Source organism: Mustela erminea, chromosome 15 (genome assembly GCF_009829155.1).
Source record: "Mustela erminea isolate mMusErm1 chromosome 15, mMusErm1.Pri, whole genome shotgun sequence".
NCBI lineage: Eukaryota > Metazoa > Chordata > Mammalia > Carnivora > Mustelidae > Mustela > Mustela erminea.
The window spans coordinates 13,200,376-13,488,733 of NC_045628.1; the positions used below are offsets into that span (position 1 = coordinate 13,200,376).

The window sequence follows — 288,358 nt, forward strand, 5'->3', positions numbered from 1 at the left end:
CGCCCGGTGACGTCGCTGGAGGTCCCGCCCACCGCCCCCGGCCCCGCCCTGCTCCAGCCCGGGACTGGTGTCGAGCTCTTCCCACGCCCTCTCGGCTATGGGAGCTTGGAAAACCGGGAGAACGGAGCTCCAAGCCGCAACAGAAGGCCCAGGGACACATCATAGCAACAGCTAGCTGGGGCACCTAGTAGGAAGTTGGGATTCATTCCAACCAACCAGATGACGTTTCTGTACCCCGTGGTACTGTTCTCGGCCAATAGAGAGGCATTTCGTACCACGTGACACCCACCCGTCAGCCAATGGGAAAACCTCTAGTCGCAGGATCCACCTACTCACCTCCCTTCGCCCGGCCAGACTGGGCGTTTGCTCCTGCGCACGCTCTGCCAACCAATCGTAGGAGAGCTGACGAATGACGGAGGTTCGATGTAAGCCAATCAGGACGCACGATTCCCTTGCCACCTAGGGCCGGCGGTATGGAGACAGGGCTGCTGGTGGGGTCCGGGAGGGGCGGGAGCCTGAGGGGCCGGTCGCTGTGCCCTACGCTGGCAGGGAGCAAGGTGTTTTGCAGGCGAGAGTGATGAATTCTGCGTTTAACGTCGTCTCCTTGGCATGCTGCCTAAAGGATGGGCATGGAAATGGTGCTGAGGGATGTGGGCTGAATCGTGGGCTGAATCGTGAAAACAGGGACTTTTGTCTTTAGGGTGAGAAATGTTCCGGTACTTAGGAGACCTACTGCAGCAGTTGGCGCGGGTCTTCCATGCGTGCCTCCCGAAACATTTTTTTTTTTTTTTTAACTACTTAGTTTTTAAACTTGCCAGTTCGGTCTCTGTAGGGTTATATGTGAGTTGCACTCTCGTACCCACAACGTCAAATCAGGAGAAGCTCTATTTCCAAGTATTCCTGGATTCTATTTTGTAATGCTTGGTTATTGGATTTACCTTCCTTAAACTAGGTCCTTCTCAGACCAGTCTACGCCAGCCTGTTACTAAATCACATTTCTCGTGAATAATAAATTGCTGCAGTTCTGTTTGGTCACGACATACCTCTTCGCCCTTACTCTTCCCCACAAGGTCATCATGTTGAGAGGATGTTGGTCTGAGATCCTGGAAAGACCAGGTGTTCCTTTCCCAGCTTTTCTGTCCGTTATCAAACTACGACAGGGGTGTACTTAGATTCGCCAGGGTTCTTTTGCTGTTCGGCCCCTGTATTAGAACGGAGAACTTATTTTTGCAATATCTTGCTATAGTATAGCACATACCAAGTTTTTGCTTAAAATAATTGAGGGCAAGCATCATGTCAAAATGTGTAAAAAATTGACTCAGGCTTCATTTCTTGATGACATATTGTGAAAGTATGAGAGGTAATATCTGAGCCTCCGGAATCAGCAGTGAGGACAGATTGCCCCCCCCCCCGCCCAAATATATATATATATATGAATCAGAAGAATGTTTTAAGATCATGGAAACCATAGATAACTGATTCTAAACTAGTATCGTGAAAAAGTGAATTAAAGTGAAAGGAGCTCACATAGATCATTGTATCGGAGCTTTCTTGGCAGGGATATTTCAAGAAGATGTTGTGGATGAGTGCAGCGTTCACCTAGCTATTCATAGGTCTCATATTTTGTGTGAAATCTTTATGCGAATTTGAGGTTCCTTTAGCTTTGTAACAGTCACACTTTTTTTCAGAAGACAGACTGTCTCTTAAGATCCATATTGTGCATCATGGTGTTAAAATTCCTAGGCTTTTTGAGAAGCATCAAACTTTCTTTGTATAGATCATTACAATCTGTGTAGTACGTTGCATTACAATGGAGCTGAAAAATCATTTATTTTGCAAGTAAACATTTAGTGACTTTTTTCTTTTGAAATTTGCATGGGGATTATGAATCCAGAATGTAACCTTAAGCAACTTTTCATTTCCTAGGTCCCCAGAAGCTGAGAAACTCTGAATTGCAGTGCATCTGATAGAAGTCACACAAAAAATACTGAGTGGCCTCCCTAGTCACTCCATTTAGCATAATAAAGAGTAGGAGAGCTTTTTGACATTTTTCAGGATGTTTTCTCTGACCTTGCATTACTGTTGGCTTTTCTTGATAAGGAGAAGTATACAGACTGCAGCCCTTAGGGTGGTTGGCTCATTTTATTTCTCATCTTGATATTTGATACTCATTTTTGATGAATTCATATTCATTTGACATTCATTCTCAATGTTCATTCTCAGCGTTGCCATAAGGGTAGATTTTTAACCACTAACAAGCAAAAGAAACATAGTAAGTAGGGCATATTTTCTTTCCTATTCTGTCTTATATGATGATACTTACCTAATTTGAGACTGTATTTGAAGTATTGGTGGAAGGATTAGCTGCCATAAGAAAGGATGTCAGAACGTGTAGAGAATTTTGAAGATTTGGTTGGGAGATGGATGTCTGTCTCCTGATTCCTTAATCATGTTCATTTTTATGCCAGCATGAACTATCTTTCTGAGAGTGATTTTAGAAATAAAAACTTATGTCTCCATTCATTTGTTCGTGGGCAAGACAAAATCACATGAAATTGAATTTTCTCTGAGAGCTGTAAATCTGTATGATAGTGAAAACTTAACACCGTGCACTGACACTGTAGGGTCTCTTTAGCTTCCGAAGGGCATTATTGGAAGAGAAAAGAAAAGAAAAAAAAATCTTCATTTTTCCTCTCCCCACTAAATCCGAGAGCTATCTCACCTATGCCCAGATACCCTCAACTGTCACACGTGTGTTACTATGGAAACCCAGCTCCTTTCTTTGCTTTTGTGAAAGATGTTGGGTAAGGTGGGATGAAGTGGGAAATCCACTGTGTTCGGGGACTTTCTGACTACAGCAGGAGGCAAGTATGCAAAGAATTTAATATAAATAGGTTAGGAGAGGATGTTTGCAATGTTAGCCGTGCTTCTTGTCTATGAAACCCTGATTTCTGTTGCTTCCTATTAAAGCCTACATATGTGTGATTAACCATAAAGGGGAAGGGCAAGTCAAGTACATTGAGAGCAGAAGACATTTTCTTGGCCTCTGAGGCTCCTGATACAGTCGAGAAATGAAAGTATATATAAGCAGTGGAAAGGAAGGGGCTAAATAAGCTTGTATCTCTTTTGAAAATGGAATTGTCTCAGCACTTTGGAAAAGAAAAAGAATGCAGAAATGAAGTGATTATGTAAACAAGTCAATGAAAGAAAACTTTTGGTTGAAAAAGTAAATGTCGCGGAAGGAAAAGGCTTAATGATTAAGATATAGGAAATAGAAAAACGCCTGACGAATCTTGAAAGCTTGAATGTTCAGAGGAAACTAGAGTTCCAGTGTGGTTTGTTTAAGGTGGCTGAAGAGTAAACACAATGTTGCTGCATCCCCAGCAGTTTCCCTTTCTTCTAGCCCCCAAGTATGGGATGAATCAGAATTAATCATTAATGGCAGTCCTTTCCTCTCTCCCAAGTTAGTCCTGCAGTAGGTACATGACCCAGTTCTCATCAGTGGAACTGGAAGAAGCCACCGGGACGGGGGGAGTCCTAGGATTCTGACAAGAATGAGTAAATACGCCATTGTTTTGGTGCCACTCCTCTTGCTTCCTGCTTTGCACATTGAAATAAGAGAATGTGGCCACCATCTTTGGGCTGGTATGCCTTATGGCTGAGGTTGCAAACCAGCGACCTTAATTCAGATGGCTAAGAAGGATGAGAAGAATCCAGGTCCTGGAAAACAGTATTGAACTGTCATGCCAGTACTGGAAAGGCCCACCTTTGGACTACTAAGTAAATGACTAGCTTCCTTTGGTTTAAGGCTGTGTTAGTTTAAGTCCATGAAGTTTTCTGCGTCTTTGAGTCCAATACACCCTAATTGCTATAGAAAGTGTGAGAGATTCGAGACAAAGTGGTATTTAAAAAAAAATAGCGAGCATTTGTGATATTCTGTTGGGTATCCTACTGATATCCTGAATGGCATTCCAAAGACATTATGGTATTAATTGAGCACTTATATTATTCTAGGCTCTCGGGATACAAAAATAGACAGCCAGAAGAGCTTGTAGTTATAGACGTTATAAACAGAAGAGACTGACCTTAAACAACTGATTGTACTTTACATTATATAATAACAGCTTATAATTCATGCTAACAAGAAAAAATGAAAGATTATAAGGATGTAATAAGAAAGTAAAATATTACAAAATATATAACAAAAATATATAACTGAATAAAATGATAAAAACAAACACTTTCAAAGATGTGATATTATGTGTACTTCATACATGAGTTCTTAGAGGTTAAGAGAAACAGAATAAACTGAAGTGCGTTTACTAAAGGAAAGCTGTCTGAAGGAAATTAATATGGAACTAGGTTTTGAATGGAAAACATGGAATCACTTGATTATTTAATTCTCTATAGCAGTGCCATTCTAGGGACAACTATCGGGGGGGTGGGGGGAATCAGAGGCTTGAAGTCTCAAAGGCAAGATTACAAAAGTATAGAAATAATCCGGGAAAAAATAATACAGAAGAAAATGTAGAAAGAGTAGAAGGGATTGTTCGAAGAAGTTAAGGTATAATTCAAAATGATGAATAATTTATAATGTGGGCATCATGAAAGAATTGTCATAAGAAGTAATTATGGACTTGAGGGCATCAAGAAGGTAGAATTCAAACTTTCACAAATAGAAGTAGAAAGAAAAATGAGGGGTAGCAAAAAATGAAGACAGGCAGCAAAACAGTTTTCACTTATGGTTATTTTTTCATGGTAGCTGTTACTGACATGCATTATGTAGAAATGAATGGAATTTGATTGAAAAGAAAATTTTCAATAACCAGTATTATATAAAGATAGTCTTTTAGGTAAATAATGTAATTTAGAATGTTTTTCCTACAGTGCCTTTTTGTACCTTGTCATAGAAAAGTCTTTTTAATGAAGAAGCTGTAAGGAATAGTAAGTTACAGATTAGTGACACATTTTGGAAATTTTAAAAAACCCCATAGATATGCCAAATGTAATAGCATAACAACAATAATAAATACCTAACAAAAATCAGAAGTTTGTCAGATTTTATGTGGTTTCTGATCAAATATGGTTGTAGTATTTTTCTAGTGCTATTTTATATAAGAATATTTCTTAAAAATTAGGCCACCGTAGGCATATGAACATATCTTGATATCGTTTATGATAATGTAATTAATATTTATTGTGCTTTGCCCTTTTGCTGCATGTCCAAGAAGCTTGTTGTTTTTAGATAAAAAATGTAAAACCAATTAGGAACCACCATGCAAATATGTGATATGAAGATGCTGAACTTTCATTATTACTGCTCCTTCCTCCAAGATCACGGAAGCAATGTAGAGGGTACAACACCATCAAATGAAGAAAATTATGAGAAAACACTGGTAATGAGGGGGTTTGAAGTAACTGTTCAGTAAGGGGACTGAGAAGAGAGGGTGGTAGTGGTTCAGGCCTTGGACAATACTGCAGCCACACTGCAGAAGAATAATAAAATAGGAAAAGAACTATTACACACGTGCTCCTGCTTCTCACTCCCCATTCCTTGGGAAAATCAGTGCCTGCCCCTGCATGTGTGGTGACACAAAGCTTTGGTCCAAGTGGACTAAGGGGGAAGATCAAGGCCACACAGGGGCTTATAAGGACCTTGTAAGGTGGTTGTAAGGAGCCAAGAAACTCCTTAGGTCCTAACCAACTTAGGACATTTGACCACTCTCACCTCCTTCTCTTACTTACTTCCCTGGGCTCATGACTTTCAACCTAAGAACTATTCCTTCTGATATGCTTCTCTCCTCTTGGGGGAAACAGAAAACAAACTCTAGATCTAGAGAGTGTTTGGCGTGATTATCCTAGATTTGGGGTTCTCTGCTCTAGAGTTCATTTATTCTCATCCCTGAGCAACTTGGTGTGACTCAAAATGGGGTCCAGAAAGGTGATCAGCCATTTGGTTTACCTGGGACTGTCATGGTTTTAGTCCAGCATCCCCAAAACTCCCCTCAGCCCTAGTGGGTCACCCTACATCCATTCTCATATGCATTTCCAGTGGGGGTGGGGGTGATGAATGCACATGACAAGATTATTTTGAGAAGTACAACTATTTCAGAAGAGATAAAAAAGATTATAGATTTCATCAGAAGTGTAACCATTAGAATGGACCGAGCATTTAAATTTAGCCCCCAATAAACAGGCAAAAAAAGATAAGGGATGATGTTAGACATATGAAAACAAAGAAATACAAGAGCAACCAAGTGGACATACTACAAATGGAATGTCTAGTAGTTGAAACAAAGAACAAGGGAGAGTAAGATGGCAGAAGGAATACAGTTAAGGAACACATAAGAGAACTGGAAGACCAGATTGAGGTCATCTCACAGAAAAAGGAAGGAAACCCAAAGAAATAGAAAAAGAAATAATCAAGAGATATGGAGAAGAGAAGGGGCAGCATACAGATAATGGGAATCCCCCAAAGAAAATGACTTCTTAGAGAAATGGTAATAAGAAGTTTCCATGGAAGAATGGATGGATAAACAAGTAAAAGACCTCAGGGGGGAGGGCCCATGGAGCCTGAAAGTGACCTGGAAAACCTGTACCCACAGACATAGTGAAATTTGGGATATCTAAGACCGAAGCTTTTAAAAGTTTACAGTATGAAAGATTAACATCAGATTAAATATTAGATTTCTTAATAGCAGCATTAGAACCCAGAAGAACAATGGAATGGAGAGTTTTAAAATATTGAAGGGAGAAGAACTAGAAACAGAAGTTTAATATGGAGCCAGAGTGACATTCAGGTTTGGGGATGAGATGCAAATGTTCATAGGTGTAGAAGGCCTCAGAATCCCAGAATACTGCTACACAGAGACCCACGCTGACAACGATGGATAACTCCACTCTCGTAGTGCATCTTTTTCTCTCAATTACTGATAACTCAAGCAGACAAAAACTTCAAGGATACTGAAATTCGAATAGCCCATTAACAAAATCGGACGGGCAGACGTAGAGAATTCTACAACCTATGACTAGAGCATCCATACTTTTTTCCAAGCACATACAGAACACTGGCAAAAACTGATCATATGCTGGATAATAGAGAAAATCTCAATACACTTCAAAGAATAGATATCATTCAGATTATGAATTCCTAATTATATCAGAACTTTAAAAATGGTGAAAAGACAAATGAAGAACCACATATATGGAAATTTTAAAAATTCATAATGCTACATAACTTGTGGGTTAAAGAAGAAATTTAAAAACACTTGGAACCTAGTGATCATGAAAATACTATCTATCAAAACTTGTGAGAGACAGCTGAGTGGTTCTTTGATGGAAATTTAGAGACTTAATGTGTGTACTAGAAAAGAAGATATAGGGAAATCCTGATCTAACCTTCTCCCATGGTCACACTGAGTCTGTAGCTACATATGGGACAGTTGTCTCTTAAAAAAAAAAATTTAAAGGTGGTGGGTGGGTGATGGCTACACATTGGGCAAATGAGAAGAGAACTACACTGAAGTGGATTGGAGAGGCTGGAACATAATTCCTCCATAAGCCCCACACCTGGTACGGTGTCTCATCACAAGGAGAAAACCCAAATCCGGAGCTTCTTTCTGAGTAGTGAAGGGTTCGAACCCCACATTGGAAAAGGAAACATTAACTTGAAAAGATATATGCACCCCCATGTTCATTGCAGCATTGTCTATATTATTATAGCCAATAGCCGAGATACACAACTAAATGTCCATCAAGGGACGAATGGATAAAATAATTGGGGTGTGTGTGTGTGTGTGTGTGTGTGTGTGTGTGTGTGTAGTGGAATATTAGCCATAAAATGAAAGAAATCTTGTCATTTGTGAATTTGTGATGACATGAATGGACTTTGAGGGTATTATGCTAAGTAGAGTAAGGCCAGACAGAAAAAGACAAATACCATACAATCCCCCCTATTTGTGGAATTAAAACAAAATTTTTTAAAAACAGTCTCACAGATTCAAAGAACAGATTGGTCGGTCCCAGAAGTGGGGAGTTGGGAAGCAGGAAATACGGGTAAACTGCTTTTGTTTTAGTTTAAATAAATTGATTTTTTTTTTTTTTTTTTAAAGAGAGGCGTCTTACAATTTACCGGACTGATGTGTCTCAAAAATAAGAAAAGCCTAAAAAATTCTCATAGCCAAGATGAACCTAAAGACACATGAAAACGAAATGTAATGTAATATCCTGGATGGGGTTCTGGAATGAAATAAGGACATTAGGTAAAAGCTAAGGTAATCTAAATAAACTATGGACTTTAGTTAATAACAACATGTAACAAAAAAGAAAACTCTTGGATTTTTAAAAAATCACATTCCAAAATAAAATATATAGCAGAAAAAAGTAAAAAGAAACAGGTAACATTAATATTTAAAAAGTATTTTACTTAATTCAATATATTAAGATATTATCATTTCATTATATAATCCAGACAGAAATTGTTAAGATATTTTACCTTTTTCCATACAAAGCCTTTGAAATCTGTTGTATATTTTGCACTGAGAGCATCGGGACTGGACACATTTCAGAGGAGCGATAGCCGTATGTGGCTAGTTGCTACTACACTAGTGATAGACGGTGAATTGTTCAGGGAGATGAGATTTGAGATGCTGTTTTATAGGTCATGTTGACGAGACTAGAGGGTGGTTTGGATGAAGGGCTGATGGGAAAGAAGAGGAATCAAGGAAAACTTCCAGATTTTTGGCCTGAACATACTAGTCTGCGTGTAGTCTGCGTGGTTGTGTCAGATTTTCAGAGTGGCTATTCTGTGAATTCTCCAGACTTCTGCTTCACTGGTGCCTTCTCATTTCCAAGTGTTTTTTTTTTTCCTTTTTTCTTTTTCTTTCCTTTTCTTTCTTTCTTTTTTTCTTTTTTTAAGATTTTTAAATTTATTTACTTAACAGAGATCACAAGTAGGCAGAGAGGCAGGTGGAGAGGGGAGGTGGGGGCGGGAAGCAGGCTCCCTGCCAAGCAGAGAGCCCCATGCGGGGCTTGATCCCAGGATCCAGGGATCACAACCCTAGCCAAAGGCAGAGGCTTCAACCTACTGAGCCACCCAGGTGCCCCTCCAGATTTTTCTCTGAATGCCATCTCTTTCGAAAGACCTTCCCCCTATATTTCCCCAATCACACAATCTAATCCCTACTTCTAGAACATGGTGTTAACTTACTGTTTTACTTTTTTCTACACTCATCATCATTACCTGAAATTATCATTTTGGTTATTTGCTTATTGTCTGTCTACCCCACTAGAATGTAAGGTCCTGGTCTATCTTGCTCTTTGTAATCCTCAGTATCTAGATCTGTACCTAGTACAAAACAAACGCTTAATACATATCTCTTGAAAAGCTAAAAGGAATGTAGATAAAAAATTGTAATTCTCATCTAAAACTTAAAAGATCAAATATCAAATATTTGAATATCAAACATTTCAAAAGTCAAAAGAGAATTAAGAAGACACCTGTGTTAGAGAAAAAGCAAATTCTTACACAACTCACATCATGCTACTTAGTTTCTGACATTAGCATTCAAGGAATAATTCTAGACCACCAACTATGTGCAAGGCACTCTGCTAGAAGTAAAAGGTGATGTCTTCCTCATCAGACAGGTAGATAGGTAAATAGAGAGACGCAACCAGACAAGATTTTAAAGACTAGATTTTGCTTTGAAAAAGTGGCTTACAGAAGCGTAGGTGAAACATTATTTAGGGTACATCTCCATGTATGGTCAATTCTCTAATCGCTTTTTCTTCCAGTGTATGTTTAGGTTGTAAGTTTCACAATTCTTATCATGCTTCTGTGGTTAACCTAATGCCTTCAAATGAGAACATAATTTTCCAAAATATCTTTTCCCATTTGAAGTAAGGGCAAGTGCTAGTTTCTTGCTGGGTTGATACTATTCTATCTTTTTGACACAGTGGGAGAAATGTCCTTTTTTTCGGTTCGTATAGCAGCATGTACTGGAGATAAAATTTACTACTTACTTCTTGTGACCCCTGGTGTAACCCTAAGCAGACTTCTGTCTTAACACCAACAGTGCACTGTTGTACTGTACTAACTGAAGATAGCAACAGTGTTAGGTTCATTGATTTTTTTAGCACACGGGGCACATTGCATAAAACATTGTGGGAACTCATAAAACATTTGCAAATGAATGAACAATTGAATGGACTATAACTTTGCTTCTAAAAATCCTGTCACACAGAGAAGATGACAACAGCGGAAAAGAATGGAGAGTTTTTCAACATCAAGGAAAGGAGATACAGATGTTTCTCTAAAACTAGCCTTATCCCCGAAGAAACTCTCACCTCCAAAATAGTAGTCAAGGTAAGGGACAGTCTACAGGCTTGGACTTAGAAGTGCCGGGCATGATTTTGGAAAATCAACTTTTCTATCTACTGACTGCTACCTGAAATTTTACACCTACGGTTTTAGTCTTTCGATGTGAAAGCTTTTTTTTTTTCCTCCCCACAGTTAAAATACAAATGGGAGAAAGGCAGTTAAATTGTACTGTCTTTCTATAAACATTGCAGCATTCAGCTATGCTCACTTGGTGGGAAAAGAAAATAAGGAAAATAAAATAGAAGAAAAGAAGTAAAATGGCCCAAGTATGTGCCCGGGGTTAGCGTGAACAGGCCGTGGGCACCCTTCGTATTTTGTGTCGTAAGGTAACTTTTTTAATGCTAGAGTTGATCTCTTCACGTGGTATAACATGACTAATAACAGCCTTTACAGTTACTAGATTCTTAAATTAGGTTCAAATAATATCTTATTTTCAGGTGACTTCAGGAATTTTCCAGACTTTGAAGCTGTATCGCCCATCTCTTTGCATCAATTTCTTCTGCTTCTCACACCGTTATGCTCAATGGCGGTTTGGGACACCCTGGAGAAGACAAAACATTCACAGCGGAAGGCCCGCCCGCCCGTCCTTCTCAGCTGCCAGCCAGGTATTTTGTCAAAGAAAGTGATCCATCCTCCTTTTCAGGGTTCTCTCCTCAAAACCCATCTTCTCGCTCGCTCACAGAACAGTCCCTCCTCTTTTATTATTGTCCTACTTAATGCTTCTGACACAGCTTCACAAACTATGAGCACTTGATGAGTAATTAACCAGCCTGAAATGGCTGCACTAGTTGAGAAAGAGAAATCGTGTTTGTTTCAAACTACTACCTCCCTGCAAAGGCGCTGGTGGCAGAATGGATTGCAGTTTACATCTGAATGAGAGAAGCTGAGGGATCCATTTCAGGGGTCTTTAGCCCTTTTTATTTTCCTTGGCATGCCAGGTAGTGGAGGAGAGTTAAACAATTCCATCATGCAAGTTGCCTTGAATTCATTCTGTTGGGGGTCGGGCTCTGGAATGTATTAGTTGTGTTTTGTTTTTTAAATGAAAATTTTTGGCTATTTCCCATGCAAACGTTCCAACGAAGAGATGCTACAACACATGTAAATTATCTAAAAAATATTAATCTGTTGAAGTAATTATGTTGTATGAGCAAGAATGAGCTCCAAGAGTAAACTGAATATGTCAGTTCTGCACTATATGCTGACAAAGGGAAAGGAGCTGAAATGGGCAGCTTAGGGTGTTCTAAGGTTATGATTATGGTGCTCAAAAGAAAGGAATCCAAGTAAAATTATTGAGAAAGGAGACCAATCTATAACATATGTTGTTAAGGTTTTTATACTGAGAATACAAAGCTCCAGGGGCTCAATGCTGTCTGTATTAGGGCCGTAGACTGAAGCCTGGGGTTTTTCTATCTGGATTTGTGACTAATGGAGTGGGCTTGGGCTGAGGCTCAGTAAGACGTTTCACCCTGGCTTGGTGAATTATGTTTGCATGGGATTGGGCCTGTTTATAGGACTCCTCAAACTCTGGCTCTCCACGAGCAGAAAGAAAGACTACTGAGTCATTCAGGTCACTAGCTCTCCATCCAGATATCTATCATCAACCTATTTTGTGTTTTGTTTTTTGTCTTTCTGGGTTTTGGGGGGTTTGGTTTGGTTTTACTCTATGGGTTCCGGGAAGGACTGATGTACATTTCATAAATATATATAAGATAAACTTAAATAAAAATGAACTATAATGATAAATTTTGTAACTTTAAGAGTTAAATGTGATCTTCCCAAGAAATGTGAACATTACCTGTCCAAAAAAAGTATTTATAGAAACTGCATTTCACACTGAAGTACACGTTAAAGCTTCACCGGGGCGTTCACACTTGGTCTTGCTTTATGTGTATGTGTCTGTGTGAGGGGAGGGGTGTGCCCTCAAGTCTCACCAGTTAAGAAACTGGGGGACACAGGGGTGGGTGGCCTTATGTTTATTGAGAATGTGTATATTTAATAAATATCTCCTAGGTGACTCTGACATGCCCCTGTGTTGACTATCAATGTAACATACTAATTCTGTATACATATTTTCTGAAGAAAGAAATCATACTTAAAGTGATGATCCTGAGGCTATGGAATAACCAGATTGCTTACCTCAAATCCAGAACCTAGTTTCAATTCCATTTCCTCATGTGTCCCTCAAACTGGAATTAATCTCTCTTTCCCTATTCCCCAAACACTCCATACTTTTCCTATTTACTGCAGTTTCTCTTGTGTTATATTTATTTTATCTCCATCTGTCATGTGGACTCGTGGATGTTTGGGCAGCAGGGGAGAAGGATGGAGAAGATATATTTTTGCCCCATCTTTCTAATCTCCATAGTGCTTTGGCTAATCAATAGTATGTGTTCAATACATGATGATTGAATTAAATTAAATAGGAAATGGTATTAAAATTATGATCAAGTTCCAAATTATTGAATTATTGTGTTGTCCTCTCTGTTAAAAGATGTTATTTCTACTTTCATAGTACTTAAAATCAATGGGGTTTTAAAACTGAGCAAAGCCAACTAAAATTGTAACAATATAATTCCTCAAAAAGCAGTAACATAGGCTTAATTCACAAGAACCACAATGTGGTCACATCCTTTAGCAAGTTATTAGAGAGAGAGAGAAAGGGAGAGAGACTGTGCAAGTGAGGGGAAAGGGCAGAAAGAGAGGGAGAGAAGTAGACTCCCTGTTGAGCAGGGAGCTTGACGACTTGACCCCAAGACCCTGAGATCATGACCTAAGCTTAAATCAAGAGTTGGATGCTTAACCAATTGAGCCACCAAGGTGCCCCAAAACACAAACAATTATAAATCACAAAAGCAGATGAGTTTTAAATGATATGAGCCATCAAGTTAAAAAAAATAAGATAGTTTGTAAAAACTGAAGCCTTTGGTATAGTTTTGTCTGTTTCCCCTTAAGATTTCAAGAGCTTTTCATGTTGCTTAGAAGTCAAGGATGTCTAAACGACAATATTGGTCAAGCTGCCTAAGGGTATATTTATTATGTCTTTGATCTTTTATCAAAAAGACCCTCTCTTTCCAGCCTGAGGTCTGGTATAGACAGGATAGGAAAACTTAGAGATGGTGAGAGTCACAGGGCTTAGGGAAGAGTACCCAGAGGACAGCAGACCAGGTAAAGAGTGATGAACACCATCAGTCTCTGCACTGGGAGTCCACACTGGGTGCCTTGGTTGGTACTTCTCGCCATGACTCTCAGGAATTACATGATCTGATCTTCTGTACAGAAGTTTCAGAGGCTGAGTATGCTAAAATGGCAATACTTACTACTCAGAACATGATGCTTCCCTGTGCCCACTGATGCCCAACTTATTTCCAAATGTATTTGGGAAAAGACAAAAAATAAGCTTCCTTGGTACTATAGGAATATGGTAAAAATGCATACAACCATTGTATACCCATATGTAGGTTCCTCTGGGAATGTTTGCTCAAATCAGGTTCCTGAGGACCCATGTTTATATTTATTTGTTTAAGTTCTCTTTTGTCATAGCTCACTGACACACATGCCTACCTCATGGGCCAGTCAGATTTGCTTCTTCCTGGGAATTTAGAATTAGAATCCCGAAGGCTGGGTACTTGAAGTAGGACCTGAACTAGATACTTGGACTAGGAAGCTACAATGGAGATGCCTTTTGGGGGGGCTCTGTATAGAAACAAGTCAGCAGAGAATTCTAATAGACAGAGGAAAGTCATAGAATGAAGCAGATTAATGTAGAGATAAGAAGAAAAGCAGTAATGGCCCACTTTGTCCCAGAGGTGGTAGCTTAGTGCCTGTAGAGCTTTCCAACTTACGAGAAGATCCAAATGCATTTGCCCCCACTGATGTTCAACATGATTCTCCCACTTCAACCTTATGCTAAATTTCTCTTTACTTGAAGCTAATGCCAGTGGGTTTCTATTGCTTACAAATGGAATATTCCTGACAGTGACAAGGTTATTCCATTAGGATATGTCTTTAAACCTCTGTTAGGTTTCCATTGGAAGTGGACAGCATCCTGCTGTCGGTTTGTCACGTTATTATATGTTATAGCCAAGCATTGTTCAGAACCTAACTATGATTATGACAATGACTTTTGGAGCTGTTGCCGGATGGCTAGTTAGAGGGTCCTGCTATATTCCTCGGAGGACATAACACCCTTTCTGTAATGATGGAAATACTGTCTCTCGTGCATGTTTTTGTTTGTGTTAATAATAAAATGCAATACAGGAGTTCCAGGGAATAGACAAGTCATGCATTGTGAGGCCTAGGATGTATCTTATCTCACAGACTCAGGCATATGCTCCTCCAAGAGTGGATCATCTAGGAGGGTTTGGGAGTTTCCTGCAGCCATTCACGTAGACGGAGGTGTTTGATTCAACTTACCATTTTTGTTGTTATGTAGGTAATGTTCTTGTCCTCTGGAGAAACTAAAAATTCATATGAATCATCTAGTTTCTCTGAAAGACAGCACCTAGCTTATCCAGAAAACAGTTGGATTTTCTCTGTGAACACAAGGAATTCTTCATTGTTCTATCTGCCACTAAGAACACATTGGGTTTCTGGATTAGAGCCTACATCACGTTTGTAAATTTGCATCATCTCTAAAATAGCTTTATATTTAAATTTTTAACCAATTTGGAAATGAGGTGCTTAAACCAGATAATTCATCATCCAAGGTTGGCCACTTTCGAGAGTAAAATGAGTTGTTATTGATAGTAAAGCTACGTCACCAAGCACAGGCTGGGTTCGCCACAGGCAAACTGGATGCTCTTATCACCCTACTCCAGGTTTTATAGTCACTTTCTGAATAATGTCTGTATTGTGAAGTCCAAAGTTTCTTGGTGTATTTTTTTAAATTTATGAGACATTTTAATTATGTTCATACGAACATAACATTTAATTATGTTCATACGAACATGGTTCATACGAAACCAGAGAAGAACTTACATAATAGGTGTAATCACAGTCTCAGATTGTGATCTGAGAAATCAATTCAGCAAGTAGAGAATATCATTGTTGTCCAATGAGCACAAAGACCACATGTGTGTGGGTATAAGGTTGGCCAATTTAGTGGGCCATTAGGGTCATTTTAATGTAGTCATGTTGGTACCCGTGATGGTAATAATCTAGCTAACAGTACGTACACAGAGTGCTATTTGTTTTATTTATTTTGTCTTCCCAATTGGCACGGTTTTTGCACAAATTGAATTCTAGCTGCCATTTTAGAGACTTGATCATAGTCTCACCACTAATCAGAGGTTGCATAAACCAGGACTTCTCTGGAGAGCTGTTTCCTTACCATGAAGATTAAGCAGGTTGTGCTCCATAAACCCTAATGTTCCAGCTATTAACAGTCTATAATCTGTTGATGGATCCTTCAAAGATTTTACTTTTTTGGAGACGGTTTGATTATTTTTATTCCAGTCCTTAATACAAAATAGCGACTATGCCTGTTGATGAAAGAATATGTTACAAATATGTTTTGTACACAAATATTTGGTATGAACGCAATCTTAATGATGCATTTATAAAGTCACACTAACAGCATGGTGTAGCATCCAGCACCTGCACTAGAAGTCAGCTACTTTCTCTGTGAATTTGTGAGAGACTTAGCCATCCTAAGTCTGAATCCCTTCAACTGTAAAATGAGAATAAGAATTGGTATTTTTTAGTGACTGTATGAGGATTAAATGGTATATAGTATGTGAAGTATCCAACTATATACCAGATAAGTAGATGTATGCAATCAAGAAATACAGTTTTTTTCTATCATTTGCAGAATGATAACATCTCTACTGAATATTTGTATCATAAATGTAGGCTACATCTTCTTATAATTAAATATTGCCAATGGACTTCTCTCTTCCCAATATTGACGTTTGCTGTTAGAGGCAGTTGTTACACTAGATAAAAGCGTATCCCTGATAATATCCATTATCCGAGTCAAACATACCTGAGCCCAATGCTTCTCTCACCTTCTCCAAATGACCTTGGGAAGGTTACTCAGTCTCTGTTTCCTCATTTGCAGTCAATGATTGAGTAATGTATATAAATCGCATGGCCCAAGTCCTAGGTTACAGTCAATAATATACCTGATCACTACTATTATTACAGTTAAGATTGGAGAATAAAACTCAAACTGTCCATTTAAAGTGGGGAACAGAGAGAGCAGTTTCCATAAGAAAAGCTTTATGTAGTTCACGTACATTACAAAAGTGTCTGTAGGGGTGCCTGGGTGGTTCAGTGCGTTAAAGCCTCTGCCTTCAGCTCCGATCATGATCCCAGGGTCCTGGGATCAAACACCGAATCGGGCTCTCTGCTCAGCGGGGAGCCTGCTTCCTCCTCTCTCTCTGCCTGCTTCTCTGCCTGCTTGTGATCTCGGTCTGTCAAATAAATAAATAAAATCTTTAAAAACAAAACAAAACAAAAAACCACAAAAGTGTCTGTAGGTGAAGAATGGTAGTTGAGAGAGCAAACCTGTTTCCTTAGCTCTGTGTTGTTCCCACTGAGCAGAATCTGAGTCATGGTCATTGCTGAATCATCTGTCATGGATGGGCCATGATTCTGTGACTCCAAAGAATCCTAACAGCTTGAGATTTACAGAAGGGTTGCAGTTATGTTACCCCACACCATGTCCCCGACCATAAAATCAAAGGCTTTGATCAATGAATTCTGTAAACAGTGCTAACTTGCTCTTAATCATTTTATTGATGAAGCAGAGCAGTTTGATTAATAATAGACCAATTCGGCAGAAGCCCTACTTGCTTCTCTTCTAAATGTTCTTTTGGGGGAATTCACTTCTACAGTTTGTTAAGAAATCTATGTGCAGTTTTGATGATCACATTTAGAGAATTATAACTGGGATATTCATTAGGACAGACAATATGGATGATGCTTCTGATTCATTTAATGTGCATAAAAAACAGAATTAGCAACTTGACTTTATCTGCATTGTCTCAGTTAATACCAGTATTAAAAGAAAACATGATTTAGGCAATGGTCAAGTGTATCATTGTTTTAAAGAATCTGAATTTTCTGGCCTTTTCCCCAGGACTTTTCAACTGAGACTTAAGTTTACTGCCCAATTCTTCTTAAGGGGAAGGATTTATATTTAGTATATTTTTGGTTATCTTGTGGTCCCTAATTCATGAATTCAGCAGTTCCTTTAGGTCCTTGGCTGAGGTGGAAACTATGGGAGCCATGTGAATGCTAACACCCCAATCTTCCTCTGTTCCCCAGGACCTGAACTTGTATCAGTTTGCCTGGTGGACAGCCTAAGCCTCTATTCCTCCTTTCCTCTCTAGGCTTGAATCTCTTCTCTGTTTCTGTATCCAGTGATTTCCTATTCCATCTTCCAATTTTGACATCGATGTAATTATATCTCGTGTATTTTATCCAATATACATGTGTTTGGAATGGGACCAAGGGCCCAACAATTCAGTCTTCAGATGTCGGTATAAATGAGGATTTATTTGACTTCTCCTGATCATCAAATCTCCCAGAATGCTATTTATGATGTTTCCCATGAACCTAATTGGCAGGATGAAACCAGAGCCAATATGTAAAATCACAGAGTCCATCACAATTGGATAGGTTGTTTGGGAAAGAAAACAAAGCAGTTTCCTTTCTACCCTCAAATATTTAATATCTGGAATAAGAACCATAAAATTTAACCTTTGATGGCAGCGAGACTGCAAATTTTAAACTTTGGGGAGTAACTGGGATGATGTGCTTAAGTAGGGATAAGTGCAAAAACTCAGGTAGCATCTGTTCGATGTTCACTTTTAAGTAGGCGGTCACCCCAGGAAGATACACCAACATCAACACAACCTCTTGGAACAGGGAGTATAGTTAGGATAGACATGTATGCTTACCCTTGTATGTCAAGGTTCCTACCAGTATGTCACACTGCTCTCAATTTCTCAGGTTCTACAGTCTTTAAAAAAATTTTTTTTAAAGATTTATTTTATTTATTTGAGAGAGCGAGAGAAAGCGAGACCATGTGTGAGTGAGGGGAGGGGCAGATGGAGAGAATCTTCAAGCAGATCCCCTCTGAACGTTGAGCCTGATGCAGGGCTCTGTCTCACAACCCATGACGTCTGTCATAACCTGATGCGAAACCAAGAGTGTGACCTTTAACTGACTGAGCCACCCAGGCGCCCCTCAAGATCTACAGTCTTTCAACATTTTTTATTTGGTACTCTTAATTATACCATTTAGTACCTTAACTGTCTTCTGACAAAATGTGAATTTCTGTAGAAGCATCTTGTTTCCTTAAACACGAACATTCACATTCACACTGGGCTGTCCTGTTTCTGTTTTCCCTGTGGGCTGAGTTGGCTGGCTCTGCAGGGCTCGGTGACAGCAGTGGGCAGTCTGAGTAGGGCTGAGCTCTGACAGGGACTGATGAGACCTGGAGCAGCAGGGATGTGCCCAGACTAACAATATTCCTTTCTTTTTTTCTCTTTTCCTTCCCGGTGTTTAAAAAGTGTCAGATCACATGGTGAATAAATCCATATTGGAAGGTTATTAAACTGAGTGAACACCACTCTGCCAACCCCATAAATTCACAGGCTTCCCAGAGGGAAAGCTAGCTGCGGAGTGTTGCAGGATGCTGGGACCAAGAGTCGGCCCTCCCTGTGTTCCGCTGTCTCTAAGAGAACTGAGAGACGGGAGTAAGATACTTAAACCAAAGTGAGATTTTCACATACTTCCACTCTGACCTTGCCCTCCACCCTCAGCCCTCCCTTGAGAAAAAGGCAAGTGAGGAGACAACCCAAGTGTCCTTCAACAAACAACAGAGTTGGTCTAACCATACAGTGGACTATTATTCCGCCATGAAGAGGAATGGAATTCTGATGTATACTACAATCTGGATGAACCTTCAAAACACTGTGTTCAGTGAAAGAAGCCAGGCATGGAAGGACAGAAATATGTTGTCATTCTATTTATATGAAGTATGTACGATTGGCGAATTCATAGACATAGAAAGTAGACCAGAGGTTACCAGGGGCTGGTAGGAAGAGCTGAGGAGTCATTGTTTAATAGGTACAGGGATTCTGTTTGGGGTATGAAAACATTTGGGAGATGGATATTGACAATGACTGTATGATGTTATGAATATCATTAATGCCCTTGAATTGTCATGTAGAAGTGATTAATTTGGCAAGTGTTAGACTATATATATTTTAACACACACACACACACACACACACAAACACAGTCACAGACACACACACACACACAGGCAAGTTAAGGGGACTCTGACCCCTGGAAAGATAGAATGGAATACTTTTTCTATTTCTCCCACAAGTACGCCAGAAATGCTGGATAGGACATATCAAACTTAAGAAGACTCTGGAACGTGGAGAGAAGGCAAACCTGCCAGCAGCCTCGAGACCCAAGGAATGAACCAGTGGTGAGTTCCTTGGGTTTTCTTTCTGCCTCATGTGCCCCAGACTGGCTTCCGGAAAAGTCAGCAGCCTGAAAACACCAACAGTCATAGGCAAAAAAAGGTTTTAAAAGCCTTAAGAAAAGTTGGCTTGGCATTGGTGGTGCTGGTGCCAAATTTGATGGCCGGGCTGGAGCTGACAACAGGGTGACTCAGTCTCTAGGCCTCGAGAGCAGTCCCTGGTATATCTGGGGCTGCAGAACCTGCTGGAGAAGGCTCAGAGACATCCATCTCTCCCACACACCCCTCTCTTAGACAGACAGTGCAAAACCTTTGCTTTCATCTAAATCTTCGCTTTTCTCTAATCTTTCCAGAACATTTTCAAAGTCTGCAAATCTGGTCTGATATCGTATGTAGTGAGGGACTTCTTGGTTATTGTAACTCAGTACAATGCCCATAGAGACCTAGTAATCTCAGGTTGCTCAATCCAAAGTACATGCAGGTACTGGGGAGAATTTATACCCAGAACCATCAATATCATAGCACTTTTAAACCAGAACCCAGGAATTCCTAAAATTCATTCCATCATCTCTGATAAAGATTAATTAACTCTTAACCCCCTATGAGGAGAATAAAGTTTACAAGTTTAGCAACTAGGAGAAAACTTTCTGCTTTTCCATAAATAAATAGGATATAGGAGGCACCTGGATGGTTCTGTCAATTAAGCATCTGCCTTAGGCTCAGGTCATGATCTCAAGCCCCACTTTCGGGCTCCCTGCTCACCAGGAAGCCTGCTTCTCCCTCTCTCTCTCCCTGCCACTCTCCCTGCTTGTGTGCTTGCTCTCTCTCTCTCTCTGTCAAATAAATAAATAAAATCTTTGAAAAAAAAAAAAGAGAACTAGGATAGCGAGTGGAATAAAAGCTAGAGGTTGAGTTTCATTGTCCCTCTCTATCTTTGTTGCATTGGGCAAATCATTCAACTCTCTTCTCTTGGCTTTGGTTTTCTAATCTATAAAATGGGAATAATAATAATAATAAAGATTCTTCTAAAGATTAAAAAATCTCAGGTTCATTGCTTACAAGTCTGTTACAAACAACTTTTATAAACTCTTGAAAGGTAGAGACTCTCTTCATTTTTAGAGTATTCCAGAAAAACCTAGTCTCTTGCCTTGTAGACAGACACTCAAGAAGGACTTCACCAACCATAAAAGAGTCCCATGCCCAGCACTCAGCCACGACCCTCAAGCACTCTGAGCAGCTGCAGTCCTGGCCGGACTCATCTTTTCATCCCTGGGGCCCAGAGATCCACACTGTCTGGTCACAGAGACTGTTCTTGATGGGTTAGTGGCCTAACCACTCTCTGATTCCCAGCTGGAATGTCCCTGTGGCAGGGCCAGTGGGCACAGTTCTTTACCAGAGGCCCTGAAAAACCATCTCATCATCCCTTACATATTTATATCTTCCTGGGAGGCTCTCAGGATTGTCCTGGTTTCCTGAAATCTAACTGAACCATGAAACCACCCTATGGAGTGGACTTTTCGTCCCTATCTTGCAAGTTATGCAAGCTGGAGCGTTAAGTGACTATGCTTACTAATTTAAGCCTAGGAAGGTATAAACAAAGTTCAATGCTTACTCCATAATTTGTTCACTGGGTTCTGCTCTCCTGGTACCAAAGAAGAAGAATTTGTAGCTTTTGTCCTTTGTGTTTGTTATTTTTTCCCCTTGTCTGGTTATCTGAGGGACTTTAATTCCTGAAATCACAAGGTAACAGATAACCGTTAGTGTAAAAAAACTAAACTCACTGCAATTACTTTCTGAGGGGCTTTAGATATGAAGGAAACCTCTAGATAAGGATAGGTAACAGAGTTTCCTTGCTCTGTACACCAGTTTCAGTTAAGCGGCGGCTTGTTAAAATGTATTTATAGGACATCTTAAGGCAGGAGTTAATGAAATTTGTCATTTATTTCATCTGCTGTAAAAGGATAACCCCACAACTTCATTCTTGGGTGTCTTCTCTTGGTTATTTGCATGAATTATTTATCTTACGAATGGAAATTTAATACATGTCATAGAGCTGCAAATTACACAATCCATCTTTGGTTTTGTAGTTTGTTGTCTAAATGGGTAATCAATCTCAGCTATTAGTTTTATTTATTAAACCCAGCTCAAGAAGTAGAGGTTTGACCCCATTTTACATTATGCTAAAAACAGAGATATGGTTAGCCCAAGATGTTGGATGCAGGGAAACGAAGAAGAAAACCATTTTAAGTGAAAGGTGAATTAATACGTGTTATGCCAATCCTGCATGTCAGGATCATGGCGGGGAGATTAATGGATTGCCCGTGCCAGGGCAGAAATCAGAAATGCTGGCCGGCAGGTAAAAACATTGAATTAATTAGTGGTTTCAAAAGTCATTCTGAATCAGCAAAACACACTGGAAACATTAAGAAATGTGCAAAACTCCCCAGCTACTTGTTATCTGATATATATATTTTTTTATAGTGTTGTTTTCCATCTTTGGATCCTCAAGCAAAATGTATCAGAATAGCTCATTAGCTGAGTTAGTAAGTCCAGTGACAGACTGCCCAGAAAAATGAGCCATGAAACCATTCCTGAGTTAGTTTTCGTGTGGCTGCCCTTCATTTGAAGGGAAGAGTATAAAATAAAGGAAGGGAAGATTTTGACCCTATGACGAGGCATCGGAGTTCGGGGAAGAGGAGAGGAAGGAGGAGTTACAAGAACAGAAACTGAATTTAAAAAATTCAGGACACACTCAGGTGTTCACATCTTTCTCTCTCTCTTTTCTCTCTCTCTCTCTCTCTCTCTCTATTTCATATTATGACTTGCATTTTCACTCACCTTCTTCTTCTTATTATTTTTTTAAGATTTTGTTTATTTACTTGAGAGAGAGTGAGAAAGAGCACAGAGGGAGAGAGAGAAGCAGATTCCGTCACTGAACAGGGAGCCCTAAGCAGGCCTTGATGCCAGGACCATAGGATCACGACCTGAGCCGAAGGCTGGTGCTTAACCAACTGAGCCATCCACGTGTCCCTATCATCCCACTTTTTAAAAAACTCTTATTTATTTATTTTAATTTCTTTTCAGTGTTCCAGAATTCATTGTTTATGCACCACACCCAGTGCTCCATGCAATACGTGCCTCCATAATACCTACCACCTGGCTCGCCCAACCTCCTATTCCCCTTCCCTCCATAATGGTCAGTTTGTTTCTCAGAGTCCACAGTCTCTCATGGTTTGTCTCCCCGTCCAGTTTCCCCTAACTCACTTCTCCTCCCCATCTCCCCATGTCCTCCGTGTAATCCCTTATGCTCCACAAGTAAGTGAAACCATATGATAATTGACTTTCTCTGCTTGACTCAGCATAATCTCCTCCAGTACCGTCTATGTTGATAGAAAAGTAGGGTATTCATCCTTTTTGATGGAGGCATAATACTCCATAGTGTATATGGACCATATCTTCTTTATCCATTTGTCCGTTGAAGGGCATCTTGGTTCTTTCCACTGTTTGGTGACTGTGGCCATTGCTGCTATGAAAATTGGGGTACAGGTGGCCCTTCTTTTCACTACATCTGTATCTTTGGGGTAAATACCCAGTAGTGCAATGGCAGGGTCATAAGGTAGCTCTATATTTAATTTCTTAAGGAATCTCTACACTGTTTTCCGAAGTGGCTGCACCAAGTTGCATTCCCACCAACACCCCACTTCTAAAAACTGTAATTTTAAGGTTTCCAAATTGCTAAATAATTAACTTTTATTAAATAGAGTAGTATGAAGAAGCCCAGGAACTTGGCCACCAAATATATTGCAGATAGAGAGAGGAGAGGGTGCTGTGGTCAAAGGATTGGCTTGTAAAGGTGTTTTTTCCTTGGTGTTGATAAACATCTTTTTCAGGCAGCAAAGCCTTCCTATGCACTACTTCCCTCTGCCTGAAACATCCCTTTTCTCATCTTCCCTGCAACCTGCTCATTTAACTCTGACTCAACTTTCAAATGTCAGGGGATGTGTCTTTTCTGGGAAAGCTTTCTATTTCTCCAGACTAACTCAAATTCCTTTGTCGTATAGAGTCTCATGTACTTTCCACAAGACCTTCTTTCATAGCAGTTACATTTCTGTTTATCCAGGAAATTATTTTCTTGGTATCTGTCTCTCCTAAGGGAAAGTCAACTCCAAGAGGTCAGGGGCCATGCCTGCTTTTTCTCATTATTTTGCTGCTAGCTCTTCGCACAGTGTTTGGAGCATAACAAAAACTCAACTAATATTTGTTAAATAAATGGCTGAAAAGCAAGAACAATTTTGCTCTTGAATTTGGGGGGAAGAGGAATGCAAAACACAACTTTTATGCCTTTCAAAACCATGATGGAAGCAGTATTCTTGTGACCAGTGCAAGGGGAGGAGTTCTCTGTGGTATCTTAGCTCTGGGATGACCGTGTAAATGAACAGTAGCTTCACAAGAAGAGTGTCTGCCTAGCTCGGAAATGACTGTGAAAGGTGTTCTTGTGGTTGATTCATTACTGTGCAATAGATACATTACTGACTTTAAAATTGATATCAATTTACTATCATTTGGTTGAATCTTTCAACCAAAGAAGAGAGGAGAGAATTGAGATGGACTCATTGAGCACCTTGGTTATTTATAATTGTATCATTCCTGCTTTTCCTACCATTGTTGCATCTACTGACCTTCCATGACATATTTTACTGCTTTTATGCAATAGGAGGGGCCTGCAACTGGACCATCTTGTGGAGAGTAGGGTATGACACTTCCTTTTGTCCCATGATCTCCCCTCCCTGACCCTCTTGTGGCCTTTAGTTCCTTTTTCCTTTGTCAGGGAAGGTGTCGCCTATGGGTTTCCTCTTCAAACTGCAAAGGAAATTCATAATTGAGTTCTTTTTCAGCCTGCCACTTGGCTTAGTGACAAAATCCAGCTATTGTTTTCAAGATAAATATAAAATCGAGCGGTAAAAATCAAGATGAGTAAGAAACTCTCTGTGGTTCCTTTTCATCTTGTCTTTGATGAATTCAACACATGTTTGTTGCATGTCTTTGATACAGAAGGCACTGTGGTATGTATTGACTAATAAAAAAAAATACTCACGGTCTAATGGAGAAGCAAAGCTGTAGCTAGAACTATAAAGCAGACGGTGAAAAGTATTAAGGTCAAAGAAAATGTTATGGGAACACAGGGGAAGGGAAGAGCAATTCCAATTTAAGAATTTTTAAGACCGTGTGAAGGATTTGGACCTTGGAAATGGGTTTTTAATAATGGGGAAAATTTCAGTGGGCTTACAAAAGAAGAGGGTCTGGGCACCTGGTTGCCTCAGTTGGTTGAACGGCTGGCTCTTGATTTCAACATAGGTCATGATCTCAGTGTCCTGGAAGGGAGCCCTGTGTGGAGTCAAGCTCCATGCTCAGTAGAGAGTCTGCCTGAGGATTCTTTCTCTCTCTTCCTCTGCCCCTCCCCCTGCTCTCTCTCTCAAATAAATAAATAAACCCTAAAAAAAAAAAAAAAAAGAAGAAGGAAGGAAGAATTTCTTCTAGGCAGAAAGAATAAGGGACACCTAGACAAGAAGATAAGAGAACAGAAAATGCTTTAGAAATATATAATAATGCTCTATGGCTGGAGTTCCCAATGTTTGGACATAAAACGAGAGACAAGTTTATAAATGTAAATTGAATCTACAGAATAGATCTTGGATGCTATAATAGATAGTTGAGACTTGATTCTGTAGACAGTAACTGTTCAGGAAACATTGCCATTATCAGAATCTTAGAAAATTTGAGTATGTAAAATAGTATGGTTTAATAAGAGAGGTGAAATTCTATTCTGATGAGGTAGTGAGAGATTAGCAGGGGGCTAGCCCAGTTTTTAGTGGCCATCATATATCTGTATAGTTACTCTCTAGGGTTTTTGGTGTTACTCTACTTGGGGCAGGTACATGGCTCTGTTGGGAAGCGGTAAATGATACTCAGGTCATCAACATGTATTATCTGCAAAAGCAGCTGCCTGCCCAGTGTCCTGGCTGGTAATGACTGGATCCTTGAGTGCCAAGGAAGGCAATAGAAGAGGAACAATGCCTCTTTCTGATGCCCTGCAGGTCTGCCTGTGCTTTTTCAAGACTCATAATATGACTCAACGTTGTCTATGGAGTTTGATGTTCATTTCAGTTTTGTAGATTTTTGTAAGTGGAATTTCCTCCCATAGTCTGGCAGTGGGATGCCTGACAGTCTTTGTTTTCATTCTTTGTTTCTTTCTGAGTGTCATTTATCTTTTAGTATGCAGTCGAGGAAGCCTGAATCTTGGGCTGCTATCCAGAAGTCATATTAGACTAGAAATGAATGCATTATTTTCAAGTTCTTTTGGTGATTTCATTGTTCCACAATAATAGAAATAAGAAAATATCATGATGTATTTTTTTCTCTGTAATTACTTACAAAAATCAGAGAAGATGAGAGAGGGTTGGAAGATCATCTGGGCCACTGTTAGAACAGTCCAGAGGGGAAAGACTCAGGGCCAGAACTCAGGCCAACATCATGGAAATGAAGTGGAGAGGTTGGACGGAAGGGTTGTCAGATGGGTAGAATATGTGGACGTTTATTGTTGATTGGATGTGGCTGCTGAGAGAAAGGGCAAATTTACAATATTACCCAGGTTTGGGGCTTCAGTGCCTAAGAAGACAGATGAATGTGTCACATCCAGAGGATGATGAAGTGTGAGAGTAAATGAAGCTTTCCATGAGGCCAACCATGAGTTTTTTGAATGAGTTGGGATTGAAGCACCTGTGAAGTTTTCAGGTGCATATACAAGAAGAGGGTGGAAAATATATGTGGTAGATCTTGGGAGACACACCTGGTTCAGATTTGCTGGCCATTATTATGTTACTCTTTTTTGTGTTTGGAGATTTATTCATTTATTTTAGGGGGAGTGGCAGAGGGAGAGAGAGAATCTTAGACTCCTGGCTGAGCGTGGAGCATGATGCAAGGCTTGACCTCACAACTCCAAGATTACCATCTGAGCCAAAACCAAGAGTCAGATGCTTAAACAACTGCACCCAGGTGCCTCTAGTGTATTACTCTTTATGCCAAGGAATTGAATGTATTTCCCAAGGGTGAACATGTAGATTATGCAGATAAGATGGCCAAGGTCAAAAGCTTTAAGACCATGATGTGCGGTATGGACAGAAAAGGAGGAGAACACCAGGACATGAGAAGGAAAGGAGCATGAGCATCAGACAGAAGGACAACCTGGAGACTGGGTGAGCTGAGGAAGGCAGAAAAAAGAGTTCGCTTTCAGGAGCTGGACTGGGAAATACCCACCCTCCATTTACACACATGGAAATGGTGGCTAAAATACACATTTTGCCAAATACCTGGCCAAACTCTAAGGGATATTCTCTGTTTACTGGGGGAGAGGGGGAAGAGACTCAGCTAAAGTAGTGAACAGCAGTTGACACATTAGCATTGCTATTTATCCCAGGGAAGTGAGAGAATTTCCCAAGGGGGAGCAGGTAGACTATGAACATACAAGGTCTTGACCTCGTGAATACGCTGCCATCAATCCATTTAGCTTCCAGGGAAGAAAACATCCCTTGGTAAGTGGGTCTACAAAGCCCCCTGGGAGTGAGAGTCATGTCTGTAATTTCCCTGTCTAGTGGGCAGCCACGCCCCAGAGAAGGGACTGTGTTGCCGTGGTCCTGAACAACTCCACCCACTGGCCTCATAAGGACGCTGGAATTACTCCATCCGCCATGGATGCTAGGCAGGAAAAGAAGCTCCTGTTCTCTGCAGAACAGCACAGAGACTCCCCCGGAAGGCAGTGGCCCTGAGGACTGGCTCAGAAGAAAAGGTTCATAGCACTGAGGAGACTGAACAGCATGGAAACAACACTTTACCACCACATGATTCACTCTCTCAGACTTTGAAATAAATGTTCAGAATGTTCAAAGGGATAAAAGAAAGAATGGTATCCCTACTTCAAGAACTGGACATTTCTGGGGAAAAGAGCATGGAGATTTGAAAAAAGAAGCATGCAAACATTCTATTTTATTTATTTATTTTTTTAAGATTCATTTATTTACTTTGGGGGTGAGGGGCAAAGGGAGAAGGTAAGAGTGTCTCAAGCAGATTCTGTGCTGAGCTCAGAGCCTAACAAGGGGCTCTATTTCATGCTCATAAGATTATGACCTGAGTCAGGTGCTTAACTGACTGTGCCATCCAGGTGCCCCACCATGCAAACATTTTAAATAATGAAAGATGTTGTCATTAAAATAAAGATTGACAGATAAACATTAGAGTGAATGCAGATGAAGAGAACATTAGTGAATTGTAAAATACACCTGATGAAACCACACAAAAGGCAGACCAGAGAAATAAAAGAGCTAGAAAATATGAAGAAAGATGGAGGATCAGATAAGCTTTAATACACAGCTAATAGAAGTTCCAGAAGCAGGAAGTAAAGAGTATGGTGGAGAAATAATAATTAAAAAGAATTATCAAAAGTATTTTAGAGCTAAGTTTGAAAAGACACATAAAACCCCAAGCAAGATAACACAACATCTAGAAACATTATATCAAAATTATAAAACTTCAAAGATAAAGTGGAAACATTTCAAAACTATAAGAAGGAAGACAGATTAAATATAAAGGAATGAATCAAATGGGCAGTTGACTTCGCACATGTGATCTCTCAGTGCATAGAAACAGAAGACAATGAGATAGTTTCAGAATGCTAAGGGACAATTAAGCTGTGCATCCACTTATATGTCATGCAAGAAAAAGCAAATAGTGTCATATATTTCTAAGGAAGATTATTTCTCACTGGTTCTTCTAGAGGGAATTGCTAAGGGATACCCATCAAATAACAAGAAACTGAATCCAGAAGGAAGAATTAGAAAACCAGTACACATAGAAAATTGATGTCTGAATGGACACTGCAGACCAGTGGGGAAAAGACACATGAGTCAGTAAACGGTGTGTAGCACTCCGTTACTCTCCAGGGAAAAACAAAATGAAATTGGATCCGTGCTTTACTCTGTATACAAAAATCAATGTTCAGTGGAATAATTTGCAAGGCAAAATTATTACAGATGAAAATTTAGGAAGATATCTTTACTACCTCAGAGTAAGAAAAAAATTATTAAACTATAAAGAAAATGCTTGATAAATTTGACTGTGTTAAAAATTAAAAGAAAAAAGCACTCCCCTCAAAAAAAAAAAAAAAGAATTGGTATGCAGAATAATTTTCAGAAAACTCAGATGGCCAGGAACTTAAAAGAAAGAGGTTTAATACTAGTACTAGTAATTGGAGAAATGCAAATTAAGTCACAGTGGGATAGCAGAATGGCAAAACAGATAAATAGACAATAGCAAAGGTTGGAGAGGATTTGGCATAGAAAACTGGAAAAAACTAATGTCCATTCAACATAGTAAATGGATATTTACAGTATTTACTAATCAGGACATAACTTACAGTATATTTGCACAGTGGAATGTTATACAGCAGTGAAAAAGGATGGCCATAAGCTATGTACCTGTATATGGATAATTCTCACTCGTAATGCTGAGTGAGTAAATTAAGTTGCAAGAGAATAGATATCGTATGACATCATTTATATAAAGTTAAAATTCAGAACAATATTTCCTATGGTCTGAGGATTCATACATGATAAAATTGTGAAGAGAAGCATGGGGAGGGATGGTGTGGTTCAAATTCAGGAGGGCAAGTTACATTACCTAGAAGTGTTCACAGGGGTCTCCCCTGTGCAGTATGTGTTATTTATTAGGTTGGGAGGTAGGTACATGGACATCTGTTGTTTCATTCTGTATACATTTTCAAGCTCAGGTCATGCATATTGCTTTTCTAAAATGAAAAGAGTAAGTCATAGAAGAGGGAATGGAGAGGGCTAGTGAGCACTACTTTCTCCCTGTGCCCCCAGCCCCTTTTTTCTTTTTTACTGGGAAGGGAAGAAGAGAAGAGAACGTGTTCTCTTTCTTGACAGAAGATGATCTGGAAGAATTTGAAAGTTTGCACAATTGTGTAGATAAACTGATGCATGAAACAGCAAAATGATGAGTTCAAAGCCAACCTATTCAACTTTGTTAGTACTTTTTTATTTGGCGGTGTCAGGTACAAGGTGTGAATCATGATGTACACAGGAATGATATTGAATTTATTAGGAAACAAAGCTCCACATGATTTTTTCCTTTACAGTCTTTTTATTCTCTAACTAACCTAGCTTTTTGAGAACCAAAAGGATACTTATAGAAAGAAGATCAAAATTAAACATATTGGAAAAAATTAAACATATGGGATCATTGATGATATTTATAAAACATATTCTTCCAAAGAAGCTGAAATTTGATGATATGAAGGTCTGAAAACTTGTCATCTGAAGGTAGATTGTTTGTGGTTGAATTTTTTTGTTTCTTGTTTTCAATTCCATGCACTAAACTGGGTATATTTACATAGCTTATGTCATGTATTCACCATAAAACTTGCAAAAATGAAAGAACTCACCAACAGCATCCATATCTCTTCAGTAGATATGGCATAGATATTTATAAGTGTGTGTTAAAAATTATATGCTTTAATTGTCTCCTCTTTGAAACTAAATCAGTCACCCTCTGAGTAGGGTACAATGTGTTCTGTACTGAACGAGAACCCCTGCTTGGAACAAAGGTGTTGCTGAATAGCTCTGCCAGAGACCTTTATTTCAAAGGCAGAATTTGATTTCACAGGAAATGTGAATCTGAAAGTATTTTACTAGTAATTAGCTTTTAAAATAGCAGAGGTTTCATAGTCTTCATTTATGCTTGGAAGCTGCACATGGATTCTGTGGGGGCTTTTTCTGACTTGCATTGAATTCTTAAGAACATGCTATATTCTAGGTAGGAAATAAAGAGATACCAAACTTGGCCTTCACTGGAGACAGCAACTTCAGAGTAGTCCTGGGGAGGCAGTGAGCCCAGAAGATATGGAAACTCTAAATGTTCTTAATGGGTTCTGTCCCAATCCAGGCCACCCCAACCAACCCCCTTATATTTTTATCCTCATTTCCGGTGAAATTTTAAAAGAATTCATAATCATAATAACATTTACTAAATGTTCAATCTTATGGTCCCCATTCAGAGATGATAAAACTGAAAACAGAGAGGCTAAGGTCTTGCAAAGGCCCACAGCTAATAAGCAGCCAGAGTCAAGTTTAAACCTGGGCAGTAATGATTTCCAAGTCACTCACTTAGCCACCACGCTACAACTCTTGCCATATTGGAAGACATTAAATCAAGGCACTGGTGTGAGTTACTGATATAAGTAGATTCTATCACACCTCCTGTTGTCATGGCTGGTTGACGATATCTCAGGTAAGTTGGGGCATATATCTTTACCCCAGCTCTTTACCTATGCAACATGCACCTGGGTAATAATGCTAAATAGTTTTCTAAAGTGATGATACTAGTTTAAACTCTCAACAACACTGTAACACTGCATGAAAGTATAACTTATTCCACATTTAAAGTGTTTGCTGATCTAATATGTATGAAATGGTATCACATTGTGGTTTTAAATCGCATTTCCTTGATTATTAATGCAATGGAACTTTTCTCACATGTTTTTGGGCTGTATATGTTTCCTCTTCTATGAAATGTCTAATCATGTCTTTTACCCATTTTTAATATTGGGTTGTTTTGTCTTTTTTTCTTATTGATTTGTAAGAGCCTTTTATATATGCCAGATACTAATCTTTCATCTCTTATATATTTATCAAATACATTCTCATAGTTTGGATCTTCTTGTCTTCCTTTAGGTCATCTTGATAAATAAAAGTTCTTAATCTTAAAGGAGTTAAATTAATCAATCTTTTTCCTTTATGATTTTGAGCTTTTTTTAAAAAAAAAAAACATGTAATATATCTTACCCTACCCCCAAGATAGTAAAGATATGCTTACGTATTATCTTTTCAAAAATGTATGGTTTTGCCCTTCACATTTAATCTTCTCATCTAATTGGCCCTGATGATTTTCATGTATGGTGCTGGGTAGGGATCTAATTAAAAAACCTTTTTTTTTAATCATCAGATAACCAAAGGTCCAAGTACAATTTATCATGTGGTTTCCCTGCTCCTACTGATCTTCCATGTCTCTCTGTCCCTCTGTCATGAGTGAATCTTTCTGATAAGGATGGATTGTTTTTGGCCTTTCTATTTTGTTCCTTTAGTCTGCCTGTCTAATGCTCCATCAGTTCCACATTGTCTTAATTACTATAGATTGATAATGAGTTCTGATGTGGGCTGGGGAAATCCTTTACCATATTCCCCCGTGCTGGTTTTGGCATTCTTTGTTTATTTATTTGTTTGCTTGTTGTTGTTTTGCATTTCCAAATCCATTTTAGAATTAGTTTGTCAGGTGCCATAAATAACTTTGTTAGTATTTTGATTTGATTGCATTAAAGCTATAGATTAATATGAGAAGAGGTGATAACTTAAAGATACTGTTTTGTTTCTCATTTATGGTTCTGTCCTTTCCTGATTTTATCCTTACTTTGTTATTAACATGAGATGGGGGCATGCTTCTTTTTTCCTATCATTTTAAAAATCTTGTATAAAATTAGATTTTCTTATTATTGAATGTTTGGTAAAAATGACCCATAAAGTTGACCACACCTGATAATGTATGTGCGTGCATGTGTGTGTGTGTGTGTGTGTGTGTAAGAGTGACTAACTTTTAACCACAGATTAAATTTGATTGATTGGTAGAATGTAGAATCTACTTTTATTTTCTATTTCTTTTTGGAGGTGTTTTGGTAACTTGTGTTTTCCAGGGATGGTATTGGCATAAATTGTGCATATGATCTTTTCCCAATCCTGTTAATCTGAGTTGTGTCTTCAGTTATGTCACTGTAAAAAAATGTCAATCAGTATATTCTTTATTGATGGCCTCTCCCTCTCTTTGCGTGACTTCCCTTTTCAAAGGTTTGTCTGTTGAATTATGCTTTTCTGGTAACCACATACTTGATTTCTTGATTCTTACCTTACACCTTTATCTTCTGTTTTAGGGAAAATTTCTCTTACATAGATTATTCTCTTCTTTATACTTTGTTGAGAATTATGCTGCTTTTTTTGTTTTGTTTTTTTAATTTGGATGTTGATTTATTAATTTGGAGCCTTTCTTTCCTAATGTAACTATCTGAGGCTATACATTTTCCTTCATCATTTTATTTGCATCTTTAAAGGGCACATACATCTCATTATTGTTCCATTCAATGTTTTCTAATTTCCATTACGCTTTCATTCAGGAGACTGTTCTTAAATTACTAAAAAACTGGAATTTCTAGTTATTTTATCATTAATTTCTAATAGTTGTATTTTTTATCAGGAAAAAATGTGATTGGATAAGTGATAGTTATGATTTATTAATAGCCTGGCACAGAGTCAGTTTCTGTAAATGTCCCTTAGGTGCAAGAAAATCACACATACTACTTTATGTTTGAGTTTCATGTTCATTAGAACAAGCATGTTGATAGTGTTCTTTAAATATGTAAAATATTTCCTCAGGTACTTGATCTTACTTGATCAGTTCATTACTAAGCAAATACATTAAATTTCCTACTATGAGGATTACTCATCGTTCTATCAATTATTGCTTATATATTTTGTATGTATGTTATTATGTGCATAACAGTATAGAACTGATATCCCTGGTGAAGTGGCCATTTGATCATCAGAAAGTGGCCTTTTAAAATGGCTAACTTTGCTTTTGCCTTTAAAACTTATTTATCTGATATACATGTAGTTATACCTGCTTACTTTTGATTAGTTTTTCCTAACTTCTCTTTCATTTTTTGATTTTCCAACTTTCTGTGTGTGTTTATGTTTTTGATGTGCTTATTGTAAACATCACATACCTAGACTTAAACATAATCCAGTCTGGGGGCCCCTGGGTGGCTCAGTTGCTTAAGTGACTGCCTTCAGCTCTGGTCATGATCCTTGAGTCCCAGGATCAAGACCCACATCGGGCTCTCTGCTCAGCGGGGAGTCCTCTTCTCCCTCTGACCCTCCTCCTTCTCATGCTCTCTCATTCTCTTTCTTTCAAATAAATAAATTTTAAATAAAATCATCAAAAAAATAAAAAATAAACAAGATAATCCAGTCAGGCAGTAATGTATTAGAGAAATCAGTCTTCTTATATGTCTTGTCATTAATGACATTTATAATTATTCCTATTATCTTCTTTTGTGATTTCTATGTATTTTCTTTTTTCAGTTTCTCTCTTTCTTTTTATTTCTCCATTCTCACCTTCTTTTGAATTGGTTGATTTTATCTTTCTGAACTTTTTTTTCCATTTGGAAATTGGACTCTCCATGGTTACTCTTAGCAGTTACCCTAGAACAGTGTCTTTCAAACTGTGGGTGGTGAAATCAAGTCCATGGGGGAATTTATCAAGACTTAAAAAACTTTCTATAGAAGAGAAGAGTACAAAGAATAGCAAATATGTAATTAGAGAAAATCTTGTTTTCATGACAGTATTGTTTCTCTATCTTAGAACAGGGATAACCTCTTAAATCTATGGATTTTATTTTCAATCATTCAAACAGCCAGATTGCAGGGCCCTATAGAGCTATATTGCAGCCTGAAGCAGAAGGAAAAATGTGTGCACTTTCTAAGATATCCTCACCTATGCAAAATATATATACTTTTCAGAATATCCTCTCATACTGTGGACCAAGGGGAAAAAGTGAACGAAACTTCAACAGTTAAAAAACCTGATTATAATAGAGCCCCATGTGGCCCCATCTGACGTCAGGCCAGTGTCTACCCTCACAAACCCAACCTGGGGTGGGGGTGGGGGTGGATTATGCCATATTAGAAGGGACAGTTTCTGCTGCACAGTAACACAGGGTGGCAAGTCCAACAAACAGCAACAGCCAGGCTTTGTTCACAAGTTTGATATTTTGTTCATTATGGCTCTTCTGGTTGTTTTCATTTTTAAAGATATTCCATTAACAACATTTCTTACTTTCTAGAAAGCTCCTTGTTGCCTTCAAAGAGATGTGTTTTTTGGTTTTGTTTTGTTTAAGATTTTTATTTATTTATTTATTTGGCAGAGAGAGAGAGAAGGGGGGGAGAGAGGGAGAGAGTAAGCGCAAGCAGGGGGAGCAGCAGGCAGGGAGAAGCAGGCTCCCTGCTGAGCAAGGAGCCCAAGGTGGAGCTCGATCCCAGGAGGCAGCCACCTAAGGTGTCCCTCAAAGAGATGTTTTTAATATTTGATTCAGCTGTCTTCTTTGTTTTCCACCAAAGACTCATTCCTTGCATTGACCCTGTTGTGCCCCCCGGAAATGGCAGTCTGGAAGGTTCCTTACTGTAAGATGTGAAAAGGAGCTCAGCCAGCATCTGACGACTGGCACACGGGTCTACCTAACTCTGCCTTGAGGCCCCCTGGCTTTCCCAGTTCCCTTTGCCCCCCAGGAGCAGGGCAGAGGCTGTCTAGTCACAGAAAAGATACACAAAGAGAGAAACTCCTTTCAAAGGACAAACTTGTTGAAGTTTGATTTGTTTTTCAAAGACAACTCATGCTTCCACATTCCAGGCCCAGTTCTAAGAGTTTTGTGGCTGTTAACTCCCTTCATTCTCATGGTCCCCTTCGGAGGCTGGCACTTTTATCATCGGCCCCCTCTCCACAGGGAGGAAAACAGGATGAAGAGTTGTGCCCCTGGTCACACAGAGAGTGGGGAGCTTGGCTACACACAGGAGCTTGATTACCAGGGCCATGCTCCAGGTCACAATGCAGCCCTGCCTTTTAATGCCACAGAACGACATGTGGTGTCTGTCAGCCCAGAACAAGGCTCAGCAAAGGGCTTCCAGATTGACCCAGCTCCCATGTGCCCCAGCAGCTCCTGTGGGTCCAATATAGCAGTTACCTTCTCCATGTTTTTAACTAGTTGGGCCCTAGGTATGTTAATTGATCTCTGTGAGGATACCTGCCAGAGCAAAACCACCAAATATGTGGTTTTTACCTGAAACATGTTGATGACTCTTGGAGGAGTTGGGATAATCTCGGTATTGATTATGTGTATACATTTCCTTAATTACTCCTTGCTGTCTTAATGGAGAATTTCATCATCAATGGTGCACATATGAACTGAATTGATTCCCAAGGGTGACCTGCTTCAGCTTGCAAACACTGAGAATGACACAGGTCACTTCAGGTAGCTTTGAAAGGGCTGTGATGGGTTGAGCAGGCAGCATTCTGGAGTTTCATATTTCTTGTGTTCTGTCACTGAATCCCACTCCAGGATTATGCTTACCAAACGCAGCCTTTGCTTTAACCTTATACGAAGATATCTGGCTTTCGTGAGAACCAATTTCATCATTTTTCCGGTTTCTTTTCAAATAAGAATTGACATAAGGCTCAGGAATATAAAAGACTAAGAGTAAAAATTTGGACTAAGTTAAACGTGACTTTCACTAATGTTTCTTTCCTTTTTTTTCTTTTTTTTTTTTTTAATAAAAACTGTATTTCCCCTTACAGTAGGTGATATATTGCTGGTTTTTGGAATATATAATAAAAAAATACTTCAGTTTTGACTTCTTTCTTGTCATTCTCCTTTTTCTTCTATGATTAATTTAATATTCTCTCAGGCAAGGCATTTTTTTTTTATAAGCAAACAATCTTCTTTGTCAAAAAGAATCAAATCGTGACTTTAAATATATTTCTTGCATCAGTTTAAAAGGAAATCAAATGCTTGAATAATGGAATTAATCTATGGTAGGTTTGCCTCTCTGTTAAAGTTTGGATTCCCTGAGAAGAGACTCTGAGGTAGAGATTCCAACCTGTGTGGAGGGGAAGAAAGCAGGATTTGGAGGGGGGGAAAAGGGGTTGCGACAATCTCAACAAAGGCCTCAGCCCACCCCGTGGGGAGTGAGAGATGACCCTTCAGTGTTGCCTCCAGCTGGGCAAAGTTGGGCCTGTATACCCCTCTCTCAATGAACTGGACAAAGGCCATGCCAGCTGAAGAAAGAGACATTGGACAAGGGGGCTCTCAGTAGCCAATGAAATTCCAGTTGGTCAATGATGTTGCCATGCCCAAGGGAAGAGACTGAACGTTTCAGGCAAAGGAACAGGAATTCAGGAAGCAGAAAGGACTCTCTGTTTTTGAGAAACAGAAGAGAGGTCTGAGAGATTGGACAATGATTAGCACAGTGGAATATGACATTGGATGAGGTTGGAGATATTGTTGGCCATGGTAAAGGGTTTGGTTTTTATCATAAGGGCAGTTCTCCAATGAGAAAACCATTGAGAATTGGATCTTGTTCTGTTTTGGTTTCTATTTTTCTTCCCCACCTTTTAAAACTGAAGCATAATTAACACAGAATGTTACATTACATACATATAATATTACATTAGTTTCAGGTATATGATCTAAAGATTCAATAATTCTGTGCATGCCCAGTACTCATCAAGGTAAGTGTGGTCTTAATCCCCTTTATTTCACAACCCCCACCGCTTTTCCTCTGGCAACCTCTAGTTTGTTCTCTGTATTTAAGAGTCTGTTTTGGGGGGATGCCTGGGTGGCTCAGTCCATTAAGCGGCTGCCTAGTCTCAGGTCATGATCCCAGGGTCGTGGGATCAAGCCCTGTATTGGGTCCCCACTCAGCCCCTACTTCTCCTTCTCCTTCTGCCTGCTGCTCTGCCTACTTATACTCTCTATCTCTGTGTCAAATAAATAAAACATTTTTTTAAGTCTGTTTTTTTGTTTGTCTGTCTTCTTTGTTTGGTTTCTTAAGTTCCACATACGAGTGAAATCATATGATATTTGTCTTTCTCAGGCTGATTTATTTCACTTGGCTTTATACTCTAGCTCTGTTCATGTTGTAAATGGCAAGATGTCATTCTTTTTTATGGTCGAGTAATATTCCATTATAGATGCCACATCTTTAGCCATCTATGTCTAGACATTGAGGCTGTTTCCATATCTTAACTGTTGTAAATAATGTTGCAATAAATACATGGGGGCATGTATCTTCTCAAATTTGTGTTTTTGTTTTTTATGGATAAACACTTGGTAGTGGAATTACTGGATCATATGGTATCTCCATTTTTAATTTTTTGAGTAATCTCCATACTGTTTTTCACAGTGGGGACACCAATTTGCATTCCTACCAATAGTGCACAAGGGTTCTTTTTTCTCCACATCTTCACTATCATTTATTTCTTGTGTTTTTGATTTTAGCCATTCCTACAGTTTTAAGGTGATATTTCCCTGTGGTTTCTGTTTGATTATTAGAGAAGCTGAGCATCTTTTCATGCATCTGTTGGCCATCTGTATGTCATCTTTGAAAAAATATCTATTTGGGTCCTCTGCCCATTTTTAGTTGGATTATTTATTTCTTTGGTGTTGTGTTATATAAATTCTTTATCTATTTTGGATATTAACCCCTTATTGGAGATATCATTTGCAAATATCTTCTCCAATTCAGTAGGTTGCCTTTTCGTTTTGTTGATGGTTTCCTTTGCTGTGCAGAAGCTTTTTATTTTGGTGTAGTCCCAATAGTTTTTGTTTTTATTTGTTTTACTTAAGGAGACATACCTAGAAAAATATTTCTGTGGCTAATGTCAAAGAAATTACTGCCTATTTTTTTTTCTAGGAGTTTTATGGTTTCAGTTTCACATTTAGGTTGTTAATACATTTTGAGCTTATTTTCGTGTATGGTGTAAAGAAGTGGTCCAGTTTCATTCTTTCGCATGTAGCTGTTCAGTTTTCCTAGCACCATTTGTTGACTAAATTGTCTTTTTTCCATTGTATATTCTTGCCTCCACTGTTGTAGATTAATTGACCATATAAGTATGACCGTTCATGTGACCATATTTCTGGGCTCTCTGTTCTGTTCAATTGGTCTATGCATCTAGTTTTGTGCCAATACCATATTGTTTTATTACATCTTTGTAGTATATTTCAAAATCTGGGATTGTGACACTTCTAGCTTTGTTTTTCTTTCTCGAGATTGTTTTGGATCTCTGGGGTCTTTTCTGGTTCCATACAAATTTTAGGATTATTCTTTCTAGTTCTGTGAAAAATGTCATTGGTACTTTTATAAGGATTGCATTAAATCTATAGATTGCTTTGGGTAGTATGGACATTTTAATAATATTGGTCCTTCCAATCCATAAGCATGGAATATTTTTCCATTAGTTGTGTCATCTTTGATTTTTTTCTTTCATCATAACAGCAGTGGAAGACCATTGAATATTGGAGCTTTGAATATTGTTTTTAAAGATTTTATTTATTTGAGAAAAGGAGAGAGAGAGAAAAAAAACAAGCATGGGGATGGGAAGAGAGAGAGAGAGAGAAGCAGACTCCCCACTGAGCAGGGAGCCCTACACCAGGCTTGATCTTAGAACCCTGATATGACCTGAGCTGAAGACACATGCTTAACCTGCTGAGCTAAACAGGCACCCTTTGTTTGGGTTTTTAAGTAGAGCATAGAGGCAGATAAACAATGAAACTAATGAAGCTTAAGCTTTAGGACAACTTATTTGCATGAGTCTTTTCAAGGACCTGGGAGAAACCCTAGCAGTACGTTTATCTGGTCATGGTTCTAGACAACTTTCAATTGTTGAGGACCGCTGTCTTTTTCCACATTAACTTCCCTTCTGTCATACTCCCTTTTGAGGGGTGGCTTTGGAGTGGCTGTAGTCAGTTTTAGGATCTGGCTCTGAGGACTTTGAGCAGGTATTCTTTTACCTTGGGTTTCATAAAATATAAATATATGGGTCCATAGCCATTTCTGTACATGATTCTGTTGCTCCTTGCCATCTCAGTGTAAGTACCACCTGATCTGGTATAAAGACATGAAGGTTCAGAGCCAGAGGTTTGCATTGCAGTGAGAGTGTACCTTATAGCACCCAGGTCTTGAAGTAAGTGGGTAGTGGAAGAGAAAACACGATCTGTAATCTTGTATAAATGATTATATGAAATCCTGTATATGTATATAGTTCATGGACAAGTCTTCTAGATATCAGATGCATAAAATTCTAAGCAGAGGATTTGGTCTTTATTGATGCTTATCTCTCAGGATAACAAAATATAAACAGTTATAAATGCCCAATAATTTTTCTTCTTTTTATTTATTTTTTTAAAGATTTTATTTATTTATTTGACAGAGAGAGATCATAAGTAGGCAGAGAGGCAGGCGGAGAGAAAGGGGGGAATCAGGCTCCCTGCTGAGCAGAGAGCCTGATGTGGGACTTGATCCCAGGACCCTGAGATCGTGACCTGAGCTGAAGACAAGGCTTAACCCACTGTGCCACCCAGGGGCCCAATTTTTCTTCTTTTTAGATCAGATATATGAAAATTAGAACTTAACTAAAATTTTTGTGTTTGTAGGGCATGAATCTGTAGGTGTCCAAAAAGCTTTGTGTGTGTATGAACTTAGAATGTTAAATTATCAATTCAAAAACATTAATACTAAGAAAAAATGTAGCCGACAGTGCTTGAAGATTGAATTACATTTCTGTTCTCTATATGGAAAATGGTATTACAAAAGTGTTGTCATAGGAGGATATAATTAAAAAGGGATACAGTAAAGAACTTAAGTAATTATAGAGGTGTGTCAAATGGTTAATTTATAAAAATGGTATGTTGTTTATGTGTTTCTGTATATTTATTTTCATATTTAATTCCATATTCATTTTTAAAAAATTTTTAAAGATGCCTCTCTCTGCAATTTTATAGCCTTCAGACCCCACAAAAGCTGGCGTGGACCCACTTCTGATTGGGATGATGTTGAGATATCATGACCTGAGCTGAGCTGAAGGCACAGTTAGGCCTTTTTTTTTTTAATGAAAGTAGTGGTTATTATATGGAGAAAAGACAGGAGTCAAATCAGGGAGGCCACCATTTGCATCCAATTAATCACAATTCTTTTGAGTCTATTTATTGGAGAGGGGTATCAAAATGGTTAGATGTTGGTATTGGTCTTCTATTGGTCTGCTTTCTAGAGTCAACAGAGCCTCTAGCAGGGGGGTTGGCCCTGATTAGCATGGTGCCACTTCTCAGATTTTTTTTTTTTTTTTTTTTTTTGACACAGAGAGAGATCAAGATCACAAGTAGGCAGAGAGGCAGGCAGAGAGAGAGAGAGGGAAGCAGGCTCCTGCCGAGCAGAGAGCCCGATACAGGACTTGAGATCATGACTAGAGCTGAAGGCAGAGGCTTAACCTACTAAGCCACCCAGGTGCCCCCTGAGATCATGACCCTGAGAGCATGATTAGAGCTGAAGGCAGAGGCTTAACCTACTGAGCCACCCAGGCGCCCCCACTTCTCAGATTTTAATGTACTTGTGAATCACCGAGGATGTGGCTAAAATGCAGCTGCAGCCTCAGTAGGTCTGGGTGGGGCCTGGGATTCTGCATTTCTAACAAGAGGCCAGGTTCTCCCAAAAGAGGTTCAAGGACCACATTTGGGAGTAGTGGGGTAGTAAAACACTGTGGATCTAGAGCCAGACTTCCTGGTTTCAATGCCCATTTTACTATAGACTTCGGACTTTGGTTGAGTTGTCTAATCTTTCCAGTGCTCAGTTTTCTCATCTGTAAATTGGGGGCACTAATAATAGATCAACCATACAGGGTTGCAAAGATTAAATGAGATGAGTCATGGTAAGAGGTTATCATGATATGAGGGCTCAGAAAATGTTTGATATCACTGTTTTTGCTGCAGATAGAACACTTGGCTTGGCTAGGAATAGCCAAGCGTGGCTACAGCTTCTTGTGCTTGACTGCCAAAATTCCTCATGCATGTGGAAAGAAAGAGCCCGTCCCCACATCATGGATGAAGAAAAACCAATCCAATCACCAAAAACTTACAAACAATGACACAGATTTGCAAATCAACATTACCAACTAAAATAAACATCAGGGCTAATCAAGAATGTGCTAGGTTGCTGACCAAATCACAGAATATTGCATCTAGAAGTTAGAGACCTTGTAGTCCAACCACCTCAGTCTGCAAACAAAAACAGAACAAAGCAAACAAATGAAAGAGGCCTGGCGGTCATGATTGGTCACGTTACATTGTGTAGGTAGAATCTCTTTATTGGAAAGGCAACACATACCCTTTTGTTGATGTGTTGAAATCTATATAAACCAACCTTCATTTAGGCTCCTATTAGTTGTAGATGGAATTGTGTTCCTCAGGATGATAAATTGACATCCCAGCCCCTGGTACCTGTGAATGTGACCTTTTTGGAAAAAGGAACTTTGTAAGATATAATCAATATTTGATAATATAATCAAGGTCATGGGGTGGGTCCTAATCCCACATGACTGGTAACCTTTTAAGAAGATAGCTTTAGGAGCACCTGGGTAGGTCAGTTAAGGCCTCTGTCTTTGGCTCAGGTCATGATCTCAGGGTCCTGGGATCGAGCCCCGCATTGGGCTCTCTGCTCAACGGGGAGCCTGCTTCCTCCTCTCTCTCTCTCTTTCTATCTGCCTCTCTGCTTACTTGTGATCTCTCTGTGTCAAATAAATAAATTAAAAAAAAAATTTAAAAACCCCACCAAAAACAAAGAAGATAGCTTTAAGACAGAGTCACAGGGAGAGGGTCACGTGATGATAGAGGTTGAGATTGGAGCGATCAGTTGTGGACCAAGGAATGTCAAGGACTAATGGCCACCAGCAGAGAATAGGAAGACACACAGAAGGATTCTATCCAGAGTCAGAGGGAGCAGGGTGCTGCAAACACCTCAGTTCCAGACTGCTAGCTTCCAGAACTGTGAGGGAATACATTTCTGTTGTCAGCTGCCCTCTGTGGGGCTTTGTCACGGTATCTCTAAGAAACTCACACAGAGGGCTTTATCCTTTCCCTGTTGTTCCCAGCTTCCTTCTTCCTCTTCTGCTACATGGAAAGCTTCTTGAGGGTAGGAATTGGACTTTGCTCATGTTCACGGCCCTTGAGCATCTAGCCATGCTTAGTCAGGGCTCAAGGAACATTTGTTGAATTGAAATAATTGTAGGCTTCCACAGAAATAATGCGACTCATCATTTGAGATTATAAATTCCCTATAATTTGCCTGTCAGCTTTTGACATTAATTGTCATCAAGGAAATAGAAGAGGTGCCTCTTTGTTGCCAAGAGATGTTTGGTTAGAAAGCGGACGTAAATATTTACAGGGAAACACAAGAGCTTATTTTAATATCATTTTAAGAACAGTAACTCCCGCTCACCGAGAGTTTGCCATGTGTCAAACTCTGTTTTGTGGTCAGTGTATCTTCTTTAATTTAATCCTTATAACGTCCTGGTGAGGTAGATCCTATGGTCAGCCTCAGCTTCCTGATGAAAAATCCCGAAGCTTAGTAGCTATAGAATGCTGAGTGGAGAGTCCGACTTGGGCAGTCTGACTGGAAACCACTAGACCATTCGACCATTGTGAAGTGCGGACCCTGATCTTCCCTTTCCGAAAAAGCCTCAACTTTGTGTTTATGGGTAGTAACGTGTGAAGGTTGCTCTCCCTGTAACTGTGTGCACCTGTGTCTGCAGGTGCTGACTAGGAGCTTAATCTGTAGTGTGCTTGTTATTTCTGTGTACCTGTCTGTTCGCTCGGGCCTAGCTAGAGCGGAGGAAGCAGGTCTTTCTTAAACTGTTGTGCTACTTGGAACGCACTCTTCTCCCTGTCAGAAACCCCAGGTTTTTATATGAGTGGCTTTGCAGCTCTGCACTGCAGAACCTACTGGAAGCTGCAGCTCAGGAGCCAAGAGCCCCTCGCCGTTAGGGCTCTTGGCTCCTGTTACGCTTCGGTGCTTCTGTGGGGTCGCCCCTTGTGTGAAGGAGGGCTTCTCAAGCAAAGGAAGAGTTAGACTTCCCTAACTTGGACCGTTTGAGTTTACGCATGAAGACTGATAAATAATTCCTTCCTGTGCTTCTACAAGCCAGAGTCCTGGGAAAACCCTGGTGAAGTTAGCAGAGAAAGGAACACTACCAAAATCTAACATGGCGGGCTCTCTGGACACAGTTGGATTTTAGGGCTTCTGGGACCCGTGTGGGATCCTTATCCAGAAATCCATTTTTCCCAGGGGCTGCTTCATCATGACTTGATGGCATGTCCTTATTGAGAAAATCACAATGGCTTTCATTATTTTTGATTTCAAGAGAACCATAGAGAAAGCTGGTAAAACAACAACAACAAAACAAAAACCGGTAACACTGGAGAGATGATTAGCATAGGATCCCTTCCAGTCCCCTCTGGTCCTCAGAATTAGGCTGCATCCCAAATCTAGAAGAGGACTTTGCAGCCATAGCTTCAAAATATTTCATACATCATATACTTTTCTTTTAATTTTTAATATTTTTTTACTTATTTTCAGCATAACAGTGTTATTTTTGCACCACACCCAGTCATACATCATATTCCTGTGATAAGGAAGAAAACCTGCTTTCATAACCCAGTAAAGGACTCTTTATTATAGCTTCACCTTAAACCTGGATGGATGCTTTACTCTGAATTCTTTTCTGAAATTCTGACCTGGAGGATGCCAGAAAGAAAGCTCATGTCAACCTGACCGTAGAAGTAAGACAAGCCAGGGTTATGTAATTCTTATGAGCCTTGACTTCTTGTTTACTTGATGGGTATAATAGCTCCCTGGTGATGCTAAGGATTATGTCAAGTGTATATGAACCAAACAAAGTTAGTGTCTGGCCATATCTTATCATGAAAACAGCTTGATGGGTTTTCACCAAATTTGGAGGGGCAATCTGAAGGGTTGGATTAAAATACAAGCCAAGTAGCACGTACGGCATTTACTTTGGTGGTGGCTAAAGGGACACCTAGAACGGGCGGGCTGTTGTTTTTTTCCTAACGGCCACATGAGATGGAGACAGTGAGGTCATATGCAGTTGGAATGAGTCAGGCCAAGGTTTTTGGCCGAGCTGTAGCTTGAGTCACCCCAGGCAGACCCTGAAAGATACTGCTGATCCAGAATGAGGCCAGTGCTCACAGCAGAATCTCTGTATGCCTTGAGTCGGAATCTTTGTAGTAGTTAGAATTTACTTCTCAGTGATTAGTAATTCTCTTCAATGACACAGGATGGGCTTATCAAAAACCTACAGAGACCGTTTAGCTTAGGACTTGGCATAGAAGTTAGGTCAGTTCCACTGCACCCACCCCTATCCTGCTCTCCACCTCCCCAACCAAGAGTAAGGAATTCATTATTGTTTCATTTTGTATTAATCGTACGTAGTCATAGTGACTCTGTCATTTCTGTGGAGACAGAGCAGTCCAATGGCAATAACAGCCTAGTATTTCAGATGCACTAGGATGTTTTGGGGAAGAAGCCATCATTCTCTAGCACGCCAGTATTTAATCCCTGCAAACACTAGAATACTGAACTGTATTTTGGTTTGCCTGGCTGTCCCTAAAATCTTTTGAAGGGTTGTGAAAGAACTTGATTAATAATAAAAGAGTATACTTCTGGGTTTAAATAACCCTTCTCTTTTGGCAGGTAATTGTAGAATAATGATATTTTATATGTAACTATTTTCTATGCTGAAGGGGTGAACTAGTTTTACTCTCTCGGGTTTAAGTTTCACTTTTGATTTTGATGTGGTACCATGAAAAGTCAGTCTACTGATTGAAATGACACTTCCTAAAACCAGGTGAGAAAATTTTAGGGACAGTTTGTCTTAGATCTTTCCCTCAAGATAACAACTTGTTTCCCTAAGTTGATACCTTGAACTCAACTATTAACAAAGAATGTTTTCTTGTCACGAGTATCTGATATGACAGCAGCTTTTCTTCTGCGTTACAATAAAAACATTGCTGGTCCACACAGGTGGCCAGTTTTTCAAACACCTGCAAAGGTGTGAATCCTGATGGCACAGTTAAAAAATATAAGCGCCTTTATTTTGCATCTCACAGATCTGTTGAATGTTTGTTTCTTACTCTTCCTTTTAAGGGGTATCATAACCACTCAGAAGGCTGAAGCTTTAGATCTGCCCTGGAAAAAAACTTCTTGCCCTCCACCCCCGTGCCCCCCATTCCTGTCTGGGCCTGTAGAGGAGGTGATTTCTACTGATCTCTGCGTGACAAGGACCGTTCCAACCCAACAGCTAGTGCCACCCTCCTTGAGAAATACCATGGGACCCAAAGGGCTGAGGAAGAAGAAAGGCAAGAAGGTGTGCACCACCTCGTGGGTGGGGGGTGTCTCCTTGCCGGACAGCTGCCCTCAGGTGTCACACTCAACTCTTGTCGTCTTAGCCCACTTGGCCTTGATGTCTGCAGGGAACAGGCCTCCCCATTCTGCCTCTCTCGGCAGCCACAGCTATAAGCCGTGTCCTCCTGTCAGGCTCTTGCCGGAAGCCTGTCCTGTGGGTTAGTGGAAGAAACGGACATATTGTTCCCATTTGGTTACTAAAGTTCTCTTCATTATCTGGCCGAATCCCGAAGAGGAGGGCCAAGTGGCGGAGTTTATCTTTACTTCTAATTTCAGAAGAACTTCCAAAATGATCCCTTTAAGTTGCTTTTCTTATTGTTAGAAAGCCAAAGCCAAAAATGCAAAACTCATCAATCTCCCACTTGAAGACCAGAGCTTGCCTTCGTTTGAAGTCACCAAAGGTTTTCTCCGCGACCGTGAAGACGGTTTCATTCGGCTAAGGATCCACCTGTCTCAACACAGAAAGGAGAAAGACTAGAAATCCTTTTAAATGCTTCTTTTATTTCATTGGTTGTACATTGGGTGAGTGAACTGAATATTACAACCAAAACATAGAGTTGATACAAATTAGACTCCTGTTTACACTGTAAGGTAATGAATGAGGGAATTCTTTAAGTGTTACAGAAAGATTTAGTAGAAATGTTACCAGTGGTATGGCTGAACGAATATTTCTGTGAAGTGCTGTTATATTCCTGAAAACCAAGAGTGAAATGTAGTTCCCATACAAGTGGCGAGTTCATCTCTTAACTACAGTATTTGTTGAACTGCTATCTTCATGTCTTGGATATTGGTGATTTTATTTTTGTAATTAAACAAAGCATTTAAGATTTATTCATCATAGTCAGACTTCTGAATATAAACAAACTTTTGGCAAATAATATTTATACAGAAAAATAGTTTTAGATCCTCTCAAATCCCAGAATTATTCTATAAAATTACATTATAAATAAATAAAAAGCAAAATCTGTTGTACATATATTTGTACATCTATGCATTTGCCTTGCCTCCTCCTTATTGTAAATGGCATATTTATGACTCTTTGCATATTATAATCACAATTCTGGAAAATGGATATCATAGTAAAAATACAGTCTTCTATATCTGTTTGGGGATACGGGTGATGTTTTTGATGCTCCATTATTAAAGGGCTGAAAATAGCTGTGTGCTAATAATTTTAAAAATCAAAATCATGAAACAAAAGAAAGACAACGTGACAACAATTAGTCTACAAAAATATTTCAGTGATTCCTGTAATTCACCTTTTCGTAATGTACTAGGTTCTCAATGAGTTTAAGTGAAATAACAAAGAAAGAAAAGAAAAGACGAAAACAAGTTTGAATGTTTTAGGCAAGTTGTAGCATAACTACATTGTTATAGTTGAGAAAATTACAAATATCAATAATACATAAAGATGAAGCTACCAAAGAAATACAAGTTAGATACAATACTTTCCCACAAATTAAAACAAATGCCACGATACAAGCACTACGTAAGATCACACTTAGAATGGGATTTTCTTTCGATGGGGTTATCAAATCTACAAGATAAGATGCTCATTAGACGTCGACCGACATGAATTAAAATGGCGGATCTCTTTTTTTTTTTCTCCAACAAAAAATGATATGGTTGGTGCATCTAGTTTTCAGAATAGGCGGTGATGCCAAAATTTAAAATATTTTACATTCAATCTCAAAAGTCAAAATACTTCAATCGCTAATATGTTCACAAAGAAAATGGATGTTTTAAACAATTACACATAATATTCATTTATAACAGCTGTTTTGTTTTTTAAACAATAATTTAAAAACTATGTAGGTACTGTATACGCTATGTGCAACATATAAAATGTGAAATATGAAATATTTGGTACGATAGTGCTTAAAATAAACTTTAAAACAAACTTTCTGAACAAAATGTCATTGTATCGCTATTACCTTGAAGATCAACCAAGTATTTAAAAAAGTAAACAACATTAAAATATGTTTCATTCATATATAGTATATATATGTATGTGTATATATAATATGTATGTACTTGTATTAAAGTTTTTTATACTTTTGAGACATAAAATATGCTTTAAGGTGAAAGAATTAAAAGAACTATTTTTTTTCCATGCTGTAGTCAGTTACAACCCTTTAATCCAACTTTTGAAATGCAAAACAGTAATGGATTTTTTAAAAAGTGAAACTATCTACTTTTTGTTTACATAGTAATTTAGATTAAAGTCACAGTCAAATTTTCAGTGACTAAACTCAAACTTACTTAAATTAGAATATTATACAGATCTCCTCACCTACAGCTTTGTTGTTTGACTAGGTTTTTAGTTTAGAAGTTATTCTGTAATAGGCAACCGGATGGTGAGTTGGAAAAACTAACCCCTTAGATTAGACTGTTGGCATGGGCCTCTCGTTCTTGTCAAGCTGGATGAAGTCTGGCAAAATCTAGGCACTTCTACAAAGTCTCTCTTATAAAACAACTTTAAAAATATACTTGTAAAATAATACCTTCAAGACTTTGTTTGGTGGGGTATGAAGCTCATACCGTGCAAAGTTTCTTTTTCAATCTAGTTAATGTTATTCTAGAATCACACGATTCAATGCGGCATCTCCAGGCAAACCAAATACCACACTCTGATGTGTCCCCCGTACTTGTGCTTGAATTTCCACTCAAATTTTAGACCTGTGGGACAGGTGTGAGTTTTACTTCACTTCTCACCTTTGCTGCAGCATTCGTGGTGTGAAGAAGCGAGTCACACTCTTTGATCCAGTGGGCAAATGAAATGACAGTAATTGGCGTTTGAATCGAACCTGCCCTCGGAACAGATTTCTTAACTAATGCTAACTGTTTATTGCTAACTTGGAAAGCGTCTCAATTGAAATGAGTACATTGGTTGGACTTTTCTGCATCAGCTATGGTTATGGAGATAAGACAATATTCCTAGGACAGAAACTATGTTTAGAAACCCTTGAAAAGTAAACTTTATCCTTTATGTCTTTAAACGTCACAGCTGGTCTCAGGTAGTTAACTATCTTAGGTTGGAATATACTAAGCATACCATATTTAATACTCATATATGATGTAGCAGCACTAGCTTCTTACAGTTGTGGTCTGTCCGGAAGAACTAATTCTTTATTTAGCATGCAGTTTGTGGCAATTCTATTGAGGAGGAAACAGGATAGTATGTACAGTAACAATGTTTAGTTATTCTCAATGCAGATTCTTGGCATTCCATTCCGTTTCTGCTGATTATTTCAGAATTATCTGTTAAAGAGAAAGACAAGCGTGCTTTAGACATCCTTCTCAGAGGGAAAATAACGAGCATACGTTTTACTCTTTGAAAACAGGGATTTTCTTCCCTTTCTCATTTGGATATATTTTCATCTTTTGAGGCAATCGTAATTTTGAGCAATCCCCACCCTTCGTGCCGAAAAATTTTACACGTAAGCACTCCTGCCATGCGGCCGCTGTGACGAATGGTGATTTGAATGCACGCTATCGTCTTTTCTGTGAAACTCAGACAGCGTATATATATGTGGGCACCGAGTGTGCCTGGGCCCTGATCTCCTTTTTTAGTTCCTGCTTCATGTCTCTTTCTGATATGTTCCCGTTATCAACCAATTAGTATTTGCTAAATATTATGATCAGGGAGTCTAATCAGAGAATTAGTTTGTACATGGCAAGTTGTGGGAAAAGGTTAAATGTAAATACTTTTAAATGTATCATAAATTAAGTGTTATTTGGTAACTTGCATATAAAATTCAGAGATGTGTTCCCATCAAAAGTAATTTTGTTCCCAAGGTATAATAATAACCACCAGTTTCAAATTCAGGGAACGTATGAATGTCCCAGATCAAAGGGAAAAAGGGGCAACATTCTAATAAAGCAGTTAAAACATTCTAAATAAATCCAAAAGCACAGACAAAGCTGAACTATCAAATGCAAATCGTGGTCCCAGGAGCCTGATTTCCAAGTTCATTTCCAACTCCATACCTTTGCAAAAAGACAGGGAGTTTGCCCTGTCTGACCCAGTCCTCTAAATGTCAAGCTTTTAAAAAAGCCAACCTTTTAACACTTTCTAACAAAAATATTTACTCTTTGAGCAATGCTTCAAAACCAATCTTTGTGAAATTACTGAAATATTTACTTATTAAACTGCCGAGAACCTATGTTTAGGGAAAGAAACCAGTGAAAATTCTTTACGATCAAGCTAATATTCCCGTATACTGGGATCCAATTCTTAGTAAGAGCCTCATTTCCATGTATAAATTCTTAGGCCACTATGTTAGAATTCACATATATAAATATTTTCTCTTTCAAGTGGGTGTTCCTGCAGTTTGCATAATATACTCAGATAATACCAACTCAGGTAATTCCTCCCATGAAATAGACAGGAGTATCCATTGATTTATTGGAACCTACAGATTTGCGTGAAATTGATAAAAGTAGAGCAAGAACTCATTTATGTTAAAATTTATACTAAATGGAAACTCAAAACATCAAAGTTCCTGGGAATTTAATTAATTGGGAAAAATCACATTCCTTGTCTTATATCCTGACAGATAAACAAAAATCAGATATAATGATCTGATATGTAAGTATTATCATGGTATCTTTGACTAGCCACTGCAAATTGCCAATACCAAATTCTTTAGAGGGTCATATTATAACTTCACTTTTGAGTTTACATGTTTGGTTATTAAATAGGAATTATCCTATTTTGTCCCTTAGCTTCAATGCCATCTGTAAGGTTCCAAATTAAGAACGTGTTGCGGGACACCAAATCATGTCCTTTTCTCTTTCTTCTTTCCTTTTACTTTAGCAAGACTCCTTCTAAAATATTTACAGCACAAAATCTTGCAATTTCTTAAAATCAATACATAAATAATATATATTTTATAATATATTCACATCCTTTCTTATTAAGTGACACCAAATTGCTGTACAGAATGATATTCTTAGCCACCTGGAAAGAAAAGTATTCTACAGCATGCCTAGCAATGGGCTATTATAGAAATGAGTTAGAGCAATGCTTTGGACTCATACCTGACAGAGAGATATGTACAACCACCTGGGTTTAAATGAACTGTAAATTAACCTTCAAGTTCACTCAGAACATTACCTAGACTCACCCAGCCTGCTCTTACCCCTGTCCCAGCCTATATCAGATCCATTACATGGATAAAGACAATATAAATGGCTGTTACATTAGGAAGCCGTCCGCTATTACAGCTGCCTGGTGTTTAGGCCAGGAAACTGGCTCTACCCTGGTCTCTATCCTCAGCTAACTTGTGGAGTATCCTCTGGGGTATTAAAAAAAAAAAAAAAAAAAAGAAAAAAAGAATTACTCTCCTGGCAGCTGCAAGCTTCAAGAGGTCCAAGCGATTTGATTTTAGAAGGTAAGAAAGCTGTGCGTGTTTCATTTTTTGGGTGGTGACATTTTTCTGAAAAATATAACTTGATTATTAATTTTTCTCCCCTGAGAAATAGAGCTCGCTGGCACAATCTTTAGTGTTCTCTGGGGGGAGACACAGTCTGGAAATACAGACAGGAGTCCGGTGAGGAGCAGCTACAGAGTATTTCTGAAGTTACCTGCTGCCCATCTGATTGCTATTTCTGACGTCAGGAGACTGCAGTGTGATGTCAGACAAGGGCCCGAGGGCCCATGGAGGGGACAGGGCAGTTTCCCGCTGGGGGATAGCTCTGGAGGGAAGAGAAAAGCCAAGTGTGTGTGTGGGCGGGGAGGGGCTGGATGTGGGGAGAAGGGTGTGGAGAAGCCATTTCGAGGGAAAGAGGATTCTTCTGTCTAGTTTTAAATATGGGCTCCCTTTACTCAGATGTTTTTAATTCGCATCAAGAAACATAACTTAAAATCAGATGAAAAGGTACATCTGTGTGATTCCCTGTTGCGTCTCCAATTCTACACGGATATATAAAATGTGTCCTATATAAAAACGTCTTTAATCTTCATTGTAATTTTAATGGCTGGCAGGGTCAAGACCTTCAGAGGGTGTCTGAGTATTTCAATATAGGCACAAAACGTTCATTCTTAGAACAGCAGGCTGGGGGCACTTGGGTGGCTCAGCTGGCTGAGTCTGACCCTTGATTTCTGCTCAGGTCATGATCTTAGGGCTGTGAGATCGAGCCCTACATCGGGCTCCACGCTGGGCATGGAGCCTACTTAAGATTCTCTCTCTCCCTCTGTCCCACCCAACCTGAGCTCTTTTTATATGTGGCCCTGAAACATGGGCTGTGAATCCGATCTGACAAGTCCTAATCCTGAGCCTGTCCATTTTAAAGAACAGTTAATTAAATCGCAATTCACCAAAGTGACCTCGACAGACCGGCTGTCAGTGGCATCCTTCCTTCCCTACGCTCGCCAAAACTGAGATCAAAGTTCCTTCCTCAACCCCCAGGCCCTGCAGCCTGTGTTTTCTTGGAAGGGGCAATGGAAACTTCTCCTGGGGTCTGCCAGAGCTATAAGTCAGAGAAATGGCTACCACATTGGGTCCCCCAGAAATCCCCTCTCTGTTGTTTTGTTTTTATTTGAATAGATGCCCCTTTGATTTCCAGGGGGTTCTGAGTGGTTTTGGCCAGAACCCTGAGAGCTAGGTCAGTATCGCCAGTCATATTTTCGTAGACATAGAAAAAGCAGCACAAATGGCTTTCACTGGTCTGCACGATGTACAAAGTTGCTTGTGCAAGCCACTATGAGTTCAAGATGTTAACTCCCTCCACCTACGGGCATGGGAGTCCCCTCCAGGGTATAGTGATAGTCTGCATTGACCAGGGGAAATAGGGGTTCCAAAGGCCAGGTCTATACCTCTCATGGTGCCAGTGGCATCAGTGCTCAGAAGAACCGTTGTGGGAGCCTGGGAACCAGGGAAAGGGGAAGCCATGGGGTACCGTTTAGAGCACTGTGGCAGAGAAAGCAGGGACTGTCTGGAGGAGCCAGATGGACAGAGGGACCATGGGGTTGCTGGGCCCCTCCCCAGGAAGTCCTTGCCTGGACATACAAGCACATTCTACCCCAGGCTTCCTCCAGACCGAGGCCACACGCACAACTGCTCACGGAAGCAAAAACCCTGCCTCAGTCCCAGGTCTGCTGTTTGGGCTTCTAAGGACCACGACACCATATTGGACAGGACAGAAATAAAATATACTGAACAGGGTGTACTTCTGTCCATCTTTCTGATACGCTCGCTTCTTAAATTTAAGTATCTTCCCCCATAAGGAGAACCATGATGAAGAAGGGGGATAAATCACTAAAATAAGATTTTAGTCAATCTTGTTTGGTAAATCAAATTTCTGAACTTTTGAAAGGATTACTTTTAATTCCCCTTTCCACTAAGAGGAGAACACACAAAAAATGGGACTAGCTGATGCCCACGAAATCGGCAATTCTATTTTCAGAACAAAGATACACTCGATCTCAAAGCATGACCACATGTGTGAATCTTTGGTGGACCCTCTGGTTGGAACAGGCGTGTCTGTGAAGCAAAAATATCAGTGGGCTGCAGTGGGGTCTACTTCTTAATTAGCATTTCCTTCAGGCCGTTGGATTTTTCAGAATCTGACAATTCTCCTTCATCCACATTCTTAATTTGTTCCCACATGAGCCTCGTACACAAGTAGACCAATATTTATTTACTGAAGAGAGAATGTGAATGGCCCCGAAGAACATCCAGGGGGTTGTTTTCCCAGGAAATGTGTGATGGGCAGTCATTGACTAATCTCTGTGTCCTTGGCGACGCATCTACCACTGCCTTGTGGTGCCATGGCAGTCAAGTTCATTAAAAAGAAGTCTGGGTCCTCGTACGGTAAACCAGCTGACGGGGGCAGGGCCCCCGCAGGCAGAGCACATGAATGAGTGGGTCAGGTAGGGAGTGTGGCAGATGGAAGGTCCTGTGCCTACAAGGAATGGAGGGGAAGCTAACCAGCTCCAGCCAAATGCTATGTGCAGAAACCCGGGCTCTACATTGCTTGACCCAATCTTCATTTTCCAAAAGAAGCTGGAAATTCAGCAACTAATTCACATTACAGAAAATAACTGTGTGGCTCACATATCTCTTGAGGCTGTGTCCTCTTTGAGCATTACTGATTGGAAGGAGCTATCCACTAAGTTTGGATCACTGGCTTCCCGAGCCGGGCAGACGCCAGGGCTGGAGGCAATACCGAGGGAGCCAGCAGTCATCACTGTGGGGCGTGGTTGGAGGAGGAGGTCTATTGGGGAGTTAATCCTGCAACTTGCAGACATTTGACTTTCACCCAAAGAACAGGGTACTTGACCAATAGGCACCATCTAAGAAAAAAACTACTGTCCCTCCCTTTACAGATTCACCAGATATGAAATATCCACATTCCTTGTCTCTTCCAAGATGATGCTAAATTTTGGCTGAGCCATCCGTATGCTCTGACCCTTGGTGGACACTTGAGAAAGAGCTGACTAGCATGAGAAATGCACTTGGTTGAAACACCAAACTTGAGTGTGTCAGCACCATCAACTCAACTGCCGAACTGACTAGCCTTTGTGTCAGAGCGGGCCAAAGAGGACAAGTCAACATAGCATTTCTCCCGGGCTTCAGAGGCTCCAAGTATTACCGCTTTCTGAGTTTTCTACCTTGTGATGGATATCCAGGAACTGAACATATGAATAATTATGGAAATTGTGAGCTTCCAGACGACTTCTAGAAATATTCACGCTTTTTATATAAATGTGTTCATTACCACCAAGTTTCAGGGACGTCAGACGAGCTGTCTTTTAAAATGTTAGCTCAACATTAAAGGCAGTAGGAAAGCTTACTGCTTGGCTTAATTGAGAGGAAAATCATTTCAGTGGGAAGACCCAGCCATTCCTATGGATCCAAACCACAGAACAATTCGAAGGCAGGAATAAGGTTTTACTCAAACCCCCCTGCGGAGAGCCATCCAGTAGTGTGTTTGAGTGCAGTTGAAGACTTGGATAAAGCATGCCTTATAAAATATTTGTGTGGTTTTGCTGAAATCTGAAGGCATCTCAGTGGATCTCGATAGCACTCACAAGGGATCTCAAGTGGATATTTCCAAGCAAGGAGGCTTCATTAATGGGGTCCATGGCAAAATTGGTTTTGTAAGAACAAGGCAGTGTGTCTTTTGTCTGTATATCCCTAATGTTGGGGATAGGGCAGGGCATGCAGGAGGCACTTACTAACTGCTAGCTGCATGGAGGGCTGAATCAATATTTACTGTGGACACAGTACCATGATGCTGGCATTGGCGGAAGCCCAACCAACAGTCACAAGGAAGACATAGCAATGGCAGCAGAAGAACCCTCTGGACAATATCGATCTGTGCAGTCTTTCAGGGCATTTACGGATTCGGGAATATCAAAGAGAACAAATAGGCCTCTCCTTCCTCTACTCCTTGTTATAGACAGGTAAGAGGAAAAATCTTCCAGGCTGGGGGAAGAATCCCTCACAAAGAAGGAAACATGGCAGAGAAAAAAAACGCCACCTGACGAAAACGTTAGACTTGGTTGATCCCTTAGAAGTCATCTTCTGCAGTTACAAGGCTCTATTTCTTCAGAAGGTAATTTCTAAGAGGATGTTTCACCATCTCCTTAAACAGAACTAATTATTAGTTTTAAAACTGAAAACTGAATGGAATTTCCTAAAACTGTGGTCAACCTAAGGAGGCTTATTACTCACCATCCTAATAGCTCGCTCGTTCTTTTTCTTTCCTTCCTTTCTTTCTTCTCTTTCTCTTTTCCTTCCTTCCTTTCTTTCTTTTTATTTATTTATTTTTGAACAGTTTTTTCTTTTAATTCTGTCATGCATGTTTTTCTTCACTACGATCCACCGGCATCCGCCTCACACCACCCTCTCTCTCCACTGCTTAATTTTCTCTCCACCTTTTCCCCCGGACTCCACACATCTTCCCCAGGGCAGTCACTACGATCTGAAATTCCCGGATTTTGTCTGAGAGGCCAGAATAGTGACATATTCTGGTTGAGGCAAACTGTGCAAAGGCGGAGAGACATGTGTATGTTTTGGGCTGCAAAATAGTTCTGTACTTAATCACAATATGAATTACCAAAGTCAAAAGCGAATTACTTTGATTTTGGTGAATGTAGCATGATCAGAGCAATTCTAATGATACGTGTTAATAAATGAACACTTTTTAAGCATTTTGGTCCATTTCAAGATGATGTGTAACGAGCAGCATATAAAAAGATGTTTTGGAAAATAATCCGATTCATTATCTGGGGGAAATATTGTTCTGACAGAAGGCAGCGTCTCAGGCCATATTTGACTTGTTTTCAGAATGGGGTTTTATGAATATAGGCAGGGCACATTTTGGGCTTGTGGGAGAAAATTCTCACACGTGACCATGGGCTTCCCTCTTGAGAAGGGAAGCCTGAGGCTGGCCGGAATGCCCGCAGTATTTAGCAGAACTGAACAGGCAGTATATTCAGGGTTACTGTTTTGTCCTCTGTCATTAATGGAAAGTTTACATTCAGAGTTCTAATTCCTTTGTTTTCAGTGATGTCATTTTGTTGAGGACTCACTTCTAGTATTTTCCATCCTATAATAGTTGAACAGAAAGATTTTTTGGATATACTTTTCAATATATGAAAAACTGTAAGTTAAAAACATTAATAACTGAGTTTCTCTACAAAAGGCAAAAACACTGGCCTCATTTAAAACTACTGACCAGGGTCTACACTGACAATTTATATTATCTGGACAAAATAGGTACATGGAAATTCTTGATTTGATATTCTTCACATGAGCCCATGTCACATGTGGAAAAATCTAGACTCCTCTGAGTACGGAGGAAGGCTCCGATCACGATCCCTTTTTCTACCCCACACCCAGCCTCGACCAGTCCGATTCCCAGGAGAGAATTCTGAGGAACATTACTGCTGCTTTTACAGTGAGACAGGAATCTAGTCTAAAAATCCCTATGCTATCCAAGGGTGACTTTCTCCTGTAGGATCTAAAGGAGGAAGAAGGAAAGGCATAGGAGAGACTTTTTGTTCCCTGGGCTGTAGAAGTGCTGTAGAAGTGTTTCGAACAAAAACACATTCAGGAGCGTGGCGTGCTTGTTCAGGGAGAGAGCAGCTATGGGACCATGTTAGCTCTGCAAGGGCCAGAGGAAGGCAAAACAACAGGAAAACGAAACCAAATCCTAGTCTGGGAGGGCCCTACGACAACCAGGAGAAAAGGAGGCAGATCAAGCCGTGGCATCCATGGGAAACGGGCCGGTGTGTGGATGAAAGCACCTGGAGGTCGGGCAGGACAAGTCCCAGATTTTCTCTTCCCATTCCTGCCCGTTCAACATTCCTGACCTGACTGCACACCGCATATCTCATCCCTACTCCCCCAGCCTAACCCGGCCAACATCACAGCCACAGAATTCACCAGAGGTAATGCTTCCTTTGCTCCAGCAGGTGGAGAAGGTGAAGGACTTTTCCATCACACAACTGTCCGGGGCTCTGAGCTAGGCACGTGCTTTTGGCAACGGTCTTGAATCTCAAAAATAGAGAAACATCCACGCACGTGGTATCTGGCCTGTTCTGTGCTGTTAATACAGTGCTATCCTTGAGCAATGTCATGCATTAAGTATACCCTGACAGATCAACCTGGAGACCTTACCATCAAGTGCATCACTGTCTCTATGGGAGAATTATTTGAGTTTTAAACCAAATGACAGAGGGAACTCTGAACAAACATTTTTGAAACTGGGGACTGTCTGTATATTAAAGGAGGCCAAATTTCTCTACTATGTCAAGAAATAATAGATAATATTTGGGCCACACTATTTAAGAAAATACTCTTAAACATTACAATAAAAATTAGAAAACATTTCTCTTAAAATATTGTATTTAGAATATGTTCTTTGAGATGTGGGGCATGGGAGGCTCGCTGGGATTAAACAGACTGCCCACATCAGAAGCTATTTCCCTGAAGGTGACCTCTGGGCATGAAGGCGGATTCTAAGAAAACATTTTTTATACCTTTACAAAAGAGTTCATGCAGCAATGGAAAAGAAACTTCAAGAACATTTATACCTGCTCTTTTCAAAATGGGATTTTTACTCCAAGTAATAAATGGAAGATTTGGGCCCAGAAAAATCCCAGAAACAAGATCCTGTTGGATTCAACCTCAAGTCCTCAATCCTACTCAATGCTCTGCTTTTGTATCTACCACCATTACGTTAGGCTTAGAATCCCGAGCACATTTTGGCTGTAGTACTCATCTTAACAGTGGAGCAGAATGTATAATTTATCCTGTTGACAACTGGCTTTTAGGACACCAAAGGCAGGGAAGTAAGCAAATGTGAAGATTCAGTAAAAGGAACGGTAAGGTTAGTGTGAGGTGCACACATGAAGCGTGTCTCGGTGTCGTCATCATCTCGTACATTTCAAGAACTGGTGGGATGACACTGCCATCTAATAAAATTTTCAGCAAAATTATGGTTTTTTTGCTACTTTAGTCCTTTTCCTGTTTGAGTATGTGTGTCATAAAGACACAGAGAGAGAACAAGGTTGGTTAACAGGCCTACGTAGTTGTGTGTAAAATCACGGTGCAAAGGTAAAATCAGAGTCCCGGAGTAGAATTTCAGGAGGCTTGTCTATGCCACCAACAAGCTTCGTGACCCTCTGAGCCTAGTTTCTCACTTTGCCTGTACAGCATGGGCATCTGGAGAGCTACACAAGGATACCGTCTGTCTTCCCTAACAACTCTGAGGAAGAGCCCAAATATGGTAGAATAGATGGCAAAATGGACACCAAAAAAGAAAAAATATAAAGAAATCTCCTACATTCTCTTTTATTTCTTTATTGCTGTCCTCTGTCAAAACTCAGTGGGTAAGACCTTCCCTTGGGTATTTCTATTTTTTGAAATGATCCTTATTAGGTGATAATCACTTTCACTGGAATTACTTGCATGTTGGTTTGGGGCCTGTCCCCCTTATTAGGTTAAGCTCAGGAGAACAGGGACTATTTTGTTTGATTCTGTATTCCCAGAATCCTGAATTTTAATGACACACCGTAGGTGCTTAATAAATGTCTGTTGAGAAAAAGTATGAAGGTGCGTTGCTGCTGAGCCAACAGTGGGCTTTTGTTACGGCCTGGCATCTCAGGAGAGACCCAGCTTCCAACAAGGATGGCTCACTGAGGAAGGACTTGTATTTGCCTTCAGTTACCTGCTTTATGAAAACTCTTAAAGGAAAACACAGCAACAAGAGCATTTTTAAAGTAATAAAAAAATAACTCTGAGCTATGGATTTCACAGAAGCACCATCAGACATCTTCTTTCCAACCCTACTCACTGCTTCTTTGGGGAAATGTCTGTTCAGATCCTTTGTCCAATTTGAAAAATTGTGGTAAAACAGGAATAACTTACTATTTGCCCTTTTAATCATTTCTAAATGGTGAATTTCAGTGGCCCAGGGACACTCGCCAGAGAGCAACCACCCCTGTCCATCTCCGGAACTCTTCAGCATTCCAAAACAGCACTCGGTCCCCAGTGAACAGTAGCTGCCTATTCCTGCTTCATCCCAATGCTTATTCCTTCTTCCCTCTCTCCTTCCCATGTTTGTCGCTGCCTCTCTGTGTCACACCGGAGTCATGAGCAACTTCCTAGGCTCGCTTTCTAAGTCAGCTCCCTGCCTCACTTACCATGGAACCCCCTCCCGGGGCTCCTTTCAGTTGCCTCCTCCAGGCTGCCCCAAACAACCACTCCCAAGTAGTGACATTCAATGACCCTGGGACTGGTATAAGAGAACAGTTCTATGGAGACCTTGGAGACAAACAAGGTCTCTCTTTCCAAATTACGATTGTTTGAAAAGTCCTGGTTGAGAGGACTCCTGCTGGCAGACTCTGTCCAGCCAGAAGTTATTTGCCAGTTTGCCATCCTGGGAAGGGGGAAATGGCACCCCTGTCCATCTGCTGTCTAGCTCCTGTTTACTGGACTCAAATCTGAATTCCCTAGTGGTTTCATCAAGCAGCAGTATTTTCAGACTATTTACGATATTGAACTTGACTTCAAAAAGGCTTGCTTCTATGAGAACTTCCTTCTCAAACGGTTACAACTTTAAAAACTAAGAGTGAAACTCAAAAGACAGAAGTTTTTAAGGGAACCACATAAAGAGGTTCGTCCTGACCCTACGCTGACCACAAGCTCCAACCTCATTTAAATACGGTGGAGACACAGAAGAAGAGGATTTGGAGGCGGGCAAACTTGAATTCTAAATCTGTCCAGTCACTTCCCACCTGCTTGAATCTTCAATTGTCCTTTAAGATTTGCTTTCCTCTGGCAAATGGATAAAACCCTTCACAGAGTTTTGTTGAGAAGTAAATGAAATAATGTAGAGCAGGTGTCTGATGCTTAATAGTGGTTACTGGTAAGTGTTGGTTCCCTTCCCTTAAAAGAGAAGGGGATAAGTAAGATTTGGCTTCAGCTTCTGTTTAAATGGGCATTCAAGTAATAATACTGTGCATTTAAATATTCTATGATCTGTATGGCACTCCATCTATGTTGGTAATAAACTCGATTTTGATGCAATTCAGATATTAAGAATGTCAAATACACTTACTTTCGTTTCCATATTTGCATATCCTGACCTGTCACCGACAACTAACTATAGGCCGAATTTCTCATTTATTCATGAAAAAGTCTTGACTGTCTCTCATACTAATAATTTTTCAAACCCAAATCTTTTATTACGAAAGCATCAACTGCCATCAGCGTCTGATGATCAGTGCCGTAGAAAGCGAACATCATATGAGAGGCCGGATTTCCCACGCTTTAAACTTGAACGTCTAGCCCCATTGGGTGTGCTGCCATTGGTAAAGGATTTGGCACCTCTTATTCTTGGCACTCCTCATCTCTCCAGTGGGAACCAAACACGGTCCCTAACTCATGAGTTGAGAGGGTTAGATCATGTGTTTAGTGAATACCTGGCAGCAGGAAGCACACAAGACGGCTGTTTTATTTGGTAGTATTTCATCTATTTTTAATTCCCAGGCTAAGCCACAGAACATGAATATTTTGACAAGGTATACGCAGCATTCGCTAAATACTGGTAGATCACTGCGCTTAGAGCAAACCATGATTTATGGACACCTGTGCATACCGGTCTCGGCTAACCCATGTCTACACCTCTATCTTCAAGACCTTCACCTCTCCTTTCCTGGATCCCACATACACCACAGACGAAGCAAGAGGCTTATGTTAAAAAACAAAAAACAACCCCCCCCCCCAAAACAAAACTCTTAAAAACCCTTTTCTGTGGAGTGCCTAGGTGGCTCAATGGGTTAAGCCTCTGCCTTTGGCTCAGGTCATGATCTCAGGTTCCTGGGATCGAGTCCCGCATCGGGCTCTCTGCTTGGCAGGGAGCCTGCTTCCTCCTCCTCCTCCTCTCTCTCTCTGCCTGCCTCTCTGCCTACTTGTGATCTCTGTCGAGTAAATAAAAAAAAATCTTAAAAAAAAAAAAAAAACCTTTTCTGTGGCAAAGAAATACAACGGGCTTTTCTTTTCAATCTTGACATGCTCCTCAGATTTTGCTTTTTTAATGTCTTATTCAAGAACATCCTTCATGTTGCGGGGGTCAGAGAAGAGCAAAGAAAATGCGAACAATAGCAATCGATCCACACAATCCCTTTCCTCCTGAATTCTCATCACTAGAGTGTTTCTCTGGCCCTTTCAAATATTTTGGTGTCCCAATGACAAATATTGAAAGAATGGTGGAGGAACTACGAAATTATAACTGGAAAAAATATTTGGAGAAAAGACGGAATCAATTTTAACATCCCTGGCTTTCTTTTTGATTCCTCAAAAACCTTTTTAAAGTCTACAGGACGAAAGCAAAGCTATTGACTATTCAAAAACAAATGTGTAGTCAACACACCCAAGCTACACTGTGGTTTGGCAGAGGACAGGATGTGGTGGTAGAAGAGTTTTTAACCCTTACGTAACGTTGAGGAGTCACTTAACCTTTCTAGGTCCTTCTCACTGTGCAATGGAAGGTTAGGGAGCTTGGGATGTTCTGCCACTGGATCCATGATCTTGGCCAAGCTCCTTGGCTTCTCGAAACTGCCATTTCCTCATCGGCATACTGGGGATAAGAACAGTCCCTTTTAGGGCCATTTTGGGTTTTAATTTTAATTCTGTGAAAGGCTTATTAGCACCATGTCATGTCTCCATAAAGGAGAGCTATTGACAAGTTTGGGTGTTGTCTATGGGCTCTCTACTTTGTGGACCGTTGAATGACCATTTAAAGCACATTCTCAGGAAGGCAGTGTGGTGAAAGGAAAAGCAGTCCTCTAGGAAGGACACAGAGAATTGGGTTCTAGTCCTGGTTCTCTTAATAGTTGTGTGACTTAGATAAGCTGCCCTGATGACGTGGGTCCCTCTTCCAATTTGTAGCTAGCACCATAGCTCTCTTTTGTGTGTTACCAGGGAGGTATGGCAGGATTGTGGTGAATTTGCCCCTATGACTTACTCCTTCCAGGACTAGGAGTCGTCAATGCTGGTCTTGGGTCAGACCTGCCGTGCTTGATGCAGCCGTGACTCTGGGAAAATGGGGGACATTTACAATGTCCAGCTTAATGATGTTGCTCCCAGAAGTGCATTGTGGTATATGGTGACGAGTGTCTGTATTTGATTATGGGAAGCTCATCGATATGCGCTCTGAGAATCCCTAGAAACTCCCAAGTAAAGGGCATGATGATAAGAAGAATATAATTACTGAAAGTCAAAGAGACCAAAAGCACCTGCATATTATACCTGATGTGGAGGCATGCCAGATTCTATACCTGATGTGGAGGCATGCCAGATTCTAAATGCTAGAACAACTATGGTTCTTCCAACATCAGAAAATACCAGTCAACAGATTGGTCCTTCGTGGTACAAATAAAAGGGAAGATGTGTCAACAAGAACCATTCTTTCCATGTGAGTCACTGGAGAGAGGTCTTATAGAAGGCTGGTATGGCAGGGTCAAGAAAGTTGGTAAAGGTATTAGAGAAGCTGGAGAAGACCCTTAGAGAGCCCTGAATTTCCCTGATTCTTAATTATTCATCCTTGCCCATACTGTCTATTTTCACGCTATCCCAATCTTCAGTGATGAAGTAGCTTCCTTCCCAGGGAACCTGACCTTGGCCTGTCCCGGCTCATTTCTACCTGCTCACTTGCAGTGGATCAGTGTTTCCTAGTCTCTCATTTAACATCCCACCGGTCTTGCTCTCATCCTGCCCTCCCAGAGCCTCGGCAACCAATCCCTCCATGCCTGCGCGACTTGAGTTTTCCAGTCCTGACCAAACTCACCCTCTCCTCACTCCCGCTCTTTGCAGCGTGGCCTACCGCAGGTCGTTTTGCCCACGTGAGCAAGTGTCCACCCCCTTCCCGGAGATCTAACAAAATCATAGCTGTTTTCTTTGCCTCTGCTGCGGGATAAAGCTCAGGACTGATTCTGAAACTCCCATCAGAACCACAGAGGCTATTGGGGAAGAGGCTGGAGTCAGGGGGGAGGCAGAGTCCAGGGGCAGGTAGACCTGAGGTCACATGCTGCTCTAGTACTGATTCGAGCTCTGGCCAATCTAAGCCTTGATTTTGTCACATGTAAAGGAGGCAGAATAGGACCCACCCGGTAGGGTTAAATACGGGAAGGCACGTAAAGCAGGATGGTGGTGCCTCGTGCCTGTGGGTTCCTTTCCCCTGACCCCACGCCCATCTCCAGCCCTTACACTTCACACTGGTTCTTCTCTGTCAAATTCCCACACATCCCTCAAGACCCACCTCCTCATCCCTTTAGGAGTAAGGGCCCGCCATGGAGCGTACTTCCCGCGGAGTACTGTTTGAGTCTCTGTTTCACTTTGTGACAGTCCCTGATCGCTCCGTTTCTCTGACTAGACAGTAACCCTGGGTAGCGAGCCCTCCTCCACACTGGCGGCCTCCAGAATGATCAGCAGGCTCCGCCACGACTGACCTTGGAGCCATCGCCTCAAGCCCTGTGGCCCAGAGGCAATGCTCGCAGAGGCTGAGAGGCCAGACCTAACGCCAGCTGCCTGGGACATGGGGTGGCATCACAGCCAGTCCGTGCAGGAACAGTCGGGGTGGCTGCCGTCCCTCCTCCTCATCAGGCAGCAGTGAGGCTCTCTCCTCCCCATCTGCCCACACAGAAAGCCTGGCAGCTCCCCAAATACACAGGTAGCCGTGCGAGAGGGCGGGCAGCCGTGGCTGGACTTGGGGAGGTAAAAGCCTGTAAATCAAAACTGTACGCTGTTCCTAACAATTTTTTATTAAGACTGAGACCCCGGGGCACCTGGGTGGCTCAGAAGGTTAAGCATCTGCCTTCGGCTCAGGTCATGATCTCCAGGTCCTGGAATCGAGCCCCAGGTCAGGCTCCAAACCCAACAGGGACTCTGCTTCTCCCTCTGCCTCTCCCCCTGCTTGTGCTCTCGCTCTCTCTCTCTCTGTCTCCCAAATGAATAAATATCATCTTAAAAAATAAAATAAAAAAAAGACTGAGACCCCCATTTGTCTTTCAATCCTCGAAAATGGATCTCAATTCCTGCCCTGTAGCTCGGCTCTCTTTCCTTAGAGATCTAGAGCCGAAATAAACACGTATACTAGATGAATTGTACATCATTCGTGCTGCTCAGAAGAGAAAAACCCCCAATTTGGAAAGTTGGACATGATTTTATTAACATCCACAAAATCCCATATACTCCTGGGCAAAGAACTTCTCCATCTAAAAAGACTCCCCCCCAGCTTCCATCAAAATGCAAAAGAGGGTGGGATTCGAGGTATAATAAGCAGGACGATCCACCAGGCAGTCAGGTTCCACATAAGGACCCTTGACATTTTCTCTTCAGCTGTACCAAACTAGAGCTGATAGTATGTCTTTAGGTGCAATCTACGAAAGAATTCTACCCAAGTGTCTTACCACGAGGTGTAAATTATTCATGAAAAATGGAAATGTACTAGATGACAACACTTACATAACTAACTTAGTCTTCCCTCAGAATCCGCAGATACATTTATTAATTAAACTTCATGGTCGTTTGTCCCGCAAAGCAGCGGCTTTGGAGGCAGAAAACGGAAAGGTCTACTGCCCTCTTCTTTTCTGATTTCTTGAAGATAATTTCTTGAACATAATCTGCGCCTGTCTGGCTCTCTGAGATCCAAGACCCACCTCTCCTCCAAAGATGTTCTGACCACACCTGATGCCAAGTGTGGTTCCCGATGTCCTCGCCACACTGCACAGGGCATTCATACTCATCATGCCGAGTAGCTGTGACCAACAGTGTTCGCCGAATGCAAATAACACAATTTCAGAAATTCATTTATTTTTTTTTACTTGAAGAGGTAGGGCAGGCTCCCATCTCCACATACCCATGTGCACATGCACATGCACGCGTGCGTACACACACACACACACACACACACACACACACTCTCTCTCTCTCTTTCTCACTGCTGCTGTTCTCTACAAAATACTTGATGGGACAATTCTGCCTCATTTGAAGCTACCCAATCCATTCCTGAAATGGAACCCCTTCTGTAGTTAGAACATCGGCAACAAGTCAATGGTGGCTAAGCAGCTTCTGCAGTCTGGAGTCTATTGCCGGGATGGATAGACGTCTCTACCTGAGTACTAGCCATTGGGGCTGGATTCTGACATTTGCTGTCTGGGTCTTTCTGGAGCGCAGTCTAGTTGGGCCCCAGCTGCTCTGCATAATTATCTGTTCCTGGGAACCAGCAAGCAGGGAGGAAGGAGGAGTCTGAGCTTCTGTATGTGGAGGCCAGTTACTACTCTGTGTTCAGCAGAGGAATTTCACAGAAGCCTCCTCCCCACCCCCTCCCCTGCAAAGGCTTTGCAGAACCAAGATTTTTCTTATGAAAAAAATAAAAAAATTGAAAAAACAGGCTCCAAATGGGTCAAGTGGTGAATAGTGGGGGATGTTTAATGCCTCCTACATTTATCCAAATATAGTCCTGACAGATGGCTTTGCATAAGAGATTTTTTACAAAACTCTTTGAGATGAGAGTTTAAGTAAAACACGACCTTACCTTTCTAGATTTCTTGGTTAGTACAGGCTAACTTACATATCGGCTAATCCTTATACAAATAGTTTTATGTACAATTATTTGTGAGATAGAAGTAAAATCTGATGGTTGGAAGCTTTTTTTCTTCCCTCTCAAGTTATCTGTAGCAGGCCTGATAAAACATAACGTGAATCCTGCTGCATGTAATTATTTTATTTTTTTGATACAATATTGTTGCCATTGATTATCATATATAGTAAATTTATGCCGGGCAGGTGTGAAAAATGAGATTTTCTGGCTTATCAAATATTCTAATAAATAGAGGGTTATGTGAGTATATTATTAACTAATTTTCAATAAACTCTTCTCAGGTCAACTTTCTGTTGTTTGGATTTAATCTCTGGGGGAGTGTTCAAACATGTGACAAGACCTAGAGGTCAAAATTTTAAAACCTCAATCATCACTTTCTGTAGATGTGATTTTTTTTTTCACATCTTGCCAGAAATAGAATTTGTTTTCACAAGCTTTGAAAGTACTGGTGGGTTGGTTGGTCCATAAAGAGTTTCCTAATAGTCAAGGGTAGGAATTTTTCTTCCCAGCACAGGCTCAGCTCCCAAAATGAATTAGATGGATAACTGCCCTCACTGTCCCCATAAGCCCTCACTGTCGAACATGGGCAATGACTATTCTCACCATGTCTAGAGGGACTCTTTCTTCTGAGCAAAGGCTTGGGGGGTCTTTGAGCTTTCTGGCTCTTAAGTGTCACTGCAGTAAGAAGGGGGAAGCCACACATCAGGGGTAAGCACACTGGAGACATCTGACCAATGAGTGCGTTCAACTGCGGTCCCTGAAGGGACTGAGTCCTTCAGGGGTGATTTCCTGTGGCTAACCCTTCATGTCAGCCCCAATTTCTTTTTCTGCCACGGGACATTTACAGGGATGGGTTTTGCCATAGTATGAAAGAGTTTGTCCATTTGTGTTGGGTTCAAAATAACTCTCTCCACGTCAGGGGCAGAGGCAAGGGAGAGGAGGCCTTTACCAGGGGCCACCGCTCAGTTCAGCTCTTGTTAAAACCCCTCACTGGTCTCCACAGACTCTCGCGCCTCAGATCTGTCTGCTCATTTCCCCCAGAGCTCTGTGCTATCACTATCCTTCCGGAAGACCTTCATCGGCCCAATCAGGCAAAAGCCTCTGCCTTGGCATTGAAGGATCAGACCCGGCTGCAGCCAGCTCTACACACTGAAGCCCTGACCAATCAGACTGTTGGATCTCGGCCTCGACTGTACACTTCCCTGCCCGCCTGCGTGTGGGAGCCTGCCCTTCTGTCTTTTGGGCAAAGATGCTCAGAGGAACGCATGGGTGGAGTCCTTGAAGGACTCAGAGGCGGGAGAAAGCATGTCTACCTGCCGGGGCGCAGGGAGAGCCTTGCCACACAGATTGTATTTTAACTGGGCCTTCAAGGATGTTATCAGGTAAAATGAAGAAACTCTGTATATAGATGAACAGGCTGATACTTAAAATGTAGTTATTTGGAATTTATTTTCTCCCCTCTTGAGACAGATGTAGTTTTGAAATAAAAACCAATAAAGCAATGACAGCACGGACTATTATAAGAATTCAAGTTACAGGAATTTCCATCTGTACTCGTTTTGTTAAATAAAATATCTTACAATATGAAAAAACTGGGTAACCCAGTATACTGAGCGATCTTTATGTCTTTTAATGTATCCTGAAATGAAATCTGTCCCACTATAGGCATCTAGAGCCTTACACATTCTGACCATCTGTGAGGCTGAAACTGACTGATTTACACGGTATTCTCATTTTCCTTTCTGATTTTCCTTGTTACCAAGCCATTTGTTGGCTGATGGGCAGAACTCAGAGTAAAGTCTAGGGCAGTGAGTCACACCGAACAAGCCCATGAGCCCACTGCACTAGGACTAATGATGAATTCTTTCTGACTTCTTATCTTCCTCCTTCTCATCTTCCGTGTATAGATACTGCTCGTCACTTTCAGTCTCCTCACTGGTTATGATCTCACACAGAATATTCACATATGGTTACATATTACAATTAATATACATCTGCTAGAAGGTTCTAGGTGGGAGCCCGTTAGTACATCTCCAGCTTGAAGCCAGCCTCTGGCTCGGTTCATCTCCCTGGCTTTGGAGTGACCTTGGTTTGAGCTGAGACCTCTTTACACTGTGTTGCTCTTGGGTCTCACATGCAAGATAGTTGTAATTGGGGAAAGAAGCGACTTTTGTGTATTTAGAATGATGAGAAAGATGGTATAGTATGGTGATTAAGATTAAGGCTTCTGGAACCACACTGCCTAGGATTCAGTTCCAGCAAGAACCTAGATGCTTGACTTTGGCCAACTTAGTTAAACTCTGTTTCGGTTTCACGACCTATAAAATAGAGATGACCAAAGTTGCCCTCATGAGACTGCATAAGGAATAAGAAAGTCTATTTGTACATAAATACCCTCTCTCATATAATATAAAACATATGGTATAATATATAATGTATTATGTAATATGTCACTTGAAAGAGAAACCAATAGAATAGTAACAAGTCATTTGTAAATAATAAAACTAGGTAATAGTAAAATTATTAAATACAATTTGTATATTAAGGTCCAAAGAAGTCATTGCTAGTAAATGTGTTTATTGTATTTTTGTTTCCATATCTATGCCCAGAGCCAAACAATCAGAATATTTGTTTTATAGTTTCCCAAAGTATGTGGATTTTGTCTTTGTTGAATTTCAAGCTTCAAGTCTAAGTTCAGCTGAAACTTTCATTGCCGGCACCTCCAGGAAGCCCTGAGGATAGAATTTACAGCTCTGTGGCTTGTTCATCTTGGCTCACCATGGGCTGACATGTAAAGGAAACTGGACTGAAGATCTGTCTTGGGATGTTCTGGTCTAACTTCTGTTGTCTATGAATGACTTGGATCTAATTACACATACCTATGAGGTTTGTACTATTTGAACCGACAGTCTAAATTGATCCAATGAACTGAAAGACTGTCAAAACTCCAGCATGTTTTGTGTTAAAGACAGATCACTCCACGAAGGAAAAAGGAGACAGGATGCTTAGCACACCCTGAGGTCTGAAATTCCTACCTCTGCTTGCCAAGTGTGCTGGTGTCTGCCTTTCTATCATCCCAGAATCTGGGTCCAGCAGAACAACAGTGTGACCACAGGTCTGCGGGATCTCGGGGCTAGAAGGGACTTTGGAGGTAACCTAATGCCAGGCTTCCTTTCACAAAGGAGGAAACTGAGACCTACTGCATTTAAATGACACTTCGTTCATGCAGATATGATTCCATTTGAGTTTAAAGGGTGAAATTAACAAAAGGATAATTTGTCATGTCACAGTCATTAGCAATCTCTGACTTCAGGAGCTCTGGAAAGATTTCTAAGTTCTTTTGCAGCTGCTTTGGTCTTTGAAACTTGTTGAAATTACATAAAACATATTACGCCTGAAAAATTTGTATTTATGACTATTTCTTTTTCTGTGGTTTTCATCAAGAGCCGCTAAAGGGTTTCTCCTCTTCATCACTTAAGTGCAATCCAGCAATTCTTACATCCGATAAACTGCAAAATGCAGGGTCTAGGATTCTCGAAGCTACTGTCTGGTACCTCTTTAATAATATTTCTTTAAGTGTAATTGAAGTTAAATCTATTAGTTCCTTTACCAACCACAGTCTGCTCTAAAATGATGTATTTTAGCTTCTGCGTGTCCCACGATCCCTCCTCTTGCTTCCCTACACACAAACCTACACATATATGCCCACAAACTCTCCAATTTTTTTTCCACCAAAGGGAGCCCCCAAAATCATTAGGCTGGAAGAAATATTTATGATATGCGATTAAATATTTATCATAACAATGGAATTTATCCTCAAACTCCAAAGTATTCCTTCATTTTGACTTCCTTTCCATTCTTAGGAAAGGTTTCTCAGTATTAGAAGGGCTTGACTTGCTGGGCGCCCAAGTGGCGCAGCCAGCCACATGTCTGACTCTTGGTTTCAGCTCAGGTCCTCATTTCAGGATCCTGAGATCAAGCCCCACGTCGGGCTCCGCACTCAGCACGGAGTCTGCTAAAGTTGGTCTCTCGCTCTGCCCCTCCCTGCTGTGCGCTTGCTCCCACAGGTAATCTCCCTCTCTCGCTCTCTCCCTCTCTAAAATAAATAAAGGTGTCCCTAACTTGCCATCATAATGAATACTACTATGTTATAGTGTCCTCTTATGAAAGGACTTTGTCACAAAAATTCTGTCAAAAAACTACAAAAATGTGGTTCAAGAAGACAGGACTTACACATAAATATCCAAATTTCTAGCTTCCTCATAGCGAACTAGCTAATGAAGGGGGCTCTGAGCCCCGTAACGGAAGGTCGCAAACATTCTCTCTCTCTTCCATCCCATCATTTCCTGTGACTCTTCCCAGCTAAGAAACGTATTTGCTCTTCTTCGTTATATCTGTTTGGAGGCGGAGTTGGCTTTCCTTAGAGGTAACCTGACCTTTCTGAGGTGGCAGGTGAAGAGCTAAAGAATTAGCAGCAGTTTGTCTCTGCCTCTGAGAGCACACGTGGGATTGCCCCCACCCCCACTCCTTTCCTCCTTCATCTCAATTCAGAGGACACAGTCAGACCGATCAGGGCGTTTCCCTAGTGTTCCTTCATTCAAGTGCACTCACACTAGTCTTCCCAGGGATGAAACCTATGGCCCTGGAATCACTCATTCACTTGAATGTAGAAAGTATGAATCAGCCTTTCCCCCCGCCGTAGAAGGCAGCATGGAACCTACCACTGATGCCCCGACATGATCTCTCCCAATTTCTCCCACTAGCTAGGATCTTCCCTCCCGCTCACTCCTATGTCTCTATCTTTTACCAATAAAGTTGATAAAAAAAAAATTAAGCTAAAAACAAAGCCAAAACCATTGCTCTTGTATGAAGGGCAAGCATGCGTAATAATGCGTTTCTCTAGGCGAGCTCGGGCGGGTCGACGCTCGCCCATCTTCATGCGCAGCTCCTGTGCCAGGAGCACAAGTCTGTGAGCTGGCTGGCTGGGGTTAGGGTACAGTCAGCCTGTGATTACAGAGTGGAAAATGGCCAATTGGTTCTCACTGAGAAACAGGACATCCACGGTCTTCCTGGCACATGCGTTAAATCAACAGAGTTAAACGGCCCTACTCAGTTATATCCAGCCTTTGTGAACTCAGCGCCCCGCGCCCCTCTTCCAGCACGCCTTGGCTCTTATGCCAGAATCTGGACCAGTTGTGAAGTGGGAACCAGTGACTCTGGGGACACAAGTGACCAAGGTGAGATGTTGGCAAGCATCATTCAGACCTTAAATTTGACACGAAGTCAAAAGGGGAGACTTCTAAGAGGAGAATTTTCTTTTTCCTCCCCAACAGAGATCACGGGGTCTGAATGAACTGAATCGAAATAGAGCCAGTTTTCAAGCACCCACGGGCGAGCTTTTACGATTTTTCTCTGGCAATTCACAAACCACTGGATACGTAAATGCTGTACTAAAAGGAATTGAAGCCTGTCAGGTTAATTACACAATATTAGGTACGAAAACAAACAGTGCAACACAAAACATAGCTACATCATTATTTGCAGTAAATGTTAACTCTAAATAAGTGCAACCTGTCCATAAATGCTTGCTATAAACTAATTAAAAAAATAAAATTTGATGGATAAACATGAAAAAAAAATTCTCACTGAGAATTTTTTTTTTAAATATCAGCACTCATTTAGAGTTTGGGATTTGTGAAAGAAAGCTTTAAAAGGAGCAAACCTGATTGGCTGTGGCTGTTGCTGCGAAGGGGACACTTGTTGCAGGAGTTGTTGCTGCAGAGACAGTGGCTGACGTAGCGCTGTGCATCATGGGTACTTTCAGGAGGGGAACCATGGGAGCAATGAACAGGAGGGTGTAGCATTATGGTAATAGAAGTGGTATTTTGGCATGGTGAATATCAGAGCAGCAAGCCATCATGGGTTAAACCAGCAGATGGCATGCAATCACAATGCAAAGCAAGGAAGCATGGGAGAGAAATAAAAAAGGGAAAATAGCTTATTACAAGTACAATTAAAGGAAGTTTTAAAACATAATCAGTGATTCCCAGAAAGGCCAAAGCAGACTACTTTGGTTGATGTATTTATTGACATTTTTACTTATGATAATTTATCATTCCCAATTTGGAGCCTATGGTAGTAGGTACTAATAGGTTTCTTCCAAAAATGTGAACTGTAACGTCCAAAGAAGTAAGACTATGGGATACTCGGCTTTTGTCATTCTAAAACATCCAAGGCTCAACACGTAGGCCTAATTTGGGGTAGGATGGTCTCTGGAATTAACTGCGGTTCAATTGAACATTGTGTCAATCAGGGACCGCTTTTTTTGAACTGAAATTGCTGGAGGTTGGGGTTTATCCTGGATTAATAAACAGTAGAGCAAAAATCATGGCCTTGACATAAATTCTAACGTAGTTACTGCAAAATAGCCAGGAAAATTTGGCCGATGTTTATTTCTCTTTATTCTAAATGGAACACATCCATACGTCCTAAAGACAGACTTTTGTACCAAGGCACTGGATGTGTAGAGATACTGATATGGTATTAAAATTTAACATCTAAGGCGGGGTGGGGGGCTACGGTCAAAATAATCACCACAAATAAATTGACACTTATAATTAAAAAGGATGCTGAAACAAGGCAATTCAGACAGTTGTTTTCAAAATACATCCATTTATAATTTTAAAAAATAAATACTTCTGGGAAACTCTGATAACTCTAACACACAGCAAAGAGGAGATAAAGGCACACCACTATGAAACTTTAAAACATTGATGAAATTAGCCTGCCTTTCTGATAAAGTCAGCTTTTTTTTTCCTCTTACACTAAACCGTATAAACTCTAAAGAGAAACAAAATACAGATCATTAAAAAGCAGTACTTGTGGTTTTATGTCTGGCAGTGGCTGTTCTAGCACAGTGGTTATTCTGGTCACATTAAAACGATTATTTTCTTAAATAATACAAAAGTACATCTTAAAAAAACCTATACATTAACTCTAAAGCCAAATAAAGCCTTCAGAGCTACCATCGCCTAAAGCATTTCTACCATCTCTGAAATAAATTTCAAGCAAGTGAAGGTACTGTACATAATAGAAAAATACAAATAAAAAAAGGTTGAAACCTACCAATACTGGTAGCGGGAGTCATGCACAAAACTGACCCTGCGTGTCATGCAATGGCAGGTGGAAAAAGTGAATAAAGGGAAAGAAACAGGTTAGCGGTTTAGAGTTAACATTCAAAGTGAGATTGAAGCACAACCAGAAATCAGTAGGGTTAGTTAATACAGTCCTTAGAGTTATTCACGTTTTTAGTATAGAGACAAATATCTCTGACTTGTTGGAAGCCAATATTACTCAAAGCTCACTCCTTTGATACTTTTCACTCTTTTTACTTGGCTCCATCGACATGATTCTTCTAAAGAATGGCATGTGACAATGTCGAGAGTGTCCTTCCTCTAAGACCTCCAAGTATCGTACAGACCTCATCGAGGTAAACCTCCAAGGTAGGAAGTGGGTATTTTACAGATGAAAAATCTGAGGCACAGTAACTACTCCAAGGTCATGCATAGTGGGGACCTAGGGTAAGGCTGGAAATAGAATTCTACTCCTAAATCCAGGTCAGGGTTTGTATTCGTTGGATTACACTGACCTTATTGCATTAAACATGTGTTTGCTTGTTTGGTTGTTTCGTGTTAAAAACAATGTGAAAGTCAAAACAGTAGCTAAGACTCTGTATCCTCTAAATCAAAGCCTCACGGGTCAGGTGACTTTTAGATGATTGCCTGGAAGCCCTATAGCACAGGGAGGGAGACTGATGTTCTTGTGACAGAACGACCCGGCTGTGTACATGATCTGTTTTCATCACAATAAAGGAGCCTAAAGAGCGTAGAGGCAAAACCGTGCAGAGCTGGGGCAGACTTAGGACTGGGCCTAGCGACTGTGTTATGGCGGCTGTTGGGTGAACCCTGAGGGAGATCTTTGGCAAAACTCCTAGGAAATCTCAGGTTGGTGTCGAAGTGGCAGGGAGAGGGAGGAAGAATTCAGTCCCTCCGGGGAAGAGCTGCCTTCCCTGTGGCGGCCAATTTAATGTACGTGAATCTGTAAACTCTGACCCTGAAGAGAAATGTATGTGGTAAAGCACTGAAAAACGGAATTATCTACTTCTGGTTCAGTTCTTTAGGCTAAAAATCAAGGTACTCTGAGGATTACATACCTGAAGATGGGGTATCATGGAGGTGACAGAGGATTCGTTTTTAATGAATGAATGAAAAGTCTCTGTAACAAATGGGTGAACCCGCTTCGGGTTTTAGAACTGCCCTCTGAGATACCAGGTGAAGAATGTGAGAGGCGTAGACCTGTGTTCTCTCTGCCGCACTGTCCACACCTGAGAGGTACTTTCTGCCTGATCTGTATTTGGGTCAGGCTAAGTTAACCAGTCAGGGACAGAGGCTATTTATTAATGGATTCTTCAGCAAACATGTGCTAATGAATCCTTTACACGCACACACACACTCCTCAAAATCCTTCTCTTTCTCCAGCCCTATCTTTCTAATCTTCATAAACAAACGTCTGGACAGTCGCCTGCTCATAAATTTTCACTTCCTTGATCCACACGCTCTTCAACCTTCTCCAAGTTGACTTCCATATTCAGCTCTCTCCTCCAACTGCTGATGTCCTCAAGAACTCCCTCTTTCTGCAGTCAGTAGGATCTCTTCCGTCTCCATCTAATGCGAATTTGCTAACATTTAGCACTTGGCCACTCCCTCCATAATAAACCACACTTTTCCCCTTGGATTTTCTAATAGCACCCCACCCCGTTCTCCCCTCCCCCATGCACAGACACACACACAGTCTACATCTTACATGCTAGAGCTTTTCAGGACTCAGTTCTGCTTCCTTTTCATCTACTCTGCGCTTTTTCTGGGCCTATCATTCAATCCAGCATTTAAATACTATCGATAAGCTCAAAGCTTCCAAATTTATGCATCTACCTTCCCTCTTGAAGTTCCCTGCTCCGGCTCACCAATAAGCCGAAACAATCCTCTTTCTAAAATGAATCTTATATTGGTCTGTCTGTACATCTCCACTGCCACTCTTCAGGTCCTGATCGCCATTATCTCTAGGCTGGGCCATGTCGTGATGTCCGAACTGGTCTTGCCGCTCGCTTTTCCGTCCCCTGCCTACTCTCCTCCACTCTTCACCTTTCTAAATACAGGTCTGTTCACTTCTCTGCTGGAAATGATTCACTGCTTTTTCACTGCGCTTAGGATAAAGACCCCCTATGGTTCACTCTCTGACTATCTCCCCAGCTCCCTTCCAAACGCTTCTCTGAGGGCGGGCACCGTGACCCAGGCAGATTAGCTTTTCATTTCTTTGAACTGAACACATCACACTTTTGTCCTACTTTTGGGCTTCCCACAAGCTGTCCCCTGCGCCTGGAATAATCTTCGTCCCACTCTTTTCATCTTCTGGTCTCAAGGTCCGTATCAATTCTTTAGAAAAACCACTCCATTGTTCTTCTACCCATCTCCATCTGCCATTTATATCAGTTTATTATTTTCAAGCTTACTGAACTCTACTCTTCCAGTCGTTGGCCTTATAAAGCATTTAAGTTATATATTTATACTGACATTTACTGGACATCTCTCTTCCTCTCCTGTCAACTCTGGGAGGGCAGGACTCATGTCGGTCTAGGTTTCCGGGGCCCAGATTGAGAGGGGATCAATCGGTTGAGTGAGGGTCCTTAGTCATCAGTGAGTGTAATGGGAGCACTTGGTTCCTAAAATGTATGAAAGCATCTACCTCGTCAGTGACTTCATTTTAAAGAAAACCGTGGCTGGGTTCAAAGTCATCCCTATACAAATTCTGCTATTCTCTTGCATTCTAGTGTGTTGAGGGGGCGGGGAGGGGGTGCGGTTCTTTCCTGTGTCATGGCTGCGTATGTCCCTGGGTTGCAAACCACCATCACCAGCCTCTGTAGCCACGCTGACCTGGGACTGAACAAGTGACTTTTGCTTCAGTTCAGGATGTGGTTGAAATGCTTGACCAAATTCATGTGATGAGCCCCTCACCCACCGTGGTCTGAAAGTGATAAAAATATTAGAAATGCATAGCTTTGGCTGTGCATGGCTTTCTGACTCAGTGTCAGATTCTGCTCCCTGTCTTTTCTGCTCTGCACCCTCTTCCTACTCCTTCAGGACTTTGCTCTGCAGCTAACATGAACAGCTTGCAATCCCTCAAATACTTTCTGCCCAACTTAGGCTCTCCCCCACCGGCCTGGGATGCTTTTCTGCCACTGCTAAAAATCTTCCTTTCCAAGTCCTAAGCAAATTTCTTCTCCTTCGAACAGTCGCTTCTTTCTCAATTTCCCTTGTCCCCATCACCCACTGCACCTGCTGACGGCCTGAACACTCTGCCTTTCTCTGCACTCTCAAATAGCTTTGCAAGTGGCCCAAGGGGCCCTTAACGCTCAGCACTGTATTGGTTTTTCCTAGTTCTGAACTCCTTTGTATTCTCATTACTGGGTCTGGAAGTCAGAACTTACTCTGTGTTCAGGAACTGTTTGCCCTATTAAGGGGGGGCATAAATTTTGCTATCATTGTACAGGACCAGTTTCCACCAAACACGGACAAATCTTTCACCAAGGTGTGTGATAGAAAACCTTATGTAAACTTATGATTTCGGATCATTAGGCAATAATTATACTAGCGCTTTTCCTTGCTTTACTTATGCTGTGCACGCAAGATAATGAAATAAATCAAAGAGGGACTCAGTGGGTCTTTCTGTTCTGAGCAGCTGAAGCATTCCGTTAAGGCACTAATTCTATCCACAGAAACTTCTCAACTGTTCTCTGCTGCGGTTGCACAAATATTTCAACTCTTGAGTCTGTGAGTCAGGATTCTTTGCATATTTCCTCGCATTATGTATTCACCCTGCAGCACAGACACACGGCCTCAGTTTTCCCATCTGCAAAATGCAAACAGTCATGCCTGCCACTGGCAGAACTATCTTGAAGAATAACGAGACAATGCCTATAAGAACACTTACAGTAACATGATAAACCTGTCAGAGAAATGCCGAGAATTATTACCCTGCTGTTTCTGTGAGTGTGTGTGGTTTCTGCCACTGGCCTAATGCAGCGAAGAGAAAGTATTAACTCCTGGATTAAAATAATCCCTATCAAAAATGGAGACAAGGAAAAGTCTCACCCACTACAAACGTGCTAGGGCATCAGCCAAGGTGATAATTATATAAGCATGGTTTTGGAGAAGAATCCCATATTTTGAAGAGTGTTTTATATTCCTATCTCCACATCCCGGAGGCTGAATTCCTAAAATCCAAATTCACATGGTGTCAATGTATGATATCGTATATGATATATGATATTCATATATCATATACGATATCATATACCGTATGATGGCAAAACTCCACTGTGTGGAAGAGACGGCAGGTGGACTGACTGTGAGGCTCACGTCCCACGGTCTGCAAATACTGACCCCTTATGTCATACACCTGCAACGAATTCAATGTGATATACTAATTATACCTCAGTGCAAAAAAAAAGAAGGAAAAATTAGGGATCTTAAAAAAAACAACCCCCAGATTTTCACTATGAATGGCCTTTCAGAAAAGGGTAACCTCCAGGAGTATGTAAGATGCTCCGTGTTTCATATATATGATCATTGTTGACAGAAAGTACTTACAGAAAAATCAAAACCTGTCAGTTTAAAAATAATGGGCCCATCTTCTACCAAATTGCAAAAATGATTTTTGAACATCGTTACTTAATTTGCAGAGATTTAAGACAACGGTGATTAACAATGAATGATTATAGTCATTACTGTTTTAAAATTGAGTTGAAAATGTGGTTTATGAGTAAGAAAGCCCAAAATAAAACTATAGCCAAAACAAACACTGAGATTTCTGTTGGGGATTTAAATGGGGGAACGATTAAGCTAACTTCTTTTTGATTAAATTGTTTTCTCTTTCATCATTTAAGAAAAACATGGGAAAACTTCTTAGAAGCTGAAATACCGTTTCAAAGCACGATAGCCATGTAGCTGTTCACTATGATACTGATATCATGTTACAGATGGAAACACTTATAATTCATGGAATGAAGTAGGCTAGAACCCACTTTTGGGCTCCCAAAGTCCACACAACCCTGGGCTGCCGGACAAACTGGGACAGTTTTTTAAAGGATCCAGCAGGGGGCAGAAGTGCACAACCACAGCAGCCCATACAGCCTCCCGGTCCTAGATGCAATCATTTCATCAAAAATAATCAGGTCATTTAAAACAAGATGGGATTGGGAGGGAGACAAACCATAAGTGACTCTTAATCTCACAAAACAAACTGAGGGTTGCTGGGGGGAGGGGGTTTGGGAGAAGGGGGTGGGATTATGGACATTGGGGAGGGTATGTGCTTTGGTGAGTGCTGTGAAGTGTGTAAACCTGGTGATTCACAGACCTGTACCCCTGGGGATAAAAATATATGTTTATAAAAAATAAAAAATTAAAAAAAAAAAAAGAGTCTAACTTGCAGAATTCCCTCTGCAGTATCCAATGATTCATCTTGATGGGTTAGATGTGATTAAGACCAATTACTAAGTGGAATGACCTGTTAATGGTTAGCATTTGGTAAAATATTTTGCTGGCTAAATACAACTTTTTTGCAACTAAAAAAAAAAAAAAATCAGGTCATGGCATAAGGGATGTTTATCCATTCTTGCTTTGAAAGTCTTTAAATGGTTTCCAGGTGAAAGATTTTTAAATGAGGATTGCTACAGTGATTTAACAGAGCTGCCATTATTGGACTGAAGTGTTAAAAATGAGTTAGAGGCCTTCAGACTTTCACACAACTTAGGTCCGAGGTTTCAAAGGCATTGCCAGGAAATGGTAGTGAAACTGCTACCCAATCTCCAGAAACACATTTGTCCTTTGATGCTTAACCCCTCGGTACATTCCTCCCACATTCTTTTCTCCTAAGATATCTAGTGATGAGGTTTATGAAGTAAGACACTCAAGGAAATCATAGAAGACCTCGAGGTAAGTTAACCCACTAGAAATTATTTTACAAACATGTTACATCCAGTGGATTACAAGTACAAGTCCTGCGGTGCTATAAACCTGCTCTGAAATGTCACTGGCTAAGGCTGTAATCCACCAGGAGGGAAGCCCAGTTAAGCACTGACATAGAGAGTCACCCTACAGGTCTGTAAGTCTCCTTAAGAGAAGAGCAGAAGTGAAATATGAAAACTAAACACTAAGAACAATTTGCTTGCATGACTTATATGTTTACTATAATAAATATCATTAATAGGTTGATCACTGTTTTCAAAGTATAGTTTTTATACAAAAACACCACAGAAAAATTTCTTCTACTCCCTCCTATATTAATTCCTAATAGGCTACAGGATTTAAAGAGAAGGATAATAGACCTGAAAATTCCAACCACGTGGATTAGGACCAACAAGCTCTTTGTGATAAAATTGTTGTTCATCTGTATTTACCTTCGAGTCACTCTCAAGGGGTGACAATTTGGACTTCAAAACTAAGAACTGAATGGACAGTCTCCTCACAAAAGCCCAAGTCATTCTCTGGTTCTTTATTTTTTGAATACTAGGAAATTTTATTTATTTTGAGACTATCGTCCTGCTTCTCATGCAGACCAAGGAAGTCAAAACCATGATCCATTTAAGGTGACTCTGTGTTAGATGGTGTACGTAGGTCTGTGGTCGGGGAGGTGGGTGAAAAATGGGGGAGGGTTATCATGCATTATGCCTTTGTTTCTTCACTTCTATCTGCTGGTTTATAAGTCTGCCAAGCTCTACGGAGGACTCTGTGATGCCACGTGTGGAAGCTGGGTAGTGCCATGTCATGGGACGTTGGCTGGACTGGTCACAGGGACACTAGGTGCCGGCTCTTTGTGCCACCTTGGGAAGTCACCTCCCACTTAGGGGGCCTCAGTTTTGTCATCTGTAAAACAATCGCCTGCCTGAGGAGATCATGAAGAATCCTCTAAGCTTCAAGATTCTGTGATTAACAGAATTCGTCTCTTAGTGGAATGATGCAGTTAATGGACCTTAGCAGTTACTGTTATCAGGCATTGGCTTAGAAACCGAGGATACGAGCTCTATCTACTTGTGCGCTTGGTGAAGTTGAGAAGGATGGCGAAAGAGAGAGGATGAATGTCAAATATGAATAGAGGATTGCTTTAATTTGAATAGCCTTGTCTTTTTTTTTCTTTTAGTGCTCGGAACAGGAATAGAAAAAAAAAACAGGTTAGTACTTACTGCAATTACTATTTTTAGGTCATTCAGGGTTAAAGACAAATCTCAATGGTCACACAGAAAAGGTCTCGTTGACATAAACGATTTTACACAGCATGTGTAAATGCGAGAAACCAAAAGGCCTCCCTGCTCCCTGCCTCTCACGGGTTCGGCCTGTCACTGGACTCTACAAAATATTTGGCTGTAGGAGCCGAGCAGCCTTTCGCTCGCATTCCGAGCACAGTACAACTAGCTCGATAGCTTAGGACAATGACGAGTCTCAGGCTGTACTGACTGTACCTTTCCAAGCAAACTAGATGCCACCGAACAGCTTAAAGGAATGAGAAGGAAGCACATGACCGGAAGGGCACACGGACACGGACTTGGAACTGTCGGGGCACGCACCTGTCGGGATAAACGCCGCGTGCTGCTGCAGCTGCGCACTGGTGAGAGCCTGCTGGTAGTGCAAGACGCTGGGGTTGAAGACCGTGCTGGCACCGTTGCTTTTTTCAAGTGCTTGTCTCTTTGGTAAGGGATGAAGAGCACCAGGAGGAAAGGCCTAGAGGCAGAGAATGGGATAAGACATGTATAACTCAAAGTAACCACACCTCCAGGGTCCGCAGAGATCATCAACTACGACATTCTTTTTCAAAATGACAGCTAAGGAGATGCCTGTGCCATGCACCTTAATTTAAACAGCGGCAATGTCGGGTGAGTGAGGATTCGTTATTGGAGAGCGAAAGCATGATTTCTGTAACCCAAAACGGTGGCATCTCAACTAAGGAAAAGAAAAACTATCAAGCAACACCAACAAAATAAATAAATAAATAAAGGGAAAAAAAAATTTTAAAATGTTTTCAGCTTTTAAAATGAGTTAAACTACTCTAAGGGATGGGGGGAGAAGCATTTGTGTTATCATTAATACCTATTCTCTTCGGTAACTAAACAGCAATTGCTTGGATTTAGAGGTTAATAAGAATTATAAGGAACATTTTCCGAGGCAAGTAATATAAATTTGCTTCACTCTTTTGGAAAAGGTATTAAAATTTGTTAGGAATAATTTATTTCACATATTACATATGGAAATGAGATGGCTAAACACCTGATTGAATTTTCTCCATTAATCAATAATAATGATTGTCTGCAACCAATTTTACAAGTAATACAAATCTCAGATGGTTCTCTGAAAAGCTACATGCAAAGCGAAAGGTGAAAGGTCAAAGTACCAGGTCTACAGATGCTTCGAGAGGTCGCTTCATTGCTTTGGCAGTCGACTGAGTCTTTTAATAACAGGCAGCGAGCACATGATGGCAGTGGGCCAATGGGATTCAAGCGAATTAACATACAGGTAAACAGCAAGCAGAGGTGCATCATGGGAACGGCATTGCATTGTGGATAGGTGAGAAGGAAAAAAATATTCTGAATGCAATATACAACGTACAAAACACTAGGCATGCACAACAACAAAAATGTTCTCTAAAGAAATGAATATTACACCTTAAATTAGTATCGAAGCAAAAATGCATCTACTATACCTTAGTTAAAAGCATATAAGAGAGTAAAATATAGATGTTTGAAATTCAGGAAAGTTAATTAAAACAGCAGCTTGCATACACACCATAAGCATTTTTTATATTGCTTCAGAAAAAAATGCAAAACTTTCGAGGGCCATAGGACTGAAGAACTTCTGATAAGTTAGTTTTCGAATGTAAAGTAATGAATGCACTAAGTATAAGATCCGAGTCAAAAATAAAAGATATTTTTTTCAAATTCTGTAAAAATAATTTTTAAGGAAGACCTAGCCTAACAAAATGAAGTGGCAAACTGAGACAAGAAATTCAGGCAAAAAAATATTCAAACACAAGATTATTGAGGCAAAACTGTTTGGGTTTGGATCTTAATTTTTTGTCTGAATCGTGTGGATAATTGTCTCAATTCTTCTCTTCAGTCTGCTAGCATGAATCTGGCAATGAGGGAGCAGGTTCCAAACTTGGGTTTTGAATTTGAATAGTAAGTTTCTCAAATTTCCCATTCTCGATTCATTGTACTATTTCTACCGACTAACTTATCATCCATTCTGTTTTCCACTACATATGAAATTGTAATTCAATTTATCTCAATCAACTTACCGGATTACATTAAGAAAATACCATTGAAAAAGGTATTTTGTGTTCTCGGTTATCAGAATCATTTATACTTAATAATTCTGTGTGTACTTTGAGTTATAATCAGTGACCAACCCAGTTAATGAGAAGTGGAACTCTCGGCTAGAACAGCAGCTAAAAATAGCAAATAGCTAAAAAATAATAACAATAATAATAAAATAAAAAAGTAGAAAAGAACTGCTTGAAATACTAGATGGAAAATAATATTTTTATAACATACTTTGGGGCAGATAGTCTCATTTAAACAGCTGAAATTATAACAAAGATTGACTGAATCTTCACCACAATGAAACAATTTTCCTAATCCTTGATAATTGCTGTAAAAGATGGAAAAATTCTATGATGGAATTCTGTGAAAAAAAAAAAATCAAAGGAATAGCTCCAATGCAAATAAAAAATGAAATACCCCTTTTCTATGTGTAGCACAATAGGTAAATCCCTAAGGTTTGTGTAATCAATACAAATTGTGATATTCTAAGGTTCTGAGTTGGAACTACAGCATCTGACATAAAGTGGGACAGTACTAAACTCTCAGAATGGGAAACGATGACATTTTCCTTTGCAAATCAAGGGCTTTTCATCATTACTTGATGATTCAGGATCAAAAGTACAGAGCTGACAGGAGGTAAGTTAAAGATGGGGGGCAGGGTGGGTAGAAATAAAGTGGGTAGGGCAAGGATTGAAGGCAGAGAAGAGATTTAGAACAGCCAACAGAGACAAGTTTCGGAAGCATCTTGAGAGAGGCCATCAACTAATATGAAATCAGTGTTCTGAAAGTAGGGTCACAACGTTTCTAAAACCCAGAGAGCTCCACAATAAGAAAGCTTATTTGTACGGGACAGTCTTTCTTCAGATAGAAGTTCCCCATTACGTGACTCCCATGACCCCATGTTCATTTAAAATCTTTGGTTGCTCTAGAGTTTTTAGATTGCTAAAGAATGCAATTCTTTAAGCTTAAATTAATTTGTGCTAACTATATAAGACTGGGCAGCCTGTTCTCCCAGAGTGCATTGAGAACACCAACCCGGAATCATTTTGGCCTCAACCTTCTAGAACTGAGTTCTCTTCTCTTTTCCAGTTCTGGGGAGTTTGAGAGCCAAAGCTGCTGTTGGGTTGATTTTGTCTGCTGTGCTAACTGGAAGACTGAGTATGTCTCCAAAGGCTGGTATTTATGAACAAAATTTCAACTTAACAACGCATCACTTAATGAAGTCTCTGAGTAGGAAAAGAAATATTAAATATTTCTCCCTAGGATAATCACCTGGAAGGTTAATATTCTTTTTTTTTTTTTTTTCTTGATCTTAGGTTGATGAAACTTAATGTCCACAGAAATTAGAATAATCTAGAAATGTGAAAAAACTGAGAGCTTTCAGCTGAGCTGGACAGCAACAGCATCTCCTTTTCTCCCACTGCATAGCGTGGGTTATCTTTACTAGATGCATATGTCGGGTCTTTTCAAGGAAACGCTAAGGTTCTGGAGGCTTGAATATACCTATCAGTATCTTGCACACCTCATGCTTTAAAGCACATGTGTAGAGTGTATTTTTCAAAAAATCTGGGTGGATTAATAATCACATTATAATATGGTTTTGGGGCGCCTGGGTGGCTCAGTGGGTTAAGTCTCTGCCTTCGGCTCAGGTCATGATCTCAGGGTCCCGGAATCACATCCCACACCGGGCTCTCTGCTCGGCAGGGAGCCTGCTTCCTTCTCTCTCCTCTCTGCCTACTTGCGATCTGTCTGTCAAGTAAACAAATAAAATCTTTAAAAAAATGATTTAAAAAATATGGTTTTGTAGTACACAGACATTCTGATCTAGCAGATATCTTTGGCATAGCTATAGAGAAAGAGGTTCTCTTTAGTTGAGCCTCTACTCTGTGTCAGTCACATGACATCCATTCTTGCTGGCCTCACCAACATTTTGGATGCCCTGCCCTCTCTGCACCCCCTGAAGTTTTATGTACAAGCAGCCATACTAAAAGCCATGTCCTTTCTCTGAGTTAAAGGACAATCCAATTGCCAGTCAAGGCATGCCAATCAAGGGCCCATGCTGGGCATTAGGAGCAAAGACCAAATCTGAGGAAGTCAGAAAACCCTAACGACAGTGATCAGAGCTGCCATTTTGATGCGGAAGAAAGGGATGTGGACACATAGGATGGAATTCAGAATTCCTTTATATGTTTTCTTGGACAGTTGAAATTTCTCTAGCTGATGGCAGCTGGTCCTGTTTCCTTTTACAAAATAGGAATCTGTGTAGCCCCATTTGGAGTGTGTGAAGAAAGACTGCTTGCTTGAAGATCAGATACCCTTTGTGTGAAAATTACCAAAGAGAAGCTCTGTCTGGCTTATTTTCGCATTAAAAAAAAATCTGGTGAGGATGATGCTCAGGTTTTAAGATGTATTGTGAAAGAATCGGGCTCTAAAGGAAATAAATGTCTCCTTTTCTGGAATCAAAGCTTTAAGTGCGTTTTCAGGGTCCAATTAATCAAAAGAAGGGGAAATCCCTGGACAATAATACAAACTGCATTACAGAAATTCTTTGTGTTGGGAGATGGAGCCCAGGTGAATGGAATACTAATATCTTCTGACGGCAATCATCACTCCCATTTGTTCTTTTAAATAAGGAAATAAGAGGGATCTTTCAGTGTATTGAGTAATCTTGCCGCTGGAGCAGGAATACTTCGACTTTATCCAGCTGCATTGAGGCTGGTTCAAATGAGCCTCTTGCTTCAACTAAAAAGACATGACAGATTCAGTAATTTTCATGTCATTGTCAGAAAGAAGCTGGCTTTTGTCCTGAAACTATATTCCTTTGGGTTGTCTCTGAGGATGTTGGAAGATCCCCTGAAATATCAGAACTCCAAATTTGGGCACAGTATGACAGTCCCGGGAACTATGGTAACTAAATATCCTGACATCCACGGCAGTAACCTCCGCGCACCTTGACGAGTATGATGTGCCAGTGTGTGGAAGGGCACCAGGCAGGGCACGCAGAGGGGTACAGGCTGGGTCTTCGAATATATCAGGTTGAGGAATGACATGTTGGGGTCAATGGTCATTTCTTCTCTTCTCCCTGTCACCCACCACTGACCTTTATGGGCTGCTCTGTTCCTTTGGTGACTGAAGTGTATACTGATCGTGGATGTTCCTCTGGGTGCTTCTCATAAACCAGCAGATACAATCAAGGCACAGAGAAAATCAGGGCTCAGTTCTCCGGTCACGATTAGTACCAGCAGTTTGTTGTGGCAACAGGTATTTGAGGTATAGGAACTAATTTTTTTTTATACCCTCAGAATCTCATCTCCTACCCCAGTGACCAGCGCTGGCTATTGTGAACCAGACTGAGCCAATCATGGCATGATATTTTTCTAATCATGAGGACAGCCACCAGAATAATCTTTTTTTTTTTTTTCAGAATAATCTTTAACTGCTCTTTAGTTGTTTGTTTGTTTGTTTTTTCTCATTAGAACGGCTGTAGAAGATGCTATTTTCCTCTCCTGTCAGAAAACAGAAGAATGTGTCCCCACAGGAGTCTAGACCCATGGTCACTGTTGCATTGAAGATAGAGCTGATATGCCAAGGGAAGCAGAAAAGAGAAAAAAAAAAAGCGAGTGAGAGATCTACTGATTTTCCAGTTTCTGGATCAGGTGCCGCTAATCTCTATTCGACTTCCCTTTGGAGAGCACCACATGAAATCTAACTTTTTAATTTAAGCTACTTCAGTTGGGTTTTTGTCTCTTGCAGCTGGAGTCCTGACTAGCCCTGGGGACATACCCTTGGTACCTAGTTATGATTTATAATGTCAGCGCAGTGGAAAAAAATGTGCCTAACAATCACCTAATTTAGGCTAGCCTAAAATAATGATTACAGCGGAAAGTTTTATTTCCTATATGATGAGGTCTTCACTAACAGGATGGTAAGACAGAGTCCACATTGGAGAAATGTACAAAAGACCTTCCTTGCTTGCTTAAAGTGTTCCTTTCTCATCAGCATTAAGTAAGAGATTTACTCCTTTGTATTCTCAATACGGGATCTGCAACCCAGAACTTACTATGTGTTCAAGTTCCACCTCCACAGCCCCCCACCCCCAGCTCTATTCCCAATTATAATCAGTTTTGCCAACTGCTCTTTTAACTACAACAAAAGAGGGAGGATTCCTCTGTATTGTAGTTAGAAGATCGCGTTTTAAAGCATATCTTTCATCTCTGAAGTCCTATCTGTTTCTTCTAAGGAAGGACTGCCCACTGGGTCCCCGCTGGACCCCATCGTGCATTTCCATCATCACCGAGGAGCACTGTTACTCTCACTTACTCAACTCCAAGCTCCTCAAGGGCAAGAAAATCTGCTTAATTTCTGGATGCTCCCCAGCAAGGGTCCAATGCATGTTAGCTTTCATCACATGTTTTGAATGAATGAATGAATGAATGAATGCACAGTGTCTATCCAATAGTATAATAGGCTTCTGATAAGCCAGCGATCTCAACTAAAGCTAATGAGCAATTCCTACAGCCTAGTGGGATGGTTCGCAAACTGTGCCGCACACTGGAATCCCATGAGCTTTTTCAGAAAAGGCCACTGCCCAGGCCACAACCAGACCAGTAAAATAAGAAACTCTGGGGGAAGGGGCCGATATTGGAACCTTTCAAGACCCTTCAGGTAATTCCAGAATACAGCCAAGTTTGAGAACCAGGGTTCTAGGCAGGTGCTTGTCCACTGTTAACGTGTATACAAAACACCTGAGGATATTTTAAAATTGGAATTCAAATCCCAAAGGGCTTGGGTAGGGCTGAGGCTCTGGGGCTGTAACAGATTCCCCAGGGATGAGGAGGAAGACGAGGAGGAGGAAATGTAGGAGGAGCGGCAGGAGGAAAACATGGAGGAGGCAGAGGAGGAACGGGAGGGAAGCGGAGGGGAGGAGGCGGTGGCAGCTGGTTTCTAAGGGACAGTACGGTGACTCAGGAGGCGGGGCTGGGTTACAGCCCCCCCCGCCCCCGCCCCCTTTTTAAAGCACCAGTCGGTAGAGCTCCGTTTTCCTCTGTTTCCAGACTTGATGTTCTGCACACAATTTCGTTTAGGGGGAGAAAGTTTGAAGGAAAGCGGGGGAAACAGAAGCGGGCTGAGCCAGTCACTGCCGGTCACCTGTTGCTGGCCGCTGCGCTCCGCGGCAGGGCTCAGCCATCCTTCCCTCGCCGGGGCGGCCCGGCCCCCCTTCCCGGGGGCTCCAGGCGGCGGCCCACCCGGAGGAGGAGGAGGAGGAGGGGGAGGAGCAGCAGCCCCGGGCGGGCTCGCTACGCGGCGGGGTGGGTGCTGGCGGCTCGCGGGGGTGCCCTGCGCCTGAGGGATTTACTTATTGTGCTGAAGAAGGGAAGGAAGGGGGGAAACAAAAACCAAACAAACCGGGGAAAACACCAACAGAACTTAGGCAGCGGAGCAGCGGGGATGGCAGCCTTCCCTAGTTCCCGGCGGGGGGAGAGCGTCGGCATCCCGCGGGGCGCCCCGCGGCTCCCCGGCCCGGCGCAGGAAGGTGCGCGGCGGGCGCGCCCCACTTACCATGACTGTGGCCGCGGCCGCGGCTGCCTGGGCGGCCACCGCCGCTTGGTTGGCTTGGTGCTGCGCAGCTTTGATTTTGGCCTGCAAGTGTGCAGGAGGGTGAAAATATTTGCATTTCTCCCTCATGCAACGCCCCTTTATGTAATCCATACAAACGGTTACGGTGTTGTCGTTTGTGTCGATCATGGTGCTGTCTGCGGGGTGTGCAAAGCGGCAGTCGGTCTCCCCCCGGGCACAGTTTCCTCGCTGGAACTCCCTGCATACCTAGGACACGGGGGCGAGAAGAGCGCGAGATGCAGAAGGAAGCCTGAGGGCCGCCGGCGCAGCCATTTATGTTTAAAAAAAAATTTTTTTTTTTAAAGGAATAAATGCTTTTCCTTTCTTTTCATGGTGGCTTTTGTGCCATTTCCATACAAAATCTGATTGTCAGGGACTCAACCAGGATCAAACTGATGAGTTTGGCTGCGCCCTCTTTTATGAAGTGAGACTCTGGATTGAGAAAATACGTCAAAAGTCTGCAGTTGGGCTAAAATCATGAAAATCAACAAGGCCTCCCTTTATCTCTGGGTAATGTGCATATCTCTGTATCTACTTTACAATAATTAGGACACAATGTATGCGTATATGTATCTATATATAGTATGGAATTTGGACATGTATGTCCATATCCAAATCTCCTCCTGTCCTGAGGACTCTGGGACACCACAGGCTTGCTGGATCACAGACCAAGCCCCTAGGGCGCGGCTGTACAACTCCAGACAGAACTGGGGGAAACAGACTTGTTCCTCTCCTGAGGATGGGCAGTGGGTGGGGTGAAACTAAATACCCCTGTTTCCCTCTAGGTCTCCCCTGCTCTACAAAGATAACTTACACTTACAGTCCTTAAGTCAGAACTATTGTACCTAAGATGCTGAAACTTGCATTTTAAGCCACTCTGTTACTGTTTTTGACAGCATAGACAGAAAGGAAAGATAAAAAGGAGAGAAATAAGTGGAGGAGAGTAGGAACAGTTTGAAGTGATGTGTTGCTGTTGCTTTTACAGTCCGTAATCCTTAGTTATCCTGAAGTCTCAGGTACTAGAATGTTCCATCCTCTAAGGATACTGGTGGATCAAAAGTTTACCATGTAAAGAAAGTTTTGTTGAGAATTTAAGGAGTATTCTGAATTCTGCCCTGAATGTCAACAACATAAGATGACATGGAAAATAAATAGACAAGATAATTATATTTATAAAATATCAGTAGCAGGGCAGAACTAATAGTAAAATTTTAAGTTATTTCCCTTTTAGGCTCTCGTTCCAAAGTCAATATGTTGAAGTGGTGGTTGGCATCCTGACCATCAGTGACGTCATACGAAGTGTCACTAACGTGACAGACGTGCCCCACGCAAGTCAAAGGGGCTTGCAAAATACAGTTTCACTGACCAGTGGCCAAGAGAGTTTGAAGGGTAAGCAGATAGGTCACAAAACTGCTCCTTCTTTCCTCCTGCTTTGGCTACAAGCCAATATTCCATCTTTAGTTCATAAAATGTACACAGTAAAAATTACTCAGCTGTTCCCATCAATTCTGAGTCAGCCTTCCTCTCTAAATGCAATCCTCCGGTCTGAGACTGCAATCGGAGGTGCAGACCGGCCATCAAACGTTTTCCAAGGGTCTCTGTGTGTGGCCAACTTCATGCCTAGTTTGAAATAAACTCTAAGCTGCCCCGCTAAAGTCACTGTCAATTATTTTTCAATGTCTTTGTCTACTAGTCCTGATGGGGAGGAGGATTTGTCCCCAACTCGGCTGATTTGATTTATTTTCTAAACCACACATTCGGAAACTGAACACTAAAGCTCCAAGGGTCCAGCAGGTGGAGCCCCAAACACTTTTGCAGACCATGAAAGGTCTGTTCTATACTCACAGGGGCTGGCTGGATCAAAACAGTACTGTTGGGAACTATACTTTTCGTTTGGGGATCCATAAACTCCAGATTGAAGCTGATATTAGGGAGCCACATTTTACTGCCCTCAAGAATTAAGTGGTAAATATTTATAATTAAAAAAAATTTTATTGGGTCAATATTTAAACAAATGCACCTTGAAATAATATTCTCCAGTGATCCAACATAAGCACAGTGAACATCCTAACTGTATATACATCACCTAACAACTCTAATGGGTAATGGCATTAAAGGAGCTTGTTGAAAAATCTACGAGAATCTTTACATACCTGTATAAAATGCTCTGTTAACTATCACAGCATATAGTATGTAAGATAAACCCTCTAACTCTGATGAAAGAGAAATGTTACCCCATAAAGGCTGGCTTGACTCATGACTTAACAGTTATGTTCTATAAATACATGACCTTGTTTTCTTGACTTTTATAGAACACTTGAACTTAAAGAAAATATCTCAATTGATAATTAAATTGGCCCAGCTTCCAGTTCCCCTGCTTACCAACAATACAGCCAGAGCTGAGATTCTGGAACATACCAATATAACCATATTAGTTCTTAAAATATTGACATATGATCATACCAAGTGGTCAACAGTCATGGTTCTACTTACTCCCACCCCTGTGCCCAAGTGTCCCCCTAGGCCTGACTGCTGGACCCCTGATTTGCTCATTCTCAGACCTTTCAAGGATCCATCAGAGGTTAATGCCTGGCACCTGGAGGCCTTCAGGAGCCATCTCTGTGGTCTACACAGTGATTGACTGATAGTTCCCTTGGTTGTTCAATATTTTGCCCCTGAACACACATTCCTGGTCAGTAAATTTTGTTTGTGCTAAGCCAATTCTTTTCCTACAGACTCATTTCCTTTATAGTCTGCCTTAAATGGAAACCATAGAATTACGAATGCAAGGCTTTTAGACAAATGTGTGTGCGCGCGTCCGTGCACATGGCTGTTTGCAAGACTGAATGAGTATCTTACAAGGGTTCACTTACATAGAAGTACACTTCTACCCCAAATGCATCTCAAACCACAAATATAATTGAAGTACCTCCAGCTTGTCAGTCCTGAGAAGTTTCTGAGTTGCAGTTGAGCCCGGGACCGTGACGGGTGGACTTCCGGGAACAATAACGGGTGTGGTGGGTAGAATTTCCGTTGGGACTAACCCAACTCCAGGGGTTACAGGTGCTAAGTAAGGAGCAAAGCTAATCGCCGTGTTTGTCCCTATGGCGGGACCTACAGGAAAAGTGGGCTGTTAAAGGAAGACAACATAGGACAAAGATTTCTTTAGAATAAAACTTTAAAAAATCACCAGCAATTCATCATAGACAAGACTCTTTGTGTGCATAAACCAGTATCTGCGAAAGCTCATTAAGCTTCCTTGTTTTGTCTTGCTTAATAAAAATGAAAGCCATATAGATCTTCTATTCCTAAAACCATACCAAAAAATCATGGGAGAACATTGTAGAAACCTAATTACAGTGAACAGGTTAAACTTTTATTTCTATGAAGGCGTTCTCAAGAAAAGAAAATACAAATTCTCGCTTTAGTTGCTCATCATTCCAAACACTGGATGTTAGGGAGTAAAACCTATGGAAGGCTGACTCCAATTCTCTCCTTTCTCCTCCAAGGCTCTCAAAAAGGGTATGAATAAAGGAAAAACCTTGAATGGCGCCTGATTTTCCAGTTGATCAAGTTTGTACATTCTCAAAAAGTGGGGATTATTTGGGGCTGTATTTTCTCAAACTCACCAGCATGTTCCCGTAGCCCATCACTAGCACACACGTATCCCAGTGTCCATAGGCAATGTTCATGGAAACCTGCTATTTCATGGTCCAGCACATCCATGTCTAGATCCAACCCTCCCTCCCTAAAAGTTTCAATGGAAGAGCATCATTTGGCCAATTTCTCAACTGGCCAATTTTTCAAATGGCCATTCAAAGTTAGTTTGGTTTCCTAGGTCAAAATCAGCACAGCCATGATAAATGCATTCCATACCTTATTCAAACTTCTCTATCCCTACACTCCTTGTCCACAGCTAAGAAGAAATACACTAAGGGGTCCATAAGATGATTATTTTTAAAAGTTCCCCCTAAAAAATACACCTCTCAGAAAGGAAATAATATAAGAGAACAAGAAGCTTTGCCTGACTCTTCTAGAACCAGTGTTAAAAACTGAAGATGTTGGGATGTGTGGGTGGCTCAGTTGGTTAAGCAACTGCCTTCAGCTCAGGTCATGATCCCAGAGTCCTGGGACTGAGTCCCGCACTGGGCTCCTAGCTCAACGGGGAGTCAGCTTCTCCCTCTGACCTTCTCCCCTCTCATGCTGTCTCCCACTTTCTCCCTCTCTCTCTCTCAAATAGAAGAAATCTTTTAAAAATATATTAAAGAGAAAACTGAGGATGCTGAAAATTTTTCTTAGAATAAATTTTACACATTGGGGCGCCTGGGTGGCTCAGTCAATTAAGCCTCTGCCTTCGGCTCAGGTCATGATCCCAGGGTCCTGGGATCGAGCCCCACACTGGGCTCTCTGCTCAGTGGGGAGCCTGCTTCCTCCTCTCTCTCTGCCTGCCTCTCTGCCTACTTGTGATCTCTGTCTGTCAAATAAATAAATAAAATCTTTTAAAAAAATAAATAAATAAATTTTACACCAAATTGTACCTGAATGGCTTTTGTTGGTTGCTTGCTTTTTTAATTAATGGATGACTTTTAACTTATTTTTAGAACCAGTGTGCAGATATTTGCAATTATGTGTTAATGCAATTTTCTAATACTGAACCATGCCATTGGCCCTGTCACTCTACTTTGCTATTTATACATTGTGAGTAACATTCTTGTTTTCTATTTATGGCTCTGAATGAGCTGTTGAACATATGGGAAAAATAACAATCTATGTTTATTAAACATATTTTTTGTTGACAGCAATAATGGAAAAATATCTCTTACGAATGCTCATGTTAGAAAACAGTGAAATATTGATAGTCTGTGCAGGGAGTTCTCAGAGAGTCTGGAAGTCTTTACCATAGTGGCTGGGGGCCACAAGAGGTGATTCTAATGGTCTGTGAGCGCTGTCGAAGCCCTCCCACGAGGGGCTCTTAGATCTTTATGGCTCAGATGTAAAATTCACTTTGGGACAGAGTTGCAACATGAGGTCTCACCATGGGAAATAGATGGTAGTTAGGAATTTTTTTCTCCAAAATTTTATATGTGTATGTTTTCCATTTTCAACCCATTTGAGCCATAATTACAGAATGTTGTGGTTTTCAGGAACTATAGCTTTTATAAGTTAGTGTTCTTGAAAGAAAGCCAAGTGATTTAAATGGTATGACTACATAATGTTAGAATTTTAAAAAGATCAACCCTGAAAGGTCATAAATCACAACAGATCAGTGATTCAAAACACTAGCTCTATCACAAATGCCTGTGGGGAATTTCTTAAAAAGAGATATGCCAGACTCAATAGGTCTAGGCAGGGGCCCCGAAATTTGCATTAAAAAAAATTTACTACATGATTTGATGTGTGGCCCAGTTTGGGCACCGCTGTCCTAGATGAATTGTGAAAGTAAGTATTAAAACACTTGTACTAAATGTGTCATTTAACCCAGAGACCAATTATCAAGGTAAACATTGAAAGAAGAGAGTCCTCCCCCCACACCCCCAGTTTTGACTTTCTGTAGCAGCAAATTCTCAACCCCTCCCCCTGTGGAGCATTTGAAGTCAGGGTCAGAGTGGTGACATAAACACAGCTTGTACCTTGACTGTCAAAAGGATGTCAGAACCTCAAAACTCATTTCCTGTAACCTTTTCATGTATCAACAAATCTATTACAATTAGGAAGATCATAATTTCCAAAAAGTATGTTACTTGTTCATCTAATGTAATGATCTAAAATGAATGCTGCAGTTTGCTTTACTCATGATAGCTCCGACACGGCTCGGAGAGAATATTATTTAAAAATAAAACCACAGATTTTAGACTGAGATTGATCTGAATTCAAATCCAGAGCTTTGCCAATTAATGTTTATCCTGGGCAGTGAGTTAACCTCCCCGGGGTTTAGTGTTCTCAACAGTAGACGGGACATAAAACTTTAAGATCGCTCAACTTAAAACCTTAAGCTCAAGAGTTGGGGCAAACTGGGTATTATTTCTCCAGCCCCTTCCCATGGTCAGAACTCCATAAACAACAGCTCTCATCAGTAGTGTAAAATCTAGCATTAATAAGGTTTTTTCCCCAAAAGGCCCACTGCTTCTAGAACAGCAATATAACCAGCATAGTAATGTGATAACAGAGGTATAAACTCTATTAATGATTAATAAATGATAGCTAATGTCTTCTCTTTTTTGAAATACAGGCTAGGAAAATATATACTTTCTTTCACGTGTAGCTGAAAGTTAAAAGTTTATAGGTCTTAGGAAGATAGAGTCAATGAGATATTTTCTCTCTCTTTAATAAGGTGTTTTTCACTGAATGAGTAAGAATTAAAGTTAAGGTCCTCTTTGGAGATGGGCACTCCATTCTTATCACGGTTGACAGTAATACCTTATGCCTCTGAAGGGTTCGCAGTGTTCAAATTTTTCTCACACACCTCGTCTTCTTTAACCTTCTCAATATCCATGAAGGGCAAGGGTGGCCGTGTGAGAACTTGCAGGTGAAAGCAGTTTAGAGTAGAGACCAAATGGATCAGGCATGGTCAATGCCGCCGAGGCAGAGTCAAGGCAAAGCACCCAGTTTGGGGCTATTTCCCTTCCTCTGCACTCCCTAGATTTTGCTGGTAATTTCTTAAAACAGAAGAGGGACAACAGCCCCCGCCCCAGCTGCGCTAATGTCTTTGAGCGTAAAGCCAGAGTGCTGGTGGGGAGCTGTGTCCGACCATCAGCCTCCTCCACATGGGAGGGGTGGGTGAGGCTGTTCCCTACAGTGGTGCCCTGGAAAAGTGGATCCCAGATCCCAGAATCAAATTAAACTCCTCCAGGAGAGTCCAGGCTGACATTATGTCCTCACGTCTGAATTCAGGGCTTAGCTGCAGCTAAGAAGAGAAGAGCAGCACTTCCAAAGGATTCTGGTCCCGGGGCACAGCAGCCCGTGCCTGGGAGCCTTGGCCCCGTGGTTTCTGCGGAAGGTCTCCCACCATGTTGTCTGAGATGGGATCCACTGGGTCCTTGATCATCTCCCAGAACTAGCTGCATCTAGAGAGGCCGGAGGACAAAGTGACGGCGTCTTCTGGACAAAAATGGCTTCTGAAATGCTGGCCTTGCTATTTGTAATTGCTGTACTTCATTCCACATTCCTGTGTTTCTCTCTTCAGCTTCTCCCATGCTAGTCTTCTTTCTCAGTACATTACACCAGTAGATCTGGGTTCAAAGACTTCTCTCTCTCACACACACACGTACACACACACACATTCAGCACGTGTTCTTTGATATTTTGTAGTGGAAGGAAAGATCAGTGCTGTGTAGTAATGACTAAGTGGCCTGAGGTATTTTATGGCTCTAAAATTTAGTCAGTTGACTTTTTAAAAGAGGAGTGTGAGAGTTCATACATGTAGAAAGCTTTGACTTCAAAGGTAGGTATTCAACACTCAAACTGAAAGGCTTAAAACATGGCATCCCTTAGCCTGCTCTTTTTTCTTCTAGAAGCATCTCTGGAAGGCAGACTACTCAACGCAAGACCTTGTCCTTGAGGACTGAGTTGTATAGGCTCTTAAAACTCTATCCTAGTAAGGCTACCCATCCCCATACTTCTTTTTCTTTTCTTTTTTTTTAATTGGCATGCAACATTATATTAGTTTCAGGTGTATGATGTAACAATCGATATTTGTATATACTGAGAAATGATCACCACAGTAAGTCATTAAGATTTATCACTATATGGAGGTACAGAATTTGCCTTCCTGTGAAGAGGACATTTGAGATTTACTCTCTTAGCAACTTTCAGCTATGCGGTATTCTTAACTGTAGTCCCAAGTTGACTATTAACATCCCCATAAATTTCTTCTTCTTTTTTTTTTTTTTTTAGTAACTGGAAGATTGTACCTTATGACTCCCTCTTCCCCATTTCACCAGCCCCTTTCCCCTGCCTTTGGAAACTACCAATCTTTCTATCTGAAAGACTGATAGATTCTATCTACCTATCTCTCTATGAGCTTGGTTTTTTGTTTTGTTTTTGTTCTTTGTTTTTTGTATAAGTGAGATCATATAGTATTTGTTTTTTTCCATGTGACTTCTTTCACTTAATATAATCCCCTTGTGGTCCATTCACATAGTTGCAAATGGCAAGACTTCATTCTTATTAATGGCTGAATGATATTTCATTGTGTATATACACCACATCTTCTTTACCCATTCATCCATTGACAGACCCTTGGGTTGTTTCCAAATATTGGCTACTGTAAATAATGCTGCAACAGACATAGGGGTGCAGGTATCTTTTCAAATTAGTCTTCTCTTCTGTGGATAAATACCCATGAGTAGAACTAATAGATCATATGGTAGTTCCATTTTTAATTTTTTGAGAAACTTCTATACTGTTCTCCACAGTGACTGCACCAATTTACATTCCAATGCAATGGATTTCCTTTTCTCCATATGCTGGCCATACTTGGTACCTCTTATCTTTTTGGTAACACCATTCTAACAGATGTGAGGTGATACCTTTCTTATTTATTTGAGAGAGAGAGAGAGAGGATATGTGTGCATATGCTCAACTCGAGGGAAGAGTAGAGGGAGAGAATCTTTAAGCAGACTCCTCAGTGAGCACAGAGCTCAACAGAGGGCTCCATGTCACGACCCTGACATCATGACTTGAGCCAAAAACCAAGAGTCTGATGCTTAAACGACTGAGCGAGCCAGGTGCCTGATGTGAGGTGGTATTTTACAGTGATCTTTATTTGCATTTTCCCTGACGATGAGTGTTGTTGGCCATCTGCATGTCTGTCTTCTTTGTAAAAATGTCTATTCAGATCTTCTTCCCCTTTTTTAAAATGGGCAGAGGATTTTGTTTTCTTCTTTACTATACTGTGGTATGAATTCTTACTGTATTTTGGATGTTAACCCCTTATCAGATACATGATTTGCAAATATTTTCTCCCATCCCATAGGTTGTCTTTTCATTTTGTCGATGGTTTCTTTTGGTGGGGAGAATTTTTTAGTTGGAAGCAGTCCCACTTGTTGATTTTTGCTTTTGATGCCTTTGCTTTTATTATCAAATCCCGAAAATCATCACAGGACTGATGTCACCACCCATGTTTTCTTTTAGGAAAGGAGTTTAATGGTTTCAGATCTTACACTCAAGTATTTAATCCATTTTGAGTTAATTTTAGTGCATGGCATAAGACAGTCGTCCAGTTTCCTTCTTTTGTATGTAGCTGCTCAGTTTTCCTGCACTATTCATTGAAGAGACTTTTCCCATTATATATTCTTGGGTCCTTTACTGTAAATTAGTTGACAATATATGAGTGAATTTGTTTCTGGGCTCTCTATTCTGTTACATTGATCTAAGTATCTGTTTTTATGCCAATACTATACAGTTTTAAAAAAATTTTTTGTTAACATATAATGATTAGCCCCAGTGGTACAGGTCTGAGAATTGCCAGGTTTACACACTTCATAGTACAGTTTTGATTACAGTTTTGTAATATAGTTTGAAATCAGACAGCATGATGCCTCCAGCTTTGTTCTTCTTTCTCAAAATATTTTTTAGCTATTCAGGGTCTTTTGTGATTTCATACACATTTGATGATTATTTGTTCTAGTTCTGTGAAAAATGCCATTGTAATTTTGATGGGGATTATTTGAATCTGTAGATCACTTTGGGTACTATGGCTATTTTAACAATATTAATCCTTCCAATCCATGAGCATGGAATATCTTTCCACTTCGTTCTGTATTCTTCAATTTTTTTTCATCAATATAATTTTCAGTGCACAGACCGTTTACCTCCTTGGTTAAATTTATTCCTAGAGATTTTATTCTTTTGATGCAGTTATACATGGGATTTTTTTTCATAATTTTTCTGATTGTTCATTAATGTATAGAAAGATGACAGATTTCTTTGTTTTGATTTTGTACACTGCGATATTACTAAACTCATTTAATAATTCTAACCACTCACTTCTTTATCTTGAGTGTAGACACAAAGGCTGTGTGTTGGGTGGAAGGTGTGGTGTGTGAGGAAGGAAAGGAAAAGAATTGCTGTTATGTCCTATTAGGAATCAGGGAGAGAAAAACTGCCAGGAGGAAAAACTGAAGGGGACTTTTAAAATATGGTGAATTTGAGACAGAAGAGTTATAAGAGGAAAGAACAGTATGTGTTTTCATCCACTCAGTGAGTTATTTTTTGGTACAAACATTGTACCAGACCACCGTGTGTACACTTATTAAACTTAAACCCTAATGGGAAAGAACAAACAAAATTATGACTTATGTTTATAGATAGACAGAAAGGGGAGGCCTCCCTGGCAGTGATGGAGGTTTGTGGTGGGTCACAGAGAATGAATCTGGAGTCCTTCTGGACAAGATCAAGTTACCATGTGATGAGCAGTAGGATACTTCCAGCAAGAGCAAAAGCCCACGAGGCAAGCAAGAGCTTTGTGTGTTCACAGAACTGAAAGCCGGGTTTGGTTCCAGTGAATACAGAAAGAGTGGCCCATGATGAGGTGGTGAGCTGGTGGGGCCCAGGGCACAGACGACATTCTAGAGCACAGTCATGGTTACATGTTTACACTTTGTCTCTAACAAAATGGGAGAGCTCTAGTGGGTTTTAAGGGAGTGACATGATGCTCTTATGTGTTACAAACATTCCTCTGGTTGCTGTATGCAGAATACACTGGAGTAAAGCAAGAGTGGAAATTGACAGAGTAGAAAGGAAATATTTGAATAATGGACTGATGGAAGCTTGGGTTGGAGAAGGTAGAGAAGGAAGCCGACTTGAAAGCAGTTATGACAGGACCTGCTAATGGACTGGATGTGAGAGAATCTGATTAATTTTGGTTTTGAAACTGCTGGTTGCATTTCCTGAAATGGGAACATTGGGCTTGAACATGTCACATTCCTGTGAGCAACTATGTGAACTTGGGGCTCCAAGGAGAAGACTGGAAATACATATAGGGGAGTTCTCAGCTTACAGATGATTTACAGCCATGGGAATGGATGAGATCATGAAGGAAATGCCCAGTTCCAGGAACATCCATGTACAGCAGCCTCTGCACATAGTAGAGGAACACAAAGAGCAACATTGCCAGCTTTTTCTTGGGGAGGAAGACAGATCAGAGAGGAAGGAGCGTTCCACAAAGGAGAGGCTGATTATGTAGGTTGAATATGGCTAAGAGGTCAAATGAGCACAACAAAGCCAAAAGAGACCACTGGTTTAGCAATATGGAGGTCACTGATGAGATAACCAAGGGACTAGGTTTAGGGTAGATGGAAGTTAGGAGGGAGTGGAAAAAATATCCATAGTTCTTTGGAGAAGGTTAGTCTAGAAGGAAACCTAAAAATGGAGTTGTACCTGCTACTCTGTATTTATCAGTGCATTTGTCTTAAGCAGTTCCATGTGTTATTCATTTCTTGTGGCCTGTCTGACAAATTGCCACAAACTTGGCGACTTACAATAATGCGAATTTATCCTTGTATTGTTCTGAAGGTCAGAAGTCTGAAGTCGGTTTCACCAGGCCCAAATCAAGGTATTGGCATTTTGTGTTCCCTCCAGAGGCTCAAGGGAAGAATCTATTCCTCTTTGGTCTTCTGGCGGCTGCTGGCATTCTCTGGTTTGTTGTTTTGCCACCTGTCTCTGCCTCTATGGGCACATTGCCCTTTTCCTTTTCCATATGTGCCAACTCTCCCTCTGCCTCTCTCTCATAAGGCTCCTTGTGATTGCATTTAATCCAGGAACATGGCCCCATCTCAAGATGCCCAACTTCCTCATATCTACAAAGACCTAGTTTCTTTATAAGGTGACATTTACATGTCCCCTATAACTTTCAGGGCCGTTATTTGGCCCACTATACTGTACTAGGTCACTAATTCCTGAGACTCTGAAGTTGTTTGTAGAGTTGATGATTTTAAGTGCATCGTACTTCTCATTCCGGGATTTCTTGGGATTTAGAAACATCTATTGAAATATTTAAATGTATAATTCGTTTTTCATAGATGAATCATGGTTATTAACTCCTAATTGATATTTGAGACAAAACATAAACATAGCTTCAAAAAGAATTTCAACTAATAGTTAACAATGGGAATGGACTTTTCTTATCAACACTGCCATTATTATTATTTTTTAAAGATTTTATTTATTTATTTGACAGAGATCACAAGTAGGCAGAGACGCAGGGGGAGAGAGAGAGAGAGGGAGGAGGAAGCAGGCTCCCTGCTGAGCAGAGAGCCCGATGTGGGACTCGATCCCAGGACCCTGGAATCATGACCTGAGCCGAAGGCAGAGGCTTTAACCCACTGAGCCACCCAGGCACCCAACACTGCATTGTTAAGTACCAGGGTCAATCTTTATGAATTCTAAATAAATAAGAAGTGAATGATTACAATGAGTGAGACAGACACATAATGCAGTATTACTATGTTGACCTTGTTGGTTCTAAATTTATTCCTACAGACATTATTTAATATGAATAACTAAATTATTTTCACTTTAGGTAATTTAATAAAATAATTTACATGCATATATCAATAGAGAACCATAAATTATACATGTGTGGTTTTAAATAGATCCACTTAAATGCCTATATTTGGTGTTAAATGTATTCAAAACTCTGTCTAGGCTGTGCTTAGGTCTAAGCTCCCCTCTACTCATCCTTTGGGATATGCTTATTTGGGACCTCCTCCAAGCGGCATTTCCTGCCTCATTCAAAATCATAATTCCCTTTGCCTGAATCTTACTTTGCCTGTCTCATGGTTCTGTCTATGCCCGGAAGACCGTCTCATTTATGTTGGAGCCCCCTGCACCTGGCACTTTTTTTTTTTCCTTTTTACTCTGGGCAGAGATGGGTCCTGGCTACTTCATGCCATCATTTTTGAGCAGGAACGAGGAGACAAGCAGAACTGTGAACCATCTGCCCAGATTCTCTCCCTCTTCCCACCGTCTTACCCTTTCCCTCTCATCATGCAGACATCAACGAAGTACATCTCAGGAGTAGCTATCCTTTTTAATTTAGCAGCTTTCAATAACATAGACTTTTCACACAATAAAGACTAATTTTTAAACAATAGTCTTTTGTGTATGTACTTCTTTATAAAAGCAAATTTCCCTCACTTTACTGGCTTTGGCTTTTTTTTTTTTTTTTAAATTAGCTTGTTTTTGACAATTCACCAATGTAAATGAAATTCCCTCAAGCCAAATGCACTCCTTCTCCCCAGGGCCTCGTTCCTAAAACAATTTCCAGACCTTTAAGCAAGTACTTTCAAACACTGAAATCAAGGAGAAAATACGACACAATACATATTCAAAGACTGAACTCCCTTGAGCATTTAATCTCGTGGCCCTGGGCACAGCTGCCACACCCTTGGCCAGCCTCGAGACTGCAGCGTGGGTGGCTAAGGCAGCCTTCTCTGGGAATGCCTTGGGGCCCCCAGGGGACTGCCCCTCAAGATGTCTTGACTTCCAAAGCCAGCCCTCTTGCCTAGTAGCTGCATGACCTTGGGTAAATCATTTAACTACTCCGGTTTCTCACTTTGCTCACCCTATAAAACGATGCCAGGGAACCAAACAGTCCGCTAAGTTGCTAACCATCTAACAGGCATCGACGCCTCCTCTTTACATAGATCATCGCTGCATACTCTACATGCGAGTGCAGAGAACTCTTTCCATTCTAAAGTGGTTCAAATGCGGAGTTGACCGGTGAGCAAGAGTTGGAGGGACACAGATTTCTCAGACACCGCTCAGAAACCGTCTTTGCCTACTGCGTCCACACATTTTTTCCATTTAAATAATTTCAAACACCCTATTTTCAGCATCCATTTAGCTTCAAAGCTATTTGCTTTAATTGTAGCCAGAGACAAAGTAGAGGGAGGCCGTTTTAGGTCATCGTGGCACTGCCTGTACCAACACTTTAATCACCAAGCCCTTCATTAGATGCGAGGTACTCACCACTGGATGAAGTGGGGTTCCTGGAAACATAAATTGCATCTGCTGGGCAAGCATCGCGGCAGCCGTTTTTTGCTGGATCAGATTGTTCCTCCCATTAATTTCTAGTTGAGTTTTTAAATGTGTTGGAGGATGAAGATACTTGCAGTTCTCTCTTGAACAACGGCCCTGTAAAACGAATGTTTTGGTTTTAGCACTGCTGGGAGCAGCTTTCATCTATGGCCAACCACTTCCCAATTGCTCCACGTACACAAAGGCAAGGATGCCGTGCGTGCGTGCGTGCGTGCGTGCGTCCGTGCGTGCGCGTGAGGGCGTGCGTGCGCATGCGCACTCGTGTCGGAACGTACAACGGACTTGCAACATAGAAGGCGTGAACCAGGCAATAAATGGTTATCGATCTTGCTCAAACCTGTTCAGCAGAGAAGCTTTCTGAGATTTTTGTGTGTGTGTGTGGTGGTTCTTTCTAATGGATTCCAACTCTGGCAAGAGACTCTAAAGAAATCTGAGTGCTAGGAATAAAGGCAGACCCTTCTCCTAGGCGGGTGGAAGGCAGCCAGAGGAGCATTTTTTATGGGAACTTATCAAAAGGACTCTCTGAACTTGCTCGATGGTGGTTTGTGCGTGCTGGAGTGCTGACCAAGGATGAATGGTTACGTGCCGAATTTGTGCAGTGGGGACAGTAACAAGAACTTCTTGAAATGCGTGTTCCAGATTGGCTGAAGATAACCCTTGTCCAAATCACTGAAGAAGAGGCAAAGGTCTCTAGTATAGGAGTGGATATTTCTTAGTAATAGATACTTTAGTGAACATTCCAGGCATTAAACTCAGATAATTACCTGCAATTAATTAGTTTGATACTCAAAAGCTGTTACCCCACGTCCATTCCCCCACTCCCATGACAGTTGTATCAAATTTAATGTCACAATAGGACACAGTGAAGAGCGTTTATGGCTGAAGTAATATTTTGATGTTAAAGTCGGCCCGACGAAAACAATTAATTAGGTGACAGGTGTGCATAAAGCCAGTCTCGGAGAGTAATTGCAAATGTAGTGTTCATACTGAATTCCCAAGTTTTCAAAATTACCGATTGAGAGAATCATATTGATGTGTGAATTATGCAATTTCTGGAGAACGAAGAACAGACTGTGCTAACCCGTGTATTATCATTCCCTAAAGAATTAATCTGTTTGCAACCAAGAACAGAGAATATGGGTTTGTTTACCAGATATAAAAATAATTTTAAGCGGCAAGCTTGGGGGATCTGGGGAAGCAAATTTGTTTACAGTCATCCTAATTCTAAACATCTGGAATTCTCACTCGGTTTCCCGCTCATTTCAGCTGCACTTTTGGCAGCGTAGTCTCCCTCTCCAGCGTGAACCTTCCCCCACCACCATGGGGAAGTGCAGGTGTCAGTGGCAGGCCGGGTCTTCGTGGTCTGGGCTGATCAACCAATGTGTCCTAAGGGTCTACTATTAGCATTAGCGGTTGTGTCACCCTCTGCGGGCAGGACACAGGCAGGTACTGGCGACATCAAAAGGAACTGGTCACATTTCTGCTAATAAAATTCTGTAACAATGGTTATAGGTCAGTATGTCTCCTTAGTCTCAAACTTGTATTTTGAATGTGTCCTGCAGCTTCCTGTGTGTGAAACAACCATCCCAAGTCAATGACTAGAAGGTCTGTTATAAAGACATAGGTAAACTGGAACCATGATGAAAAATAATCTATATCCAAGAGGCCTAGGAATCTCTCTCTTTCTCTCTCCATCTACTTGTCTCTGCAGTTTGGGGCAGGGTAGTTTTTATCCTAACTTTCCTTTGCTCTGTGTTTCATGATGTCCTCTCTTGACAGTTGCTGAGGTTGCTAAAATCAAGTCTCCGAGAAGCATGCATGTGGAGTCAGCTCCTATAACACAGGTGTGTGACCAGTCTCTGGATTGGCTGTGTACAGGCCAAGTACCCAAATACGCTCTTATCATCTATGATGGGAAGTCGTTTGTGGGATACAAGATGTAGCTCCCACCCACCATCAGCAGGGGCGGGAAAGGATTAAACGGAATGCCATTTCTCATACAGAAGCTATGCACCCCAGACTTCTGACAACCTCATTCCACACTCTCGTTAGGCACAAGTACTTTATCTGGAGGCTGACCCCCAGAAAGGCGCAGGTATACAAGATACCCGTATAAGGCCTGTGTGCACACAGACAGCTGGCCCTAATGAGAGAATTCGGGGGAGGAGAGTTCCATACCATGGGGATGGAGTCTGTGAAGCGTCCACACTTCTACCAGTTTGGCTCTTCAATTCTGCTTATCCATATAAGCGTTCCTCTGATTCACTAGCCTTCTAATGTAATCCTTTGTAGCTATATGTAAAAATTTTGATTAGGCTAGAAAAAATACGGTTTTCTTATAAATGCTATTATCTTTTGATACAATTAGGACACTTAAGGAACAGTGTAAACTATTTTCAGCCAAGAGAACATGATTTACAACATTGAATGAGTAATTTATTGATGGAACCTTCTTTTTCATGAGAATTAATGCAATTTCCTGGTGTCCTTACTTACACACTTGGAGTAAGGCATGTTATTGATCACCCATGTGCCAGACAAGCTATACGTGGTTATCTCATTTTCCCCTTACAAAACAGCCATAATGGTACCTATCTTACAAAATAGCAAATGTACTCAGAAATATTAAGGAACTTTTTGAGGTCATATAATTGGTAAGTGGTAGAGCTAGATTCTAAATTCATGTCTACCTGACTCAATTTCACCACTACACCAAGCTATTAGTAACTGTTAAAATCTAGAAAAAAAAATATCTGGCAATATTCTTGATAAAATAATATGGGTGCATTCTATAATAATAAGATGTATAACTCAATTTAAAATGTGGTAAAATATGAGAATTTGAAGAAGAAAAAAGATTATTTGCCAGGGTCTGTCCTTCTATAGGGGGTTAGAGAAATGGTTAAGCTCACAGGCTCTGAAGGCAAACTCCTGGGCACATAACTTGATTTTGCTCATTCCTATCTGTGTAAATGTGAGCAAACTACTTAAATTTATTGCGCATGCTTTATTTATTTGTACAATTAATAAGATGAATTGTGTTTTCTCTAAGGGGTGTAGTAGGATTCAATGAATTAATATATGTACAAAGTTTAGAGGTACATATGCCTGGTACATAGTAAGCACTGAGTAAATGTTGTGAATATTACCAGAGAAGGGGGATGCCTGGGTGACTCAGTGGGTTAAATCTCTACCTTCGGCTTAGGTCATGATCTCAGGGTCCTGGGATGGAGCCCTGCATTGGGCTCTCTGCTCAGCAGGGAGCCTGCTTTCCCCCCTCTCTCTGCCTGCCTCTCTGCTGTACTTGTGATCTCTCTCTCTGTCAAATAATTAAAATCTTTTAAAAAAATATTACCAAAGAAGGAGAAAACATTTGTGTATGATAATTTGTTTGCAGGAGGTGCCGATGACAGATTTATTTATATTTTGTGGCTTTTTGGTTCTTCCGTAGAACAGAGTTGTATTTCAAAACTTGGTGGGAGCTACTTAATTACACTTATTCAAGTATCTTACATTTAAAAATATTTTCAGTTCTCTGGGGTATTTCTGTAAGTACCCATATTTAAAGAAACTGCTCTGGGGCACCTGTGTGGCTCAGGGCATAATCTCAGGGTCCTGGGGCCCCGTGACAGGCTTCCTGCTCAGAGGGGAGTCTGCTTGTTCCTCTCCCTCTGCCCCTCCCCGCAAAGTGGGCTCTTGCTCTCTCACTCTGTCTCAGACAAATTTTAAAAAATTTAAAACATTAATAAAAAATAAATAAACAGCCCCACACCATAGTTCAGTCTAGTATTAATATGGTGAAGTGTGTTACACCATGGATGTTTGAGGCATACTAATTCAAGAACTGGGAAAATCTAGGCAGAGTTTCAGTAAAGGATCCTCCAGGATTCTAAAATCCTAAAGGAAAAGCAACTGTCAAAATATAACGAGCTATTTGACATAGTAAACAATTTGTAAGGAAGTTTTCGTGAAGGCCTAAGATCTGCCAGGATATGCACCATCGCACAGAAACTGCTGATGATCACAGCAAGTTGTCAGAACCGAGAGGGAGAGGGCAGCGTGCGGAAGTGTAGAGCGTCTCTGTGCATCGTTGTAAAACACAACAGCAGCGTCAAAACTAGTGTCTCCCGATTTCAGTCCAAGAAATAATGATAAAAATGTCTTGGAAACGTCTTCCTGTGGCCTCTGGGACTGTTTTTTGTTTCATTTCACCTCTCCCTACCTTTTAGTTCTTGGTTAAACACTGTGTCTGGGAAAGGGAGAGAAGTAGGGCCCGGCCTCTAGAGAAGAGGACTGTGTAGATCAGGGGAGGCCGGGGCACCCATTTCTTCTAGAAATGAAACACAGGAGCCCAGGTGAAGACAGACAGATGTGCCCATCCAAAGGGCCCCATGTGGGGACCAAACTCCTGAGGATATCAGGCCTTCAGGTGCTTTGCTCACCCCCAGTAGTATGGAGACCACAGGCAGTCTGGATCACACTCACGGTCGTCCTTGGTGTACATCGGGCTAGGAGTTCATTCATGCACCCACTCAACAAATATTTCCTGAGCTCTTACCATGTGTGCGCCAGGCATGGCACCATTTAACCAAATGACGACACAGATAACTGTATAAATTGTGATATGTGTTCCGAGGAGAATGCTGAGGGGGGTGGTGGGAGATGGTCGAAACCGAGACTGGTAGGTCAGGGAAAGACACCCAAGAATTGGCATTGAAACTGGGACCCAAAGGATAAGAAGGAACGTGCATGAAGATTCCCGAGGAAGGAGTAGGGAAGGGGGTGCGTGCCAGAGCGGGGGTAAGAAGACAGCAAACAGGAGCCCACCAGAGCACAGGGTAAGGGGTTTGAACTTGGCCGCCACAGATTTTTTAAGCAGGAGCTTAAAAAAGCTCCTGTTTTATGCTGGCTACCTGCAAAACTGCACCCTGATTATTCGGTTTTGTACTACTTTCATTTACTACTGTCTCCACTATTATTATCGTGTTTGGAGACCACGTATTTAAAAGCAAAGGCAGAATTCCGTCAGCGTCTACACAGAATGGGTGCAGTTTATTCTACCTTCAGAAATAATCTCTATTCCGGGAATATTTAGATTAGGGAGGATTGGTTGGAAGTAAAAAATGTCAAGCCAAATTAAGTTTATTAAAGTAAGCGACCATGGAAGATTTGAGCGTGGAGGACCCATGTAGATTCTCACCAGAACGCGGAGAGATGATAGGCTGGAATCTGTAACTTGGCAGGACAACAGATCGGAGCCATCAGAATTACACGGCCATTACGTTCCACGGCGTGGGATCGAATAAATGCAGCCGTGGCTAAGAAAAGATTTCAGAATCAGGCCGGTGTGAGGGGGGGAAATTCATAATTAGAAAATGAGATTTTCTAAATGCTTATTTTAAAACAAGTAATTTTTAGAATCTTTTTCTAGTATGCTCCTAATTGAAAAAGTCAATTAAAACATGGAAGCCGACAAGAAAACAGATTAATTAGGATATTGTTAAAGGAATTCACAATAGGAGCTTTTGCCCACAGGAAGAGCTGACAGCATATACCCCACTTGTTTTCCATGGGAAAAGCTAAGGATTTTATAGGATGTACAGTTCGAAGAGTTCAGAGGCCCCAGCTGTATGTATCGCTTGGGGGTAATTTGAATTGGGTCTTGGTGTGGGCTGAGTCATTCATCAGTGGATTCTAAAAAGATCCTTCTGGCGAGAAAAGTTCCAGTTGAGGTTCAGGGTCATTGTCTAACCTACTGAATTCTGTCTCTTGCAGTTGGGTTTTGGACACTCCTTGTTTTCAGTACATGATGGTGTTAAGGAGTGAGCAGGCCAGGCTCTGGACAGACAAGGGCCGACTGTGGTGACTGACGACGGATGTCTATGCTCTGAGAGTGGCCTGCAAGGACCTTTTGAGTCTGGGAGTCTGCCCTGAACCCCAAAGCTGGCCATGGAAGAGGTTCTCAGATTCCCTTGCGTTGCACACACGTGAGATCTGCTTAACGAACTCCTGAAGCGATGATAGATTCTCATCCTGGAGTCCCATTCCTGAGACCTGGTCTGTCTTGGAACCTCTCTTAGAGATGCGGTTTGCACCCGTGGTAAAGGAAACAGACTTTGCCTTGACTGCTCTGGCTCCGGATCCAGCTCTGCTGTTCTTGCCCTGGGGCTCACAGCTGCAACACTGGACAAGAGTTCCTACCTCTAGACTTGTGGTGAAGATGAGGAGTTCATGCACATGGAGCGTTTGACAGTTTCTGGGACACAGCGAGCCCTCCGTAAGGTTTTGATATTATTCCTCTTACCATCCTCATCCTCATCAACACCCCCACTGTTAACACCTTTGCTGCACAGTAGAGGAAAAGAAATAGTATTAATAATCGCTCTTCTAATCCTCATTCAGTTTCTCCATCCCTGGGTTTCCAGAAGCTACGAAGCTCTTTAACCCTCTGCTCCTCTTGTTCTCATCATCACTGCCAACACTGGCCATTTCTCTCTTCAGAAGAGCCTCCGATCGGGTTCTCTGATATTTTTCCTGCTCAAACCCGCCAGGGGTGATTAGCATGGTATGACTCATCTAGAATTTAAAGTAAATAAGCATTTCAGTGGGAAAAATCTGGAACTCTGGTTGTGGCTTCATCCCCAAATGGTTATGTGAACTTTTACAAACCATTATAATGGTCTGTGTATCAATTTTCTCATCCATCAAATGGGTACATTCATACTCCCCTACCTTGGCTCCTTCGGCTGGCTGTGAGAGCTAGAGAGACAGCAGCAGAAGGTGCTCGGGAAACATCGTCATTTGCTCTAGGTTGTCGATTCTGCATCTTTTTTCCTCTCGAATGTTCCTAATCTAGTAAAAGGGGAAAGCTACACATACCAACAGTTACAATAAAGAGTGACTACCAGGGACTTAGCTGGCAACAGCTCTGTAATGTTCTGAGAATAGTTGAGAAGTCGACGTGACAGACAAGGCATGGGGCACACCAGCAGAAGTGGCAAATTAAGTCAAAATTGATTAAGTCTAGGAGGATTTATTAAGTACCTACAGTGTACGCAGCTTGAAAGTGAGAAATTCAATCAGACACTGTTTTGGCCCTCGTGACACACAAAGTTGTCCAGCAGACGTTTCTAAGGAACTGAACTGGCCGGGTGAGTTTCAGAAACTCTCAGGTTTTTTCAGGGGGGTTGGGCCGGGAAGAATGCCCTTGATTTGACCAGGGAAGCAGATTTATATTGGTCTATCATTTTTATGGGCCTAAGTCAGGCGGCAGAAGGCTGAGTTTAACACTGGGCCTGAACCTTCTCTTCCTTCTGCAGCACATTTCCGGAAGGATATGGGCAAGTAAAAGTGTAGTGGAATAAAATGGTTATTCACATCAGGGCCTAATTTATAACATTAACTATGCGGCTGATATAGCCGTACTCCAAGGCAAGTGACAGATTAGGCTTTTAAGCTTCTTTTGAATTTAAATAAACTAATTGAACCACATGAGCTCCTTGTATTATTAGTTCCAACTACATAATAGAGCAAATAAAATACAACCACATAAAGACTTTGGAATTAGAAGAAGCTGAATTCGGGGAATCGCTACAAGCAAATGATAACCAGAACTTCCATCAAAATGAACAGTTGCCCAGATCATCAATATTATGTATGAATTTAAAATAAGTCCTTTCTGTTTATTAGTAATTTAGTTCAATTTCTATTACAACTCATCTTTTATAGTCTATATATGCAATATTCTTTTGGTAAAGAGCATAAAACACTGCACTTATTAAAGAGAGATTAAAAAGGGCACATTTATAATCTGATCTTCTTTTTTCTGGGGAGTGTTCCTTTATCTCCCACTCTCATGGGATGGAGGAAACTCGTAGAAAGATCTAAGGAAGATGGGAGAAGTGGCCAAATGGGGAAACTAGGGAAAAATCACAAATGCAACGCCTCCAATTTTCCCCACCACCAACGCGTGCACCAGTGGGGGAGAGAGAAGGAAGTCTGAAGCACGTTGAGCAGATGACTGGCCCAGGTGATAGTGGGAACTATAGTTTAGTTTGCTTTTTCTTTCTAGAAAACCACCCAAACCGGCATTACCTGTCATTCCGCTGCTATACCTGGACTGTGGGATGACGCCCAGAACCCTCTGCCATGCTAATACTTTTGTCTTCCTTAGAGAATGCTTCAAATGCTTCTGAGTTTTCCCAGTTCTAGATACTGCATTTAGGGCCATTTGTTATCAGTAGAGGACTGGGGGCAACTTAGGGCCATCAAGAGTAGTTTGTGAACAGATTTGGGACTCACGCACCATTATGCCAATGCAGCGCCCCCTTCCTTGTATCTGTCTTTCTTTCTTTTTTTTTTTAATTTTTAGTTTTTGATTTTTAAATTGAAAAGTAATGAATATACAGTGTTAATATTAGCTTCTGGTGTATAATATAGTGATGCAACATTTCTGTACATACTCAGGGCTCATCCCAGTAAGGGTACTCTTAAACCCCTTCACCTGTTTCACCATCTCCCCCCAACCCCCCCCACCGACAGCCAAGTTTGTTCTCTGTATTTAAGAATTTATTTTTTGTTTGTTTGTTTCTTTCTTTCGTTTACTGAATTCCACATGTCAATGAAATGGTATGGTATCTCTCTTTCTCTGACTGAATTATTTTACTTGGCATGATATCCTCTAGGTCTAGCCATGTTGTTGCAAATGATAAGATTTCATTCTTTTTTATGGCCGGGTAATATTCCATTGTATGTCTACACCACATCTTCTTTATCCATTCATCCATCAGTTAATACTTGGGTTGTTTCCATATCTTGGCCACTGTAAACAATGCTGCATCAAACACAGGAGTGGATATATGTTTTCAAATTTGTGTTTTTGTTTTCTTTGGGTAAAAACCTAGTAGTAGTAGAATCATTGGATCATACAGTAATTCTATTTTTAGTTTTTTAAGGAATCTCCATACTGTTTTCCACAGTGGCTGCACCAGTTTGCATTCCCACCAACAGTGTCACAGGGTTCCTTTTCTCCACATCCTAACCAATACCTGTTATTTCTTGTGCTTTTGATTCTAGTCATTCTGACAGGTGGGAAGTGAAATCTCATTGTGGTTTTAATTTGCACTTCTCTGATGATGACTGATGTTGAGTATCTTTTCAGGTGTCTGTTGGCCATCTGGATGTCTTCTACAGAAAAAATATCTATTCAGCTCACTGAAATATCTATTCACCTCACTTCTTAAATTGGATTATTATTATTTTTTTGGTATTGAGTTGTATAGGTGTTTTATATATTTTGGATAGTAACCCTTACTGGCTATATCATTGGCAAATATCTTCTCCCATTCAGTAGGTTACCTTTTTTTTTGTTTTGTTGATGCTTTCCTTCATTGTGACAATGGCCTTATTCCTTTAAGCCCTAATGGGGAGTGCAATTAAGACCTAATTTTATAAACATTTTAGGTAGGCAAGACATAAAAACCGATAAACAAGGAAGAGAGACAAAGAGGGTTGATCGTTTGTAGTTTGCTATTTCAAAGCACGTTTAAATCTTTATTTTTTAATGGATTTTGGTTGCCTATGCAGTTTCAGTTTCTCAGACCACTTTTTTCTTGTCATTGGAAAGAGCTGTTAGTTTTAATTCAGGAGGCACACCCTGTTTTTACTGGTCTTTCCACTTCAGATATTAACTGAAAAGGTGCCAGTTAAGAGAAATCAGTGACACCAGAAATTATCCCCGCATTCTTGAGAGATTTCAGGAAACTAATTTCTGGGCATCAGATCCTTCAGTTGAAAATGATTTTATCTGACTGGAAGGGGAATGTCTTTTGTCAGAGAGGTACACTGGTGAGTGCGGACTGTGAGAAAATATCAACATAACACACAACCTGCTTGGCGGCTGTTTGACATAAGTGTCTAGATTTCCTAACATCACATTCATAACTGTGTGCATTGCCATGGACATGGGTGAAACAGAAGCTCTATGAAATATTAATATCACAGAAGCTGGAATTTTCCTGTGGGGAAGGACACACGTTTCTTGTCTATTTATTCTATTTCTCCTCAAAGCCTAGCAGTACAGGGACCCTTACACAGAGGGCACTCTGTGCATATTATCAAATGATTGTCCTTTCTTCTCCTTGACAAATCTCATTGAGCCCCTTCTATGTGCCAAGCCCTGAGAGAGAGAGAGAGCGAGTGAGTGAGTGTGTGTGTGTGTGTGTGTGTGTGAGCCAACAGGGGAAGCAGCAGAGGAAGAGGGAGAGAGAGAATCTTAAGCAGGCTCCACACCCAGTGTGCAGCCCCACATGGGGAGCGATCTCACAAGCCTGAGATCATGACTTGAGCTGAAATCAAGAATCGGATGCTTTACTGACTGCACCCCCCAGACACCCCCCAAGCCCTGTGATATTAAACGGTCAGCTAAAGCAAGAGTGAGCAATGCCAGGAGAGGGGGAATTCAGGGTGCCATGGGCACATACCGCTCCAACCACTTTTGGGGCCAGGATGACTCTAAAGGAAGGGACATTTCACACGTAGCTAAGATCTTCATCAGCTTATCCGCTGGACTTAGGTTGGTGGGGGAGGGGTAAGGAGGAAGAATTGGCCATTTGGAAAATTAAAACAAGCCAGACTCATCCACAATCACTCTTAGAAGTTAAATTCCTGAAGCCTTAGAAAGGCCTTCACATGGCATCTGGAACAAAGTAAATGCTCAGTAAGCGCTGGCTGCCCTTTTTATTCTCACTGGTTGTTAGCGATCCCAGAAGCGGGCCACTTTTTAAATATGTGACCTTTTTTCCAAAGACATAAAATGCTATTAGACATCTTCTGTTGTTGTATCGTCTTTTCCAGTCTGATCTGTAAACCGAGTGGTGAATCACCTCCCCCCACCGAGGTCCTCCTGGAACTGGGACACAGAGAGATCAGCAGCCTTAATGGCCGGTGTTTAGGGGAGATCCCCCTCTACAGCTGGGCCATTTATCAAAGGACTGAAAGTGCTTCTGTCCCAGTTAGAAAACAGCTACTATCCCAAGCTTGTGGAGTATCAGATGTTTTCTCCACTTCTCTGGTCACTCTGGCCACTCCCCTGAATCCTAAACTACCCCACCCCCCACCCCAACACACATACACACACACACACACTCTCTCTCTCTCTCTCTCTCTCTCTCTCTCCCAAGAATCAACGTGTTAAATCCCACACAACAGGGGGCCTCCCTGACCTAGCTCTGAGGTCTGACTGCTCCCTGAGCAGTACCCGGGAGGTACTTATTTTAAAATACTTTGCACATCACACCTGATTATAAATATACCTGTGACAAAGCCAGAGTGTCCTGGTTGCTGGTGTTGGAGGGGGGGACAGCAAGGGGGAAGAGGTCAAGGAAAGAACTGGAAAAAGAGGAAGATCTGGGGAAGAAGTTCTGGAAAAAGATGGAAAGATCTAGTGTCCTTTCAGGAGTGCTCATTTTTAGCCACACAAGAAGGTTTCTCGCAGGCTTGTTTGCAATTCTTGGTGGTGCGGGCCTGGCCAGCCAACCAGACTGCAGCAAAAGGAAGCTGCACTTTGTTCGAGAAAACACCCCCTGGGCAGGTGCGGGCGTAGGCTCTGTTTTGCAGCGCGACTTGCTGCCCGAGAAGCTGAACAGCTACACAGCAGAGGTGTGGGGCTGATGCTGTGGTCTCCTGAGGGACAGCCACACGCCTCTCCCTTCCTTTATTCATTCAACAAACATGTTGGGAGCATCTGCTCTATGCCAGAAATTGGGATGGAATTACGCACCGGGGACCAAGATGTGGTCCCACCCTCAACAGAAATAGCTCAGGCTTATGTAACGGTGTGCGTAGCATGTACTAGGCCGTCTCAGGGTGCGTTCTGTAGATTGTGCTCTAATCTTCGATATAAGATCTTAACAGCATACAGATACTGTTCTCATTTGATGGAATGAAAGGGAGGCACACAGGGGGCAAATGACCTCCCAGGGTCATACAGGTAGAAACGGCAGAGCCAGGCATCCCAGGCTGCTGTCCGCAGAGCCCTTGATAAGAAACTAGAAATCCAACAGACCATTTGTATCACACCTTAAAAAGCATTCTGGAAACACAGTATCTTATGACAGCTTCACAACATTCTCGCAAGATGGCACCCGAATTTAAAGGTAAAAATGGAGATCAGAGCGATTTGAAGGTACTTTCTGAGGCCGAGTCAGAGTCAGCTAGGACTCAGTTCTGGTCCCAAGTGACTGAAAAGCATGTCCCTCTTCACTGTCCCCGGTTGGTCAGTGGAAGAGCTATGGGTAACAATTTTTTGGTCCAACTTATGAAAGACGTGTTTAGAACAGAGGAGCAGCCTTGTGTGATAATGGACATTCAGGGGGGACAAGGGGCTGCATTGGGTCAACCCAGAAGGCTAAGCCCCAGTACCTAGAATGTGATTTTATTTGGGGATAGGGTCTTTACTGAGGTCATTAGATTCAGATGAGGTCATTAGGGTGGGCCTTAAGACAGTAAGGCTGGCGTCCTTATAAAAAGGAGAAATTCAGACACAAGAAAAACATGCACGGGGCAGGATGATGTAGACAGACACAGGGAGAAGTTGGCCACCAGGAAGCTAAAAAATGATGGAAGTGACCAGAAGCTGAGACAGAGGGCTAGGACAGATCCTTCCCCAGTTCTTTGGAGGGAGCACAGCGGTACTGACGCACCTTAATTTCAGACCTCTAGCCTCCAGAATGGTGACGGAATAAATTTATGTTGTTCTAAAACACCTAGTTTTCAGTACTTGTTACAGCAGCCCAAGGAAACTAAGACAGTGACCCACAAGAAAGGGTAGCTGATATGCTTCACGAGATGGAGGGTTTCCCAGCAAAACACCCTGCTGTCTCCCAACATAAAGATTTGGTTCAGGGAATGTGTGTTCTAACTTTTTTCACCGACTCAGGTAACAAGATCCCTTGCCTGATCAAACATGAACAGCAACAGCTTCTAAATCCTTCACAAGCACGATGATTTTCCACAAATGAAACTAGCCAGCTTAAATGCTATCAGATTTTTCATATGGAAGATTTAATAGGAGAGATTTATTTCAGTAAAAGACAAAATGTTTCACTAAAGAACTCATTAGTAATGCATAAAGGCCTACTGAGTCTCTGAAGATCCATTTTCAAAGAGAAATGTTGGGATAATTTTTATATCCTGATTACAGAGAAAGACTTGATAAAAATTGTCCTTGATATTAAAATTGCATGGGGTGGGGGAGGAGAATCATTCAGTGAAGGAGGAGGCAAGTCAAAGAAAATGTGGAAATTTGGCCAGCATTTTGAAGTTGCGCTGACAAAGGTCGATGCGCATTTCTGTGGTCTCCCTCATGAAGCGAGGCCACCTTCACAGGCACTTTGATGCACTGAGGGAACATGGCAGAGAAGAGGGCACAGAGAAGGGGCCTGCTGTGTTCGGCTCAGGTTTCCTCTTATCCCACCCTCCTGAGCCCCTAACCTGTTTATTCTTTCCTGGGTTCCTAAGACAAATCCTGAACGGAAGCTGGGTCTTTGCCCTGGCTGATGACTCAGTATCCCCAGTTCTGAAGGCCACGTGGCTGTTCTGACCCAAGCTCCAAATTTCTGCCTTCCTCTTGACTCTGTTTACCTGCTGGATATCCCAGTTCTTACATTCGAGGGCACCACGGGGCTTCTCTCTTCACCTCCAAGCTCAAGGTCTGAGAACCTACCTCCATTCAGCCTCCTTCCCTGACCAGAGCTTTGCATGGCCCCTGCATCCTGAAAACCACCACCCCCAGCCTGGGTCCAGCGGTCCACTAGGGACAGCTGCTCCTCATCCACATCCACCAAGGATCATCTTCCTGGGTTTGCCCCCACTGTCACCCAGCCTCAGAGGACAAGAAGCCCTGCTAATTTTCCTCAGACTTCTTGTGGCTGAATGTTTCTCCAAAATGTATCCAGGAGGGTAGAGTTTCTGAGACAGAACTCTTGGCCTCAGGGATAGCGTCTCTTCAGTCCAGTGGGCAGAACTGTCTTCAGAGTTTGGGGTCCCTTTTGGTCAGATCTGGCCAAAAACTGAGATACGACATTTCTCCCTCTTCCTCTTAGGACCTCCCTATAACCTCTTCATGGAAGAAGTCTTTTCTCTTAGTGAGTGCCAAATAGTCCCCATCCATTGTGACTGGTTGGATACTTAAGCTTCTGACATTCCAGAAACTGCTGGTCAAGTTATGTATAAACTGAATCTATCCATTATTTAAAAACCTAATGTTTTTTAAAAAAGATAATTACTTATATGAAAATAATTCTTGGTAATATTTATCCAATATAGATATTATTATTATTACATCATTATTATTGTCTGGTTATTATTATATATATGCCAGGCATTGTGTTAAGTGTCTCACGTGCATTGTCTCAGACAGACCTGTGGGTCAGGGAGGCACCAGTAATTCCTCCTTGTGATAATTAGTTGGGGGAACTGAAACCTGGGGAGACTGAAGATCTTGTCCTAAGTCAAAAAAGCAGCAAGAGGTAGAAGCCAGAGTTCATCCCAGGCAGTGTGACCCCTGAGCCACTGCTCTTTATCACTGTGTTTCTTTCACTTGTTCATAGAATCATAAAAATTATGTTTAACGAATGCTTATGATATGCCAAGCATGGTGTTAAGTGCTTTCCATGAATGATCTTTTTGGTGTTCATACTAAGCCTCTGCAGTGGGTCTTATTTTTATCTCCCTTTTGCAAATGTGGAAACTAAGGCTCAGAAAGGTTAAGTAACTTGCCCAAGTCCACACAGCTTAGGAAAGGGAAGATCTAAGATTTGAACCTACTTAGCCTGACTCCCAAACTGCCATGCTCTATGAATATAAATTATGGATTTCTACCATATGTGTGGTATGATGCTGGGCCCAAGTAAATACAAGGATGAAAAATAAATTGTTCCTATCCTTGAGTAACTCTAGACATGTAGATCTGCAATGCATATACACATGAATAGAAGACAGGGAAGAAACCAAAGTAATAAGTAATAGTTAAGTCTAGTCTTAGCCGGAAGGATCTATGTAACGTTTCATAAATCATATATTCTTGCAAATCCAATTAAAGTGATTGAGTACATTTTATAAATACGGTTGAATTTTAATACATCACACTAATAATTGAAGGGAACAACCAAACTAGGCCTGTCTCAGCACATCTCCATATATTAGAGCAGCAGGACCACCACCAACAGCACAGACCCTGTGATGAGGAGACCGCAAGCTTTCCAAATCAGGAGGAGAGACCCTTGGATTTCAGGGAGATAAGTGGATTATATGTATATCAAACTATAGCTTAAGAAGTATGCACACATGTTTTAGGCAGATATCTATGCTATGCTTATTTGAAAGGCCTAAAGCCCCAGCAGAGGGCAGTTTTCCCAGGAAGAATGGCGGGGGGTGCTCTCTACCTCCTTTGGATGATTTCGGCGTGAAACTCCTGCTTGTCCAGGGCCCAGACTCTAACACTTTGTGGGGTCCCTTGGGAGGTTTTGAGCTGTATTTATAGGGCCAATATTCATTTTTATCTACTCGATGTCACTTGGTTGCTTCTGCAATCAACAAGGACAGTCCCTGGCTCTGGCGCACAGTGAATGTCACAGAATGGACCACACGGGCCGAACTTTGCGACTGGTACCCCATGTGGAGTTATCTGGCCCTAGATATATGGTCACTAGGTCCCCCACGTTGTCGCTAGCCTTTCAATCCCATTACCACCTTCAGGCCAGTGCAAGCCATTAGATGTGGTGGGATGGTGACAACAGACCCTCACCCACCTCCCCTCCAGCAGCACTCTGCCCTTCATCCAAAACTCACCAATCCCTCTGTCTTCATGGGGCTGATCTTCTAGTTAGCACAGACAAGCAATAAGCAATGAGGATTACAAGTAAGTAGGTGATAGAGTAGAATGTGTCAAGTTCTGAGGGAAATAAAGGTGAGGTTAATGGGATGGATGTGCTGTAGTGGGGTGGGCAGCTCTTTAAAATTCAGTAGGCAGGGCCAGCTTTATGGAGAAGGTAATTTTGGAGCAAAGACTCAAAGCGAGTAGAGAGCGGGGCATGACCTGTTTTCAGAAGCATGTTCTAGATGGAGAGGACAGATGCTATAAATGCCCAAAGGAGAAAGCATGCCTGGCATGTCTAAGGCCAGTGAAACAGGAGGTGTACCAGGAGCCCATGCCCCTGGGTACCCTAAGTTGGGGCAGAGCTGAAAAGGAGGTCAGAGAAGTAACAGAGGTTTGGTCTTGTAGGGCCTGTAGGCCATTGGAAAGCCTTTGCTTACATTGAAGCAACGGAGATTCTGAGCAGAGGAGTGACATGATCTAACTGACACTTTTAAGAGCAGACAGACGGGGCAGAGTAGTCACAGGGAGAATGGCTCTGCTGTGGCAGCCATCCAGGGGACGAACTATAATGTTTATACCAGGCCAGTGGCAGTGGAGGAGAGAAGTGGTAGGTTCTGGTGATATCTTGGAGGAAGACCCAACAGGACTCCCCCGTGCATGAGATATGGATCATGAAAGCGATCAGTAAGGAGGGTAGCAAGGGTTTGGGCCTGAGCCACTGGAAGGGGAGAACTGACATCAACTGAGAGGCAGAAATCATTGTTCAAGCAGGTTTGGGGAAATGCAGGAGTTGTGTTTTGGACTCACAGAGTTTGAGATGCCCATCGCCTAGTGAAGTGGGGGTTTCAAGCAAGCAACTGGATACTGGAACCTCAATTTCAGGAGAGAGGTGCGGTCTGGTGATGCCTGTCTGGTAGGCCTGAGCATGTGAAAGGCATTGACTGCCATGAACAATCCTCCTTGGTTATAGGCCTGGGCACCTTACTCCTTGCTCTGAGGACCCCACAGAAAATCCCTTCCTTCCTGAGTCCTATCCAGATGTCCTTATCAGCGAGCAAGGCCCCCCATGTTGTCAGAAAGAGAGCTTCCTTTCAAGGGTCACCTCTGCGAGATCTGTGCAGCCTAGACCGAAATCCATTTGAAGCTGGGAAACCTAAGACCTGATGACTTCCTGCCTCCTCTCTGGCTATGTTCCAGCCATTTCCATTCCTCTGTCCTCTTCCCCATTTCAAATTATCCAAATTCCACTTCCCTTGCAAGGCCAAGTTTCACTGACCTTCCTCCATGCAAACCATGCTCCATCCATTCCCAGCCACCCCCGAGGAAGTATTTTTGCCTTTCCTGTTCTTCTGGGGCAGCACCTAACCCCCAATTCCTGCTCTTATCTTTAGATCTTAGTCTCAGAGATTTACTGTAAGCTGCTCCTGAGGAGAGGCTCTCCCCCATGCCCCGGAAAAGTCAGTCATGGAGACCACCATGTCTGCTAGAGAACATGTACGCCATCCATGTTTGCTTAAGAAATGAATCTTCGGAAGACACAGCTTTTCAAGGCCAGACCATTGTGGGTGGAGATCTGGCAGGGTGGGGGTTAAAGGGGAACCGAGAGATGATTTCCACTGCTTCAGAGGCCATTTTTTCCCCATTTAAAGATCCTTAAATAACACCAATCCACACTGGAACCTAATAGAAGTGTATGTAGTAGGCTTTTTTTTTCCCTATAAGAACAAAAATACTATTGCTAGGAGTTTTAAAATAGACTCAACGTGTTCCCTGAAACAAAAATGCCAGCAAGCATGTGATTTTCCACTTTTACCCATAAGGCAAACAGCTACAAATTAATACAAATGATTAACATCTCTGAAAATCGCTTTCATTTTCATGGAGGCTTGCTATACGCCGGATGTTTTACATGCACTGACCCTGATTCTCACGACAGCCATGGAGTTCCACGTCATGAGCTTTGCCTCACATATTGAGTGAAGTGAGAAGCAACTGACGTATGTTGAACAGTTTGTCGGAGTCCCAGAGCTCACAGGTGGTAGAGTTAGGATTCTAACAGTTCGCTTGAAAGCCAAGGGCAAAGCTCCTTGTACTTTGTTGCCTGGGCTCCTTGCCTCCCTCAGGAAGACCCTGGCCCTAGAGTTGTTGACCTCAGTGTCTAAGTCGCTGATTTTCTCAGTAGTGGAGAGATGTCATGGCAGACGCTTCCAATCCTCAAGTCCCCGGATGGAAGTCATTTCCTATCGGTCATTCATTCAATGCGTATTTAATACTTCCATTGTGGCAGGTGGTGCTTCCAACCCCAGAGAAAAAGTAATAAGCAAAAAAAAAAAAAAAAAAAAAAAAAAAAGCCTACCCTCAGGGAGTTTCTATTTGAATGGGGCATGACAGACACTAAACAAAGTCAATAAGTAAAACACAGAGTGCCAGAGGAAAAAATATATCTGAGGGGGAGAAGAAGGTGGCGGGTGGCTAAGTTTTGCCATTTTCATTAGGGTGTCTGCAGAAAGTCTCAAGGAGAACTGTCCAGGCAGAGGAGGTACATGCGGGGTGGGGGGTGTGGGGGGAAGGCAGGAAGGGCAATGATCCTGACGCAGGGGTGTGCCTGGCATATTCTAGAACAGCAACCAGGACAGGCTGGCTGGAGCAGAGTGGGGGCAAGAGTGTAGCTGAGACCGAGAGGTGAGGGATGGGAGGTGACTAGAGCGTGGAGAACCTCCCAGGTCATCAGAAGGACTTCGGCTTTCACTCGGTTGAGATGCAAAATCAATGGCGGGTTAATGCATTGGACGCTATTACCCAGAGGCTTCCCTGTTCTTCACGGATTTTTCAAATGTATTAGCCACTTTAATAAATTATGAGAAAGTGCATTATGTCAGACTCCCCATCACTAAATACAGCTGAGCTCATCCAGATCCCCATTTAGCAATGCTCTTGTGATGGGCAGGCAGGCCGGAGGCTGGGACAGCCTGACGGGCTGAAATAGCAGAGGCCCAGGAACGCGGGCCTCATCTCTCCCCAGCACACCAGCCCCCAGACCTTTCCCACTCTGCTCCGTGAAAGGGGACGGCTGGCTCTCCTGCGGCCTCCACCCCGGCCTCCACGCCAGCCAGCTGGGAAGAGACCAGGCCGTCTGCCCTGGGGGGATAAAGCCGTTCAGCAAAGGCTGTTCAAGCAACGGGCCGGAGGTGCTGCTCCTCAGAAGAAAGGCAAGAGGAGCCAAGGGCCTCTGGACAGAGCTCGGAAGAAGCCTGCTCACCCTCTGCCTTACAATATAAAATCATCCTCAAATCTCATGGCCTCTAGTTTTGCCCTTCTGTTTAATAAGATTTTTTTTTTCTTAATTTGACGAGTAGCCCACAAAGAGAACATCAATTCTTTAGAATGTGGGTTTCTCTCTCTGGGAAGAGACTTGATAGTGTGCGGCGAGAGGGCAGGCGTGGGGCTGGATGTGTGGAAAAGAGGGAAATCAGAGAAAAGCACTGAAGCTCTGCCTCAGGATAATCACACGGATGGCTCCGTCTCTAGCTTCAGGAATTAAAGCGAACACTTGGACCCACATTTAAGAGTGGCAAATGTTAGGAGGCTGAGACATTAGACCGTCAGAAGTCAGGATATAGGGCGCCTGGGTGGCTCAGTGGGTTAAGCCGCTGCCTTCGGCTCAGGTCATGATCTCAGGGTCCTGGGATCGAGTCCCGCGTCGGGTTCTCTGCTCCGCGGGGAGCCTGCTTCCTCCTCTCTCTCTCTCTGCCTGCCTCTCTGCCTACTTGTGATCTCTCTGTGTCAAATGAATAAATAAAATCTTTAAAAAAAAAAAAAAAGAAGTCAGGATATAGCACTGCGAGCCTCCGTCTTCAAGTTCACAGCCCCGAGACAGAGGGTCGTTGCTTCCTTCTAACATACACACATGCAATTCCTTCCAAGAGTTCTGGAACTCACTTTACTCTGAAAGGATCAGTGCTGCCCTTCAGCCAGGGGAACATGGATATACGTGCCTCCCCACACGGCCTGACAATGGACAGTGTCTCGCAAAAACATGTCTGAACAGCCTCCAAGGTCATAAAATGCTGTTGTCGGGAACAAAATGCAGATTCAAACACGCGATAGTTAATTGAATTCACAACAACCTTTGGAAGGTGCGTTTTTAACACAGAGATAAGAAAAACCTAACCGGTGGCAGGCACATAGGCTCAGAGAAAGATGGTCAATGTTCAAAAAGGAATTTTAGTTCTTCAAAAACCTGTAAGTAGTGAGTGATAAATAATAAATGAATGTAAGTTGCACACTATTGACATTTCAATTCAAAGCTCAGTGGCTGTTGCTGGAGTGAACGAGGCATCGGTAAGACAAAGGAATGGAGGGCATCTTGCTGTCCTGGGTCCGAGCCTCACCAGGAGAGACGGATTTTGGGGGGATATCTCCTACTTATTTTTGGCCCAGGCCTTTGACAATGAAAATAACCCTGAAATGATTAAAACTTCAATGTGAAGTAATTTCTTAATCACTTTGCTCAGGTAAAAGAAAAACAGTCAACATCATAAAAAATATGTGAAATTAGGAGAAGGACCTAGAACAGAGAGGTGAGGAGGGAGACGGGCTGGAGGAATTACCTCTTTTCATCGCAAGAGGGTGCTGGATTTTATCAAGCGCTTTTTCTGCGTCAATTAAAATAATGTAGTTCCCCCCCCCTCCCCACCCCCTTCGGTCTGTTAATGTGGTTTTTAATCACACGGATTGTCTTCCGTGTTGTTGGGAAGCTCTTTGCCGGTTTGTGACCCATGTACCCGGGCTTTTCTTCCAGCCAATTTTCTCAAGTTATTTCCTAGGGTGGCTCATTTCTAGACTACTCCCACATGCTGTGGGGATTTGAAAATGAAAACATTTTCCGTGTTTCAACTCAATGTTAAGAGCTAGTTCTTGGTCATAATTAGTCGGTTTCACTCCAATGGAAACTGGGGGTCCAAGTTCTTTTCCTTTTTTGAAAGAAAGAGCAAGAGGCAGAGTGGAGCCGAAACTTCGTATCAGCAGCGAGCCACAGAGCAGGTGACGCAGGGAGAGGAACCCTGGTGGCTTGAGTCACCAGAAGAGGTTTGACCAAGGTGGGGAGGCCTGGGAGGGCCCCGTGGACTGAGAGTCGATGGACCTCACCCATCCTGAGCCCATGACCAGGTTAGCATGAGATTCATGCAGCCGCCTGCAGCGATCAGGGTTTCCGCGTGACCGTCAACATCCACGCATGTTTACAAAATTCACTTCTGAAAACCAAAAGCTGTTTCAAGAAATTAACAGCTTTTTCCAAATAGTACAATTTCACTTTGCTGTTTTCGCATTTCTGGAATCTTTTCCTCTCCTTATAGCTAAAAAATGAGATCCCATTAAAACACAGCCAACAAGTACAATTTAAATACGTGAGCTGGCTTGTTCTTTTAAATTTAATTGTAAACTTTATTAAAAATTTGGGATCTATGGGGGGGGATGATCACCCTTCAGAATTATTATTATTACTGTGTTTGAGGACTCCCTTGGATGTTGTCCATAATCTTGGTGAAATTATAATCTTGGTGAAGAAATAATTTTATCTCTTGATTATTCTCAAGGAGGCTATCATCGACTTGTTCCTCTCAACAGCTGGGGAGTCTTGTTTATGATGCGTACATTATACTCCCTGCATAGATGCATCACAATGAACTATTTCTCCCATTTTGGTTCTTTGCAGTTTTACATGTTCATAAATAGTTTGGTGACAAGTGTTTTCTCCCACACAGCCCCTCCCCCCTGCCATTTTTCTTTGCTCCGTGTAAGTGGAATTATTGGAAAAAGTATGGATTTTTGCATGGCACTTAATGTATCTGGAATCCGCGTATTCTTAAATGTAATTTAATCCGAGCACTCAGCATATCTAGATATTTTCCCAAGAACTAATCATATTACACTGATTTTTATCAGACAATGAGTGCATGTTTTTTTTTTTTTACCTTAACTGCCAGGAAACTCAGAGTTAAAGTTCAAATCCAATACTGTAGTGAGTTCACCTCAGGTGACCATAATGTGTTTCTCATTTCCTTCCCATTGATTTTCTACTTCGCTGTCCCTTTTAAAGACGATGATGTTGAATTCTGAGAGGTCCCTCAGATTCTTTTTAGAAGCAGGCTGGAGTTATAAAGCTCAATCACACACTCACACACAAGCACACATACAAATGTGTACTCACTATATCAAACATAAAACTTCATATAATTAGCATCATAAAATCCAAATGATCTTGGATGTGGGGTCTGCGATGACGTGGTGTGGTCCCCTCCCTCCACGATGGCCACACCCAGCTAAAGAGGGGGCAGGACCTGCCTGGGGATACTAGCTGGAATCAGAGCTGGGACCAACTAGGACTCTTCACGCCCGATCCAAACCCTGAACAAAATACCAGGAGCCCATTATTTGCTATACAGGACACCTTGACATTTCTGCCAGAGGCTCAGTCAGGAAGCGCTTCTCTCTACGACACTGTCATTGCTCTCTCTCCTTGTCTGATTTCCCATCACCACTTTCCTGCAAGGCCAACTTCTTGCGTTCCTACAACAGCTAGTAGAGCCCTCATTCTGTAGCCCATCTCACACACGGCTGCTGCAAGAGTCCCCTGGGGCTGCGAGAACACAGGACCACAGCCTGGGCAGCTTGAACCACAGAAACGAGCCATCTTACAGTTTTGGAGGCTAGAAGTCCAAGGTCAAGGTGCTGGCAGGGCTACCCTCCCTCTGAAGGCCCTGGGGAAGGGGCTTGTAGATGACCGTCTTCTTCCTGTGTCTCTTGTAGATGACCGTCTTCTTCCTGTGTCTCTTTGCCTTTTCTTCTGTCTATTGGATCTCTGTGTCCAAATCCCCATCCCCTTTTTTAAGTAGGCTCCATGCCCACGTGAAGCCCAATGCAGGCCTTGAAATCATGACACTGAGATCAAGACCTGAGCTGAGATAAAGAGTCAGACACTTAACCTACTGAGCCACCCGGGTGCCCCCCAATTTCCCCTTTTATTAAGAGCACCAGTCATACCAGATTAGGGCCCAACCTCATGACCTTGCTTTAACTTCCTCACTTCTGTAAGGACCTATCTCCAAACAAGGCCATATTCTGACAGACTGAGGGTTTGAACTTCAACATATGAGCGAGGGGGATGCAATTCAACCTCTCAGAGTCACAAAGGTCATTTTGCTAAGTTCTCATCTCTCTGCTCAAAATCTTTTATTGTCCTGTCCTAGCGACTTGAGTCCAAATTCCTCACTCTTGTTCAGGCTCTCCCACAACCCTGTTTCAAAGTATCTTTATTATTTTATCTCCTTCCATGCCCTATAGTCCTCGACATGGCAGTCCGCCGGTATTTCTTCGAGAATTCCAAATATCCCACACTCTTCTGCCTGCACGCCCATGCACGTGAGCCTCCTTCTGCCTAAAATGCCCTCTCCTCCATGTCTACAGGCCCATCTCAGCACCCTCCCCTCCACAACGCCTTCCTAGTCCCACTCAGGCACGTCTCCTCCTCCCATAGGGCTTCGTTTTATGTACCTGGCTGACACGAAGGATCTGATTCCTGTATTACAACTACTCTGTGTTCCCTCCTGCCGACCTGTACCCTCCCTCAGAGTCAGGACTTAGCCACCATCTCCTAGCACCTTTTCTTTTCTAATTTCCCCCACCATGGCTGCAGGTACCTTTTATGAACACAGAGGAGGAAAAGGAGATTTCTGCTATGGAGATTAATAATAACACCTAAGGGTCACAGGAGACAACTCTTGTCCTAAGAGTAGGCCCCTGAAGCGTGATACACATGAACAGTGGAATGAATAATGACCGGATATATCATCTAAGATTGGTGGTTTGTGGGCACAGTGAACAGGAAACAGTTATTTTTACTAAGAAATTCCCTTTGTCCTCGTCATTTTCCCCTCCTGACAGAAAATTCCATGAAGTTCATTTCTAAAGAAAAGTAAATATCCAGATGGCCAGAGGAATGACCTTTCTCTAATGGAGGGGATGAATTTGTTATCCAGCCAAATGTTTGAAATTCTTCTACCAGCATGCATAATTGAGAGAGATGTGTTAATTACCCTTCAGTGACAGCTGGTAGGACTTCCTAGACAACTCTGTGAGGAGTATTGATCTAGAATCATTGTAAGTGGCTGTACTGTGGGGCTCCAAAGGTAAGGCCCTTGCAACAATTTTTGAATGGGCAGGTCAATGCGCAGTTCTCTATGAACTGGGGCCTGCAGGCATTACGGCAGCTGGCCAATTTTTGTCAGGCGACAAAAGCACCAGTGCAGCTCCTTGTGTGACATTTTGATGAGTGACACAGGGAAAATCCCAAAGATGCAATCCCTATTATTATAATAGCTCTATGGGTCAAAAAAGGCTATTACCAAAGAAAAAGACAATTCCAGAAAGTGAGGTGGAGATCTTCCTATTATTCCCTATGACTGTGAATCCATAGCAATGATCCACATCATGGACTGTTATTTAAAGGAACTGAATGCCCATCTCTTGACTCAGCACTGTGGATATTTTGAAGAGGAAGCAAAAAAACCAATCCTTGCTCTAAAGGAATCACCATCTTGGCATTGGTGGAAAATAATTTAATTCTCTAAAGTCTTTTCCAGATCCAAGATTTTATGATTCTATGATCGTGGAAGGAGAACTATTTTGTCTTTAAACAGCAAAAAATGTCATGAATATTCTTTTATCTTGAAAGCAACATATTCCCTGACTAATATAATTTGCCATATTGGTTCTACATTAAATTGCTCAGTTTTTATATCATGAATCTGAACAAGAGAGCTTTTGGATTTATTTTTCCTTTTCCTGTTGCCGACCAAATTTTTTTTTCTTTCACCTGGAGTTGCATGAAATATGGAATTACCTGATCTCTCTGAACTCCAATATAATGGCATGTCAGCTTCTAAAGTAACCACTTTGTTGTTTATTCATACATTTCTGGAAAAACTATCTGGTTTTAGTTTAGTCTAGGGAAAACACATTCAGGTTTTTTCCCCTTCGAATGTGTAGAAGAAAAATATACATCTCTTTTAAACAACTGGAACCAATTTAAGGCTTTGGCACACGCAATGGAAAAATCAATGGAAGTTAAAAGTTGAAAGGTAAAGTTTCCCTCTACAAGTGTCAATAAATTTAGGTCCGCTAAGAAAAATAAAAGGAAGATCTCTGACAACAAACTAGAATGGTAGCTCAAATAATCCATCCATCAATTAATATGGTTTTATTGAAGATACACTATATGTTGAATATTGAGAGGTAGTCTCCATAAGATTTAGGCATCCTTTCTATCCCTCAAATAGTTTTCAGTTTAACTAGGGAGATAACAGGAACATGCACAAAAAATTACTGAATAAGATGCTATGTTGACAACAAGAATCAAGATTCCAAAGGGCTAGGCATGCTGGAGGACTCATGAACACTGAGTGATCTAACGAAGGTTGAGCCTCCCTATAAATTCCAGAAATCTTGTTTAAGAACCCATCCAGATATGCTTCCCAGCTCGAAAAGGAACTCCTTGAGCCTTGTTCTTGTTGCCTGGCAACCAACATCAGTCTCTACTGAGCCCCAGGAGACCAATGTCCAAAGGCTTTCTACTTACCATGCATGTTTTTTTGCCACATAGAAAATGAGCTAATAAGTAGGACACCTATTCTTTTTTTTACCTCCCTTACCAATGTTGGGAACCCCGTTAGGTTTTTCTGAAGGCATTTGCTACTTTGTTCCTTGCTCAGAGGGAGCAAAAGTTAAATGGGGATCACCAAAAGGGTGAGCTTCCCATTTAGGTCCCAGGCATTTACACTGGTGGCCCAAGGCCAGACTCCCAGTAGTGCCACAAATTGCTGCAGGATCATGTCATACGTGTCACTTAAGTTACAGTGGTGGCAAGAAGAGGCCATTAGCATTTAGTCTCAGATGGTAATTAAAGGGTTTACAAGCAAAGGTTTTGAAGGAGAGGCAAGGAAAGAGAATTTATAACTTGGACAAAGGGGTATCAGGTGAGAAAGTGAAAGTCCCCAACATTGTCAAATACTGCTAAGAGGTCAAGGAAGATGAGAAGTTGCAAAAATGATCATGGAATATGGCATTTAAGTAGTTATTGATAATCTGTTCAAGTTCAGTTTTGGTGGAGCACTGGGAACAACAGGTTGCAATGCAGAAAACATCTCTATGATTCCCCCTTCCTCTGTGTAAAGAGACAAATGGAGTATGTGCAGGCTATCAGTGGAAGTTGCTCAGCCAGCATGCCTCCACACTTGGGGCAGAGAAAGCCCCACTGGAGCTCTGGTCTGTTGTTTTCCTTTAAGCGGCGTGCGCGCACACGCTCATCCATGAGCGCGCACGTACGCGCATGTCTGTGTGTGCGCAGGCACGCGGGAATGAATGTGTTCCTTTCCTGTACCTTCTTCATCTCTACCCCTGCCCAGTCCCTCTTACAGATGTAAATGACGATGGAGGAACTTTTGTCAAATATCTTGAACCCTTGCAAAAACCATGCTATAAGAATCTGACAAAAACTACAGACAGCATATAGATAGATCTGAAATTTTGAAGTAATGATTTAGGCTTTTAGCCAACTAAAACCATTATGAGCCAATATTAGCTGAACACTGGGCACTGATCAGTTTTTTGATTCGCTCATTTTGCCTGATACATGTGTAAGTCTAAGATTTCACTCTTATTTCCAAGTAATGTAATAGATTATAATTAGCTACAAAGGAATTCTCTTATTATAGTAATTTCTTAATTATGCATAGGGATAGAAAGAAAATTAGAGAATAATAGTAATTCATCTAAAAACACACTTTAACCATTAGTTTTAAATTCAACCTAAGAATTTAACCAGAATTCCTGATAAGAAGTCAAGGAAGGAACCTAACCGGAATTTTACCTTTTTAGAATTTCTGTAAAGGTGATAATGAGCAGTTACTTGCTCAAGGGTGGGCTGGCAGTTAAAGAAGGAAGAATATGGGCAAAAAGCCCAATAGCACACAGAAGAGTGATTTCTAACCTCTTCCTTCCTTCCTTCCTTCCTTCCTTCCTTTCTCTTTCTTTCTTTTTTCTTTCCTTTTTTCAGCAGCCAGTTTCCAAAGAAGGCTGGTACAAAAAACCAATGTACAAATCAGATACAAAGTAGAAAAGTCAAACAGAGTTTCTCCACATTAAGCAGGGTTAGAATCCCTCTCACTTTCCTCCCCTTAGGACTGTCCTGGAGGTAACAACATAGAATGTATTTTTTTAGTTCCATATGGCCATGCATTTATTTGTAAGAATTGAACAGTTTTCAGAGCACTGTCATTTTGGTCCCATCATTTGATGCTTATGAAAATTCAATGAGCTATCAAGCAGACTAGATATTAGCACTATTATAATTTCATTGCAAATCACTTGCTTAACGTCACCTAGTTATCAATGGTATCGATCTGGAATCCAAAGCCATGTCTTCAGAGTTCTTATATTTGATATACTATAAAATCCTTCTTTGTCAGATCATTACACTCCTGGTTCAGGTCAGGTACTGAAGAATTTGGACAACACAGGAGAGGACAATAGCAAATATCATTAAATTAAAAGGAAGTAAATTTGTTTTCATATGTTTGAACCATGTAAAAGGGTACCCCAAATTTTTAATATAAATTTCCAACCTGTAGTTGGTATAAGCAATGATGAAATAAACACCTCTCTACTTCGCCCAACTAGGTCAATCCCTACAAAGTTTAGGTAGATAAATTACGTGACAAAGCTTTCTTGTCTGAATAACATAGAACTGTGTTTCTAAATATGACTTTACAACAGAATTAATCAGAGAACTTTTTAATAATGCAAGTCCTTGCTCCCTCAATGGAAAACATAAACCAACAGGTCTAGTTTGGAGCCAGTTTTCAGGTGTGGAGTTAAGACACCTATAAAATCAGAGAGTTGACTCAACTTCCCCAGTTACTGTCAGAGAGCGAGCTAGAAGTTTTGGGAGAGAGCATTTCAGGCCACAACAGTATCATTTATTCAATTATAGCATTAAATTTATCCCAGTGACCCGAAAGAATCGGTGCATATCCAATTATGCCTAATTTATACCCTGGGATATGCTGGTTCTGGCTCAATGTAAAATCCTGGTAGAATCGCAATTTAACAAGCTTGACAGGACATCAAAATTGCTATGTTGTTTCCAAACCTCATTAAATGGAAGCCTACACTTTCCTATAATGTTCAGAGGGAATACACACTATTATTATTTTTCTATTTGTTTATGTAAAGCAAATGCTCAGCAAATACTTTATTGGAAAACAAGAACCAGTTTGAGGGAGTTGCTGTGAAAACAAGGCATTTACCACCCAAAGCAGTGGGTGCCCAAGAGAGTAAAGATTTCATTGTCCTTTGTGGTTACAGCATTTAACAGAATGTAATACATTCTTTATAAATGTGACAGGATTCAAAACATCATGGTAGCAGCCTGGGCAGGCTACAGTGAACCCACAGCCAGCTAGCTGAGACATGCTTGGATCCAGAGCCTTCCTTACATGTCCTCCGTCTGAAGAGTCTCAGAACATGGCGCCCTCTTATTTTCCCCTTGGGTGCCGTGACTTCTTCATCTCGTTTGCTGTCATGTGTTATTTCTCTTGGTCTCCACTTGTGGGCAACCCTGCTCCCCAGTCCCCACTGCCCTCCTCTTCTGACTCTATTTATTTTTCCATGAGGGGTCAGCATTAGCCCCTTGACTTCTGCCACTCAAATGGGGATGGCAGGTCCAGTCCCAAGATACTCAAGAAACTTCTACCTACATATACGCCTGCCACCTCATCCCCCACAAAACTTACTGTGCCCAGTGCCTACTTACATGTTGTTCTCCCTGAGGATCCCCCCCACTTCTGGGAATGGCATTATGATTTTTCTCCATACCCAGGGCTCAAGCTTGAAGCCATGTTTGAAGCAGGGCAATGAGGCACCAAAGACAGCAGACTGGGAGGCGCTTGGGGCAGGGTTCGAACACCTGCTCCATTCCTCAGGTGCTATAGAGTCCTTCAGATCTCTAAACCCATCTCCTCAACCACAAAATGAGAAAAACAAGGTCTTTTCCACGAATTTATTGTGGAGAGGGGTCCCTGGGTGGCTCAATCAGCTAAGTGTCTGACTATTGATTTCTGCTCAGGTCATGGTAGCAGGGTCATGAGATCGAGCCCCACGTCAGGCCACACTCAGCTCGGAGTCTGCTGGAGATTCTCTCCCTCTGCCCCTCCCCCCACTCATTCTCTCTCTCTCTCTCTCTCTCTCTCAAATAAATAAATCTTTTCTTTTAAAGATTTTATTTATTTATTTATTTGACAGACAGAGATCACAAGTGGGCAGAGAGGCAGGCAGAGAGAAAGAGAGGAAGAAACAGGCTCCCCCCAAGCAGGGAGCCCGATGCGGGGTTCGATTCCAGGACCCTGGGATCATGACCCGAGCTGAAGGCAGAGGCTTTAACCCACTGAGCCACCCAGGCGCCCCTCAAATAAATAAATCTTAAAAAAAAAGTTATTGTACTGATTGATGATATGATCACTGACATCCTAGACTAAGTGTCCCCTCTCTCTCTTCCTTGACTTCCTTTTGGCGCTCAGTCCACGAGCCCTTCCTGGGAATTCCCTCCCCCTTCCTTTCTATTCTCTTATTCCTGGAGCCAACAGACCCTGGAGCCTCATACAGTACGGACTCCACACCAGTCTCCTGGAAGTTTCTCTGGCTTTACTCTACGGACGTATCTGTGCCTGCTGTATTTGGGTTGAAATCCTCGGCATGGGACTTGGCTCTGCCACCTACCAGCCATCAGAAACAAGGTATTATCTACAGGGTTCAGTTGCTGCGTGTACAGAATGGGCACACGCTCAGAGGGTCGGTGGTGTGGATTAAGTGAAATATTGCTTTTCAAGAGCCTGGCATGGTGCTGGGCATATAGTAATATTCTAGAATTGTGAGACACAGTCTCTTTTTCAATTGCAATGAATCCTACATGCTGTTACCAGACTACAGGTTGTCAACTTCAATTTTATCCTTTCCTTCTCCTGCTCAAGGAACTCCGAGGTTTTCCCCCAGGGGATCGTACCTCCCACCAAAAGAGCTTTAGGCGAAAGTAGGAACTATGCCATTTGGCTTTCGGGTTCTCTGTAATATAGGTGCCTCCTGCCATATCTTTCTAATTGATTGGGATTCTCTTCTCCCATTTGATTGGAAGACTGAGGCCCTTCTAGAGAAAAGCTCTTCCAACAGCGTTTGGGACTTGTCTGTGGCGTGGGTCAGAGAACGAGAGAAGGGGACCTACCACAGGAAGAGAACTTTGGCTGAGGCTTTCCAGCTGAGAGGGGCCTCGTGAGGAAGAGGCAAATGACGATGTCTGCAGCACCAGGGAGAGAGAGCTGAGTGACCTCCAAGGCCGAGGACGTGTTGGAGAGTCACTGCAGAAACCCAACGGTGGGCGCCTGGGTGGCTCAGTGGGTTAAGCCGCTGCCTTTGGCTCAGGTCATGGTCTCAGGGTCTTGGGATCGAGTCCCTCGTCTGGCTCTCTGCTCAGCGGGGAGCCTGCTTCCTCCTCTCTCTCTCTCTGCCTGCCTCTCTGCGTACTTGTGATCTCTCTCTGTCAAATAAATAAATAAAATCTTTAAAAAAAAAAAAAAAAGAAAGAAACCCAGTGGTGTTCCCAAGGGCGCAATCTCCAAAAAAACCCTGCAGTACTGTCACCCTTTGAGGAACCGGGAAAGGGTCCACCCAGAAGAAATGTGACAGAAGTAACAGAGCTTCCTCTCGAGCCCCCCAGGTTAGGGACATGAAGACCCTGCCTGCTCTCCTTTCTAGTGACCACACGTCACCTGAAGCAAGGCAGGGCTCTCCTCACCATTTGCTTATAGGCTGGGGCTGTTTTCTGTCCATGAAACCCCTTTTCTAAGCTGGTTAAATTGTTAAATTGGGCCAGTGGAGCTGGAGTGACTCGTAGAGTTTCTTGCTCCCAGGGCTGGGGGAGAACTCTGTGCCAAGCGAAGCATGATACAGCAGTTCCTACAAGTAACTCAATCTGGTACCTGAGCGCTCAGACACCAGGGTGACCTCAGCCCCAAAGCATATGGAATGACATCCTGTGACTCAACCCAGTCTCCTCCCTGTCCCTCACAGAGCAGACGCAGCTCCGTCCCATGACATTGCCTCTGCTTTTCCTCCTGCCTGAAGGGCTCTCAGACACACGGTGAGGTAATGAGAAACCAGACAAATCTGGATCCATCCAGAAAACAGAGAGGTCTGGACACAAATCGCCCCTGTTCTACTCACTACCTCTGAGACCCTGAATTACTTAGCAGAAGAGCACTTTGCCTCCGTTTCCTTATCTGTAAAATTAGGCTCTCTCTACCTTAATGATGTGTTGTAAGGGTAAGTGAAATAATGAATATAAAATAGCCTGGCACTGTATGCAGCATACAGTAGGTGAACAATTAAGGATCCTCCCTCCTCTGAATACATGTGAATGGCTTTATGTCTTAATAACCACCACGAATGTCTGGGGACCCAATTCCAGTCTCATCTCACTGAGAGGTCTTTTCTTAAGCTTCCTTCCCCAGTCACCATTCACCATTTTCAAGTCCTTCTTACCTTAATGGCTGTTCGTCTAACTTGGGCATAGCCACTGCCACTCTTACTCATCCTTCAGATGCCAATGTGCTGTCTGGCCAGTTAGACAGACTTTCTGAAGGGGAAGGTTAGTGTCAGCCAAGATTTTCTCTTATCACTTCTACTTCCTAGTGTAGCTCGTATTGCCGTAAATGCTCAATATCTTTTTGTGAGTTACAGAGCGAATGGGCAAATCTCAGTGCAGGGACAAAGGCCAGGGGCCGCATATCTTTCTAATACCATCACAGTCCAGTAGGGTTGAGTTTCAAAACTCAACTCAAAAAGAAGCATTTCAATGGTGGCTAGCCTGAATGGATGGTGGAGTAAAGATATCGGCGATGAGGAGTAAGATAAAGAGAAAGGCAATACTGCATGAGTTAGGAGACTTCAGGGGGGAGGTCAAGGGGGCTGCATGGAGTTATCACCCAACTTGGACAGATCAGGCAACTGATCACCATGACAACTCCAAGCAGTCTCCTGCTCATGGTAGACAATTCCAGGAACACTGATAAAGCAAAGATTTCTTTTGATATGCTGCCTCAACCTCACTCAAGAGTAAAACCTCATGTTCCTCCTGTTCTCTATTTGTATTATGTTCTCTATATGGTGGATGAGACAGCTAGCTGTCCACCAACATTATTCTTCCCACTTCCACCCCAATAATCCGTGGTTGGATATATGGTCATCTAGCAGGGACCTGCATTGCCAACCCGCACCCCGTTGCTAGAACAGGTGGATGTTTGGCCAAGTTTTCACCAAAAGACTGGGAGTGGGAAGGCTGTGTGCTATCTCCCACTTGAGACCCTTGAGATGGCAAGTGGGCTTCTTCTATATTTTCTCCTTTCCTTTAAGGCTAGTTGGAACTTGGATAAAGCAGTGTCCTAGCCTCGACCGTGCAAATTCAAAGACTCTTAAGATTTAGAGAATTGCAAAGCCATGATATGGGAGGAGCCTCAGCCCTGTATGAGTGTGGAGCACCCACCACATCCTGTGTGAGAGTGACATAAACTTGTTCACTGGTATATGTTATGGCGTTAAAAGCCGTACGATTATTGGGTCTCTGATTACAGCTTAGCTGCTGCAACCCAACTGTAGCATATGTATAACATATAAAATACTATATATTATATAATATTAGATATAATTATGTAATACATATCACACATAAATATTATCTATTATATAACATGTGCTGTAACATACAATATGGTATACAACACATATATAATAGGTACATTATATATGTACCTATAGAAATATATCTTCTGGAATGCATTTTAAGTACAAACAGCTAACAGTATACAATATTGCAACTAGCTTTTTTCCCCTACTAAATAATATGTTTTGGAGATTTTTTCCAAGTCAGATGTGTGTGTTTTTGATATAGAAGACAGACAGACAGACAGAGGAGTGTTTCCACCACATTTTTTATGGGTTACATGTACTTTGTAGTATCAGTGGTATGTAGTTTATTTAACCATCCCTGGATAAACTTATTAGTTAGTTTTGTGATGTTTTTACTTTTCACTGTTATAATACTGCTGACACGAACACCCTAGTACATGCCATTTGATTCACATATATAGGTATTTCTTTAGTATAAATATTTAGAAATGGAATTGCTAACTTGAATACTATCAACATTTAAGCATACAATTTGTACTTCCAAATTGTCCTCCAATAAGTCTCAGCCAATTTATATTTCCATAGCATATGGGAGTGCATCATTCTCTGTAACACATTCAATATTAGGAATCTTTTATTTTGCCCAGCTATAAAATAGAGAGAGAAGAGTATTAGAGAAAGAACCAGAAAAATCTAGAGCTTCAATTCCATGTGATAAACTACCCTCGACAGTCACACTTCGTGAAACTGAGTCACTTGGACTATTCTGATGATCACAACAGATTGCTGCCTCTCTCCCAAACCTGCCAGGTTCGTGACGAGTTAGGCACTTTACCAGGCTCTTGGACTCAGGATTACGTCTGCCCACACATGCCTGCTTACCATAATGACCTTCATTATGAGGATGAGTCGCAATGCCCCAGTGAGTTTGTCTTTACATGTTAATAACATAAATAAATTCTGTTGAGGAAACTAAGCTGTGTTGTCCCCGCAGCTGAGGCCCAGTGCGCAGGCAGGGGACAGGCAACCCCTTCTTCTTATCTTTTTATTTTAAAGATTTTTATTTATTCACTTGAGAGAGAGAGAGAACACAGGGGGAGAGAGAGAGAAGCAGACCCCTGCTGAGCAAGGAACCTGATGCTGGGCTCGATCCTAGGACCCCAAGATCATGATTGAGCTGAAGCCAGACGCTTAACCGACTGAGCCACCCCAGTGCCCCACAGTGATCCCTTCAGGCCTGTGTTTTCCCCTATCATTTTCCCAGCACAAGCAGGAGGAATAAAGCTTTTCCATTTTTGTTCCCCCTACCCAAATAAATCATTTTTAGGAAAGTTGATAATTTCCATTATTAATAGATCTGGGCTAAACATCCCCCAATACATGCTCTAGTGCTAAGTCCATGAAGCAAAACCATAATAGTGAATGATAGATGGAAAAATAGCTCTGAAATTCGAGCAGGCCCGAGATAATTAGAGAATGACCGCACAGGAGGAAAGGCCTAGACTGGTGTGACGCAAAGGGAAGAAGAACATGGGTTGACATGGGGGCAAGTCCCCTAAACGGTCTCAGTTTATGTGTGATTTTGCATAAAATCTGGATTTATGCTATGTCTCTGTTTTCTTGTCTTTTTGAGGTGGCCTGTCTACTGAGTGCCTGCTATGTGCCAGCCACCATTGTAGGTGCTTGGCATACAGAAGATAGTAAAATGAGGTTCTGGCCCTCAAGGAATTTATATTCTAGGGGTGAGGGAGGGAGAAACAGACAACACGTGATCAGAAGCACTGATGTCTTCACTGAGTCAGGAAATAGTTACTGAGCTTATACTCTGTGCCAAAGACCCTTCCAGGACTTGTTTTGAGAATCCCACCTTCCAGGATTGTTTGAAGAATGACATGTAATACCCAGACAATGGCTGGTACAGTTGACAACGTGTAGATAAGCTCAGAAACTGGCAGCCATGATGCTGATGTTGATTTTCTTTCATTTATCTCTTCTCCTTTTGAAAAACATTTTATCTATCCATTTTTAAAAAATTCTTGAATATGTGTATATATTTACTGCTGCTCTTTTTACAAGTTAGCATTTTGTCTTAACTCCTGTTTTAAAAGTTATTTCTTCGGGTCCTTGGGTGGCTCAGTCAGTTAAATGTCTGCCTTCAGCTCAGGTCATGACCCCAGGGTCCTGGGATTGAGTCCCACATCGGGCTCCTTGCTTGGCGGGGAGCCTGCTTCTCCCTCTCCCTTGTTCATGTGCTCTCGCTCTCTCAGATAAATTTTTAAAAAATCTTTAAAATACAAAAATAAATAAAATAATAGTAATTTCTCCTTTGGAATTGCAATCAGAATCACATTTATAACTTCACCTGCAACTGCATACAGACCTCTGGGAATCCCTGTGGGGGAACAAATAGTCAGACTCCTTTGACCTGCAGCAGGACCTTTAAACAGAGTGAGTCTTTACTGTTCCATAATGGTTTGATGGAGGCCCTCACAGGGCTTGCTCTTTAAGCAGAGAAAGATCCAATAGAGAGACATAGCAGATGGAGATGAATGAAAACAGGCAAAGGACAGAGATGGGCTGACTAAGAATACAAGTGGTCTCATGGAGTCGGAGAAGAAAGACTCAGAGGTGGCATGTTCCACCCTCTTACCCACTACCACCACCACCACCATTTTCCTAGTCATGTCTGATAAGAAGTTTCCCTGACCTCCCCCAACACCCAGTCTGAATTGGCCAACTCCCAGGATGCTTCCAGAGCACATGCCTGGAACCTGCCATGCTCCAGGGTGCACAGATACTCTTCCAAGTACTTATCACACCGGATGATAATTGCCGGATACTCATTTCTGACTCTACCCCACCCCCACCTCCACCCAACATGACTGTAACCCTTACCAACATGAAGCCTTCACTGTTGGATTCTCTATGCCAAAGATAGTACCTGGGACATATCAGGATTCAATACATTTGGTTGTTTGATGAATGAATTAGGCAGAGACAGAAAAAGTAGAGAAGTTAATAAGCCAGAGACCTAGAGGGAAAGCCCAAGGACAAAATGAATCTCCACTGAAAAGCAACATAGACCTTCAAACAGTGGCTCTTATTCAACGGTGCTGAAAGATAAAAAAAAAAAAAAAAAAAAAAGCTTAAGAAGAAATTGGGAATAGGTAGGGCCACAGAGAAGACCTCCAGAGTGGGATGACCTTTCCCATCAGAGGAGGTGAAACTGGACTCTTGCCTACTGAGATCCACTTGTCTCTTCACCTGGTCTATATTCAGCCATTTAAATGGACCTACTGTCCAAATGGCAATGAGCCAGATTCACATCATGCTTTATCTATCAAGTCTGTTTCAGTCACATGGAGTTAGACTCGATTTCTGGGGCCAGAGATCTAGAGATTGTCTGTGGGACTGGCCTTCTTCATTTTCTAATATATACAGTGAAATACTCAAATAGAACATCTCGACTAATAATAGTCTTTTTTTTCTTTTTTCAGCACCATTTGCAACTACCTGCAAATTTAAATGATAAAGAAAAGTTGATGGCATCATCTTTACTATCTTATTAAGCCATACTTCTATTAGTGATGATTCACTAGAGTACCAAGAATAGGTACACTGAAAAATTCTATAGCATATTAATGTGTTAAGCATCACACCACACTTAGTTCCTGGTATAATTTTGAGTTTCCTCTGGGGGGAGAAACAGTTCTTCTGGATTCTTTTTATAAAAAAAACCACCTTGAAAAAGCTTTCAGATACTCAAAGATGTGAATCTTGCTCCATTCCCTTGTGTATATCTGATTTAAAGGTTAATAAGTAATTAGGAAGAACACTCATCCAAAAATTACCAATTAATATCCCATCATTTTCATTAAAAATGCTATTAATTATATTGTTGTACAAATGTCCTGGACTAATACAAAGTTACCTAAAGCAATTCTAAATCTTTTGGGGAGAAAGAGAAATTAATCAAAATCAATCACTTTTGAAAATTATGACTTGGGGTTGAGAGGCCAAACAAAAGAGGGTGTTAAAAAAATAAAGACCAGCCTTGAAAATTTTCAAAGCAGACAAAACCAGGTTAGTCATACAAACAAAGTTTAATTTATCTTATTTGGCAAGGTTAAACTGACCTGGCTCACTTTTTGCTTTTATCTCTGAACGTCATAAGCAAAATGTGAACTGTTTCCCAAGGTAATGGGAGGTAACCACTGACAAGTTCTCTATGATTCAAGAAAATTCTAGAACTGTAACCAGTCATTGTGAAGGATAAACTTTCTCACAATAGAAGCTACTTTACAATAACGTACCCCTGAGCCTCACTGTTTTGGTCCAAGTGCTCCCGGTTTGCAAACTGTCTTTTTGGTTGTGTGTGCAATAAACTTAACACTAATTACTACTTCAGTGATTTGCTGTTTTTACTTTTGTTATTTATGAACTTTTGACAAGGGGAAATGAATGTCTTCAGTATTTAGTGTGGATAGAATCTGACATTGACAGGGTTGCATGGTTTATTTTATGTACCCAGTCATTATCACTATGAAAACCTATCTAATAAGATTTCTTGGCAGATGTTTAATGTGGAAGTCTGGCAAATAGTAGTCCTTTCGTTCTTATAATGTAAAACAGCCCTTATAAATGAGATCAAACTTCAAAACTATACACATATATTTTGTGTGTTTCTAGGAGACTGTGATTGGAAAGTTATGATTAAAATCTTACATATTTTGTTCTATACCTTAAACTTTGTTCTACACCTTAAATGCTGGTGTTAGTCACTTAGTAGAAATCCACAGAATTCTGAAGTTGGACAGTTCATGATTAAAGTTGTACCATCACTTTAAGGACTCCACTAGATTTCATTTTACTTAACAGTGTTACGGATCTCCAAATTACTCTGTTCTCACCCTCTTATCCGTTGCCTCCTGTATGGACCAAATGTCTATTTCTACTGTGTGCATTTAAGCTAGGCTGGGCAGCTGGCTAGTGTTTGGTAAAGATTAGAACTGGGTAAAGCTTCAGTTCAGCCCCATTTTTATATGTAACAAACCTACCAGGAATACTTATCATCAATGAAATGAACCAAATGTGGTATTAGGAACTATATAATCAACCCAGACACAAACTAGTGATTTTCCATTGCATCATAGATATTTACTGGTTGCTAGGCAACCAAATATTCTGCCACTGACACCAGGGAAAATTTCTCTTGCTAAGCTTGGATTGGCCATTTTAGTAATTAGTTCTGCCCAAGACTGCCTCTTAACATCCCTGGCATAGAACTTTTTAAAGGACCCAATACAAAGCCCAACCTTGTGTTATTTGTAGAATTCCTGAGATGGGAACTCTTCCCCTCCAGGCATGTTCATCTACCTCTTCCTCACGTGGAATGAATGTCTGTCTTCTTTGTTTCCATACAGCCCGTCTACTTCTTTTGCATCATTCCCACTCTGAATATTTGGAGAGGGCTTTCATGTTTTCTCCAAATCTATCTTTCTTCAGAGTGAACATACCTAGTTCATTTAGTTATTTGTTCCCAATGCTTTATGCCCCGTTTGCTCTCCCTTCCCAGGGGCACCAGTGGCATTAACAGGGATGAGTTGATGTTGTCCTATGGCTTAGAGTTATGGTTAATCACTTGGGGGCTGTCGTGTTGTTGGTGAGTCTCATTAAAATGGGCGTAGGAATAAGAAGTCAGAGGGTATGGGACAGGGGTCTGATCTTTTTACCCTGACTTGGACAAGGCCACCTGGGAGACACCATACGTTTGTGCCTTTACTAGAACCTTGGAAGACAAGCAGAAACGTTCGGTAAGACCTTCAGAGATGCTTACTAGGTTAATACAGTGTGAGAACAAACAGCTTCAGGGTGTGATGAGATCATCTGGAGTAATATTTTCTAAATTGGGCCTTGCATATGAATCATGGAAAAGTTTCTAAAAATACAGATTCCTGGTATCTATACTCAGACTTACTGAAGAGATGCCTCCAGAAGTCCCCAAGGAAAAAAGAACATGTGGAAACCACAGATAAGGGGTATCCAACGTGAAGGTCAGTCCTTCCTTTGAGCTGATCTCTACCTAGCCCAGAAAGTTCTTCACCATTACATGTTTTGACTGCCTTTTTGCAGCCCATACTTTACTCTTCTGAGAAAGACTCTTTCAAATAATTAGTACCAAATAGTTTAGTATTTAACTGTTAATTTTTCGAGGCTCTTAGTCTCTCTGGTTATTTCATAAACCCATCAGAGCCGGAACTACCTGTTACACATCCGGGTCTCTGGAGGAGTATGGCACAAGATTGGACAGCCATGGATTGGCTGGTGAGAGGTTTGGGGGCCGGTAGGAGAAGCTCAGAGACAAAAGGGAGAGAGCTGCGGGAGAGGAGCTGTAACAGTTAACAATGACGGAGATTAAAGAAGCCTTTCTTTCCAAAGAAGTTTCTTCTGCATTGTACTTGTGGCCTGCTATCGGACGTGAGTGCTAGAGTTCTTGGAGGATGTTGGTCTCTCCACGCCACGTCAAGCCTGATCTTTGGAGACACCAAGCAGTCACTCACAAGACTATGTTATCTAAACATGGCCGGGAGGCCTAGGATCCTTACATTTCTAGCCCCCTGGAGCACCAGAAGTAAACGAATTCTCTCTCTTCTGGTGCAAATCTATTATCTGACAAAGTCTACAGTGAGGATACTGTAATAGAAGTTCCAAAATGAGCATGAAAAGGGTCCCTTGGACAGTTAGGTCAGCTTGTTACAAAATATCAAAGACCCATGAGGTTTTAAAATTAATTCAGTCTGGAGGATGAAAGACTTGGAATGAGCTTGGACCCTGGTCTCCTCCTGCCACTCCTTCTCCAGGCAGAGTGGCCTCCTCACCAGGCAAAAGGGAACACGTCATCCTCTCCTGTAAATCTTAGGAGGCAGAGCAGAGGACTCAGACTCCTACACGGTTTCTCTCTTAGTCACTGTCCCGGCCCCTTGTCCCCCTGACGGACTCATCCAGCTCTAGTCGTCCTGCCTCCTGTTTCCAGAAAGAGCGAAGTGCTTTTATCTCCAGGCTTCAGGGCTCCCTTTCCCCTGTGCCTGGCAAAGCTCTTCCCTCTCCACCTGGTGACCTCCTCCTCGTCCTTTGGGTCTCTGCTCAGAAAGCAGCTCCTTGAAGAAGAGATCCCAGGCCACCTTTCCTGCTGAAATTCCTCCCCAAGCACACTGAGTTCTATCCAAGTTTATTTCCTGCTTAGCACTTGTCATGGTTTGAATATAACTGAATTTTATTTTCCTGGGGGGTGGGGGTGGGAAGGGGACTGTTTCTGGCCCTCCGTTTTCTGTCACTCTCCCTAGAACAAAAACCCCGTGAGGTCCAGAAACTGTGCTGAATTTATAACAAGTTGTATTGCCAGGGCTTGGCCCACTGCCTTTCACTCTGCGGGTACTCAGGGTTTCCTGAATGCACAGCAGTCTGGAGAAGTTGTGATTCTTTGATTAGTTTGTTTACTTTCCTCTTGTTTCCTCTACTCCACTGTGAGTTCCCCAGGAACAAGGTGCCTGTGTCTTGTTTAAAACAGAGCGCTCAGCACTCCGTGGCGGCCCAAAGACGCCTCTAGAATAAATAAATGAACAAAGATATTGAAGTGCTCGAGGAAATGAAACTTCTTTCTCTGCAGCTTTATAGACCACTCCGAACATCTGGATCTACTAGAATTCTTCATTAAGAATTCTGCTCTCCCCATATTTTCCTGCTATCCTCATGCCCGCTAACGACCAAGCGCCCGACGGGAGCAGGAGAGAAGCGATATGAATTAAATTTCTCAAATGAGGCTGCTGATGATTAATTTTATTTCCCGAGCATCTGGGTCAGTGCTTCGTTTCATGGCAGGTGTGGAAATAATACCTTTGGTGTCATTATTAATGATTCTACGGAGAACTGGGAGCACTTGCAACGTTCTTCTGAATGAGATTTGAGATGCGGACCAGACGGGTATTTTTGAAAAGCCTAGGTGGGCTGCATGCTACTTTTCAACAAACACGCTTTTGTATTAAGATGGATCCCGAATGTGCCTTGGTATCCATATCCCTTATTCAGTGGAAAACTAAAAGCGATGGTTTTTTAAAAGAATACAAGATGTCACTTAAATAAGACGACAGTAGACTAAGTGAAACGTAAACATGCCTCCAGTTGAAACCAGTCATTTTGTTTTGCTTTAACTGGGTTAAAACCTCAGAGTTACTCTCCCTTTCTCCTTCTCCTGGCAATAGCTCATCTTTGAAGGGTCTCACCACCCATTAGCCATAACATTATCACCACCTCAGTCATAAGAAATGGTCTCATCAGACATACTCTCAAGGTGCTGGCGGGTCAGGCAGGATGGCCAGGTACGGTCAATTACAAATAAATATGTCAACATCCACCCCCTGAATCCCAAAGGTGAGTGCTGGGCTGGGGGAAGGATTCCTCTGCCAGTTTCATTCTTCTTGGTCATGATGGTCTTGAAAAAGAGGAATAGAGACTAAGCTATAATCTTTGAGCCAAAGGAAATGGAACCCAAGCAAGTGGAAAGAATATGATACTCAGTATCATCAGGTCAGTTCACAAGGAAATTACACACCATGTGCAGTCTGTCATTGGGGAAGATCCCCCAAGGGGCCCCGGTCTCCCTGGCCCCAGAAGCCAGTCCCCTGCTGTGGCTTAGACCTTAGCACTGGATGCCTGTTGCCTCTGACTCTTTGGGGACTTGCTCCCGCACACTGAAACAGACATGTTCTAGGTCTGTTCCAGGTTTCAAAGTCTCTGGTCAGGCTCCTTTCCTGTCCCCCTCCACCCACCTCCACCCGCCATGAAAATTTGCTTATTCGATGGATCTCAAGTTCTTCTCCTTCGTTAACACAAAAAGGCCTGAGGAACTTCTGGGTTCCTCTCAGGTAACGTGTGGACCCACCAGCGATTTTCTAATGACAAAGTCTTTCCTGTGTGCATGACTCAAACAAGGGAGTCTGATGGTGGTGAGTCAGAGAGTATGGACGGGTTAGGGCCCTACCTTTGAATTTTATGGAGTAGTAACAATTCCTTAGTAGAATGGGAAACGGACACAAGAGTGGCTCACTTTTTCTTCCGCTGAGTAGGTCTACTAAGGGAAAAAAATAATAAAGCTCATCTGTTACAAAAACCTCTTTAGAAACAAAAGGAATATTATGATCATCAGGAAGGAAGGAAGGAAAGAAGGAAAGAAAGAAAGAAAGAAAGAAAGAAAGAAAGAAAGGATCTCTGAATTAAAAAAATAAGATTTGCATTGAAAGAGTTTCTCTTCATGAAAAACTGTACCTTAAACAATTTCTGTTGCTCAAGATGAATAAATTCTAGAGAGAAGTTCAGGACAACAGCGTGTCTATAGATAACGATACTGGGTCGTGCCTTGAAACATTTGTTAAGATGGTGATCTGGTGCTACATGTTCTTACCACAATAAAAATGAAATAAAACTAAAAGTTTTTCAGCATCCTTATTTTATAGCAGACTAGTGGAAATATTGTCCAAACCCAGAATAAGTCTCTAACCAGGCTTTCAGAACTGCTGAGTTGCCCACAGTGGCCCAACGAGCCAATCTGTGAATTTTAATAGCTCGCTGCTGCCCCTTGTGAGGAAGTCTCCATGCGACCTGTCTATCAGGGCAGCCAGAAACATGAGCATGACCCAGAAACACCTTTCGGGTTGTAAAGCAAAGAGCTTATTTGTAAAAAGCCTTTAGCTTTCAGGTTTTATCTGTCTGTAGATTGACGGAAAATATTAAGCAGTAGGTAGCCTGGGAAATGATTTGAATTTTGTGAGAGTAGTGGTATTTACAAGTGTAAGACTTAAGAATACATTTATGTATTTGCAAGTATGACAGGGCACCCCACGAGCGCTGGGTACAGGGATAGAACAATGGGACCCCCGTGCCTTACAGAGATAGATCACATTCCATCAGGATAATTTCTGAGCTGGCTTTTGTGGATAGATGTGTGCCCTTTGAGCCAAGCCCAGACCAAAGTCAAGACCTAAGGCAGGCAGCTCCGTGGGGGGAAGAGCATTCCAAGTGGAGAGCAGGCAGGTGCAGAGGGTCCTAAGGGATAAAGAGGCCAGTGTGATAGGAGCTCAGTGGTGAGGGGGAGCGTGGTTGACTTCTGGGGCCAGAGGGCGGCAGGTCAGAGGGGCTGTGAGGTCAGAAATGAAACAGACAGCTCCTAGAAGATTTGGGGAAGAGAGTGACACGAGCTATCTGTCACTGTGCTTAAGGAGGGTGTGGCAAAAGCCAGAGCTATTCCATAGGCTGTTACAAAAGTCCATATGTGACATGTGGTGGTTGCAGCCAGGGTGGTCATCGAATTTAGGATACCTTCTGAAGGCAGAGAAAGTAGGACTTATTGCTGGTGGATATGGTGGTAATGGGAAGAGAAGACTGAAGCTGGGTTTCAAGATGTTTTATTTGATCAGGTGAATAAACAGCACCTTCTGAGAACAAGACAATGGGAAAAGTAGGTTGAAGGGGAAACCAAAAGCTTATTAGTAGACGTACTGAATGGGAGAGGTGACTTAAATATCCAGGTAAAAATGTCAGGCGGGAGATCGAACACATGAGTCTAGAGCTTAGGGGAGAAATCAGGGCCAGAGTTAGAAATTAAGAAATGTTCAGCATACGAAAGATGCGTAGAGCTATTGGTTGGATGAGGCCATCTAGGGGTCCAATTCTCTGGAATATGGGCCAGAAAGTACCAAGGCTCCGAGGCAAGATCACGCTTGGTGAGTTACAAGGGTAAGGTGGTGGGTCACTGTGGCTGTGAGGAAACACAGAGCTGTTCAAAGACCAAGCCCGGAATCATGCGGGCATTTAGAGGTCAGAAGGAGGAGGACTCAGGAAGAAAGACAGAGCAGGAATGGCCAGTGAGGTAAGGGGAAACCAGAGAGTGATTCAGCAACACGATGTGCATAAAGTCTTCCAGGGATGATTCAGAGCAGGTGATAAATTCAGTCTGCCCTTCGTGATCGCTACCGACAGGAGGAGGGGTGTACGCTCTTCTAGTCCCAGTGCCCAGCGACCCCTGGCCCACGATCAATACTTGTTTATTGGCTTTGAACAGAAGTTAAACATGGCAGCCTACAGATGGAATCTAGCCTGTAGGTACGTTTTGTTTGAACTTCAGGATTTAAAAATATTTTAATTGGTTGCCAAGGTTTAGAAATTGGGAAACTTTACACCAAAATAACGCATCTCAGGATCTGGGGCACCTGGGTGGTTCTGTCCCTTAAGTGTCTGCCTTCAGCTTGGGTCATGACCACAGGGTCCTGGGATAGAACCCTGCGCTGGGTTCCCTGCTCAACAGGGAGCCTGCTTCTCCCTCTGCCTGCCACTCCCCTGCTTGTGCTGTCTCCCTCTCTAATAAGTAAAATTTTTTTTAAAGATTTTATTTATTTATTTGACAGAGAGAGACACAGCGAGAGAGGGAACACAAGCAGGGGGACTAGGAGGGGAAATGCTGGCTTCCTGCTCCGCATGTGTGGGGATCCATGTGTGGGGCTCAATCCCAGGATGCTGCGATCATGGCCTGAGCTGAAGGCAGATGCTTAAGGACTGAGCCACCCGGGCGCCCCTCAAATAAATAAAATCTTCAAAAAAAAAAAAAAAAAAGAATCCCAGGGTTCTCATAAGGCAGGCCCCAGCTGTGCGTGGGTGAGTGGTAGCTGTCATATTCAGGGGGGTCCTGAGTTCTTCAGTTTCCCCTCTGCAGCCCGCACTGGTCCCTGGGTTTCCCCAATGGTGATGGCACAGTGCCTCCCTCCTATTTCCTGCTGAGCTCTGCAGATCTTGGTTCACACCTCTTGTTTAGTGAAAGAGGCAATCAATGAATGAATGAGTGAGTGAATGAATGAGTCGTCGGGGCACCTGGAGCCCGCTCAGATTGGGGAGCTGTACAATAACACACAGAAAAGCCAGGGCTCAGATACAGACCCCCAGGTCAGGGCTTTGACTTTAAATCTTCGCTTTGTCCATTGTATTAGCAATGTCCTAAAATAAAACTGAAAGTCTGAAGGAAAGGAAGAGGGGTTCTGACAACATGCTTTTTCCATTTTGAGAAAAAAATAAGAGTATTAAACAAATCGTGGTAAATGTGTCTTTCTTCTTAAGCTTTGGTGGGAAAATGGTTTCGTAAGAAACTGCTACACAGACGAACAAAAGTTAGCATCACTGCCCAAGGCAAAGTGAATAATAAATAAATGTAATTATTAAAGAATATAATTAAGGTTAAAAGAGATATTTTACTCCCATTTGGTTTTTAGAGAAAATAAGTTTGCCATTTTTCTCCATGAAATATTTTTACCTATTTTCACATGTCTTAAACACAGATATTGTAATCATAGAATATCAACTGATCATCTCTCTTCCTTCTACTCAGTACCAAAGATTGGAGTTTTTGAAGCCTCCTCTCTCTTGCCAACTCCGATGATAGCACATGCCTATCCAGGGCGGTGTGTAGAGACAGTTTTTGAAACCAGTCTGGGCTCATGAATTAGACTACGGTGTTTGATTTCTGACATTTTCCAGGTTTTGATATTACTCTTATGGTTGAACTAAGTCCCCCTCCACCCAAAAGAGGAATTGAAGGATGAACCCCTATTCCCCAGAAGGTGACCTGATTTGGAAGTAGGGTCATGGCAGATATTTATGGCTAATTAATATGAGGTCCTACCAGAAAAGGGGAGCCCTAACCTAATGTAACTGCTGTCCTTGTAAGAAGAGGAAATTTAGACACAGACTCAGAGGGATGACCATGCGAAGAGAGACACATGGGAAGAAACATCTGAAGCTGCAGGCAGAGATTGGAGGTGTGTTGCCACAAGCCAGAGAACACCGAGTTTCCAGAAACTGGAGGAAGCGTCAAGGGAAACATGGTCTTGCCAATGCTTGACTGGACTTGCAGCTCCCAGAACTGACAGAAGATATATATTGTTGTGTTAAGCTGCCCCGTCTTTGGTAATTTGTTATGACAGCCCTAGGAAATGAATACAGAGATTATTTTGTCTAACTCTTAATTTTAGACAGGTTCGAATGCAGGTTTCTCGATGGTAGATGCTGTGTCCCCAGGAAGGTGACATCACTCATACCCACCACATAGGTGCTATCGCTAAGCAGGACACTCGAGAACTTAAATGGGTTCCAACTGCCCTTCACGGGAGCAATGGCCCTCCTCTTGTTCCAGAAGTTAGAGGTAAACTCTTCCTTAGCATAGAAATATCTTGAGTATCAGGGGGTATCAGGTACTAATCTTGGCCCCAGAGAAATAACAAAAAAGCATCTTTAATGACCCTCTGGTCTTCCTGTGCCCCCTTTCATGTATGAGTCAGCTCTGTAGATGAGAGTTTCTTAACTTGCAGTCCATAGAGAGTTTCTAGAGGCCAACATAAAACCCTTGCAATCTTGAGATTTGTTATAATAGTCTGTATTTGGGGGAAAATTCTGTAGTTTTTATTCATTCTTAAAGATACTATACTTCTCTACAACCGAAACAAGAAGGAAAAAGAAAGCCTGAGGATCCTCAGCGTGGTGGTCAGGATCAAGCTAAGGTTTTGTGCCTGGGGAACAGGGCGTGGGGATGGAGTGGGCTGATGACTTGGGGTGGGGACAGGATGAAGAGTCTGGATTGAGATACGTGCAACAACAGGTGAGTATGGACCATGCATATGGGGTGTCTGGTGGGCATCTGGAGCCAGAGGGTCGGCAGGAAAGGGCGTACACCCAGCATGGTGATGGATGAGCACAGAGCTGGGAACTGAATGCTGAGCTGCAGACCCCCTTTCCGAACTGATCGCCAAGCTGACCTAGGAAGGGCCAACACTGAGCCTTGGCCAGTATCCACACAGAGGAGCAAGGAGAGCAAGAGGCCGCACTAGAGGTGAAACAGGAAGGAAGGATGCGGTGATAGAAGACCTAGGGGTGTGCCGTGGGCAAGCGGGGAAGAGCAGGACAGAGTGCCAAAGCGGGGGCTGGCCAGCTTGCAGAACGAAACGGAGACGTTGAAGACAATGATGAACAGCCATGCAGAGACGTTTGGGATCTGAAGTTCACTGGTCATCATCCCTAAGTCCCTTTTGAAAAGCTGTGGGGATGGCTTTGTTAATTTATGCATTCTGTGAATGGCTATTCTCGCCTTTCTGCTCCGCGCCAGATGCCATGCTAGGTGCCTGGGCACAGAGATGAGTAAGACACAATCCTACCTTTAGGAAGCTTATGGGCTTATATGGGGACACACACTTAGGGGTATAAACTGTTACATGGACGTCTGAATAATGTCAGGAAGGGGCAAGTGGCTGATTTGCCCTGGAGGGCAGAAGTCGGATAACAGGGAAATGGACCTCTTATGCCGGAAGTAGAACTGGTGGGTCCAAGAATCCTAAAAGTAGTATCTGTCCTGCCCTTTATCATAATACCCCAAATCAGAATTACATGGGCACGCACACACACACCAACATCATGGCGCCACACCACTCTTGTTACAGAGACCTAGTTAGTGATGGTATAATGTTTGTAAACAAATATAAATACAAATAAATATATGTGCCTTGCTTTCTCTCTTTTTCAAATATTTAGTTTTTTAGTACCTAAACTGGTTTATTCCTGGGGGCTTCTATTTAAAATGTTTTTGACACTTCAATAAGCTAAGCTTGTTAAACATGAATATTCTTAAGATATTAGGAGACTTAGAATTCATTAGACCAATGATTTATTCTATAAAATGAGTTAGGAGGAGGGAAAGGGTGGTGGCAGCTTCGGAGTCACACTTACCTCCAGGTAGGTCCCTTCCCCACCATCTGTAAGTTACATGTGAGTCACTTACAATTTTGAATCTGCATCCACAGCTACAATGGTTGGGTGGATAATATTTACCTCACAGAGTTGTTGGAAGGAACTGATAAGGTGTGAAAAAAAATGCCTGGCAGATAGTGGGCTCTATATGACTACAGAGATTTCTATTGGTAAGGAAATAATTGACTGAGATTATATTTTCAAATCAGGCCAGAATTGAGCATGTATTTTTAAAAACACTCAAGCAATTTCTTTTTCTTTTTTTTTTTTTTAAGATTTTATTTATTTGTCAGAGAGAGAGAGAGAGGAGAGAGAGAGAGCAAGTGAGCAGAGGCAGATGGAGGCAGAGGGAGAAGCAGGCTCTGGAGCTGAGCGAGGAGCCGAATGTTGGACCTGATCCCAGGACGCTGGGATCATGACCTGAGCCAAAGGCAGCCGCTTAACCGACTGAGCCACCCAGGCATCCCAACACTCAAACAATTTCTACGAAGAATTTCCCTTTATTTGAAAGTAATTCAAGAACATGAAGTTAAGGTCAAGGCCAATGACATACATTTTTTAGTATGCTTTTACGAACTGTCCAAAATGGTCACCTAACATTTTCAATTTTAAAATTTTCACCCATACATATGAAGACTAAAATTTTATTTGCCACCAGCCAACTTACAGCCAGCATCCTGTAAATAACTTGAGCAGGATCTAATTTTTTTTTCCATTTTTGAAACTTAGCACCAAAGAGAGAACATTAAAAAGCAGTTTCTGCATCATATGTAGCTTCAGAGAAAGTGAAATAATTTATTTGTCAATTTTCCAATGGTGTATTATACTTCCAGAGTCGTACTTGTGTCTCCAATTCCTGCACAGAGCTCCCTCATTTTGAGATCTACTGAGATATTGAGAATGGGGGCAAAGCACATGACTGTGCAGGTTGTGCACTGCACAACTCCAGGGGGTGCTGGTCACGTAGACTATGTTGAGAAATGCACCCTACTGTACAGTCATATTATGGAAGCCCTATCTGAGAGGCTTGAATACTTTCCTGATAAACACGCTCTATCATTCAACATTATTTACTGAGCATCTAATGTGTATGAAACACTGTTCTAGGCTCTGGGGATACAACAGTAGTCAAAAAAGATACAGTCCTCATCTATATGGGGCTTACATTCTAGCAAAATGGAGCGGACGCAGATAATGAACAAAAACGAAGTATGGATATGGTTTATCAGAAGGTGATCATTGTTAGGGAGAAGAGTAAAGCAAGATGATGAGGAAATAGAATGACAGTAGTAGGGAAATAACTATTTGAAATAAGGTAAGCAGAAAGGCTTCACCATTGGCATTTTTGATCGGAAGCCTGAAGGGAATGAGGAACAAACTGCTCATACAACTGAGGCAAGAATATTCCAGGCAGAGCAAAGAGCAAATACTAACACCCTCAGGTGGAAACCTAGTGGGTACGTCCAGGGAAATGGCAAGGAGGTGGGGTAGATGAGGGGACAGGGGTAGGACTGTAGTCAGGTTACTGGGGGTGAGAAGCAGGTCTCCTACGGCCTAAACAGCTTTCCTAAGGATTGGTCTTTATTCAGGTGAGATCAGAAGCCACTGGAAGGCCTTCAGTGGGGGGAGTGACATCATCTCATTCAGGTGTTAAAAGAATCATGCTGTCTTTGAAGGAATTTTTATTATGTAAAGTCTAAACAATTTCCCCAAATAACTCTAGGAGTGTTTTTTGCTTCTGTTTTGTCAAAACTAGCAACATGATTTAAAAAATTGTTTCCTTTCTTAAATTCAGTCTGAATTAACATGTTGAAGTAAATATATTAAATACTTCATCAAGTGGTAAATACCCAAATCTTTCATCTCAAAAAGCATTACAGCTAATTCATTTATTCCTTTCTGGATGTTTCAATTTGCAAAACAAGCCAGATTAGTTCCTCTCTCCATTACAGGGAAAAGAACCTGGAAAGAAAAATCTTAAACATCTCAACGGTGAGGGCGACTGTTTCCTGGATTATAAAGGCACAGAGATAGGGTTGGTCAAGGCTGCAGGGAAGTTAACTGCTCACGAAGCAATTTGCATTTTGTCAAGTTAACCTAGCTTGTAAAACACAATGTTCCAGAATGTTCTGGCTTTTTGGAAAAAATGTAAGCAAATCCACTGTTAAAAAAAAAATATCACAAATGCCATGCATGCTCAGGGGTTTCAGTTAAATTGCAAAAAGGTAACAGTGGGGAATAAAGTCCAGTTGTCATAAGAGCTCTGCTCAATTTTCCGAATCCCCTTTTATGAAAGTATTTATGTACGTACAATTCTCTTGTTCACAAAAGCCTCAGCAAATCTCTTGTCTAACCACCCTCAGATTTGTTTAGTATGTATTTATGGACATTTACTCATAGATGCAAATGACTCATAACAAAAAATAAAACAAAACAAGGAATAACTTGGGTTTGCACTAGACCAGTCTCTATTCTGACATGCCGACACAGTTTCCTCTTAATCTGTTTTTGTGCATAAAGGTATTCCACAGTGTTTGAGAAAATACCTTGTAGCAAATAATAACAACAAAAATAATGCCTGCTTCAAACTTGATTTCTTGTAATGTCATGACTAATTTGCATCACTGAGCTGTTAGTACTCATACCAAAGATTCTTAAGAGTTTGGACACATATAGAGTTAGACGCTTTATAGGTTGGACACATCTTGGCTATAAAGCCAGTCAACAAAATCACTGTCTATGCTGTGATACTATTAAGAAGGGAAAATAACTACCATGACTATTCCCCACCATGTCTTGCCCTATGTTAGGCATCTCTCACATCTTAGGCCTGTGAGTCTTTTTAGTAACCTTCTGAAGTTGGAAATATTACAACAATTTTAAATAAAAGGAAACTGAGGTCAAGAAGGTATAGTAATTTATCTCAATAATTTGCCTGTAACCAGCCAGAGTTCATTCAAACCTTGCACTTCTGTCTTAGGCTTGTTCCACTGAGTGACGTGGTCTTATTTAAAAGAGTAAATAAGATTAAACAGCTTAAGTATGTTTATCGTCATAATTTTTCTTATTAGCTACCATTCTTGACTATCTTTTTTATTTACCTGTCCTCACTGTAAGAACTCGTAATTCTTACAACCACCTTGCAAAGTGATTGGGCCAGCATGGTGCTGGGGGTTGCACATGCTCAAGCCAATTTCACTGGTGAATATCCTCATTTTACCCATGAGACAAGAGCTAAGAAGGGAGTGACCCACCCAAAGTGGGGAAGTGGTCAGGTCTGATTCTTGGGTCTGTCTTATTCTTCTGGCTGTGGACTCCTCTCACATTCTTTACATTGTGACTACTTTAAAAATAAATAACATCACACTCAAACTGAATAATCTGAAAATTTATACTATCAAAGGGATCGGGTAACTTAAGGCAATATGTAATTTTGCTTCAACACTTGAAAATGATTCTACGAGACACTCTGGAAAATGATCTTTAAAGCTCCACATTTTCATGGCTTTGTTCATGTTTTCATGCTAAACATAACTGTTCTGGATCCTTTCTCTATAGGTTGGAATCCTCAAACAATTGTGGTCCTGGGTGAATCCACAGGGAGTTGATAAATTAGAAGGAAATGGAACTTGTTGTTTTCTTGACATTCAAGAAATATTTAGCTTTGATACACTGGGTATATCTCCCTCATATTTCCTTAACTAGTTTAAAGAATTGGAAGTTTTAATCCTAAAACGTTGGCTTTATAGTAAATAGGCAACAAAGGTAGGTTTGGATTAATACAACAAAGGAAGGGGGATGCCCTGGAAAATGAATTTCTCATCTCTGACCTGTTTCCACATCTTGAAGTTCTTATGATCTAGTTTTTAATCTACACTACTTTTTATAGTGGATGTTTCCATTGGTGACAACCACAGAAGCAAATACATACTTAGTTTACTTGTTTGACTAAAAGCAAAATAAATACTAATATAAAAATGTGCTTATACTGTTATATTTTATATAACTATGATTTATCCATCTATTTATTTCTGTCTAGAAAATTAATTCATACTTTTAAAGTCTAATCTAATAAACTTTTTTATGAAAAAAAGTGAAAAGTAGTAAAATAGGGGTAGTTATTGAGATAAATAGCTTATCTTATTTTTAAAATTTTAACCCTTAAAAGACTTCTCTTGGTCTATAAATGTATCCTTCTGCTTTTAGTGTATAGACACATTTTCCCTTTAAGACATACCTAAGTATATGAAATCATATTTCAGTTTTGACTTACAGATATCATAAGATGTAACTTCTATCCCCCAAACATACCCAACCCTTTGATATCCAAGAAGAGGCTAACGTCACTATTTTATAAACCCACAGCATGAGTTTTCCCAAGAGCATGGATAAACTTTTTTTTAACTCTTTGGTAAGCTTATTTATATGAAGTTTTACAGACATGTAAACCTTAAGCTCTTTTTAGACCATGTATCTTATCTCCATTGCAAACTATATCATGATGATATTAGAACTGTCTTAGACAACTTAAGATTCAGAGAAATCATATTTTAGGGCAAAATAAACCTCAAAGAATTATGGGTTAAGTCACCCCTATTTCCTTCAATGAGATATTTCATTATAATTCTCTTTCTACAATCCCAAGTCCCACCAGACTCAGTATATACTTAGGCTCTTACAATCTCCTAAAAAATTTCTTGAAATGGCCAGCCAGAAGCTAGCGTTCCCTTCTATGGATCCCCACAGAGGTCTCTTTCTCCCTTAAGGCATGTGTCCCTTTCTGCCTAGTATTATAGTTAATTTGCTAACATGCTGTATTTTCCCTCCCAGACAGTGAGCTCAAGGATGCCATCTTGAATCACATTCATTTCTTCTGCGATGGTTAACTTACACATAGTGGGTTCTCGGGAGTATTGAGGGTGACTCAAAAATTTCTGTTAGCCATGACAAACTGCCAGAGAGAATGAACAACCTATTAAGAAGTATTTCAGGAAGCCCTTGGTCAGGAAAGAAAGCCACAAGAGTAGAGAATTCTTCGAGAGGAGAAGCAGATTAACTGGCACATAAAAGTGACACATTCAATTTCTTCACCTTTATATAACCTCCAGAAGATCAAACGTTAATAAAATATTTATCTTCAGTTGTCACAAGCCAGACTTTGATTTAAAACTCTTGGGTACATGAATGTCATACCAGGCCCAAAATATACCATCATGTATTTTTAATTTAAACATTGGTCTGTGAAAAATTTATGTATGCCTGGTATAAAAAAAAAAGTGGGTAAAAGTCTCTCAAATAGTCAACACAAACAACAAAACAGAAACAGAAAACCTAGAAACAACTGTGGAACTCCCATACAAGTACCATGGAAGACAGTCCATTGGGAAACCCAATGTGCCATTGACGTGACCTAGAAAACGCATCCCCTTACCTTGAGGGAATCAAAGCAGGCAATGACTCTTCCGTTCTCCACCTGGCAGCTCTTGGGGGGGTGAGCAAATTTGCACTCCTCATCGGAGCGGGAGCAGGTGCCCCTCTGGAACTGCCTGCAGACCTCTAACGTCAGCCATTTTGTGTCTCTGACAGGGGCCACGTTCAAGGCCATGGTGCTCAAGTGCCGGGGACTCTGCTCGTTTCCGTCAAATGATGAAATCAATCCAGGTCCCAATGATTCTGAAACTACTGTTGTGAAAAACCCCACATGTGCGTCTGAAGGTAAGTGATAAATTGCTTAGTGAAGTCCAACCCAGGAAGCGGTGAGGAAGGGATTTGTTGGCGGTCAGTTACTCATCAATCAATATGCCCCACCTGAAGACTGCGGGCCGCAGCAGAAGCACGCGCAGTGTCATCTCCGGCTGCAAACGTCCGAGTCTCTTGACCGATCTGCAGACACAACTGTTTTTAATAAAGTGACTTCAAGATCATGGCACTCCTTGGGAGAATATTCAGTTCTGACGCTCACCGCTCTTGACGGTGCTGGAAAATAAGCCACCTAGACGCTCAGATCTTGGCAGGACTTCTTCCTCCCGACCTTCCCAAATTTTGAAATCGAGCAGTTGGCAAAGTCAGACAATTGAGGTATCTTCATCCACTGTAAGGTCAGGGTAACGTGTCTTTGACGGAAGAATGATTTGAACGCCACAAGAGCTCGAGCTGCAGCTTCCAGCAAAAGTGACTTCGCGCAGGCACTTTTAAATCACGAAACCTGCAGAACACAAAGAAAACATCAACTTACACCCAAACTCGGTAGAACTGACACTTTAAACTGTTTTCAGCTCTTATCTAGAATTTGCAAAAGTGCAGTTTCGAGCTTTGAGCTTAGAGGCTAGTGAAGAAAGTTATGCATTAGAGACACACACACACACACAGAGAGAGAGAGAGAGAGAGAGAGAGAATACGCAACTGCAACCGTATTGCAGAAATGATCTAGGCAGCAGTCCAAAAGTTAGGAATGACTCAAACACATGAGTGTGGCAGACACAATAATTAGGCATTCCGAAACAATCCCATCTAATGTGCCTCATTGCCAAAACAGTGTATTCGAACCGTGGCTTCCGATTAATTTCACATTTAGGCCATTGATTTTATTGCTGGAAAGCTATCAACAATCATTCGGGATGAGTCTCTCCTAGATAATACGGGTATTGGCATTTTGAATGAAGCATGAACTCCTTATCCCTTATATCCTTTCCGGTTTACAGAGATTTGAACTTAGAAATGGATCTGGTAGAAGCCCTAGTATTTATTTTTAGGTATCTCAGGCTTCCTCTCTGCTGTTAGTACTTCCTTCACGTTAGAATTCCCCTCTACCCTGTATGCACTCAGAGGGTAAGGACTATTTGTATTTGTCATTTCCATGTCCCTGGTGCCTTAGTTCATGGCCATTAGGGCCTCAAAAAATATTTACTGACCGATTTCACTGATGACCGCCTCACTGACTCAAGGGACGAATGCAAACTAGTTTTAGCTTAGTTCGGTTTAGGTTCTAATGGAGTCACAGTCTACTCCATTGTGGGGAATGCTGGAGTTACATCACATTCCTACAACAAAAATGTGATTAGTAGGGGCACCTGGGTGGCTCAGTGGGTTAAAGCCTCTGCCTTTGGCTCAGGTCATGATCCTGGGGTCCTGGAATCAAGTTCCGCATTGGGCTCTCTGCTCAGCGGGGAGCCTGCTTCCCCTTCTCTCTCTGCCTGCTTCTCTGCCTACTTGTGATCGATCTCTCTCTTTCTGTCAAATAAATAAATAAAACCTTTAAAATATATAATTAGTAAATTCAAATTTCTGAAATCACTATATTTCATTGTTTTTAATATTTTCAAGGACTACAGAGCCATTAAAATATTAGAAATTTAACACGGCTGGGTTCAGGATGCATAAAAGACTGAATATCAGACACCGATCACTTTCATAAATTTTATGTGCTACAAGCTACTTTCAACGCATACCTCGCCTTGATGTCCTTCTAAAAAATTTTAAATAAGAATTTAATGGAAACTGGAAGTCGATTATTTAAAATCAGCATGTACAAATACATTCAGGCAGTAATAATTTTTGCACGGCTCAAAAATGTTCCCGGAAAAAGTAGGTCTTATGGTAATTAGGTTTCGTTAATTGCAGGTAAACCGGACCGAACGGGCTTCCTTGCCATAGGGTTTTGTTTTGTTTTCTTTTCGTCTGCTCTCCCGTGAGTCTCTAACAGGGGAAGAGAAACAATGGCATCTCTCAAGCTTATCTGATCATAGAACATTTATTTAGCAGGACACCTCTTGGGACTAGTAGGAAACGCTACTTCATCCCAGGACTTTTTTACTTGTTAGCAGAAGTGTTTGAATGAGTAATAACTGTATGTGCATTTAAGGAAATTGGCAAGCTCGGGAGCTATGACACATACCTAACTCCGAGTGTAAAATATTTGAGGGGACAGGCAGGCTCCTGCTTGTCTGTTCGGCAGCATTGTGTTCCCAGCAGCGAACATCAACTCGCTTAACTAGGCAGTTCAAGAAGAGGAGTTTAATAACCAAATTTACTCTGGGTCAGGTTTCGCAGACCAGCCTGGACCTGCACCCTCATTACCTCAACCCCCATTACCAACCCCCGTGGAGAACAAAGGATGAGGGAAACAAGGGAAAGGAAACATTCCTGCCTGGGTGTTTCGTGGAGCCAAGGGCCTACTAATGAGGTTTCAAATGATAGGGTGGCCCCATCGAGTTCGAGTTACACAATATTTCATAGAGCCCCTGAGTCCTATGGACCAGGGTCTGATATTCCAGGACAACAAAGATGCAGGAGAACTCACCCCCAAAGGCAGCACAACCTTGGCCATGGCTTCAGGTGTAGGGAAAGAACTAGGCAAACACGTATTTAGGCACAGAAGGTAAATGAGTAATGACTCAAGTATTCCTCAAAACCACGCAGGAACAAGGCTTTCAACTTAGTCAGTCCAGTGAATGGGGTGCCCATTTGCTTATACTTTTGGGTAAGGAAGTATTATTTTCCCAGGAAAAAATCGATTGCCATTTCTAGTTACTATGAAAATCCAACTAGAATTTAGCGGGTCAGGATTTAGGGAGGTGAACTTGCTTTTAAAACCAGTGGAGCTGGGGCATCTGGGTGGCTCAGTGGGTTAAAGCCTCTGCCTTTGGCTCAGGTCATGATCCCAGGGTCCCGGGATGGAGCCCCCGCATTGGGCTCTCTGCTCAGCAGGGAGCCTGCTTCCTCCTCTTTCTCTGTCTACTTGTGATCTCTGTCTGTCAAATTAATTAATTAATTAATTAATTAAAATAAAACCAGTGGAGCCATGCTTTCGGATGGCCAGAGTCCTGTGACCTTCCAGAAGGAAACGGAAGTACACTATATTGTACCTAACAATATTGCTGTCTTCTCATGAATACCCTCCTTCTTCCCCTTGCTCGGTTTCTATCCTAAAAGTTACAGAGCTACTGTTGTCAAAGACACTGTCTCCCTTAGGCCATCACCGCCTCCATCTTCTGGAATGGGTACAAGCAGGTACTTGCGGAACAAGGGGGAGAGAGCAGATTTGAAGGAGGTTAAGGAAGGCCACCAGAGGAGGTGGCCAGGCCAGTGATGGGTAAGGATGGAAGAAACCAACTTTTGACACAAGACTAAACTCTGCTAACACACAGACCAAAATCCGTATTGGATACACCAGACTACAGATTCCCTGGAGGAGGGTGACATGCTGAGGCTTCGCTCTCCAGTAAGTAGGCCACCAGCTCTGTGTGGCTTCTGAACACTTGAAAGGTGGCTAGTGCCACCGAGGCACTAAATTTCAGTTTTTTATTTATTCTTAATTAATGTAAATTTAACTTAAACATTGATCCTTAGTTTAGTGACTGGAAAACTTCCAAGTGTGCTTGGATTGACTCAAGTACATAAATCTACTTTTCAGTTGTGTATTTTATGAGACCTAAATACATATCCAGAATTTCCAATGAAATCAGCTCCTGAGTAGTGCTTTACGTGTGAAATTCACACTGCTTTCACATCCTTCGTACAAAAAATAATGTGAAAATGTCCCGTTAATATTGTTTCATATTTACTACAACGTGAGTTGCTAATATTTTAACTCACTGGATTAAATGTTACTATGAAAATTAAACTCACTTGGCTTCTCTTTATCCCCTCCAGAATTCAGAGCAATATGTAGCTCCCGTTAGATTTCTATTAGTGGGAACGTCTTAGGAGCGTTTGCATTTTTTTCTCTCCCAGCCAACACAGAAGGTAATGGAGTGGTGGAAAGTACCCTGCCTTATGAGCCAGCTTCTAGCCTCATTTTGCCAAGGTTCCTTCATGCGACCTTGGGTAAGTCGGTTTCTTTGAGATCCAGTTCCTTTATCTGTAAAATGTGGATAACAATTCCTAACTACATGACATGGTTGCTGCCATGGAGGACAGAGCATGGAGGAAACAGAAAATACTTTGTAAACAATGACATGCTGTCCTCATGCAAGGCGAAAGGAGGAGCTACTCGATAAATATTTATTGAATAATTCTGTTTCAGGATTCTGTATCAACGGCCAGGCTTATGGCTTTTGCAGATGCACAGATGCCAAAAGCAGGACAGTGGATTCGAGATCAAAGGAACTGATAGAATGGGGTCCTGGGGGCCACGTATCTGGAGCATCCCTCAGTTCTCAGACTGATTGGTTCTGCACCCGAAGAGAACCCACAGAGAAGTTGCCCCAAGTACCAATCCCACAGTGTTCTTACAAAAGCCTCACCGGTCCCTGCTTTCTTCCTTCAGTTGCTACCAACCCAGAAATGCATCAGACACTCTGGGTCCCCGGCAGTGACCCTGGATGTGATGCGTACCCAAGTATTCGGGAAGCATTGTCGGGAAGCCCCCTTGGTTTGAGGGCTTGCTGGAAACACGGAGGCGGAGGCCATCCCCCAGCGCTCTGGGGGCGTGGGGAGGAGTGGGCAGCATTTTTTAGTTCATCTGCCCAGAGGAGCCCCTCGGAAAATGTGTCTGAATAGAGGGAGCACCTTTTTCTCATTCTCAAAAAGGTCCCATGTATGCTGCCATTGGTCCTGCTTATACGCGAGGCACCTATTACCTTTCCCAGAGGTTTCTGGGCTCCACTGGGAAAGCAGGGTCTCCCACTTACATGATTTTCCAGCTCCTTCTCTTTTATATTTCTCCCAATGCTCTGCTCGTGCAGCCATTTTTCTCAATTCTTTTTGACTCATGCTTCAGTTTTATTTCCAACGTTCCAATCAATGCTATCCCCAATTAGCTCCTTCCGGTGCAGAACCCAGGCAGAATTCAGAAGTAGTTCTTCCCAGTGATTTCTCTGGCCTGGTTTCTTCATCGGGGTCCCTCGCCTTGTCCCCTTCAGGCATTCGGAACCTTGTGTTCTTCCCCGTCCTGGTTTTCTGAGCCCCTCAGAGAGGAGGCGGTGCCCATAGCCTTGCAGGCTGACGACTGATATGGCCTCTGAGTCTTGAAATCCTGCTCCTCGAAAACCCCCACCGCCCCCTCTGCTGATCTCTCTAGCCCACTTTCTTACAGTACCTGGTGATCATTTTTAAGTATGACCCCCTAATTCTCAAGAACTTAAATACTGACTTATCCAACCGCATGCCCCCAGGTTTTGCCCTGCGTCTGTAACAGACCCTCCCATTAGTTTCAAATCCTCAGAACTCAGAATATGCTTAACAAATGTTTGTCAAACAAAGTCCCGATCCTCCTCCCATGAACATCTGCACTGTAATACGGACCAAAGTATAAATGAAAGGAATAAGGCTCTGAATGGGGAATCTCAGTATTATCCGGGAAGGGAAATCAGAGCCGGTGGCAGTGGCTTACCCTGTTTCTTGCCAAGGAGGTCAGGGGTGAGAGTGAGGATCTGCCCCCGGGATAAATGATTTGATCTTCAAAACCCAGCATTGTTAGCCCTGTGATTTGCAAAGTATAACAGCTGGGCTAGCACAGCAGAGGCCTCTGGGAGCTCATTAGGATGCAGATTCCCAGGCCTCGCCCAGAGGTACTGACTCAGAAACTCTGGGGTGAGGCCGGCAAGCTGTGTTTTAACATGCCCTACCGGGGTGACGCTGAAGCCTGCTCCAGGCTGAGAACTGCCATCGTAAGCTTTTCCCCCTGGCCCCCCTGTTCGTGCCGAGGGCATAAGGGTGGCAGCCCTGAATTGATCACAGGGTCTCGAGGTCACGGATTCCCCCAGAAATAACTGCAGGAGGGCTGGCTGAGGGCCCCTCCCAGAGGCTGTGTTTCTGATGAGTCCAAACATAACTCAACAAAAGACACCTGAGAGATCCGTCCCAGACAAGACTTCATTCTACGAGAACTGCAAGAATAAATGAACTCCCAGCCTGTAGGTTTTGTTCGGGACGAAGCAGGCCTTTCGTCGGGGCACATGGGGCTTTGTTTCGAGGAGCCTTGTCTGAGTGAGGACCATCTCGGAGGCCCAGTGGCCCCTAGGAAGCGGCCCCATCCTGCTGGAGATCTTTACAGAGGAGCTGCTTTGTAGCGCCCCAATGTAATGAATATCGAGGTCCACTGCGGGACCCATCTTCAAAGGAAAACAAGATTGAAGTTCAAGGATAAAGAAACGAAGTTCTAGAGTACTTCCTGAAATACCAAAGGACTTGTTGCTCGACTACAAAATAATCACGGGCTATTTTTAGGGTCTTTACTCCCACGACACTTCATTTTTCAAAACACATTTAAAACTCCTCTAGGGGTTCGATTTGCCGAAAGCTGTGGCTTTGGACTGTAAGAAGGAATGGGCCGCTCACGTCCGCTCATGGCTGTGGGATGGTGCAGCAGGCCCGTCTGGAAAGCACAGCCCGGGCCCCTCAAGCGACGCCACCTCCCTTCATTCCACACCCCTCAGCTCCCAGGCAAGCCCGGGCCGGGGACCCTAGGTGTCCTCGCCTTGCTGGCGCTTTGGAGCTAGTTTGTACGTTTTTGAAGGGAGAAACATCAATCATGCCCGATCTTGAGGCTGAGATTGATCAAAATTTAAGACCGCCTTAAGGAAAATAGTTCACTTTCGGTCACCTATGGCATTTAGCTGTCTGCCAGACATCGGCCTCCTAGCGAGCTCATCAAAGGGTCCTTGCAAAACAAACAGATTTCTGAGTCAGCCAGGCAAGGACTCATTATCCATTAAGTAATTTATGGGATGCCTTTAATTTTATTTTCCATAAATCTCATGACCATAAAGAAACTATGTCTCCTTGAGTTTCCTAATTTCTAATTTGGAGCATCTTTGGGTTTCCTCTTTTTAATGTTTAAAATTCTCCAAATATATGTTTAAAGCATGATTTTTTCCTTCCTGTGAGCAGCCTGACGATTGAACATCCCCACTTCTATTTCTGGAGCTTGATTTAAAATAGCTCTCAGTGGGCTCTCTTCCCTGATCAATGACGGGCCGTATCCCGCACCTATCAGATGCAGACGCCTGGACGGGAGACGGACGGGAGAAGCTGCCGGCTGGAGTGCTGGGTTGAGAGCCACTTGACCTCCAGGAGAGGGTATAATCCTGCCCTGTAATCACAGTCACCACGGAGAAGAGGTCCCTCCCTGGGGCCTTCCCACAGGAAGCCTAAGGTGCCAATAAAAATACAGAAACTTGAGAGGCCCCATGGCAAAAGGAGAAAAGGACCCCACTGACTTCTTGAAGAAGAGGGAGTGGCAGAAGTGACTGTCCTTAAAAAGACGCTTCTTTGTAGAACCTTGAAACAGGTTTTTTAATTTCCTGAAAATATACATGAAATGGCATTCTGAGACTTCTGCATGCTTTGGGGGTAAGAATCCATTTTTCTATGTGGGGTTCTAGTTGCTCCTCTAGCCTGATTAGCTATGTGATGTCACCTGAGCTCTCCAAGTTCCAGTTTCCTGTTTGGAATCAAGGGGTCGAAAATAGCAAAGCCACAAATACATGTACTGCAGCCAGTACAGATTAAATAGTGTAAATACTCCCCATACAGTATCTATCCCTTATCAACATTAGCTATGGCATCTATATGCCTAACATCTATGTGCACGTACACACAGTCACACACGCACAACCACACACATGCACACATGTAAGTGATAGGTGGAAATAACTTCCACTCACTAAAAGTCATAAAGTTCTAGAAAGTAAATGAAATATAAATAACAGAAAGTAGAAAGGGCCTTTCTATGAAGCTGCTACACTCTAGGAAGTCCTTCTCAGAATATTACTTAGACCAACTTTTGATGGATGCTCTTCTAAGACTAATTCCAAACCCACATCCATTTTAAGCAGAGAAAGAACCAGGCTAACAATAATAATGCCTTCATCTTACGTGGTACTTTTTTTCTGTGGAACACACTTTCAAATACATTTCCTTGGGGAAATCAAAACACTGGCCACCCAAGGTCACCATGGCGGGTCTGATAAGCCAACATTCAAGACAACAGTAATAAAAGGAGAAATTCCCATCCCCAAATTTTCTCTTGTATCTTAAAAGGCAAGCGAAAGATTCATAAAATCCGGGTCTCATTTTAACACATGAAAATTTCTAGTCCATTTTCACTGCGGTTTCCAGGAATGGGCAGAGAAAGAAATCCCATCTTTAATTAGAAGAGGAGAAATGTCTAAATATATTCCTAAGACGACAGCCAGATATAATATATTCAACACATATTTGTATTCAAATTATGTTTTTTCACTGTGTCTGTGTTTTCTAGCTAAACATTTGTAATTCAGTTAGGAGATGCTCTTATGAGAATAAAAGCAATTGTATTAGATACCATTTAAGACTGACCGCACTTACCGGTTTCCTGGATGTCCAGGACCCAGTGGCTACAGTCAGAAAAAAATGATTATTGAGCTGCAGGCTGCAATCTAGCCCCTGCATTCCCAGAGAAGTCTTTGTCAGAACTTTCATTTCCTTCCCTGGCCACAGCCCTGGTGGACGGGACTGCTTTTCGGCTGACCTTTTCCCTATCGCCAGCCAAACGGCTATCTGATCTATCTATACCCCTTAACAACTGTCAAGCCTCCCTTTTTGGACAAAAGTTTTTAACATAACTTGGATGATCACAAAATAAAAATAATAAATCACAGAGCCAACAAACTCACATGTTGTAAAAATCAATATATTACACCACACTGAAATACAACTAAGATGTCAAAGGAAGTTAATGTTTAATAAAACAAAGAATGTGTATTTTGAAATTTCACCACTTAGGGACACGTATGTTAGAAGACAGAATGAGGCGGTCGGATGCTCACCCCTGCATGCATGTAACCACGATTACGAGTGTGATGGGCACAAATGCAGACTAAGAGGTGTAACAAATGATTTGGTTTTCAAAATGTCAAACAATTCTTGTTACAGTTCCTAACAAGTTAAAGGACAATCTTGCCTCAACTTACATGGTTGTTACCTTCTTTAAAAATTCAGTTATCTTAAAACTGTCTAAAAAAATAAAAATTAATTAATTAATAAATACTTTGCACAAAAAGAACAGTTAAGATCTTGACCCAATCACTACAAACAGGGTTTTTATCTCTGTGAATGTCCAGCAGGACACTCGAAAATCTCAAGTCATAGGCCGGTTCTTCATTCAAGAGAGTCACGAACATTGCAAGATGTCAACATCCTTCATTCACTCCTGCCCATTGCATTTTCAAGATGCTCCCTAGTCATCTGGACAAAGGGGAGAGAAATGCTCCCTTAGATTTCCAAAGAAATTTTTCCTTAAATTTATAGGGTGGTCCCCATTGAGAAAAGTGCCACAGATCTGCCTAAGTCCAACTGAGTAGTCTCGGGTATAAACTGTCAGGATCATTAACAGAGTAGATACTGGGGAGCCCCAAAGGGATCTAGATAAGACCCCAGTTGAAGGAAGCTCTGTCTGGTAGATTCACCCAGGATACATTAGAATGAGAAGGTCTCCCAGATGTTACCCTTGGTTAGAGAGGATAGCAATGGTACAGAAAAGAGGCAGAATCGGCGTGGAAAATTATATTGCAGTAGTGAGAAGGAAAAGGAAGAGGGTGTTTCTGGGGTAAATTCATTAGAAACACACCATCTTTGGGAATGAAGAGAGCAGGGAAGAGATTAGTGAAAGAGAACTTCAAAATTTGGATCCTGTGTGGACACCGATGCTCTTCCCAGGAAGAAGGATGTCGGGGAGCAGAAGCTAATCGGAAATAGGAGCATCGGGGTTGAAGAGAGAGGGAGAGAGATTTATGTCCATATCTGCATCTGTGTATCTATCCAGGGAGACATGAGAAAGGTTTGAGCCCGGTCCAGGACAGTCCGTCAGTTACATGAAAGTGACAGAAAGAAGAGGCCTAAGCGAAACCATGGAAAAAGAAGAAGGAGAAATAAATGATTCTTTGGATATTGCAGCATCAAGGGCGCTGGAGAGAGTTTCAGAGCTCCAAGATGGAGGGAGTAGCCAGAAGGGTCCACCGGCAGCAGACCACAGGCACGTGGACAGACGTCATCGTGAGGATGTCACTGGTGACCCTCCAGGTGGCAGCTTCCCCGGTTCACAGTTGTGGAGGGGGAAGGGGAGGGCAGCTGGGAAATGAACGCTCAGTGCCTGGAGCTCCGTGGAGTATCTGGTGTTGCAAGAATGCCATTAGCAACAGGGGAAGTTTGGAACTCGCTTTGCTGTGCAGTCTGATGGGCACTGATAACCTGCGTGCGCCCGGGGAGGTGACCCTGTGTAAACCTGGGCTTTGCTCGCAGAACTGGAAGGCTGCACTAGGTGAGGCCCCTGGGAGAGTGGGAGAGTGCTTGCTTCTCCCGTCTCACTGCCAGTCTTCCCGTTCCTTCCTGAGCGGAAGGAGGAAAGCCCAGCAGGAGTATGGAGAAACGGCGGGAGAGAGCTGTGGGCCAGAGAGCTGGAATTGGCCCAGAGGACGAGGCGGGATGAGGCCACCAGCTCCAGCGGAGGCCCCTCGAGAAAGAAGATGTTCATTTCTCAGATGCTGGGCTGGAAGAAGGGCGGAGGTGAAGGAGACAGCCTGGTTTTCAGCAGGAGAGCAGGAAAGCGAAATGGGGCCACTTTTGTCTTGTGGCCCTCGCCCTCTGAGACTGATAGGAGATGTTCTACCTGCCCAGACAGGCAAGTGTGGGTCTGGGGCTTGCAGAGAGCTCTCGAAGCTTCGGATGACCCTTGCAGGCAGGCAGCAGAGATGAGATCAAGGCAGAGAAGGTCAAGTGGCCCAGGAGGCAAGACCTCGGTGTGAGAGCACGAGCTTGTTCTGAAAATGAAAGTATGGTTTCGTCCCTTTCTCCATCTGCCCTTGGCATCTGAGAGCCATGATAGAGAAGGGATGCTGTCAATTTCAAAAGTCAAGGCCATGGAGACAGAACACTTTAAAAGAAGACTTTAAAGAACACTTTAAAAGAAGGCCTGAGTGCTAGCAAGAGCACCCGGAGAGGTGACTGGAGTTGACGTCGTGGGGGACAGTGCTGGTGTCTTCTCCTTGTGGAAACTGTGTCTGCTCTCTGAGAGGGTGTATCAGAAAACATCTAGGTTTGTTAAGTATCTTGGGGGTGGGTGTGAGTGACGTTGGAAGCGGGCATGGCGGGTGTCCCTCACCAAGAGGCACTGGGTCAAGTCCCACGTGCTCTGGAAAGGACGGAAGAGCCTGTGGCTTCGGCTGGCCCGAGCAGCCGTGTGGAAGGAGCTGTGAGAAGTGGCCACATCTCAATGGGCTGAAAAAGGCAGGTGCTTCGGGCAGACTGACAGATTCCTGGGACATCTTTAGTGGTGAGATAAGACCCAGGTACCGGCTTAAAACAAACATTTGTTGAGAACCTTTTGCTAGCACGTTTTTGAGGTGAAAAGTCCTAAAGCCGAGAGATCAGAGTGTATGCCCCGTGGCCAGTGTTCGCTGGAGGCAGCGGAGGCTAACAGAGCTATGGCTGGTGAATGTGGAGGGGGTGGGGAATGGACTTGAACACAGGCAGTTTGGTTGCAAAATCCACCTGGCTCTGTTTCACTACTCTCTCCTCCAGTTTGTGACTTTAAGCCCAGCAGGCAGTGACAACTCCCCAGAGTTGTGCCCTTTCTCTGGGTCTTGTCTCTGTCGCCTCTGTCGCCTCTTCCTTCCCCTTCCTCCCTCTCTCTGACAGACCACATCTGATCCATTAGGAGGTTCCTCTGGCTCTACCTTTCTCACAGATCCCAAATCTAGCCCCTTCTCACCACCAACACGGCGGCCACCTTCCTCTCAACTACCATCATCTGGATGAGTGTGACAAGCTCCTAACCAGTCTCCTCTGCTTCTCCCCAGACCCCACTGCAGTCCTGTCTCAACACATTATTCTGGGAGACCCTCTGCCAGTGCGATCAGATCATATCACTTCTCTGCTCAGGAGTTCCCAATAGCTCCCCACCTCCTGAGTGTGAAAGCCAAGAGCCATGACCATCAGCAGCCCACCTTAAGCCACCGTAAGCCACCCTTCCTTGCCTGGGGCTGGTCCTTGAGCAGCAAACATTGGCCTGCCCCAGGGCTCTGACGTCACTGTTCCCTCTGCTGGAAATGTGCCTTCTTCCAGTTAGTCACATGGCTCAGATGTCTTCCTATAGGGAGGCCTTTCCTGATGCAATATGGTTTCAGTCCTACTCCCTCACTCTAGCTCACTCTGCTTTATTTCCCTCCAAAGTCCTTATCCTTATTAGATCCTCACAAATAGACTTACTTATCTTTTCAATTTTTCCCCCAACCAGAATGTAACATCTGTGAGGGCAGGTCTGTGTGTATCCCTGACAGCTAATGCCACACAAAAACTTTAAGACATAGTAAACACTCAGTAAACATTTGCTGAATGAGTATGTGGATGAATGAACAAATGAATGAATGAATATTCTACAACAGCTCATAGTGTGTGCCTGCTTTATGGTTTTGTTCCATCCTCATGACGCGCTTTCAAATATTCCTCAAACGTTGTTGTTCTCATTATTCTGTCAGTTTAGACGAGAGGGGGTACAATGAATTTTAAGGCCACTTCTGCCCTTAAAGTTCTGGGATTGTACAGTGATTGGCAAGGTTGACTTAAGGAGAGATGTATTTTTAGGAACTCTTCTGGAAATCTTATCAGCTCTGCTGGGTTTGGCCTAGATTTGTTACCAGGCTGTTTGAGCTGTGAGATCTAACAGGAGCATCTGCATGGTGGCGGGGGGAGGCATTTGGAGAGACCATTGTGCTCCTGCTCCAGAGTCCAGATCCAAGGGGGCACCCAGGGAGGTGGAGAAGTGACCAGGTTTTGCACTCAGCACCAGGATGGAGCAGGTGTTGAATACTTAAGCTCTGATCTTCAAAAAAGGACACAGATCTAGGGTCTTGGCACCCCAGAGATTTAATACTTTTAAACATTTTCTCTTCTCCTAGAAAAGCACATAGAATGCTACTGTGTGCCAAGAACTCTCCAACACCTCCAGCCCAGTCTTCATGGGTGCGGTGGTGGGAGCTGTTATGGTCTCAGTCCTGGAGGAGGGTCTCGAACTTTCTGAATGGGAGCCATACTGGCTCCTGAAGGTTGTCAGCAGAAAAGTTTGCTGAAAGTGGATGTGAATATGTTCCTTGTTAAGATTGGGCCCCAAGGGGTTCCTGGAGTTCTGTAGCAAGTGAAGACCCAATTTTTGAGCCACATGGATCCTCAAAACAGCATACTATGGAGTTTTGACATATATCTGAAGACAGACCAGAGAGAGCAAATCTTCCTCTGCCCTTGTCCCCTGAGACAGTAGCCCTAGCCAGGTCCGCTTCTTCCTGAGATATAGAATCCAGCAGTTGATAACATCCGAGAGAGGTTCTGATGAGAAGAATCTTCTAGTTCTACAACCTCTTCTCACATCCAACCCCACCCCACTAACTACAGAACATGGTTATTCTGGCATGGAACCAGATATGAGGCACGCAGATTGGACACTCCAAAGATTCAGAAGACCCCAGAAGGAAGCAGAATGCTGGTGTGTTTGAACACTATGAGAAAGATAGCCACCAGGGTCAGACATGCCAAGACGACGGTATTTCATTAATATTTAACGAAATAGAAATTTCGCTACAAAGCACCATTTGACTTAAGCAGAAAAGAAGAACCCAGAAAATCAGGATGAGGGAGTGGTCCATCTATTAAAACAGGATTTTTAATGTCATTTCACTCACCCTAGAAGTTAAAAAAAAAAAATCAATTTCCTGCCATAGTTTTTAAAATCGCTGCGGACAAGGAATGACTCAAGCCCCAAGGATAAAGCAGGCTACAGAAATGAGTCTGAGACAATGATTCCTTCCTCTTATCTTTCAGGAAATTGAACTAACTGCTAGAATGGAAATCAACAACAAATATTTACTGCACTTAAAACCGGGAGCTCTGAGTAATAAAAAAAAATTAAAAAAAAAAAAAAAAGGGAAAACGTGACAACAAAGTGCATATTCTATAAAAACGTAACGCACTCTGATGTAGCCCAGGCAGGCATCATCAAGTAACAGGATGCTAATCCCTGCAGGCAGGAAGCACCACACGCAACCTGTCAGATCCAGCTCCCCGGGCCCCTTCTTTCCTCCGCACCCTGCCCCCCTCCCCAGCAGACGGGGCTCCTCTCCTCCCAGGCTGAGCACTGCCTCCCCGCCGCCACCAGTTGACGTTATTCCTAAGCAACGGCACCCGGTGCTGTGTCACCATGGCAACAGCGGGCCACCACTCCACGGAGTGCAACCGGGAAACTGGGGGAAAGGAAAAAGAAGTCATGGGCTCCGCGGCTCCTGGTCACGAGCGACTTCTGAGGAGGTCAACGTGCGTCCCATTTTATGGAGGGGGAAACTGAGGGGCCGGCGCGCTCCCTAATTCCTGCAAAAGGAGAAGCAAAGTGCAAAGCCTAGGGATCACCGCCTACACCTGGGGCTTTGCTCCCTTGTGACAGGGCCATTTCTAGGAGTCCACTGTGCGGGAAACAAACAAACAAACAGAGAGAGAGAGAGAGAGAGGTGCTTCGGTATCACGGAGATGAACCACAAAATCTTCAGATGTCTATTTTAATGTATACAACGTTGCTCTCTCAAAGACATATTTTGCCCCCGCACCCCCCCCACCCGGTCCATATACAATTCTTATTTAAATGTGCCTACTTTTGCTTTTCAGGGTCTAATGACCTGTGGACTTCACTGGGTTCCTTAATCTCTTCTACCAAAACTGCATTTCTCTTGAAAACGTATCCATTTTCCTTTAAGTATTTTTTAAGAGGCATACTGCTGAGTTGGAAAATTAATAACCTGGCATAACCTGGGTTACCACCCTCGTGACAAGCTCTCAAGTTACTTGTTCATTATTTTCCAAAATGATTTTATCACCTGCACTCCCATGTGCCTATTTCAATGCTCTTCTAAGGTTGCTTATTTCTCAAACTGGTCTGACCTCCTTCTCTAAGAGAACCAATAGCTTTGAGCCAGACCAAATCTGACAAGATAAAACGAGAGAGAGGGAAAAAGAGAGAGTCTGAACAATATCTTTTCTGGAATGTAGATGATCCCATGGCCACTCTGTATATCCCAGGAACCCCCTGAATTTGGGGTCATTAATAGTGCGTATGAAAAAGCCAACTTGTCCATGTAACAGTGCTTTTACACGTAAAGCATTAGTTTGCTAATGAAGCTTCTTTTTAACATGGGGTAAAGTGCAAACTAATTTTTATGATTATAATAGAACTCTATGTGCAGGCATAAATGATGTTTTGCTTACTGCCATATAATCAACGTGACTTTCTTAGGATTTAACAAAAGCGTGTATCTATATGAGAAACAACTGTTAAGAGTCGAGAGATGCCGTTTGCCCTTGAGCAAACCACTGAACTTGAAACTTCCATTGCCCCGTCTATACTTGCTTGTTGCTGGGACCAAGAGATACGCCGTCTATGCAGGAATCTAGAGGACCGGAAGCGGAGCCCCGGTAGAAGGCATCTCATCCCTGGGTTCTTCGTTGACCCAGGGCAGCGAGATTGCAACACTGATGGTGGAAATTTTGGTGAAGGCCACGTTGATAACGTCTGCAGCACTTGGCAGAGATGATCCTGTCTGCACTACTTTTTTTTTCCAGCAAGAATGACTCAGCAGCAGAAAAATATTAAGCTTGGCTACAACTTCTTCACGGTGCTGGTTGCTTGAACTAACTCCTCATCAACTATGAGATCTAGCCAGCTTCTCAAATGGTGGTTGCTCTATTTTCAAAGAACCACTGAAGATAGAGATCTTGTCCCCAAGCCAGCCGTTTTAAGGGTTCACTCTTATGCGTCTTAGGCCAGTGCTTTAGGCTTTTCCCATGGCTTCCCATTTGGTTACCAAGGGTCAGGAAGAGGATGGGGTGCTTGAACACACAAGTCCTTGGGTAGTTTGCTGACACTTTGTAAGAAACCAGCTCACTCCTCTCATCCCCCACCGAAAACACACTTAGCTTACTAGATCACAGGCAGTTTCTGGAAAGAAAGGGCCATCAGCACTTCTTTTTCCAAAGTGGAAAAGTGTAAGAAGTAAAGCCTGTCTGAAATATACTAGACTACCTTGGGGAGGAGCCTAATTGCCTAATTGTCAGCAAATGCGTAGGGCTGGCAGTTAGAAGAGCTGAGTTAGTTTCTGCACAGTCACAGGGAGATATGAGGTGAGTCAGAGTCCCTCTCTAGAATTTGGCTTACCCAACCATGAAAAGGAGATGTTAGACCAAGCAATGGTTGTCAGACTCAGGTGTGAGTAGCCACACAGCCAAAGGCAAATATACTGTGTAGCTTGTGAAAGCATCAATTTTACTAAAAAAAAAAAAAAAAAAAACAAACAAAAAAAAAACGTTGGGATAAAAGGGAAAATCAAATACCTTCAAAGATAAGTAATTTTGAATTTTTTGTATTAGAGCAGATATATACAATGGAGTAGAAGGTACCATTTAGAGTCCTCAGATAAATAAGAAGCCTCCTTCTGTCAGTCGTTCTCAGTCTCAGGTGACCAACTACTCTCTCCTTTACTTTAAGGATGCCTCAGTGGAAACACTTGAGAAATACTTAACAGGGTCTCTAGGGCCACCTCTGCCTTGGACACGCTAGGAGTCATGTTTCTTGCCCAGTAGTGGCAAAGATCTTTAGGGAGACATGGGTGACCCCATGGGGTTTGCTTTGTTACCCTGCAGCAGAAACACAAAGTTAAAGCTCAAGATTTCATCTGCATCGCTAACCTTCCTTGGAGAAGAAAACAGTGCTTCTCTAGATCGTTCCCATGCCTAAAATGACCATGACGGCATACTTTGGATTCAGTGTCACAACTTTGGGGCTGGGAAATCTAACACACTCACTTATTTACTACAATATCAGAGCCAGCCAAGGTCACCTGGGCTGTTCACGTCAATGAAAAGTTGTGTCCATTTGGTTTCAGTTGTGTTTGCTCTCACTTGACAAGATCAATCTTGCTTTAGGAAATCTATCAAATTAACTATTTTTCTTAGGAGTCCAAGCTGTGACTATGGATAATATGTATTTGGAATTGCAGATCATCTTATGTCTCTACAAGTATAAGAATTAAATATTAAAGGGGTGACTAGATTTAGGGTCAAAGAATTCAAAAAGGCAAGTTCAAGTCAAATGGTTAGACTGAAAAATAAATTTTCAAAATAGAGGCAAATGCTTTGCAGAAAACATTTTAGAGATAAGTTAGAGTTAATACATTAGCGTAAGTTGATAAATTAGTTTTTGTTTTAATTTAAACTTTTGCAACCAAAGTTTTCATGAGCTACACCTGGAATATTACTAAATGCCTTCCTTTTTATCATATTGTAACTAAATCTTCCATCATGCTAGGAAAATGTTTTTTATGTTTTATTTTATTTTTAGGTGTGGATCATAGTTTATTTTTTAAAGAGAAATCATAAATACTAACACATTTGGAGATGGTTCAGTGTTATAATATTTTAATCTACATATCTAAAATGCTTCTTACTCAGCAACATTTATCATTAAAAATTTTATATGCTTGAAAAATTTTTGTTGGGAAACTCCTAAGAAAAATGTAGTACATTTTCACACATGTAAGCTTCCAAAGAACACTATATGGATAACTTCTATAATAAGTATTAAAAATAAGTATGGTGTCACTATAAAAAGAAAGTTTTTGTGCATCGCTCTTTTACAAAGGGAGGATTCCTAAAGGATTTTTGTGTGTGTGTGTGAGTGTGAAAACTAGTAAACTTGAAACGTTTACTTTTTCCACATTCACCTGTATAGCTGCAGACTTTCCTCAACTCAGGGAAAAAAAGAACTGGACAGGCAGAAAGAGAAGCCCCCTAGTAATGATGAATAGGATCCCCAAGTGATATTTGGTTTAACTCACATGTCACAAGTGTTGTTTTTCAGAAGACCAAGTTTTAGCTCATAAGCATATAAATAGTGTAATAAGAACCTAATAAGTATGTAAGTACTCACTTGATATCATTTAATCAAGACATGAACATTTTGGGGGGCGGTTAGGTGAGCAGAACCATACATCCCTAGTAAGTGTAAGGGGGGCATTCTATTGGGTTGGGACTAGACTTCATCGTTCTTCTGCTTTAAGTACAGGGTTCAAGAATATTTGTTGAGTAGATGGATGGATGGATCGATGGATCGATGGACAGATGGATGAAACAAAGGAAAAAAAAGTAGTTGGATGTCTTTAATTTATATTTCAAACTTATATTTTCTGTGAAGCAGGAAACTTAAGTGCCATCAGTCTAAAAGTATTGCCCTCCATTTCTTAATATCTTAAAACTAATATTTGTGAGATACTTAAGTGTCTTGGGTTTCAGTTAGCAAGATGAAACATCTACTGCTGGTTGCTATAATTAGTTTAAGATTCCCTGGGGAAACTTGGATTCATAGCAGGATATAAAATGTAGAGAAAACTCTGTCACTAACCATTTATTTTTGAGAATTTTCAGAAGATGAGCTGTTCAAATTTTTTTAAAAGTCAAGAAATAGTCCAATACATTAATATGTAAGAGAAATATCTGGTGTAACTGTTGAGAAAGAGGAGAAAATGTTGTCATTATCTTGATTTGATATGATGATATATCCAGAAAATTTAAGAGAATTAAATTAAAATCTCACAAGGAAAAAGTGATTTCTGTTAAGCTGCCAGAAATGAAATAAGTAAATAAACTTAAATGGAAACAACAGTTTTCTTGTTTTCTTGAAAGAATCAGGTAGAATATATAATAGAAAATGTATCATACATAACAGCTACGTAAAGCATAAAACAATTAGGAATAATCTTAACTGAAAATGTTTTGGACAAGAAATTAACAAACTTTATCCGGAGATACAAAGTATCATTTAAAAAAATTGAGAGCTATTTCTAGGTTAACATTCCTATCACTTAAAAGTACCAGTTCTTGCCAGATTTATTTATGGATTCAACACAGTTTTAATAAAGTCTCTAAAGGATATTTGGTTCTTACTGGAGGAGGTTGTTTTAAGTATGGGAATGAACTTAATGACTTTGAGATTTTTCTAGAAGAAACATGAGGATAGAACACAAATTTCATAAAAAGAATCATAATATATGGGATTGACCTTAGAAGAGGGATATATGTACTATCAATCAAAATCAATTAAAACTGTTTGTTACTGCTAAAGAGTACACAGACAAATCAATGCAATTGACTAAAAGCATCTTGGAAGGGATGTCAGTATACCCAAGAGTTCAGGATCCAATATAATAAGTACTACACATGGAAAAAGGGCGTCTTATTTGAAAGGAATTGTTCAGAAAAATTGGGAAAATGGAGAACAAACGGAATTTGTTGAATTTATTAGCTTATACTAGCCACCAAAATAAATTACATGTTGATTTGATTAAAAAGATACTCCACAAAAGGGCAAAATAATTTATTGGTGAATCTTTGGTAAGAATCATGGAAGTCATCCTGAGAATAAAAACACAACGCAAACAACAAAAAGGTCAATCCAGTTTTAATGACTTTGATACATTTTAACTGAAAACTTCTGACTTCTTGGTACGATGTCAACTTGAGCCCGAGAAGCTACCTAACTCCCTCATCCAAATCCCCAGTGAAATAACCACAAGTTGATAAAAATATGGAAAGAGAAAACTTGGAGCTAGAAATAGGGAAACTGTGTCAGTTTTATGTTTTGAAATCTCTGTTGCTACTAGTCCTACTGAAAAATCCAACATTTTGCCGAGTAGCTACACGAAACTGAAAGTCAGCGTTTCAGTGGTTTGTCTCCCTTGTGCAGTGGGAAAGGCAATAATAGCAAGGAGGCTTGGCTGGGTTGAATGCTTGGCATGAAGGCTAAGCAGAGGAAACGTTGGGTGGAGAGTAGTAATCCCTAGGGCAAGAAACTGAAGCAGAGATGACACATCCGCTCTGGGTATCCCCTGGCTGGAATTCCCTCCCAGCCACCCTGAGCCTGCTTGCTGCACCACTGAATGCAATCCGGCTCACGCCAAGGAGTCCTCTGCCTCCTATCTGGGAAGACGAGTCTCTCGATAGGTCGTAAGTGGGGAGCAAAGAGAAGATTTCTGTGCCCTGTCTTGAGTAAAAAGAACCAAGCCTGGACAGGCCTCTTTTGGATAAAAACAAACAAACAAAGCCTTAGATATGCCAAAAAGATCCAAATGGCACCAGCAGAAAGAGTCTGCAAATTAAAAAAAAAAAAAAAAAAGAAGAAGGTCACGATGGACAGCTCAAGGTATATCATAAAAGAAAATGAAGAAATGTTAAGATAGCATCTTGCTTTGTGTTTTTGATAAAATTCAGGAACGCCCATCCTTTCTTCATAATCTTTGCGACAGAGAAGTTAAGATGGTAAGAAGAGACAAAAGCCGGAATTGAAAGGGACTGAAAGAGGCAGGTGCCTGATGGCATCAGAAAGAAAAGTGAGGAAACCACCATTTCAGTGGCAGATTTAAAACTTAATTTTATGCAATAAAGAGCACTGTCAGGGTACAAAATGGAGTCACTGAGGTGGAGAATACACTTGAGACATATTTATACAACATAGAGAAAAAGGAAAAAGAGGTTGAAATGATCCAAGAGCTGCTCACAGACACAGAGGTCAGAAAACAAAAATCTAAACGAAGAATGACTCATGTCCCTGGAGAGATAAAAATAAAAGAACAGTGGAAATAGCAGAATTAAAAGATACAGACCAGAAAATTGGGGGAAGTGCAAAGGGAGCCAAGAAAGAAGAGACCTCCATGTCGTAGGCAAAGCGAACGAAAAGCTCTGAGAACTTAGAACATTCTAGAAATCAACTAAGACAAGGGAAAGTTTCTAACATTATTTAGCCCCTCTGCCCAAAAAAGAGTTAACTACCAACAAATTGACTGGCTTGTCTCTTGCGTACAAAACATTAAAAGTCAAGAGAAAAATGTCCATAGAGGGTGCCTGTGTGGCTCAGTCAGTTGAACAACAGCTTAATTTTGGCTTAAGTCATGATCTTGGGGTCCTGGGATCAAGCCCTGCTTTGGGCTTCACGCTCAGCTTGAAATTCTCTCCTTCTGCCCCCACCCTCTCTCTCTCTCACTCACTCTCTCTCTCTCTCTCTTAAACACACACACACACACACACACACACACATATAATGATAAAATCTTTAAAAAAAAGTTTTATTGGAGTATAAAACATTAAAAGCCAATAGAAAAATATCTAAAGAATGTTCAGGGAAATTATTACTCCAAATATCATACTCTGTCATATATTTCCACATGAAAATAAAAAGAATTTCCCAATAATCAAGGGGTCAAAAAATATACAGTTCCTAAGAATCCCACTTTGAGGGATATATCCTATAGGAAAAAAATCAACAAACATATGGGATTATATACTTAACGTATCAGGATATTAATCATAGCATAATTTATGAAAATAAAAAAATAGAAACAATGTCAATGTTAAGTGACAGGAAATGCCAAAATAAATTATTCTATGTTCATATTATTAGATACTAAGCATCTCTTAAATTCTAGCAATGCAGAATGTCAGATTCAAATGCTTACCATGTGACAGTAAATATTTTGTATCTTTTCTTCAGGAGGCAAATATTTTATCATCAGATAATAAAATAAAACAAAAAACATTCAAAAAATTCTAAAAATGCCCCTTGGGCTTTTTATGCTGGCAACCATGTCATTTCCTCATTTAAAACTGAACAATAGGTCAAATGTCACGAAGATCTAGAGACGAGCATTTATAAAATGTGAATATACTTTCCAGACTGAACAACCTAAAAGGCAAAAAAAGTAGTAAGCCAGGGAAATCACATTATTTTGCTAAGTTTGGACACATTTTTGTTGATATGGACTCTGCCCACTTAGTTGATACAATAAGCAATACTGCATATCCTAGTCTGTTGTCCAAGTTATTCAGCAGAAGTTATTATAATAAGTGTGACTGAAAAATAAGTCACAAGTAAAATACAGTTTAATATTTAAACAACTTGATGTTCATTTGAATAATTCAAACTCGCAGTGAGTAGGTTGTGGTAGGGGGCTGGCCAACTTTTAAGAAAAGAGATTAAATAAAAGAATGAACAGAGTGACAATGGCTTGCAAATTGTAGCTTCCTAATATAGTAAAATTTGCATAACACTTTTCATGGAACTTGGCATAAAAATGTTAAATTATAACTCCTTATTATTACTGCTAATAATAAAACATAATTAATGTAAAATTAACCACTAAGGCACCAAATGAGACCGTTTTAACATCACATTAAAGGTACAGCTCCACCTCTCTTCACCGCCTTTGATTTTATAGGATTTCAGAATAAAAGGGGGGATCCTAAGGAAAAAAAAAATTATCTCGATTTTATTATTCATAACAGTGATAGCGAACATCGAGTTTCTTTTTGTATTTTACATGGTTAAAATATTATGCTAGGGCTTGATCCCTTTGGGGACTCAGAGCACATATTTTTAGAAGGGTTGGCAAAGGCTTGGGATGAAGCAGGAGTCCATGATATCAGCAACCCGTAATCACTGTCTCTTCCTTTAATCAGCTAAGCTATTCAACCATGTACAAGAGCCTCAAACACGTCTATGAAATATTATGAAAAGTAAATTGTTATGCAATGAGTAAATAATTACATGTTAAATCCAGGACTACTAATAAATATGGGAAGGAATATTTGCCAAGAAACATTGTTTCTAGTGCAACATAAAAACATTGAACTAGAATGAGATTGTCTGATGGCAAATTATTTTAGGTTTAAAAAGTATAATGAAGGTTTTGCACTGTCGGCTCTGACACAGACTGAATGTTTTCAAGACTTGGGTACAGCCATGTTTGGGGGTAAAAATCACAGGTAGAGTAATTGGTCTGCAGATTCAAATATTAATTTCTTCTAAACTGTTTAAGATACAAATAATAACCACCCAATCAAAATGTGATTAAAATACAGAGTAGGTAGCACTGTTAATCTTCCAACCACTCTGCTTTCCTTTCTTTCAACTGTCTGACTAATGAATGAACTAAAAACATCTAGAGTTCTACACAGTTTTCATATAAACAGTGCAACTGCCTCATTCACTACGACACTTAACCCACTGAGCCACCCAGGCGCCCCACTACGACACTTGATGTCTGAATCCACACATCATCATCATAGATCATATCATTGTGTTCAGCCAATAAGCAAGAGAAACAGGAGACAAATTATGCCTTCCCTAAGAGCTCTGAGAGGGACTATAGTAACGTTCTTCTAGAATTAAAGGCTGTCCTAGATCTTAGGAAATATCCCTTCTCCTGTCCCTCTTTCAAAGGGAATCAAAAGACAATTCAGAATTTTAAAAATCACGGTAGCATACCATTTTAAAGAGGAAAAAAGAGTTTCAGCCTGTTCTCTGATGGCTTTTATGGGATTCAAGCATTATCAGGATTCAGATGCCTATTCCTCCAAATATCCTTGAACATAAAGAAACAAACAAAGCGTACTGTAGTTCTTAATGAAATATCTTTTTTAAAAAGATTTTATTTATTTATTTGACAGTGAGAGAGGGAACACAAGCAGGGGGAGTGGGAGAGGGAGAAGCAGGCCTCCCACTGAGCAGGGAGCCCGATGGGGGGCTCGATCCCAGGACCCTGGGATCATGACCTGAACCCAAGGCAGACGCTTAATGACTGAGCCACCCAGGTGCCCCAATGAATTACCTTTTTAAAGAAACATGGTGGACAATCTCAGAGCTCTCTTCATGTCTTCATTAAAAATTTTAATACAATTATGATCATTAATATTAATCATATGATATTTATGGAGAATTTTATAGAGTGAATAAAGTACTTCCAGCTTGCATTATCTCAGTAAGTTTCAGAGGTAGACAATGGTGCTCAAAGGATCGGTGTGGAGACCATCAGCCTGCTCACTGAGAAATAATTCCAATTACTAGTTTCATTACTGAGGCTACTCAACACTTGCTCCCCAAGATTACCAGTCTCGGTCTCATTTTGACTCTGCAAGTGATTCAGATTCATGACTGACTGCCCCTGTGCTATTTACAGAACAGCAATAAGTATATTAAGAAAATCTACTGGCTTTGCGATAAAGCTGACTATAGCCAGCTCATAAAGCTGGTATCTGAGTCCTTCAGCAGGAAGGAAAAAAATCCCTTCTGGGGGAGCCTGTCCTGTTGTGCGGTTTGGTACAATAGCTCTCTTTTCTTTCCAGGGTCAAAAATTCAGCAAAAGAAATTAATAAAAAGCCTTCTCAGAGAAAAAAGAAGAAGAAAAAAAGAAGTTTCTCTCTACCGCCCACCCCAGACTGCCCCCTCCCACCGAAGGAGAGATGGAGAATTTTAGAAACAGGAGTTTATTCACAGCGCTTAACTAAAAGCAGACTTCCTCTGGATTAGAACTGCAATTTACATACTGTATAAAATGTCAGGATGATATTCTGGTTTCTTACACACACTGCTGATTTTATTGTATACTTTACAGTCTTTATTCTCCTATAAAAATTTACCCTTTCTAGGTTTAGATAATTTTCTAACATAAAAAGTAGGTATTCACTTTTTTTTTTAATAAAAAGGCAAAGTGGTTTGCCATAAACGTTTGAAGTTCAGTAGGCATTCACTCTGTATAGACACACACACACCTAAATACGTATATGTGCACACAAGAGAGGAAGAGAGAGAGAAGGAGAAAGTGTGAGACAGAAGGAGAGAGAGAGAGAAACGGGGGAGGGGAAGCGGGGAGAGAGGGAGAGAGAGAAATAGTAGTAGCCAAAATTCATTGAGGACTCTTGAAATGCTAAAGTTCTAGAATTACTAGTCAATGCATTAAATGTTCTTGCAAAAGTCCTGTTTAAAAGTTGGCACAAGTGGTTTCTGTTTAAATTCTGAACTCCACACAGGAATTGCAGCCTGCTTTAGAAGCTGATTCCAATTTAAGCCCTATATTGACCTAACAGTCTAACCTTCCTAAACCTCATTCATCTTATCTATAAAATGGGACAATATTCCATATCCATCAGGAAGTTGGGAGCATTAAGTTAGAAAAACATTTTTTTGAACATTTTGAAAGCAATTGTCAAGGTACCTAGAATATTTTAAAGCAGGTGCTTTAAAAAGAGTTAGTTCCTTTCCTCTGTCCTGTTTGTTGTTTGCTATTTAACTTGAAATAAAAGAAACCTGTGGAGCCCTGTGGACCTGGCCCCCGAGCTTCAGATTTGTTTTAGTGAAGGGAAAACTAGCACTTGTTCACTTTCTTTCCAAAAAAAATGTAATGGCTACACATGAAATTAAAACAAAACATCAAAATACCATTTTAAAGGGCTCATTCCCATGTAACAGCACCCTGCACTCCATTCCCCAAATACCATATTCAGTAGAAAGAAAGGGTGCAAAAATATTGTTTTTCAAACTTAAGAAAAATAAAAACGCATTCACATAGCTACATTAATAAATCCAATGTACTTTTCTCACTTAGGGTTTAAGTGAGTTAAGGGAGTTCAATGACTACTACTCTGGTAGAAAGAACCTTCAACTGCTGGATTTTGGAGCTCCCTAGAAACTGTTACCAGAATCATGGAAGTTACCATCAGTCTGCAGTCTGTTCTGGGGATGATTTTGTAATAAGACCAACTGCACAGGACTTCTGAATCACCCAGCCAAAGGCAGCAAATGGATTTCACTCAGTTTCTCTCTTCCCACCTTGCCCGTCCACAGCAGGCATGACTAATCAATCCCGGCACTTTCTCCCTACAAATCTAGTCTTGGCAAAGGCAAATTTCTCAAAACAAGTTTCCAGGCAGGCAGCCACCACCAACTGATCAGAGTTCCCTTGTGAGTTGAAACCACCCCCAGACTAGGCTAAAGGTTACCTTTGAATTGCTTATGAAAAACGGGGGCAGAGGGGGTGTGCTTGCTGAATAAATTAACAGTCTTAACATGGTTCTAATGGGATTATTTACGCTCCTTATGAGACCAAACTTCTTAGGCATTTCATTACCGTTCATTTAGATATAAATACCTATAATACTACTTATAAATCCTTCCTATCTCTTCATTAATAAGAACTTCTTAAGAGCCATTATGAGAAATACTCTTGGCCAGTTCAAATTGCTGTATGTTGTTATAATTAATAAAAGTGTACATCATCACGAACAGCCTATAATTCAGACTCTTTAATAATGAGATTGAAATGAAGTTTTATTATATTTCATTTTCATTTTCTATAGCAGGGGAAAGATGGATGCTTACCCCAGTACAGACCTGGGGTATCTTTCACCCAGATAAGCCTCTGTTTTCATGGGCAGTATAAAGATGTACCCAGAACTGATTTCTTCAAAACAAGCAATGTGAAACAAATATCTGATTCTTTGGCCAGTGTGCACCAGCAGCAAAACAAACAGGCCATTATATTTGTGGCAAAGAATGAGATTGCAAAGTCAATGAGGAACAAGGCACATTATCAGCTGGTCTACATTGTAAAAGAATGACACAAAAGGGCCGTTAATACATGAAAAAGCCAAAGTTTCATGGTTCTTGGTGAACATCAACGGTTTGCGGGACCATCGTGAATGTAAGTTGACTTGTCTCTATTAGTTTCCAGATTTTTCTTCGCTTTCCTGAGCCTATCTATTTATTCAGCAGTGTTATTGGGTGGTGGCCTCCTCCCCAACCCCACCTCCGGCCACCAACACCCATATCCCTCAATTTATTGCTTTCAAAATTACAGCCTGTTTTTATTCAAGACAGCTAAAAAAAAAAAAAAAAAAAGTCATGCAAGCAAACTGAAATTCATTTCAAAGATCTTCACAAGTGGGGTTTTTCTCGGGGCGTGTGGTAATACTTGCAACAAACTACACATAAGTAAATAATCACATTGGAATTTTACAGGCATTTCTATGACCTAATCCTGTAAATCAGTCTTTAAACTATGAGGAATTTTGAAACCACCATTATCCAGTGTCATGTGAGATGAATTGTGTTGTAATTTCGTCATTTTTCGCCAGTGGGGAGGGCAAAATACTGTCTACACCGTGGCCAAGAGAAGGGTGTGGTTCCCATTCCTGCCTTTTTGATGCTGTGGGAGACAGAGATGTGGGGAGAACCAGGAGAAATCTTCGGGCAAGTTTTCACTCCATCCCTTTTTTCTTTCCTTGCAGCTTCTGATGAATGATAACAAAACAACATCTATGCTAGAAGATAAAAATCTCCCTAAATATCCAGCCTTATCCATGCTGAATAAAATAGTTTTGTTTCTGTGCGTTCACATTATGCTGTTTGCTGGCAAATTAAATTTTAATTTATGTGTTTTTCCCTTGAAGGGTTGGGAGGGAAAAAGAAAAAAGAAAAAAGGAAAAAAGAAAAGAAAAGAAAAGGAAACAAAACAAAACAAACCCCTAACTGCCTATTAGTTTTAGTTTATAGATGAGGCTTGATAAGCCTCAGAAGCCCCTAATTAGAAGGAACATGCTAATTAGACGGAGATGGTGACACCCTTTTCGCCTTTCATTTCGTGCTGCCCTTTGGTTTGTCTCCACTGCCCTGGAGAGACACTCTCCCTCTCCTGGCCCACTGCACCCCGCTCCCCCCACCCCCAGTCCTCATGTCCTTGGAGTTGACCTTGTTGCTGTTGTGTCTGGCTAGAACGTGATTTAAGGACCCTAATTTTTCATCCCCCTGCGTAAACCGGAAATCTATCTACCTAAACCACAGTGGAACTCGATGTGTTCAGGGAACACAGTCTTTTGATCACCTTTGTCTCCCATGTCCGCTGCACACACCCGCCACTGGCGGCTGCTGCAGACAGTCACTTGGGGAAGGACGGACCGAGGATGCCCGAGACATGCCCTAGCTCTGGGGGTCTGGGCAGAGGCAGAAGGAGAGAGAATACAACGGAGGCTCCTTCACGGTGAGCACACGGCTGGGCCCCAGGACCAGCGTGGAGCCCTCCTTGGTCCTGCATTTTGCCTTTCTTGGGCAACACCTTGGGAGGATGACGTCAGCAGAAAGGACTCCGTGATACGCGCCACTTACGGTAGCGTCCCCACAGATCCAAGCCTAATGTACTCAAACTGTCAATCAGGCAACACAAAAGAGAGAGACAGAGAGAAAGAAAGAAAAAAAAAAACAAAAAACCATAAACCCACAAGTCCTGCTCATTTCAGGCTTCTTAACAACTCATAGGCGCCCCTCCCCCACCCCCACCCCAAAGGCTCTCTGGGGCCTGGGAAATTCCTATTTCTTATGATGTTTACTGAAATGAATGCTCCTCTTCTAGTCTCTAAGGTCCTTGGGGACTGGCAATGTCATGCCTGTTTCTGAGTTCCCTATGGGGCACTAGGTTGCACCAGGCTGTACCCTAGAGAATCGAAAGCTCATGGTGAGGATTATATTTTGGACAGAGAATGGCAGGTAGCAAAGCTGGGGACACAGCTGCTGTGTGGTTTGGGGGCCTGCCTGGAACATGTCTCTGAGCCCATTAGGGAGCCTCCACCTGGTTGGCCTGGTCCACTCCAGGAAGCCGAGAAAGGGCCCTGAAGAGACAGGGCTCTTGGGCACAGGCTCTGCCTTACCTGCCTGATAGAACCTGAAGAATAAGTGAGCTTTACCCATAAAGAGATGAAACTCTGAGCCCAGCGCCGGCTCCCCACTTTTTCCTCGATCCAAATACCGTAAAGCACAAGGAAGAGCACAAAGAATCGCCTTTTGGGTTCCCAACGACACATCTTGTAATCGAAGTTTCTGGAAGTCTAAGAATGTAGGGAGTTCTGCTAAAGCCCGACCCGTTTCATGGCAGCCAGCCCTTTCTCCAGGTTGTGGGAACACAGGCCCAGCCTTTCGTTGTAGCCAGCTTTAGGAGGCATCGGAAGTGTCCCGAATCAGGCAATTTCCTTTCCGTGGAACCCCATGTGTGCACACAATACGAGCTCATTTCCTCCTATTGGCTTTTGTTTGAACAGTTTCCTTTGATATGGGATGTCTTCCGCTCTCCTCCGCGGTTGTCGAAATCCAGGCATCCTTCTCAATTCAAGACCCACTCCAGTGGGAGGCGGGCCCAACTGACCACACTCTGATGGCTTCTTCCTCCCTCCCATCTTCCATTAAGCATTTAGTGTCTGGGGTCCCCCCATGCAAACACAGTTCGTCCAGGGGTCTCACTGGCTTTACAGTGTGCACCTGTGTATGTGCCCACGTGTGTCCTCACTCCTCACCATGACTGCTGGCTGCCAATCAGCTTTGTTTTGCTTGCTTTACGTAGCATCAGCGTACTAGGCACAAGTCGGATTTTAATCAGGCCTTCTGAATGGAGGGAATGAGCATTTTGAAAACGATTCACAATGGATTTGCAGATTTGCAGATATACTTTGATTTGGAAACATTTAGAAATCTTTCTCAACTGAAAGCTGAAACAGAGACTTTTCTATCCCAAAGTATCATAAATTTCTCTTTGCACTCCCTCCTCTATTTTTGTGTTTCTTTTTTCACTTTTCTGTCCTTATTTCTCCCTGGGTGTTGATCAAATAAATGGACTGCATACCACATTTCTTTCCTGTGTGTGTGTGTCTGTGTGTGTGTCCCAGATCTCAGGCCCGGAGCACCAGGACCTAACTTGTGAAAATGTCTCTGCGGTTGGCGGGTTCTCAGAGGGAAGAAAAGGACATGCCATATTGAGTCTCCCAACAGAGGCAACTGGGTCACTACATCCAGGAAGGAAGAAACACACAGTTGCAGGAAACACCTTGGAGCAATCCTTGCTTATTTATTCTCGAAGCCACAAAGGGCCAACCTTTCCCCAGAGACCAGAAGGTCAGAACGGACTGGCAGATGTCAGGAGTGTTTCTTGGCCCCAGAGGAAATGCATTCATTTATTCATTCATTTCCAGAAGTTTAAGTTCGAGAGTTTGGTCCCAATGTGAGCCAGTCACCATCTGCTTGAATGACCTAAAAACGGCCCGAGTGGGGACAGAATCGGTTTTATCTGTGCCAAAACAGCTCAAGGCATGGGCTGTCATGGAGCTAGGTCAAGTGCTCCATTTTCACACATGCATTGTATCCAGCTTTCAAAACATGGCCCAGTCCTTCTGTTTTCAAAAGCAACCGCATTCCTCTGCTCTGTGTAATGTGCTCCACTGTCGCACCAGCCCTACCAGATGTAAGACTTCCCAAAAGTCTGGCATAAGATCTTTTTGGAGAATATCCTTGCATTTTTTTTAAAGATTTTATTTATTTATTTGACAGACAGAGATCACAAGCAGGCATAGAGGCAGGCAGAGAGAGTGAGAGAGGAGGAAGCAGGCTCCCCGCTGAGCAGAGTGCCCGATGCGGGACTCGATCCCAGGACCCTGAGATCATGACCTGAGCCGAAGGCAGCGGCTTAACCCACTGAGCCACCCAGGTGCCCTATCCTTGCATTTTTGTGGCAAAACCGGGGACGTCTTTGTGAGTGATAACAAGACTTAAAGAAATTTCAGAAATAGTCATGTTGGGAGTCATTACTCCTTGTGGAATTATTAATTGGGGATTATTCCCCAGTAGCTTCATGTTCACCCAAAGAAATATATCCAAACATTGTATATTGAGTGTTTATTCTGCGCAGGATAGAGAGTTCTTGGCATAGATGATCTCATTTAATCCTAGTCATCACCCAGAGAAGTAGGCCTTATTAAGTACATTTAAAAAAAAAAAAAAAATGTTAAAATGTACTTGAAATGGCTCATCTAGTCTGTGGCACAACCGGAATTTGAATGCAGGGTTTAAACTGTCTCTTAACCCCTGTGCCGAGAGGTCTAATAATCATTTGTGTTCAAGTCATCTGTCTCTGCAATGAAGGCAGGTTCCTGGGCCCTGCCCCACACACCCCAAGTGAGAATCTCAGGGGCTGGGGCCTAAGAATCTGTCACCTACTTTTAAAGAAGCTTCCTGACAGTTTGGGCACAGCAACAAAACCAGCATTTGGAGGAACTGGTAAGGACATTGAAATGGGCTGGGAGGAAACACCGCTTCTTTCTTCTCTAGGGGTTGGAGTTGGGTGGGGCAGAGAATGGAGTAGAGCAACACGACCTTGGTCCAGTGGCTAGAAGAGCTCATTCTGGCCTTGACTGTGGACATACTTGTCTTTTACTTGGTTTCAAGTGGCCCTCAAGGGTAAATAAATAGGTCAGTCCATTCTGGTGAGATGTGCTATACACATCATGCAGCAGAACATAACCAGAAGCCTGTGTCCTATGGCAATTAAGCAACTATGAAAGTTCGCGTATGAAAGTTAGTGTGCACTGGATCACTCCCCAGTTGATGAATTTTGCTCTTGGTCTCTGACTGCCATTGCCTTCATCAGCCAACTTCTTCTCTGAAGTCCAAATACAAAAAAGCACTCTGGCCAAAGGGGCTAGGGCTTATCTGGCCTGTCCTCAGCACTATAGTCCAACTACACTGACATGTGTGCGATCTACAGGGGAAGAATGCATTCTCTCTTCACCTGTGATTGAAACTTCTGGATGCCTTTCAGTGGATGATGGACTGTGTGCTCCTGGGAGTTTGACTCGTAGCTAATAATCATCTATACAAATGCATGACTCGGTAATAAGACACTTTGATCATTCCTGTGCATTCCACAAACATTTACTGAGCATCTACTACCTGCCAGGTTCAAGTTTAAAATGCATGGGGGATTACTACAATAAGGAGGCTCTCTGTGTGATATCTATGTTTGCAGATTATTATTTAGGGAAAGAATGCTAGGCCCATGATTATCTTTTTGCTGACCTCAGTGAAATGAGGGTAAAAGCTAAGGAAAATGTTAAAAAAAAAAAATCCAGAAGAATAACAAACAACAGTGGTATACGCCTTAAGAAGAAGCAGCAGATGCCGTATTATCAGGAAGCCTACAGCGAGGCAAAGCCGAGCGCTTATTAATAATTGGGGATTGGTGCAGTATGTTAGCCTCACCACTACAGTTATTTTGAATAAAGCAGGATTCATTTCAAGGCAAAGACTTCTGGGAGTCTCTCTGGAGAAGCATTTAGTCCTCAAGTTACACCTTCCTTCCAATTTATCAGCTGGTTTTCACCTTTCCTGTTACAGCAGACTCCCACCTGTTCCTACACATCTTCAAAAACCGGGTGGTTTCATCCCACCCAACCTCAGCAGCCTCCTTGAGTTCAAAGCTGCACCAGGTGCTCTACGCCAACCTAGCTAACCCTTCCTCAATCCCACACAGTCTCATCTTAGCCCCGGTTCCTCTCCACCTCCCTCCATCATCCCTTTGATTGCCCGAATATTCCACACCCCCCAATGTTTTCACTTCTGCTCTCCCGGCACCTGGCCCTTTGGCCTCCCAGCCCCCACTCTCCAGGTGTCTCCCAAAGATCAGGGCACCGTCTTTACTTCTGCACGTCAAGGCACCAGGCTCAGTCCTCATCTTCACTGAACTTACTTACTTACTTACTTACTTCCCATTATCACTTGGTTTAGGAAACCGAATACTCATCAGCATTACATCACTGACCCATGTCATTTCTAGGACCTAGTGAAAAGCCTGATGGCTTCTCACAGATCCAGAGCATTGAGAGAGATGCCCTGAGTCCCACACACCTGTCTCAGGACCACATGACATCTCTGCAAGGCTCTTCACTCCAGGCTTCCATGCCATTGGAATGTGCCTAGGAAATTCCCCCAAATGTCAGCATTCCCAAAAGCTGTGCCTTCGACCATTTCCTAGATCACGCTTGCTTCTTTAGCTATCTCAAACTCCTCTCAGATTTCAAATCCCACTCCCTATGAATGAGTTCCCAATGTACATCTAGCTCTGTATTCAACAGAAACCTAGACCTATGCTTCCAGGAGAGCATTCCAACTTCAAACTTCCAAAGACCAGAACCTATCACCTGTCTTCCCCTATACTCCAATGTGTTTCTGTTCCCGGTATCATGAATGTTTCTGTCACTGACGCTCATAGTCTCTGGGTCTTCCCGGACTACCCCCTGACCCACCCCTTTCCCCTCAGCTTCTACCAGTCCTGCCCTGGCCTTTTGGGAAGATGCTTCTGCTGAATCCTTGTCACCACTACCCTCTCCATCATGACTTCCTGGGGACCTGCAGTCCTCAGCCCTAAACCGTGCTCACAGTGTCTGACACCTATGATCACCTACTCACAAAATTTGGTGGATCTCTGTTTCACTTGGAATAATGTTCAAAATTCCAGGACCGGCATTCAGGGTAGGCCATCATTATGGCAAAATCGTGCCAAGCCTTTCCACCATACCCCCACGAGTACTCTCTAGACTCTGCCCCACGCTCCAGGAAACCTGCCTGGGTGCTCTCCAAGGGCAGGCACCATGGTCTTGCTTTCCTTCCCAGGCCATGTCAGAAGCCATCTCCTCCAGGAAGACTTCCATGCCTTACCTGGACAGCAGGAATCCCACTGATGGGGAACCTTATGCGTCCTTTGTGGCATGGATCCCCTTCACTGTGGTGGTTTATTTATATACCTTATCTGTCCTACCAGTGTATAAATTCTACAAGAGCAAAGGAAGTGAGATAAATTTAAGATATACTTCTTCAACCTTTCACATGGGACTCTTTTTTTTCCCCCTCCTGCAAATGTTTCTGTGGCCAAGAAAACATCACTGAGTAGAATGCATCCACCCTTGGCAAAACAGGTAAGAAATGAACAGTGATCCGTCCCTTCCCATTGACAAAGGGCCTGCACTGTGCGACAGGGACTTCTGGTAACTTGTCACCTCAGATCTTCACAGAAATCCTGAAACACAGCACCATCCCCTTGACTTGTGCCAACCAGGAGATCAAAGTTCCAAGTGACTTGGTGACTTTTGATCATCTGAAGTTGGGGAACCCAGAATTCAAATCCCTGTTGAGGACCCGTGAGCTTCACATTATTGCCATCCTTAGTCATCCTTACTTACTTTTTAAGACCCGCATTCCCTTGACTTATATGGACTCCCGTGAGTCTAGTGTTGCAGGGCAAGAAAGGGCCAAGGGTACCATCATCTGCCAACCCCGTGTGGTTCCTCTCCTCTGTGAGTCTTGTTTGCCCAATAGGATTAAAAAGAAGCCCCAGAACACTTAAAGCAAAACTTGCAAGTATTTGTAAAACATAAAACATAAGCACAGGGAGAGAAAAGGACATGCTTTGTACCCCAGGACAAAGTGGCATGATTATTATCATTCTTATTTAACACTGATGATCTCCTTTTCAAACTTTCCGATTTTGAAGCATTAACTTCCCACTGGCCCGAAGGTAGGATGTTATGGGGCTTCACAGAGCTCATCATTAGAGGGCAATGGAGGCCCATTCCCTGCCGGGGCCCAGAAAGTATGGGAGATGCGGACAAGGAGAGGAGGCTGCAGGGGGGAAGGAGACGGGGGGGGCCCTCCCCAACTCTCTTTCCCTTTATCTTACGAGAGACGGTGTCAGGTAGCTAGCTACGCTTTGCAAATTTTATTAGAAACAGAAAGGTCACACATCCGAAGTGTCCAGATGACTGGATTTTCACAGAGGGAACACCTCTGTGTGACCCACACCCAGACAGAGAAATGCTCTGTTAGCAGGACCCTGAAAGCCCCTCTCCCCAAAAGGGTGACCCCTCTCTTGAACCAGCTACTACATGGCACTAACCGGCCCCATTCTAAATGAACCCTTGGACTGTTCTGGCCAGGACAGCAATGTGTTCTCTGAGAAGCTTTTCTGGCAGCCATTTCAAAGCAGGGAGGGGGAAAATGTGTGTGTGTGTGTGTGTGTGTGTGTGTAATTTTGTGTGTAGGAGAAAAGTGTTTCTAATTTTCAATCCTGCAAATGCGAGGGGAAGAAAGAAGACACGAAGAAGGGAAATAAGTCAAGAAACGCATTCTCTTTCTGAGTCCCCCATTGGAGCTGAAAGAGCTCCGGCGACGTGCCATTTTGAGAAAAGAAGGGAACAGAATGGTCCTTCTCTCCCTGTCTCAGCTGGGGCCGGAGCAGGTCTGCTCCTATTCCCATAACCTTCAAATATGGGGATAGGTTGATGCCGATTCTTTAATAGCACAGTGTTCTCTAGAAGCCTGATATTGTATGGAACATATGGTTTTGATTTTGGTGGTTCTTTTTTTTTTTTTTTCTTCCTTCTGTTTTTAGCCAGTGAGCAAGATGGAGAGTGTCACAAACCTAACTCCAGAATTTGCTGGGTTCTGCCAAACTGTACAGGGAAATCCACTCCCAGGCCGCTGGCCCTCCAGCTTTGGCAGCTTCGGGGGGCCCACGGGGGAGCCACAGAGGGCCGCGGGCTCACACGGAACTGCACTGACCAGATCTAAGACAGGGACTCCGTACTGTTGACAAAGCACACAGCCCTGTGTCGCTGCTTCCCATGACTCTCTGCACTAATTGTTCAGGCTGGAAGGAAGCGATCAGAACATCAAATAAAAATCCACAGGCACAGAACCATTAGCTCAAGACCCGACATGTATCTGGCTCAGGAGACTGACATCCACACTGGTTTCCACGATGTTTTAAACAGTGACATTCTCCAACTTCCCATCCAGGGTTCTTGGCTGTTAATGTTTCCAAAAATAATCCCTCCTCTCAATCATTTTTTCTGATCAATTATTTAGCATGGTCTGGGTTATACGACATAAATTTTACCCGGGGTGGGGAGGCAAAGGGAATTTATGCTCCTTCGTGGTCAGCTAGGAAATTTGTAGTTTCAATTAAAAAGGCAAATTTTCAGCTGGGAAGAGAGTGCTGGCTGGGTTTATGGGCATTAGTAAAACTAGTAGTAAAGGCTTGGAGGGGGCGGGGAAAGGCAGAGAGAGGACCTGCGGATCTTTAGGTTAAATTTCAACCTGGGAATTTTCCTAAGAAAAACTGGAAGGCTTGTCTCAAGTTTGAGAGCCTTTGAATTGGCTTTCTCTGGATGAAAACCTGGCTGGCTAGTCGGGAAATAGTTGACCAGCCCTTCCTTTGTTTGCTCAGCGTGGCCCTGAGTAGGGGCCCCAGGCGGAACTGAGGGAGAAAATCCTTCCTGGTTTCTCCCTCTCCAAGGAAGGACAGGTGAGCACAGCCCACTGTTGACTGGTGCTGGGATTAATCAGTTCCTTCGGTGACCCTGGCATCTGCTGATGGTGGAGCGCGTCTCCAAGCTGCTGAGGACTGTGTTGAGAGCCACAGAGGATCCCCAGGAGGACTAGAAGCCGAGGCTAAAAGGATCGCCATTTTGTGGAGCCGAAAAACAGAAACAACAAAACAAAAGGACACCCAAAACATGTCCTTGACCTCTGAAAACTGCTTTAGTGTGGTATTCAAATTGTGTGGATTATTTATCTGTATCTGTATATATACTAATCTATACCTGTTGCTGTGTGCCTGCACATATACTAATTATAGATCTGTGCGTATATATCAATCTAAATATGTAATATATTCATCTAAATCTCTATCTTTATCTGGATATAGAAATATTAATCTCCACTCATATTAATCTAAATCTGTATCTATGTATCTATATCCATTATTAATTTTTATCTCTACCTATCTATGTACATACATATCCATTTAAATCTATCAGTCATCCTATGGGTTTTTCAAGTCCATGTCTAGCACCTTGCCAGATACTTCCAAAGGTGTCTACAGCCTATTGTTGGGACTGAAGACACTTTTCAAGCATTCCACATCACAGGGAAGGTGTCTGGCCCTCCTCACTTCATCTCTACCTCTCAGCTCCCCCCCCACCCCCCACCGCTGTGCTCAGGCCTGAACAGAGCTTAGGGAGCTCAGTGCCCCACCCCCATCCCTTGATCTCCGCTGGTTCAAGGTTCAAGTAGGATAACAATATGGGTCCAGAGTGTCCTAAGTTGCATAAATAAAAGTATTAAGTAAGAGAGTGACCAACCGCTCTCATCAGAGGAAACTTGCTTGACTGATATCGGTTAACTTGTGACGAGGCATTTGGGTCACTCTGAAGACCCAAACGAGGACTGGGGAGTGAAAGGCCCTGGAGTCACATTTCATTTCAGCACAATGATGAATTTTACAATAAGACATTGTGGTGTATAAGCGTCCTGAGGTAGTGACTGTCCAGTCAACGGAAGTGGAGAAGCCGCTCCGAGGACCTGCTGGCCCCGGGCTGCGGGCGAGGGTGAACACATATGGTGCTAGATAATCTCTCCCATTCCTCCCAATTTGGGATTCCCTCTGATTTGCCTCTCATGCTTATGGGTTTTGTCAGTTGGGGGACTCTCTGGAGGAGGCGCTGTTTGGCCCTCGAGTGTGTGTGGGGCCCCTCTGTGGGCTCTGACGTGGCTCCCCAAGCTCTCGCTCCCCGGCCCCATCCCGCCACCTGAGCACCAGAGGAACCGGGGTACAGGTGAGCCGCAGCTCCCGGGCAGTAAGGAGTTAAGGAGACCAAAGCTGTCCGTGGGTCCCTGCAACCCCAGAGGCAAGCGAGTCCCTTTGATCCTGACGCTTAATTGCAGCCTAGCTGCAACAGGGAACTTGAAAAGAAAAGAAACCGAGAAACTAGAGATAGGGTTTGTTTAGTTTCCTGAGGGGATGGTCTTTGTGGTGGCTGCCAGGAAGCTGAGACTTTAGGGCTGGAAGGGTGGGCTTCCTAAGGGGGCAAATAAAGAGACCTTTCTGCCAGCTCAGGGCCGGGGTGAAGGGAACCCCAGAAACTGCGGGCCCCCACGTGTGCCCTTCAGCAGGGAGGCCCAGGACCGAGAGCAGAGCGAGGGAGAGGAGATGGTGGGCGAGCTCCGGAGCAGGCCAGGCAGGCGAGCTGGGGACGGCCACCCCCGGCCTCAGAGGGGCAGCGGCGACCTGCGCACAAGAAAACCCCACGGGCGAGAAGGGAGGGCGGTGGACAGAAAATGGGATTTTGAAGAATTCTCACAGGGTGCCCCGAAGCCCCAGCACCACACATCTCGCCTCACAGCCCATAATGGGCTCTTACATATGGTGTCTGTTTAAGGTAGCCAGAAGTTGACATCTTTAGGTCTTTATGCTTCTTACACACATACACACACACACACACACACACACACACACAGTGAAGAGTCAAGAAACGGCCAACTAATGACAACGAATAATGGAGAGAAAGCTCCAGCCGTCCCCAGAGACTGATCCTGGCCCCTTGTGAGGAGGAGCTCCTGACTAAAACTGAGCTCAGGCATGCACCGGGACGCCAGCCATTTCTTGTTTGTGTCCTGCCTCACCGTGGAGGGAGTTGGGCCAGCAGTGTGTGCAGATGCCAGAGAAGTTTCTCTGCAGCAAAGCCCCAAGGAAGCACCCTCGGGAAAGGCCTAGGTGTCTGGAGGCCACCGGCGGCTTTCGCGGACCCTGGCAAGTAACTCAGCCTCCCTGGACTTTCTGTTCTTCATCGAAAGGCTTAACTGAGTCCATGTACATGAAGAACTCGGCAGAGGGCTTGGCATACAGTAGGCACTCAAACTCAATAGACATGTGTTTCCTTTCATTCCTAAAATGTTATTGGTAAATTAAAAATGCCTAAAAACACTGGCCATCTGTGTGTGAAGTCAGTGGGCATCTGGGCAGGGAAGACGTCCTCTAAATCAGTTTAGCTCTACTCCTGGGCCAGGAAAGTGGGGCCACATGTGGGACAGACAGGAAAACGAAGCGTTCAAGGAAAGGGAGACAGATGGACACAAAACCAGGTATAAGACTTGTAGCGACATATAAAGCTGTCCCCAGTCAGGCCTGGACATTTCACTGAAGCCACCACATTAGATAGCCATCGTTTCTAAAATTGTCTTCATTGCTATTGCAAAACGTTAAAACGAGCATTTTGAAACAAATGCAATTTTAACTGCATATAACAACCCTTCTTCTCTACTCTTCATATTCTTTGGAGAGCATGAGCAGAGAATGGCATTATCTGCACCATTAAGAGAGACGATGAGTTTGTCAGAGCTCCCTGAACTGATCCACGGAGGGCGTGAGGACTGGAGTGGCCATGTCACACTCTCCGGCCCCTGTTCTGACCACTGTCCAGAAGAAACAGTCTAAGGCTGGTTTCGAACACATAGATTTCGTAAGAGAGAAGGACGTCTGGAACACATGTGTAAACACTAGTCTTCCCTTGAGGCAGTGATCACATCTCTCAGGGCATTGCTAAGAGTCTCTGTCCACAGAGAAGACAGCTGCCATGAGCCCAGGGAGACATCCACAGACCCACAGCCCATAGCCACAGAACTGCGGGAAGCCATGCAAGTCCCTACCTTGCGCCCTTGACCATGGAGGTTTTGGGGCAAGGCTCAGTGGATAAGTCAGTTCAACTTCACCCCCACACTGAGCCTGAGCAGCCTGGAAAGGCTTACTGGGTTGAGGAGGTGGGTCCTGGCCCCGAGCCCTGTGGAGTCCTCCTTTAAAGCCATGCCAGACCCAATCATTGGCCACCATCTACACTGATGCTAGCAAAGGTGCCATTGTGTTCTAGAGCCTTGTAGATGAACAGCGTGTTCATCATCTGGGATCTTATCAGAAATGCACTGTTGGGCCCCACTCCAAATTCACCCAATCAGAATCTACATTTTTAATAAGATCTCCAGGTGATACCATACGGCACATGGAAATTTGAGAAGGGTTCTGCGGTGTACACACTATAGGATCTGCAATGAGGACAACCATCATTTGCCTACTTTGAGTGCTTTCTCATTTTCTTGAGTAGGCCTCATGGCTGGGTTTAGCAGACACCTGCTAGATTCAAGAACAAATGGACCTCTGGGTCTGTGAGACTAGGATGACCAGTGTCCAGCGAAATCTCCGACCACTCTGGAATTCCCCTCCTAACCAAGAACCGCACCCCCAAAATGTGTATTTCAAGGTACAGTTGCTGAAGTCTTGATAATTGCTAGTTTTAAGTGTCTTCTCTTGGTTATTACTGAAAACCTACTTTTTAAAAAGTCAACTGTATATATGAAAAACACAGCTGTGAGGATCTCCTTAGCCATCCAGTATTAAGATTTTACTTATGTAAGAGAGAGGAGAGGAGGAGGAACAGATGGGAAGAGACAAGCAGACTCCAAGGTGAGTGCAAAGTTTGATCCCATGACCCTGAGATCATGACCTGAGCTGAAACCAAGAGTCAGACGCTTAACTGACTGAGCCACCCAGGCGCGCTCTCCTTCCGAGAATCTGTGACTCTCACCACTAGAGTGAACCAATATTTTCCCTTTTAGGGCCAGAGAGGGTAAACTTTGTGCAGTAGAATAATTCAGTGTGGGGGGCTGCTCTATCATCCTGTGGAACCACAGAGACTGCTGTATGGTGCTTAAAAGTCTTGGTACTCATTTTTTTGGGAGGGGGCAGCAATATTGCTCCTTGGTGGGTATTTCCTTTCTGGATTCTTTGCTAGCTCTTCTTCCCTCCTAGGCCTCTGGCAGTCCTCCCCCCATGGCTCATCCTTGGTCATCTGCTTGTCTCCTGAAGGTTACGAGCATCCGTGGCCTCAATTATGATTTCAACATAGGCATGTCTCAATTTACATTTGGAACCTCGCATCGAAGCTGTTCTCCACACCTCCACACTGTCAAACGTCTATGGGATAGCCCGCTTGGATGACCCATTATTAGCTAAAGCACCATGAGCAGAACTCAAAATTCATCCCCTCCTTCGTCTCCTCCAGCTCGTTCCTATCGGTCGGTCCCTTTTCCCATCAGATTTCTGTTAGGGTTCCATAGACATTTCTCCTAAAAGAAACGCTGGTGGCATTTTGGCTCTTCTAAGCTCTCACTAGCTTTTCTTACACTCCCTTCAGGACACCTTCTGGATTGCTAGTCGAATTCAACCCTTTCCGCATCATACCTAGCATTTTCAAACTTCCACCTCTCCCTTATAGGTCATAACTGAAACACTTTTAAAGCATTAGATGTGATGTTATAGGTAACAAATAATTAAACTCCTCATAGCTCTTCAGGTCTGCTGTATCCGGACCTCCCCACTAATCCTTTCTCCCACTGCTCCCCAACATTTCATCCCTGTTCTCCAAAGACAAGTTTCCACACCGGCCCCACACATTCAGCCGTGCTGATCTCCCTCTGGAGAGGACCTTCCCTGCTCTGATTTTGACAACGGCCTTCTCCAACTTTTTTGAACACATCCCCCTATCAGAAAAATAGGTTGGAGCAGGAACAACTGTTTTCAGGTTGTTACTTATTTATAAATGTTATACTTGCCTAACAGTACTAATATGTTACATACATTACCAAACATAGGAAAATTGACATTTTAAAAGGATGAGTTAAATAATGTATAAGATGCGAGTTCAGCTATTCCTCCCCTAGTGAATCATCTTGCCCTACCTCGGCTTAGGGTATAGACATGGCACTTTAGAACCACTGATCTGGACAAAATATATCCATCCAAAGCTGTAGGAAGCATCCCTTCCTCTACGAAGTTATCTTCACAGATAATTCTACCTTCCCGAACTACCAGAGCATTTAAAATTACAAGTAGTAAATCACTGATAGGATATATGTTTCACCAATACTTTCTAGTTGATTAATTGAAGCTTGCATCTTGGATGCCAGAAATTTATAGATTTTTAAAATAATTCAATATCTTAATTAAAAACATGACTGTCTTTCCAAAATTCTTTGGGTTGGGCTCTGTGCACTCTATGCAAGATCCATAACCAGAAACTCCGAGTCAGACCGCAGGGTGATTTCATTTAAAGACTGCTTTATCTCATGGAATATCCCGTGCACAGATCCCCCATAGTTTTGAGGACCAGCTTTTCTGGTTTTTGGCTACTGACATTTTTTAACACAGAGCTTTATCTCACTCAAGTTCAGTTTCTGTTTAACTCATAAAAAAGGGACAAAAGGAGGATGTTGTGATCATAAAAGAGATGATTAAAAACTGATTTATACACATAAGGCATTACTATTATTATTATCACCCAGCACTTTTTCATTATTATGTAAATGGTATCAGGTATGTCTGAGATTTCTAAAAATGACAGGCCTCCCCGGGCATGAGTGGACTCAATGAGATGCTCTCTTGGACGAATGGAATAGTCTGAATTTTGGTTTCGTTCTTGACTTTGGTTTTTCCCAGATCTACAAGCCATCTGCAACCATTAATGATCTTTATGTTCTAGAAGCTCCTTCCTGTCATCCACAGCCAAACTCACCTTGCTGCTGTGTGGCTGGCTCTGGGCAGGAAGCCACTAGAGGTTCTGTCCCCTGCTGCCTTCCGAGAAGTCAGAGCTGAGAGCCGCAAAGCCTATCAACCTCTCTTCTTGCCCTGCTTGGCAACTAGGCTGCCTCCCAAGTACTCCTCATGATGGGTTGTCCAGGAAAAGTTGTAGGGATAGGAGAGAGTGACGGGCATACATGTACCAGGGACACTCAGAAGTTTGTCCTGCTCTTCAAAATTCAAGTCAACTAACCACAGACAAAATAAAAATGAACTTTTTTTTTTTTTTTAATCCAGGTTATAACTCATCTGTTCCAGGAGCTTTACCTCGTGCTCTAATATTAGGCTCCTGTTTGTTTGTGTTTTTTTTAACCCTCTTTTTGAACTGTTAATTGAGATAATGTCTGTGAAAGCCCTTTTGTAAAGTGTATACGTATGTTAATTATCCTTCTGAGGACAGTTGTGTGCTGACCTATTCTTATCTTATTTGTAAGTATCTTGTTCCCTGCCGATTGTGGATTGCAAATGCTTAAGAACCAGGACCTGCCTCGCCGGCTGTTTCCTGCCTCCTCCCTTTGTCCTCTGAGGGGGGCTCACCACCCCCAAATCTCTTACAACTGTCAGCTTGCATAGACGCTCATAAACCTTAGCACTGCCCATCTGCCTGCCAAGACTCATAACTAAAAAGACTTCTTTAGGTTCGTTTACCCCATAGGTCTGCCCTCTCAGCTCTCCCCAAACTGGGTCCCTAACCTTGCAGCTTGTCTACACTCAGAAAATACACAGTGATATTAGGGTTAAAAAATAAATAAATAAATAAAACAAAGCCAAAACTTTGTGTTTAAAAGGGGAAATAAATTTTTTAAAAAGTAACTGTTTTTAAGGGGGAAGAAAGGTGGGGGAAGTTTAATCCTCCAAGATCGGGAATCAGGTTTCCTTGCTGGGATTAGGAATGGCAAGATAATTGCATCAGGGGCTCCCCAGGTGCCCTGAGGCTCAGGAGTGTGGGAGAGGGTCTAGTATTTCCTTTTGGTGACTGGTGTTTAAGGCTTTTCAGATGACGCGTCCATGTTCCCCAGTCACTTAGGGGCTGAATCTCGGCTGGCTGAGTCTGGGCAATTGCTCTCAACAGCCTCATATTTGGGATTTTTCAGAGCACTCTCATATGTCTGCTGTTCCTCTTACATCTCTATATGTTACTTCAACAGCATTTATACAGAGAAATGTAACAGAGGTGAAGAAAGTATATTTAGACACTTAAAACTCAAAATTCCATCCTTTATTCTCCCCCTCCAAACACCAAGAGCTGTCTGAAACCTATAAAAAATGCCCGATAGTCAATGTGAAATTAACATGAACCAGTAAATTTATCACTGAAGTCTTTGAAACTTTCGATTTTGCATCATTTCTGTCTGCCCTTTATTTTGCACGTACACTGAGCCAGTTGTTAGGTAATTGACTTGTTCTAACCAAAAGAACCCAGGAGGTGTTTAATAAACACTTGTTGACTGATTGATGGAATATACTGACCTCGCATCTCCTAGACAATGCATTCTCTGTCAGGGCTCTAAGGTAGGTCGGTGGGTCCACTTTTATTACCAAGCCTTTCTGCCACACCGAGGGGAGGAGGCCCGCTGAAACTCTGAGCACTGGCCTGCGGTGCAGGTTCACAGAAGAAAGCCTAGGGCTCTCCCTTTCACAGCTGTTTTCACTCTCAGCAGCAGAGGCAGGACTCGCCCCAGCCAAACAGCTCCCAGCTGTGGGAGGCACAGGCCTGATGCGGACCTGCCATGACGCCACCTCGCACTCCTTACCAGGAGTATTACCACGGCTGCAACTCACAATTTGTATACGTTAAAAAATAAAACATAAGACACAACTGAGCTGAGTAAAATAAAAAAGAGAGACACAGAGAGAGAGAAACACAGTATTGTTAACTAATTTACAAAGCCCAGCTAAGTCTTTCTGCCTCATTCTTCCAAGAGAAACCGAAGCGTGAAATATCTAGTTCCTGGCTCCCCACGGCCAGGCGCATCTCTGCCCATCCGAGTCAGCTGACCATTCCAGAAAAGATGCCTGTGAGCACGACCCCTTCGTTTCTGTTCACAGCCCCTTCCTCTCTTTCCTTGCTAGGCCTAGGTAAGTGCCCTTTACCCTGTTCTGCTCGGCCCCTGGGGTTCCGGGCTCACCTGGCCTGACTCTGGACGCATGGCTTCCCCTTGACTTTGTCCCTGGCTGGCGTTGATGGTTTACACTCCCCGCCCTTCTGCCATGCCCCTCGCCTCCACGGCCCACCTGCTCCCTAGAGCTGCCAGATTTCTCTGCCTGACACGGCAGCCGGAAGTAACTGCTTCTGACCCTCTCAGCTCTCAGGTGCAGCTGTACCTGAAGATATTAAAGGCACCCAAACTACGTACCCTGTGCCCCACATGCCCCCATTCATTAATCAGAACCCCCTTGCAATGTTAGCAATGTACTTCTATGCTGATGATGTGTTTTGTCATTTTGGAAAATGTAAACAAATCACTGTGGCCTCCTTTCCATCTCTTGTTATCAGGAAGGAAGGGAGAGAAAATGCACACAAGACTGAGCCTAGTCCATCTACCATCAGGAATTCTCTTCAACTCAAATCTAAATGCTCTTCTCCTAATTCTTGCTCGGAATCTTGAGTACCTGATCTTGAATTTCGATGGCGCTCCCTGAGCGCGGGACTGGCTGGTAGCCATGTGATATTGATTTGTTTTCACCATAGCAACAGCAAATTAAAACAACTAGCAGAGAGGAGGCAGGCTGTTAACCAGTAAAGCTACATAACCAGTATGTTTTGCAAGCATATTTTCTTCATTTCCTCTTATTTTCCGTCTTATTCATTCCACTTTCACAAATTTAATGCAAAGTCAAGGCAAAAATAGCACAAAATGCTTTGGGCACTACAAGGCCTACGTCTGAAATAGTCTGGTTGGCACAGCTTCTCGTATATTAGACCAGATCGATGGAGAAAATGCAAACACTGGCGCTCTGATCTCCTTGGAAATTTTGTTTGTTGGTCTAAGGAAAAATAACCCTAGAAAATGGACACGAGCATGAAGTAGAGTGAAGGGTTCTGGAAATATGACTATCTTAATACCCTAAGGCATTTGCCAACAGTTCGTTAATACAAAGGTTTTATCCCTTTGTACTTTAAATAGCTCTTTGTAGCAAGAGACAAACGACTTTTTTTTTTTTTTTTTTTGGTATAAGATCAAGGCCTCTCAACATGCTAGAATTATGACAGAAAGCATAGCAAGTATTACTCAGTTCTATTAAGAGAAAGAGAAACTGAGGTGGGTGCTTACTTATTAAGGCTACAGAAGTAGCACGAAAGGGAACATCAACTAGAACCAGGAACTCCCGAAAACTCCCATCTGTCCTGATGTAAATTCTCTCTTAAAAGGCTCTGTGGTAAAAACGAAACAAAACAAAACAAAACTAAAACTAACCTTCTTCTGATCTCTTTGACCAAGGTTACCACCTGTGACACGGATTAACAGCCCGCAGGACTGGCCTTCCCCTCCGTCAGCCCATCTGCCCTAGGACATGATGCCCTTTGTATAAAAGCAGCTGTTCCCACCATCACAACCAGCCACAGAGTTGGTGGCATAACCTCGGTCCCTAATAGTGGCTCTAGGGGAACTGGGAATGAGGACACAGGCACTGTCCACCCAGGTGGCAGTACTGGGCTGTGCCAAGGGGAAGTTGAGCCAGAAGCAAAGCCGTGCTCCGCTCCCTGCAGCTTTCTGCCAGCGAAGCCAGAACCCTGCATAGAACCTGCCCGGACCCGCCCGACCTGAGGCAGGTAGGAGAAGATGCCCTAGTTCTGCTGGAGACTGGTTGGGGGGTTCGAAAGGCCGGGGTAGGCTATGAAGACATAACTCAAGACCTGCCAAGTGAGAGTCAGAATGTTCCTAGCCAGGACATAAAGCAATATTCCTCTCCACGAGCCTGAATAAAAGAACACACAGCAGAAATAGTTGGGGGATGACGTCAGAAGTTCTGGGCTAATGTCCTGCACTTCTCCTTGAAAGTGAAAACAGTGGGTCTAGAAGAATCTACGTGGCATTGCCTTTCTTTAAATGAATATTTGAATTGCCCCTCACAAGACAGGAGGGTAGCTGGAGAAACTTAATCTTATTGAAAGATGAGAAGCATGCCCTCCCCTCTCTCTCTCTTTTTTACTTCATTAGCCCCCAATTTCACGTATTAACAAATTAACAAATATCTTTGCACTTAACCTTTGTCTTTTAAAAGGACAGCGATGTTTCTTGAAGAACATTCACGGTGGTAGTGGTTGGGCAAGTCAGATTTTTTTTCTTCGCTTCAGTGCTTGCTAACTATTCTAAAAATGTTACACATTTATTGTAAACACATGCTTCCGAGGCCTAACAAAAAAGCACAGTTTCCTCATGCCTGGCAGAAATTTAAAACGGAAAAGGGCAGAAAGAATTCTTTAACAAATATATCATTTCCTTCTCTTGGGCCAAGTGTGTTAAAAATAAATCTCCATCATTTCTCCCTGCTGCTTCTCGGCAAGAAAGTTGATATGGTTCGGCATAGTGAGACACAGCTTTAAAAGCTAGCCTGCCCTCATTAAATTATTCTGCGGGCTGTGTGTTCTCATTAAAAATGCATAAAGATCAGATAATTGCAGTAAGCATTATTAACCCAGCTTTACTTTTGAATATAATGGTTCCACTTTTAAGCTGAAAACAAAGGCTCAGACATGCCAGAAAAAGAAATGTAAACATTGAACTACAGTATCGAAAACTTGTCAGAAAGCTACCTCTTGCTAGCTCGTTCAAAATGTGCTTTTGAAACTCAACGCCGTGGCATTACAGAGCGAGGCAGGTCCCTCATTTCTAATAAACAGACCTATTTTTTTTTTTTTTTTTGCTAAACCTTCCACGCATGATGATTTACCGCGAAGTTTTCTTTTCCCCTTCTGAATTACAAGCCCGTTTTTAAATAATGGGATCCACGTAAACTTTATTTATTCGGGAGTTAACCACGGCAGGGTGTAAAGGCTCTCTCCCAAGCAAAGCAAGATCGCTCCCAAGAATTCCAATGGTTTCTGTTGAAGGAATAAATAGATCTGCTCCTGGAATAAAAACTCGTTTTATGCCTCACCCCAGACAGGCGGCATCGACTCAAGCTTTGCCATCTCTTTCCCTCCCATCTGAATGTTACGTAAAACTCCAGGGTCCCCTGCAAGGATCACATTTGAATTAGTGGAATCCGGTTTCCCTGGCTTCCCGGAGCCACACACATGGAATGCAGCATACTGCAGCAAACTCTTTAAACATTCAAAAAAAAAAAAAAAAAAAAAAAAAAGGAGGGGGGTGGGGTGGGGGGATGATTCTCTTACCTTGTTTAGCTCTGCCTCTTCTTTCCGTTTACAGTAACCCCGGGAACATCTGGCAGAATCAGGCGGCCGAGGCTTCTCCGCGGCATCATGAGGCAGAAATTTCCATGTAAATAGTCCTCATTCCCTGGGTATTGTACTCTGCGAGCCGTCTGCCGTAGCTGGAAAATTTTGCCTTCAGATGATGAAGCAAAGACAGTCTAAACTCTGTTGCTGTACGCGGCGGCCCTTCCTCCCGGCAGGCCCCGCCCCCCCGCGGGCGGCCAATCGGCGGCCGGCTCGTCAGCCCTCCTCGCCGCCGGCCGGCCCCCACCGGGTGACTGACACGGCAACACCGCGCCGGCCGTGCGTGGAAACAGTGCATCCATACTGATGAAAGAGGAATCTCCCTCTCCGCGGAAAGCGATCGCAGCCCCGACACGAAGTGGCACGGCGTGGGCAGAGCCGACGTGGGGCGTGGGGGTGGGGGGGTAGCTGGAGAAAACACCCGGGAAGGCGGCCGGCCCCGAGCTCGCGGCGGCCCTGCCAATACTTTCCCAATGTACCAACTCGGCAGATTCCGGAGGGATCCAGGTTGGTACCGGAAACTGAAGTCATGCTCCCCCAGTTGACAAAGCATGGATTTGTTTTTCGGGGAGAGACCGCTGCACGTCGACCCCGGGCGGGGGAATACCTTGCGGGGCGTTTTTACAGCTGATTTGCATCAGCGGGGGAGGCTGCGTGAGCCCGGGTGCGTAGTCGAAATCAAAACATGCTTAACCCCCTCGCACGCAGCTTCCCTGAAGAACAGCTGGTAACTGCAGTGCCTAATTAGCTGGAGCTCGCAGAGCTTTCATCCAAGTTTTTCCAGCCACTGGGGTCTTCAATTAGGGGATGCTGAACAATACAACTGATAGCTACACATTACCCTTTTGTCCTGTTGGCTGGCACCCCTGAGAGGATTAGGTGTGCTTTCCCCTAATCCTAAGCGACCTCAGGTACCATTTGATCAATGCTGCGCGTTGGCCCATATTGTCATTGGAAGATAGTCACAGCAGAACGCACACGGCACACGATCCAAGATCCAAGGGGCACCATCGGGTGCCAGTCGCCCAAGGTTGTCTAGAGGTGCTGAAGTTCCCCGAGATAAAGCAGGAAAACAGAAACGGAAAGGTTGGCATGGGTCATTTATTTTGACCCCAGTCAACAGTCCTTCTGCATGCTCTAAACAAACAAACAAACAAACAAAAACCATATGGCATTTGGAAAACACAAAAGCATACGTTTTCCTTCCGCTGAAACACAACATTTTGAATTTTAAAAATGAAGTGTCTTGACTCCATGACTAGACCAAAGCAGAACAAAGCCCCATTCATCTGAAAGGTTGAACCAACGCACCATTGTTTATGAGCAACTGCTCAGTGTCTCCGTAATGAAGTAAAAGTTGAGGTGGAATATAGTGGTTTCCTTTGATTTTGCTGACTGCGGTTTAGAAACACAAGGTTTCATGTGATGTGTAGGCTATGTCTTCGGTAAGGGCTATCATGAGCTATTCCCTCTTGAATTTTATACTTCTAGTGAAGATTACAACAGTTTTCATCCCGTTGTAAATCCATCATATATAACTTTAAGGCTTTTGCCTACTATAATTTTTACTGAAATTTAAATAATCTCTGCGATCAACCAGATTATTTACAGCTATCGATATACTTAATATCATACTGCCTGCAAACAGACTATCACAGGTTTACGAATCTCCTCTTCCCGATCTCTGATTCAGGTGATGAGGCTACTGCCATGTCCTTCATTTCATTCCTGAAATTTTAGTCATCTTTGACTCATTCTCCTACCTTCATCCAAAGAAAAGAGGTCTCGATTTTTTTTTCCTCCAGGCTAGTTCAGAACTCTGACCTGCTACCTGAATAATACAAATACTCGTAAGTTGGCTTCTGGGACCCAAGCTCCCAAGCTTTCCCATGTTTGAGGTTCCCTGTTGCCAGACAGGTTTTCCTTCATGTAAAGTCATGTTCCTTTCATATTCAAAGTCTTCTCTTTTACAATACAAATGACAGACTTTCAAGGGTTTTCATAATCCAGCCCCTCTCTTTCTACTCAACTTTTTCTATACTGTTTTCCTAAGTGAACCTTTTGATGGGGTCATGCTTATTTCTCCGAGACCTGGCTCCCACAGTCCATCCCCAGATCTGATTCCCAGGAGCTTCACTTAACAACATTTGATCTAACCTTTAGACCTCAACTTACATCCTCTTTCCTCTGTTATGGCTTCTCTGTTCACATTTTCTTCTCTGATGTTCTTCTCCTCTGAAAGCATGCTGCTCTGTTCATTTTACCAGACCTTTAAACCCTTAATGATGAGCTGATCTCTCCACCTGGAAGCCAAAGTTGTACAGTATAGTAAGATAATGTACTTAAAACATCAGTACAGTGGCTGGCACGTGATCAATGTGCACTATACAATGGCCACTCTTACTGCTGTTTCTACATTTCCATCGTATCTAGCAGCATGCCATGAGTAAACTTGCTGATTTTATGACTCCTATCTCAAGAACTAGTATCCTATCCATCCAATTTGCATGAGCCAAAAACCTGGTGGTCATTCTTGATCCTTTCTCCCCAAACACCATATGAAATCCACTATCAAAGCCTGTTAGGTTCGGCACCTAGATATTTAGAAATGTTTCACTTCACTCATTTCCACTGATGCGGTTCCATCCAAGCTATTGCTGTCTTTCACCATGATTATGAAAACAGACTTTTAGCTGGCCTCCTGCATATTTTCTTGACCCCTTCAGTCTATGTATCAGTAAACATAAGAATCCAGAAGTAGAATTCTGATTATTCTATAGTCTTCTGCTCAAAATCTTTGCTATGGATTAAGCTGTGTCTCCTCCAAATTCCTATCTTGAAACCCTAAGCCTGAGTGGGGCAGAATTTGGAGATGAGGTCTTTGGGAGATAATCAGGTCATCAGGGTGGAGCCTTCATGTTGGAATTAGTGCCCTTCTAAGAAAAGATATCAGGAAGAGAGATCTTTTCTCTCTTACCCAAGCGAGGACACAGCACGAAGGCAGTCATCTCCGAGCCTGGAAGCAGGCCATTACCAAAATCTGACCATACTGCACCCGATTTCAGACTTCCAGCCCCCAGAACCCTGAGAAAGTACATTTCTGTTGTTTAAGCCACTCAGTCCACACACCATTTTGTTATGGCAGAGTGGACTGGGGAACAAGATAAAAGTTCTCAGCATGGTCTACCAGGTCGCATGGTATCATCCAGCCCTGGCTTACCTCTCTAGCCTAATCAGAGGCCTTTTCTTCAGGGAGCCCTTCCCTGACCCCCATGATGAGTTTAGGTCTCACCTGTTGTTTTCTCTCCCAGCCTGTGCACTCCAGAGCAGGGCTTCTCAAATTTTAATGTGCATGCAAATCCCCCGGGGATCTTGTTAAAATTCTATCTCAGTGGTTCTTGAGTGGATACTGAGATTCTGCGTTGCTAACAAGCTCCCAGGTGATGCTGCTGCTTCTGGTCCATGAACTACTCTTTGAGTAGCAAGATTTTATAGATGTTGTTTACTTTAGAGAACTTTTTATAGGGCATGGGGAGATGCTTATTTGGTTAATTACTTAAGATCCATCTTCTCAACCAGGTAGCCAGCATCAGAAGTTACTACTGTTTCTCCAGCATCTGACCTAGTATGTGTCTGGCACATGACAGGAGACGCTCAATAATAAATATGTGTTTTGAATTAATGAGTTAATACAGCAGACTGCATATCCAAACTGGGCTTTTCTTTTTCTCATCTTCCCCCCTTCCTCCCCATCTCCCCTGACCCTTCTTCCTCTCTCTTCCTCCTTCTGTCTATAACTCAATGGTGGAAGCCTTGAAACTTTGGAAAGAAAATTAATGTTTATTTGAAGTCATGATATACTAAATAGGAAGGAGAGTGGTGAGAAACCAAAGAGCACAAGTGTCAAGGAGGTGATGAACGGTGTCAAAGTAAAGAAGGTGGCCAGAGGAATCAAACCCAGAGACATTTGTCCAACAGAAGTTGTCAATTATCTCCTCCAGCTTGATGAATTCAAGATCTATAACTCAGTCCCTTTCTCTGGACCTCTATGTCCAATTCATCACTTGAATGGACCAGAGAAAACTCATTTTCACCTTGTCCCTAACTGAAATTATTTTTTATTCTATTGAAACATATTGCTCTTACATTTCCCAGGTTAGTGAATTGAGCCGCCATCTTTTGACAGCGGCCTCTGTCTCACTACCAAAATGGAAATACTCCCATGTCCTGTAGTTTCCTATCTTTTGAATTCATTGATGTTTCTCTGTTGTCACTGCAGTGTCCCAAGTTCATGTCCTCACGCTCTTCTGTCTTGTCTTCATCTCTCTGCTTCCAGTCTTGGCCCTACCTTTCCCACCACAGCCAGACCACAGCCAAACTGAAACACAAATCTTATCATGCCGGTATCTATAAAAGTCATTCAGTGACTCCTGTTATCTTCAGGACGAACCCCTTGCCTAATTCTTGAGTATTTCTCTCACCAATCCTCTTAAACTTACTTCCCTCCTATTTAATACCCAGTATTACTAAACTAGTTTTAATCCCTAGAATGTGTGATGCCCTTGCTAATTTATAGCCTGGATTCCTTTTGTATGAAAGAGCTCTGATTCCTTTTAGACCCTTATGACATCTTCCCATCCAGCAATGCTCAATTACATATCACCTCTTCCAGGAAGCTTCCCTGACCACCATGACATCCTTGGCCTCTTGACATTTTATTCATCATAGCAATGATCACAGAATATTATAAATATAGTTTGCTTTCTTATGTACTCACTAGTGTCTGTGAGAGAAATGACCATGTCTTTATCGTTCAGCAGGATATCCCCAGTACCTAGAACATGCAGTGAAATACTAGCAGATACTAAACTGCTGTTGAATAATTAAGTGGGTAAACTTAAAAACAACACGAGTAACACCTTGGCAAAGAGAAATGCAGAGTTCAAGCAAAAAATTGATAGTGAAGGGGCAGGCACCTGGGTGGCTCAGTCAGTTAAGTGTCTGACTCTTGATTTCAGCTCAGGTCATGATCTCAGGGTGTTGAGATCAAGCCCTGTGTCTGACTGGGTGTGGAGTCCGCTTGAGATTTTCTCTCTCTCTTTGCTCCTCCCCACCCCACTTGTGTGTTCTCTCTTTCTTAAAAAAAAAAAAAAAAAAAAAAAAAAAAAAGATATTGAAAGCATAAGGACAATGGATGTTGTGGATTTCTTTTTTAGAAAAAGAAAGGCTAGAGAAGGGAAAGGGGAAATAATTAAAAAGCTGAAAGGCACAGTGCAGTTAGGAGTGCTCCTTCTTTTGCATTAAAGTTAACAAGCTCATGGGCTAGAGGAAAATGATCTCTGATGATGTTTAAAGTGGAGGTGACTTCCACAGAAACAAAATCTTCCTTTGAATGGAAAAAGATAAGTGTCCTAGAACAGAGGGAGGTGTTGACTTTTCAGAAGAGAGGGCTAGAAAGGAGGAGAAGGTTGTTTACAGCAAGAGAGGTGAGACAAGTCGGCCCACGGCAGAAGGGTCTGCTCTATGACCATCGTTCTCTCTCAGTATCATCTCCTGGTATGCTGTTTCTAGCCACTTGGTATTTTAATATATATTGCTCTTTATTTTCTTCTAGTTGTTTTATGTAGAAGCCTTACCCCAAGTCCCTTGAGGGCAGAGACCATGCATTAAAGCCTTTTTTGTATCCTCCACAGTGCCTACCATGGAGCAGTATTGAATTAATTTTTTGTTTGATGGATTTTTACTGGAGAAAGTTTGCATACTTTAGAAAAGATTGTTGGTACTTTTTTGTTTGATTGTTTTTTTAAAAAAATGTGCAAATTGTTGAAAATAAAGCAGGGAATAGAAAACTTGGTTTTATAATTGTCAGAAAAAGGTTATAGTGTTTTCAACTGAATTGATAGCAAGGACGGTCAGCTGGTTCCTGAATGTTCTCTATAGGTCTAGGGGCAGAAGACTCTGGAAAAAATCAGGACTAACATTTCCAGGGTAAGGAAAATAGAATGAAATGAATTGCACAAAGCATGTAAATAAAATGATGTCTGAGAAAACCTTTGTGTAAAACATGTCACATAATTAATTATTAATGTATGTTAGCTACTACTATTATTACTACTGATTTTATCATCATCATACCTACGTTCTAGGATTCTAGTGAGATTTCACTGAAGAGTGACTGTGTCAAAAAATAATCACTAAAGTAGAGATTTCTACATTCTTAATTTGTCACACTTTCGATACCCTATATTTTTTTCACCATGCTCCTAGGCCAAAAGAAATACCTAAATGTTCTATTTAATAAGTAATTAGGTCCTAACAACTTAGTTGAGTGTTTATGTTTTAACCACTTTGTAACTATTTGAAAAATTAATACAAAAAGTTTGAAAGAAAAAGTAGTATTTTTATTTCATTCTTAAGTAACCCTAATGAGTTATTAATGGATTGTGAGTGCTTCTTGGGCACTGCACACAATTCCTAAAGCCTGAAATCAAACTGGAATCACTACTCTTCATTTTCCAGTCCACATTGATTTTTGTGTGGTACTTGCTTTTCGACTTTGCCACCGCTAAAAATCCAATTTTGCAAAGATAGAGGATATCACTGAGAGGAATGCAGCATGATTCTCATACTGAAACTGAATTACCTTGAATCAGTAATTTGCACACCATCTGACACATGTTGAGAGTACTTCTGTGTTTTCCTTGGAAACAAGAAAATGTTTCACGGAACCCCTGTGAGTTCACTGCAGGTTCCCTGGGGTGACTCACAGCACAGTTTGGGAACCACGCACTAAGGCATGGGCTGGCCAGTGTCAACTGTCCCATTGTTTTTGGTTTTGTGTTGATATTCTGGTGTGATACTTGCATCAGGCCTCCTGTCCTGAGGTCCAAGAACATTTGGAGTTGCAAAAAGAAAATCGGGTCAAAAGTCACTGGACACAAGAGCCCTGACAATGAGGTCACTTGAAAACAAGGCTTCTGAGATGCGGAAGCTTACAGTTCTCCAGAATTTCAGATGGTTGTGGGGCAAAGAGAAGAGTCTAAGAGATAAGGAGGAGGAGGATGCTGTCAGCTGTTCAGGAGAATAGACACTTGCCAGTGACCATTGCTTTTCAGAATGGTAAATTCTGGAAGTTAAGTATAAAGAGGAAGGAATGGCGACACTCTTCCCACTTGGTCTTCTTCATTAAGACCACACATATCTTTTGCTGCTCATCCCTACTCTTCTCTTAGGCAGGCCTGGGAATTGCCACGCTTCTATCATATGCACTATAATTTGGCTTTTTACCTGTAATAAAGGATGAGTATTCTTAGGCCCAGTCTCCACGTCTTTGTACTAACGTGGTGTTTCTGATGGAAACGAGAATCTTCCAAAGCTAAAATGCTACAGGCGGCTGGCATGCTCTCCCTCCTGTTGAATAACTTGGAAGACTCTTTCCCCTGTGACCTCCTGCCCATCTTCTGAATGAGAGGTCAAGCTGGACAGGGGTCCAGAAGCAACTGGATGAGAAGGAAATTGCCTCCTCTACTTTTCCATAGCAACCACCCCCCTTTGTCATAACGTATAATCAACTTTTACGTTTGCCATCTATCCCCTCTACTAGCATATAAGCCCCCTCCCCCACCATGGGCAGGGGGGCTTTTACTGTTTTGTTTATTGGTATATTCCACGCGCCTAGGATACAACTTGACCCTTGGGACTGATCATACATGTTTGTTAAATAAATGAAGAAAATGTGGGGAGGACTGAACTATCATATAGGATGAGTAAGAAACTGAGTTTGAGGCCAAGCATCAGAGCCCCTCCTTAAGGTGCTCCCCAGGGTTGCTGGAGTCATGAGTGTGAAAACCAGGGAAGAGTCAACTCCCCCTTTCTCTCCCCCCGCCACCCTCGTTGAGAACAAGTTGAATGCTGCCCACTGGTGTGTTCTGTTGCAGAACTTAGGTTCCCCCATGTTCCATGAGTGGCACAGCTCCCTAGACAGGGTCTTTAATGGAACAGGAGTGTCCTCTTTTCCAGAAGGTTAAGAAGTGGGTAGGCTTGAGGAGAAAGGCAATCTTGGTGAGGTCGCCAGTGAGCCCCCACGACAGTAGGGGTTCGTGAGCTCACAGACTAGAAGAGACACCATCATCCCTGAGTGAATGGTTGCACTAGCTATGGGAAACAACAGGTGCAGTTTGATTACAAGCTTGCATTTAAAGAATGAGTGCAACTGGTTTTGGTTTTTTACTATTACATGAAACTCTTCCTTGATGAAACTTTTTCCAAAGCTCCCAGTCCCCACTTCGCCTCTTTTTGGTTCTCCCAAGATTGCCACCCTGCCTGGATTCACTTCACATGTCTGATTAGGATTTACCAAATATTTGACATATATTGGTTCCAACCGAAGCAGGGACGATCTGAAGATGAACAAGACACAGGCGCGACCCCGAGGAGCTTGAAGAATGACACAGTGATCCCAGAAGCAAGATCTATGGATGCTTGTCTCAAAATGTTCCCAAAGAAAAAGATCCACAGCCAAGTAGGTTCGGGAAATGTTGGAAGAGCCATTAAACATGTGCTTTCACCAAAGGACTTGTCAGAGCTTTTATTCTGGGAATGTAATTTGCAATTCTCCAAAAAAGGGTATATCGTTTGCCACGACTGAGGATTTATGTTATCACAGACCCTTTTATTTGAAAAACATCTAACTGGTATGATATTGTAGGGGATGCATTTTGGGAAACACTAGTCCAGATAAATCTTTTTTTCCCCCCAGTTCTTTGGGCCATACCCATATCTGCTTGCCTCATTCAACTCAACATCTCCTTTCTGACGCTCTATCTTCTGACTTTATAAAAAGTCCTCAACTTTGTCAAAAACTTGTAAGGCATCTACCACGACTCAATGCTACTTTCATTTCTTCAAACCACAGTTACCTTAAAGTTCTCGTGTCTCCAGGATATGCTGGCTAGACCAGACCTTTACAGACTTCTTCCTTGGTCAAATCTCTGAGACCATTTGCCCAGGTATTTCTGGCCAGCAGAAGGCCCCTGGTGGCTCTGTAGTGACCTAGGGACATAACTACACTTTCAAATATTAATCCCAACTCTTACGTTCCAAGAGAAACACCAGTTTATTAAAAAATGTATTATTCATCACTTTCTACTACCAAATGCCACTCATGACAAGTGCTTCTCGGGAATTCCTACAGTCCTGGGGTTGAGGGTGGGTACAGACGTTTTATTTATTTAGCATTTACTTAGCAAGTACTACGTGTTGAGCACAACACTATGAAATATCCACTGGTACCGTCCCAATCTTACAGATGGAACAAGTTACCTGAGCATCTAAGTCACCTTTCCGGGACCACAAAGCTAGCCAGTGGTGGAGCCCATTGGCCCCAGGCGGGCTGGATCCACAGTCCATTTCTTAACCACTGCGCCATGCCGGCTCTAAATATAACAGAACAGGTAACACAGGGATCAGAAAGTGCTAAGTGCTAAGGAAAAAAAAAAAGAAGAAGAAGAAGAAGAAAAAGAAGCAACAGCAGGACATGGCAAAGGGGGCCATAAACAGGACAACTGAGAAAGTCCCTCCTTGAGAAAGTCCCTCCCATGAAATAGATTAGCCGAGTCGAGGAAGCATGTCCTCGGCCCTCCGGAGAAGCATGTTCCAAGCAGAAGATGAAAACTCCAGGCTCCAGGGAGGACTCTAGAAGACATTCGTGTGGAAGGGGCTTCTGCGTTCAACTGCACTGGCCGCCAACTTGTCAGGAAGCTCTATCCCTTGCTTCTTAACACTTATTTCTCTTATTTCTGTTCTCTCTGTATCAACCACTCTTCAGTCTGATTCAGCCTGGCTTCTGTCTTTATTTCTTCACACCCAGGGCACCCCTCACCACCGCCCCTCCATCAGCAGTCAGAAGGGGCCAGGTCCCTCTGTTTGCTTCTAGATGCTTCCCCATCTTCCCTTTCCACATTCAAAAATACGGCAATCTCTCTTCAGGTTGATTCATCAAACGATCTCCTTCTGTTTATCCATCTAGACCTCAGTATATAATCTTGATAAATGAAAAATTTCAAACTTATATAAAATGTTCTGAATTTTCTTCCAAGAACATGTGTTGTGTTTTATAATAAAATTTTAATCTGTATTTTAAAAATAATTTGTGCAAAGAGAAAGCATCTGGCTTTGTTTTATCTGCTACAGAAAAGGGATCATGTCATGGGTATATTCTTTACCAGAAATGGGCAATTATTGAGCCTTCCATCTGGATTAGAGAGAAAAACAGCTTCACCTTAGCAACAGCATTCTGACGCTGATGTCATCACCTTACATCATTTGGTCTCATGTCACTGTGCTTCTTTCTCTAACATCTCAAACCTTAAAAACCTCAGAGCTTTATAGATCTCTGCATTTAGAAGGCTTAATGAAAAAGGAAGAAATAACTGTGTTTAAATATTCACTGAGTCATTATAATCTTGAACTGTGTCAGCAGGTCTCTCTGCTCCAGCAAAACAAAATGAGAATTGTTCTTTTTGAACTCACTCCAATTTCTGCCACTGCGCTGTCCGCACCCTTGTATCACTCGAGCTCCCTCTCTGCGCCCCCAACCTGTTGCCTTGCCGGCCTCCCCAACAAGCCTGGTCACTTACAAATGTAATTATTCTATTTTGCAAAGCAGCCCAGTCTTGAAGGGATTATGGTGAGATTACAATCCTGGATCCCAGGGCTGGAAGAAATCTTACTGTTCATCTAGATTCTAGTCCCTTACTTGAAGGCGAGGAGACAGACAAAAACACAATGTTTGGCTTTTGTTAAACACAGGAAAGATTCTAACCCCTCTGGAAGTTTGTGGTTGCTCAAAATTTCAGTGAGGATCCTCACATAGTGGCAGATCCTGCAGGGCCACCCCCATGGCCCCATCAGACGCCCCTCGCCCCACCCCCTCCTTCCCTACCCCTTCCCCCCTCCCCCACCACCTCCCCCCTCCCCCAGCTCCTCCACACACAAAAATTCATACATCCGAGTCTCTGAATCAGCGCCCAGGAATCCTTCCTGAATTGGGCTGAGACTCCTCCACTTAGAAGTTGAAATATTGGCTTTGGTCTCAAAATAAACATTTGAAAACTCACAGTTGTGGGCAGTCATTTCAGTGATGTTTATTTATAGGAACAAACATTTGTATATATTGACGGGAAATATTTGCTGTCAATGAACGAAAAACTCTCCTCGTACATCTGACACTTCGGCAAAATCAGGCTCTCAGTTTTGGAAGCCTCAGGCCGCGCTGCCAAGACAAAGACTTCCTTTATAAGCTTTTATCACTTTTATCACACATTAACCATCGTGCTCCAGAAGTAATTTTAAAAGTTCTCAATTTGCTGGATCCCTGACTAAGAAGCACAGATGATATTTTTAATCTATTTTAATCTTAAAGTTATTTTTAACATAATTAAGCATTTATAACTTTGCTTTATATATATATATATATATATATATATATATATATATATATACTTGGAGTTACATAACATCGCTGAGCTAATAATTTGGACTACACTTTTAAAAATTCTCTATTCTCAAGATCTCACATTTAAGTCTAATGAGGAAATTGCTTTTGGTTAGAAATCAGTATCTTCCTTTTAAAGGACTTTTTAATATTGAAAATAGCAAAACAAAAGATTCTCAAACTTTTCAAAAAATGTAAATTTTACCAAATGAGCAATTAGAACACATTTTTCATACTGAATCAACTAATAAGTACTTATTGCCCCAATTAGACTAACTGACACCCAAATACGGATTCTATCATTGTTCTCACAGGAGACAAAAGGGCTGCCTAATTTATCTTTATGTCTTCAATATTGGAAAGATTATTATTAAGCATTCATTGCACTTCTCGCTTTTGAAAAGCACTTTACGATAATTTATCACTTCATATTCATACTCAGTCTGGGAGGTCACTGTCTGTATCTTCATTTTACAAGCAGAGACACTGAGGCACAGAAGGTTGAAAACTTTATCCTGGGTTTCTAAAGAATCTACTGGCCAAGGTGGGTGATGGACCCAGATTCTGTACAAAACTGAGGTCCCTCAGTGGCAAAAAACTCAAGACACAGTTTCATCCTAAAATCTGTGCAAAGATTTGTACTCAACTGACATGCTTCAGCAGGGAGTTGGTGAGTAAAATTCTGGTGGGTTCTTGCATTCATGCAGAAGAATATAAGAAAGGAAAAAATTTTCCTGGAAACATGGAAATATAGAGAACTTCCCAAATGTTCTAAAGGAAATACAGAGGTTTACTTAAAAAGTCATAATTAAGTAACTCAAGTCATATCTTTATAATATTTTGAATTGATCTCTTATGTGTTTTTAGCTGCTTTGGGGGCCTGTTTGATTTTTTGCCTCTACCTTTAAGAGATATGCTAAATGGACAAGCCAGTTACAGACTGACAGACCAAAATGATACCTTGTAAAAACACATTTTCAGTTAGTTTACTTAAACGCTGAGGTTAATGTCCAGGGACACTGTGTATGACCAGGGAGGTCATTTTGGCAAATCTCCAATCCATTATTCAGGTTACAGTCAATATTCTAGAGGCATCATTCTTGAAATATGTGCACCCCGGGAGTTGTGCAGTACACAACCTGCTCAACCATACATGACTGCCCAGTTAGCATCTTCAGCCTAAGAGTGAGTGAACAGATAATAAGAGGGCTGGTCACAGACTCACTGCCTTTAGATAATCCTTGTGTTTCTCTTCCGACTCTTTTCTAGTCTTTTATAAATCTTGTCATTATTTTCTCAACTCTTTCTCAAGCCCCTGACCCATATACATCTATAACTGAGACTTCACTACATTGTCCCTAATAGCCCAAGGACTAATAACTAGAGTTTCTATAACCCAGGAGATTGATAAGATAAATCCATGAATCAGCTTTTACTTCTAGAGTTCTCAGAACAATCTTGTTCTGTTGTACAATCTGGGCCATGCTGCAGCTTCTTCAAAGGGCTCGAGTTCCAGCTCCACAGTAGAATCAGAGGTATGGTGCTAGTCTCATTGCCCTACACGCTAAGTCACAAAAACAATCCCAGACAGCGAGTCCTACATTTATTAATTGGTGTCACTGGAGTCCAAAACATTTCCAGATATTTTCCTGCTAAATCCTAGTCCTACAAGAGGATCTGGGAAAATCAAAAAGGATTCCTTTACAGATTTGTTTGGGAAACACTGCATACTATATTGTCTACTTGAGGATTCATATGTTCATTAGCATTTTAAAGGCTCTGAGAAGTCCTGCAAGAAATAAATCTGTATAATTTTTTTTAATACCTGAACTTTATTATTTTTGGTAACTCCTTGTAAGATCAATAATGCACTTGAGAAATGCAAATCTGCAAAAAACAAGTTCTCCAAACAATGCTCCTTTACCTGACTTAAGACTCTTCCCTGATCTCACCCTCATGAATCAGCTAGATTTTAACATCCATGATATAGGCACAGCACAATCTAGGCCATTTACAGGTTTTCCTGAGCACTTCGCAGGTTTTCACAGCACAGTGAGTTGCACTTTGCAACAATGTGCATGCAGGAAAGAGGAGGAGGGATACAGGGGCTAGGGAGACAGACATGAGTGGAGGGAAGTAAGCCAGACAGGTGACAAAGGGAACAGCAAAGGTAACCCTGTTATAGGGCCTGTTCTAGTAAAGTCATCTTACATAAGGCGAAACTGAGGCTCAGGTAAGTTAAATAACTTGCTCTAGTTCCCTCTACTGGTTGGGTGCACAGCTTTAACAGGAACACACATTACTGACCCCAAGTCCCAAGGTCTTCACTTCATTACATTTTGCATAACATGACACTATCATGAATGTTGCTACTACTGGAAAGGCATCATGGTGCAGTGGTTGAGTGCAGGCTCTAACCCATTCTCAAGTTCAAGTCCTACCTCTCCCAATGGCCATGCCTGTGGTCCCTGTGCCTAGGATTCATCTCTGCGACAGAGACAGTCATACTCACCAGATCCTTGAGAGAAAGAAAGGAATCAGTCTTTCAAAAATGCTTTGAATAATTCCCATCAATATTCAAATAAACGCAGGTGTTGTGGCTATTATTTCTGAATTTACTACTCCTAGCTGAATTCTCACATTTCCCAGACTTCACAGCCAAGGCCTTGTCCTCAACTGTCAGCAACAACTGAAACCAAACATGAGGTGTAATTCTCCTGTCCCACCTTTCCCATAAAACTGTGAGAAGCCCGAGAGGTCTTCGTGGGCGAAAAATCACATACTTAGCAAGGGGACCATAGGACATCCTCCTACGGTCGACTGTGGGGCGAAGGAAGAGCGGGAGGGCTGAGCATGGAAATAGCAGGCAGAAAACATGCTCAGAGCCTTGCACTCTGAGGCTCAGAATTGTATGAGTCACAATTCAGAACCACGGGTGAATTTTGCTAGGTCAAGTGCTTTCTTGCTGATTCATTATTGCGAATATAGCTGATAGAGACCAAGGGATGTTTCCTGAGAGCTACAGCCCTGCTCCAACTTACTCAATGGCTTTCACATTGATTGATCTAATAGCTTTGATCTATAATCTCAAAAATAACTCATGTTTTTTGGTTTTGGGTTTTTTTTTTTTCCCATAACAGTGAAAAGCTGTTAATACTCTCGTGATGAGGCAGGCTGAGCACTTTGCATGGTTTAAAAACAAAGGAAAATAAATGTAAACTATTTTCTACTATTTTTAACACATCTCCCTTCAAGTTGCCTTTTGTCATAACAAGTTTGATTACATTTAAATTAAACTAACTCCGGTAGGGCATCTGAGACATCAATATATTTTGATGATACATTACTGCAGAAGAGATGAATTTTGTCTTCTATTTAGGTCAGCTATGTAAATCAACCACATTAATGAGCTTTATTAAATCATCTTAGTAAAAGCTCCACTGTCTTTAGTGTTTACTTAAATCCATGTCCAACAAAAAACAGCTGTCACCTTCTGGCAAATCTTATTCTGAGTGAGAGTTTTCTTCTTATAAGAGGAAAACTGACATAAATTGTAATCCAACAGAAGTGTCTGTCATCTTTAGACTCTTCTAATAGGATACTCTGTTATAAAATGCCGGACTTAGAAGATGCCAACTTATTGTTACGGGAGAACGTTGGTAAAAGGAAGAGTCCAAGGGGAGCACGGTGTTCCTACCACATAACTTGTGTACAAATCGTCACTGCAGAAACCACTCAGTTACTTTAGAGACAATTGCCTTGGCTGGAGGACTCAATGTCTAGAAGACTTGGTTGGCAGGCTGAAGTAGGGCGAGCTACAACCCTCTCCTGCTCCCTCAGAAGAAAAGGTTCCCTAAATAAGTTGATGCATCATTCAACTGCGACATGGTTTAAAATTCTTTTTTTCAATATTCTTTAGAAAGTATAGTTGGTTTCTTCCTTCATCAGGAAATTTAAACAGCCTATACAAGTAAATGCGTCCATAGTAAATGAACTGCTATGTGTTCACAGAAACCAAGCGAGGAGCTTCCCATATTGGTAAGATTTTGTTAACAGCTTCAATGGTTTCTATGTGCATAAATGAACAATATTGTCTTCTTTTGAACATATTTTGTAAAGTATTTAAAATTGATGTTATATTATTTCAAGAGGAGCCTTTTCCTAAGACATTTGGTAACTGACCCAGGCACTAAATCCAAGGACTGTCCTAAAAACTCTCTCCAGACATGCTCGGGGGCCCTTTAATTAGTGCAGCCTCTACCCCATGTGGGCGTCTCTCCTGCCAAAGTAGTGTTTACTGCCTTGAGATGCTCTGGTGTTGTGGGCTAGAGGAGAAGGTCACGCGGCAGTGCGCCCAGGACAGGGACACCCATCACTGCTGTGAACATCCGGGGCAAATCAGATCCTCAGACAGATAGCTGGAACTCCAAAGATAGACCTTAGGTAGGCAGGAGAGGAAACTGGCCTTTGTCAGGTAAAAATGAATGCGCGACACCTTGTAATGACAAGTTTCACCTGTATTTCAGTACTAATTCCCTTGTTCATTCATTCATCATCATTCATTCAATGACATGGATATTTACTTAATACCATGTGCCGGGTAGGGTTCTAGGCACTGGAGATTTTATTTAGTTTAAAGATTATTTATTTATCTGAGAGGGAGAGTGAGAGAGAGAGCATATGCACAATCCAGGGGGAGGGACAGCGGGAGGAGGGGGCAGAGAGAGGGGGAGGCTCCCTGCTGAGCAGGGAGCGAGAGGCTGTGCTCCATCCCCAGACCAGAGATCATGACCTGAGCAGAAGGCAGATGCTTAACCGACTGAGTCACTAGGCATTTATTAAAGAAGAAAACAGATACCTGCCTGCAGAAGGTGGGGGACACTCATCATTAGCTAAGTGAATAAATTACATAGTGTGTAAAAGGTGATAAATGCTATGCAGCATAGTAAAGTGAGGCACAGGATAGGAAACGCGGGTTCAGATGGGGATTTGCGGTATTTATATGCTGCCAGGGAGGTCACACCCAGAAGGCTGTCTTTGATCAAACACTAAGGAAGCAGGCCAGGGAGATACCTGAGAGGTGAGTTTTCGAGGCGGAGGCAAAAGAAACAGGAAGACCTTGGAGCGTGGACCTGCTGGTAAAGGAGCTTGTTGTGGGGGTGATACAGGTGGTTAGGGCAGAAGCTGGGCCGGTTACCGTGTGGGGGTGGGAACTGGAATGGATGCTGTTCAGACTCATAGAACATTCCAAAAACTTGGGCTTCTATTCATACGGTTAGTAATCTGTTTTGCATTTATCAATGCATACGTAAATTAACAATATTGGGTTTTTGTTTCCAAATCCATACACTTAACAGGGTTTAAAGTGGGCACCAGCAAAAGAGTGATGAACCCCCAAAAGTCTTCTGCAAAGTCTTGACCTTTTTTTATGAAAAGTGGGCTATATTATGAATAAAGTGCTGTACCTTAATTCCGGGCAAAGGCATCCTTTCCCATAGCGCTGCCGTCTCCCACACCTCCCTGGGAGACATAGCCTTCTGGTCTCCCCACCAGCCGGCCGTGCCGCTTCTCCATGAATGTCAGTACCAGACGGGGGACTGAGGAAGACAGCAAAGCACAGAAGAAGAGATGAGGAGTAGCTGAAGGGAATGGAACGATTCTTTGGCAATGAGCCAAATCTGCCGGCCTTGACAGACAACTCATAGTCCAGCCCCAGGCCAAAGAAGTGGGTGCCCAGTGCGGTGCCCACTTCTCAGCTAAGTGGGGGATATCAGGTTGCTGTGATTTGGGGACAGGTTCATCTTTCCAATCAAGAGGATTTCTTTCTGCATCAGGCAGTCTAACCTTTCGTCTTCCTTGCTGCGTGTCCTCTGAACACTTCAGTGAGCCCTCCTTCTAGCTCAGATCCTGGAATAATAGTATTCACAGGTTTTATTTATTTAACATTTATTTTTTAACCATTGCTGTAAGTTTGGAGGGGGAACAGTAGACTACGGAGACAAGAGCAGTAATAATATTTTAGGTAAAATCTGAGTGATTACAAATGTGCGAGAAGCTGTTTTAAGGGTTTTACTATGATCTTATTTCATTTTTACAACCCTATGAGGAAGCTATGTTATGCCCATTCTATAGACGGAGTAAGAGGATGCTGGTAAGTGGCAGATCTCCCCTATTCTGACTCTAGAGATGAGACTTAGCACGTTTAATGCTTCAGAAGCAGTGTTTTTTGGGCTTTTTGTTTTGTTTTGTTTTTAAACTACTTTTTGTTATGAAAAAATTCAAACGTTAGCAAAAGTAGAGGGAATAGCGTAATAAGCTCCTATATATGCGTCACCTAGTTTCAATAATCACCAAATACAGCCAGTCTGGTTTCATCTGTTTTTTTTTCCCCCCAAACTATTTTATTTTGAAGCAAATCCAAGACATCAGATCATTTCATCTATAAACATCTGAGTATGTATTTCTAAAAGAGAACTACTAAAAAAATATAACCACAATACCATTTTCACATCTAAAAATATTAAAATAATTTATTAAAAACATAAAATATCCAGTCACAAGCTGTGGTTTAACTGTAAGGCCATAATCTTATAGGTGTAATATGATTCCGTCCAGATGCAGAAGTAAATCTACTAGCCTTCTAATTGCATCATTTGTATTCCAGCATTAACACTTAAATGGTGTTTGATCAAATGAGACTATTTTACATGCAAGTGGCTTAGGCCATATATTTCTCTAAGTGGTAGAGTAGGAAACAATAGGATTTAGAAAATCTAGGTTCAAGTTTTGGCTCCAAAGCTTAAGTTTGCTACTAACCATTTTAGGGTCTCAATTTTCTACATATAAAATGAAGGGTTTCAGTGGTTTGTAGTTCAGAATTCTTAAATTCTAGAACTTTCTGAATGTTATAGTTTCTATAAATAGGTAGAGCCCTAAAAGATCTTTTTTCATAAATAAGATTTTCTTAGTAGACAAATTTCTTAACTTGAAAAAGTGGTATCATTGTTAAAATAATTGATTTAACTATTAACTATTTAAAAATTGATTATTGTTAAAAATGAATGATTTTAAGTAACCCCTTCCTCTCTGATACTCAACGCATTTATTTATATATCCTATCCATCCATCCATCCACCAATCCGTTTGTCCATCCATCAATGTGCCTACCTATATATCAAGCAAGACATATTTCTAAAAGTAGTTTTCTACATAATATGTGGAAAGAAGCTAATATTTTTCACAGAACTCAAAACACAGTCATGCACATGAATGATCCAATTATAAGTACGATTGCTTTGTTGTGTAATATGGAGAAAGAAAGAAACAATGGCAAACTCAGAGGAGAGTCAGACCGGAGGGTTGATGTGTTTCTAAAGATAAGATGGTCTTTGAAGTCCTACTTTTCTTCTTATGGGCAGATGACTCTGACCCCCAGCCTCGTTTCAGCAAGAAGAAAGTGATAGATCATTAAAAGCTCATCATTCAAGGGCTTCAAGGAAGAAGTGACTTTCAAAGAACTTTTTTTTTTCCTCTCTTGCCAGTCTATTAGCTTAATGAGCAAGAGGGAGGAAATAATCTCAGAAACAGAAAAGAATCTGAGGTCAAAAGGAGGGAAAAAGGACAAAGATGGATAATGAATAATGAATTTTCATAAACAAAGGTAGAATTTAAAAGGAAATAAGTAAGAACATAGTACAGGGGGACCCTGGGTAGGTCCGGCAGCTGGGTTCTGGAAGGAGTCACTTAGCTCCCCTCCCTAAAGCAGCCGGACCCTGTCTGCAGGAACAGAGAAGAGAACAGTGTGCTTCATCACCGTATAATTCAGTAAGTCCTGTAGTTTAAGATACTCCATCTTCTAGTGTTGTGTGTAAGTCGAAGAATACTAAATAAGGTACTCAAATACAAGGAATTTTGGAAGTATTAAGTAAGTTGCAAATTTCAAAGAGATGTGGCCACGACTTATTTAAAGCTGTTTAGAATGAAAATGTTTCCAAAACATTTTTTGGTGTTATCCAATGCCCATTAATTTTCTATTACACCCATTCTATACATGGGAGAGAAATAACTTATAAAATGCAAATACTGTGAGCAGAAATTCTTACAGCCGTGTTGTGTCAACTTATCTAAGCTGGAACTGTTTCCCAGATTCCTTTCCATGAAGGGATTTGGTTTAGTGGTGGCCCCGAGAGACATTTGCTGTGAATGTGGAATTGAAGCAATAGCCATATTTCTTTCCAAAGCTGAAGGACAGTGTCAGGCTCCAGACTCTATATCAGATCTTCTAACTGGCCTGATTGATATGGCACCTCGTCTAACTCATCAGGCCTCTAGCTCCCATAGGATTTGCCCTCCAGCTTTTCCAAGTCTTGGAGCAGGTGCACGTGCTGAAGGATACTAACTTCTCCCCACCTTGGCATCATGGTGATGGTGGTAGAGGTGGTGAGGGACAGTGGAGTGATGGTCCAAGGCTTGGAGCAGGTGCATGTGCCAAAGGACACCAGCTTCTTCCCACCGTGCCATCCTGGTGATGATGGGGTAGGTGGATGGAGGTGATGAGGGGCAGATGTAGGCTCCAACCTGTCTCTTGCAGGTTCCAATTAACTTTGTGGGAGAGTGGTTCATCAATTTAAGTTGCTGCAACCACATCCAGCTTTCTTCCCCATTCATCCATCTGGCTGACCATAGGCTCTACGTTTCAGGCTCCACATCAAGTACAGTGACACAGTCCACAGAAATGGTGCCACCAGCTTCTGCACCTGTCTACAGGTCTAACCCCTATAATGGATCCCTTATGTTTTGTCATACATAACAATCCTGCTTCAACTTCTGATCCAACACTGGCTGATATGACAACCTTATGAAGTAAGAAAACGATTCAGAGACTAAATTTCACTCAGTTCTTGGAGGAAAAAAAATCCTCCAAAATTCAGAGAGGCCCCCAAATTGGCAAACAATGTACATATTGTGTATAAAACTGTATCTTATCTTCCTTGATTCACCAAGCTATTTGTTAATCGATACTCTGTTCGAGTCTGCAAGATCAAAATTAAATAATTCTAAAAATTAATTCTAATAAATAATATTTAATATTAGTTAATTTAATAAAAAATTCTAAAAATTAAATAATTTTTAAAAATTAAATAATTTTAGATTCTGTATTATGTTAATCAAACATTAAATAATTCTAATTCAAAAATTGAGTAATTATTATTTATTAAAATAATTCATTATTTAAATGAATTAAATTTTAAATTAAATAATTATTTGACTTATAGGAAGTAAATCTGTTGCTTAAAGAAATCCAATATCATATATATATTTTTAAAATTCATTGAGTATTTTTTACTTTACCAACTATAAATAAACTATCAAAATTAAAGAAACAAAAGCAAGGAGAAATGTCCTAAAACCATGAGTATAGAACATGATTTCATACACTTGCTTTGCTTCAGCAATTTCCACCTCTGTATGACTCATCCCCGTAATGCCATTCTAAATTCCAAATCCACATTCAAATGTCCATTAAATGTATCCCATTGGATTACTCCACTCTATTGGAGTGGATTCTCTATTCCAAAGTCAGTTTTTCAGTATCTCTTCACCTTCAACCTTTCTCCTGATTCCCAATTTCTGTTACTAGGAGAAACTGATTCTTGTCCCAATCGTGGTCTCTGACCCTCTTTTAGATACAAGTCTTTGCTGGCCTTCTTTGCTGCTCTGATGAAGGAGTCTGATACAGGCTACCACCACAGCAGTAGCCAGGCAAGACTTCCACTTCAAGGGGGCCCACAGGACAGAGTAGGCACCATTTAAAATTCACTTCCTGGCAAAGGGGACCGTTCAACCCTTTTGGACAGCAAGAGTAGAGGTTCTGGCTTCTGTTGCCCAGCTCTGAGGGGTGAACTGTGGTGTCTGCTCCCAGTGGCAGCAGTAGGGACTTTGCAGGATGCTTTGTAGGTGGTTCCTGCTCAACAGACATAGGGCCTGATTCTTTGGACCTTCGGAAGATACTATATGAGCTTGGCAGGTGGGATTAAACACTTTATGCAATGAAGGAAGATTCTCTTACTTGCCATTAAGAATGCTAGCTGATTGAAGTCTGGAATTGTGATACCTCAAGCTTTGGGTACTTTTTCAACATTCCTCTGGTTATTCAGGGTGCTTTGTGGTTCCATACAGATTTTAGGATTGTTTGTTCCAGTTCTGTGAAAAATGTTGATCATATTTTGATAGAGATTGCATTGAATATGTAGATTGTTTTGGGTGGCATAGACATTTTAACATTATTGGTTCTTCCAATCCATGAGCATGGAATGTTTTTCTATTTCCACTTGTGTCTTCCTCAATTTCTTTCATAAGTGTTGTATTGCTTTCAGATTACAGATCCTTTCCCTCTTTTGTTAGGTTTATTCCAAGGTATTAATTATGGTTTTTGGTGCAATTATAAATGGGATCAATTCCTTGATTTCTCTTTCTTCTGCCTCATTGTTAGTGTATAGAAATACAACGGACATCTGTGCATTGATTTTATATCCTGCAGCTTTGCTGAATTCCTGTATCAATTCTAGCAAATTTTTTTTTCTGGAGTCTTTAGGGTTTTCTACATGGAGTATCATATCGTCTGCGAAGAGTGAAAGTTTGACTTCTTCTTTGCCCATCTGGATGTCTTTTATTTCTTTTTGTTGTCTGATTAAAACTGACGAATCACTAAATTCTACCTCTGAAACTAATAATACAGTATATTTTAATTAAATTGAATTTTAATAAAAAAATATTTTAAAAAGAATGCTGGGTGATCCAGGTGCCTGAAAGCAAAGAAAACGCTCTTCAATTCTAAGTGGTAGAAAGACCTCTGTCCTTCTACATCCATCTGCAAAGCGTCTTCAGAATTTGTCCTCTTCTTCTCACCCAATGTCACTACCCTAGTGAGGCTCAGAAAATAGCTAACGAGTGCTTTCCACATATCAGAACAATCTAAGGTTTTTGCATGTATTAATAATTACTCATTTAATCTTCATGTGCACTCTGTGATATAGGCTCCATGACTGCCTCCAGGAAGCAGATGAGCAGACTGGGTCTTGGAGAGATTAAGTAACTTGTTGGCACGCTGCAGAGCTGGGGCTGGAGTCCAGGCCCGTCATATTCCAGACCCCATGCTGCACTAGTAACTTGCACACATATACCCTTCCTCCCTGCGAACTAGAATCAAAAGATCCCAATCATTCATTCTAGCCAGGCTTCTGTGCTGTGCCTCCCTCATACCTCCGTGTAAATCACACACCTGTGGCTGCCATCCCCAGTCTTCCATGGTCTGGTGACACCATTTCCTCTTCACCTTTCTTTCACATTCCTTGTGTGTGCCTCCCATGTCCAGAAAGATCAGATGTTCTGCTTGGCATAGGCCACAGGCTGTGCTCTGACTGACCTCTGCACCCAGGGAACTTGTCGAGCAAGACCAACCACACACTGACGTGTGCCTCTCATGCCAGGCACTGGCGATCTGTGACATATACGAACCCCTTCAGTCTTCATGTGAACTCTAGCAAACAGGCACTAATACCCCATTTCCGGGTACGAAAATGAAGAGGCAGAAAGACAAAGCGACTTTCCAAAGGTCACGCAACTTGTAAAGGGCAAGGTCAAGATGTGAATCCAGGTATGTCGCATGGAAAGCCTGAGCTTTCAACCACTGTGCTGTCAGACTTCGTTTAATCATAAAGCAGATCAGAGGCTCCTCAGGTGTAACCTGCCCTTGGTCTTTTAGCAGGAAGTAGTCTTCATGTCCACAGGCACAGCATTTGTCTCAGACGTCTTGTGTAGCAATGCCACATTCAACATTCAACAATGGTCGCCCATGCACATGCGTATTCATTCATCCAACGGCGATTTTTTTTTTCTATAGTCCCTGAGCTGTACTTTATATCCTGTGACTTACTTAGTTTATAACTGAAATTGTGTACCTCTAATGCCCTCCACCTCTTCCACCAACCCTCCATCACCTCCCTTCTGACAACCACCAGTATGTTCTCTGTATCCAGGTCTCTATCTGTTTTTTGTTTGCTCATCTGTTTTGCTTTTTAGATTCCACATGTAAGTAAAATAATATGATGTTTACCTCTGTGTGACCTGTTTCATTTAGCATAACACTTCCTAGGTCCAACCACATTGTTGAAAATGGTAAGGTCTCATTCTTTTTTGTAGCTGAATAATATTCTATTATATATATAAACACACACATATATTTACACACATATTATATATACTAATTCAAAAATATATATTATATACATATATATACACATATACACACATATAAATATACCACATCTTTATCCTTTCATCTATTGATGGTGGATTCTTTGATTGTTTCCATATATTGGCTATTATAAATATTGTAATAAACGTTGGGGAGCACGTATCTTTTCAAATTAGTGTTTCATTTCCTTTGAGTAAATACTCAGAGGTGGATGTATGGGATTTATATTTTCAATTTAATTTAATTTCTATTTTTAATTTAGCTAATGAATTTTAAACTGTGTCTTAGGTGCCCATTTCATGCCAGGCAATAATCTTCCTGCTAGCGATATAACAGGGAGGACAACAAGCAAATCCCTTGCCCTCCTGGATCTCCCATTCTAGCGGGAAAATGTTATATTGAAGAGTGCATTTATAATTGTAAGGTGGTGATAGCTACTATGGAGAAAAATAAGATCAGTAGGAATTGTCGATTTTCAATAGGGTGGGAAGGGTTTTCTGACAAGGTGACACTTAAGAGGGGAAAGAAGCAAGGGACCAGCTATGGTGTCTCTGGGGGACAAGCATTCTAGGAAGAGAGCAGTGCTCTGTAAAAGCCTGTAGCAGAAGGGGGATTGGCACATTCTAGAAAGAGCAAGGAGACCTATATGACCAGCTTACATGGGAAGAAGGAAAGTGGAAGCCAACAGGCCAGAGACATAGCAACGGCAAATCATGTTGGACCTTATGCAAGCAATCCGTAAGGTGTTTTGCTTCTACTCTGAGTAGAACTTGGAGTAGAACTTCTACTGTGAGTAGAACTGGAGTAGAACTGAGTAGGACTTGGCTGGAGGATTTTGAGCAGAGGAGTGGCATGGGCTAACTCACACATTGAAGGCAGACGATGCGCACAATGGTGGGAGCAGTGAGGCCAATGAGAAGCCTACTGATTATCGTATTAGGCAAGAGAAAGCGGTGGGCTGGAAGAGAATGGAGAGTTCAGAGGTAGAACCAATGGGTCTTTCTGAAGGATTGCTGTGGAATGTGATAGAAAAAGAAAGGCCCAGGATGGCTCCAAGGATTCTGGCTTGTGTTCTTGGAAGGACGAAGTCACTATTTACTGAGGACGGGAGGACTGAGGGAGAAATAGGTTAGTGGAGGGAAGTCAAAGTTTGGTCACATGCTCAGTCGGAGACACCCACTGGACACTCAGTAGAAAGCAGCTGAATGTGAGTCTGAGGTTGAGTGCAGGGGTCTGGGCAGGTGATACAGTTTGGTGGGGGAGGGGGTCTATTTATTTAAAAAAGTCTTCCTGACAGCAGGATCTGTGCTGGCTTAACCTTTGCATCCAGCAAAGAACTAGGGGTCCAATGTATAACCACAGTGGAAAACAAAAACAAAACCAAAAACACAAAAACTAAAGGTAAAAATCAGGCAAATGTTTAAGGAGTTAACAACTTTAACTAGTTTAATTGGATCCTAATAGAACCCAAATACCCATTAATATTATTCTCTAAGGAAACATTACATTACTGAAATCAAAATTAGGGGAATTGTAAATACTTCAAATAAAGTAATGGTGCATTTGTAGATCAAAGAACACAAATATTTTGTCCATATGACTTTTATCAAGAGAGCTAAAAGTATAAGAAGGCGAGTCTAGAGAATGAGCATGAGTGCCTGGAAAAAAATGGCTAATCGAAAGTGCTTGAACCAATGAAAAACTACCTTGGTGGCAAATGAAAAGAAAACGGATTGCAGCAGAAAACTTTCAAGAGATTATCAATACTACTCAGGGAGAACGAATAAACAGAAAGCTGTGTTTGACACACTAATGGGATAAACATAAAAACTCAATAACTGGGAATAGCAGAAATCATCTTTTTAACCATGGACGTATAATGGCTAATTTCACTTAGAAAAATCTACTGCAGAGATTATGAATTCATTCTGCAGTTCACTGTGATTTAGTGGAAGGCAGGGTGTGCAAGCAAAGAACAGTAGATTTTTTAATACAAGTGGAAGCAGGGTATCAAGACAATCCATTTACATGCGACACACAGTGTTATTTGTTACTGCAACTAGAGAAAAACCTTTCGCTGAGTTTACAGGTAGGAGAATGAAAAGGGGAGCTATCTGACCTTGCCCAGTCAAGTAGCAGGCTGGGTAATCAATGTCTTTTTGAGGTTCTGTGACTCTGCTTTTTAATTTGCAGTATCACTGAAAGCAATTTCCTGGCATTCCACAATCTAGCTTGAGGGGCAAAGTAATTGGTGACCCTTGGTCTATGTAAACAATCTGAATAACAAAGATCACAAAAGGGACATTAGAGAGACATTCAATTTAAATTGCATGTTTCTAGGCTGCTGGTTCTCAGAGCCATATGGCGGCAAAGAATAGGTTGGAAATGGGAAAGGTTCAAAAAAAGTGTGAGGGAATCTTGGTCATTAGAATTGCTTATTCTCCTCCTGCCTCTCCTTTAACTCCCCCTTTCTGTGCCCTGCAGTTGATCCTCTATGGACTGAATCATCTAGAAAGAGGGATTTTCCTTCCTGGTTTTGAAGCACATTTCTGGAAGTGACTGTGACCCACCATAGTTCCAGAGCTGGCAGGGCCCTTCCTCCAAGCCCCTAGTAGAGGAGAGAATGGTTTCCCACTAGTGCCTCACATCTCCTATAGGTCGCCTTTATCTTGCCTTCACCTTCTTTAAGGTCTTCTGCACCATTTTAAATTGGATTCTGCTTCCCTACGTAACAGGGGGGTGAAGCAATTTTTAAGTGGCAGCAAAAAATGAAAGGGTATGGAGTCTGTACTCTTATAATCCCTGGGACACCGTCTGTGGCACTCCACATGCAGTGCAATCTTGATACTTTTGTATAGAAACTGTTGATGAAGTATAGGCTCTACGCAAAGTTGTTCACTTCCCCTATCAACTGAATCCACCTCCCCGCCCCAGGCATTTCTCCGTCTTTGGGATTATTGTCCTGTCCATGGAGCATGCTGAGGAGCAGAGTTCCAACCTTGTCTGGCACAAGAAGGTGGCTGTTATTTGTTATTGTTTTTTTGGAATTAATATAGGAGACAGCAAAGGAAAGATTAAGAGTCAAATTATTTGAAAATGTATGTTCTCTAGGCTGAGACAAATGTAGTCACTTACACACCTTCGTCTTGCTGAGACTATGGAAACCTTGGAGATGATACTCCAGTTGCTTTTGCCTGATGCTGTCCAGTGTAATGAAAGTGTAAAGCCGCATCTGCTGTACCATTAGAAAGACAATGTGCTGTAGAATGTGAGGCTCTCACAATGAGAATGGAGTATCGCCAAGTAACATGTCAACTGGCAATATTAAAAATGCCCATGATTACAAAGAATCAACCATTAGTGAAAATGCACCTAGAACCTTTTAAGGTCACTTATCACATCTAATTATCTAATTCCAGGTTTAATGGTGCTATTATACACAATTTTAGTACCATGGCTTACATCATGCTAATTTACCCTATATGCCATATTGAATATCTAGTCTAAAATTATCAACATGTTGACTTCGATGACACTAATATACGACTAGGCTTATATAGTTATTCTAAGAAGCTTCCAGAGAGGGATATTTATCGGACAAAATTTTCAGAGCACCAATTATGTGCTATATAAGGAGCTAGATTCTGGTAACATGGTGACAAATATGTCCTTGAGGCACACACAGTCCAAAGGAGAGCAGGACTGGGGAGAGACAAATAGCTCCAAATGGGCAGCCATGCCACACTGGAGATATATGAGGGGTATGAGGGTGCCAGCTGGCATCTTTGGTGGAGGGCGATGGTTGAAATCAGAGATGATGACTGAGTTCTCAAGGAGGACGAGGACATAGGCAAAATAATGCAGGAAGAATTAATATCCTGAGAGAGGATGTTCCAGTTGGAGGTTGCCGAGGGATTGCTATGGCCATAGCGCCAAGCTTAGAGATGTTAGCAGAAGGGCCTGGATGGGTGGACAGGACCTTGTGTGCCAAGGGCTTTGATCTGTGCTGTGTAATCTCTGGAGACCACTGCATTTAATCAGTTTAATTTATCTGGTCATTTAACAAGTATTTAAGGAGCCTACCCATGTGTTGCGTACTGCATCAGACACTATGGGCATAGAGGTGAATCAAGTGGAAAAGTTCTCTATCCTTGGGGAAATTAGATTCTAAAGGAGGTGTGGTGCACACTGAAAGAAAACCAGTTTCAATGAGCACAGTAAGTACAAATTATGACTAAGGCTATAAAAGAAAAGAAGAGCTGGTGCTGAGAATGATGGGTCAGGGGAATGCACTTTAGATGAGGTGTTCAGAGAAGACATCTTTAAGGAGGTGTCACTGAAGGGAAGGCCTGAAAGCTGAGAAAGTTTCAGTCATACCCAGAGCAGGATAAAGAATGTTCTAGGCAGAAGAATGTTCTGGAAGGATGATCCAGGTAACATTATGCCTGGAGATAGGCAAGGAGCTAAATTTGCTCCAGAAACTAAAAGACCAGTGAGGATGGAGCATAGCAAGAGGGAGGAGAGGGATGGAAGATGCTGTTGGAAAGGTCATCAGGAGTTAGATCAGAGGAGGAGGCTTGTGAAGTCCAAGGCAAAAGATTTTGATGTCCATTAAAGATGCCAAAAAGAGGCATTTCAAGGCAGTGAGCAGTGACCTGACATGACATGACCCCGGCTACCAGGTAGAGAATGGATTTCAAGTAGGCAGGAATGGAAGCAGGAAGACAAGCATATGGCAGTTGTCCAGGAGGGAAGCCACGGTGGCTTGGATGGTGGCAGGAGAGGTGGCAAGACTGGGCTACACTTTGGAGGTAATGCTGTTCAGACTTCTGTCAACATGGCTGTGAGATATGGAGTAAGCATTTAATCACAGATGATTCCTAACTTTGTGGCCTGGAACCATGTCCATGAAGCCATTTAATGAAATGTGGATAACTGTGGGTGGGCATGGGATAGGAAATGTAATAAACTGACACTTTCGAAATAAAACCTTGCTTGTAGTTTGATGGATCTATTAAATTTTGTGGGGTGTGGGAGACAAGAAGACTTCCAGACACAGGAAGATTCTATATCCTAAGGGTAGGAAGGCTGCCCTAACATACTGGAGAAATGGCCATGATAGAGACATTAGTAGTGGGAGGACGGTGCCGGGGAGAGATGGCTTCCTGGTTTTGAGAAGGTACAATTTGCTCATTAAGTGGAGAGCCTGGTAGGATGGCCGGCAAGGAGGGAGTGGGCCAGGGCCAGGGTGACAGCCTCTTGTGAAGTGCTCACAGACTCGGCAGGTTACATGGTCAGAGGTCCTGGCAAGAGCCGTTGAAGGGGTGGGGAGGGCGCAGAGGCACAGCTGAACAGCTGGTGAGAAAATAACAGAGTGAAGATGAATCTTTCAAGCAGCTTCATTTTATTTTACTTATTTTATTTTTTTTAAGTTTGTTGTTAAAATTTTTTAAATTTAAATTCAGTGGGTCAACATAGAGTACATCGTTAGTTTTAGATGTAGCATTCAATACTTCATCAATGGTGCATAACACCCAGTGCGCATCCCATCATGTGCCCTCCTTAATGCAGATCGTCCAGTTGCCCCATCCCGCAACCCACCTTCCCTCCCGCGACCCTCAGCTTCAGCTTCGTTTTAAAGCACGGCTGGGGTGGAGTGTTAAAACACAGAGCAGATCACAGCGTGTATGGTATAGGCTACAAGAAATGAGTCAGTGGTCAGGGAGTGCTTCAAAAGGAAGGTGGATGGATACAGAAAGGCCTGAGAAGTTGAAGAATTTCATAATGCAGCAACATCCCACCACAAGGAGTGTCTGCTCGGTAACCTCTGGCCACGTTACCTTGATGGTCACACTGAATACCCACAAGAACCCAAAAGGTAGAAACGCTAATCATCTACATTTTACTGATAAAATAGTTAAGATTCAAGTATTTCACCCATAGTTTCTCCAGCCAAGAAACAGTAACACCAAGATCCAAATTCAGTTTGGCTGTAGAAGCTGTCTCTTCGCCCTATGCTGTACTTCCTTCCCATTCTGCCAGCTTTAATCCCAGGAGAAGCCAGCCAGTTTGTGTCTGCATCAGCTCAATGCCCATCACTCATGACTTTCAGTGTCCTGCCTTTCCAGTGAGGCCACATCTTGCCTTCAACCATCCTAAGGACCCTCAGGATGTGACCACCGTCTAGGCAGAACCAAGTCCAGCTGACTGAGTGACTCTTTCCCCAGAGCTGGCTTGTCCAAGGAAGACAGTCCTTAGAGGAACATGTCCATCCTCTGGACAGTGGAGCTGCTGTCACTTTCTCAACTTACAACCTCCTCTTGATGATCTACGTCTGGCCCAGCCCTCCACACCAGGTCCCTGCTGCCTGCAACCTTCTCTCAAAACAGCCCCTGTTTTCTCTGGAATCACCCAGTTAAAATCCTGTCCAAGCTCTTCAGACTCAGGTAGCAGCTTGGGGCAGAGTTATCACATTGAAATACTCACCAAGTCCTTCTTAATTCAGTTGTCTTGGAACCTAAGTTCAGAATGGTTCTAGTTTTTATTCTTCACCTGTTGGCTTTCTTGGAGTGCTTCACCCTGCACCAGAAGCCGCTGACTGATACTGGGCCTCTGTACACACTTTGACTTCCCCTGCCCTTGAACTTAACTTACTCCCTTGTTAGTGCCACAGCTGACCTACTTGTTTGGGGGGTGAAATCTAAAACCATCCCTTAGTCCACTGTTTTTCAGAGTGTGGCCCGCAGGTTCCTGGGCTTGCCATAAGTCGAATGAATCCCAGTCTCTGGAGGTAGAGTAATTCTAACCTCTGGTGGATAAAAGCTCTTCCTGGCCGCTTCTCAGGATCCTGGTTTCCTGATGGCCAAACCACTGACAGTTAAATAGGGCAGCTCACCTCGGTACCCCTGAGACTGTTCAGATTTAACAACTCATGGGCAACTTTGTCTACCATAGGGGCTCAATTTCCTCTGCTTTCCTAATAGCCTACCCCTTGAAGTTTTAAGAATTTCCTTAAGCTGGGGGATTAGCCCAGCCTTCAATTCTAAATTATTCAGTCTCACTTCTGCCTCTGATTGTTTGCACTTCATACCTGCCCAGTGGATAATGTCTGGTTCTACCTTTACCAGTGACAGTTCAAGTCCAGTCCAGGGTCCTACCCATCCCAGCAGCAAAAATCACACTGGGGAGTTAGCAGCAGGGCCAGATAAAAGCTAAATTGAATAACTGGTTCATTTTTGTGAAAGCATGAACAATGAAGTTTTTTCTTTTCTTTTTCCTCCCTGAGTAAATAAATATCCTTCAATCTCATGTCTGCCTCAATTTCTGAAGATGTTAATCTCTTATACTGTTTTCTTCCATTGGAGGATTTGAATGTTAAACTTGAAAAGGCCAACCAAGCTGCCACAGTAACAGGGCTGACCATCCTGGGGCCAGGTTATTTCTGTTTCTGTTTTTTAGATCTTACAGCTAAAGGCTGCCTGTCTTACATGGCGACAACAGGGAATAAAAATTAGGAAATGCATCACAGTCACTCCTTGACCTATAAACACCTAAATTATGAATATCCTATAAATAGGAATGTCCTGTACCGAGCCCCAAAGCATAGGTGGTACATTTTCTTCTTTTCCTTTGAGATGCCATGACAGAGGCAAGGTGAAAGACCCTTTCTCATTCTGTACTTCGTGCCCAGCACAGCTGCAGAAGGTGTCTCCATCCCCTGGGGACTCCTCTCGTGGGGTGGGGTGTCTTCCCAGCTCGGGCAAAAATAGGCACGTGTGCTCACAGTACCTTGCATTGCCATTCATGAGGACACTCGCCCATAGTCCATGGGTCACCATGCTGGTCCACAAAATTCCTTTTAATTTCAAACACAGCAGAATTATTACTCTTCATTCTGCCTACACTATGATTATGCAGGCATTGGCTGGGCTGGCCTGCTGTGGATACCATGTTTTATTGTGTAACTTGAGTTATAAATCTCAAACAGCCAACATATAAGGTAGCTTGTGGAACACAGTCTTCACGTAAATTAAAAAATGTTCATACCTCTGGCGCAGGTGACAACTCTTTTATCAGAGCTACTCATTCCGTTGTTTTATACACAATAGCGTGGCTTTATTACAGGCATTACTTTCCAACCGGATGAAGAAACTGCCCATCGCATTTGACAGTTTTTAATGAGAGTGCCCATCTCATATTAACACTTGGAGTTATCACCTGCAATCAAAGCAACAGAAGCTATTTTATCCAAAAGATGATAAGTTACAATAAGACATTAAACCAGGTCGTGATTTATGAATGTGTCACATGTTCGCCTTTGCATAAGGAGTTGATGTAATCTAGAGATATCACAAATTCAGCCTCTGGCTTCAGACTCTGTCACACTGACCTCTGCAGCACAACAACCACAATGGGGACGACAACCATTCACCACGGGGGCAGCCAGCCCCGAGGGGAGTTAGCACTTCTTAACTGACAATGTTCTTGCATATGCACCAGCTCCTTAGACAGTTCCTCTTTTTTTTAGTGATGAGAGCAGCAGGCCCAGAGGAAGCAAATAACTTGTCCAGGTCCTATCAATGTACGTGGACAAACGTAAATACTTTCTATCCCTAAGCCCATTGCTTTTCCACTGTATCACACTTCTGTTTCAGAAAAAACATCTCACCTAAAATAAATATCACTTATCCAGGCTTACCTTGAGTCACTTTGGGAAATCAGCTTTACCTCTCTATTCTCATTTTCTTCATTTGCTTTTTGAAAAAACAACAAGAACAACAAACCAACAACACTGTTTTCCCTCTTCTATCGTTGTAGAGAGCAAACAAAATGATACGTGCGAAACACCCAACAAACTGTGAAGTGCCAACCAAAGGAAAAGGAATTATTCTGGTTTTCATCAAACATTTTTCTATCAGTGTTGATGATTGCTTCCTTTTAAAATTTATTTACACAGGACAAGGGAACTGGAAAATTTATTTAGAACACTGTCAGCAGCAGCAGCGCGGCCATGGGTTGGTTTCAGGAAGGGCTGAGCCTCAGCTCCTGTCGCCTCTGGTGGCCAGGTGGATTTGCTTTCTGCTATGCTCACACAGCGCATGGTGGCCAGGTGATGGATCCACTGGGGCAGGTGGCCAGAGCCTCACGCCATCCCATAGGCCGCGGACGCGCATGGTTTGGACACCTTTGCCCAAAAAGACTAAGTGATAAAATGTATATGTGGTGGGGCTATCTGGTATTTTCTTCACTCGTCTTTGTAAGTAGGCATGACTGAAGAAGCACTAGGTAGCAGGTGGCCATGCTATGCGTGTGGTTTCGAAAGTAAACACCAATAACCATGTGCTGAAAACTGGTTAAAAGTCCTTATTTCTCCCATAGTTGAGAACATACTAATTTCATTATCATGCACTGTGGGTCATGCAGAAATGCTGACAGATGATCCAGGAAAATTAGAATATTGATGCACGTGTGTATATACACATATATGCATACAGACCCAACACACACATGAGCATGCACAATCTTACATATTCATATGTATGCAGATTTATACATATGCATATATGTGCACATAAACACACACATGCGTGTTTCCTTCCACACAGAAACAACTCTTTTGGTTCTTCTACCAAAACATTTAGTTTCATCTTAAAAAAGCAAAATGTCCTGCTTTCGTTTTGAACAAACTCCCTTCCTCCCTCACCCCCTCCTTCCCTACTGGTTTGTTGTTGTTGTTGTTGTTGTTTTGCAATAAGCATTTACTGCTTTCTGGCATGGGCCACGTACCTGTAGGACAAAGATGGAAGGCACCATCCCTACTCCAACACTGAGGGACCCAGACAACTAAACTGACCCCTTAGAGTTCAGTGGCTGGGTGTTCTGACAAGTGTTAAGTATAAGTGGCATGGGGCACATTGCCCACTTTGGAGTGACAGGATACAGCTTCCTATGCCAGGGGGTGCACGAGCTGTTTAAAGGATAAGGTGGTATCAGCAGATGGGGACAGGAGTGTCCCAAAGTGGCAGAGGGGGCATGTGTGGATGATGGCATGGCAGCCCAAGAGGGCGGGGTTTTGCCAGGAGTTTTCTGGAGTGCGGCTGAGAGTGAAAAGGTTTAGTGGAGAGTGAGGCCTGGGTTGGGCGAAGGGCGCTGGGGGTGGGGCCGCGAATAATGAGCCAGGAGCGATGGAACAGGAGGTGGGTAATGGAGAACTTCGGATGCCACAAGGAGGAAATTAGAACGTGTGCTCAAGGGAGCCCTGGCTTATGCTCCAAAGGAAATCAGGGTGGGTTTAGTGAAAAATAAGGCTTCAAAGATTTGTATCTTGGGTTCTCTTCTTCTTTTGTCTTGGTTTTTCCGAGGCTCAGTATTTCATGGAAATTAGATCTGCATCAGCTGCATACAGATGGCCTGGTTCCCGCAGCCAGCTGACCGAGAAAGCTGTCAGATGCAGCAGGTCAGGTGAAGGAAGAAGCCTTGTGAATTTCAGTATGTGTGTGGTAGATGTGGGTTGCGTGATCTCAACAGGAACACAGTAGGAGCGGCAAGTCCATGTGTTCCACGAACTTCCACTGCCTTGAGATGACGAGGATGATGACGGCCCCAGGAGGGATGAAAATTCTGGGTATTTGTGTACGAGGGTAGTCCTCCAGCCCTCATGCCCACCTGCTCTCAGGGGAAGCCTCCTGGGAGGGGTCTTGGACATGGATTTCCAGTTCTACTCTGCAGTGGAGGAGGCCAGGATCTGGAGAGCTGCTGGGATTACCCTGTCTTTTCTCTGATGGCTGCGGTGGAGCCATCTGTCAGCTCAAGTGCCTCCTAATGACCTTCTCACCTTTTGTAGCTTCATTTTAAGGACAATTATGCTGTGGGTGAATTTAGGAAAAATATTCCCTCTGCAATCGAAAGCTGCCTTGCTCCAAGCATGAATCTGTCAGGGACGGCAATGAGAAACACAATGTTCCCCGGCAGATTTTTCTAGTAAATCAAGGGCTACATCAATTCTCCACAGATTAGGGGCTAATATCTCAGTCCTCAGTGCATTTAAGGAAAGATATTGTGTCGGTTTCATTTTCATTTTTTTTTTAAGCTACATATTGCATAGTTCGAGAGTTCCCAATGGCAGAAGGAAACAGATAGGTTTGGCTTCCTAATTACATTAGGGAATATTATGTGTGGCTCTGGGCTCTGACTCCTTATGTTTGCTGCCACAGCACAAATAGAAGATTGCTTCTCCTATTTTTGAACCTTTTAGCTTCTCTGTTTCATTTTTTTCCCCCTCTGGCACAGACAAAAGCCTCTGAGTTACTTGCTACTTAGGCAAAATCCTGGAAGAATTCGAACCAAATGTAAACAGTGACAAAATCTTAGTGGTGGATGAAAGATAGTATTTATTTTGTATTTTAGTTTATACTTACATTCATTTCTTTGTCATGAAAATATATATTTATAGACAGGAAAACAATAAGGCTGGATCCCATTTGGAAAAATAAAAATTACTTACTTTCTAGTCTATTCTCCAAAAAGTACAGGGTGTGTCCATCATCTCTGTATTGCCCATACTATCTCTAAACTCTAAGTACTCATCTTTTAGTAAAAATCAAGGAAAGATATTTATGAATCTCATCCCCAGTAGGACAAAGTGTTCAAGACAGGGAACTCTTTGGTTCCTTTTTGCTATTCTAATTGAGGATCAAAATAAGGTAATGGAAGTCAGTAGGTCTCAACAAAACCAAGTCATACAGTGATCACCAGGTGAGCCCCTGGGATCCAATTTCAATACACCTTCTCAACCCAGTAACACTTTTTGAATACTGGACGTAACACGTATGGAATTTTACTCCTTCTTTTGCTACATATGAGCAAAATATTAATGCCTGTATCATGATTTACAGTGGTCATTTTTACTGCTATTGCCAGGGTAACCTGGAAAGAGGAATAACCTCTCTCTATAACACTAGGCTGATATTAAAAGGAGGACTTGCTGTGACCTCCAGAAGAATTGGAAAGTATTCACAGTATTCACAGTGGGACCTTACCCCTGGTAAGGTCCAAGGAATTTTTCTAGTTAGTAGGGGGAATTTTTCTACTTGCATATTTAAGAACTCATGTATCGCATATGGTTAGATTGTCACTCTGGCCGTTTTATTAATTGACAAACAAATTTTAAATGTTATATTTATTTACATATGAAAATCATATGTAATTTTTGTTAATAGCTGATAACAGCTAAGTTATCCTAAAAAATAAGAACTAGACTCGACTCTAAATACAGCCCTTGATGGATGTACAAACTATAAATATCCCAAAATAAACGAGTGAGAAGTTGTCCGTATCTAAGCACAGAAATGGCATACACTCTACAGGAACATACACGGGTCACAAATAAGACTGCAGTTTGAGGAGGCGATGACTGGATATTGCCAAGAGCCAGGATTGAGAATGCAAGAGAAGGGGAATGATTTGGAGAAATTGTGAGTTCAGTTTTAGAAATGTTGAGTTTAAGAATCTATTGGCACATCCAAATAGCATGCCCAGTAAGTTATCTGACACATACAACTAGAGCTCAGGGAAGCTTGGGGATAGTGATAAATTGCCTATGTCTTATGGATCTGGAAACGCTGGTCTACTCTCCCCTTTTGGACAAATGCTGCACTAGGTGCTGTTTCTGGCCCAGGATTCCAGGGAAGGCCTGACACTGAAATCGTCAAGAAAGAGGATCAGGTAAATCAGTTTGGTTCACTCATCAAAATTCAGAGGGACAAGGTACAAAGAAAAAAAAGGAAAAACAACCACCACAACAAAAACAAGTCATGGGGGGTAAGCAGAAAAATGAGGAGAATTAGTGAAATTACAGGTGGGGGGTAGAGTTCTGAAGGACACCCTGAGTCATCAGAACCATGTTTTATACGGAGCTTCTAGAGTTGGGCCCTGAGTGGGGAAGAGGATAGCGTTTGTTTCCTGTGGCTGCTGTCACAAATTACCACAGACTTAGTGGCTTAAGATGACACAAAATTATTATCTAACAGTTCTGTATGCTGGAAGTCTGAAATGGGATCTACACATTAAAACAAGGTGTCGGAAGACCTGCATTTCTTCTGGAGTTTCTAAGCGAGAATCTATTTCCTTGTGTTTTCCAGCTTCTAGAGGCTGGATTCTTGGCCAATGGCTCCTTCCTTCTCCAAAGTATATCATCCCAACCTTTGATGGACAGATTACCTTCTCTAACTCTCTTACCTCCCTCTTAGAAGGACTCTTGTGATGACACTGAGATCAACATGGATAAGCTAAAATAATCCCCTAAGGTCAAAATCCTACACTTACTCACATCTGCCAAGTTCCTTCTACCACATGAGATAACATATTCGTAGGTTCCAGGGATCAGGACGCAGACATCGTTGGGAGACTGATTATTCAGCCTACTGTAGGGAAGTAAAGAAAATCTAGGAAAACCTGACTCCCATTCAGAGGCATTTCCAGATTCAAGAAATCTTTCTTTTACAAAACTAGACATTATATATTCAGTGAACAATACTGCATGTCAGCTGCAGGTCACATACTTCGTACATAGCTCCCATTTTGGAAGTTTTCTTAGAGTAATTCAGTCCTTTATGGATATGAATTTTGTTCTTTAGTATGGACACCAAGTATTATTGTAAATAAAGGTATGAACACTCTACTGCATCTTATGCAACAACTAAAAGCATGAAAAACATACAGAGACACAAAAATAATTGAGCTAATATATGTAAAATGTGAAAACAGATCAGAAGGAAATACAGCAGTTCAGTAATTGTTTCATTAGAAATAGGGGAATATAATCATACTTTGGTTCTATTCTCTCTCAAGATTTCTATAATTTAAAAAATAATTTAAAACTGTTTCTAAAAAGTGTCATGCCAAAGAACTCATAAATGTCTGACTCAGAGAGGCAATGGACGAGTAAGTCATTAATGCCAAATGCAAAAAGGATGTAAAATGATGGAAATGTAGGTGTCACAGGATTTGGAAATATCTGGGATGGTCACGGGCCACTGGTGGTGGAGGAGCAATCTCAGGGGTGACAGTGGGAATGCAGGCAAGACAGGGAGGGACAGCATTGGAGTCCACAGGACAGCAGCTAGAGGCTCCTGGTTAGGGAGGGAAAGATGAGAGCAAAACATTATGGAAGCCAGGAAACAGTCCAGTCTAGTGAGGTCGCTGTTTTAAAGAGAAGAGGGGGACTCTCACGTCTTACCAAAGCATTGGGCAGAGCTGTGTAACAAGAGCTAGATTATACTGAATGTCCACTTGAAATTTTCCTAAGATGATACAGCTCATATCCTGCAGCAAAGAGAAGTAGTGGCTGGTAGGGGAATGAATGTGAGAATAGCCTTTTCTCAAATAACCATGGGAAGTTTCTTCCGTTGGATGCACCTCAGTTTCCTCATTTTAAATGTGTTGTTTGGACCAGATGGTCTCTAAGGAGCGCTTAAGCTATAATAGTTTAAACCCGTCTCTGAAAACTCCTGCTCCATTGGGGAAGCCTTAGTTTCACCCTCAGAGTGACCAGACCAAAGCATAATGCTGAAGACAGACCGGGGGTCTGATTTCATATCCAGCTGTCTAATTCCCATGTAAGCCATATCATCAGCTCTCTCAGCTGGAAGCCCTTTTATGCAAATGATTCACCAACTGGAAAAAAGAGGCGATGGTACAGGAAGCAGGACAATAAATTCTCCATCTCAATAATATCAGAAGGCAGGTGAGCACCATCCATCTAGGCAAGGATCAGAAATTACCATTAAGAGAACAATTTCTCGTTCACAGGCGAAAGTGAGGGCGTTCACTGGAGGATGTGGGGTCTACCTTCATTTGGGGAAGGCCATGGAGTTTTCTGAGTGTACCCAATGGCGGGCATGAAATTCTCAAATGTCAGGTGGTTGCCACTGTGCCTTTAGGAGAAACACAAATGAGGGGCGCCTGGTGGCTCAGTCAGTTAAACTTCTGTCTTCAGCTCAGGTCATGATTCCCCAGGTCCTGGGATCCAGCCCGGTGTCAGGCTCTCTGCTTAGCAGAAAGCCTGCTTTACCCTCTCTCTCTCTGCTGCTGCCCCCTCTCCCCCTCACTCACGCATGCTTGTGCTCTCTCTCTCTCTCTCTTTCTCACCTGTTCTATCTCAGATAAGTAAATAAAATCTTAAAAAAAAAAAAAAAGAAAGAAAGAGAAGAAACATAAGTGAGTATCTGGGCAGGGAGGGAATCCTGCTGGGTATTGGGCAGAGTATGATGGCAGACTGGGGAGGGCTCAGAGAAAAGGGGTGGGTCCATGGGAAGGATCTGACAAACTTCATCCCCCAAAGAGAAAAACCTTAGTCTTGGGAAATAAATGAAGGAATTTTGTAGGTACACTGGAAACAGAATCTTCTTTTGTGTACCTTAGAATAAAGGTAGATTGGGTTCAAGAAACATAGCTGCTCAACTTTGAGTAATTACTCTGAGAAAGGGAATTTGCTACAATTTCCATTATAATAGAAGGAGGGAACGGTTGGGACAGAGATATGCAGAGAGATCACTGGTACTGAACAGTTAAAGCAGAAGAGAAAACCAAATTGGACACATCCTATAGTCACAGTTCAACTTTCCTCAAATCCTTGTTGAAAAGACATTACAGTTTATGAGAGAACCCTCCTCTGCAATGTTTGATTTTGATATACCTGCATTCATATAGTAAATGTATGGTAAACTGCATACACTTTCAATCTGTTGTGGAGAAACTGGACATTCTTCCTGACACTATAAAAAACTAGAGTTTGTTTATGCTCCAAATATGGTGCTAGACATATCTATAGTTGATGAAACCTGCTACGGAGATTTGTCCTTTCTAGTTTTGTTTTGTTGTTGGCTGTCAACTTACATTTCCCTTCCCAAGATTAACTCCATTTTCTTGCCAAGATGAAATACACAATGGAGGGGAATGATTCCACAGAAGGAATTCAGCGTACCCTTGGAAAGCTGATGGTTCTGTGCCATGGGGGAAAAAACCCCCAAAAAACTGGTGTATTCCTAATACGGTCCACTTGGATGCCTAAAATCCACATCTTTATTCTCATCTTGATAGTTTAAAAAAGTGCCCAAACTAGCTAACATAAGTTAAATCTCCTGACATATCAAAAGTTCACTGAAAGGAAGAGAAGCCAAAGTCTTGCTGGTTACTCCATCCATCTCTAAGTTTAGATTATCTGAGTGACACCCACTCCTCCCCTGGTTCCGTTGTGTTCCATCATTCTCATCCCACCTACAAGCTAAATGGCATATATGTCACTAATAAGTACTATATAAGATAGTGGAGCTCAAGAAAAGGAAAGGGAAGGGAACCAAGGTATAACATTTAATATATGCATAGCATGTCAAGGAAAAAAAAATGAGTAGTGGTTGCCATTGTTACTTCCGTAACTTGCGGTTGAATGTGAACCAAGTATTCTTAGTTCCTTCTTCCATCTTCACTTCTTCTTCCCTTTGGCAGAGGTCTTTTGCCACGCATATCCTTCTGAGTCCTAGACCAGTCTCCCTATTAAGGCTGCATGAGTCATCCAACGGACGTGGTATCACAAGGCAGTGTCCATGGGATTCCCTGGGTTCTATCCACATGTTTTCCTTCCACCTATTGTCCCTTGACAGTCAGGGTCAAAGTTACCAGCCTAAATGCTATCCCTGCTTTTGTTTGTTGGTCAAGGGGCATGATGAAACAACCAGACTAAGAGGATGTTGCTATTTCTTTGTCTCAAACAGTACAACTCAGAGACACAGGAACAGGAATCAACACTTACATGAGTACCTCACTGAACATAATCTTGAAAGAGATCACCTTCATGGTGGCTACATATACTGCGTCCTGTGATTATGGCAAAGAAAGTCAAAATGCTAGTACTTAGAGTGAGCAGACCAGGAAAAGTAGCCCCCTTACCACATGGTGTCTTAACAAAACTTGGTATGCCATATACAACTCACCAAACTCTAGGTTACAATGCCTCTATTAAAAAGTGGAACAAATTCTCAAAATGCCAGGATTCAGATATCATTTATTTTTCCTATACATGTTCAAAAGGGGCAATTTCTTTAGCATTAAAAACACCTACAACTTTTTGGGTTAAAACAATTTGGGTTTCAGCAGTATTGTAAATTCCATTATTTTCCTTAGCTCATCCATTGTACTTCTCTATCTTTCTGAGTTTGATTCTCTCATAGTAGAGGAGGATAAATGAGTCATTTAAAATACCCCTGGGTGGCTCGGTTGGCTGGACGACTGCCTTCAGCTCAGGTCATGATCCCGGAGTCCCGGGATCGAGTCCCGCATCGGGCTCCCAGCTCCACGGGGAGTCTGCTTCTCCCTCTGACTTTCTCCTTGCTCATGTTCTCTCTCACTGTCTCTCTCTCAAATAAATAAATAAAATCTTTAAAATACTTTTTTTTTTTAAAGTCATCTATTCAGTAAACATTTGCAGAGTTGTATCTTTGTGGTAGACAGAAGGATAATCCCCCAGAGATGTCCACGTCCTATCCAGGAATGTGTGAACATGTCACATTACATGGCAAAGGGAGTTTTTTCCCCCCAGACATGATTAAATTAAGAATCTTGAGGTGAGGAGATTATCCCAGATTATCCTCAGGGACTCAATGAAACCATGAGGGTCCGTATGAGAGGGAAGCCAGAAGGTGAGAGCCATAAAGAGAACAAGGAAAGAGAAAGAATAGGGAGTGGGGAGACAGAGACACAGATTTGAAATGCCACACTGCTGGCCTTCAAGGTGGAAGAAGGAGCTACAAGCCAAGGAATGCAGAACGCAGGTGACCACTAGAAGCTGGGAAAGCAAGGGAACAGATTCACCCTGAAAGCCGACGCCTTGATTTTAGCTAAGGGAAACCCATTTTGCACTTTTGACCTCCATTTTGGACTTCTGACCTCTAGAACTATAAGATAATAGATCTGTGCTGTTTCAAGCCACTAAGAGATTGTGACGATTTGTTACAGCAGTGATAGGAAGCTGGTACACCTGTGACTACACCATTTTTATCTGTCAACTCAGATCATTCTTCTGTGCTCCAGAACTGTATATTCAACTGGCTTCTTAAAAATCATCACTTAGCTGTCTCAAACACATGTCAAGCTCAAGAACTTATGATCTTCTCCGCAGAACTTGGTCCTTATCCAACATCCTCTTTATCTTTGATTGCCACCACTAGCTACTCAAGGTTCAAGTCAGAAACGCGGCAGTCATGTGGGGGATGCCTTTCTCTCTTCACTCCTAGCCAGGTCATTACAGAGGTTTGATGATTCTACCTCCTAAATCCATCCCTGTTTTAATGACATCTCTCCACCTCCGCTATCAGCACCCTAATCCTAACTACTGTTACTATTCACCTGCACAATTTCTAACTGCTTTTCTCTCATCCATGTCTTACACATTCTCCACACTTCATCCAAACTCATCTTTTATGGAAATATGACCAAAAGTATTTCATGCTCCAAACAATTCCACTGGTCTTAAATAAAAACACAAATCCTTAAGCAGAATAAAAGGCCTTGCCCTGTGTAGCTCTAGCACCCTGCTGCAACCTTATCCCTAGCTCTTTTCTTCTGAAGTTCTTCTCTGGACATTTTTTTCTGTCCCTCTGACATGTGTTCTTTCCTTCCTTAGGGCCATGCTATTTGTTTACCTGGACGAGTAGAAACTAGAATCTCTGACCCAGGCAGCAGTCTCAGGGGCTGGGGCTGGGCAGAAGATTGAGTGAAAAGCCAGAGATTCAAGCTTCAGTTCAAGGGAACCTGGCGACCTTCTGTGAAATGAGAGCAGGTGAGGAGTCAGGCATACTTGGAATTTAAGTACAAGGAAGCAGAGAGAAATACCCTGCTAAAGGTCAGTTCCAGAACAGGGTCCAGAGAAGAACCTGAGAAATGACCTGGAGCACATCTGCATGTCACATAAAGAAATCAGAAGTTTTGGAGGGAGGGAGGAGACAGGGAATGATCACAGAAGCACAGAAAGTAGGAGAAATTGTAGGGAAGTTCCAAGAGAAGGCTGTTGACACTGTCAGATAACAAAAGAGAAGTCATGGGTTGGACCAGCACAGAGGTCCACAAGCATGATGGATGGAAAAGTAAATGGGAACAGTGAGGATATTCGCCATGAAGAAGCTGGTATGTGAGGAGAACAAAATGGAGCAACAGGTTGAAGAAGCCAAAATGTCAAGGCAGGTTTGTGGTGTTCTTTGTCCTGAGATACGAGAGAGTGGTAGATGCTTAAATGTTCGTGAATTACTCATTGTTTTTTCTTATTGTGGAAATGACTGTATTTTTTAAAAAAATTATTTAAGTGATTTATTTTATATTATTATTATTTTGTTATGTTAGTCACCATATAATACGTCATTAGTTTTTGATGCAGTGCTCCAAGATTCATTGTTGACATATAACACCCAGTGCTCCATACAATACATGCCCTCCTTAATACCCATCACCATGCCCATTTCCCCAACCCTCTTCCCTCTATTTAAGTAATTTCTATACTTAACATGGGGCTTGAATTCAGGACCCCAAGACCAAGAGTCACATGCTCCTCTGACTAAGCCAGCCAAGTGCCCTAGAAATGACTAGGTCTTTAATTCTATAAATACATACATGTACAAAGTTTTTAAAAAATCTAATGACTTAAAGATACTAAAAATAAACCTAATTCCCCTGTCTCAAACTTCCTTCTCCAAGACTTACACCTTGGAAACACATTCAATGTGTTAGCTGTCTGCTTTGATATTTGTCATTGTATGTCTAAGTAATGTTCATTTTGGACATTTCCATTGACTCTTTATTATGAAAGATCAGGTGGAAGCCCTCAGAGAAATTTCATGTACCCACATATACATTTCTTTGCCTCTTTTTTCCCCAAGATGGTTATATAATAATTTTTCTTTAAATATCCAGCATTCACTATGTAATTATTATTCATGTTGAGCCTTGAGCCACAAAATACACGATTACTATTTTTTTTCTTGGACAGTTTATTTTTTCATTACATTTCCCTGTGCTAATCATGAATTCTTACCCAACTTCTCCAAAAGAAAGAAGTGTATTCCTCTCAGGACAGGCAAGCACATAGATACATCAGTTCTGCTTTGGTGAATGTTAGTGGTATTGAAGACTTCCTTACTGCCATCCCCATACTTCTGCCCCAATTCTCTCTTCATGCCCAAGGGCTCTCATCCTGGCACTTTCTTTATCAGAATCCTGTGGATTAATTCCCACAGACTGTTTATATATTCAAGCCCTTGCTGCTGAGTTTCTATATCTTTTTCTTTTTTAGTTTCCTCTGTCATTTTGGTAGTGGCACTGTTACAGTAGCTTTTTAAGGACACACACATAGGAAGTAAATTTTTGAAATATCTAAAAATGTAAAGAATCTATACTCATACTTAATTGATAGTTTATCTTGAAGAATTCTAGGTAGAAAATCATTGTCCACCAGAATTTGATACCTTGTTCCATTTTCTCCCAGTTCTTAATATTGTAATTGGGAATTCTGGTGCCATTATAATTCTTCACCCTTCATACATGACGCATTTGACCTTTATGCCAGTTTTTCAGATTATCTTTTAATTTTTACTATTCTTCAGTTTAATGATTTTGAGTCTTATGTATATTTTCATTTATCTTTAGACATTTTCTAAAAAGACATTTCTTTTAATTTTGGAAAAAATATTACTCTTAGTTCTTTGATAATTTTCTTTTTCTCTATTTCTGAAATATTGGATCTAATTAGCTGATCCCCTATGTTCTTATTTTCTCTTCTATTTGCTTTTTCTTTTTTGCCCTCTTGTTCTATTTTACTTTGAACTTTATCTTCCTAAACTTCTACAGAGTTATTGATTTGTACTATAAAAATTCTAAATTTCAAAAGCTTCTGTTCATTCTTCAAATGTTCCATTTTGATGCTTTGCTAATTCTTATCCAGCATAATCTTCTCTTCTTAATGATGCCATTTACCCTCTTGAAAGTGCATTCCTGATGGCCTGGGTGACATGTGTTCTTTCATGGCTGTGGTAGCTTCTCCTATTTCTCTGATAAGGATAACCCTGTTTTTATTCTTTTGTCCATGTTTCACATCTATTTCTGTTTGTTTCTCCTTTATTGTTTGTTTTGTCTCTGCTTCTCAAGTTAATGAATTTTCTTAACTGTCTATGGAGTCCTGACTATTGATTCATATTCTTTATCTATTGACTACTGGTTTATATCCATTATTTACTGGATCATGCTTATATTTAGGTACTAAAGAATGCTGTTTGAAGGGATCTCATTTCTATAAAGGCTAAGTAGATCATTGTAGACTAACCTTCTACTAAGTATACCTGAAAAAGACAAGGCAATATACATCAAACATCTGCTGGGAGTATCAGAAGGCTACTAAGATGTCTAGGACTTGAGGGACCAAGGTCTCTGAGAGAAGAGAAACATTTTGAGGTAAGCTTGCATTCTTTGGAACTTTTCCCTTCACAGCATTTGCTAATTCTTATCCAGCATAATCTTCTCTTCTTAATGATGCCATTTACCCCTTGAAAGTACATTCCTGATGGCCTGGGTGACATGTGCATTTTCTGAGTCCTCTGGAGGGGAATAAACCTCAAGAGGGACTTTGGGCCTTATGTAATTTATCTACTTCAGCAGGCCTACACTCTAGCCTTCTATGTCTTCCTCTACCATCTTCCAGGGAAACCCAAGCATTTCCACTTTACTCAGTGTGGGCCACACATGTTCAAGCTTATTTATGTAACTGTGAGTTTAGCCCAACCTCTGGGATACAGAGTATTTAATCCTGTGTTGCAAGAAAGTACCCCCAAATCAATGTAATTTTGCTTAGCCAGATTTATTCTAGCCTTCTTGATTAATCACTCTCAAGTTCTAATCTCAGGCATGGCTACTCTGCTGAATTCTCCCAGAACACACCAGGTAATTCTTTCAGCTCTTTGGTAAATAATCTCTTCCCCCACTATTAGACCCACTATCTCCCCACCAGGTTATGCTGGGATTTAACTCTAGTTATCCACCTGGCAGGCAGGAAAGGAGAGAAGCCTTTGTTGCCTTGCAGGGAACAGCTTCTGCTGCATCCTCCGCATTGCAGAAGTAAACGCTTTTACTAGGCAGGAGGGTTCAAAACGACTGAATGTTCAAGGGCATCTGAAGAGCCAAAGTCTTTGGGGTCATCCATCCAGATCCCATCCATGTTTGAAAGTTCCAGGTTTTCCTGACCATAGCCTGACTTAGCATAAACAACTTGGTTTGGCTTGCATTGAAGCATCTCTGCAGATCTGCTACTCTCTCAGGTCCCGAGTTTGCTCCTTATTTGTGTCTACTCTTGAACTGCAGCAAGATAAGGGCCTCGTTGTAAGCTCCAAGAGTCTCTCGAACTCTCATACTCAGCCTTTAACTATGTGGTTACTACCTTCAGTTTCTCATCATCCTTCTCTAGGGTGCCAATACAAATTAGTAATTATTAGCCAACTCTACTATGGTTGTAGGCATTGTTCCTCCTCTTAGCCTTTAAATGTGTGATTTTCTTGAATCACTGCAACAGCAAAGGACATTCACTTCTACTGAAACATTTTTCCAGGTCGCCACCAGTGAAATCTTCAGCAGTGGGGCCACTACCTCATGCCAGGGACTACGTATGCCTCACAGTCCACTCAGGATGGGGTTCTTCTCGTCAGCCAGGTGGTGAATGAACCCCAAATTAGCACCTGTTTTCTCAGACCACACCTAGAATGCCTTTGTCGGTCAGATCCTCTGAGAAAAGACATCAGGGCAGGATTAGACGTGCAAGAGATATACTAGAGGAAGCACCTATAAAGGATGAAGGAGGAAGGAGTGGGGTAGGAATGAAAAGCCATAAGACCACAGTGCAGGGCTGGGGTCTATGGGAGAGGAGAGGAAAGGAAGGAGTGGATAAGAGCTCAAGATCACAGTGAAGTTATGGGAACATCATGGCCAGGCTGTTGGAAGTACCTGATCAAAGCTTGCCCACTGGGAGAGTCCCCTGGCAAGCTCATATCCTTGAAATGTTCAGTCATTGGCTGGATGTAGTCAGTGACAGTGGTAAGCATGTGGCTGCAGAGTTGGGATTTGAAACCATTCCTTTCTGAATATTCTTCTGCTTCCTCTTGTAAGCCTATCTCCCCACCACCCCCACCCCCTGCTCAGCCACACATATCATTCCAGAAGCAGCTTGTGATATTTCCACTCTATTAAGAGAAATTTCCCTTTTCTATTCTTTTATACAGAATATAGAAAAAGTTTCATTTAAAATTTTAAAAATTTACTTTCTTACAAGTAATGCATACAAATCTCTGTGTATACGAAAATGTATAGAATGTGGTCCTTGCCTTTAAATAATTTACAACTAGTCAGACAGATGACCTTAAGGAGACTACTTGAACATAATGTGGGTAAGTTTTTATGGTACTGGAATTTAGAGTGTGGGAACGTCGCAAAGGGTCCCTAAATCAACCTGGGAATCAGGCAAGATTGCTGGAGGAACTGAGGTCTCAGCTAATTGCTGGATGATTCTAAGTTAGCTAGGCAAAGATAGGAGAGACGAAAATTCCAGAAATGGGTAACAGAACAGCCAGGGTGTGGATATCCTGCTGCCTCTATAAAGCAGAGAGGGCAAGTGCAGAGGTTGGAGGGAGGCCTTAACCTTTAACTGTGTGGTGAGAGGGCTGGCTCATGGGTCCTTAGTGCTGCTTCAAGCAATTAAAGAAGAGTGACACAGTCTGATTTGGGTATTGATACAGTTTGGCTCAGGCCATAAAGAGTAAAAAGAGACCAGGGCAGACTGGCAAGTGGCGGTGTGGACCTGGACTGTGTGAGTAAAAGTGAGAATTGAGAAGAATAAATGATAGCAACTGCAGCCAAAAGACCAGGCTGGAGTCATTATGCTGCCACTCATCCACGCACGAGGTCACTCAGCCTCATTCCTGCAGAGCAAATCCACACTCTCTGCCCTGCGGCTAATTCTGCGCATCAGAGAAGACAGTGCCATGAAGAGTCTACTGCAGTGCTTGGCACATAAGCAGTAATTTCTCTCCCTTTCCTCACCCCATGTTTTTAAGTAACTTCCAGTACTCCTTACTGTTGTGCCTTTGGTAGTTATTTTAGAATGACAGGAATGATAAGTAAGCATACTCAGTGGATATTCTTGCTTTAGATTAGTATTCACTAGAGTCCATCCATTTACTGTTACCTTATGTCTATAGACAAGTGTAGACACACACACACCATCCATCCATCCATCCATCCATCCATCCATCCATCCATTCTTTCTCTCCCTTCTTTTCTACCATAGTCACCATTGTCCATTGCTCCCTCCTCCATCTGCTGGGCCAAGAACCCCAAAGAGTTTTGAGGATACCCAGAAATTCAAGATGTATTAAAGATTTCATTTGTGTACTCATATGACTTGATTTTTTTGAGCACCCACTCTAGGACATCAAACAAGAGAACTCCTTGCCCTCCTGGAGCTTTAGAAGGGCTGAGCAAGTTCGGAGCCTTCTGGTCATGCACTGACTTTCTCAGTCATTTGGAGGCAACATGTTCTAGAGCTCTTAACCAATGGCAGTGAGTCAATCAACAGGTGTAGGGTATGTTGCTTTATTTTGCCAGTGGAATACTATGGTGATTTCACTTTTTAATCTCATGGTACTACTCTAGGAGCAGTTGACAACACATTCTCACTTAACCACAGTCTTCATATATGTAAGCTTCTCTGATACCTACAGAGCATGAACCCCTGAGCCAACTCCAGTGGAAAATTTGCTATCACATCTAGATTAGATGCACATCCAAGAATCCATCTTCCTACTGTGGGACAAGACTTGTCACAAATAGTTTGGATTTATGGATGCTCTTCTGCAGCAGAAACCATTTCACCTTTTGAGGTAACCTTTACAGAATCATAAAATCAATCAGTTTTATTTGACATCCAAATCAGAGCTCTGCCCTAAATAGATCTCTAGCATTTTACGTGGAGAACAAAACAGAGAGGAATGTGCCGAAGGGCAGGTGGAAGAGGACACTGGAACAAGAGCAGAACTGCTGTCAGGCAGTACCCTGAGCACGTTGTGCTTTAGATCCCTGTCTGTGATCCTGGATCTCCGCCCTCATACTGGAATGGGCCAATGAAAATGAGGTGGTAGGCTAAAAATGAATTGCACACAGGCTGATTCCCCTTTTTATCCTGTTTGGTTTGGTGCACATAGGAATCCGTGTAGACTTGTCTGGTGGGAAAGGGGACACGGTTCTAGATGTATTCTCTGTAGACAGATGGAATATATTCAGCTTACTATGTTTCAAACCTTAAATGTGTCATATGTTGAAGACTTCAAGAAAGGGGTGTGAAGTATGCAAACATCTCTGTGTGTGTGTGTGTGCATGTGTGTGAGCATGTGTGGGAAGAGTGTGTGTGTAGTGTACTATGTGTACACATGAATCACACTTAGGTAGCTTCGAAGAAAAATTTTACAGCTCTAATGCTTTTGCAGAACTATCTTCAAAGGTATTTGTTATACTGAAAAGCCACTGTAACATAATGGTTATCAGTAAGCCTCTGGCAATAGGTTTTCTGATTACAAATTCCAATTCTATAACTTAAAAGCTGTACGACTTTTGGCAAGATCCTTAATCACTCTATGCTTCAATTTACTCAATTATAATAATGGCACCTACCTTATTTATGAGTATTAAATGACATAAAATACAAGCACTAATACTGCCTGGCTCATGATGAGTGCTAAATGCTATGTATTAACTATTATTATAATTAAGTGGGCATGGTTGAACTCTGGATAAAATCCTACAGTTGGAGTAGAGAGGCAGTCCTATGTAGTGCTTGAGATCAGACAAACCAACATTTGGATTCTAGCACTTCTACTTGCAACCTCGGGCCAAGTTACTTACTTGTTTTGGGGATAATTATGTCCATTAATTATTACTGGGAGTTTTAAATGAGATAGCACCAAGCATAATGGCTGATTCATTGTTAGTGCTCAACAAATGGGAGTGATAATTACTAGTATCATTCACATACACACACACCCTTTAAATAACATTACAAACCTACATGTAACTCTTGACTATCTCTTAGCATTCGGAATTTAGGATGAACTCAGGCAAGTAAGAAACTGATTGAAAGGAGTCAGGGTAACCCTATGATGTATAGTGTCAGAATGATTAGAAGAGCCACTGTTAAAATGGTGAGAACTTCAGCCTTGGAGTTCTGCTGATGTAGGTGGCTGTCATGAGGATGTGGTGGCAATGTGAGTAAAGAATGTCCAGAAGCTTCTTTATTAGCAATCGTATTTCTTTTCCAAAATGTGCTAAATGGAAGCCATCTCATTGTGATTAAAGTTGTAAAACTGAATGTACTATATGAGTTCCATGTTGAAGGGCCACATCAAACAATATGGTGACATTTTAGGGAAAGAACCTCCCAGTACACTGCCTTGTCAACAGCCCAATAAAATAGGGGAGCTCCTGTTATGGCACATGGACCAGACAAGGTTTGCAAAGGGTGGCCCTAGTCGTAAATGGCTGTAAAGTGGTGTAAAGTGTTGGTCCTGTTACTAAAACTTTCTAACTTGACCTTTTCACATATAAACCATAAAGATGGAGAATTTTAAGTGCAAAAGACAATACATGGTTATTTTGTATTTGTGATGCCATTTAGAGACACAAAAAGCCTCCAAAGTACAGTAATATGTTTGGCTTCAGCCAGCTTGAGTTTCCTCAGAAAACTACAAAAGCCGAGAAATCTTATTTTTGCAAAATTTCTTATCTCATTTATCTCTGGCTGGGGACATTTGGGGGAATGGCCAAACACTGATTAGGTAAGAAACCATTATTGTGTATGTGTGTGTGTGTGTGTGTGTGTGTGTGTATGTGCATGCGTGTGCACATGCACACACACATAGGCAAGCACATTGTGTGTGTGTATTTATTAAGATTTTATTTTTGTTAGAGCAGTTTTAGGCCCACAGCAAAACTGAAGAGCAGGCACAGAGATTTCCCATACATTTCCTACCCAGACACATTTATAGCCTTCCTGATTATCCTCTCCATAGCGGGGGAGGAACATTTGTTTTAACTGATGAATTTACATTGACACATCATTATCCCAATAGTTTACATTAGGGTTCACTGTTGGTGTTGAACATTCTATGGGTTTGGATAAATGTGTAATGACATGTATCTACCATTATAGTATCATCCAGAGCAGTTTTGCTGCCCTAAAAAATCGTCTGCATTCAGGCTATTTATCCATCCCTCTCTCCATCAACCCTTGGCAATTACCGATCTTTTTAGTGCCTCTACAGTTTTGCATTTCCAGAATGTCATGTAATTGGAATAATACAATATTTAGCTCTTTCAGACTGGCTTCTTTCACTTAATAATATGCTTTAAGGTTACTTCATGTCTTTTTGTGGCTTGACAGCTCATTTCTTTTTAGGGTTGAATGATATTCCTTTATCCGAATAGGCCACAGTTTATTTATTCATTCACCTATTGAAGCATATTTGGTTGCTTACAAGTTTTGGCAATTATGAATAAAGTTGCTATAAATATCCCTGTGTAGGTTTTTGCATGGATGCAAGTTTTCAGCTCCTTTGGGTAAATAACAAGGAGCAGGATTGCTATATCACATGATAGGAATTGGTTTCGTTTTGTAAGAAAATACCAACCGTCTTCCAAAGTGGCTGTACCATTTTGCATCCCCAGAACTATTGTATGAGAGTTCCTGTTGCTCCATATCCTAATTAGCATTTGGTGTTGTCAGTGGTTTGGATTTTGGGCACTCTAATAAGTATACAGTTGTATCTCACTGCTGTTTCAATTACATTTCCCTGATGACATATGATGTGGAGCATCTTTTCACCTATTTATCTTCCATCTATATGTCTGGTAAAGTCTTTTGCCCATTTTTGAATTGTTTTTTTATTTTTGAGTTTTGAGACTTTTTTGTATATTTCGGATGACCGTCCTTTATCAGATATGTCTTTTGCAAATACTTTCTCCCAGGCTGTGGCTTATCTTCTGATACTCTTGATATTGTCTTTGTAAGAGCAGAAGATTTTAATTTAAAGAACCCCAAATTATAAATTATTTCTTTCATGCATTCTATCTCTGGGGTTGTATCTAAAAAGGCATCACCATGCCCAAGGTTGTCCAGATTTTCTCCTATGCTATTATTTTGGAGTTTTATAGTTTTGCATTATACATTTAGGTCTATGATCCATTTTGAGTTAATTTTTGTGAAGGGTATAAAGACTGTGTCTAGATTCTTTTTCCCCCCCATGTATATCTAGTTATTTCAACACCATCTGTTAAAAAAAACTATCAGTTTCATTGTATTGCTTTTGTTTCTTTAACAAAGATCAGTTGACTATATTTATGGAGATTCTGGGCTCTCTATTCTCTTCCATTCATGTATTTATTTGTTCATTCACTAATATCATACTGTCTTGATTGCCATAACTATAGTAAGTCCTAAAGTCACATAGGTCAGTCCTGCAACTTTTTTCTTCCCTCAATATTGTATTGGTTGCTCTGGGTCTTTTGCCTCTCTATATACACTTTAGAGTCAGTTTGTTTATATTCAAACATAACTTGCTGACACTTTCATAGGATTGCATTGAAACTATAGATCAAGTAGAGAAGAACTGGCCTCTCCACAATACTAAGTCTTCCTATCTATAAACATAGACCATCTTTTATTTTAGTTTTTTAAAATTTCATTAATCAGAATTTTGTCATTTTTTTCACACAGATATTGTACATATTTTGTTAAACTCATACTAAAGCATTTTATTTTGGGGTATGCTAACATAACTGGTGGTGTTTTTAACTTCAAACTTCGCTTGTTCATTTCTGGTATATAGGAAAGAGATTGGCTTTTGTATATTAATCATGTATTCTGCCACCTTGCTATAATTGCTTATTAGTTCCAGTTTTTTTGTTGACTCTTTCAGATTTTCTACAAGGATATCCTTGTCTTGAACCTTATCGTAGTGGGAAATCTCTAATTCCTCATTAAGTAGGATGTTAGCTATAGGTTTTTTTTTTTTTTAATAGCTATTCCTTCTCAGGTTGGGGAGACTTCTCTGTATTCCTAGTTTACTAAGAACTTTTTTTCCCCATGGAAACCATTTTTTAAAAGTCTTTCTTGTTCATCACTGTTCTTAAAGTATAGCAGAGTGCCTGACACAATGTTATACATTTTGTTTTTGATCAACCAACTGTTATGGGAAATGAAACAGCCAGGGATAATTATCCCTTCTATTGGATTTGTTAAGTTGTGTCCAATAAGAACCATAAGAACATGGCTGTCAAGTAAGAGTTACCTGAAATTATGAAACATTAAACAATCTGACCTAGATACATTTATGATAAAAAGTCACTGGTCACTGAAATGGCCATTTACAGGGATGCTGCATAGAGAGCAGTCTGGCTGCAGCCTGCACTAGCCTGAGAGGAATCCAGAAATGAGAAGTCATCAGGCTTAGGGGAAAGTAGATAATCTTTGCTCTCAAAGGGCCCAGCTTCCCTTCTGGGTGCTAGCATTTTCTGTCTCTGATACTTTGGGAGTAGTTCTTTAACCTGAGATTCAGTAACCTCCTCTGTGACATGGTGAGAATAGAAAAAGCTCCCCAAGAACCCGCTGGGACATCAAATGAGACCATGCATGAGAAGCACTCTGTAAACTGCTTAGGTGCCATAGAAATAGTATTCAGTTTATTGTTTCTGTAAAGCATAACCTAATAGACCTCAAGAAAACACTGTACCGCATTCTGTTCTAACTAAACACTGACAGAAAACTGGGGCTCTGAGCTGTTGTTTGTTTGCAGGATATCCGAAGTTCTTCCTTATTTCAACAAATACTTACTATGTGCTTACTATGTGCTAGGCACTGCATGAATACTAAGGATGTATTAGAAAATAAAACATATAAAAAATCCATGCCCTCATGAAGCTTACTTTCTGGCAGGCGACAGGACAATAAAGTCTAAAATTCTATGGAGTGTTAGAAGATAGCTAGTTCAATAGGGAAAAAACAAATTAGGAAAAATGGTAGGGATGAAGTGTGGAGCTTTTGTATAATATTTCTAGCCTTTTCTGTTTACATAGTATCTGTTCTATCTTCACTGTTTTTCATTGGTTCATAGTTCTGGGGAACCACAAGGCAAATAAAAGTTAATTTGGGAATTAGTTGTGTTTGATGAGTTTTGAAGCTGAACTTCTTAAACTTTTGGACTTTCTTTTTTAATTAAAGCATACACCGGCAAAAATTTTAGAGCTTCCTCTTCTGCTTGCCACAGTGTATGCTAATATAGTAAGAAATTAATTAATTTAAAACTTGATAAGTATATAGGTTAAGAGAAAGTAATACAGATACTTCCTGAGACATAGTGGAATGCACTCATTCCTCAGATCTCATTTTCTATTTTTAAAATGATCTCTTCTCATTGGGACACAAAGAACTCTGGAAGGATGGGAAAAACATGACTTCTAAGACCATGTCTATGATCCATAAAGAATGAAGCCCTTTTCTTGAATACACAACTTTATGATTAAAATAAAATTCAGCTATAACCTGTTTTATAAGCTGGTTTATAAAAATATAAAATACAGTATGTAAGTCCATTTTGAGATTAATTTTATTTTTTGTAAAAAAATGAAATACAGATTTATAAACAGAAGGAATGAATTCCCTATCATTTTTGTTTGTTTTTAATGCTTTACCTTCTAGACTATCTTAAGAATTTCTAATTTCTGAGTTCCTATTTCTTAGATCTATGTTTTAAAAAATGGTTAATTGATCTTCCCATGTTTGAGCAATAAGAATAACACCATCGTGCAGCGTGTTGGTGAATGCTACAGCTGAGAGACAGTTTTGGCAAAGATTCAATTTCGTTACCTCTTTAAACAAAAGGTACACCCTCCTATGTATGTTCTGCTTGATTTATTTTGTTATTTTGGCTGTTGGCTGCAATTCCTGAGATTTCAAATTGAATGATTCTTTGTTACTTTGTTCTATTAATTACTATTCTTAATAGAATAGTAATTCTATTCTATTCAGGTATTTGCCTGATATTTTAATATTAATTTACTCATCAATTCAACAAATATTATTGGTCACTTACTCTGTGTTGGGTAATATTCAAGACATTCTCTTAACTTTGTTAACAGGCAGCAGAGACCAATGAGAACTGGGGTAGAAGAGACCTTTAGGCTGGTACATCTTTTAAGTTGTTAGGGCTCTCCCACCCTTGCAAGGTGCAGTAGAATTAGCAAGAAGAGGAAAGAACTGAGGCAGTATATGTATGTCTCATGCCTTATCTACCTGTCTCATCCACACTTGAAACTAAGTTGGGATGAAAGCCATCCTGTATTGTCAGAATATGAACATGTTGATAGACTTTCTAAAGAGACTTCTGGAATTCATATAGGTCATGTACTCCCTGATAATTCATTTAATTTGGGAGAAAACGTCCTGAGCAATATATCTCTTAAGTTAAAAATCACCACGTCTGCACCTAATATTATCTTCAAATCAACATGAAATACTACTTTCATATTCCAAAGAGACTCAAGCAATTTTTTTCTCCTCTCCTGTTAGATCTCTAACAAAATGCTACCTTGTGTTTACATATCAATTATCCCCTGTGATTAAAAAGGGTTTCTAGTTACTTGTCTTAAAACACTGACCCAAAATCGCCATACAGGTTTCACTCACAATTTTAAGGATGAAGGAAGTCTATCCAAAATAACAGGTTACAGCTCTCAGGTATGGGAACAGATTTCAAGGCTCCTGATATTGAAGGGCAAAAATATTTGTCATATATAGTGTGATTTTTATGAAGAGAAAATGAGAATATTAGACATGCTGGTAACATTTTTAAAGCACATGCCTCCTTTCAATAAGCACAAACATACTATATGGTGTTGGAAGTTCAAAACTGATAAATTGCATCCTTGGGGAGTAAGCCCTACTGCAGGTGAGCTGCTAGTACTCTGATGTCTGTCTTTTGTACGCCCAGACTAGTGAGGATTTGTCACTCTTTATAGTCCATAGTTTGTATTATTAAAAACCTTAAACATTCTTTTCTAGAAATAAATGTGTATCATAATGTCGAATATGCTTTTCAAACTACTCATGCCCCAAGCCTTCTAACTGAAATTCTGACTTACTCTCTTTTCCTCTGAATAATTAATTCAGAATGAAAGGACTCACAAAAGACATTAGAAAATGATGTCAGGAAGATTTCTTTCTTTCTTTTTCTTTCTTTTTTTTTTTTTTTTTTAGAAAAAGTAGCTCATCTTGGGTCAGTGCTTTAGATAATAGACTTTAACTGTGTCACAGAGAGAGAAGAAATGTAATAGCAAAGCTCCAATTAAATTAAGGTGACATTTCCCCCTTTAAGGGATTATTTTTAAAAACCTTCATTTCTCCTCCTTTCCCTCAGGCTGTGGTTTTGCATTGCTCCTCAGAGTTTGTTTTGGAAATAAAGCTTGTTTTCTTTTTCTCAGTGGGGGAAGTAAGGAGAACAAGCCCAAATGTGCCCCCAGGAGGCCCACACCAGACCCTTATAGTCGTCAGGAGACCTGGTCATTGAGGGGATCACATCAGGGCAAATTCAGAACTGGGATTCCTTGGAACTTAGAGCCATTCTTCCTGTTGGCATTATTAGGAACTGGGAAAATTAGTCACCGGCTTTTTAATTGTGGAGATTTGTCTAAATTCGGATTACTCTAAAAGAGAATATAGAAATGAATGCAATGCTTTGAAAAATTTCTGTTAGGCTACAGCATAGTAGGAATATCTGCAGGCTATTTCCCTTTGTGTTATAGCTGCTACTTCACCCAAACTCATCATTAAGTATTTATTTTTTTTCCCTTTGCATGAACCTTCTCAATTGCTCATTCACTGACTCATTCTGTATTTATCAAGTACCTGTGTATGCCAGGAACTGTGCCAGGAGATACCAGTTAATATGGTAGGGTAGCCACACTTAACGAAATCACAAGTTAATTAGTTGTACAGATAGGCATGGAAATCCTAAAGATCCCAATGGGATAGTGCCTTAGTGCCATCCACATGGGGAAATATACTGTGCTTGGGAGTTTTGAGAATGGTCACTGTATGAGTTTCCTCGGGTTATCATAACCAGTACCACAAATAAGATGGCTTAGAACAATAGCTATGTGTTCTCCTGTAATTCTAGGGGCTAGACATCCAAGATCAAGGCATTGACAGGGTCATGCTGTTTCCGAAGGCTCTATGGGAGAGGTATTCCATGCCTTTCTCTGGGCTTCTGGTGTTACCAGAAGTCTTTGGCATTCCCTGGGTTGGTAGATGCATCACTCCAATGCCTGCCTCCTTGGTCACAAGGCTGCCTTCACTCTGTGCGTCTGTGTCTTCATAAGAATCCTCCTTGGTGTGTCTGTTTGTAACTCTCTCCTTTTATATGGACAACAGTCGTATTGGATTAAGGGTCCACGGTGCTTCAATATAACATCATATTACTTGACTGCATCTGCAATGACCAAGTTTCCAAATAAGGGCATATTCAGAGGGGGTTTGGGTTTCAGTGGTTACTTCCTTAACAAAGAGGGTAAAAACTGATCTGGGTCCTGACTGATGAGCAGGAATTGCCAAAAAGGAAGAAATGCTCTATGCGAGATGTGCGTGTGTGTGTGTGTGTGTGTGTGTGTTGATAGGCGTTCTAGGCAAGGACAGCACCATTAGTAAACAGGAATTTGCTGTTGGCAGTGGCACCAGATGAAACTAGAATGCCACCTTAAAGCTGGGTCTCCATGTATCTGACACACCACAACAGGAAGCATTTTTCCTTCAGGATCGAAGAAACTTTCGGCAAGCCATTAACTTGTCGAGCAAATAGGAATGACTTGGGAGGGTACAGGAAGCAAACTGGATGCCCAGGCCCGAGGATAGGGGGCAGTTGCCAAAAGGGTGCGAGGGGGTGCCCGTGCATGCGGAGGGAGGAGACAATCCCAGACTCTGCCCGTGGGAACCAGAGGAACAGTGGGAGCTTTTGTCTAATTCTGGCCACACCAGTTACTCAGGCAATGCTTAGGCGACCCAGGATCCTCTGATAGCTGCAGCCCTCTTTCCTACTGCTCAGGTGGCAAAGGTCTGAGAGGGGCTTAGAACTGCCTGATTTGGAATCCTAAGTTGGAAAAAGAGGTAGCTGCTGGCACCCCGCAGAGCTGTGCAGGGCGGCCCCCTCCTGGATATCTCGCATGCCTGGACCCGCTTCCCCCGGTCCTACCTCAGCGGATGTGTTCTAGGTCCCTGTGAGGCTCATAGCAAGGCTGCACTGGAAGAGGCATAGCTCCCTTAGCCCGGGACTGGGTTTTGTAATTTATGGGTTTAAATACCTGGTATCAGACCTCCATGTGTCCGCAGGTCTCATGCACAAGTGTTACAGCCCAGAGGGGAATAAGGTAGGGCCAGGTCCTGAAAGGCATACAAGGAGCCCTCCTTGGAAGATGCTCTTTCCGCTGATGGCTCTGCTCCCCTCCCTTGACCCTTAAGCACAGAGCCCGTTCTTTGTTGTGATTTTGTTGTCATGGTGGTGGGTGGTTGTGGTGGTTTACAGCTGAAGGTGGTCCCAGGCTCAGGTTGGCATGGGAATGATCTTCTGTGGTGTCCCTTTGTCTTCCTCTGAAGGTCCAAATCCCCCACCTATGAAGCCAGAGCTTCTTAAGACCCTTGTTTCTCTCCTGCCATCATTCTGCCAGGGCCCTGACTTTCCAATCTCCCCCACCCAATCTACAGTCTTCTCTAGTCACCTAGATCTCAGCTAGGTATTAAAAACACACCTGTTTTATGTTAGATCTTAAAAGTAAATCACTAAAAAATACAGTTTTGCACAGGTTTGCACTCTTGGGAGCAATATGCAAAGACGAGTATATTGATTCTAACCAATCTGAGTCAATGGGGAGAGGCTGAGTTGCCCAGTGTCCTTTTCAGTCCTTAGTGACTATCTTGACTTCGTCCTGAGGACCATGAAAAAACAGTGAGGAGCACAAGATGCCCATCTTTTCCAGAGTTTTAGGACTTATGCTTCATAGTTTCATAATTTTCCTAAGCCACAGGCAACAGGAACCACAGTCATAACACAAAGAAAACTATGTGCATGGATGTGAGTATTAAAAGTAACAGGCGCTCTATAGAACATACACTCGACTCCACCTAGGAGCCCTGTCTGCAAGATTTCACGGAGATGAGTCACTGCTTACATACTGAGTGTTTCCACTTACCCAAGGTTAGAGTCCAGTAACCAGACCGTTTCCTGTTCCCCCACTAGACTTTTCATTCTTAGAGTTGGTTTGATACAGATCTCAGCAGGATATACTCCTCAGACCCTGTATCCTTGTGTTAAAATATAGGGCTTTTATCTTAAAAAAAAAAGTCACTAGCCATGTTCAAAATGCATCCCAAACATCATGCAATTGGGGCTACCGATTCCAAGTAATTTTTAAAGCTTGGGGCAGCTGAAGCCATCACAAGCTTTCACTTGACAACTGCTCTTAAGTCCCAAGTTCTTTTAGGAAGGCTTATTAGCAGAGTAATGACAGAATTCATGGTAACCTAGAGCACGCTATTCTATGTGCATATTTTAGACATTTTCAAGGTGATGCTTAACTTGTTCATTCATAAAAATATTATAGTTGTAGTATTAATTATAATGTAAGCTCATAATAACCCTTACAAGTTTGGCCACAAACTACTGGAATCCAGTAAAAGTAGTAAAATTTACTAGAATAACTGGAAGTTCCAACATGCACTGGAAATTTCAGACCTTAAAGTCCAAACAAATGCATGGAACCCATTTAAAGACTTTGCCCATTATCAGGAGGTAAACCTGAGCTGCAAAAGGAGTTGAGATAATGATTTTAATAAACAAACAATGAGAACCAAGCTAAATATTAAAAGCCTCTAGAGGTGTGTGGGCAGAAGAGGATGCTGGGTTCTTAAAACCAGAGTGATATCCAACTGGATTAATTTTCCTTTCAATGCCAAATGCTGCTGGAATGAATCTGCATTAGTATCAGTGAAAGGTAACATCCTACCCAGGGCTTCTCAGACTTTACTGTGCATATCAATCACTTGGCATCTTGTTAAAAAGAAGATGGAGATCTTGGGATTCTTTATTTCTAAAATCAGCCCGGTGATGCTGAGGCTATTGTCCACAGACTGCATTTTGAGTAGCAAGGACCAACAGACAGCTCCCACCAAAACACCAAAAATCCCACCTTTGATATCACAACACTACTTTGCATGATCTTCTCTATCTCCTTGGGAAAGTTAAGTGTGAATTGCCTTGCCTCTTTTCACGTTTGCCTAAACTATAGTGTCTGGAAAAAAAAAAAAGAAAACGATTTTAAAAAGTAAACAACTGTGCTAAACGAAATAAATCAATCAGAGAAAGACAATTATCATATGATCTCAATGATATGAGGAATTTGAGAAATAAGACAGAGGATCATAGGGAAGGGAAGAAAAAATGAAACAAGACGAAGAGAGGGATAACAGACTCTTCATCTCAGGAAACAAAGTGAGGGTTGCTGGAGGGGAGCGGGCCATGGGAGGGATGCGACGGCTGGACACTGGGACAGGTGATGGACACTGGGGAGGGCAGGTGCTATGGGGAGCGCTGTGGATTGTGTAGGATGAATCACAGACCTGTACCCCTAAAACAAATAATACACTCTATGTTAATAAAAATAAATTTAAAAATAAATAAATAAAAGGTAAGCAACTGTTGAATTAAATAAAAGAAAGCCCTCCTCAGCAGGCCATAAAACCAACCTCTGGCTGCAACCATGTTAATAAGAACAAGTTTGGAAAGTGGAGATTCCTGATTTTCATTCCAAGGTGTTTATCTTTGAGAATGAAAAGCCTATGCCAGGAAATACGGTTAGCTTGGCGCTAATGAAACAGGGGGCAGCCTCCCAGGCTGTGGCAGGTGTGGGAGCCCTGCGGGCAGATGGACTTCGATCAGCGAGGGCTGCTGGCCTTAGCGACACCCCCTCTGAGGCCCCGACAGCAAGTAGGAAAAGCACATCCACACTCAGAGAACAAATGGGGGCCGAGAACTGGTTTAAATGGTTTGTTACTGCCTCATCAACTGCTTTCCGTAAATACAATGGCCCACTCACTGCCTTGAGTTACCTACAAAGCCAAGAGAGTTAAGTGCTGAGATCCAAAAGAGAATTGAGGGATCCAATATTTTTAATTTTCGGAAGATGCCTTTATAGTTGGCTGTATACCTTTTAAGCACACTTATGAGCTCACCTGCCTAACTCTTTTAGTGTGTGTGTGTGTGTGTGTGTGTGTGTGTGTGTGTGTGTGTTTCGGTACCTCACAAACTCTTGAAGTTAGTGCTACCTCAGTTTCCACAGTTTTCAGAGTTGAGTGCAAGCTAAATGTGATCAGAAGCAAACAAATGCCTGCTCTTTATTTCTAGTAAGCAGAAGTCATCCTGTCTTGGCGGCCCTACATTTCTTCCTTCCTTGAAGCGATGATTCCTTTCAATGAAAGCAGCCCGAGATTTATGAGGGAAGTTTCCTCCTGCCTTTTGCAGTGAGCAGGGGAGAAGCCGGCTCAGCAAGGTTAGCTGAATGCAGTCTGAACTATCCTTAGAACTCAACTGAAATCACTCAGCTGCCTTGAGAGGCAATTGCTTGATTCCAGAAGACTCTTTCACTGCAGAGTTAACATTGCAACAGGGATCTGTCTCCTAACAGCTATTACTGTCTATTAAACATAAGAAAATAACTTCTTTCCCAATACATGTAATGACTTTGGATTAAGAGAAGGGTGAGAATGAGTGAAACCAAATTTTATTTTGGGTGGAAGAGTTATTTAAAACCTAGATTGATTGATTGATTGATTCCTTTTTAGATTTTATTTATTTGAGAAAGAGAGAGAGAGACGGAAGGCGAGAGCACAGGCTTGGGGGAGGTGCAGAGGGAGAGAGAGAAGCAGAGCAGGGAACCCAGCTCAGGGCTCAATCCAAGGACCCTGAGGTCATGACCTAAAGTGAAGGCAGGCATTTAACCAACTGAGTCACCCAGGTACCCATAAAACCTGTATTTAAAAATGTACACATTTATATTTATATTTTATAATATATTTATATTTCTATTTTAACCTCCGTAAAGAGAACCACCTGGAATGAGAGCATGGAAAACGTGTTTCTAACTCAGATAAAAAATACCTTAAAAAAAACCCCTCCCAAGTCCACGTGGGTAACCAGTCTTGTGGTTCCCTGAAATCTAAGTCAAGGAAACAAAGAGCTCTAAAAATGACCACTTTTAAAAGCGTGTGGCCCCTGGGGGGTCTAGGTCCAACTCAAAATTGTACTATGGAAGCTGAAGGCACTGGAGTCCTCATGTCCTGACTGTACAGAAGAATCCTTAGAATCAGATCCATCCAAAGATTTCTTTTTGGGGATCAACACAAGTTACTGACAATCACTAATGTATGGTCTCTCTACTCTTAGAATCATCCTCTTAATAAGCCAAGGTGGATTTCAGATGAACTAGCTCATCCATCCAAACATCCATCCATCCATCCATCCATGTTTCCGCCATTTATTCGTTCAAGAAACATTTAGGTCTACCAACCTTGTGCCAAGGACTCTGCTAGACATTAGGAATAGCAACAGAACATGATGTGCTTCTCTTCTGTGTTGCCTTGCCTGCTACTTCCAGACAGATTTAATCACTCCCTCTCTGTGCTGCTGATGTGAATCCGTATATTTCAAAACTCAACCAGGTGAAAAACAGGGTTAACATCCTCTTGTGAAAACTAAAAGCTTCATCCAAGATTATTTTGCGAATTAGAAGACCAATTCATCTCCAGTATAATTTTTGTACACATGCAGAGGAAGAAATTCTATCTGTTTTGCTTACCAAGTTTTCCCAGCTTCTATACATACTGGATGCAAATAGGTAAGGAAGAAAGGAAGAGAGGGAGGAAGGGAGGAAAGAAGGAAGGAAGGAAGGAAGGAAGGGGGATGGACAGAAGGAAGGTCAGAGGGAGGGATGGACGAAAGGGCTAAGGCCAGCCTGCTGGGCTTTGGTTCATGAGCAAACTGCATGGTTTGGCACAGAGTATTCGTCCTCTAGAAATATATACTACATGAAACTGAATTCACAAAGTCAACATCTAATGAATGAGACGGACACAGAACTTGGTCATTAGAGTTCGGTTAAGTCCCTTCTACACAGAAGTGTGTAATGGTAACAAAGGGTAATGGTAACATATGGGAGACATTTATAGGCATACTTCATCTGGAAGCCAACACATTAGCAAGTTTTCCACATACTAAGAAATCTCATGATAAGGTGGACATGATCAAATTGTTGGCCACTTTGTTGCTGCCCCTTTGTGAATGGGCACCAGCCCCCTGGGGATGGGCATGCCGCTTTATGGCTCGCTTCCTTCAGCAGCACACACCATCTTGGTTCCAATCGCTTAGAGCACATTCAGATATTCACAGATAGTTCTACCTTATTAAAAGCTTTCCATTTTTTTCTAAATTTTCTTTATTGTTTTATGTTTATTGTTTAATCAAAATTAAATGTGTTCATGACATTAAAATGAATTTTTTTCTGCAAATCTCATTTAAAAAAAAAAATCCCAGTAGCGTCTTCTCACCTGTCTTCCAACTCCTTTAACTGTTAACTATTTCTATTTGACGACTGCTATTATGTCTTTTGATTATGCTTACATTTATTTAAATAATGTGTTCCAGTTACTGTTTTTAGTTCTCCATAAAACAGAATTTAATTTTTTTTAGATCTTTTCCTCCCTGCAGACACAGACACACACACACTTCCCTCCCCATATTCTTCCTACAGAATGATATTACAATGTTGGGTTTGGATCAATATATGGCCTTTTATGTTGCTATGAGGTTAGAGAACCCTATTTCCAGCTGAGCCTTATAGTGAACTACTGTTATTTTTCCTTTCTTATATTCATTTTTAAGTCCCTAGATCGATCGATCTTTCTTTTTCTTTCTTCCTTCCTTTCTTTTTTTTTTCTCTTTCATTCTTTCCTTCTTTCTTTTTTTGGTGGGGGCTTGGAGGGGAAAGCTCAGTTTCCTGTGTACCTATTACTAATTAATCCCCAAACACTTTACCATATATACAAATCTCCTCTTAACAGACACACATTCAGTATGCTATTGATTCTTCTATTTTGAGACACTATTCCAAAGCCCTGTGCTTACTTCTGTACTACAATCTGGTGTTAATGTTCCCTAGATTTACCGCTCAGATGTCCTTCCAGGATATCTCACCGTGACCCTTGGGGATTGTCTTGGCGACTCCATGTTTGATTATTTGTTTTCTGGATCCAATGGCTTTTTAAATTTATATACTCCCTTGTTTTAAAATTGTTCTTCCTTCATGGGTGCCTGGGTGGCTCAGCGGGTTAAGCTTTCAACTCTTGGTTTTGGCTTGGATCATGACCTCAGGGTCATGAGATCCAGACCTGTGTAAAATTCCACACTAGGCATGAAGCTTGTTTGAGATTCTTTCTCTCCTTCTCCCTCTGCTCTCCCCCACCCCCACCCTGGCTTGTGTTCTCTCTCTCCCTAAAAAAAATTAAAAACTAAGCTAAACTAAAATATTTTCTCCTCCAGTTGTTTCCTATAAAAAGGTCCAAGGGAAAAAAAAATTGTTTTTTTAATTTTTTTTTAAGGGAGGAAAGTTTGGGGACCTTGAATATAGGACTGTATCTTTTTTTTTTTTTTAATTTTTTATTAACATATAATGTATTATTAACCCCAGGGGCACAGGTCTGTGAATCGCCAGGTTTACATACTTCACAGCACTCACCATAGCACATACCTTCCCCAATGTCCATAACCCAACCACCCTTTCCCTATCCCTCCTCTCCCGGGCAACCCTCAGTTTGTTTTGTGAGATTAAAAGTTTCTTATGGTTTGTCTCCCTCTGGATCCCATCTTGTTTCATTTTTTCCTTCCCTACTCCCCAAACTCCCTACTTTGCCTCTCAACTTCCTCATATCAGGGAGATCATGTGATAATTGTCTTACTCTGATTGACTTATTTCGTTCAGCATAATACCCTCTAGTTCCGTATAGGACCGTATCATTTTATCCCTCAGTGGATGGTGTGGTTGAAAAGAGAGTACTAGACTGCAAATCATATCCCCTTATACATTTTAAAGTTGTGCATTGACCATTTATCTCTACTTTCCAGCATGGTACTGAGAAGTTCAATGCTATTCTGAAACTTGATCATTTGTTTTTACTTTCCAAAAGTTTCATGAAACTTTTTATCTCTAGTGTTCTGAAATTTGACTGTGATGTGCACAGGCTTGGGCCTTTTCTGTGCATTTTGCTCACACTTGGTAGTCCCTTGACTATGGAAACTCATGGACTTCCATTCCGGGACACTTTATTTGTAGCATTTGTTGGATATTATTCCCCTCCTTGCTTCCTCTTTCTTTATGAAACTCCTATCATTTGATTTTATACCTCTTGGGTTAATAACCTATTTAAAAATATTTTCTGGTAATTGTTCATTTATTTGCCTTCTCCTTTCTAGAAAGTTTCCTGAACTTTATCTTTGAACTTATTTATTGAGAGTTTCCTGATTTCCTATCATACTTTAAAAAAAAAATTAAGATTCCTTTGTGCCTTCTGAATGTTCCTTTATAAAGGCTTCCTTTTCTTGTTTCATGAATGTAATAAATTTACTCTCAATTTTTTTCACCTCTGGCTTTTAAAGTTGGCTTATTTCCTAAAATAGCTAGTCATCTTTGGATATATGCTTACATATGAGTAAGTCTATAAAGTGCTATTGAAAGCTCTTTATAAGGAGGGCTTGTTGCCAGAGGACTTCATTATAGAGCAATCTGGTTGGCCACTTCATGAGGGCACTCATGACTGTAAGTTTGCTAGATCCCCTTATCTCTTACCAACCTGTCATATTCTCCAAGGGAAAAAAAAAAACAAACCTTTCAATCTACTCCTTCTAAGGCATTATCCAAGATGTCTGAATAGGGGCATTAAATAGAAGAGGAAATGAAGGTGGAGGTTTTCTCGCAGCTTGGTGTGTAAAATTCCATTTAATACTTCTACTTGTAGCATTCTTGGTGGTCCTGGAGCCAGCATGCCCAGTTCAAAAAAGCTAATTATGTGCATCTCTTTCCAACTCCATGATCAGAGACTTTATGTTGTTAGCTTAAAATTAGCTTTGGTGGGAGTATTTATCCCTCTGAAATTGGCAGCAACTACAAATTAATCCCCCCTTTCCCCAGCCCAAGCTGATTGTTAACAGAACCAGTGCTCCGTGGAGGGCTCTACGCCTGCCCCAAGCTGTGTCTGGGTTTTCCCCATGCCAGAACTCCTCTGGCTTACCCCCCCAAAAGCACACTTTTCGTTTCCTGCCCAGGTTGGGGGAAGGGAGCCTGCTCATGGGTTGATGCAGAATGGAAAGGGGAGAGGGAACCTAGCCTCTAACTGCCTCTCAGACTTTCAACCCACTCTCCTGTTTTCAGCTCTCTCTTCACTCCCACTTTGAAAAGCACCTGGCACCACCACTCCTGGTTTTCTGAAGCACAGGTTGCTTCTTGTCTCTACCTGCTGCCGGCTTAGGTTTCAGCTTCCCGGGATCTGCCAAGTCAGTGGCCATTTATCCATCTGTTTTGCAACATGCAAAATTAGGTATCTGTGGTCTCCTTTTAGCTGAGGGTTTATATCTTTTTTAAAATGCTTTACACTCCTTTTAGAGGTCTGAGGGAAGAGTTTGAACTGTTTTTTTTATTTTTTTATTTTTAATTTAAATATTGACATAATTTCTATTAGTTTCAGGTGTGTGACATAGTGACGTGGCAATTATATTGTCACCACGGTAAGTTTAATTACCCTTTGTTACCATTCAACATTATTAGAGCTTTATTGACTATATTCCCTCTTCTCTACTTCTCATCCCCATGACTTACTTATTTCATAACTAAAAGTTTGTATCTCTTAATCCGTCTCACTTGATTCTTCCATTCCCCCTTCTCTCTCCCCTCTGCCAACCACTGATTTGTTCCTTGTATTTATGAGTCTGTTTCTTTTGTTGTCACTGTTGTTCTTTTGTTTGTTTTGTTTTTAATTTTCGACTTATATGTGAAATCATATGGTATTTGTCTTTGCCTGACTTATTTCCCTTAGCATAATACCCTCTAGATCCACCCATATTGTCATAAATGGCAAGATTTCATTCCTTTTCTATGGATTAGTAAGATTCCTCTGTGTGTGTGTGTGTGTGTGTGTGTGTACATGCAATATGTACATCTTTCGTTATCCATTCATCCTTAGATAGACACTTGGGTTGTTCCGTATCTTGGCTAATGTAAATAATGCTGCAACAAACACAGAAGCATATATGTCTTTTCAAATTAGTGTTTTCCTTTTCTTCAGATAAATATCCAGAAGTGGAATTACTGGATTGTATGGTACTTCTATTTTCTGTCTTTTTTACATGAAAATCCGACTGAAACTTGATGGTGTACTAGGGCAGGCCACGAATCTGAGCGGTCCAGAAACAATCCTCCTATCCTGGGCCCACCCAGAAGGGCCACTCAAGACTCAGGAAGGCCCCACGGCCAAGGTGGCCTTTCTGGTTCTCCAGTTAATAGTACCCAGGTCAGCACTGCCCCTGGGGGCAGGGGCAGAAGCACTCTAAGTGAGGATGGAGTTACCATGTATGTTTCCTGAATTTTAGCCCGGTGCTATTCAGGGCTTGGCCAACTGCTACAAACTTAGTAACCTCAACTTCCTGAAAATCCCTCTTTTTGGCCTTTGTAAAACACATACATATTTCTTCTTGGAAAAGTTTCCAAGTACCAGGGCAACCCGAAGAGATCCTGTGGATTTGAGCCATTACCTGTTGGTCTATAAATTGGTTAGGATTTAGTTGGCAATTGAGAAATAACTAATCTTGCTCCTGTTCCATGCAGCCTCAAGGTTCACACCATTCATCTTGTTAAACTCAGTTTTTCAGCTCCAAGAGGTAAGAAGGCATCTCAGCATGAATAACTCTGAAGAACAAATGGCATTTCTGGGCTGATCACTTAACAAAAACCTGTGCTGGGCAAGGAAAAAGCCATGCTGATTCCTTTCATTCTGTGCCCAGTGGACCTGCCAGTGGTGAGTGTAGGCTGTGGCTGATTATTGACGACTGGAAAACTTTTCCACTTTCAGTTACAAGATTGGCAACAATTTCTGAGACAAAAAACACTCTTGGCACCTCGGGCAACCACGCAGCGCCAACCTACAATAGGAAAACATGCTCTAAATTGTTGGCCCAGACTCTCAGGAGACTTTGTTCTCGGTGAGCTGGTGTGTGGCACGCTGGGGTCCCGGCTTCACTTCTGGGAGACCGACTCCCCTGTTGAGACCAGAGGGAAAGACCTCCATCCCGTTAAGAAGCACCTTTTAAGCGTGGGAACCCAGGAGTTAAATGATTCTTGGATAAAGGTGGTGCCTCACAGGGAGAGAAGAAGAAGGAATCCATGACATGAACGTGTGCTTGCAGCTAGATGGATGAGGGTGCCAGGCTCTGCTCACCGTTTCCTAGCCACTCGTCTTTGGGCAAATGGGCTTTCTCTAAGCTTCGCTTCACTCTTTTTGACAAAATGGAAGTAATCATAAAAACTGCCTGGAGAAGCTGCTGGGAGTGGGGAAGAGCAGGCAGCCCACAAAGACTTTGCTACGGTGCACTGTTCTGTGGGTGACACGTCTGCCCCACGTCAGCTCTGAGTTATGCCAAGGTGGCCTCTTTGGAAGGGACAGATCAAGGAGCAGGGTCTAGCTTCTGAGAAAGTACCAGGGCTCCTCCCTGAGAAAGCAGAGAATGACTTAGTGAACCTGAGGAAGATGCAGAGTTGACATTAAATATTTACGGAGCATCCGAGCACGTGAGAAAGCAGAGGGATTTATCTCCAGGAACATTTCACTTAACTTAAGACAAGGCATTGAACATCCATCGGAAGCACGAACATGTCCTCATTGAATCACTAATGAGAAGGCACCTCGGGAAGCATAATATTACAGTCGTTAATGCCTGCCAGAGCAGAATCTTGCCCTATCACTTTCCCTCCTTGTTTTACACCCGCACAGTTCACTGGCAAAGCCCTGCATCTTGGAGATACACAGCCCCAGCGACAGAGTATTTTGGCTTGAGTGCAGGCACGTTTCATCAAATCCACACACACAGCAAACATATTGTGTGGAGAGTTCCCAAGTTCAAAGCTGGGTGTGAGTCTCTGCTCCTCTTTAGGCATTTTAAATATGTTTTGAATGGTGAAACTTTGTGTGTGTGTGTGTGTGTGTGTGTGTGTGTGTATGTGTGTGTGTGTAAAAGTGTGTGTGTGCTAGTGCACAGGAGTGCACACGGATTTACACTAATGGATCTAATCGCCCCACTTCTACTTTTAAGGGTCGTCATTATTACCCCAAATATCTCTTTGGATTCCATCACGTCCTTTGCAAGATAGTCACTAACTGTGAAAATACCAGGTATAAGGCCTATTTACTTTAGCTTAAAAACCTTGAAATTTTCCACAGAAGATAGTAAATAATTCAGTAGTGCCGATCCGTATCTTATTTGATGCTGCCTCTTCACTTCTTCATCTGTATGATCACGGATTACTTTCTTTTCTTTTAAAATTAGACTTCACTTTTAGAGCTATTTTAGGTCTGCAGCAAAACTGAGCAGGAGGTACAGAGAGTTCCCACAGGCCCTCTGCCCCCACACACGCGTGGCTTCCTCCGCTATCCACACTCCCTACCGGGGTGGGACGTACGCCACAACTGAGGAACCTACACGGACACGTCACAGTCCCCCAAAGTCACAGCGTACCTGGCGTTCACTCTTGTACATTCTATAGGTTTTCACAAACGAATCACGACACGGGTCCTTCGATGATGTTAACAGTGCTCTGGCCTTACTGAATGGAAAGAATGGGATGCTAATACAGATCTTTTCTCCCCACACTCCACAGAGAGAATGGTGTCCGCTAAGAAACACGGAGCCAGGGGTGCCTGGGTGGTTCAGTCACTTAAGCGACTGCCTCCTTCGGTTCAGGTCCCGCAGTGGGCTCCCTGCTCGGCAAGGAGCCTGCTTCTCCCTCTGCCGCTCCCCCTGCCTGTGCTTTCCTGCTTTCTCTCCGTCAATAAATAAATACAATCTTTAAAAAATACATGCACGCAGAGTTACCCTTCTACTTGGAACACATTCTAATGATACAACAAGGCTCCAACATTTAAAAAAAAAACAAAAAACAAAAAAACAAGGCCTCACAGAACTCTTCAGTGAGCGCCGTCAGTCAGTGAGTATGTCTGTATGTCTTCCGGGGCTGAGCCTGGGTTGTTACACTTTCCCCCGTACCCAGTCATTCAGCTTCCCTGTTTCTCAACTATCTATCCTCCAGCTTGCGGCTCTGGTTCTTCCCAAGGTCAAGCTCACACACCAGCAGCCTAATCAGAATGGAGCCCTGACCCATGCTTGATTCTGTGGTGATTTTTTCCTCTTCTCCAGCTCTCTCCGTCGAAGCCCAGAGCCAGGGCGTCCTTGGCATTTCTTGTCCCGCTCCCCTCCTGTTCTGCGCATTATTTGTCTTTGGTTATTTCTTGTCCCATAATTCTGGAGCCTGTTTGCTCTCCTCACTCACTCTCAGGCACCTCTCTTGTCCTTAAACCACAAATTTCTTCTTTCTCCTCATGGAAAACACACCCTGGCCATAAGACAAAGCACCTCTGCCTTCTTGGCTTAGGTACCCAAGTGGACGCTGGTTTTGATGCAATTTCTTTCCTCTCCACGTAGTAAGGACAGAGAAAGTTCTGGTTTTCATTGGCTCCATTACGTTATTCAGTGCCAAATATCTCCTCAGCTGTAACCAATGTGAGAAATGGACTGTTTCATCTGCAAGCTGAAGAATCAGGTAAATATGAGCGTTTCTTTATTTAGTTAGTAGGAAAAAATCATTCTAGAGTGTCCACGTGGGACCACTCCTAGCCACTGGTGGGCTATTGCTTTACACTCAGCCGAAGTTACAGCGCCGGGTGGGGAGGCATGATTATAGAAACAGAGTTAGGGACAAATGCCAACATGAACATGTATTATATAAACAGAGCTCAAATTACCTCCATACATTCTGAATTTAGAAATCTCACCAATCCACAGATGAAAAACATTCCCGCAAGTATCTAAGTGTGGGATAATATAAAGTGAATGGACAGTGCATTTAGCGCTAGAAGCAGAGTTAGGGATTTCTCATGCTTTATGCAACTCGCCTGCTTCACAAGCAACCGAGGGAATCGGGGAGCCCATCGCAGTAGTTCATTTAACTTTTCAAATTTCCAGATGCTCTTCTTGTCTCTGCTCCTGTTTGGCTAACTGCCATTACGTTCCCCTTCCAACAAAACCCGGTGTGCAACGCTCCCCTCGGCTTGCGGCTGCTCTTACCTCATTCCTACCAAATTATCCAAAACAAACAGGGGTCTGTCATGGTCCACAGGACAGCAGGAGCCTCCCCAGTTCTGCTGCGGAGCCAAGGGTTGCCTTTCCCACTGAGAGGTGGCCAGTGTGGCTTTTCCTGAGAAAAAGATAGAGCCACACCAGAAGTAGCCCCTAAGGCATCATTCTAGTCTTTTCTCATCTCATCTTCATAAGCCAATGACCTCTGTTGTTGCTGGGTGACTGATCAGGGTCCCCAGAGAACAGACCCATCCTAGGTATCCTTGGCAGCAGCTCCTGGCTTTGGGAAGGAGGTTAGATTAGCAATGCATTCTAGTGAAATGCCAGAAGATACCTTTGGATTTTGAACCCACAGAAAGGGCTTTCTATGAAATGAGAGCTCCAGGCCATTTTCCTGTTCCAGTCTATTCCCTCAACATAAAGGGCCCTCCCTCCATAGGACCCCCACTACAGATCTTTCATTCCCCACTGACCATTCTTAAAGCCCCTGATCAATGGAGATCCCTGGCTGACAGCAACCTTCCCTGAAAGAGTCATATTTTTTAAGCTGCAAATGTCATTTCATTCTGAATGAAGAGTTAATTTTATGCAAGATGTTTGGAGGGAATATTAGAGAAGTGTTTTTTTGGTTTTTGTTTTGTTTTAGAAAGAGAGAGAGAGAGCAGGAGAGGTGCAAAGGGAGAGATAGGGTCTTAAGCAGGTTCCAAGCCCAACGTGAGCCCGACACAGGGCTTGATCTCATGATCCTGAGATCATGACCTGACCCAAAATCCGGAGCTAGACATTTAACCAACTGAACCACCCAGGCACTCTTAGAGAAGTGTTTTGATATCTTGTCCCTGATGGACTGGATCTGTTGTTAGCAAACTTATTTTTTCTTTTAAAATGAGAAACTTGTTCTTCAAATAGGTTTGAAGCCTGCTATACACTTCAGATAAAAGTGCAACTGCCCAGGGATGGGGGGTGGGGGAGTAATTCAACTGTTTGGTCCATGGAACCCCTGAGAGAGCCACATGGACGTCTTACCTTGGGAAGCCCCAAAGTGAGGCTTGGGAAGATGGTCTGAAGAACGCAGAATCAGATGATTTGTCAGGCTCTTCCCTTTGACAAACTGTTATTTGCTACACCGTCTGGTCTCAAACACTATCTCATACCCATAGGTTTTAGTTGGTTTCCATGTAAAAATGATGCCAGTCTTAAACATACAGATTAGAAGCAAAACTACAAAGGTACTAGCTAGCAACCACTTACAAAAAAAAAGAACATGCACATTAATATCAAGACCCCTACCCTCACTTCACGTGGCGGAGTTATCACCCCAGATATACTGGGCAGCCGTGCCCTCCATCACCTTGGTTCTTCCTCCTCTGTCACTTTCTCCTTTCCCGTTCTTCTTGCCATCCTCTACTCCTTCTCTTCTCTCTTACATTCTTTTTTTTTTTTTTTTTTTGCTCACGCCTTTTCTCCATATCTTCCTTGATCTCTCTTTTTTCCCTGTTTTTTTTTTCCCCCCTCTTTAACTCCTTTACTTTCTTTCTTATTTTGTTTACTTTTGGCCTTTTCTGAGCTTCTGCCTACTCCTTCATGTCAGTCAGGCTAGGCTAAGCCACATGGCAGTAACAAACATCCCCCAAATTTCAGGTGCTTCAAGCAACAAAATTTGCTTCTCAATCATTCTACATGTCTGCCAGTTTGGCAGGGGGCTCTGCTCATGGTGATCATCCAGGGATCCGGGCTGATGAAGCAGCCATTTTCTCAAATGCTACTGGAAGAAAAAGAGAATGGTGGGGGGAGGAATACACTGTTTCTGGAAGCTTCCACCTTGATGTGAAAGACATATCAACTGCCTCCTATTTCATTGCAGAAGCAAGTTACACGGACCCACTTCGAGTTGGTGGGTGAAACTCACTTCTCTCCTGTATCCATGAGCTGGAAAGTCCAAACACATAGAAATGCCCCTGACAAGTACCACTCATTAAGTAAACTCTGCAGATCTACCCCAGATTCCTCCCATTCCTCAGCTTCTAACTGTCTTTCCCTCCATCCCTGTTCCTTATCCCTCTTATCTGTCCCTGGTTGAGGTCCTTCCTGACTTCCTCCTCTTCCTCACCCCATCATGTGGTAGAAACACCAACAGTAGTCATAGGAAGTATCACTTAACATGGAGAGAGGGGAGTGTCATGGTTTTATAATTAATCCCTAGTGTAACAGGATAAGGGCCCTCTAAGCAGAAGAGAAGGCTGTGTCAGGCCGTGGTTCAGGCTCCTCCCTCCTGACAGGTACAGTCCTGACAGACACTGGTCTTTTCCGCTGTTGGTGCTAAAGCCATGCTGCTTAAGGCTCACATGGAGCACACTTTTCCTTTTCCCATTCTACACCACTTCACATTAATAGTCATTTAAACTCCTTCTCCATATACATAAGTCATAATAAGTCAGGGCAAAACCATTCTCACTATACTTTATAAATATATAGTAAAGGCACAAATTTGGCAAAAATATAAGGGCGATTACCTAGTACTGATTCTAGTTACATTGAATCCAAGGAAATAGCTGCATTGTAGAATTATAAGGAAATCTCTAGGGTAAAGCCAAACCTTACCTATCAATATAACAGTTCCAAGAGCTGAAGAAAAGCAAGTACATATTATTTGAATATAAATGCTACTCACTTCAGGTGCTTAGTCAGATAGCACTGAGGACCAGTAAACCAGAAGCCAATATGTCTACTCTAGCTGCTCCCATGTTCCAACTTGCTGAAAGTCATGAGCAGCTTTGCATCTTACACCTCTTTCCTGGGTAGCACTAATGTCCTGGGGGCACTGAGGAATTTATAAGGCATTGACAGCAGGGAGATTCTTCAGAAACGTTTTTGTGTTACCTGGAGCACCATGGCTCAGATCAGCAAAGGGCTACGTGACAGGATCAGAGACATACTGGGCTGGCCTTGGGAGGGATTCCACGTAAACGGCCGCGTCTGTGAGATGATAAAAGACGAAGAAAGCTTCTCAAATGTCTCCCCAATGTTCACTATATTGACACAATTTTACAAGTAGACAATTATTCCATTGAGAACTAAGTTTTTTTAAGTTTCCAGAAGAACTAATAAAAATGTACCTGGGTGGGGCAATTTTAATTTTTTAAAACCATCATCAGCTACTGTGGTACTGCAGGGTTACTTGATACCATAAATCTGGATGAGGTAGTATGGGGCAAGTGAAGTGTCCTTGGTCTTAAGAGGAGGTAGTTGGTATTCTAGAGAAACCAGCACCAAAACCAAGATTTACCACCTTCTCATTTTTCCCCAAGGAACAGCTCTGATTTTTCTCAAGGGAAACTAGAAAATTTTGTAACACAGAAACAAAACTGAACTTTCCAAAGTTGCATGTTAGTTCTATTCCTTGGGCCATGCATGAGCTGTGTCCCAGATTTCCCCTTAAAGTAAGTAGACATGTTTCAATTCCCTAGGGAGTATCCCTTCACCTTGTGGGTTCCAAGATGGAGGGCAGGAAGCTGGTGTGGAGGTCAGGCAAGGGGAGCTAGAGGAGGAGATGCTCACAGGAGAGCAGAGGACACAGAGCAATGTGGATACGGGGACACGCACGACCCAGGATGAGCCAGGCCACAACTATTTCAAGTTCCTGGGCAGTGTTTAGGGAGATATGTCTGGCTTATTCAACTCTGGGTTTTGAGGAACTGCTACCTGAGAGGACATGTGAGTTTTCATAGTACTTACAGACACTACCCAATACACAGTTGAGGTGGGAGTTGTTTTTAAAGGAAAAATAAAATAAGATGAAAACAGAGAAGGAGACAAACCATAAGAGACCTTAACTATAGGAAACAAACTGAGGGTTGCTAGAGGGGAGGTGGTGGGAGGATGGGGCAACTAGGAGACAGGTATTGAGGAGTGCACATGACATACTGAGTACTGGGTGTCATATGGAACGCATGAGTCACTAAATTCTATCTTTGAAACTAATAGTGCAATCTGTTGAAAAAAATTAAAAAGATGTTAGTTGAAAGATGCATTCTAAAAATTAATTAATTAAAAAATAAAGGGTTATAGACAATGACCCTGGGACATTTAGTGTTTCATGAGTCTATTTACAATTGAGAAGTCAGAGGTGAGTATCTCATTTCAATAAGATGAGCCACACTCCATTCTTTGTCGAAAATCAAGTACTATTGATTAATAAATGAAAAAATGCAGAATTATCAATATTTTACTAAAGTTTCTTATCAAAGCAACCACTTTCTATTGTTTTGTATACAATTAATAATAAATAGTACAGTAATCACATGCATTAATTTTCATTAAATGAGAAGGCTAGCATCCCAGGGGTTTCCACACCTCTTTTGTTTTCCTTCCTTTTTTACCCCCTCTATGAAGAGTTGTTACTTAATTTTTTTTCTTTTTTGTTTTGCAAATCAATCTTCTCTTTGGCTTAGTTCCTTAGGTGACCAGTGTTGGCAGGGACTTACTTTAGGGAACCAAATATGCAGAGATGTAAAGCCCAAGAAGCAAAGGTGACCCGGCTCTGGCTGCCTCTGTTGGAGGGAATGCTCCATCAGCCCTGGGTCAGAGCTCTTCCCGCTCTGCGGAAGCCTGCTCTCCATCTGCCTCCAGAACAAACAAACAGCCACAGGCCATGTAGTAGCTAACAACTCCAGCTCTGCACGGGAGTGACTCATGACACAGAGAATGTGAGTCATTCTGTACTCCTGGGAGTACACTCTCTCTTCCCACCCCACTCAACCCCCCAAGCTTTGAGGACTTTGAACTCCATTAAAGGATCTATAGAACGCAAGGGAGGAGTGACAGTGTGTATAAACTGTAGTGGGCACAGATGCTTCAAACAAATTGTAGGCATAATATATTTACATTTCAAGACAGGAGGAAAAAAAATAACGTGTGCTACTTTTAAATGAAGAATATTCAGCATATACCAACAATTTAAAGAATTCTAACGCGCATTACTGTCTCTAAATAAATACTACTTTCTGAAAGGAATGGTTGGGGCTGGGCATCTTTCTACTCTTAGGGAGATGGTTTAAAATTGATTTGCATTTCAGATTTTCTTTTTAATCACTGAACATACATCATGTCATCAGACCCATCCTATTAAATGCCAACCAAGGAGCAAGCTCATGAGATCCTGTTGCTACTGCTGTGTCTAAATGTCAAATGTAGGGCAGGTATAAAGAATGATTCTGATCACAATTTAGGGTCCAAATGATTACCTTTGTGTTCTTTTCCTATAATAGCCTTTCCCAGAGAGCTTACGGTTTGTCTGTTTGTTCCTAAATAAACCATATTCTTTTTCATACAGGAAAAAAATGGAGTTTTTATGATCTAAAGATGGAAACATATAGCCAATATATTATCAAAAGCAAATACAGTCTCTTTATATGTGTATATAAAACAAACAAACAAACAATGCAAAAGCCTTTCTGGACATTATTTCTACCAGAATCTGCCAAAGACAGAGAAAGAATAAGACGAGCACACAGAGTGTTTCTCAGAAGCCAAACCAAAAAGAAAAATGTTAAGAGAGATAAACATTATGTCATGTTTCTGAAACTTCCTGATCATCCTTAAAGTAGACCATCTGTCCCTGATGACGAAACTCACTGGATGAGACCTTGAGGAACGTAACTCTTTGTAAAATTTCTGAAACACTGAATTTGTTCCCCAGTATTCCAACTCTGTAGCAAATCTGTTACCCAGATGTAAATTTAGAAGCATCAGAGCTCTTGGCTCCCTGAAAGAAGAATTTCAATTTAGAAAAGGCATTATAGACTAACAAGAGAAGAATGCTCAAAACCTAAATTACCCCAAACAAACCAGGATGCAACATAAGGGAAACAACTAGAGAATTCAGCAATAAGGGAAGGTGAGTTCAAGCTGCTCTTACCACTGGGAGGAAAAGACTCTGACAGCCAACAAAAATGAAACTCAGCAACGCTCTCCAAATGCTAAGCACATGTACAATTTAGATGAACAATTCTAAGCATTTTCCTACGTGTCACTTAGCACATGAACAAGTTCAAATTTCACATTCACCAAAGGCATGTGCGTACGCGTTTGGGAGTGACTCTGCAGCCCCAGCCCTCCAGGAAGAGGCAGATAGGACTGGGATAAACAAAGTTGTTATGAAGAATCCTTAAGCAGAGTAAAAATGGGAGGAGTCATAAAGTTCAACAAGAAAAGCTTCCAGAAAGGACAGGTGAAATGGTGGACGACGTCAGGAAGTGGCGCTGACTTGGAAAAATCTAGCAGGAAATGTGTTAAGCCACAGACTCCAAGTACGGGCAAGAGGAGTGAGAAAACAAGTCCAGATTGGATTTAACAGCCAGAAGCAAAGACAGGAGATGAGGGGCCAGAAGACAGGATGAAAGAGAGGACAGCCTCCACCTTCCCAGCCTGGCTCTGGAGGGGCTGACCCTGCATGCCTCATGGGCTGCCCAGCCTCCGGAACTGCCCAATGGAGGCCCATGAGTCCCCGGGTCTGGGAGTCCTCAGAACCTCAGACAAGCTTCCTTCCAGGTGCTTCTTAAGCTGGAGCACCCCACTCAAGTTTCCAAGAAGGTTCTTTCCACGCCACATACAACAGCCTTCCCAGTGCACTTGAGCACAGTAGCTTGGGAATCAAAAGACTCACCAAAATGAATCTGACATATTCACAATAGGCCTAATAGCCATTGTATATGTGGCAATTATCCCATAAATAGGTCTTATAAATCACTACGTTGCAGTTACATCGCTAAACCAAGGTGGTAATTTTCCATTTCGTTAGATTTATCAGTCACCATAGCAGAGTATAATGGATACCATAGACCCATAACCAAGAATGAACAATTATTAACATTTTGCTTTGTTATTTTCTGATGTAGAATTTAAAGCAAGTTCCATGACCTTTTCCTCCTGAAGACCTCAGCAGCATCCTTTAAAGACTAAGGACAGTTTCCTATATAACCACCACCTCCTACTGCATCGACCCAAATCAATAGTCGTACCTGCAAATCTGACAGTCCTTGTTCCATGTTCAAATTTCCCCCACTATCCCCCAAGTGTATTTTAGGACTCATCTATTTAAAGCAGGATTCGATCAATGTGTTAATTGCACGTGTTACCTGTCTTAATGCTTTTTGACTCTAGCACGCTTCCTCCACATGTCCTGCCCCTGAGGTTTTGAAGCGGGTAGCAGAAGAGGTGAGCAGGGGGCCTGTGGAATGCCCACCTCGTGGATCTAATTAACTGGCCCTTAAGTCACGGCCCTTTGTTCCTAACCCCTCTGCTCCAACAGTTCTGGTGCAACGACTTCATTGTTGTAGCCGCATGCTTCCGAGCAAATTGCAGCAGGAGTCACGTGCTGTCCCACGACTCGTGATGTAAAGACGGAATGCTAGTTAAGGTGTGATAACCCGAGCTACACAGGTCCGGCAAAACCCTATCCTTGACACTCGAACCTCGGAATGCAATGCCCACCAGCAATCCTTCCTGTGCTTCACCCAGAATAAGCCCATGTGACTGGCAGCGATAACTGGTAACTCCCAAGAATTCATAGTCTTCCAGGCCCTCGGGTGCCAAGACGGAGTTGTATTTAAGAACAAACGAACGTAGTATCAGCTGCTCTTTGGTTTGATGGAAGGACGGAGGGCAGTAAGCAGCTAAGAGGACACAGAGGAGTAGAAATTTTAGGTGAAATGAAGAGGGGAAGAGACAAAATAAAGATAGGAATTTGGGGTCACTTTTTCTTTAAACTCGTAGCACAATCTATCATGGGACCTGAGAGTTTAGACTCTAAAATCAGGACACTGCAGCTCTCAGTGTGTGACTCTGCCCTGGGGTGTCTTAACATCACTGGACCCTCCTTCCTCAGAAGGAACTACTGATACTAAGGGCACGTCCCTAGGAGGGTTTCAGGGCAAATCAGCGAGCAAAAAATGTCTAGCACAGGGCCAGACCCACGGTAGGAGTGTGACAGACAGAGTTGCTACTATGGCTAAATTCTGTACTTAGCTAAGAAGTCATTTTCTTGTCTTATATTTTTCCATTGAACATTCACAGAAGACTTTCTGAGAAAGTCAAGGGTGAGGGAAAGCCATCAGAAGCAGTGATTGTATGGGGTCGGGAACACTGGTCCCAAATCCGCCAAGGATGGGGTCAGGGCGGAATGGGTAGAACAGCTAATATGGAAACTGTCCTTCCCCTCAATGCCACTGGGTTGGAGTCTGAGACGTAAGTTCCTGTGGTCTTCTTCACTTGTGGCCACAGTGCGGACAGGACTCAAGGGGTCGAGTGCTCTCTCTCCATCTCCAAGCTCCCTAGGGGATACAACCTGAACTCAGCAGGTTTAATGGTTTAATGGGTAGTTTATGGCATGAACTGACATCAGTGGACCTAGTAATTGGCCAAGTGAAGGGCAGTGAAACAGGACATCACGCAATGCTGCAGAGAAGTGCTGGTGTATCCCCTGTGGGACGCTCAGAGGGTCAGGCCCATGATGGAATGCCTTCCCCTTCTTCTGAATCATTCACTCTCCTCTGCCACACCTGGCTCATGGGAGCACGTCTCAGACAAGAAACCTCATGCTCCTTTGGGACATTCATAATATGGTATTTCAATAATCAAGGCACTCTGCATTCTGTAAAAGAGAAAACCAATGAATTCTACCACTTGCAATTTTACTCTGACAGGAATTAATGTGGAAGGTTTCCTATTTTATTGAGCCACCCACAAAAGGGAGTGGAGAAAGCCTCGAATTCCTCCAAGAGCTCGAATTCAAACAAAATAACCCAGATAAACATTTACGTTTCACCTCTACGATAGTTTTCCCAAGTTCCATTTTTTTAACTTATAGGGCAGCAGAATCTTATCAGGATGGCTGATCCCCGCCAGCTGGGGCATCAGCTACCAGGAAGAAGACGACACTCAACTCAGAAGACAGTTATCAGACACTCCACACTCAGTGACCATCCTGAGACCGGGGTGGGAGGGCTCCCGGGAGTTTCAGAAGGGGGCCACAGCACAAGACATTTCCCCAGGTCCTCCAACAAGCATGAAGGATACCTGTGGAGTAGGGAATGAGGTGAGGTGAAGCGGGGAGGCTCCGCCGGTGATCAGTCCCTCTTCCTACCCGTCTCCACTCATAGGTAGAATGGGAAGACACGCCGTCTTTCATCTCATCAACAGCTTATCAAACTAGTTCTTCAAAGGTGGCCTCCATTTCCAATGCCTTAACAGGGACTGCACGGAGGGGGAGAAAGCAGGAAACACCTCGCCGCTGGGAGCCCTGGGCCACTCTCATCATGAATGCTAGTGGGTATACACTATACCCTGAAAGGGCCTTAAAAAAATACCACCACCATGAGGGAATTCTCGTCAACTTTTAAATATAATTACTATCTACTTTGGTTTCTTCTAGGGCTTTGGGTCAGTCCACAAATTTCTAGAAGCCTTAAAAGCCTCTGCAATATATGAGAACACAGTCATTTGGCTTCCTGACATCCCTCCATCACCTAGGCACAGTACTGGGTTCACAGAAGGGGCTCAAATATTTCTTGCTGGGTTGAACAGAAATGGTCACAAACCAGTTAAGTACTCTACCATAACTTTCATTAGTTGAATACTTAATATGTGCCACTAGTCTCTTCACGTGTGTTATTTCAGTGAGTTCTCAAAACGAACAAATGAGGTAGCTTTTATCCTCATTTAAACATAAGAAAAATGCATACCACTGAGGTTTCACATGGGTAGAAAGTGCTGGAGCTGAGATGTAAATGCAGGTCCATCTGGCTCCATACTCCAAACTCCGAACAGCAGGAAGAGGAAAGAGAGAGAAAAGGAAAAAGTGGGGAAATGTCAATCTGCCTTCAAGAGATTTATAATCTCACCAGAAAAACAAGACACACTCCTATAAAATAACTGGAACACAGAACATAACATAATGACCTAAAACAGGCACTAGGTTCAGTTAGCAAGTGCTTCTAGAGGTCAAAGTTGGTGTCGATCAACATTCACAGGATGGTCAGAGAAGCAGTGAGGTTTAAGGTGAGGCTTTGAAGACTGTCATACTTCTAAGAGATGTTAGTATAAGGAGAGGGCTTTGGGTTCAATGAGAGGGGGATGGTAGAACCACATCAGCAGACATGGCAGCTAGCATTGTTCAGGGCTAACACGTCCTGGGTGTTGAGCAGCAGTAGGAAGTTACAGGACGTGAGCGAAAGAAGTAGTGAATGAAGGAGTCGCAAAGCTCAGTGGATCTTAAAGGAAAAGATGAAGTGTGTAGATTCAGGCAGGAAGAACAACAGCATGGTGAAAACGGATTTCCAGGATGGCTTGTCAGGTAGTGGTGGGCAGGATTCACTCCAGGCAGGGGCCCAGACGTAGAGAAGGCACCTTCCAGGCTTTCAGTCCCTGGAGGGATTGAGGAAAAAACAGAGTATCTTCCTTCCCTTAGCAAGGCCAAGTAGGTTTGGACAGTTCCATGGAGAAGGCAAAGATATTTGCCATGGTTAGGACCAGAGTTAGATATGGGTAAATATTTGCTTTGCCTCAGCTGGAGAAGATGGATTTTTAATAAAGAGACAGCATGACTCATGTCACAGAGTGTACCAACAATTCAGGAAAAAGGCACTTCAGAAAATGCCAGAATGGCAGGCAGGGTCTCTTGATGTGCTCTTAGGAATGTTCTCCTCTGTCTCTGTCTCTCTCTCTGTCTCTCTTTCTCTTTCTCTCTCTCTCTCTCACACACACACACACACACACACACACACACACACACACAATTTTCTCCTCCTAGAGGCACTGACACTTCTCTACCCTGTGGAGTCACTATGGACCTGACAGGATCTCCTGAGGACACCTTGAATCTGGCTCCCATAGTCATTCCAGAGCCCTTGGAGATCCTCCTCCCCAGAAAGCAGTGCAATGTGATTTGGTTGTGATTAGAGAATGCTAAAGGCCAACAATACTGTGCTCTATGACACCTTCAGAATGAAACTCACCACGGTATCTGCAAAGAGCAGAATTCTAAGATGGCCCCATCATCTCCATCCCCTGGTATCTTGCCCTATGTAATACCCTACCCTCAGGCATGAGCAGGACCTGAACTTGCTTCTAACCAATGGAATATGGCAAAATAATGATATCTAGGGACTCTTTCCTGCTGGCTTTGAAGAAGTAAGATGCTACAAGATGGCCAGATGGCATTAGCCACAAGTGGAGTCCAGCTGACAGTCAGCAAGCAAATGAACACCTCAGTCCAACACCGATAAGGAGGTGAATTCTGCCAGCAACCAAAGTGAGCTTACAAGTGAATCCTTGTCTAAGCCTCCAGATGAGAACACAGCCTGGCCAACATCTTGATTGTAGCCTTGTGAGACTATGAGCAAAAGACCCAGCTGAGCTGTGGTGGGAGTTCTCACCTGCAGTAATGGTGAGATAATAGATATGCATTATTTTAAGCCACTATGTTTGTGGTAACTTGTTACACAGTGAAAGAAAGCTAATATAGCCTTCATTTTCTATCTTTCCAGAGGAAACCCTATAAACTCATGGTAGTACAGGGAGTCAGAGAGCTTTCCAAAACAAGGTGTAGGAAAGGAGCATGACCTGGAGTTAAACCTGAGGATATGGAGTCCAAAGAGTGTCGAAGACTGCTGGCTATGTAACCTTGGTCAAGTCATTACCATCTCCCACCTCTAATGAGTAGAATTAGATGAGAGATTCCTTCCAACCCTAATAGATTCTGATTTATAAAACTGATGAATGAACAACTTAATGTCTGTTGAGCATCTACTGATGTGGATCCCAAACTATTGCACTCTGTCTCATTTGGACATCAGAAAACATCATACTCACTTTATTATTACAGTCTCTTGGAGAAATAAGTAAATTGAGATTCAGAGAAGTTTAATAATTTGCACAAGGCCACACGGCTTGAAAGTGGTGGAGCAGGGAATCGGTCTTACGATCTTTTCACTGCATTGTGCTGGACCAGTGCCCAGGAGAAAGTCTACTCAACTATTTAACTAGAAGCAATCAGGGAAACAGAGGAGCAGAGAAACCTCGGGAAGGGACCTGGAGTTGTAATAATCAAGTGGAGAGCCATGTAAGTGGTAATTCAATCTGACAGCTAAGACTGAATAGATTCCAAGTGATGGCTTTGAAAAAGTTAAATCACCAGGAAAGTTCATCAGAGGTCATTTTAGAGTGGAGAGAAGGGAGAAATTAGGATTTTAGGAGAATATTTTCCACCACACATGAAACACTGATTGCTCTAAATGGCTTTCTGTGGCCCAGACATCTCTCCTCAACCCCAGACCTATCTCTGCAGCCCTCCTCATGGTCCCAATTTCCAACTCAGCATGTCCCCAAACCAAAGTCATCCTTAGACCCAAAGTCACCTATCTAAGTCCCCTACTCTGGTTAATAATTTATGATTTACTCATATGGCTTTCATTGCCAGCAATTCCGTTACTTCTTGTAGCCACCCAGACCTATGACCTATGGCCTATGGATTTCATTTCTTAGATGTCCTGAATCATTGTGCACCTTATCACTGTAAGTCAGATGTCCATCACCTCTCTGCTGGGCTATTTCAATAGGCCCCTAACTTATTTCCCTCTCCTCCAGCCCATCCCTCCATCCTTTGCTTACACAAATCCATCGTCCACATTACTTCCAATGTGAACGTTCAAAAATGCAAGTCACCATATTTAAAGACTCTCTAGCACTAACTGGATGCATTTCAAATTCCTTGATATGACATGCAAGACACTTCTTTTCTGGCTTCTGTCTCCTTGTACAACCCCATCTCTTACCACACTTCCTCTTGTCCATTTAACATTATTCTTACCTTATCTATATTCTACCCCATTGCCTGGGTTATTCCCTGCAATGTCTATGTTTTGTCTACATACTCAACATTTCAAGGCTCAACTCAAGTGTCTTATCCTCTATGAAGCTTTTGGTGACTCTTCCCAGAACACCCATGTTGCACATCTCCAGGATATCACTTACATTGTATCAAAGGGTCACCATTCCCATAGCAATTCACATACATGATCCCTCTGGAGGTGTGCAATAGAGCAGCACCACACGCCATCCTAAGTGATCTTGGTCACTCTCCCACTATGACTACAATCTGATAACATAATTGTCTCCATCAGACATTAAGCTTAGCTCTTTAACTGTAAAGCCCATGCTGTATTCATTTTTGAATTCCTAATGCCCATCACAGTGCCCTACATACTGTTAAGTTCTCAATAAGTCTCAGCCAAGTAACTGACTGAGTGAACAGTTGGATGAAGTCATCAAAAATCAACAAGTGACTCTGAGAAACAAACTGAGGGTTTCAGAGGGGAGGGGGTGGTGGGTTGGGTGAGCCTGGTGGTGGGTATTAAGGAGGGCATGTATTGCATGGAGCACTGGGTATGGTGCATAAACAATGAATTTTGGAACACTGAAATAAAATAAAATAAAATAAACTTTTTTAAAAAAGTCAGCAAGTGAAAGGGCAAGAACCTAAACTAAATATTCAGATTCAGAATCCAAAAGAAAGGACAAGTTTCTTGAGCCAGTTTAGATTGGGCCCTTCTGACTACACACCCCAAAAGAACAATGCCAGCTAAGTGACTGGAAAGCCATAAGTCTGAGGATACTGATGTAGAAAAATATAGCCAGTTCTTTCCAATT

At 42.0% G+C, this 288,358-nt stretch overlaps 1 protein-coding gene across 8 annotated transcripts; it reads right to left on the reverse strand.

The window, feature by feature from the left end:
- Nucleotides 1-46,493: 46,493 nt before the first annotated feature.
- On the reverse strand, nt 46,494-203,467 carry MBNL2 (muscleblind like splicing regulator 2). 8 transcript variants are annotated; one of them, XM_032314982.1, is made up of 10 exons: nt 203,227-203,467; nt 155,150-155,923; nt 102,147-102,311; nt 91,105-91,305; nt 88,119-88,382; nt 81,632-81,685; nt 80,811-80,964; nt 73,259-73,294; nt 71,856-71,950; nt 49,145-49,273 (listed from the first exon to the last, which is right to left on the reverse strand). In XM_032314982.1, the coding sequence occupies exons 2-10, from the start codon at nt 155,321-155,323 to the stop codon at nt 49,259-49,261; spliced, it is 1,158 nt and encodes a 385-aa protein (XP_032170873.1). In that variant the 5' UTR covers nt 155,324-155,923; nt 203,227-203,467; the 3' UTR covers nt 49,145-49,258. The 8 variants fall into 8 exon arrangements, with proteins under 8 accessions (XP_032170872.1, XP_032170875.1, XP_032170876.1 ...); XM_032314981.1 differs by lacking the exon at nt 71,856-71,950 and having other exon boundaries at nt 46,494-49,273; nt 203,227-203,466; XM_032314986.1 differs by lacking the exon at nt 73,259-73,294 and having other exon boundaries at nt 203,227-203,466.
- Between the last annotated feature and the right edge of the window lie 84,891 nt (nt 203,468-288,358).

What these genes read in the sequence shown, in the direction of transcription:
- MBNL2 (XM_032314981.1), bottom strand. Translation starts at nt 155,323, where the DNA reads ATGGCCTTGAACGTGGCCCCTGTCAGAGACACAAAATGGCTGACGTTA. An exon ending in CGGCCGCGGCCACAGTCATG is followed by an intron (nt 81,686 to 88,118) that starts GTAAGTGGGGCG and finishes TGTTATTAAAAG; the next exon opens with ACTCAGTCGACTGCCAAAGC. An exon ending in CGCGGCGTTTATCCCGACAG is followed by an intron (nt 73,295 to 80,810) that starts GTGCGTGCCCCG and finishes CATGACACGCAG; the next exon opens with GGTCAGTTTTGTGCATGACT.